A 280109-nucleotide genomic window follows, 5' to 3' on the forward strand; every position below is an offset into this window, starting at 1 on the left:
AGGCCCTCTGGTTCCTGGCCAGATCTAGTCACCTCATGGGATAGGTTCAGAGGGAAAGCTGAGTCTATGCTGGCTACTGTCCCTCTGGCTCTGTGGGGAGGCCTAGCTCCTATTTCAAGAACTGCTAAGTGTGGTAAGCGGCGTCAGCCCACAACATTGTGCTTCTTGAGAGAGAGGAGCAATTGCTGCTTTGCCTCCCCTCCGAGGAAAAGAGCAGATTTTCTGGCAAAGCTGAGGCGGAAAATCCCATGTGCCTGTTCTTGGAAATAAAAAACACAACAACAATATATCCAATTACTAACATTATGTTGCTGTTTAATGACACTTGGTATCAGCCGCCCGAGGCTGCCTCTTGACTCTGCCCAATGGTAGGGCCAACCTTGCAAAGAATTCTGCTCGTTGCCTTCATTAAAAAACAGCAACCACCTACAACTGAAGTAGTAATCTGCTAGAGCTATTTCAATACTACTTCTTCATGTATATAAGCGTGCCATTCATTTCGGCACCCCTCTTTTCAACAAGGTCTCAGTGCAGCAGGGAGAGCAGCAGCTTCCTGAAATCTCCCGAAGTCTCGGATCGGATGGCTTCGGCCAGAGACCTGCTGTACATCTGCTGAAACCTCTCCTTGATTGTCTGAAGGTCAATCTTGAAAGCAAATGAGAAGAGATTAGGAGTCATGGGTCAAAAGCTTGAAATGCCAGAGCATTCTCTTTGGGACCATAGGTGAGAAATAGCAGGAGAAGATAAGTGAGCTCTCCCGGGACACACACAGTTAACCGGCTGTTGTTTGTGAACCCCAAGCCCTGTCCATATATAGGCAAGGATTGGAGCAAACTATTAAAAAACCCAACTGCTAATTGTGGCAGGAGCATGCCGGGTCCTGACAAAGGAAAGGGGGTCCTTCCGTAGAGTGAGGTATTCTGGGAGACGCAGCTTGAGAGGAAGCCCGCAAAACTGCCGTTTCCCCAGGGTGGTAGACCTTACATTTGTAAATGACTGAAATTACTCTATCAAAAGGAAAGGGGGAGAGAAGCAGTAGCCTATTCAAATCTGGTGGGTGGCTTTAATCATATTTCTGCGTGGGCTATCAGGAGACCTGCAAGGACACCCACTTCCCAATGTATTCAGTGAACATATGAGAGGGTGAGCGGCATTGTGCCCATTTGTCATGCTCCCTGATGCCAATGGGCTCGCTTACTACATTCTGATTACTGCTTATGCCAGGTGCCCTATGGGCATGAATCTGTACTGATATAACCTCCTTATTATTCATTTTAAAATAAATTTATATACTGCTTACATGCCCAGTTTGTTTTTTTATAAAAAAAAATGTGTTTAGAAGGTTGTAACCATTGTAGAATGTTTTGGCTTTTACATTCTGGCAATGATTGCTGCCCTGGGCACCTTTGGGAGGAAAGGCAGGATATTAAACAAACAAACAGACAGACAGAGAAATAAATAAATTGAGATGGCTTCTAGGTGCTTTGAAATCACCATCAAAATCAATTAAAATCACAACGAAACAAGCCTGCCTCCTTAGTGTATGTGTTAGGGGCTCCACAATTCAAGCATCAACATGAAGTCAAAACAATGTTTTCATAGGTCTACTTACATAGGAGACTGCTGGCACAATTAAATCAGGACGTTTTAGTTCAGCGGAATGGTTGCGTAAAGAGGTGTGCTTTTGTGAGCCGGCAGAATGCCAATACTGTTGGGGGACTTTCATATTTCACTTGTGTCCATGAGTGAAAAATCCCACCTTCAAGTTACCACAAGCTGAAAATCATCAGGCCACTGGTGCTAGCAGAGCTACTGCATATTATTAGGTTGACAAGAATGCTACACAAGTCTGTGCTCCCTTCTTTCTATCCGGTCACTTTTAAAGGTGGTACTTACTGCAACGATAACACATCCACACAAGAATTTAAGAATCCCCAAACGGCTTACCTCAGCCCTCGTCACCAGGATGCGAATCAAGGTCTCCTCGTCGGTTCCTGCGCCCTTCATGGACTCATACAGGCGAGTGGCAAAATAGGCTTGGCAGTCCCTGGCACATCTTACTAAAGAAAAACATACCACGAGGGCCCACAATGGTGCCATCGAGAATGAAAATATGCAGCCAATGAATCAGATGCAGAGGGAAAATGACGGTCCGAGTTTCCTCAGGAAGTAGTTACTGGGCAGGGGCAGGGACTACTGTTGATGCAGCTGGCAGGTGAGTGTCGGCCTGAGTTTTGGACCCTGGGTCACCTGGAATAGGTGCTGCTCCTCCTTGCCCCTCCTGTCCCCATGGAACACCCATTCTGTTGGAGTAACTCTGGGGAAGTTACGGTGGCATACATTCCACTGGTTGAACCCCGGCTCAGTCAAGTTGAGCTACACGGGGACATAGGAAGCTGCCTTATACTGAATCTGACCGTTGACCCACTCTAGATCAATATTGTCTACACTGACAGGCAGCAGCTGTCTGGGATTTTAGAGTGGGCTTGGCATGCAGAGCAAATGCTTTACTGCTGAGCCAGGCCCCTCCCCGAGGATCTGCTGGGCTCAGGTGAGACAAGCCGACCCACCTATTCCAAGCTCCACTCATCCCGGAGTTTGAATTGTGCTATCAAGGCAAATTATAATTTTAGAAGGGGCTGCATCAGAGGGGCTTCGGGTTCCAGAATATGATCCCATATAGTTTTCCCCCTCCCCACTCATGATTTTATTCAGTGTAGCAAATAGAGTCACTTCAATTGATGATGATTTTGTAAAGAAATATTAAAAAGTCTTTGTTTTTACCAAGCGTTAGATAGGCCTTCTCAAGGTCTCCAGAAGTTTCGCTCTTAATGGCATCTTCAATATCTTTGCCAGTCAGCTACGGTGCAATAAACAAATAAATCTCATAACTGCTCTTTGTAGTGCAGAGGTTAGACCAGAGATACCATGTGGCATTGCCACTGCTTTTTGGGGGGCGGGGAGGGCAAGGGTTCCTGCTCTTTCCCCTTTAGCCTGGTCCTAAAAATGTATGCTGTCAGTGGGAAGGTGGGGAAAGGAAGAACGCAGCAACTTGCCTGCTTAGTGTAGGTGTAGTGAAATATGGACCACATATAAATGCCATCTCCAACTCCTCGAAAGATTCCATCAACGGTGTCTCCGAAATTTTTTACAAAAGACTTGGGAAGACAGGCGAATTAATATCAGTGTACAGTAGTGCCTCACAAGACAAATTTAATTCATTCCGCGAGTCAATTCGTTTTGCAAAAAATTCATCTTGTGAATCGCGGTTTCCCATAGGAATGCATTGAAATTTCTTTTTTTGCCCATAGGAACACATTAATTAAATTTCAATGCATTCCTTTGGGAAACCGCAATTCGCAAGACGAATTTTTCACAAAACGAATTCGTCTTGCAAGTCACCATCAGATTGCAAGACACATTCGCCTTGCGAAAAATTCGTCTTGCAGGGCATTCGTCTTGCGAGGTACCACTGTACTGGAAGAAGCAAAGATCACCAGTGTTGAAGCAATGATTCTTCAACATCAACTTCGTTGGACTGGTCATGTTGTGCGGATGCCTGATGATCGTCTTCCAAAGCAACTACTCTATTCCAAACTTAAAAATGGAAAGCGTAATGCTGGTGGTCAACAAAATAGGTTTAAAGAATGTCTCAAGGCAAATCTAAAAAATTGTAGTATAAACACTGACAACTGGGAAACACTGGCCTGTGAGTGCTCCAGTTAGAACAGCCTTTACCAAAGGTGTCATGGGCTTGAAGACACTCAAACTCAGGACGCAAGGGAGAAACGTGCTAAGAGGAAGGCATGCTTGGCAAATCCACACCGTGATCAACTCCCACCTGGAAACCAATGTCCCGGCTCTGGAAGGATGTGCGGATTCAGAATTGGCCTCCACAGTCACTTACAGACTCATTGTTAAAACCGTGTTTGTGGAAGACAATCTTACTCGGCTACGAGTGGTCGTCAAAAAAACAAAAGGGGGGGACTCTGCAATTCAAGCATACACATAAAATCATAGAAGCACAGAGTTGGAAGGGATCTTGAGGGTCATCTAGCCCAACCCCTTGCAATGCAAGAATCACAGCTAATCTCTGCTCAAAAACTTCCAATGATGAGGAGTCCACCACCTCCTGAGGCTGTCCATTCCACTGTTAAACAGTTCTTACCAACAGAAAGTTCTTCCTAATGTTTCGTCAGAATCTCCTCCCTTTGCTACCGGCCTAAATCCTGTCACTGATTTTGAAGCTCTGCTTAAATATAACCGAAATTCCACCTTAACTATTAAAAACAAAAACCTGGCAGCCGGCTCCGAATTCTAGCTTTTTCACAAAAGATATTTTGTGTAAAAGCCAGGCCACCTTCTACCAGTCAGTTGGCTACTTTAGCGAGCAGTCAGGGGTGAAGAACTTGTGAGCTCGAGGCGAGCCTTATTTTTAGAGTCTAATGTATTTGCTTAAGCAAAAAGAGGTGTTTAAATAACTTTAAACTTAATCTAAATAGGCTTAGGGTTTAGTTAAAACAACACTTTTTGAAATTACATATTATCCCAGCCTTCCTCGAAGGAGGTGGGTAGCTGAACTAACTGCCACAAAAATGACCCATATTATTTTCCTGTTTCCCTTTCTCTCCTCTTCCTCCCTTGCCTGTCCTGGGTTAAATTAAGGATTAATTCACCACTGGATGGGTGGGACCTTATTGTACACTGGTGGTGGTGGTATATTAGTAGCATTCAGCAAAGTGGAAATGGCCCTTCTTCACACAGTGAAGGATTTAACTGTGGAATTTTCCACTGCAGAGGTAGCAGCCTTGTATTGAGTCAGACCATTGCTCCACCTAGCTCAGTCTTGTGGACACTGACTGACAGGGTCTCTCCAGGATTCCAGACAGGTGTCTTTCCCCAGCCCTACCTGGAGATGCTAGGGATCGAACCTGGGACCTTTCTTGTTGCAAAGCATTTGCTCTGCCACTGAGCTATGTGTGGCGCTTTTCAACAAGAGGTAGTGATGTCCACCAACCTGGGCAGCTGTAAAAGGTGTCATGTCGGATGCAGCAATCCAAGGCTGCTAGTCATAATATGCCTCTGAATACCAGTTGCTAGGAATCACAACTGGGGAGAGTGTTGCTGTCCTGCTTGGGAGCTTGTGGCAGATATCCAGTTGGCCACCGTGAGAACAAGACGCTGGGCTTTTCTTCTCTCCACATTGGTGGAGCTGTGTCTTCATCATGGAATTCGTGGTCTTCAAGACATTGTTGGATTCCAACCTTCACGAGCCTGCATTGGTTTCCCAAACTTGGGTCTCCAGTGGTTGTTGGACTACAACTCTCACCACCACTAGCGAGCAGGACCATCCCAGGGATGATGGGAGTCCAACAACAGCTGGAGACCCAAGTTTGGGGAAACCCTGGCCTACATGGTCAATGCTCAAAGGTGATGAGGGTTGGAGTTCAGATGCAGGTTCTCATTGGTCATGGCCACCAGCCAACACAACAGTTTAACATTGTATCACACAGGCATACAGAAAAGCAGCTCAGTGTGCAGATTCTTCATTGCAGGGATAGCAACTGCATTTCAAAGCTAGACGCTCGACCAATATTTTACCCACTGGCAGCACTAGCATGGAGCCTCAGGTGAAGTATCAGTTGCCACAACAGAACAAGGGTACTCACATGTTTGTAGGCTTCAAAGGTAGCCCTCAACTGCATGTAGCTTCTCTTCGCCAAGACATCATTGAAAGCCAGCTCGTCAGTTCCCCAACAGCCTTCTCCTGCCTCAGAGATGGAGGACCACTATAACTATCGGTTTTGTGACATATCCACTGAGAACAGGCTAAGAATTTAAACTACAGGAATATAAATACAGGTCAAGCTTGGTTTGTGTTTTTTTTTGTGTGTAGAGAGATTAGGCAATGTTGATTCTGTCAATTTTGCTTTCCCCAAGTTTCCCCAATAAGAAGTTCGGTTCTCCACATTTTCACATAAGTTCGCAGATTTTTTTTAGGTTCATGCGAAAATTCCTGAGACTATTTTTCCAAATACGGTACACAGGTTTGCCTAATATACAGATTTTTGCAAAGCCGTTTTCTCTAAGATAATGCATTTGGGGGCGTATGTTTTTTTCACCAATGTGCATTTTTAAAGCAGAGTCTACCCTCGTATATGCGTTTTTGGTACACATTGCTCGGCTGGAGAACTGCGCCGCAAAATTTAGAGGTGCGTGAATTTCAAAGGACGGCTGTTTTTCAGTCCGCATATTGTTTCAGGATGCGCGAATCACGTAGGTTCACAGTTAAACCTGAACTGAATCAATTTCTGCCCCATGTCTGGTAGAGATAGAATGGCCACAGGCCCTCTTTCAACAGGAGAACAGCCAGACCTCTGTTAAAGGATCCAAGTCCAGTTTAAAGATAAAGATCCATGAGAAAGAAATGCAGGAGCTTCAAAATTGCTCATCGGCCAGTAGCACCCGGGCAGCAGACTGAGGAGGCATGCAGACCACCTCCTCACAGGCTTCCCTGCTATGATGAGCTAGACGTATTGTATTCCTCTGTTTAAATTTTAATTATTTCTAAATTTGCACCTGTACCAGTTAGCACATATCAGGTGTTCCTGTTCGTTTGTTCATTTTGCAGATCTCTGCTTACTCTTGACCTCTTCTTTGGGCAATGCATATCTATTTTTTAGAAAGTGGCAACCCCAAGGGAAGGATCGGCTTCTCTGTGAGGACAGTTTGGCAATGGGATAAGTATGCAAGGAAGCTTTTAGCTGATGGTGAATATTAAGAGTTTGCTTAATTGGAATTGGTGGGCGGTTGGCTGTACCAAAGCACCTGGAATGCAAATCACACCCGACAGCAGGTCAGAAGGAGAAACACTCTAGAGACCCTCCAAGTGTCCGTATTTTTCAGGGGCAGTCCCAGATTTTCAGAAGCCGTTCCGGTTTCTGATTTGATCCCAGAATGTCCCGCTTTTCCTTAGGACCTGCCTATTTTCATTGAGAAATGTTGGAGGGCATGGATAGGATGCCCTTATTTTCATCGGAGAAATGTTGGAGGAGATGTTTTCATTGGAGAAATGTTGGAGGGCATGGATAGGATGTCCCTATTTTCGTCGGAGAAATGTTGGAGGGCATGCACTCTCCGTTGCTTGTTCTATAGAGAATGCACCTGGAGAGCTGGGGAAGCACCTGTTTGGGGATCCAGCTGGGAAGATAGCTTGGAATTTCAATGTGTTGAGGCTGATAGCAGGGTACCATGCTGTCTGCCTGTGTGATTGCTTCAGAACCCTAATAATAATAATAATAAAAGCTGCTCCACCTGTTTATGTTATATCATTATTGTGCTTACTTCATAGAGATCCTTGGCATCTTTCTGAGCCAGGTTTTCATTAGTCTCCATTCCTTGATCTCTGCTAGCCTGGGGGGGGGGGGTAAACGACAGCCCGTTAAGAAAAAGCACAAACAAAGAACAGGTTGTTTTCTTTCTAATATGGAAGGTCCCCCCTGCCCTGGGCTAGTGGAAATGGTATTTAGCATTCCTCAGCTCTACCCTCTGATTTCAAAACCCTTCTTCTTAATTTCAGGTCTGAAGCTTCTACTTGTTGGTGAGGGAGTTAACCCCATAACTTATTCGTTTGCTCCAGAATTGAGTCCTGCCATTGAAACTTAAGCTGGTGAACTCCAGCGCGAATTCCCAGAGTGGCTTAACAGTCCCTCTTTCCTGGGGAACTCTAGGAATTGTAGCTCTATCAAGGGAACAGGGTCTCCTAACAAGTTTCAGCACCCTTAATGAACTACAGTTCCCAGGATTCCTTAGGGGAAGCCATGACGGTTTAAAGTGATATGATACTGCTTTGAGAATGTATAGTGCAGATGGACTGGGAATGCACAACCAAACAGAACAATTTCCACACAATTTAGTGTTGCAGTGGTGGTGTGCATTGTCAAGATTCTCCAGAACAGAGGTGAGCAAACAGTGATGGCTCTGGAAAAATGGCTGGTGTAGATGAAGCACCCTTTATTCTGAAAACTTTAAAAGCCATCTGACAAAGAGACGCGTCAGTTTTTATGCTGCCCTCTAGTGAGTGTTGACAAGCAAAGCTGGAAACAAGACACACAAATCTGGTTCTTTCCCTGTTGTTTCCTCCCTTTTGTTTTGCCCCGTAAGATAAACCCGCTGCACCCCTTGAGCGTTCTCCACTCAGCAGTAGCTTGAAGGAACAAAGGAGACCAGGAAACCCATCTGTATTAAGTAGAATGAGATGGTAGCAATATGACACCCCAATCTGCCGTGCCGCGGAGCTTTTGCCAGTTTTGGGGTGACCCTGCTGCAAAAGAGCACCCCAATGGCAGACAGGTGTCCCCAGGACTCAGGTTCTCCCCCTCTGTGATAAAGAAACAGCCCAACCCCTCCTCACCTTCAACACAGAGAGGAGTATCTTCCTCACTGACCCGCTGGTATCGCTTTTGACGTCGGATTCCAGGTCCCTGTCAAAGACTTTGAAGAAAAGGAAGAGAGTGACTGCTCAGGCCTTTTCACTCAAGCAGGAGTTCTTGAAATAGGACATGACTTACTCCTTTGGTAGGCAGATTTTATGGCTAAAATTTGCTGGGAGAGAGAAAAGAAAAACAGGTGGTTTTCCTGGAGGAGCTGTTTTTTCTCTGTGGTTATCTAGTTAAAAGACATTTAAAAATGATGCTGAAGCCCGGGTGGTCCTACCTGGTTGACCCGTGTGCACAGGATCTCAATCAGGACCGTCTCGTCTGTCCCCACCCCTTTTATTGCCTTCCGAAGCTGCCTGGCCTCATAGTCGCATGGCTGGTCCAGCAGGGCCAGGGCAGTCTTTTCGAAATCCCCACTCAGCTCTCCTTTCAGCACTTCTCCCAGATCCTAAAAAAACCCGTAAGGGAAAAATAATAATCACAAGCCATCCTTTAAGTCACAGAAAATAACACCTTGCACAGGTCAAGAGGACAGGAGGAGAATCAGTGGGACTTGCTAAAATGTGCAAGTCTGAATCAAATAAGTGCTGGTGATGTAATGAGGTAGAGGGTACATTTCATCATATGTGGTGGACTTGTTAAAGGGTAAAAGAGTATTGGGAAATGATATATAATGAATTGAAAAAAAATGTTTAAAAGTACCTTTCCAAAAAAGTCAGTGCTTTTTGTTGGGGATAACTCAGAGGGAAATTCCCAGGTGTTAAAAAATATTCTTTATGTATGCTACTAATACGGCCCGTGTTTTGTTTGCCCCAAAATGGAGAATGAGCGAGGCCCCAACCAAAGAAGAATGGCAACTTAAACTGATGGAATACACACAGCTTGCAAATTCAACATACAGAATATGAGAACAAGAAGAACATATATTCAGAGAAGACTGGAAAATGTTTACTGATTATATGGGTGAATATTGTGTGCATTTAAAAACGCTGGTACCATTAAGATAAATTCAGCAGTGTAAATTGGTTTTGATGGTGTAACAATGGACTACTGAATGGTTCAGATCATGTAAAATATGCAGGGATGTATGGCATGCAAAATGAACCATGGAAAGAGAAGAAAGGAAATCATTGACTTAAGGTTGTCTAAATGGATATTTTGAAATGTAAATTAGAAAAATTTAATAAAAACTATATATATATATAAAGGAAGAGGACTGGTGGGAACAGTGGATGGGTGCTGTGATGATGATGGTGATAATTGTCATTTATTTATTTATTTATTTATTTATTCATTCATTCATTCACCGCCCATCTGGCTGGGTCTCCCCAGCCACCCTGGGTGGCTTCCAACAAAACATTAAAATACACTAATCCATCAAACATTAAAAGCTTCCCTAAACAGGGCTGCCTTCAGATGTCTCCTACAAGTCTAGTGCACAGCTGACAGCAGGGGTGGAGAACCTTTTGCGCTCTCGGGGGCCACATTCTCTTCATTTCAAGGGCCATACATCCACAACAATACCTTGCCATATATGGCTTGGTACTTCTGCTTCATTTGCTGTCTCTGGTCTGATGAACGGTTGGACAAGATCTCAATAATGACTTTTTCATCCGTCCCTGTAAAATATGAATGCAAAGGAGGACGTCAGCATGAAAACAATCTTTTTTGTAAAGTGGAGAGGGGGTGGACGGTTATCCCTCTCTTCCCAATCTGAGAGTTTAGGCCTAGCACTGAATGGATGTTGCATACGTAGCCATAAATCAGATATAAGGTAGAGGTAAAGGACCCCAGGATGGTTAAGTCCAATCAAAGGCAACTATAGGGTGCAGCGCTAATCTTCACTTTCAGGCTGAGGGAATTGGCATTTGTCCACAGACAGCTTTCCAGGTCATGTGGCTAGTATGACTAAACCACTTCTGGTGCAACGGGACACCATGACGGAAACCAGAGTGCACGGAAATGCCGTTTACCTTCCCACCGCAGCAGTACCTATGTATCTACTTGCACTGGTGTGCTTTCGAACTGCTAGGTTGGCAGGAGCAGGGACAGAGCAACGGGTATTCACCCCATCACATGGATTCGAACTGCTGAACTTATGATTGGCAAGCCCAAGAGGCTCATTGGTTTAGACCACAGTGCCACCTGCATCCCCTAAATCAGATACGGGGACTCTGTGGACCTCTAGATGGTGTTGAACTCCAACTGCCACCAACCCATGCCAGCATGGCCAACAGTCAGGCATGATGGGAATTAAGGAGGGCCACTGAAATTAATGGCGCTAAGTAAGTCAAGTTGATTAATTTCAATGGGTCTACTCTGAGGGGATCGAACACTGGCAACAACCGTGTTGAGGGCCTCACATTCGTCATCTTTACAATAAATAGTTGTGATGAATTCAGTTGATGTCTCATGATCTACGCCACAAATTACTCAAAGCATCTTTGAATGCAAAGTTTTCCTGTGAATGACATGCCTGCTTCTCCTATTGATCAAATCTCACCAATATTTGCAGTTATTCAGGCACGTGAGCCTGTGTAACTGCTGTGTATTTGTACATAAACACCAGCTTAACAGAGTTCCAGATTGATGTTTATTTTTTCATTGGGAAGTGCCAATGAGGTAGACTTCCACTAAAACGTGAGCTGAATTGATTTTCCCTCCTTCCCCTAATGGCAAAAGGCATTTTTATATTAAAAAGGTGCATAAAATGTTGACTACCAATTTGGTGGCCTCCACAACCTCACAACGGTCGTATTCATGCCATGCATTTAAAATGCTGCGGTACCACTTTAAACAGTCATGACTTCACTCAAAGCATTATGGGAGCTGTAGTTTGTTAAGGGTGCTGAGAGTTGTTAAAGTAAAAAAAGGTAAAGGACCCCTGGATGGTTAAGTCCAGTTAAAGGCAACTATGGGTTTGTGGCACTCATCTTGCTTTTCAGGTTGAGGGAGCTGGCCTTTGTCCGCAGATAGCTTTCTGGGTCATGTGGCCAGCATGACTAAACCGCTTCTGGCACAACGGAAATACTGTGACAGAAACCAGAGCACATGGAAACACCGTTTACTTTCCCGCCGCAGCGGTACCTATTTATCTACTTGCACTGGCGTGCTTCCAAACTGCAAGGTTGGCAGGAGCTGGGACAGAGCAACGGGAGCTCACCCCATTGAGCGGATTCAAACCACCAACTTTCTGATTGGCAAGCCCAAGAGGCTCAGTGAGTTAGACCACAGCACCACCCACATCCACTGTCCCCCCCCATCTAAACAAGAGTGCCTTGTTTTGCGGCAGGGTTTGGTCCTCTGCATGAGATTCTTGCCATGCAGGGTAAGTAGCAGCATTCTTACCCATCCCTTTGCAAGCTTTATGGACCTTTTTGGCATCTCGCTCGGCATCAAAATCGTGGTGGCGCCGAATAGTTGGCTAAGAAACAGAGGACATCATTAAATGATGGGGGTGACCATATTGCTCCCCCCCCCTACAGTTGTCTTTCTTTCTCTATTTATATACCATAAAAATATGAAGGTGCTTTTACAACACAGAAAAATGTACAAAGACTACCAACTATTATGGAAAGGTGTTAATTGCCTATTAGGGTTGCCAGACTCAATAGTGGACAGGACTTCTGTGCCTTTAATTGCCCTGCTCTCTTTTGAGTCTGGAAACCTTAAAGAGAAACCAGCAGACCCTTTGTTTAATTTCCAGTCAAAGGGTCCGCTGGTTTCTCTTTAAGGTTTCCAGACTCAAAAGAGAGCAGGGCAATTAAAGGCACAGAAGTCCTGTCCACTATTGAGTCTGGCAACCCTACTGCCTATAGAAGCTTGGCAGCATAGAAAAATTTTCAGCAGGCATTTGAGGGTTAAACCAGAAGGCACCTCCCATTGCCCTGTCTTTACAGCTGCAAGGGACACATTCCGAGCCTGACCAGCCACACCTACCCAAACACTCACCTGTAGGGTTGTCTGTAGGTTAGCATCATCCCAGACCCGGAGATTTCATTTTGTGTGGATTTCTCCTAATACTATACAGTATACACATTTTTGCATGTGATTTTGCCTCATGTATGCATTTTTGCAAATCTATTTTCTCTAATATGATATGCTATTTTCACTAATATATGCAGGGCTTTTTTTCCCCAGCCAGAGCTCAACTCCAGAACCTCTCAGGTAGGCGCCATTGCCATCTAAGAGAACAAGCGAGAAGTTCATTGTGAAATCTGACACCACTTTTACTAGAAAAATAGCATTCAATATATTTATGAAATTTTGTAAGCGCTACTTGGTTGCAAAATCATATGGCAAAACTGGGGAGAATCTTGAAGGATGGCTGTGTTGTGGTTCTCACGTGGTTTTGGAAAATGTGGAATTAGGTAGGCTCACCTTTAAATATGAACTGAATTTCTCCTCTGATCTGTTCTCTGGAGTCCTTGTAAGAGATGAATCACACATCCCATGCATCCATACTCACACATCATAATGAGAGGCATTGAACTAGATGAATAATATTGACTGAAACTGCGTCAATAAGTCAACCAGGAAATCCTGAAGACATGAACAGCAAATGTCTCATTTATGTTTCAACAAATACAGTTTGATGGCAGAAGATTAGCTTAGGCAAATCAAGGCTGACAAGATTAATTGTCCATTGACTTGGGTTTAATTATTAATTGTATTAGGAGTTTCTAGACTTAAGGTGTTTTTTGGGGGGGGGGGCTGTGCTGATGGGAGTTGTAGTCCAGACACCTGAAGATTGCCAGCTTGTTGAAGGCTGTCCTGGAGAGCAGAATTAACATGGGGCTACATGGGCCCTATAGCAAAACTGTATTTGATGGTAGCAATCCCAAACCCATCCCATCCCACTATAAAATGTGGGTGCTGGGTGACTGTTCTGGAACAAAAAAAGGGTTGTGTAGGTGAGAACACAGGAAACTGCCTTACATCAGGACAGATTATTTGCCCATCCAGCTCAGTGCTTTCTGGCAGAAGCTCTCCAGGATTTTGGCTCTGCTTTGTTTTTCTATTACCGTGTTTCCCCCTTTTTAAGACACCGTCTTATTCTTTTTTTTACTCAAAAAAACCCACGGTGTCTTATTTTCAGGGGATGTCTTGTACCTTAAGGCCTCCTCAGAGGGGCCAGGCAGCTGGCTCGGGGTGCTGCTGGGCGCTCTGTGCGGTGCTGCTGCAGCAGCCGGTTCCAAGCACCAAGGCAGCAGGCTGCTGGCTCAGTGCTCCGCCTGGTGCTGCTGGGCGTTTCGAGCGCTCGGCGCTGCGGAGCGCTCCGCTCTGCAGCCGCCGGTTCCGGTGGCGGGGCGGCCGGCAAAAAAAAAAAAATTAAAGAGGCCAGGCCGCTGTGCTCCTGTAAAAAAAAACCCATGCTCCTGTAATAAGGGATCAAAGTAGGAACGAGAAGCACATAAGGAGCTGGAAAACGCGTGGGACAAAGATCCTGACTTGATCACAGCATCCCCCCGGTGAAATCAGGCTGGGGGAGAGGGGATCCCATCAGGAGGATCGAGAGATCCTAGGGAACCCGATCGAAGCGGCAGGAAAAGGAAGGCAGGATCCATCGGGCGGGAAGTGAGGCGGCGCTAGGACCCGGCGGCTCCTTTGTTTGGGGCGGGCGGGGTGAGGGAGGGGGCGAGGGAGGAGGAGGGGAGGCGAGGGAGGGAGGGAGGAAGCTCGATGGCGGCGGCGGCGGCAGCAGAAACGGCGACGGAGGGTCCCCTGCTTCCCGCCGCCGCCTGCCGCCACCTCCGGGCCCGCGGGCAGGGCGGGCGCGCTCACCTGTCTCGGCTGCGGTCGGCCCGGCCCTCTCCACCCAGGCGCTCCAGCTCTGCCCCGCGAAGTCATCGAGATTCGGCAGCCGCCGATCCACAGCAGCCATTGCTGCTGCTGCTACCACCGCCGCGCGTCCACGCACCGCCATCACCGCACGGGAACGCGCAGCCCTCCCCGCTGGCCGCGCTCCGCTCTGCAGCCGCCGGTTCCGGTGGCGGGGCGGCCGGCAAATAAATAATAATAAAGAGGCCAGGCCGCTGCGCTCTGCCCGGCGCTGCGGAGCGCTCTGCTCTGCAGCCGCCGGTTCCGGTGGCGGGGCGGCAGGCTGCCTCGGGCAGGCAAAAAAAAGAGGGGCCAGGCTGCTGGCGCGGGCGCTCCAGGCGTTCGCTGCTGCAGCAGCAGCCGGTTCCAGGCCCCTCTGGCTGGCTGGGTCCCGCTGGCTGGCTGGGGCGCTCGACGGTCTCGTTCTACAAGGCATGGAGGTATGCCTTATTTTCGGGGGGTGTCTTATGTTTCACTAATGCTAAAAAATGCTGCCATGGCTTACTCTCTGACTACGTATTAAAAAAGGGGAAACACGGTAACTGGAGATACCAGGGAATCAACCCTGGGACTTTTCGAATGCAAAACGTGAGCGTCACAACTCAGCTATGAGCCCACCCTGCCCACGACTTACTTCCAGGTGGTTTTTCCTACCGGGATTTCCCCTCTCTTCTCAGTTAAAACTAAGATATCAGAAGTGAACTCCTCTGGGACAAAGGTTGGGGAATGAATGCAGGAAGCAAGCAGTAGGTGCAAGGAGTATTTGGCTCTGGTCACATGCATGTCCCTTTTGTTAAAATAACCAGACCCCCATCTCCTGTGTTATACATAATCGGGGCAGATTCAGGTTTAAATAAATAGGCAAAGGTAAAGGACCCCTGGATGGTTAAGTGCAGTCAAAGGCGACTATGGGGTTGTGGCGCTCATTTCACTTTCAGGCCAAGGGAGCTGCCGTTTGTCCACAGGCATCTTTTCAGGTCATGTGGGCAGCATGACTAAACCGCTTCTGGCGCAACGGGACAACTATTTATCTACTTGCAATGGTGTGCTTTTGAACGGCTAGGTTGGCAGGAACTGGGACAGAGCAGTGGGAGCTCACCCCGTCATGGGGATTCGAACTGCCGATCTTCTGATGGCAAGCCCAAGAGGCTCAGTGGTTTAGACCGCAGTGCCACCTGTGACCCATATCTCCTGGCATTATTCCTAGTTTGACTGTAGTCCCATTCACCCATTCATTCCATCTCTATGTGCACAGGAAATGTGTGTATTGGAGGCAGCAGAAATGTGTGTATTGGAGACCAAACTGTGTCCATTAATCCCATCCTTGATGCAACTGTGCCCACCAGCTGAGGTTCTGCTTGCAGGCTTCCCACTGACATCTGGTTAGCCACTGTGAGAACAGGTTTCTCTTTCTAGATAAAGCTTTTGCGATAACTGAATCCACAAGGCTTTTGTTCATCTTTCTCTGCTAATCCCCATGAGTCAACTATTTCCCCAGAGATGGTCCAGATAATCTGTGTGCCCATACTGACCCCACCCTTAATATACCATTTACTAAACTCTGATAGACTTGACTTCTGCAGAGTGTTAACGTTCAGAATTCATAAAAGTCTAGATTGTTAACAATGTAATGTTAAGAAGCAACCCTCTGCATTAATATAATTTTCCGATTCCCCTTTATTTATTTCCGCTTGCGGTAACTCCAAGGAGCCAAAAGAGCTTATAAAGAAGAACCAAAAGTGCCTTTTGGGGAGCATGAGAAGCTGGCATAAGCAAACCAGTTTAAGTTAAGCCGGTGTAAAGTTACACCAGATCCAAACCCTTGTTCAGCAACAGGGTTGCTGCTGCTCTGGCTAAGCCTGGCAGAGGGAAAACAAGACTTTGAAATACAGTGGTACTTTGGGTTACAAACACCTCGGGTTACAAACACTTTGGGTTACAGACTCTGCTAACCCGGAAGTAGTACCTCGGGTTAAGAACTTTGACCCAGTATGAGAACAGAAATAGCACAGCGGCGGCGGCAGCAGGACATCCCATTAGCTAAAGTGGTACCTCAGGTTAAGAACGGACCTCCGGAACAAATTAAGTTTGTAACCAGAGGTACCACTGTAGTCTTCAGTGCCAGATGGGCAGGTCAAGTGACCAAGCAAAACAGGCTTAGGACCTAGGCTACGTCCCTCCCCTTGGGAGGCTTATAGTGGCCTGGCTCAGCCAGTTTGGGATGCTTCCATATCTTTGGCTGAATCCAAGGCTTTCCCCCCTCAGCCGGAACTCACAGGAACTCAGTTCTGTCACCTCTCAGGTGGGCGCCATTGCCATTATAAAAGAGCAGGGAGGCCTTCAGGCAAGTTCTGACACCTCTTTTTCTAGAAAAATAGCACTGGCTGATTAAAACGGGTCCCTTTAGCGTTATGTCTGTAGGCTGCAGATATGAAAAAAATGGATCTTTGGACCCCATAGTGAACAAAAGGGAAGAGGAAGATTACTTACATGAAAGTTGCCCATTTCTCCTTAGAACGCAGGGACGTTGTTGTCTAATAAGGCAGGTGTCTCTTAATATCCAGGTTTTATGCTTTTACAGTTCCGGGATTAATAAATAACCCATGGCACCATTTTAGTCATTTAATCCATAAGTGATTGTTTGCACCATCTCTTTCTTAATACTTAGGGGCCATAAAAAAAGAGAGGAAAAACTTGTGTTTTGAGTACTGTAGTTATCTAAAGGTGCTACATTTATTCGAACAGATTAGGGAGGAGATTCCCTCAGTTCCACACAGAGAAACACCTCCCTGGAAAAGCGTCATGGCAGAAGGAAGACCAAACTGGCTCCATTCATGGATCAGGGAAGGAGCAGCTCTCGAGAGCTTTGCCAATGTGTGGCGTAGATAAAATCGGGCAGACTCTCTCATCATACTTCTAAAAGCTGGGGCTATCGCAATGAAGCTGAAAGGACAGACAAAAGGAAGCCCACCCAGCACACAGTTAAACTGTGGAATCGGATCCCACAAGATGCAGCAATGGCCACAAACCTGGATGGCTTTAGAAGGGAATTAGGCAGAAATTCATGGACAAGGTTGTCAATAGCTACAAGCCATGATGGCTTTAAGTTTTCCCTTCGCCGTTGGAGGCAGTATGCCTCTCAACAGGGGTGACCTGCCTGAGGTAAAACAGTAAGGTCCCACCCCCGGCTGTCTGCCACCCCCCTGCAAATGTTAATATTGGAATTTGTCACACAATCCTCAAGCAAATGTTTTCCAGGTTGTATTCATAGGTGAGGCTAATTGGTGTTATCGAAAAAGCAAACAGAGCGTACCTGTGGAAGCCTGTACTAGACCACAGTGAGCATTGCTGTCGGTTATTAATTGACCAAGTATATGGGAAGAGTTTGTGCTATGCTGAATTTTCAAGGCTAATGAGTGAAGAAGTAATCATAGGGTAAGGACTCTGGGATGGGGTATTTTGGAGTGCAAAGAAATTTGCATATATATATATATATATATATATATATATATATATATATATATCCTGTTTCTCCAAAAATAAGACGTAGCCATAAAATAAGCCATAGCAGGATTTTTAAGCATTCAAGGAATATAAGCCATACCCTGAAAATAAGCCATAGTAATAGGCAGTTTAATCTTGGTTAAACTGTACCATACTTACGTAATAAAAAAATAAGACATCCCCTGAAAATAAGCTATAGTGTTGTTTTTTAAGGAAAAATAAATATAAGACGGTGTCTTATTTTCAGAGAAACACGGTATATATATTTACACGCATATGCCCTTGGCTTTGCTAAGTTCTTACCAGAACGTTTCTTTGCCCTTATACTCTCACTGATGCACAAACACAATTACAGTACATATTGTTCAATTGTGTTTAGAATTCCCCTCCACTGCCTGTGTACAGCAAGGTTTAGGGAAATTATTTGCCCATGGCTAGACAGCTCTGTTTGCATATTACCTGCATAATCTTGTCTTTACATGGCAGATAATCACTTCTCAAAGGAAGGAAGGAAGGAAGGAAGGAAGGAAGGAAGGAAGGAAGGAAGGAAGGAAGGAAGGAAGGAAGGAAGGGTGGCCTAAAACAGGGCAACTTCTAGTAACAGGCCAATCTTGGCCCACCAGTCTTCCTCATTTGGCCGGTGAGGTCATTTTGAGCAAGCCATACCCACCTCCTCTGCACCTGTTGTCATACAGGTAAGGGCAGGGCTTGTCTAAGTCCACTTTGTGCAGCTCCCAAAGCGTCACACAACCCACTGGTTGCCAGGAGCCTTTGAAGCACTGCAAAAAAGTGAGAACTCAGCACTAAGCAGGATTGCTTCCTTTTCACACTGACCCAGGGAGACTCTGCTGAGCTTGGGCACAGGGAGCCTTCTGGTGTGCCTGAACTCAGTGGTCAGCAGAATCGCTCGCTCCTCTCATGGGAGAGGAAATGACCGATCCAGTTTCCTGCTGGACTCAGGAGAGTGATCGGGGGTGCCAGTTTCCTGCAGTTTCCCCCACCCTTTTAAAGCAAGCTATAAGCAAGCATAAATCTCACCAATAGGTAAAGTAAAAACATCTAATAACTTCCGTCAAAGTAGTCTGAAGGATGATGGCAATAAGACCTAGCATCACCTGCCCCCCCCATAAAAATCCCTCCATCTTTTATGACTCAGAACAAAAAGGTGAAAAGGTCCCAAGAATTCTTCTGGAAGCAGCAGTTTTAGAACACGCTTACCTGCCCCTACTTACCAGAAGTGAAGGTGGGATCAGTGTGTACATCGCAGGTTATGATACATCCCTCATGCCGTCTTCAGTTCTTCAAAACCATTATGCGACTCATCATAGTATCGTCCTATTGATCTTAACACCCATGCTGAACACCCTTGAAGGGTGCGCTTCTTGGCAGCCAATATACAGTTTTGCATACATGTAATTGTGCCTAATGTAAATATTTTAGCCAAGATGCTTTCCCTAAAATGCATTTCTATTTTTGCTAATATTTGCTTTTCTGTACACATTTGACCTGGTATATGCATACAGCTGTGGTCTAAACCACTGAGCCTCTTGGGCTTGCCGATCAGAAGGTCGGTGGTTCGAATCCCCGCGACAGGGTGAGCTCCTGTTGTTCGGTCCCAGTTCCTGCCAACCTAGCAGTTCGAAAGCACGCCAAAAAGTGCAAGTAGATAAATAGGTACTGCTCCGGCGGGAAGGTAATTTACGGCATTTCCATGTGCTGCTCTGGTTTCGGTGTTCCGTTGCGCCAGAAGCAGCTTAGTCATGCTGGCTACATGACCCGGAAAAACTGTCCGCGGAGCGGACAAACGCTGGCTCCCTTGGGCTGTAAAGGGAGATGAGCACAGCAACCCCAGAGTAATTTGCGACTGGACTTAACTGTCAGGGGGGCCTTTACCTTTAATGCATTTTTGAACACCTTACTTGGCTGGTGAACTGCACTGCAAAACTCAGGAATGTGCGGATTTTAAGGACGCTTGTGTTTTGGTTCCTTCATTGTTTAGAAAAGTTAAGTGTTTAAATGCAAATGGAATTGAAATTTTCCTAGATATTTCACACTTCAGCCGCTTACTCCCATTGGATGATATCTTGGGTTGTCATGTATCAGAGTGAGCAGCTGAGTGACAGGAGATCAAACAGGTCATCCTTTGCTGTTCATACTGGTGAGATACGAGTCCAAGAGCCATCTGCTCTAAGCTCAGAAGAAAGCAACAAACATGTACAAGAAACCAAGCAGGGGGCCAGATGTGGACTCTGGCCAGCTAGTTGCCTGCCCCTTGTTGTTTGTTGTTTAATCGTGTCCGACTCTTCGTGACCCCATGGACCATAGCACGCCAGGCACTCTTGTCTTGCACTGCCTCCCGCAGTTTGGTCAAACTCATGTTCGTAGCTTCAAGAACACTGTCCAACCATCTCGTCCTCTGTCATCCCCTTCTCCTAGTGCCCTCAATCTTTCCCAACATCAGGGTCTTTTCCAGGGAGTCTTCTCTTCTCATGAGGTGGCCAAAGCATTTGGAGCCTCAGCTTCAGGATCTGTCCTTCCAGTGAGCACTCAGAGCTAATTTCCTTCAGAATGGATAGGTTTGATCTTCTTGCAGTCCTGCCCCTAGGATAGCGGAAACATACCTGTGCCATTTATTTCAATGAGTCCACTCTGAGCATGACTAAGGATGCCCCCAGCCTGTCAGTATTTTGTTTGACGAGTTCGAAGTCTGTTAAATTCTGAGGTGGTAAAAGCCATTCTCCTTCCCTCACCCCAAAAGTCAAAGAAATTCATTCCCCTTTTTTGGATTTATTTATTTTTGTACAGAAACAGAGACTTCAAATTCTGATGAAATAAGCTACGTGTCAGAAGCTCTGATGCTGTGAAAAGGGATTAACTGACGTGGTGAGAACTTGCCAAAAATGAAAACAAAAAACAAAAAAACCCCATGCATTTTCCAGAAATGGCTGAAGCCCCAGCCAAGAAAATACTACAGCAGTAAATGTCTCTGATGTAAAGGCCAAGAGGCAGATTTACTGTGCTCTCAGGCCTAAATCACTAATCGCCACTAATTCTGATGAGAGACTAACACATTTGTTTTGGAAATCCAGTTGGGGTTGCAGGCTTAGAAAGAAAAATGTGTTTCCCATGAAAAACACGACTAAAACACTTGCACATTAGAGCTAGTAAAATGAAAGGAGCATCTAATTTGTTTAGCCAAGAAATGGGAGACTCCGGCTATCTTTGTCATCAGATGCTTAGGCACACACACAAAAACAGGCCGCTAAAATTTCCTTCTGGATTTACTTGTGTTGGTGAATGGCTGTGGGCTCAGAACTGCAATACCTCAAGGGCCAACTCTCCTCATATGAACCAACTCAGTTCCTGCAATCATAATCTGAGACCTTCTTCATGTGCCTCCTCCATGAGAAGTCTGGAGGGTGGCAACCCGAGAACGGGCCTTTTCTGCAGTGGCTCCCCATTTAGGCACCAGGCAAAAACATTCCTCTTCAACCAGGCTTTTGGCTGATTTGACATCCAATACCCTTTTAAAATAAGGGACGCGGGTGGCGCTGTGGGTTAAACCACAGAGTCTAGGGCTTGCTGATCAGAAGGTCGGCGGTTCGAATCCCCGCGATGGGGTGAGCTCCCGTTGCTCGGTCCCAGCTCCTGCCAGCCTAGCAGTTTGAAAGTACGTCAAAGTGCAAGTACAGTGGTACCTCAGCTTATGAACACAATTGGTTCCGGAAGTCTGTTCATAAACTGAAGCGAACTTTCCCATTGAAAGTAATGGAAAGTGGATTAATCTGTTCTAGACGGTCCGCGGAGTACTCAACCTGAAGCGTACTTAACCCGAAGCATGGGTGTAATTGGTTCCGGAAGTCTGTTCATAAACTGAAGCGTTCATAAGCTGAAGCGAACTTTCCCCTTGAAAGTAATGGAAAGTGGATTAATCAGTTCCAGACGGGTCCACGGCGTTCGTAAACCGAGGTGTTCATAAACCGAGGTTCCACTGTAGATAAATAGGTACCCCTACAGCGGGAAGGTAAACGGCATTTCCGTGTGCTGCTCTGGTTCGCCAGAAGTGGCTTTGTCATGCTGGCCACATGACCTGGAAGCTGTACGCCAGCTCCCTCGGCCAATAACGCGAGATGAGCGCCGCAACCCCAGAGTCGGTCAGGGGTCCCTTTACCTTTACCCTTTTAAATGTGTTGTGGGAGCAGAGATTTTTGGCTTGTAGTTGTTCTTAATTTTATTATGAATACTGTCATTTTATGTTGTGAACTGCCCTGAGATCTACAGATGAAGGGCAGTATACAAATTTAATAAATAGAATACCACAAACCAGCCTGTGGACCTGAAACCAGCCCAGAGGCAACTGCTGGCTTGCCCTCTGTATCATTCCAATAGTTAAGAGGACTCATTTAAGACCAGCTGAATGCCTCACAGCAGCCTTCTATAAGACAAAAGGGTTACAACAAATGCAAGAGATCCATGATCAGAATTCTTGAAGTTTTAATGTAATAGGTGTGTGGAAAGAGAGTTGAATTGGGGCAGTGCCGGCGAGAAACTGGAACGTTTCCATTGGGGCTCCTTCTCTGTTTACAACCCCTGTCCCAACCCTATTTGAACAGCTAGAGAAAAACAAATGCCTTTATAGTGTTTTTGCCCTGCTTTGGAGATTGGCGAGAGAAGCCATTTAATTAAGAGTGGCTTAGGGCGAAGGGTTAACCCTCCTCTTGAGATTGAGAAGCTGAAACCAACAGATTCATCTTTCTTCCAGCCTTAGGTTGGTCACATTCTTGCAACAGTTTTCCAAATGTTTTGATAAAAGGTTCTCACAAAAATGAACACCAACATTTTAGTGTTCATTTCTCCTAATTCACCATTTTTATATATGCCATTTCCCTCCTAACATGCACATTCCCCAAAACAAGTTTTCCTAATATAATGCAGTTTTGTTTGCTATTTTCAGCAGTATTTGCTACCTGGCATCTTAATTGCTCCAAAAGTTATTCTACCACCCTTTTATAGTGCGGTGTTTTAACGCTTTCCCTTTTATTGTAATTTTACATTCTTGGAAGAAGAAGAAGAAGAGGAGGAGGAGTTTGGATTTGATATCCTGCTTTATCACTGCCCGAAGGAGTCTCAAAGCCGCTAACATTCTCCTTTCCCTTCCTCTCCCACAGCAAACACTCTGTGAGGTGAGTGGGGCTGAGAGACTTCAGAGAAGTGTGACTAGCCCAAGGTCACCCAGCAGCTGCATGTGGAAGAGCGGGAAGCGAACCCAGTTCACCAGATTACGAGTCTACCGCTCTTAACCACTACACCACCCTGGCTCTCTTGTAAGTCACTCTGGGGACCTTTGGAAGGACACCGTATAGAATCAACTGCATACAGAACTGGCAATTCACACTGCGCCACTCCAAGGAATGGAGTCAGCTCACATATTCAAGTTTCTGCAACCAAGTTAACATAATTGCACACATGAACTCACTCTCTGCCAAAAAGCTCGATTTGTAGGATCAAGTAAGTCGTTCTGGAAAAGGTCCTGACCAGCAACACAGTTTTATTTGTAAACATTTATGTTACATATTCCAATAATTTAATCAAATACCAGGTTTTTGTACAGTTCACTGTATACTATCGACGGCGTCGGACTAGAAACAAAGCAACTGGGTTGCTTTTAGGGCTGCCGGACTCCCACGCTTTTAAAACCTTCAAAATAGTATCAGAAACACTGGAGGAAAAGAAGTACGGTACAATGAATTATAAGTGCACTGTGGAAATAAAGAATTCAAACTGCTGGGAAGTTGGGAGGGGACGGAATGGAGAAGATTAACATATATACATAGAAAAGAAGGGATAATCCCAGTGAAACTGCCTTGAAAAAGCCTCCCAAGGCAAGTCCAGTTAAAAATAGTATTTATGGATGTCTCATTTATTCCCAGATTCAAGCAGCAAAATACATCTTAGTCATGAAGCACACATAGATGAATAATGAAATGTTAAGGCCTAAAACGTCGCAAACTTGATTTTTTACAAGGAAAAAGCTGGTGGGGGAAAAAATAAAGGATTAAGCTCGACAGATTTCTTAAAAAAAATTTTTTTTTGGTTGCATAAAGCTGTCGTCTTTATTCACAGTACTTATAAGTAATTCAGATATGTCCTTACTGCCCCCCCCCAAAGCACCCATGGCACATAGCCATTACAGACACTTTTGAACAACCACCTGCATACCCAATTTAAGATTCACCTTTCGGGACTCTTATGAAGGCTGTGATGGCACCAGCAGCAAAGGCATTGCCACCGAGTTTCCCATCTTGGGCTTAAAGCCATCTACCCAGGCCAGCAACAGCATCCAAGATGGCGGCACTCACGCCACTAGCTTTAAGTGAGGTTTCAAGATTATAGTTGCACGGAAAAGAGGAGAGGGGTCAAATGATGTCTTGGGGCTGGGGAACAAAATAGGGAAGTTTATTCAAGTTGACCCTTAGGGGGATTTCAGCTCATCTCTTATAACAGTAGAGATAAAACTCCAGAATGCTTGGGATTTCCGGATGAGCCTCGACCCAGCATGCCATTTCACATTATAGTTTACACAAAGCACAACACTATCAGCATTACAAAGCTATGCTATGGCATCGTTTTCATTAAGGCCTCCCTGCTCCACTAATTAGAACTTTAATTCAAAGTTTAAACACTATGTGATGTGGGGGATCCCTGGATCTCCTAGCGCTTTGCTCTTTTTAAAACTAGCTGCAGGGTTGGAAGCCTCCAAATTTTCATCACAACAGTGGCACTTAGGGTAGGGGTGTTTAATCGTCACATGCTCCAAACTACTGATCTGAAAATGGCCCTGAAGCTACTTCTTTTTTGCTTGCTGGGGGGGACGGGGGACTAAGACTTGGAAAATGGCATGGGTGAGTTTAACCACCCAACTACTGCTCTCTCGTCATATTTGGAGGCCCTAGTGGCTGCATTAAAGAAAAAGAAAAAAGGAGGTGGTGGTGTCAGTAGATCCAACCAATGGATCTCTTGCATCACGTGTAGATTTAACAGCTGGGCAGGTGGTGTGCAAAACAGTTCCTCTTAGGGTAGTTCTTGGGGGGGGGGGAAGCAACTTATTTCTGTCCTCCTTGCATTTCCATGGGGGGTTGAAATGTTGTAGTTGCAATACACATGTCATTTTTTTGAAACAGGTCAGCTTTGAAGATTGCCAACTGATTTACTGATTTCTGCTCTTGTGGCTTCCAATGGTAGCTTGATATGCTAGCATTAGCAGGCAAACAGATGCTTCTCTCCGCGCTGCGGAAGTTTTCGGCCTGCTGATTCCACATATCAAGCGACTATCAGATGCAAGGTCAGGCTCGTGTCATTCTGTTTCGATGGGTCATTTGACAGCCCTAGATCACCCATCCCAAACCCACCCTTGCTTTTGTTAGAAGGCCAGAAAAACAGCCACTGCTCTATTTCCAGTATGATGGCTGAGCTGAAACTCTTTTTTAAAAAAAATAAGTCAACGAGATGCTCTGTGTTGCATGCAGCCTCGGAGTCCCATTGTTGCAGGAAAGGCAGAAAAAAGTGAGAGATGGCTAAAAACATTACTGTCTGTGCAAATTCTTATTCATCCCTGCTTTTCAAATGAAAGGGGAACCTTTACTTCCAGAAATATTGTGTAAAAATAATACTAAGGGGAAATGGCTGGTGGGGAGGAGGAGGAGAGTCAATTTCCAACCATAAGAATGCAAGGTAATTTTTCTACATTTCCCACAGTTTCAAAATATGCCCAATAAATCCTTTGCCATTGCTCCGTATTTTTCTAAGAAAAGGAAAAGAAGAAGAGAGGAGCCTGCTAAATACTGCAATCTACTTATGAATGTGACTTGGTTGCTTTCTGGGTTCTTGGTCCCCAAAACATCCCTGCCGATGTGCAATAAAAAACAACAATCCCCAAACTGCTATTCCAATAAAGCAAGTAACTAACCACCTTTCCTCCCAAAGCCCTGATATCGAACATCTTGGACCACAATGATTTTTATACCAAAGGTTCTTATTCTTAACTTTTCACAGCTGCTTTTTCTTTCTTTCAACATTTTGCAGCTGTTGAGAAGACCCTGAAACTAGAGGAACCACAAGACAGTTTTTGTATAAACTATGCAAAGCTAATTGTTACACAACACTGCATACATTTCTCTTCCCTTCCTAGGAAGGGAACCTTGATAAAATCTAGAAAGGATTGAAACGAAATCTCCAATTAACATTATTTTCATGATGAAACACCCGCCACCCCCCAGGTATGGCCACAATCCACTGAAAAGTTTTCCTGCAGAAGCCCAACTGAGCAAGTGAGAGTTGCAAAAGAGCGTTTCCTGTGCTTCACCTGTTATGGGGTGTAGGAAATTTCCCAGTAGATTGTGCCCAGTTTCTTCCAGTGAGAGACCAGGCTTGATTACAGTTACAGCTCTGTTAGTTTTTGTCTATTCCTACGTGGAAGAGGAGAGGCTAAATGTGAGCCTGGCCTGATTCTGGTAACCTTTCTCCAGTAACCACGTCAGTCATCAGAGGGAAGAGCCCACTGGTTAAAAGAAACGCAGCTTCCGCAGCATGGATCAGATGCTACGCAGTGCAAGTATTTCGTGGATTTAAACCATTCTGTGTTGCCCGCCTGCTTAGGACCTATTCACACAAACACATAGCCCTGTAAGGTGTGCTCAAAACTCTACGGGAAGTCATCAGAATGTGCAGATTTGGCCTTGGGGCAGCAGTGGCAAGTCAAGACACCGAATTCCAGACATGGCAGTGGATTCACACACCTGGCTAGTTATGGGATGAAAGCCATCACAGGTCGAGATTTTTTGTGAAGCTACCGCATCCTGAAGTGGCCGTGCAGAGCAGGCTCTCAATTAGCTTTGGACAACAGGAGGCAAGAGCAAAAGGCTCTCAATTCCTGCCCTCACCCTTCCGGTCTACTGTGCCAACAGAGGAAGCTGGAGAAAAATAAAGTGTATTATCAACAAGAACTTCTACATACAGACAGCACCACATTTAACACTGGTGTAATCCCATCAAACTCCAAGGTTCCACCAAGGACGAAAATAAAATTAGTCCGATCTCTCTAAGTTTTCCTATGACGCTTCTGTAGCTGCTTTTAAGCTTCAGATTAAAATCATTTACAAAGCATAATCAGCAGACTGATGTGACCACTTCCTAACTATCCTTTTTAACCAGGTAGTTAATAGCTAATTATTAGGTACGTCAGCGGTAGAATCCTGCTGTCCCCCTCTCTCCCATCAGTCACTGATACTTTTGTTACACTATTTTAATACATCTTGTGCCTTTCTAATGCCAAAAGCTATTAACTGTTGTGTGTTAATAAGATAAAAAAAGAAGCAAGTTTAAGGTCTGCACCACAAACGTATAAAATTACTATTATCTACTGTGACAGTATAGAAATTCAACCATCAGAAAGCCTACGAAGGGCGCTTTCAGTTATAAAAGAAAGATTGATTGTCTTGAGATAAAAAGAGAGGCAGGCTGACAACTAAGAAGCTTTTCGTTGCAGCATGACATGCAGTAATGAACAGGTAGGCGAGAGAGGATGCATCTCCCCCAGGTTAAAAGTGCAGCACTACACACTTTAATAACACTATCGTTGCAGAGGTCATGCTGTGGGTAGCATTATACTTCCGGGGAGGTTGGCACTGTAAGTCGAATGCAGTTGGTTACCCGGAAAGAAAAGGCAAAATGTGAACCACACCCAGGGCGAACCCCTCGAGCTATTTCAGGTGTTCGGGCGGCACAGTTGCAATAAGGACAGAGGAAGGAGACCGCCCGTTCCACTCTGACAATGTACCGTCCTTGAACATCAGGTTCTTGGCTGGAAGCGGAACGCCTGCGTCGGCAGAGGATGGGTGGGAAAGTAAACTTGAAGTAGAAGAGGAGGAGGAGGAGAAACTGGCTTCTGAAAGTAATTCCATAGTTGAAATGCTTTCCTGAGGAGGAAAAGAGGGAAGCGTGCCTCAATAGGATTACCAGTTGGCATTTATTTTTGGCAAACAAGTAACTTACAGTCCCAAATTCTCAATTGGCTACTGCATATTATTATTATTATTATTATTATTATTATTATTATTATTATTATTATTATTTATTCCCCGCCCATGTGACTGGGTTGCCCTAGCCACTCTGGGCAGCATACAACATATATAAAAACATAATAAAACATTAAATGTTTCCCTATTCAGGCCTGCCTTCAGATGTCCTTGACAAAGGGAGGTGACGGTGCCAGGGGTCCCTTAGCAATTTTGACTCTTGGTGAGCAGAGGTAGGGGTCTTGCTAGTATTCACAAACCTAGTAAGCCTTGGTTGGCTTCTCTTTTATTAACCCAACAGCCTCCTCTTTAATGGCCAAAGGATCCAGGACAATTCCCATCCTTTCCTTTTTCCATTCTCTATCCTCTTGCCAAATTTATAGGAGGTAGTGGAGCTGTGACACTTGGCACATGCCCCGAGGCTTTTGGTGTCAGAAAGGGCTTCTTAAAACCTAGGATCCTGGCACTACTATGTCACCACTGCTATGCCAAGTACAGTAGAGATTAAGGCTGTTTGGAGAGACCAGGCTAGCAGGCAGGACAGACAGAAAGGTAGCAGAGGAGGCACTAAGTGGCTGCAAGTCTGTCAGAGAAGAGGTTTGATAACACCAGTAGTCCTGGTGGCCTTCAGGTTGAGAAAACGTGCAACTAAGCACAAAGTCATGAAACAAACCCACAACATTGTCCAGGGAGGTATGGAGAATAAAGCTACAGAACCAGACAGTGGCTTTCCCCCCTCATCTCAATTCAGCAAACACCCTTTAGCATTTCATCAGTGTTACAAGGAACATCGAGAAATGAAAGTTTGCAATGCGTTTATGTCAAAAAGGAACTTTTATGTAAATATTAATGCATATGCAATTCTTAAACGGTATCTATTTACCTGGAATGAATGAACAAAGCTTAGGACCTGTAGAGAAAGTTTTCTACTGGAATGTAACAGTTTTTGAAGGCTGTTGAAAGATTAGAAAACATATATAATGTCAAACAAGTAGTCTATGGGATCGATGTGCATGTTGAACACTAACCGCTTCATTTCTACCTCTGCTGAAAGATCTGCAGGCAAACAGTTTTGGTCGTGGCAAGTCCTCACCTCTCTCTGCTACACAGTCCGTGGCTTGCAATCTTCCGGCAGACTTTCCGGTTTAACTCGGAGCTGAAGAGTGGAATTCCAAAGCACAATTCCAGGGGGACCCACTCCTGCTCTGTTGTGGGAACTGAACAGATACAGAGATGAGGCAATGTGGAATTTGGACTGCAGTTCATTAGCCAGCACTGTCTTCTTCCCAGTAACAAATTATACCCTTTATTTTATTTTTAAAAAGGATTACCTTCGGGACTTTGCTTAGCTGCCAAATCCATGGGTGGCTCTTCAATGACCATTTCAAATGATTCCGTGCTCCCATTTACATCCGAGCCCAGTGCCAGCTCTGGCTCGCCTTAGAGCAAAAGAAACAAGCCATTTAAGCTATATTCCTGAGCAGCAGCTGCTATGATTCAGCAGCTCTGGGTGGAACACAGCGCTGCACAAGCTCACCTTCCTCTCCTCCCACCGTGTGCCCTCAAAATCTGCTCCGGAGAGTCCCTCAAGTCTGCTTTGCTTGTGCACAGACAGTACTGCTCTGGTTATGCCCTGTTCATCCACATCCCCAATGGCTTCTCTAGTATGAACACTCTTGGCGTATCTGGCATCTGGCCATGCGCAGGATGCTTCCTTTTAGCAGGACCCTTGAAGGTGTAGGATTCAGGAACCCACCCTCTTAGCTACATGCTTCCCATTCCACCACCTTTCTTTCACTGTACACAAGGAACTTGGCGCAGATCCAAATGCTAGAAGCCTCCACGTCCGACAACAAAGGTTTACTGCTGACCAACCTTTTCCATCAGATGCATCACTCAGCTTTCTGTGCACGTGGTGGCTGAAAGGGTTCAACATGGTTACGTAGCCGCAGAAGTGCTGCAAATCCATCTTTTCCCTTAATATCCTCAACGCTTTGTGAACGCCCATGTTGAGACGAGAAAAATCTAAACACAAACCGGGGGGGGGGGGGGGAGACGACGACACACCTGTCACGTCAAATGGCAATTTTACTAAGCAAAAGGTAAAAGAAAAAAAGCTGCATCACGCAGCCACCAGTTTAAAAAAGATTAGAGATTGCAGTGGCAAAGAAATCTAGCAAAACAGCAAGCTCCCCCCCCTTTACTTCCTCACAAAGAAAGACAATGCAGAACAGTGCAAGGGAGTGGGGAGCAAACTTTTGGAATCATTGTTCATTGACAACAATGATCAGTGGCTTTTATGTCTGTCTGCATCATGTTTTATGGGCAGCGGGCAGGGAAAGGGTATTATCAGTTACATTATTCCTAACCAAAATATCATTCAAAAGGTAGTGATTACCGTATATACCTGAGTATAAGCCAACCCGAATACAAGCTGAGGCACCTAATTTTACCTTTAAAAACAACAACTGGGAAAACTTACTGACTCGAGTATATGGTGGGAAATGCAGCAGCTACTGGTAAATTTCAAAAATAAAAATAAATACCATGCTGTGCCTTTCCCAGCTGTCGGCGGCGGGGTGGGGGGATCCCTTCCTCGCCGCTTCTCCCTCCCTGCCGCTTTGCACAGAGCAGGCATAGGACCAGGGTTTGAAGAGTCGCAGCGCAGTGCTTCTCCGAACCCCCGGTCCTGTGCCTTTCTCCGCCGCCACCTGCCTCACTCGAATGTAAGCAGAGGGCGGCTTTTCAGCACATTTTTGGTGCTGAAAAAGTAGGCTTATACTCAAGTATATAGGTAAATTCTCACAGCAACATACAAGTCTGATACCCACTAAGCCAGGGGTCAGCAATCTGCGGCCCATGGGCCACAAGCGGCTCACAGAGGTCGTTTAAACGGCCTATGAGTCACCCCTGAGCCGAGCTGCCTGCTTGGCGAGTCCCCGCGTGCTGCGCTAAACCGGTGCAACACGGAGCATGGACTTGCTTCCGCGGCGCTGGAAATCTTGTCTGCGTAGATCCAACCCACAGAGCAATCTCCAAGGGAGTGAACCGGCCCAGGCGAGGAATACCTTGCCGACCCTGCACTAAGCCAAAAGCACAAAGAGGACTATAGCTAAGTGGCAGAGAAACATGCTTTGCGTGCCTGTGTTTCCCAGGTTCAATCCCCAGCATCTCCAGCCAGCAGACGATGGGAGATGCCTTAAATTCTGGACAGAAACTTGCTAATTCCCCCCTTTCCTTGTTACCTTTTAGTATCACCTTCTTACTGTGAGCAGCAAGGTGCGGTTTTGAGGATTCAGTCATGCACAAATTGTGTCTGAGCAGAGAATGTCAGTACAAACAAACACGAGTTACCTCCTTGCAGTTCTGTTTCATCGAATGGAAATGGCATATGGACAGTTTCCCCCATACCACGCATACCATGTCCCTAAACACCAAAGTGAGAGTTAAGGCACAAAATGCATGTCAATGTGACAATGTCCAGCTTTTCAAAGGCGCCTAGACCTCATTGATCATGGGGTATTACTGCCAGAGAACTAAAGAACCTAAGGTGCCCTCTCCATTAATACTAAATTCTGCAGAATTAACAGAATGGAAACTCTTTGTTGTTGCTTGATAAGAGTTCCTGTTCAGTTAGTAAGATCAAGGTTCCTTTAATAGTAAGGACAAAATACCAGTATGGTTTCAAGCTAGGATGCTTTTTCTTGGGAGATGTGATCAAGAGGTGGGAGTCAGAGGAAGGGGAGAAGATAGGTGAGGGAATCCAACATAATCAGGGAGGTTATCAGGCTGGCTAAGTCTGGTCTAAAAATAATAATCTGAGGCACAGGTCATCACAATATAGTCTGTTCTCATATTCCAAGAGTTAATCATGATCACCTCAAATAAGGAGTTGCATTAAATAAACCATCTTCCAGCCACCACTGGTCACCTGTAGACAGGTGAAACTCGGAAAATTAGAATATCGTCGAAAAGTGCATTTATTTCAGTAATGCAACTTAAAAGGTGAAACCAATATATGAGACAGATGCATGACATGCAAAGCAAGATATGTCAAGCCTTTATTTGTTTTAACCGTAATTATTTGTCGTTAGGCGGGTCAATTATAAATGGAATGGAATGAAATGTAATAGCGATGTTTATTTTTGTATTATTGTAACTATTTGTTTTATTACTGTGGAATTTCCAAAAGAAAGCATTTGTAAAAATTAAAAGAAAAAGAAAAAATAATAAGTTGCATTACTGAAATAAATGCACTTTTCGATGATATTCTCATTTTCCGAGTTTCACCTGTATTACGCAAACTAGCTTTAATCCCCACTCCTTTCCCGCCACATCCTACGCAACTCTCTGGTCCAGGAGAAATATCAGAAGTTTCGTATTTATACAAGTTGTTCCTTACCTGAATCAGAACAGCAGAATGGGTTAAAGCATCATTCAGCATGGTGAGCACATTGGAAGTTGGGACGACTCCTGGGTCATGCCCCCAAGATGTTATTAGTAAGCGGTCATAGCCCTAGGGAGCAGAAGGGAAGACGCAGCGGTCAGATTAAGACTGAAAGGTCTATAGAGTGGCAGCAAGAGCAAAGTCCTCCACTGTCTGCATCTGTCTGGCTTTGCCTTTCAAGCTCTCTTTTCAGCCTGAATTAAAGGGGTTTACCTTTTCTGCTGGTAGGAAAAGAAGAAATATCCCAAATCTTATTTGCACAAAGCGAATTGTTTCAACAATCTGAAAAGTAACGCAATCATCCTATTTGTACTGATTTATCGGCACACATGCTTTTCAATTAATTTAGAGACAATTTGTTATCTAGATGACTGTACTACCTATTAACCTGTGGCCCCCTAGATGCTGTTGGGAGTCTTATGCTCTACTGACTGAGCCATCTCAGTTCTCTAGAGCGGTGTTTATCCAAAACACCGATCTGAACACAAAGTTGAACATGACCAAAGGCCTCTACCCCAGAATTAAGATCGCCCACATTTCCAGTGCAACAGCTTACCCTTGCTGAAATCAGCAGCTTCAGGTGTTATATTGAAAGGCTAAAGAAGCAACAACTCCAGAATCAATACCATTACAGAAGACTCTCATTCCCTCCAAGTCCTTAATGCCTACCTGAAATATATCTGGAAGTTTTCGGAGTCTTGTTCCTTTAGATAACAACAGGGATGGAGGCCCTTGTCCAGTAATATGATAAATGTAGAGCTTGAACCATACAGAGCTGACCTCTGGAATAGCCGGTCCAATATGCTAGGGAAAGATGAAAAAGGAACCCACTGAAGCAAGAAGAATAAGACAAACTTTGCTGTTATAACCTTGATTTGCAGTAACAGCAAATCTTCTAACAGCAACTGCAGTTTCACTCCTAATATTAAGAAGCAGAAAAGCATTTTGGAAGGCATGTTGGTTACTCCCCACCAGTGGGGCTTCCTTGCCAGCAGAAACCAACAGTGCTGGGCAGAACTGGATGGAGACCTCTGCTGCATCCAAACCCCTTGCAGCATGGCAGAGCCACGGTTTGGGTGTAAAGTTCGCAGTATCTTTTCTTTTTCCTACAGACTCATTATGACTTTATGGTTTCTCATACCAGCTTTAACTGTGTCACCTTCTGGTCGATGGCTTTTTGGCTTGAAACTAATCCGTGAAGGAAAGCAGTGTAAAATGCCTTTGAAGAATAAAGATTTCTGCATTTTCAGAAAAATTATTGTGGGCAGCCTTGGGGACCTTGTTGAAAGAAGGGGACAGAAACAACCCTAGGCTTCAAACCTGCCTAAGGTTCCACTAGTGGGAGTGTCCCGTGAGTGGGAGAATCCCATCAGCAGGATGCTCCCATCAGCGGAAAGGGAGGGGGGGCAATTGTCTCTGATTGGGCCATAGAACACATGCTTTACATGTAAAATATTCCATCTCTGGTGTCTCTAGGTAGGGCTGGGGATGTCTGAAACTCTGGAGAGCTGCTGTGAGCCAGTGTAGACCAGGCATAGGAAACTCGGCCCACCAGATTTTTTTTTTGGGGGGGGGGACGACGACTACAATTCCCATCATTCCTGACCACTGGTCCTGTTAGCTAGGGATCATCGGAGTTGTAGTCCCAGAACATCTGGAGGACCGAGTTTGCCTATGCCTGGTGTAGACATTACTGAGCTAGATGGACCAGTGGTCTGAATGGGTAGAAGGAAGCTTCTGACGTTCTCTTCCCCTTGCACCACCTTTGCCCCGCAAAGATCTGCCATGCAGGGCTGGGGGACTCCCTGAAGTAGTAAGGAATGTTAGTGCATGGTGGTGCAATGGGAAGGGGAGTCAGGCAAAAATAAAATCAAAAGCTGTTCCAGCCCTGTGCTCTGGGGAGTGGGGGGAAGGACTCTGCTGGACCTCAGGCCCCTCTGCAAACAGAAGGGGCTGTCTTCCAGATGTGGAGGGCCAGTTGGATAAAGCCATGCAAAAACAATAACGTCAACTGCTGGGAAGAAAAGCAGAAACACAGATAAGGAGTGCATCCACACTGGTGACCAAAAGCCTTGTGTAAATACTAAAAGCAAAGCATTATCCAGGAAGTAATCCTCCCATTTCAATTTTTTTTTTGGGGGGTGTGTGTGTTCTTTCTTACCTGGGGTGTGCAGCTGCTGATGGGTCGGATTTCGTTGGTGAGAGGCGCCATGGAGACGAGCAGCGTGTAGTTTTTGTTCAAAACTCTGCTACACGTAGCAGGGTCCAAGCCAAGCAAGCTTTCGCAGCGCAGCAAATCCAGAGGGAAACCTACATCAACGATGTCAAAGACACTTGGAATACAGATAGAGAACGAACATGTACAACTGAAAGAGGTACAGGAAGGGGGGAGGAAAAATACAAATTTAGACGGGTCTCTTCTCTCTTCCTGGATAAAATCTCAACACAACGACTTAAAGATGCTATCAGCTAGGGAGGGGTGGGTAAGATGGTGCCCTCCAGACGTTGTCAGACTACAACTCCTATCACTCCTAGCCAGCACGGCCAGGAATGATGGAAACTGGAGTCCATAAGCATATGAAGGCACCGTGCATGCCAACTACCCCATGGTAAATGAGCTTTGATGCATACCACCAACCACAATGAAAGTTACATGTCAAAAGGAAATAACCGTTGAACCAAAGAGTTATTTCATGCATACCAAGTGGGATTTTTATTTATTTATTTACTTTGCTCTCCTTTGAATAGCAGGATCTCCTTCCATAACTGCTTTGGAACGGTCCCTCTGCTCTGAAGGGGTTCAGAGTACGGGGGACCAAGGAGACTGCTGTTCAATAAATATAAGCACAGACTCTCCATGGGTATGTGTTCTCTATATTTGAATTTCTTGAACTGCTGTTCACTCACTGGGTAGTTATTTGGATTCCAACCATGGATACTTTTTCAGGTTTTAATGCTTGGGGGTTTTGTTTCTTGAAAAGAAAAGAAAAAGGTGGAAATGATAGAGGCGCATAAAATTATTCAGTGTGTGGAGGAACTGGGAGAAAATTCTCTCTCTCATACACACACACTGCTAGAACCGGGGGTCATAGAATCATAGAACAGTAGAGTTAGAAGGGATCCTGAGGATGGTATAGTCCAGGCATGGCTAAACTTGGCCCTCCAGCTGTTTTGGAACTACAGTTCCCATCATCCCTGACCACTGGTCCTGTTAGCTAGGGTTGATGGGAGTTGTAGTCCCAAAGCAGCTGGAGGGCCAAGCAAGCTGGAGGTCCAACCCCCTGTAATGCAGGAAAATGCAGCTTTCCCATAGGGGAACCTGAAACCTTGTGTTATCAGCACCACACTAAGTGAAGCTGAACACAGGGAGATTAAAGGCAGGCAAATAGATCTATACTTCTTCACCCAGTGCGCTGCTAAACTATGGACTTTGCTGCCACAAGATGCTGGGATGGCCACCAGCCTGGACAGTTTTAAAAGAGAATTAGCCAAATTAGGAACCAGGAAATCAGGCCATTGGACCATCTATCACAGCATTGTCTACTATGCTGTGCACCTTCTGCATGCAGAGCAGATGGTCTACTGCTGAGCGATGGCTGTTCTCCAAACTCAAGGAGTTTTAGGCTTTCAGTGGCTACTAGCCACAATTGCTAGGTTCCACGTTCACTATTGGAAGCAGGGTGCCTCTGAATACCAGCAGCTGAGAAAGGGCACTGTTTCGCTCATGGCCTGGTTTTGGGCTTCCCATAGGCATCTGGTTGGCTGCTGAGAGAACAGGATGCTGGACTAAATTGGCCTTTGGTCTGTTCCAGCTCCTATATATTCAGTGAAGGAAATTTTATTCTATACTATTCTTTTCTCAGGCCCAAACGAGCATATTACATGCTGGTCACCAGAAATCCCGTTTTGAATAGGACCTATGGATTTACAGCACTACATTCCTTAGCCTTTGCCAATTTTAAACCATAGTACCCAATTCAAGAGCACTATCCAACATGATTTAAGAAATTTATTGTTTTAAAAAAAGAAATTTAAAGCATACTCAAGTCTAAAAAGATAAATGTCTTTTAAGCTTCTCCAGGGGGCATAAACCAACTGTGCAAGGTCAACTTCAAATGTAAACCAACCGCATAAGCAGCTGGAAGCTACATAAATAGTATCCCCCCCTCCCCAAGCTGTGGATATTGTGACAAGTGAAGGCTTATTTAAACAATTCATTATCTTAAGAGTATTAGTTCATGTCCTGTTCCCCCAACCCTCTTAAATGATCAAAAAACACTGATAGAGTTAATTGGTAGTGAAGTGCCCTCCACAATAACTGGGGTTCATGCTCTGTATCTTTTTTTATTCTATGTACATTTTTTAATGCTGTTGCCCAGGAATCTGACAGTTTTTGATAGGACTCAACTGGATCTAGGTGGCTGCACATGCTGCTGAATGTTTTAAAGGGGTAAAAATCTGACAGAGCAAGATAAATCCTTTCCCCATTAAAACAAAATTAACCTGAGAGATGTACAAACATGCACGCTATGTTTGTTCAGCCCTGCAGGAAAATGATGGTCACCGGGATTTATTAAGTCCGGAGGGGGCTGAGTGCTTATAGCTAATGGGAATTACAGCTGCTGCACTCTCCCAAAATAACATGGCTCTGGCCAAAAAGATGGTGCAGGGCTGGTTCAAGATATTGCATCGCCCATGCAGTTAAAAGCGCATGGATTTTGCAATGTATACCCCCAGCATCGTGCGATGACCTACAGATTACAGTGGTACCTCGCAAGACGCATGCCTCGCGCAACGAAAAACTCGCAAGAAAAAAGGGGTTCACAATTTTTTTGGTGACTCGCAAGATGAATTTTTCTATGGCCGTGCTTCGCAAGATTTTTTTTTTTTTTTTGCAATTCCCCCCCCCAAAAAAAAATTCTGGACCATAAAGAAGGCTGATCGCCAAAGAATTGATGCTTTTGAATTATGGTGCTGGAGGAGACTCTTGAGAGTCCCATGGACTGCAAGAAGATCAAACCTATCCGTTCTTAAGGAAATCAGCCCTGAGTGCTCACTGGAAGGACAGATCATGAAGCTGAGGCTCCAATACTTTGGCCACCTCATGAGAAGAGAAGAATCCTTGGAAAAGACCCTGATGTTGGGAAAGATTGAGGGTACTAGGAGAAGGGGATGACAGAGGACGAGATGGTTGGACAGTGTTCTCGAAGCTACCAACATGAGTCTGACCAAACTGCGGAAGGCAGTGCAAGACAGGAGTGCCTGGCGTGCTATGGTCCATGGGGTCACAAAGAGTCGGACACGACTAAACGACTAAACAACAACAACACCCCCCCCCATGCATTCCTATGGGAAACCGCGCTTCGCAAGATGAAATTTTCGCAATACGAAACGACTCACGGAACGAATTAATTTCGTCTTCCGAGGCATTACTGTACATGGGATACATATTGTCTCAAGTGACTTTCTGAGTTACTGGCGCCTTTGGACCAAGAAAGAAAGGGAAATGGGGAGAAGGGAGAAAGTTGGCAGTTGCAAGGTGGAAAGCAAAGGGTCCAAAAGATTCTAGTTGTGCTGGCTGATATAACAGGGTAGAGGCAGGTTGCTATCCTCCGATGGTGGGAATGAAAAAGAAATAAAGCACATTTTCTTTCTTTCTCATGTGACTGCTATAACCAACATCTGGGATCTACTCTTAAAACTTTAATGCAAACACTATGTGCTTAGAACATTTATGCATAAATTAATGCACTCTTTGGACATTGCTTTCCAGTATGTTTACCTGCAAACACTAGAACTTGCGTAGGTTTATAAATAAGTCAGGTCGACTTTGTTTAATGAGATGACTTCTCGGTCACCTAGATTCTTAACTGGCCTTATACAGAGTACATTTCTGACTACAGGGTCTATTGCAACGTTAATGCCATGCCAAGATTGATGTTTTGCAGCCTAAAACAGCTAACAATGGACAATGGGACCTCTGTTCCCAAAGGGTTTATACTTATAAGTACATGTTTGGAGCGCGTTTTCAAAGCTGGTGAAAGTGTGTCATTGGAGTAAAAAGTACAGAGCATGTAAAATAAAAGCATGTCTTCCCTGTACCATTATTGGGTTGTTCAGGCTGTGAAACTTGAGCCGCGAGGTCCTTATTGTGCCTCAGAAACAGTATAGTGTTTCGCAGGGTAAGTGCGTGATCAAAGTATCTTTGCGCTTCACCCTCTCCTGTGCTTTGAACCTAAATAAGGGAACAAGAAGAAAAAGTACTTTGCATGAGCTGTTTGTGCAAATACTATTGACATAGAAAATTGAATTAAGATATGACAAAACATTCCCAACTCAGGATTTATGACCGTGCAGCTGCTCTGATCCGCAAAAGGAAAGTAAAAACATTTACATGTCAGACGAATAAATGTGATTATATTTCCTGGTACTTGCGTGTTATCTTCACTATTAAAATGAATGGAAACTAAGAATATAGCATTTTCAATAGCTTTGGTAAGCTATCTGCAGACCAGCTTTATGTACATAATTATGTGTAGCTATACATTTGATACAGAGTTTAAACAACTTATGTGCAGGCTGTAGCAGAAGGAAAACATCATTTGACAATGTAATCATACAAAGGGTAATGACTGAAGTGTCTTATCTATTTTTCTTCAATCTGAATGATCAGATGAGCCACAATTACTAAAAGCAAGTGGGTGGGAGGGAAACAATGTCTCATGGGAGACTGCTCAGCAGTGGGCTATGGGCTGCATCCAGCCCCTTAAAGTGACTTGCGTGGCTCCAGGCGAATTGACCAAGTTCGGACTTTCGCTCGTAAGAAAAAGGCACTTCCAACATATAAGTTATTTTGAAGGTTAATGCTAAATTTCTCTTTCAAATCTGAATGCATTTGTGCTGTAACTGGGAAGCCTTTAATAAATAGAACGCCAGAAGAGGTTTAGTCATGCTGGCCACATGACCCGGAAAGCTGTCTGTGGACAAACGCTGGCTCCCTCGGCCTGAAAGCGAGAGAAGCGCCACACCCTACAGTCGCCTTTGACTGGACCCAACTGTCCGGGGGTCCTTTACCTTTTTACCAAAGCCTTTAATGCAAGATAGCACCAACTTAACTGTACTGTATATAGCCTGACTGCTCATGCAAAGGTATTGACTACTGTACTACCCTCCTTTAACAGTAACAAACCAACTATTATTTACCTTTTCAAGTTCTACAAGGAAACTGTCCAGAGACTCATCTGACAACTTTCCAACTTCAAACATGGTGACTGCATGACTTTTCAAATTCTGCAAGGAAGGTAAAATTGCATAACCTTGAGTTCCGAATTATTATGAATCTATCCAGTATTCAGTAAGTGTTCACAATGAAGATGTAGGAAAACAGACTACACACCCCTTGCGTTCCCTTCCTGCAAGTCAGGACTCTTTTTTTAAATTATTTTTTAAAAAATGATCATACAGTAGTTATCATTTTGACAAAGAACTTATCTAAAAACTTGTTTTTTTAAAAGTTTTAATAAAAAAACTAAAGGAATGTTTTAAAGAGTTTTAACAGATATTGAGAAGCTAAGAAACTTACCGGTGAGAGATTCCCCATCATTAAAAAGGCAGTGAGCGTTGAATCAAACAGGAAGGCTATGCGCTTCGTGTGCCCACTGGACAGACTCAAGCTGCTCACACTGGCAGTATCAGCTAAGGAAGCAAACACACACAGAGATTTGCCATCTTAAATAGTTTTGACAACAGTGCAACACGCTGGCCTGCTTCGTACATCATGCTAAGATTGTGGTTGTGCCTCTCCTCTCCACTCCTTTTGCTGATGTGACGAGCTGCATGGTTTTGCTTAGCATGTCCTCCAAACTCAAGCCTGCAGTTCAGCTCTCCTTTTTTTTTAAAGAGATTTTTATTAATTTTTCAAACAAGAAATACACAAACAAGACATATAATATAACACTGTCCCTTCATTTTCCCTCCACCCACCGGTCCACTTCTGCCACCAGTAGGGCCCGTGTGCTTTAGGAAACAAAGGGGTCCAATTGTGAGTTGAGTTCTGCTTCCCCCCTCCCTCCTCCCTCCATATCCCCCCCCTGCCACTGAGAGAACAGGGAGGAAGGAGTTATGGGGATCTGCATCCCCCAACTCTTTCATAATCATATTAATAAACCTAGAAAAAAAGAGAAAGAAAGAAAGGAAAGAAGAAAAAAAAACAAAAAGAAAAAGAAAATTGGGAAGAGTTCAAACTTCCCAGTTCTTATTATTTTGACATCTTAATTGCGACTCCCTCGGTTGTCTTCCTCATGGTTTTCCTTGCAAATTCTAATTACTTGTGGCGAATTTTCCAACTCAGCTTCAAATCTTAATCTTATAATATTAACTCAATCCTCCTCCATTTTCATGCTGCCCTCCCACAGGTCCCCTCCTGCCACAAGAGGTGCCTGCAGGGTACAGCACTTCCAAGGTTCCATTTCCTCCTCACCCCTCTGGGCACCCCCTGCCACTGAGTGCCTCAGAGTAAGGAGAGGGGGGCAGGCAGCTTTCTGCCTAAACACCTCACTTAACCTGCAATAATTTACAGTAACTTAAAAATTCTTTCCAAGCCATTCTTATACTCCCTTAAGGAAACATAACACTTTTTTCCCTTTCTTTTTTACATTCCATCTCCTCTCCCTAAGTCTTTTCCCCCCAATTGGTTCAGCATTTCCATTGTCATGCCAAGATTTCGAAGACCGTCTTTCAGAAACCAAAACAATACCTTTTAACTAAAGTTTTTACCCCACACCCATTCTTTCCCAAGTCCATCTCCAGGCCTTTGCCCCCCCCTGCCCCTGTCCTTCCCATCCCTCAAACACCCCACTCCACATTTTAACCCCTCCAGGATCTTCAAATCCATTAAACTTTAAGTCCCTTAGTCTCTCATCTTCTTGTTCTGGTTGTTTTTCTTCCTTTTGGAAGTCATATTTTGCTTCATCCCAAACAAAATTGTCACAGTCCAAGTCCTCTTCCGATTGTTTCTCCTCACACACAGTCTCAGAATCAGCAGTCTCCAAATTTAAATTTAAATTATCCTCTAAGTCCTGGACTTGGACTTCAATCTCAACTGGTGGTAAGTTGGGATGATGCCATTCCTTGTAGAAATCTTCCCATGACAGCAAGTAGTTCAGTACAGTCTCCTGGAAGGCTCGAGACAGCTTTGTTTTCATACCTCTCGTAACCGCAGATAAACAGGGGGTAGGGAACAATGGGTACTGGAAAATTCCTCTCTCAGACGATCGACTCCATTTTGGCTGTTCTTTTTCTTGATTCTTAACTCAGTCCCAAATCCATTCTTACTTCCAATTTAAATAGTTCTTTCACTTTTACCAACAATTTTTCCTGTTCACAGCAATACAATCAATCCACCCGGTCTTTTGACAGTTTGACAGCTTTTGACAGCTGTCAAAACACTCTTCCCCTTAATGCCGCTGTACCTCAAGGGGTGCCGGACTCGGGGGCTGAGATGGTTCCAAAAAGTCTTTTTTCCCTCTCGGGACCACAGTTTCAAATTCTTTCGTTATTCAGCTTTGGATTTTTTTTTCCAAACGCCTCCCAGTTTCCCATTAGGAAGAGACCGGCTTCCGTTTCTTTAAGTCTCTCCTATTTTCCAATCAGCAAATTTAGGATCCCGATCAAAGTTCCACTTACTTCTTTAGGAATCTTTAGTATCAAATCGGAAGAATCTGCCGCTTGCCGGGTCAGGACTCGGAGCTTCGCTTCCCGGAGGTAAGATGTGGCCCAAAATGGCTCCCGCGGTTCAACCCCACCGGCTCACGATCGCTCTATTGAGCTCTCGGGCGGCGGGGGATCCGCCAAACGGAGCAGCCGCTGGACGCCTGAGTCATCGGAACTCTCGATCCGATGCTTTTACGGGGAGTCCGCTCGCTCTGCGGACTTTCCCCCCCTCCGAGAAGCCAGGGACCTCGGCACGCGAAGTCTCTGCGTCCTTCTCACCGCCGCGACGAACCGGAAGTCTGCAGTTCAGCTCTCCTGGGCAAACCATGAGTTGTAAACACATAACCAAACTTGATTAAAGCCCATGGTTAGCTTGAAGAGTGTTAATCCAAAAACCCAGGTTTGGATGAAACACTAACTAAGCTTAGCTCAGCAGCAAAATGACCAGCGAGGAACAAAGCCAGCCCTGATCTTATCCTCAGGAGACCAGGCCTTAACACTAAGCCATGGTTTGGGCTTAGCAGGATGTGCAAACCAGGCCATTGTGTCTGTCATTGAGTCTGCCCTTCTCTTGAACCTTTGACACCTTGGATTGCCCAGGGTCGCTTGACATCATCAGCTGACCTTCTCTTATTTAAGTGTGGGCTTGTGCTACATCTGCCAGTGTTCCAGCTCCAGCGACATCCGAAGTGTCTGAGAAAGGCCTGAAGTGATGCAGTCCCCATGGATGCTATTGGCTAAACTACTGTGATGTCACAGAGAGGCTTGCTAACCTAATGTCAGGCAACCAACTTCTTATGGAGAATGGGGAAAAAAACCTCACCATCTCAAACTGAAGATCCATGAACAACTCTGGCCACATTCAAATGGTACAGGGATTTTATTTATGCCATGGGCTTTTGATGACACCTTTGATACCCCAGAACAGTTCACCAAAAACATCACAACAATGTTTGCTACTTATGCACGTAGCTAGAGTATTTCCCTTTTGCAAAGTTTTAATATACAAATGCACGTCTTTTAACAGAGGAATAAAGCCATACACCTCAAAACGATAAAAATGAATGCTGAAAGGTATCTCTTTAAAAATCATCTACACCCTCATTGGTTCTTTTCCAACTCAACCTAGTGGCTCTTTCTTGCATGTGGGACAGGGGGAATTCTCCCCACTTATGGATTTCCCTGCCTGCAGGGGCAAGCCAATTGGAAGAGGAGCCTTAAAGATTCTCCACATGCAGGTAAGGTAAAGTTAAAGGGTAAAGGGACCCCTGACCATTAGGTCCAATCATGGCCGACTCTGGGGTTGCTTGCTCATCTCGCATTATTGGCCGAGGGAGCCGGCGTACAGCTTCCAGGTCATGTGGCCAGCATGACAAAGCCACTTCTGGCAAACCATAGCAGCACATGGAAACACCGTTTACCTTCCCGCCGGAGCGGTTCCTATTTATCTACTTGCATTTTGACGTGCTTTCGAACTGCTAGGTTGGCAGGAGCTGGGACCAAACAACGGGAGCTCACCCCGTCACAGGGATTCGAACCACCAACCTTCTGATCAGCAAGCCCTAGGCTCAGTGGTTTAACCACAGCGCCTAGGAGCAAGCTGCTTTTTCAAGCAAATGTTTTAATGTTTAGCCTAGCTCTAGCCCACATGATTCAGACCACAGAATGCCACAGTAGTGAATGACAGGCACTGACCTATACAGAACATAAAAAGGAATGCGTTGCAATGCACACAAAATTATTAGATGGGCAACCACCTGCTCTACGGCTCACCTGGATCATCTTGGCTGTTTGTGTCGGTATCTGTAGCAGATGATCCCGCCTCTTGTACAGGACTCCTGCTTTCTGAGCTCTCCCAGGAAAGCAGCATCTTCTGTGGATCCAAAGTAGTTCTAAGAATGGGAAGAAGGGTAATAAGAAGAGGCCCGCTGGCTCAGACCAACAGCCTATCTGCTGTGACCCTGGGAAGAAGCACTATTTGAGAGCAGGTTGTGGCCAGGGAAGTCCCCAGAATCTGAGCAAAGATAAACTGGTTCGGGTCATGGATCTCAGACTTTATATTCCAGCTTTAATCAGTGAGGCTGTAAGTTAATGTCACGTGATTATTTTATTAAGCTATTTTTTGACAAGGACTGGTGGCTTTTAGCTAATAATAAGCAAGGCTATTGAAAAGTTAAGGGCCACTAAATTCAATTGTATTTATTCCCAGTTGTGTACGTGCACACGACTGTCCTGACTTTGTTAAATAGTACAACTCACAAGACACACCGATATTGAGGTCCCGGAGATATGCACATCTATTAAGCATCACAAGGTGGGACACAGTCTCAAGCAACAATGTGCTCTCCCAAGCCCACATTCCCAGCATGTTTGCAACTGCTGTCCCAGCGACATCTATGCTGGCTTGGTAATGTCTACAGAAGGGAAGATGGCAGGATCCCCAAGGATGCTCTCTTTGGGAAGCTGGCTTCAGGCACCAGGCCTGTTGCTGGCAGACCACATACTTACTTCAGCCTGTTTATAGATGGGACATTCCGCCACGATGCATGAAGATTGTCCAGATTTATTACTTGGCCCTTTTTGTGGGCAAACCCTAACCGGCAATACATGGAGACAGCGTTCTAAAGTGAAGACAACATTTGCAAATCAGCACTTTGCATTCTTGTTTCACAATGTCAAAAAAGATAAAACATGTGTGCAATGAAGGGTTGGCCCATCTCCACCCACCCACCCACTTTAAGCTGCAATACAGGAGGCCTACCTTCACTAGTGACAGATCTATCTCCAGGACATTTGCAAGCTGAAAGGATAGAAGGGAAAAGGTTACTGGCAATTCTCAAAAATCCAATCCAATGCATTCATCTGCACAACCTTCTGCCACCTGCGCAAGTCAGGCATATGAGCGCTAAGCTTTAGGTACAGGTCCCTAGGAGTTAGCCAAGGAAGGACAGACAGGCATAATCCCAATCCTACCCTTATGTGGAGAGTTCACATGAAGTTAATTTAGCATGTCTTTTCCTGACAGATGCTCGTATGCAGGGCACAGAGAAACGCTGAAACAATAACTTACCTCGGCCACGTTTGTGTGTTCATCTATTGAAACAAATATCTTGTACAACAAGGTTTCAAAATAGTCACCCTGCACTCTGTTCATAACGAACCCTTCAAGTGGGGGAACTGAAAAGAGAAGCCATGTTTAAGGTTGTGATTCAAGGATATAATTTTGATGTATAAAAAGGGGTCTGACCCTATCTTTGCTTATTAATTATCAGCATTAAAATGTTTATTCCTGCATCTCTCTCTCTCTCGAAGGAATCTGACCTAGAGAACAGAGACTCCCACCAAGCTAATGAGATACTTTGATCTTTCAAATTACATTTTACAAAACAGGAATTTTATGGTCCCGTACATCTACCAGACATGTCACACTTTAAATCCCTTTTAACCACCAAGGTCTACTCAAGTGCTCCCATTCAATCTTATTTTGCATTTTTGTTATGGCAAAGCAAATAGAAGTTTGTACTTCTAACTATCACTGCAACCCTCTTTTCACACAGGTAAAAGGTAAAGGGACCCCTGACCACCAGGTCCAGTCGTGTCCGACTCTGGGGTTGCGGCGCTCATCTCACTCTATAGGCCGAGGGAACCGGCGTTTGTCCGCAGACGGCTTCAGGGTCATGTAGCCAGCATGACAAAGCTGCTTCTGGCGAACCAGAGCAGCGCACGGAAACACCGTTTACCTTCCCGCCGGAGCGGTCCCTTTTTATCTACTTGCACTTTGATGTGCTTTCGAACTGCTAGGTTGGCAGGAGCAGTGACCGAGCAACGGGAGCTCACCCCATTGCAGGGATTCGAACCGCCGACCTTCTGATCAGCAAGCCCTAGACTCTGTGGTTTAACCCACAGCGCCACCTGGGTCCCTCTGCCACCTGGGTCCCTCACACAGAGTCCCATTTTAATCCACACTCAACTCCTCCTTTGCCACAACTTTGCTATTCAATCCACTCCTGAACATGTAGCACCCTTTATGGATCTTTGTTCTGAAAGCAGCTAGTCCATACTTACCAGCTATACAACTGTCGTCCGATATTGGTACATCAAGGTAAATAAAGCCTTTATTATACAAGCCTACAGAAAGGAAAATAATGTCACTGTAAAAAAAAAAACCCCACCCCATCAACCTTAACATTATACCATTATGCATAGAGAGCACTATAGAAGCTAAGCATGTGCCACAAAACTGCATGAGAAGCACTCATGACATGTGTTATACAGGTAACTCGCAATTTATGTGCATTTAACTAACATGACCATAGCTTTGCGTGGGTGGGAGGAAATAAAAAAGTGTTCAGGGCTCGAGAGAAGTCACACTGCTCAGGATTCAGGCAACTTATGAAACTACTGCCAATTCCACATGACAAAGCTGCTTTTGAAATGTTGTGATGCAGCATAGCATAGTTCTAGTAACAAAAAGCAAAAAAATTCACTGCTTTAGTGGGAATTCCTTGCAAACGTTGCTTGGGTCCTAGCCACTGTCTGAAGTATAACCTTAGACATATCTTATTTTAGGTCTAGAAAAACAAATACAACTGGCAGAAATTACTCTTCTGTTTAACAAAACCAAAGCAAAACTCACTGTGAACTATATTGTAATCCAGAGATCCAGCAAGCTGAGGACCTGAATCAATGATCTTATCGATAGCAGATTTTTCAGAGGTAGTGCAAATCTAGAGAGAAATGTACATATTAAATCACACATTTTGAGTAACCGCCAGGTCTTTATAATTCCATGCAGCTTTCAGACTGAAAAGTTTGACAATGATGAAGTACAACAACCCACACAGAGAGCTTGTTTGGTAGGTTAATCAAGTGGCAATTAAGTACCAGAATAAACTTTTTGATAGATGACCCACCCCTGCAAAACATCATAGAGCTAGAATTCAGGGTTAGCCAATGTCTGGAAGCAGGAGGACTGACAAAAATGAAATACTTCTTCTGTCATGCATAATTATTGTATTCACTCCCATGTGATGTGGTTACAGCTTTAACTTAGGCTGCTTTTAAAAATTCATATAGCATAATAAATGGTCTTCAGCCATGAGAACTAAACAGAACCATCATATGAGTCTCCAGACAAGCACTGTTTGCTTAATAGTGATGTAAGCTTGCACCTGCAGGCAGCTGTTAAACTGGAATTATGTGTCGTTTCCACAAACACTTAAGGAGTCCTACTTGCCCTTATGTTGGATGCTGTTTTGAATGCCACAGCTAGCATCACAGACAGAATCCATAAGGCAACTTGACCCATTTTCTGTAAATACTGTAAGTGCTGTAACTGCAAAGTAGCTGTGTGAAATAAATGCCTTTGATGCAACAACTTTCTGTGATAGTGGCAGTAAGTATTTACACATTCCTGATTTAGGTGGTGAAGCGAAAGTAAATAACCTGCATTGGGATCCTATACAAATTTACTCAGAAGTAATTTCCGCTGTGTTCAAGTGGATTTAATTCCAGGTAATTGTGTACAGGATTTCTGCCTGACATTTATGCAGAGTAATTTAATTTTTGGATTTTTGTGTGAAGATACCTTTATGTCGTCCTCTGTGATGTAACCAGCTTGTACCACCCACCAGGGCTCTATTGCAATCTCAACTGGCTTCGTGGGTAGCAGATCACGGGCAGTTTTCCTTCTGAAGAATTTCTGAAGGAGTACAGTCCATTCGTGAGAGACAACAAGGAAGTAACCAAATTACTATCTTATAAAGCAGAACTAACAAATGCTCATATTTCTGGATACGGCACACTCAGGTCTTTAACCCTCCTGAACAATGTACCATAACAAGGATGGGAGGGGAACCGTGCCACTTTTCATCATTAATCCTAAGAAACAAGTTAGTGCAATAAATTTACAGACTCCTTCAGTGGATTTTTTATAAAAAAATATGCAGGATAAAATTAAGACTGTTAGATTCTAGAAAGAGAAGTTTCAGTTCTGTTTTTTGCTTGTATTTCTCTCTCTCTCTCTGTCTCTCTCTCTCTCTCACACACACACACACACACTCCAAAGGGAGGGGGAAGGTTTTTTTTATATAAAAAAAGCAGTTATTTGCATTTCTGCAATATCAAGGTTAAGCTCATGCTATGTTTCATCACATCCTGCAAACTAAGATGAGAACCGCTTGCTATATACTTTCCATGTACAGTATCAAGCAGACAGAACAGGGATACACTGAATGAGATGACGGCTTGGCACTGATAATTTATGAAAGCCTGCAGAACATCCATTTAATGACTCTGAAGAAGAAGAATAGGAGGAGTTTGGACTTGATATCCCACCTTTTACTCCCCTTAAGGAGTCTCAAAGTGGCTAACAATCTCCTTTCCCTTCCTCCCCCACAACAAACACTCTGTGAGGTGAGTGAGGCTGAGAGACTTCAGAGAAGTGTGACTAGCCCAGGGTCACCCAGCAACTGCATGTGGAGGAGCAGGGAAGCAAACCCGGTTCACCAGATTACGAGTCCACCGCTCCTAACCACTACACCACGCTGGCTCTCTTGGTAACATTCGGAACAAATTACTGCAATAGGTTATACATGGGACACGACTGCCTGAAAACTACAGTTAGCTCAGAATACAGCAGCTTTTGCCAGTCCCAAGTCAACTGGTTCATTTCAGAGCACAGCTCAAAAGTGCTAATGCTAAAGCCTTAAATCAGGGATGGGGAACCTGAGGCTCCATAGATGAGCTCTTCAACGGAGGCTCTTCTTTGGGTTCTCCCACCTTCTGAAGCAAGGTAAGTGCATATTTATGATGCATGACCTCCAGCATCCGGAAATAACATCTTTTATACACTGTGTACCATTTTCTATTACAGAGGATGTTAAGCTCGAGACGAAGGCAACCCAGAAGGGTTTATGGAGATTGGTGGCACAAATGACCCATTATGCCAGATTACGAAGATTATGGAAGGTGCCACTAGGTTTAGCTCCCCTCAGTATATTTCTAGTTAGTTTCTCTGCTAGGGCTGTAACCCACACTTTGGACAACCAAACTTGGTCCAAATATTAGATCGCATAGAAGAGAGGAGGGAGGGAGGGGAACCGTGAAGACCTACTTTGGATGATCTACACTGGTTCATTAGGTCAATGTACTGGTTTCTTCCTATGCCAAGAAGTCTCAGGCCTGGGGGGGAAAGGAAGTTGTTAAGTCCCTCAAAATAGAGTTATAAAACTATTCTGAGCCAAAGGAACATTATTGCATAGTACTGCTTTCATATGTTGCTTTGCAGACAAACAGTAGAATTTTCAGAAAGGCTGGTAGATGCGTCATCTATGAGAAGATGAATTTTAAGCCTGCCATTTGCTATTCAATTGGAAATACTCATCCGGGCAGGCACAAGAGACAGGGCCTATTATGTGGTGGCCCCCAGATTATGGTCCTCCCCTTTAATATCCACACCAGATTTTTTTTAAAAGGTTTTAAAACATGCGCCTTTTTCAAAGCATCTTTTGTGAAATCAGTTATTTTTTCTTCCAATTGGTTTTTAACTGGCCTTTTTAATAACTCTTAATGTTGCTGCCTCTGTTAGATTCAATTATTTTTAGACTTTTGGGGATCTACTGCACTTCTATAATACTGAGAGTCACTTTGGATATGTTATGCCCCCCAATGGGGCATTTAAATGATTTTATAAAGAAAAATATACAGTGGAACCTCGGGTTGCGGATGTAATCCATGTCGGAGGCACTTCCGCAACCCGCAACCTTTGTAACCTGCAGCGACGCATCTGCGCACGTGTGTGACGCGATTTAGCGCTTCTGCGCATGCACGAGCGGTGAAACCCAGAAATAACCCTTTCCAGTACTTCCTGGCTTCCCGTGGTGCTCAACCTGAAAACGTGCAACCTGAAGCGTTTGTAACCCAGGGTACCACTGTACATCTAAATAATTTTCATGTATTCTCTACAAGCATGCATATTGTCCTGAGCTATCCTCTTCTTATCATGCATTTGCATCATGCAGTTTTAGCCCTAAATAACTTAATCCTTGACTTGAAAGATGCCTTGAAATTCCATCTGAAGCACCCTCACAAATGGAAACATTATCAGATTAACTTGAAACATAAAATGCTTCCTTAAGCCCTTAGGTGTTTCAGACAATGCATGCCCTTGTTACCGTTTTTATCAAAGGCAATTCATGAGCTTAGGGGCCAAACCTATGGCAAGATCTGCCAGGATGAGCAGTTTAGAATGCAGAGGTTGCCAGCTCAGTCATGTTCAGCTGGCATAAAGTCCCCAGCCCCAGCAAAGCAGCATGAACTTGCTCATTCTGACTCAGCCTGAGTCAAGGCTACTGTAGGCCCTAAAAAAGGTAGGTGTTATGGGGGCATGGTGGAAGCAGGAAGGGGTGGGGTGGGGGAATTAAGATGGTCCCTGACTCTGTGCAACTCAGCCTTGTGTTCTGGCAAAAAAGGTAGTGTAAATCAAATACTGTTTTAAAGTCTAGTTCTCCCTCTGACAGACTTGGTTGGGCCAGTTCAGCTAGCAGCGGTGTTCCTCTTGAATGGCATGCGGATCTGGCGTAACTTTACTTCAGCTTGTTTAATGTGTCTTGTGTATAGGATCGCTCTCCTAGCAATTGTATTGGAGCTGTGGGCTTTAGATAAAGGATCTGCATTTGGTGCAGCCAGAAGGGGTTATTTATGTCACCATTTGGTCTGCCTCTGTAATAACAATGTCAAAAGTGACAACTGGAAGATGGGTAGCCTCAGAAGTGAGCAACTCATCAGAAGTTATCACTGTCTCCCTCCTGCAGCTGAATGGCCAGCAATTCAGAAAACCAAGTTAATGAGAAGGATAAAGACAGTATAATTTACACACTGGTTCATTTACTCCCAAGAGTTACTGTGCCAACAGCTATCTCTGTTAAAGCTAATGTGCTGCACTGCTAAATGGGTAAAGTGGAACGATTTTAAGTTATGTAAATGCAATTCTTATGGCCTATCGCTGTGGCAACAAATAATTATTAGAAAAGCAGGCGCTTAACTTGTGGGTTTGTGTTTTATTTCCATAACTGGTTTGGGGTTATTTTTTTCCCATCAGTATCTTTTTTGTTCTCTTTTCAAACATCAGGCATGTAATCCCCACAATTAAACAAATGTTACAACTTCAAAAAGGAATTATCATGCAGCTGTGCTGTTAGAACTAGACTGCCTTAAAACATGTTTTCCAAATGGAAATTTGTTTAGCTTGTGGAAACAGAATGAAATCTTATACTTACAGTCTGCAGCAGTAAAGTTGGGCAAACAATCATAGCTTTTTTCACTGTTCATTATATCCTTTGCAAAGGAAAAGGGAAAGTTGCAGTGTCAGCTTGAATCACTGTACTTCTTCATTTCACAACTGTGCACTGATGCTACATCAGTAAATATTTGAAAACTACTTTGCACCCAAACCCCAGTTCATGGAGGCTTTGTGTTTATCCGTTAGCTTGTTTGTTTGGCTTGTTTGCTTGCTTGCCGGGGAGGGGGAAGGAGAGGAAATGGAAGTCCATTGGATGTAACCTAGTGAAAACAAAATTCTAACTCAAGAACCTAAAATTAGATGCACAAAATGAAATAGATTTTAGGAAAAAACTGCAACCAGATCTAAATATGTGGAGTGTGTCCTATTCATTTCAACTGAGAAAAACAATGTGAACACAGCAGTAGCGCATTTCAGGGCTTCCCTCACCAAAATACATTTGGAGATGGGAGGGGGAGCAGAGAGAGTGAAAAATGGGGGTGGAATTGTAGTGCTCTATTTCTACAATGGCACTCCCATGCTCAGAACAGATTGCTGGATTGAGGCACAGGAGGCATGTGAACCTCACAATCCTCATGCCACTGATTTTGGAGATGCCCTGCATAAATTTCAATGGATCTCTGCTAGTGTTCCAAGGACATAGTGTACATAGGTTTCCCCCTTTCCATTTCATCTTCGCAAACACCTTGGGAGGGCTTGCCCAAATTCACCCAGTAAACTTCATGGGTGAACATGAAAACATGTACCCATTATGCACCAGCTCTGGGATTATTCCAGTTTGGTGATTATGGTAGATATACTGTATCCAAGACATTAGATGCTTCAGAAACAGTCATCGCCAGCAACAGAAAGAGACACCAATGGATTACAGGTATTCTCTTCCATGGTATCTTTAAAGGTCTTTAGTTCAACACATAGGCCCAGTCACCTTGCAGCGTAGCAAAAGGTTGTAATGGAAATGCATTTGAAGAATGGCAGACCAAGAATAAATCACCCACCTGAGCTCATTGAAGGAAGGACTGGAGATAATAAATATAACAGCAGCTCCACTTGCTCTATGCAAAATGCTGCTTTAACAATACCAGTAACCAAGCCTCTGTGTGCTCTACTGCAGTACAAGGATGGAGGCAAAAATGGCCTATTTTTGTGGAATACAGTGGCAAAACTCTCACTAGAAGCAGCAGGGCACAAACTACACATTACCAGCAATTATCAATCAAATCTGCACCATGCTACACATTGTTTCTCCCATATGTTGAGAGGTGCAAGCGCTGTTTGCTGCTTTCTCTGAATACACGTTTGCAAGCTCCTTCATCAGAGTAATTTGGCTGCAAGCCCAAAATGCCACTGTTTCCTGCCGCTGATTACCAGCAGCAGCCTGGCAAAAAGCTAACAATAGTGGGCATGTGACTCCAGCTGGCAGGCATCATGTTACGCTGCAATACCACAAACTCCTGGGACACACAAAATGCCTTGTTTAAGCATTTATCTAAACTCACCTCCATTATTCCTGTGTAATACGAAAAGGGGGTTATCCTCAAGCCTTTCACCATGATGTCAGACAAGTGGTATGGGTACAACATGAGGTGCTCTCTGCTGTATTTCAACAGTTCCTCGTAGTATCTGCGTTCATCCTTTTTGACATGCTTAACTGGGAGAGTAAAGAAGGGTCAGCAGGTTGTAGCAACACTCTCCACAAATCAGAAATGCTAAGGATTTTTACGGGGAGTGAATTTGGGAGAGGTTCCAGAGCAAACCTGGAGCTCCATTTGCACAAAGATTTGGAGCCTGCTTTGTGTATCCACACAAAGCGAGGGGGCGGGAGAGAATGCAAAGCGATGAAAGTATGCTGGACTTCATGTCACAAAAGAGAAGGCACCTTATGCCACATACTATACCTATTGCAAATGCAACATCATTACCTGACACTGAGTTAGTTCCCAAAAATCCAGACTTAAAAAGAAGGCAGCCAACTAGCAAAGTTCTTGAAGTAAGTTCATTTTGGGATAAGGAACTGGTAATAAGCTTGTACGGGGCTGGTGGGCAGTCCTTGGCATGGGGAATGGTCCTATGCCATCTTCCAGCCACCGCCTGAAGCTGCCCTGTTCGTCCATCTCATGGGTGTCCTCCTTTTCCCTGTTAATTTCCTTCTTGTTTATCTTGTCGCTTTAAAGTGTTTATTAATACAAAAATGACCAGTAGTGGTAGTACAATTTTACTGAATTCCAGCTGAGGACAGGTTTCTCTGATGTAGCTGTTACATATGACAGTATCTGTTTTCAAAAGCCCTTCCCCCAACTCTGTTTCTCTACTCACCTAAGTTATTTCGGTACCGTAGCTGATTGCGAATACTATAGAGCACAACCTGCTTTTCATAGTCTCGCTGTGAGTTTCCAAGCCCCTACGAGACAAAGCATAGAAATTTAACGAAATGAGTAAGGGAGCAATCCTGTACACAAGCAGATGGCATAGAACAAACTGGTGTAATTTAACCTGGTGTAAAGTTACACCAGATCTACACTCCATTCAGCAATGGGGCTACTGCTGGCTGAGTCAGCCTAAGCCCGGCAGAGAAAAAACAAGCCTTTAAAATAGTGTTTAGAGTTAGAATCATAGAATCGTAGAGTTGGAGACCACAAGGGCCATCCAGTCCAACCCCCTGCCAAGCAGGAAACACCATCAAAGCATTCTTGACATATGCCTGTCAAGCCTCTGCTTAAAGACCTCCAAAGAAGGAGACTCCACCACACTCCTTGGTAGCAAATTCCACTGCTGAACAGCTCTTACTGTCAGGAAGTTCTTTCTAATGTTTAGGTGGAATCTTCTTTATTGTAGTTTGAATCCATTGCTCCGTGTCCGCTTCTCTGGAGCAGCAGAAAACAACCTTTCTCCCTCCTCTATATGACATCCTTTTATATATTTGAACATGGCTATCATATCACCCCTTAACCTTCTCTTCTCCAGGCTAAACATACCCAGCTCCCTAAGCCGTTCCTCATAAGGCATCGTTTCCAGGCCTTTGACCATTTTCGTTGCCCTCTTCTGGACACGTTCCAGCTGGTCAGTATCCTTCTTGAACCACCCTTTCTACCAGCTTAATTTATGCCAAGTCACATGACAGAGCTGCACTGGCTTAGGATCCAGTGTACATCTTCCCTTTCTGGTCCCACACACAGAACACACTTTTTCCAGGGCTTATACTGGATTAAGATCTGCTAGGCTTGGCTCAGGTAGTTGAGGCCTGGCTGAGCCAGGATGTGCTCACATACCTCCCTCCATCTGAGCCAAGGACGAGGGAGTTAAGCCAGCTCAGCTGCAGATGTGCTGGATCCTAACCTCCTCATCCTGGTTGATCTTGAGTGCTGGACAAGTTGTTGATCCTCAGCCCAATAGGTAAATTTACAGCTCAGGCTTGCTGAAAGTTGAACTATAAGATTACGCTTCAAGAGTTTTATCAAGCAACTTGGCTTAGACCAACAACTAATTGTTAGATGAATTGTCTGACCTATACACATAAAAGTGCTGATATTGTAGTTCTACTTAACCAACACAAATCAATACAGAAGCTCCTGCAATTGGTAGATAACAATGTTTTCCTATGTGTGGCTTTTGAGGTAGGTCAGAGGCATCCTGTAGCTCAGTGGAAGATCCCATGTTTAGTAGACAGAAGGTCACATGTTCAGCCACTGGCATCACAAGTTAAAGACACATCCAGCAAGGCAGCCAGGGAAAATTTGGGAAACTGCCGCTGGCCAATCAAAAGGAAAATACAGAGTTAGATGCACTAAGGCCCTGTATCACAAGACAACTTCATATGCTACTTCTTCCCCTTCTAATAAAAGCCAGTGTGGTGAAGCAATTTGAGTGTTGCCCTAGACCACACCCACCCACCCCTTCAATTCTTCATTTACTGTGGGCGTTCATTACCCTATGTCATAGGACATTCCTGAAGGAAAAAAATGGAAGCACAGTGGACACTCGGGTTACGAAGGTGATCCATGTGGGAGGCACGCTCGCAACCCGCAGCATTCGCAACCCGCAGCGCCGCGTCTGCACATGCACGGGTTGCGATTTGGTGCTTCTGCGCATGCGCAAAGCGTTATTTAGCACTTCTGCGCATGCGCCGAAACCCAGAAGTAACCCGCTCCAGAACGTCCGGGTTCGGTGCAGTGCGCAACCCAAAAACACGCAACCTGAAACGTCTGTAACCCGAGGTATGACTGTATATCTGCCCCCCTGATCTCTCTGGAGGAAAGCTTGGATTAAAATAACAGGTACAACAGAACAACAGCATTAAGACTACAGCACTACAGCAGAGTGCACAGACTATTCAACTAAGTAACTCAAATCAGACCAACTGAAATTAATAGACATAACTCAGTAATGTTAATTAATTTCAATGGGTTTACTTTGAATAAAACTTAAATGCTCAAAATCCTCTATCAACCAACTGGGGTCAGCTACAGGGGTGGACTAAACATGCACTAAAAAACAAGGAACTCAGCACGCACCACAAATTTGTTTTTAGCATTTGAATGGAGTTCACTGCACTTTCATACAAAAATCCACTTCTACCTTTCCTTTCTAGGGTTTCTTCACTTCAGCAGCCTAATTTAGAGCCTTGTTGTTGCAAATGCTTTAAAAATGAGGAATGGAAAATTCCATATTGGCATGGTTCCCATATATCACCTAGGTAAATAGAAGTAATATCAGACCTCTAGCCACACATGTTTACTTATGGAGGGGATATGTCAGGTAGTTGAAGCCTTGGCAATGCATCCACTGATTTAATTATTTGACAGTGTCTCCGTTCAGTTTTCCTTCTTATGTGACTGATGTATTCATATAATAATACACTACAGGTTTTGCTGAAGTTGATTAATGCCATTTTATTACAATTACAATGAAATATTCTACAAAAAAGGAGGAAAGGAAACACTTTCAGATCTACTGCAAAAGATCTACTAGTGCAGTAGATCCTCATCTACCTTGTTCACCCCATGTTCAAATTAATCTCAAGAACCAGCATGCTGTATGCATACAATTGCCTGCAGGAAAAATGTGGCTGGCCGGCCGGCCCTGAAAAGCAGCAGAGGTTTATGCAGGTGAGGATGGGCCAAAGTTCAACAAGTTTGACAACAAACATTGACTTGGCAGTACCTGTCCTAATACTAGGGAAGAGAAGGAAAGAAAGGGTGAAGAAAAGTTAGCATTTTAGTCTTATTGGGTTGTTTTATTTACTGCATTGTGTGACACATCAACAAACAAGTACCTAGGAGGAAAATGTCTCTACACACCAGCAGTGAAAAGGGTAATTTGCAGTAGATCAGCAACGATTTGCAACCAGTGTCAACCACAAAATGATTCTGCCCGCCCGCCATCCCCCACTACACTGCTGAAATGAATAAACGTTGGGGTAACTAGCAATGGACTTAGAATCACAGAACTGTGCAGCTGGAAGGTTCCACGAGGGTCATCTAGTCCAACCCCCTGCAATGCAGGAACTCAACTAGATCATACATGGCAGATGGCCATCCAACCTCTGTTTAAAAAACCTCCAAGGATGCAGAACCCACCACCTCTCACGGGAGCCTGTTCCACTGTCCAAAAGTCCCTACCTCCGATGTTTAGTGGGAATTTATTTCCTTGTAACTTGAAACCCACTTGTTCGTGTCCTAGCCTCGGGAACAGAAGAGAGATGGGTTCAAGTTCTGCCGCTCAAAACAAAAAAACCCGAATGGGCTTAGCAGGAGGACTCAAGCCTTCGCCCCTGGCGGAACCTCGGACTTCTTAGCAAAGGAGAAGTCTGCCCCGGCCACCCGCTTGGGTGGCACCTATCCGACCCCGCTTTTACTGGAGAGCAGACCCACTGAAATAAATGGACATGTCCCAAGTTGGGTCCATTGCCCGCCCCCGTCTCGCTCAGAAGCGAGATCCCACGGAGTTCCTGCTCCCCAGAAGGGGAAGCGAAAGTGGTGGAGGAGGTCTCTGCGGATGGCCATTGGCGGGGTACGGGAAGCCAGAGGGGTCAGTTATAATAGGGAGAGCGATAAGAGCCGCTTTCCTACAGGTGCCGGGAGGGGTCAGTCCGTACCTGCTTGATGCTGGCGGGGAGGCGGGCCCAGGGGTAGTTGTGGCGAATGTGGAACTCCACGTCCACATTCATGGCAGGCTCCCCCTTGGTGGGGTGGGAAGAGTCGGGGGCGGCGATTGGGCCCCCCCGCCCCTCACACAGCCTCAGCCCCCGGACCTTGAGGAGCGACGCGGCGGCCCAAAGCTGGACCTTCGCTCAGCCCTCTTTCTCGCCTCTCCTCCTCCTCCCTCTCGTCTCCTCACAGCGCGCTTCCGCGTTACGGGCGCCGGGAGCCCCGCCCCTCCGCGCGACGTCGCTTCCGGTCCCCGCGGGCGGAGCCTCGAAAAACCAAGGGAGTAGGTAGAACGCCCCTCTCTAAGAACCAATGGGATCGTACTTTCCTCCTCCACCCTCCCTTCTTTCTAAATCAGCACGCCAGAAATGTGAGGGCGGGGCTGGGGCTTTTAAACCCGCGGAGGTTTGACGTCACGGGCGCGTCGCTTTTACGTCTCCGCCGCAGGCTACTGTACTGTGAAACTACAAGCCCCATGGTGCTTTGCGAGAAACGACCCCCTTTTTTTTCGTTCGTGACGTAACAATTGGCGTCGAGGCTTAAGGGTTCGCCTGACGGAACAAGGTCGCTCTATTTGTTTATTTATTATTATTTATTGAATTTGTATACCGTCCTTCGTTTCAGTTCCATATCGCTTTATATTTTAAAGAAAAAACTCGAACCACATTAAAACATCAAATAAAACAATCCAGAATAAAGCATTACTGAAGAAAATAAAATATAAACTTTAATTAACTTTGTTATCGAAGCAGCATAGTTAACAGGAAACTAAAATATTATTTTAAAGATTTAAAGGTGTCTAGTCCATCCCCCTGCAATGCAGGAATCTTTTGCCCAATGTGGGACTCAAACCCACAACCCTGAGATTAAGAGTCTCATGCTCTACCAGCTGAACTGTCCAGCCATGCCTCTGACCCTACTAACATGCAACACTGATATCTGATAATAACAATATTACACCTCTTCCATAGCTGCCAAGTTATCCCTTTTTTAAAGGGATTTTCCCTTATGCTGAATAGGCTTCCTCGCGAGAAAAGGGAAAACTTGGCAGCTATGCTCTTCCAGCTAGGGATGGTGTTTCTGTCCATCTCTTGAGGTGGACTCTTGCCCAGAAAGCATATGCCTAAACTTTTTTCAAAGAGGGCCAGATTTGATGAAGTGAACATGTGTGAGGGCCGAACAAAGTTGTTGAGCTATTTTTTTTTAGGATTGAAGTTGTTGAGCTTTTGGGGGCCGGACTAGGCCCCCAAAACGGACTTTGGTCATGTCTGCCCTAACCTGTCTGCTGGGCTCAAGTGCTGCATCTGCTTATCTGAGTATAAGGCTCCATTGAACCGATTGGGGTTTATTTCTGAGCAGACCTTGCCTGTATTCTCAGAGCTAAATGCTGCTGAATTCAGGGAGGTTGCATTCATTAATCACTTCTCCACAAAGTGGCTTACAGTGCAAAAAGCATTTAAACCAAGGAGAAGAGTGAGAATAAAATAAGAAGTTGCAATGCCCGTCTGTAAATACAGGTGAAACTCGGAAAATTAGAATATCGTTGAAAAGTGCATTTATTTCAGTAATGCAACTTATTATTATTTTATTTTTCTTTTAATTTTTACAAATGCTTTCTTTTGGAAATTTCACAGTAATAAAACAAATAGTTACAAAATTACAAAAATAAACATCACTATTACATTTCATTAATTACATTCCATTTATAATTGACCCGCGTAACGACAAATAATTACAACAAATAAAGGCTTGACATATCTTGCTTTGCATGCATCTATCTCATATATTGGTTTCACCTTTTAAGTTGCATTACTGAAATAAATGCACTTTTCGGCGATACAGTATTCTAATTTTTCGAGTTTCACCTGTATGTGCAAAGGGACAGGTCCAACCCACTGGAAAGATTAGCCGAAAAGAATTCATACCAATGGAAGTCTTTGTTCCAATGCAGATGGTGAGGGGTGATCCGGATTGGGACCACAACAGCAGCAAAGAGCTTTGAAAAACAACCCTTCCTGGACTGCCTGCTGTTTGCCTGCTGGTCTGTCTCACTCAGCCTCATTTACGCAGGCTGGCAGTGGTCTCTTACAGCCCTACCTGGAGAGGATGGGGACTGAACCTGAGACCTTCTGCATGAGCCATGACCCTTCTTCATGCAATTAGTTTCTTGTCTAGTTTGGGCTTTGAATGCCTGCTGTTGACACTCTATTCATAACTCTCAAAAACATTGTGCAATGGCCAACCTATGGTAAAAGCAAGTATGTTTCCTATGATCATCAAATAATACTTGGAATTTTCTTTTCAACCTGCAGGTGTCAGTCATTTGCTATTTTAATACTCACCAGTTGCAGGGAGAAGGCCCATTGAGAAATCGATTCATTCCTATGGAAAGTGGCGGTGCATTTGAAAGTGTGTGTTTGCAGTTGCGGACACTTGCCGAACCTGCTTGCTTATATTTAGGCTCGTAGCTCGCCCTATCCTGAAGCCTAGGCAACTGGTTTTAAAAGTTACGCATAGCTATTGGAATGAAAAGCTACAGACAAAATTCCCAAACTGAATGTGCCCTCTTATGTGCTCCATAAACCTTAGTGGTGTGCTTAGATGGGATCAATGGGAGGGTAATCTGGCCTTGCCCATACTTGCATAGCCACTATGGCTATCAATGGGTCTCTGTTTAGGAAGGCATTTGAATAAGATTTTGCCAGATCTTAGCTATTAGACCACTACACCAACTGGTCTCTCTAGCTCTGGGAGGTCCACCTGACAACTTTGCTGACATCATTTCGGCAGCGCCAGTAAAGACTTACCCCTTTTGGCCTTTGATGGACTGAGGTGGTTTTGTTGAACTGTTAGCTTGGCGTCAAAGCTTCCCGTGGCAGGTGTGTGTGTGTGTGTGTGTGTGTGTGTGTGTGTGTGTTGCATCTGTTCTATGTGTATTTCCACTGGTATAACATAAGTCACTTTGAGACCTTTTAAGTAATAAGTGACTAATGTTTAAATAACAACAATGATGGTGATATGCGCCTTTATATACACATGTACCCTAAAGGTAAAGGTAAAGGGACCCCTGACCATTAGGTCCAGTCATGACCGACTCTGGGGTTGCACGCTCATCTCGCATTATTGGCCGAGGGAGCCGGCGTATAGCTTCCAGGTCATGTGGCCAGCATGACAAAGCCGCTTCTGGCAAACCAGAGCAGCACATGGAAACGCCGCTTACCTTCCCGCTGTAGCGGTTCCTATTTATCTACTTGCATTTTGACGTGCTTTCGAACTGCTAGGTTGGCAGGAGCTGGAACCAAGCAACGGGAGCTCACCCCGTCACAGGGATTCGAACCGCCGACCTTCTGATCAGCAAGCCCTAGGCTCAGTGGTTTAACCCACAGCGCCACCCGGGTCCCTTACATGTACCCTATAAATTTCAAAATTGTTCCTTCCTCCAAAATTCCTGTTTCCATGTGTTGTGCCACATAGCATGTGGAATCCATCGCCCTGAATGGAGGAAACTAGAGGGCAGGGCAGGGCAGGGCAAGCCTCTTCCTTAAATTTGTAATGGAGGGTTAATTTGAGCTGCCCCATATGCCACATTAAGTCTTCAGTGCTAAATCACAGGCTACAAGCTCTAGTTCAGGGACGTGAAACCTGTGGTCCACCAGATGACGTTGGACTCCAAGTACCATAAGCCCTGCCCACCTGATCTGGAGATGATGGGAGTTGTAGTCCTGCAATATCAAAAGGTACAGAGGTTCTCCATCCCTGCCCTGGTTCTTCTGTCATAATGTGGTTTAATTTTTTAAAACAACAACAACTTTTTCCTCATTCACATGATATGTTCCATTTAACTTCAGTAGCACAGGCAGGCTCTTCCAAGGAAATGAAAGTTGTCCCACTCATGAGGTGGCCACTTAATGCATCTCCTCAAAAGAGGAGAAAAGAAGGCAAAAGAGGACATGTACTTGAATAAAAAGTGCATATGCTCATTCATATGTATAGATGCAAATTCGGAAATAATAGTTGTCGTTGAAACAGAAATACATCTCGCCATAGTATATTCTGATCTGAATCCATCTTTTGATTCTTCAGAGTACTTAAGCTTAATTTGCTTGAACGACACTGAGTACCATCAGAATGGAAATGATCCAGCAGAAATGTCAGTGTGGTTCTTTGGGGACTTGCTCATAACACTGAGCTAATAAAGTAAAGAGTCGCCCAAGCCCACAGACAGCATCATATATTAAATGTTACAGAACATTAACATTCCAGCGAACAAGCCCATCAGTCTCTCTCTCTCTCATCTGTCTAACCTCCCACTCGGCGCAGAAGACAGCAATTGAAGCTCAGTTCTCTTTTATTTTCCTCCCACACATCAGAAAGCCCATCCTAAAGGAATCAAAAACCAACAATTGAGGAAGTAGGATACATCTTCCTTCACATACGAAGGAGTTCTCTTAATGAACTGTCTGAACCACATCCAATATAAAAGATAATCAGAAAGGAGATCTTTCTTGAAGTTGCCCATCAACAGTTAGCACACAGACTATGGTGAGATATACTCCCGTCTCTGTTTAAATGATGATATTTATTTCTGAATTTGCAGTGATGCACAAAATTTATGCAAATCTATGCCCTCTTTTTTTGGCAATTCATAAGACTGCAGTTGCCAGTGTGCCCCTGAGTATCTGCTATGGGGCCTGAAGAAGGTCGCATCCATTTTGTGTTTTGCTACACCTCCACAGCATCCTTTTTGTGATATGCCACACCTCCAGGGCAGCCATTTTGTGACCGGTACCCACGGCACTTTATCAGAATTCTAAATGCTCCCGTTGGCATGGTTGGCAACCCCAAGATAAGTGGTCCCCCTATTGAGGAGAGTCACTAGGCTGGGAACAGACGGCTGGCAGCTCAAGAGCATGTTACAGGGAGAATCCAGGAAGGAAGCAACAAAGCAGGGCTTCTTCCCTGTTCTCCTGGTTCCTCCAGCCTCTGCTGCTGACTTGGAGGACCTCGATCAGGAGAATACAGAGGCCAGGTCTGGTTTCTCCCCACTTCAGAGCCATGCTGCAGCCATACCCTGTGATTGATGCCTAAACAAACGAGCATCTCTCTTCTTCAGCTGGCCACATTTTTAATTGTGCTTTTGCACACCTAGTGCTGTAAAATGCTTATAAGCCCAATTAACCAATTTTGCAGGCTGTCTAGTTACACAGTCTACAAAAAGTCCCTTGGGGAAATTGCTTTTGAGTGGGCTGATGGCATGAGAGTGTTGGGAATGGGGGAAGTATTAAGCTATTAAGATTAATAGCCCCCTCAGTTCCACCAAAAGAGTTTGAAGCAGAGAACAATGAGTTACGTTCTGAAGTTACCATACAGAAAGAGCCTGCAGCAGTTGTTTGTAGGTCAGCACTAAAACCTACGAAAGCAGTGCCTAAAATTTGATCAAATCCTGTATGACGATGTCTAGTCAGTCCAGAGTTACTTCCTGTCTAAGGAGGCCTCTGCATGTTACCTTCTTCACCAACAGCATTCATAAACTTCAAAACAGATCAGGAAAGTTGGGTGGAAGAGGCATTGTCAGATGCTGAACATGTTCCTGATTGTTCTGATCCTTCCGATGTGTAGTTTGAATTCGCCCACCAACTCCCCAAGTCTGTTTGCTCTCTGTACAATCTGGGGCATTTCATAACATTTCCATATTTCAAACAATAAAAGCCAAGACACCCCAAAAGTTGTTGAGCACCCCTAACATTTCAAGAACACCACAGGGTTCTTACATTAGACAAATTCACAAGGCTATCAATAGCTGTCTACTACCAGATGTTCATGGGCCAGAAGTTGGCTTCACCTGTTGAACAGCAGCCAGAAGGGAGGAAAAAATGGAATGATTCCACTGGGCGCCACACCACAGGGGCCGGTACTTACTGCGGGTCCTGCAACGTGCCCAAGCCACACATCTCTCCTGGAAGTGACACAGTGGGTAGGCGCCTGCAGGCTCCACGCTGCCCGAAATGATAGCATGGGGATTGCGTGTGCCTGCCGCCTCCCCCTCAGCCGCCCTACAGCTGAGGGGGAGGTGGTAGCGAGGCTCTGCGCAGTGCGCCCTTCCCCGGCTTGCCCCGCCCAATGGTTGGCCCGCCTTGCCCCAGATGCAGGGTATACGCACTGCCCCAGGTGCCTGAGCGGCTAGCTACACCACTGCTTCCAGAACAGGAGTAGAAGGCACTGATGAGAAACAGCTGGCTTCAGCATCCTTAAACAGAGCTCTCAGCAGCACTCGGGCACTAGAAACAGTGCTGTGGTTCCTGGCCCCACTGGGCTGCTTCCTGCTCACCATCTGGGTCCTTGGCTCTGTAATCAACTGGATTCCCTGACCTCTGGACTGTCTGACTTTGTATATGGATTCTGCTCTCAGGGAAGTGTTCCTCGGAGACTCCTAGCCCCTGCTTGTTCGACTGGGGCAGCGACACCAGAGGCAGTATGCTGGGGGACACTAATGGAAGTGCTACTCTTCCAGCATCTTCCTTTAGCTCTATGTACCAGGGAGAAAAAGGTAACTACTCTCATGCCTCATGACCAAGCGGGCAATGTGGGTGGAAGGAGGCAGCTCAGAAGCTTTCTGGGCACCTGGGGAAGACATCAAGTGTGCCATCACTCCTATGGGTGCCATGTTGGCACTCCCTGCCATAATACAGGGGTACATAATAAATCTGTTAGCCTTTAAGGTAGAACAAACCCCTTTGTTGTTTTGGCTGCAACAGAGCAATACAGTTCCTTTCGATGACTGAAACACACACATACACACTGAACATCCCTAAACTCAGGTTAAAGGATGAATCCATCTTTCAGAATGAGGAAAGTGCTCTCTAGGTACTCATTGACAATGTGTTCATTTGTGCATATCCTTTAATTAAAAAGAGCTGAATGGACAGTTTGGGACTTTCTATTAATCGAATCCATCCTATTGCACAGAGACAGGTTCCCACATAGTCAAATAACGCTACATAATTAATCCGAAATAAGTAGCAGCAGTTGTTGCTTTTGCCACAAATAGGGAGCACAGTTTAATTGAAGTCTGAAAAGTGTCTTAATCACAAGGGTCCTGTGAATGCCTGCAGCCAAACACAGCTAGTACAAGCACTAGAGACTGGCTGCTCTTATGCAATCAGCACCCGGAGGAAGAAAACAGAATGGTGGCGAATGCATATTTCCTGAAGTTTTAATTGCTTTCCTTCCCCCAGGTCTGTTTGGAGTGAACATGGCAAATGTTAAACTGGGAGACGTGCTCGGATGGCATGCTAAATGGTGCAAGCAAACCACAATTTTTGTTTCCAATTAATAAATGATCATTTCCTTCCTAAATATCAGACGCTTGAGGCCTTGAACCATCAACTTATGGCGCTGAGGTTATAACTTCACCTTGTGTGCTTACATAAAACTGTTGTGTTTTCACAAAGCCCACTTCAGCCATGGAAGGGAATCAGGGAGCAACACTGACCCCTGTGGACTGGAAAGTGGTATGAAGTCTCTGGCTTGGTCACATCTGCCATATAAACTAGGAATTTGGACTTTTGCCCTTGGCTAATCAACAGAATGCTGTATTTTGCTTGCTTAACATCTGCTGCCAGGGAAAGTGAGCTTTATCCAAGCATAATGAATTTTGAGCTGTCATGTTCACTTAAGATAGGTGCGGGAACCTTTGACCCTCTGGAGGTTGCTGAACGACAATTCCCATCAACCCCAGCAAGGATGGCCAGGAAGATGGGAGTTGTAGTTCAGCAACAGCTGGAGGGCCATGGTTCCCCACTCCTGACGTAAGTACAAACCAGGCTCTGAATTTCACCCATCCCTCCTTTCCTGTGCCAAGGAAGAGCCCTGCTTCAGGCTTGCACTAAGAGCACTACCAGGGAGTTGTATAAACCTGTTAAGTTACCAATACAGTGGTACCTCCATTTTCTAACATAATCTGTTCCGGAAGACCATTTGAGTTCTGAAACACTTGAAAACTGAAAACTCAAAACAGAAGCCTCAAAGCGGAAAACTCAATAAGGAAGCTGAGTTTCCTGTTCGACTTGCGAGGCGCATTCGAAAACTGAACCATTTACTTCTGGGTTTTCAGCGTTCGAGTTCCGAAACGTTCACCAACGGAGACGTTCCAAAACTGAACTGAACAAGTGTACTTGTGTGAAACCTGAATCTGGCTGTCAAGGTTCAATGGACAACACAGAAAGGAAGGGAGAAGATTGAAGGAATACAGTAAACAGGTGTTATTACCCCACCCCCACCCCCGCAACAGTTTCTCATGGTTCCTACAAGAGGATACATAGTATGTATGTTGCAGTGGTGAGGCAGAAGTATTTGACCAAAGCTGCTACAGTATTTGACCAATATTGTAATATATAGGCATGAGGCCAAAAGTGTGAGGATTTAGGCTGAAGGTCAGGAACTCATCCAGATCATGCCCACCTAATATTAGCAGTTTTCATGCTTGAAGGCTTGGCCACCGTGAGAACAGCATACCCTCCAACATTTCTCCAATGAAAAGAGGACATCCTAAAGGACGCGGGTGGTGCTGTTGGTTAAACCTAGAGCCTATAGAAGGTTGGCGGTTTGAATCCCCGTGATGGGGTGAGCTCCCATTGCTCGGTCCCAGCTCCTGCCAACCTAGCAGTTTGAAAGCACATCAAAGTGCAAGTAGATAAATAGGTACCACTACAGCAGGAAGGTAAACGGCGTTTCCGTGTGCTGCTCTGGTTCGCCAGAAGTGGCTTTGTCATGCTGGCCACATGACTTGGAAGCTGTACGCCGGCTCCCTCGGCCAATAATGCGAGATGAGCACCGCAACCCCAGAGTCAGTCACTTTACCTTTCAGGAAAAGCAGGACATTCCGGGATCAAATCAGAAACCGGGATGGCTTCTGTAATTTTAGGATGGTCCCTGGAAAATAGGGACACTTGGAGGGTTCTGGAACAGGATGTTTGAAAAGATGAGTTACTGGTCTGATTCAGCAGGCTCTTTTTATTTCTGACATTCCCGTGGGAATGTATGCACATTTTGAAGCTAGATGAAATGATGTAAAAAAAAAGGTAAAGGTAAAGGACCCCTGGATAGTTAAGTGCAGTCAAAGGTGACTATGAGGTGTGGCGCTTATCTTGCTTTTCAGGCCAAGGGACCCAGCGTTTGTCCACAGACAGCTTTCTGGGTCATGTGGCCAGCATGACTAAATTGCTTCTGGCACAACAGGACACCGTGATGGAAACCAGAGTGCATGGAAACGCTGTTTACCTTCCTGCTGCAGCGGTACCTATTTATCTACTTGCACTGGCATGCTTTCAAACTGTTAGGTTGGCAGGAGCTGGGACAGAGCAACAGGAGCTCACCCCATCGTGTGGATTCGAACCTCCAATCTTTGGTTCGGCAAACCCAAGAGGCTCAGTGGTTTAGACCACAGCGCCACCCGCTCCCTACTATGAAATGATGTACTCAAGAAGCAATATATGTTTTACTGTGCCTGGTGTCTTTGAGCAGATGGCACATGAGGTTATTTTGGCCATCTGGAATCAAGCTGGGGCTTCACAAGAGAGAACATTTCCCTACTTCCTCAGTTTGAACACTATAACCACACCAAAAATACGTGCCATTCTCTAGAGAAGTCGTGGCATAAATCTCCCTTCTCAAGAACAGCGTCATGCTAATTGTATATTCCAACCTACAGGGATTTCTTCTGAATTGAGAAATGTGTTATAAAGCCTCTTCATAGCACATGGTATTTATTGACTATTGTACCTTGGAGATGCTCGGCTGCTAGGTTCTTATCGCTTTGAGCAGCTTTCTAACCTTTAAATAAGTATTTAGCCTTTTAAACACACCACTTGGCATTGCTAATAGCTAGTTACTGCAGATAGGTTTCCAATTCTAGACAGGCACTTGCTTTGTGTAGTAGTTGTTTACTTATTTTTCTCCTGAAACTTAGCTCTCCCTGGATAATGACACAGAGAACGAGATGATGATGATGACAGAAGGAGGAGGAGAAGGAGAAATTATTTTCCAGCTTCTTTTAGAAAGAACCGGAGTAGAACTGATGGGGAACCTCAGGACTCCATATTTGTCTCTTGGGGCACTTGCCAGGTCAGTGGCGTTGCACAACCACACCATCTCTGCTTCACACCCTCCTTGAGTGGTTTTGCATGGCTCAAATGTGTCATTGAATTCTGATAATGACTCTTGTTTGCCTAGATAAAGGTTGAAAGGAGTCTGGAAGTGTGGGTAGAACACACATTCATTGCTCTGTGCACTTCTGCTTCTGGCCCCGCCCAGTGCTGGTATGTGGCCCCCAGAAGATTACCAGAAGATAATGCGGCCCTCAGGCTGAATATGTTCCCTTGGAAAAATAAATGCAACTAATTTGCTGAAGCAATTTACAGTGGTACCTCGGTTTATGAACTTAATCCGTTCCGGAAGTCTGTTCTTAAACCAAAACCATTCTTAAACTGAGGCACACTTTCCCTAATGAGGCCTCACACCGCCAGTGCCCTTCCACTGTTCGGATTCTGTTCTTAGACCAAGGTAAAGTTCTCAAACCAAGACACTATTTCCAGTTTTGCGGAGTTTGTAAACCAAATCGTTCTTAAACCGGACTGTTCTGAAACCGAGGTAGCACTGTAAACCAGTTCTAAGTACAACTGTTCTTTCTTGTATTCATTCTTTATTACCTGTGCTTCCCTTCATGCACAGTCTTTGTGGTCAATGTTTAGATTGTAAGCTACTTGGGGCAGAGATTTGTCTTTTTCTTTTGCTCTGCAAAAAAGGGGGGCTTTCTGCTGATGTAATAAATAATACAGTTAATGTTTATGCAGAATTAAAACTCTCCACGTTCAATAAGGCAAAGGCAAAATTATACAAAGAGGGTGGGAAAGAAATAGGTAAATAAAATAGCTGTTTCGGGTTACAAGGATCCATAGGTGCTGCTGCTATAGCAGGTGTGTTTGAGGAAGATGTTTAGTCAAAATGATATCATGCGTTTACCTTGGAAAGACTTGAAACATGCAAATGACTTCAGAAAAACCAGGCAAGCAGGAAGAAATCTTGCCTCTCCAAAACCAGCCAACCTTTTCTTAAAAAATAAATTTTATTAATATTTTCCACATAACAAAAAAAGCAAAAGAAAAATAACAATACACAAAATACAAAAACACACATATGAAAAACAAATCCAAGTCTTACAAATTAATAATATAAACATTTAAGAAAAAACAAACATTGACTTCCACCATTCCGACAGCACCTCCTTTACCTCTCATTGTATCTTCCTGTTTTCCTTATCATCTCAATCCTAACATCCTTTTTTCTTATCCTTTCACTTCACAAGATTATTCCAGACTCAGCCAGATTTCTGTCCTCGAACCTTGACTTTTAAGATATTCGTTTAGGCACTCCTATTCCTTTTTCAAACTACAAGAAAGAAGATTCCACCTAAACATTAGGAAGAACTTCCTGACAGTAAGAGCTGTTCGACAGTGGAATTTGCTGCCAAGGAGTGTGGTGGAGTCTCCTTCTTTGGAGGTCTTTAAGCAGAGGATTGACAGCCATATGTCAGGAATGCTTTGATGGTGTTTCCTGCTTGGCAGGGGGTTGGACTGGATGGCCATTGTGGTCTCTTCCAACTCTATGATTCTAAAGAAAGCAAATTACTAGTAAGGATTGTAACTTCTGAATGTGGCAGCACTTTAAAATAACATTTTTTTTAAAGGTCACAGAATTAAAAGATTAAAAAACAACAACGAAGGAGAAACAAACAAATGTATAGCAATAGGCAAGAAGTGTCAAAGATTCATTTTTCAGGAGAAGAAATTGGTTCCAAAAACCCCAAATTGTACTTGTTTATGAACAGGAATTTCAATATGTATGTAGGGATGGGTAAATCTGTCAGTTTTGGTTCCTCTCAGTTTTCATTTTTCAAATCTTAGGTTTAGTTCTCTACATAGGCGCCAGCTATGCAGAGCCCTGGGTCCCCAGGCACCCACAAATTTAAAATGAAAGGGCCAGGGGCCCCCAAGTTCCACTCAGCGGTGTGCGAGTGATGTCAGCGCACCACAGGGGGTGCCAACATTAAATGCACACACACACCAGTGACGTCGGAACACCCTGGGCACCCATCGTGGAGTTAAGGCTGGTCCTCTGCATTTCCACATCAGCCTGCAATCGAAAAATAAGTCCTCATGAAAATCCACCAGCATTTCAGTGTACGTTCAGTGCACACACCTGTATGCAATTTCCCCTAATATGCACGTATTTGCAAAGCAATTTCCTGAGATACAATGTGTTTTTGTATGCTCTTTCCACTAATATATTCATTTTTATGGACACTTTGCCCCACTATATGATTTTTTAAAAAAACACAAAAACCAAAACCCTTACATTTTGAAACAAAAAATAAAAAAAATTCCTTCCAGTAGCACCTTAGAGACCAACTAAGTTTGTCATAGGTATGAGCTTTTGTGTGCATGCACACTTCTTCAGATACCTTACATTTTGTATTTACTTGGTTAGAGAAATGAGCTGCAAAATCTGAAGAAGCACAAACCTTGACGGATGGCTGCGTTTCACAGAATCATAGAATTCCCTGTCTGTCCAGCGATACACATGCAGAACTAACGGAGGAAATATGCACAGGGCTGGGCGATGGGGGTGAGAATACACATTGCAAGCACACAAACCCCCTATTGCCATCTGTGAAATGCTGGCAGAGCTCTGAAATTCAGTGCCCCCACTCCCATTCTATGGTGGGTTTTGTCTGACCAAGACCCGAGATTGACCACCAAATTGTTTCCTTTATCAGATTTTGGCAGCAACCTTTAAAGAACCTGCAACTTTCAAAAGCAGAGGTGTAGAAGTGGGAGAGGAAAGGGCTGTTCCAGTGACAATATCAAAGCAAGAGGAAGTAGGCAACTGTCTGGCACAACAGTATTGTGCTTAGGACAAGAACAGTAGCTTTTTCATGTTCTTCTATTTTAAAATAAAAAAATTCCTTCAGTAGCACCTTAAAGACCAACTAAGTTTTTATCTTGGTATGAGCTTTTGTGTGCATGCACACTTTCTTCTATTTTAAAGGCAGTTATTAAATGGGTTGGGCTCAGCTGGGAGGAAATATTAGGTCTTCTAGAAATGGGAATATAACATAGGAAGCAGACAAAACGTGTGATCAACATTATTCAGTTTTCTTTTTGCATGGAAATAGAGAGGTGATGAATCACACATCAGAACCGTTTATCTGCAAGCGATACCAGAATAAATGTTTTGTTTCCTTGGATCTGCTGAAATGTGAGTATGGTGTTCAAATAAAATGGCTCTATTAAACAATAGACAATATAGTTTAAGTTATGCTCACCAACAATTTATTTTATTCTAAGGAAATAAAATATTGTCCTGAAACGACATAGGAAGAGAAAATAGAGAAAAGGGGGGGGGGCTTTTAAGAAGCCAGGAAATATATGGAGAAGACTAACACGGATACCATTGTTATATTTTGAATTTATTTCCTGCTGTTATACAGTAGGTAGAGGAGCTGACAAAAAAAAGAGAAAACAGGCACCTCCCCAATTGTGCGCAATCAGCACATGCGCGACTGCTGACACATGCACCATTTTCAGTGCTGAAAGGGGTAGGAACGGGGACAGAACGGGCCGAAACCTGCCCTACGATTTCACTGCCCAATGGGGAAAGACTGTGGGCTGGTTCACACAGGCAAACTCCTCACTTGAGGACCATTCCTTCTGAAATGTTGGAGAAAGGGATGGCAGGCTCCATCCCAGGGGTAGGAAACCTGTGGCCTCCCATCTCCCACAAGCTGTAGCTGGCATGGTCAATGGTTAATGAGCATCAACTGGAAGGCACAGGTTTCCCCATGCCAGCTCTAACTCCTCCCTCCCTCCAGGTGCCAACATTCACCTTCATAGAGCATGAGGCTCTTAATCTCAGGGCCGTGGGTCATGAGTTCAAGCCCCACATTGGGCAAAAGATTCCTGCATGGCAGGGGGTTAGACTAGATGACGCTCGGGTTCCCCTCTAGCTCTACAGTTCTATGGTTCTAGTTATCTCCCGCTTGGACTACTGCAATGCGCTCTACGTGGGGCTACCTTTGAAGGTGACTCGGAAACTACAGCTAACCCAGAATGCGGCAGCTAGAGTGGTGACTGGGAGCGGCCGCCGAGATCACATAACACCAGTCTTGAAAGATTGCATTGGCTCCCAGTACATTTCCGAGCACAATTCAAAGTGTTGGTGCTGACCTTTAAAGCCCTAAATGGCCTCGATCCAGTATACCTGAAGGAGCGTCTCCACCTCCATCATTCTGCCCGGACACTGAGGTCCAGCACCGAGGGCCTTCTGGCGGTTCCCTCGTTGCGAGAAGCCAAGTTGCAGGGAACTAGGCAGAGGGCCTTCTCGGTGGTGGCGCCTGCCCTGTGGAACGCCCTCCCAACAGATGTCAAAAAGGAAAACAACTACCAGACTTTCAGAAGACATCTGAAGGCAGCCCTGTTCAGGGAGGCTTTTAATGTTTAATAGATTACTGTGTTTTATTTTTCTGTTGGAAGCCGCCCAGAGTGGCTGGGGAGACCCAGCCAGATGGGCGGGGTATAAATAATAAATTATTATTATTATTCTATGATTCTACTTCCGGTAACTCAAAAGCCTGCTTTAGTGGTGTTTAGTTTTTAGTTGGGCCAAATAAAGGTGTTGCCCAACTGTGGTGGATTTGGAAATAATAATTAGACTGCCTGTTGTTCCTTTGAGATATCAGCTATAATTTTACCTTCAATAAACATTTACTTTACCTGTGACGGCAGAGCCACTTAAAGAATGAATGCAAAAATTACACATCCCACGTCTCTCCTAATCAAAGGAAAACAAACCTTGCTGAGCAGAGCTGGGAGGAAATGTTTGAAGAGTAGTGCTATCAATGGTTACTGCCTGGGGGAGCCTTATTGATTAAGCTAGAGTTTCTTGACATGAGTTTGTCAGGCACCTGAACTTTGTAATGAGAACCTACCTCTTAGAACTTGATGGTTATGCGACACGCCTTCTCTTCCCCCTCAAAAAACCATGGCAATTGTAATTTAATGAGGGATGTTGAGAATTCTCTGCTACCAATCTCAAATTCCGCTAACAATATGCAATTCTCAGCTTCCCTGAGATAATAGCTAAAGACATTTTGTTGTAGAGGTACCTTTGCAGTTGCTCAGTGCCTTCAACTTGAGCTGTATAAAACATTTATAAGACAGACCTTCTCAATTCACCTCTTCCGAAACAATGTACAAATCAAAACATACCATACACTTAAAGCACATTTTTCCTCCACTGGATGCTGGGAACTGTAATTTGTTTGGGGTACTGGGAATTACAGTATTATTCTGTGTGGAATACACTACAGTTCACAGGAGTCTTTGGGGTGGGCATAGCTGTCAAGTTCTCCCCCCCTTTTTAAGGGAAATTCCCTTATGCTAAATAGCAGGCATCCCCAAACTTGGGCCCTCCAGATGTTTTGGACTACAATTCCCATCATCCCTGACCACTGGTCCTGTTAGTTAAGGATCAGGGAGTTGTAGGGCAAAACATCTGGAGGGCCGCAGTTTGGGGATGCCTGCTAAATAGGCTTCCTCGCGAGAAAAGGGAAAACCTGACAGCTATGGGGGGGGGGTCTTCAAGGGATAGTGTGTACACTGCTGGCACACATAAATTCACTAGGTGAAGTTTTCCTGAAATGAAGTCATAGGAAAAGCTAAGGGCACTTCCAGCTTCTTGCTATTTTGTGGAGGGAAATCAGTCGCATACTGGCAAATTCAGATTGTGCAATTAAATTGAATTTAGTACTCTTACACAACAAACTCATCTTTAAAAAAAACAAAAAACACCCAGACATTTTGTGGTAAGGAAAGTGAGAGGAACATGCACTTGGAAAGGTGGGATAGCAATTAATGATTGACACAATGCCATATGAACTTTCGGCAAACAGATCGGAATGAACGCTCCATAAACAGCCATATAACTTCCCCACAAACTTTGTGCAAACAAATCTGAACGAAAGTTTGGTAAGCGTGTCCTCTGGAAGCAACCTTACTTAAGTTTGGCATGCTAGCAGCGGCGAACGGTGCTCAGAAATCTGGGGCAGCAATCCTGCATGCAAGCAACTATCGGGGGTCTAATAGCAGCCACACCTCAAGTCCTTTGCTGCGAGCCTCACCACGAGACCCCGATGAAAGAACGCTGACATATGACGACATAGGAAGGTTATCAGTGCCGGATTTACGTATAAGCTAAACAAGCTATAGCTTAGGGCCCCACTCTCTTGGGGCCCCCCCAAAAAAATTAAAGGAAAAAAAACACTGGATGCACATTTCCAAAATATAAGATAAAAAACAAATAAAATAAAACCTACATACAGTTAGAGCTTAATAATTATTTCACTATTAATATACTTTTTCTTGATTGTACAGTCATACCTCAGGTTACAGACGCTTCAGGTTGCACATGTAACTGTGAGAATCAGTGGGGAGGAGGAAATTTCCACAACAGGTTGCGCACCAGAAAGGGTTACTTTCGGGTTTCAGCGCATGCGCAAAAATACTAAATTGCGCTTTGCGCATTCGCAGAAGTGCCGAATCACGACCCACGCAGCACTGCGGGTTGCAAACGCTGCGGGTTGCGAACATGCCTCCCGCACGGATCACATTCGCAACCTGAGCGACCACTGTATTTCAGTTCAACAATTACTTTGATAAAATACACATCTTGTTATGTGCAAATTGTTGTGACGTGGGGTTTGTGATTTCAGCTCTCTTGACATAACATGCTGGAGACAGTTCTCTAGTAACAGCTCTTTATTAAAGTGAACAAGACTGAAGACTGAGGAGAGGAAAGCTACATTTATAGGGACAGGGGACTAGCTAGGAAGGGATACATTTTGGAGGGAACAATATCAAGCAATCACAGTGCTGCCTTTTGGAGGAAACCAATAAGACAGAGGATCCAAATACAGCAGCTTAAATGAACCAATAGTAGCTGTACCCTCTGGAACCAAAAGGCAGTTACTTTATCCTAATGCAAATACAGACAATAATAATACAGAGATAAAATCCTTTGACTCAATACACAACACCCCTCCCCCCCTAGTGAGCACAGCAGACGTAATCCCTCAGGTACTGTGGGGTCCTACAACTTCTACTTGATCTCCTGACAACAGGTGTTGCAGGTTCTGGATTGGGTGTTACCTGTGGTGGAGGGGCTGCTATAGGGGTTTCATCAGGAACAGATGGAGTCCCAGACATCTCAGGGTCCCCGACCTGTACCTCGTCATCATGAGGACTAGCAGACCCTGGTTCATTTGCTGAAGCCCCTGGTGACTGCACCTCTGGGCCATCTTCACTCTGGTCTCGCAGCTGTGCATCATTAGCCAGGGATGAATTATCTGACTCCTCCCTGCTGAGCGCCCGGCGCCTCAGCTGATCTATATGTCTCCTCCAAACTTGCCCATTTTCCAAGGTCACATAATAGGACACAGGTCCACTAGCCCGGGTGATCACACTGGCCACCCACCGTGGACCTCGTGAATAGTTCCTCACCCAGACCAGATCTTCAGGGGCGAGATACCTTGTTGTGTCAGTCTCAGCCTGGGGGTTGCTCTTGAATTACGGTTTGGCATTTTATCTGGGTGGACATAATCCAGCACCGTTACCAGTCTTCTACCTAAGAGCAGCTCGGCTGGCGACTTGCCCGTCGCAGTACACGGCGTCGCATGCTGCAAAAATAACATTCGCGCAATGCGAGCCGACCAGTTACCCTCCATTAAGTGCGCAATGGATTCTTTGGCTGTTCTTACCATGCGCTCAGCCTGACCATTGGAGGATGGGTGAAAGGGCGCGGATGTGACCCCTCTTATAAAGTTATCAGCCAAGAATGCCCTGAATTCTTGGGATACAAAAGCTGCCCCATTATCTGATACAATGGTCTCAGGTAACCCGTGGGTAGCAAACAGCTGCCTCAACACCTTGATTACGGCAGCTGATGCCATGCTAGGGACCATCGCCACTTCTAACCATTTGGAATATGCATCAACGATAACCAAAAAGACCTTCCCTTGGAATGGCCCAGCAAAATCTATGTGCAGCCGGCTCCAGGGAGTCCTGGACTGCTCCCACCAGTGGACTGGTGCTCTGGCCACTTCTGGCCGCACCTCTTGGCATGCCTTGCATGTTCGTACCCATTGTTCTATGCTCTGGTCCATTCCAGGCCACCACACATAACATCGGGCTAGCGACTTCATCCTGACCATTCCCAGGTGTCCCATGTGAAGCGTCTCAAGAACCCTGTTTCTCAGTGGTGCTGGGATGATCACCCTATCTCCCCATAGGAGACAACCCTTATGCATGGACAATTCGTGCTGCCTTGTCGCATAAGGCCTGAATTTTTCTTCATGCGGACCACCTGGCCACCCCCTCCCCACCCAAGTGAGCACACGGGAGAGAACAGCATCTTTCCTAGTTTTCTCAGCTATATCCGTAGCTGTTACAGGAGCCCCCGGAAGTGTTTCTAGCATCATAATGTGCTCCGCCGGAGCAGGATCCTCATTGCTCCCGCCAGGAAGGGGCAATCGACTCAGCGCATCAGCATGGCACAACTGTTTCCCCGGCACATGGGTCAAGGTGTACTGGAACCCATTCAGGAATATTGACCAACGCAACATTCTGGGGGAGAGAATTTGTGGCGTTTGTTTGTTTGGGTTGAACAACCCTAACAGTGGTTTGTGGTCCGTTTCAATGGAGAAATGGCGACCGTACAAATAATCATAGAACCTTTTGATTCCGGACACAATAGCCAGTGCCTCTTTATCAATTTGAGCATAGTTGCGCTCCGTGGGTGACAACGTACGGGAATAGAAAGAGATGGGCTTTTCCGACCCATCCGGTTCCCTATGACTCAGCACAGCCCCCAGACCGTATTGAGAGGCATCACATGCCAGGACCAGCGGCTTTGACTCATCATAATGAGCAAGGACGCTCCTGCTACTCAGCATTCCTCGCAAGGAGTCAAAAGCCTTCTGCTGCTCCCGCCCCCATCGCCACACATTCTTTTTCTGCAATAGTCTATGTAATGGTTCAGCTACCGAAGCTTTCTGGGGTAAGAACGAATGATAAAAGTTAATAAGTCCCAGGAATGACTGCAACTCCGTCTTGTTCTGTGGTTGTGGTGCCTCGATGATGGCCTTAATCTTAGCATCTGTGGGGTGGATGCCTGATGCATCAATTTTAAACCCCAAGAAATCCACAGTTGGCACCCCAAAACTGCATTTTTCTTTTTTCAGTTGCAACCCCACCTCCTTGAACTTGAGCAACACTGCACGGACACGCGCAACCAGTTCCTGTGGGTCTTTTCCAGCAATCAAAACGTCATCAAAAAATGGCAAGACCCCCGGCAGACCTCTTAACAGGCGTTCCATGAGCCCTTGAAAAATCCCTGGGGCCACACAAACTCCGAACTGTAATCTGTTAACTCTGAACGCCCCTTTATGTGTGACAATAGTCTGTGCTTCCGCTGATTGTGGGGTTACTGGCAGCTGTTGGTAAGCTTGTGCCAGGTCAATTTTGGCGAACACCTTGCCCCCAGCCAGTTTAGCCAACAGATGTGATACGACTGGAATGGGGTATGAGTTTCCCCTGAGTGCCTTATTGATAGTACATTTGTAATCTGCACATATCCTGACTTCCCCATTTGCTTTAAGGGGCGTGACGATTGGAGTCTCCCACTTAGCAGAGTCCACGGGTGAGAGAACTCCCTGCTTGACCAATTTATCCAGCTCTGCCTCGATCTTTGGTTGCAGTGCAAAAGGCACTCACCTTGGTTTGAGTCGGATTGGGGCCACCCCGGGGTCCAACTCGAAGTCAACTGGGGGCCCTTTATAACAACCCAGTTTTCCATTAAAGAGACCAGCAAATTCCTTGCATAATGCCTCACTCATCAGGGCAGGTTTGGATTGAATTAAGCCCTGAGATACTCAGTCCCAGGGCGGGGAACCAGTCAGTGCCCAGGAGACTGGGGCGACTGCCCTTCGCAATCACCAGTTTGAGTACAGCCTGTTTGTCCCGGAACTGTACTCTCACGGCACACATTCCCATAACATGGATGCGGCCTGCTGAGTACGACTGCAAGGTTGCCGGGAAGGGCTCCAGAGGGGGCAACTTACCCCTGAGGAAGAATGTCTTCGCGGTCTGGTCCGACACGATGGTGAATGCAGATCCGGAGTCCACCTCCATGTCGCACTGCTGACCCTCAATCTTCACCTTGACGTGTGCCTTGCCTTGCGCTGGAAACTGCACGGCCCTCCCGTTGATCTCCGTTACGTAGTGGCAGTCCTTTAGAAAACGAGTTGCTGTGGGCGGTCTGCGATGCTCCAGTCTAGGTGCTCCTGTTGCTCCCGACACCGCCGATCTACAGACCCTGGTGATGTGACCCGTCTTTCCGCACGTCCGGCACATAGCATCCCTGAAACGACAACTCTTCCGCTCATGGTTTCCGCCACAACCTGGGCAACTGCCTCGGCGATCTTTGTGCACTGTGCAGGCCTGACGCACCAACTCGACCCCACGGACTGGGCTCTGGCTCGGAGTAGCCTCTAGCTCGTCCATGGCATGCGCAACTTCTATCTGTGGCTTAGTGGCCTTGCGACTGGCATCAAGCTCCTCTCTTTCATAATTCTCCGTGGCGGTGGCCTCCTTCAAGGCTGAAGCAAGGGTAACCTCTTCTTTAGCCACGATGCGTCTTCTGGCTTTCTTGCTGCTCAGACCACCAATAAACCGATCCAGGAGAGTCTCTTCCAGATTTTGGAAGCCGCAGTGCTGAGCGAGCTTCCGGAGTTCAGCCAGAAATGTGGATACAGACTCCCCAGCATGCTGCTGCCTCTTATGGAACTCCATCCGCCGGGCCATCTTGGTCTCAGTAGGCGCCAAGTGGCTTGTTAGGCAGGCAAGAATATCTTTGAGAGATGTCTCACTCAGCTTCGCTGGAGCAAGTAGTGCCTTGGCCAGCTTGAAGGTCTCGGGCCCACAGTAGCTCAGGAATGTGGCCCTTCTTTTGCTGGCATCGGTGATCCCTTGAGCCACTGCAAAGAACTCGAAGCGTTCGACGTAGTCTTCCCATGTGTGGGGCTCTGATGGCTGGAAGGGCTCCAATACCCTTGGACTCTCCATTGTCCTAGCGGGCAGGGTCGTCTTCTCAGCTGGCCAGTGAGTCTTGTTCTAAGCTGCAATCCGGACTCTGAGGCAGGGCTGTGTTTAACCGCTCCTCAGCATTCCGGATCCCATCCTCGTCGCCAGTTGTTGTGACGTGGGGTTTGTGATTTCAGCTCTCTTGACATAACATGCTGGAGACAGTTCTCTAGTAACAGCTCTTTATTAAAGTGAACAAGACTGAAGACTGAGGAGAGGAAAGCTACATTTATAGGGACAGGGGACTAGCTAGGAAGGGATACATTTTGGAGGGAACAATATCAAGCAATCACAGTGCTGCCTTTTGGAGGAAACCAATAAGACAGAGGATCCAAATACAGCAGCTTAAATGAACCAATAGTAGCTGTACCCTCTGGAACCAAAAGGCAGTTACTTTATCCTAATGCAAATACAGACAATAATAATACAGATATAAAATCCTTTGACTCAATACACAACACAAATGGCTTTAGATACCTATTAGGTCCATAAATTACCATATAAGGTAAAGGGTAAAGGGGCCCCTGACCATCAGGTCCAGTGGTGTCCGACTCTGGGGTTGCGGTGCTCATCTCGCTCTATAGGCCGAGGGAGCCAGCATTTGTCCACAGACAGCTTCCGGGTCATGTGGCCAGCATGATAAAGCTGCTTCTGGCAAACCAGAGCAGTGCACGGAAACGCCGTTTACCTTCCCACCGGAGCAGTCCCTATTTATCTACTTGCACTTTGATGTGCTTTCGAACTGCTAGGTGGGCAGGAGCTGGGACTGAGCAACGGGAGCTCACCCCGTTGCAGGGATTAGAACTGCCGACCTTCTGATCAGCAAGCCCTAGACTCTGTGGTTTAACCCACAGCACCACCTGGGTCCCTTAAATAGCTAGCATATATTCAACACACAAAAACAGCAACAATTTGTTGTTTTCAAAGGACAGCTGGACATATAAAGGGCCCCATTACCTTCAGTAGCTTAGGGCCTCATCAAACCTAAATCTGGCCCTGAAGATTATATACAGAGTTACATGTTCTCTACCTTTGCTTTAGGCCTTCTTTTCAAACTATATTCTCCAGACTGCCTCTCTCACATGGCACTAAGCAGGCATTGTCAGCCCGGGAGATGCCTCTCTCTTTCCTTGTTTTTCTTTCTCCCACGCACCCATTGTTTGCCATGCATGCTGCTGGGTTTCTTCCAAAGAATTCTCCAAGGCAATAAAAGATGAGTGTGTCTGTTTTCACTGAAGGAACAGTGGCTAATGGATGTGCATGACATCTGTCATCTTAATATCTCCTGTTGTATTTGATCAGCAGGTGAAGTCATCTGGCATGGGTTGAATAAATATGGCAAACCCTCTTTTCTCAAAAGAGATGTCTGCTTTAAGCTGGCAGACTTTTTGGGACGGGGGATGAAAGATGAATGGAAAGCATGCTATCTCCTCTAGATTAACATGCATCACTCTTAACACCAGCTTTCTAAGATTTGTAGCAATATCCTTACCACCTCCCCAGGTGCTCAGGATGACAAACTGTTCCACATTTTTCTCATAATGTAACCTGTGGTGTTGCTATGTTAACAGCACATTCTGATACATGTTTATTCAGAAGCAGGAATAGGGAGAGATTCGTTTTTGCCTGCATTTTAATGATCATTCTACCCCATTTGCACTTCTTGAAACGAAACGATCGTTCAAAATCGGCACTTCTCCAGTGTTGTGATTCAGTTCTGCTAGGAAACACAGTGTACAAAAAATGTATATAATTAGGGGCATAATTATGCATATGTTAGTTAAAATAAAATCTAAGTATGAATTATATTAGGGGAAATTGCTTAGCAAAAATGTGTGCATGTGTGTGTGGGGAGAAATACTAAAATCCTGACAAATTTCCATTAGGCTTTTTATTAAAAGAAAAGAAAAAAGAAATCACACATTCCTGTGGAAATGTGGAGAATAAAATTGGTTAAAAAATGGAAAGCTAAGAGAAAGTGAAATTGATAGAATTTGTCCATCCCTATTTAAAAGTAACTCTTGCTGATTTCAGTGGGACTCAGGCCTCCTATAGTCTGTTGCTTCATTTGGGTGGCATCTGGTCACATCATGGCAAATTTAGGTTGTGTAATTAAAGCTGCTTGGGAGCTCTTGGACAATGGGAATCCTCAGGATGGGATTTTTTTGTGGTAAGGATAACAATGGGAGAAGTTTAGGATAATGTTTTGCGGTACCATTCACAGTGCCACCTGCCCCCAGGCAGTGAGTACTAAGAGCTATGATAAAACAAACTCAGACAGAAGGATCAAAAATGGCCACAACTTTATTAAATAACAGGTGGAGGTGGAATTTTGACCAACTGTGCTGTGGAGGGCAGGAACATCTAGCTTTTAAGGGCTGTAGCCACTTCTCAGCCAGGCAGCAAAACTGCCCCTCCAGCAGAGCCTCTGATTGGCCCATTTTATCTTGACTTTCTGGTGGGAATCCCTCTCGGAACTTCTGCTGACCAGGGAATTCCCTTAATGGCTGGCCAACATGTGGGCTTTTGCTGCTGAGGATGGCAGATGGGGTGAAGGTCCTCAACCGCCGTCCACCTGAAAAGGGTGAGCGGCTATTCTTGCCACAATGTCATTTAACCTCCCCATAAATGAATCAGACTGGAATGCTTGATAAAGAGCCAGTATCTTGGTTATTCATCCTGTGCTTGATGGAACTTGCTCCCAGATGAACAGACAAAATGCACAGTATTCTTTAAAACAACTACAACAACCCCACAGCCCAATAAATTGTAGTTTTCTGGGGATCTCTTAACAGAATGTTCAGGTCCCGTCAAATCACATTTCTCAGGGGTATTTGGAGAAAAGCATGGTAGTTATGCTAGCATTAGTTATATTGGCATGAAACCAGTATTGTTGTAGAGCAGAGGTTCCCAGACTTATTTGGTCTTAAAGGTAAAGGGACCCCTGACCATGAGGTCCAGTCGTGACCGACTGTGGGGTTGTGGCGCTCATCTCACGTTATTGGCCGAGGGAGTCGGCATACAGCTTCCAGGTCATGTGGCCAGCATGACAAAGCCGCTTCTGGCGAACCAGAGCAGCACACGGAAACGCTGTTTACCTTACCGCCGAAGCGGTACCTATTTATCTACTTGCACTTTGACGTGCTTTCGAACTGCTAGGTTGGCAGGAGCTGGGACTGAGCAACGAGAGCTCACCCTGTCACGGGGATTCGAACCGCCGACCTTCTGATTGGCAAGCCCTAGGCTGTTTTAACCCACAGCGCCACCCGCGTCCCTATTTGGTCTTACAGTGCCCATTTCAGGGGGGGAATACTCAGTGCCCCCCCCTGGAAATCTACATTCTTTAAGCGAACAAACAGAAAGATGCAATGACAAATTTGTGTTCTTCTATGTATCTCTATTTCAACCTACGTCCTACAACATAGTAAAGAAAGTAGTTGTCAATAAAGCAACTTGAAGCTTGAAATTATAAAATTATTTATTAAAATCCATGGGGCGGACCAAAGTGAAGCCTGCCGGTTCAGTCCAATCCACCCTATTGGCCAAATAGGCAGGCAATCTGCAATCCATTTCCTGGGGCTGAGTTTCATTCCATTCCATTTATTGAATTTATATACCGCCCAAAATCAGAGGTCTCAGGGCAGTTAAATGGTTGAGCCTATTTAATAGTTGTAATGTATACACTGCCATTCCCTTGCTCTTCCATCAATAGTTAAAACGTTCTCTGTGACAGAAAGCTCTAGAGCAGTCATAGGCAACCTTGGCTCTCCAGATGTTTTGGAACTACAACTCCCATGATCCCTGACCACTGGCCCTGTTAGCTAGGGGTCATGGGAGTTGTAGTTCCAAAACATCTGGAGAGCCAAGGTTGCCTATGACTGCTCTAGAGTGTTTTAGCAGCTTTTTTGCAATACTTGACTCATTTGCAAATATACCTGTTGAGCAGATGGAAAGCAAGCACTTACACAGCTAAAGAATCCATAGAATTGTAGAGTCGGAAGGGACCCCAAGGTTCATTATAGTCCAACCCCCTGCAATTCAGGAATCTTGTCAAACATGGGCCTCGAACCCATGACCCTGGGATTAAGAGACTCAGGCTCTACCAACTGAGCTATCCCAGAAAGCCCAGGAAAACCCTTTGCCTCCAGCATGCCCGCAAGATCCAGGGGAGGCCCTGTTGCCGTCCCGCAACCGTGCCCGACCTGGCGGTAAGCATCATTACACAACAGATGAAACATGTACGGACAGTTTTTCAAATTGTTCTTCTCTCCTTTATGCTTCCACTGCCCTCTTATTTTCATTTAATACCCCCCCCCCAATTGCACCCAAGGCTACTACTGCCCCCCTGGATCATTCCAGTGCCTCCAGGGGGCAGTATCGCCCACTTTGGGAAACCCCGTTGTAGAGATATGCCCACAAATATTCACTATGAAACAGAATTGGAGCATGGCAAAGGTGCTGTTCCGCACACATCAAGTCAGAGGCTGCTGGGGGAGCTGATCTAAACTTTCCGAAACAATGAGCAATCTGATGCTTATCTCACAATCCTGCTGAAGGAAAATGCCAAATCTACCTAGTTTTACACCGCCTCATTTAATGTCATGGTCCTGGGCATTCTTGTACAGAATGAGAAAAGCACAGTCATATGTTTAAACAGCCCCACCCTCCTGGAGTGGCTGATATCTTGGTAGGCTTAACTCCTGGCAGATCCTATAGTTGGTGGCAACAGCAGCAGAAGCAGCAGCAGCAGCAATGATATGCCTCTGGATTAGTTGCAGAACACACAGCCTTTAGCAGACCATCGACAAGCAAGGGTTGAGAGCGGAACGATGGAGAAGCTGCAAAAGTAAGCCTCCTTTTCTGGGTTACATGGGCAGATTGTGAGATGGGGGACAGTGGCTGAAAATAAACCGGGTCCAGGAATAGGGGCAGTATGCCAACAAATGGCCAAAGAAAGTCTTGCTATGTTGTGTTTAGTTTTTGTTTTCTTTCTCTGAAGGGAGTTTCATTTTGTTTTCAGCTTAATCTGACTGACAACTCCCAAGCATCTTTGGGCCTTCAATGCTATGCCAGTTTCCTGGGAGAAAAAGGTCATTGAACTCAGTTGTACGATTCCACTGTTTAGCCCACAGTCTGGTCCTATGCAGACCTGCATAAATTCTGCTCCTATGCAGAAATCAGAATGCATTTAAACTGAGGGGTTCAGATACGCCCAGCTTTGCAGTGGGCTCTTGGAGCCTTAGCAGTTATTTCTAGGATTACATTTTTAAAGATCTGAATGGACACCAGAAAACTATTTAAGCCCTTCCCTGGATCCTATGCAAGGTTTTTTTTTTTAAGAGGGAATGGCTATTGGATTAGTTTAAGGCTGCAATCCTGTGCAAACTTACCAGGAGTACTTGTTACAGGTAGGCATCAGGAATCACAAGACAGAGAAACTAGTAGGAGAACACTTCAATCTCCCAGGACATTATAGGATCTCAAAGTAGCTGTCTTATTACAGAAAAAATTCAGAAACAGACTGGAAAGAGAAATTGCTGAATTGCAACTCATTACCAAGCTTAAAACCATGGAGAGACCTGGTCTGAATAAAGACATTGGATTATTATCTCATTATACATGATAAAGCTTTCTTTAGCCATCTCACCCCTTGATTTTTCCTGCAAGACCAATTGCAGTCGTTAACAGTCATTAACAGTCGTCAACAGGTTTACCACTCCTACCAGCCAATCACCCATTCCCACCACCCTTCTGAGTAATACCCCTCCCCACCCTCTGACTATACATAAGGGTCTGGTGACTTCTGTTTCAGTGTATCTGAAGAAGTGTGCATACACACAAAAGCTCATACCTATGACAAACTTAGTTGGTCTCTAAGGTGCTACTGGAAGGATTTTTTTATATATATATTTTGTTACCAGGAGTAGATACCTCCAACACAATGGGAACTTCTATGCATGGTTAAGATGGTGCATGCATGGTAATTTGTACTCATGAAGGTATTGGGGCAGTTAAACACAATCCCTCTTTCAATACTGGTTGCGTCTGCAAGTATTTCAGGGCAGACACACCACATCATTGCCCATCAGTGTGTGCCCTGTAACATCCTGCTGAAATCCTGCAACTCTTTGTACTGCAAACAGTCTGATTAATTCTTGTCCCGCTCATGTTGTACGTCAGTCCAAGAGTGACCCTCTAGGCACCAATAACGCGGCAACATTGCGGAAGCATCGCAGAACAACTAATGGAATGGTGTGTGGATGGTCCTGTTTAAATCCACCACTAATAACATTGCTATTATTGCATTAATGACATGTTGCAGAATGCAGCTGCAAAAAACCAAAACAAAACCCAGCAGTCTGGAGGGACTCTAATGCTTTAATGATGTGGATGCACGGAAACCTCAGGAGAACTCAGGAAGAAGGAAGTTTCATTTTGGCTTTTTGAAAAATAGCAAGATTAATTTATAAAGGCTGTTGCTTAAATTTATGAAGGCTGTTGCTGCATAGGCAACTGTGCAGTTGTCAATCAGTTGCTGGACAGGACCCAGACATCTCCCCCCTCCTCAAGGAAGCACTTCTGTTTCAGGGAGCTAACATATAGTTGCCCACCACCCGAATCTCTTAAGAGGTGTGAGATTCCAGGGATTTCAGGTGCTTAGCCAGAGTTCATGTATCCTTTTGGAAATGAAGCACAGTGAAGACGGTGATGCCTTTATGATGTTGTTGTTGTTTAGTCGTTTAGTCGTGTCCGACTCTTCGTGACCCCATGGACCAAAGCACACCAGGCACTCCTGTCTTCCACTGCCTCCCGCAGTTTGGTCAAATTCATGTTCGTAGCTTCGAGAACACTGTCCAACCATCTCGTCCTCTGTCGTCCCCTTCTCCTAGTGCCCTCAATCTTTCCCAACATCAGGGTCTTTTCCAAGGATTCTTCTCATGAGGTGGCCAAAGTATTGGAGCCTCAGCTTCACGATCTGTCCTTCCAGGGAGCACTCAGGGCTGATTTCCTTCAGAATGGATAGGTTTGATCTTCTAGCAGTCCATGGGACTCTCAAGAGTCTCCTCCAGCACCATAATTCAAAAGCATCAATTCTTCGGCGATCAGCCTTCTTTATGGTCCAGCTCTCACTTCCATACATCACTACTGGGAAAACCATAGCTTTAACTATACGGACCTTTGTCGGCAAGGTGATGTCTCTGCTTTTTAAGGTGCTGTCTAGGTTTGTCATTGCTTTTCTCCCAAGAAGCAGGCGTCTTTTAATTTCGTGACTGCTGTCACCATCTGCAGTGATCAAGGAGCCCAAGAAAGTAAAATCTCTCACTGCCTCCATTTCTTCCCCTTCTATTTGCCAGGAGGTGATGGGACCAGTGGCCATGATCTTGGCCTTTATGATGGATGGTTTATTTACACATATATTCAACCCGAGTCTACGATGGAGGGGACCACAGCATTAGCACCCCCAAAATTCTCTTCTTTTTTCCGCTAGTTTGCAGTCTTGGATTCAAACAGAAATCAAACATTGCTTTCTAACATTGCTCCGACTCTCTCTCCAGCTCTCTGCTTTGCTTCTAGGTCACATTACGTCACTAAACTCTCAACTCTGGATTCATCTGTTGAGGGATAAGCAGAAAGCCACCCATGCATATTTAAGCCAAGGCTGGATGGATGCTGCAGGTGCAGCCTGCATTGCAGATTTGGCATTAAGCAGGAGGGTGGGCTTGTTGATCTCCAGGGTGCCCCAAAACACTAACATTCTGTGGCAGAGATGGGCAAATGTGTCCATTTCAGATTCCAGTCTAACATTCAGTTTTCCACACGTCCACATCAGTGTGCAATTCCCTTTTTAAAAAAGTCATCTTGAAAATCTGTAAGCATTTTGCTGTGAATGCCTCTTATTAAATACATTTTTGTATGCCGTTTTCCCTAGCAGAAACATTAGCAGACACATTTTGCAATACAATTCCCCCTACTTTAAGGCACCAATATATGAATTTATATGCACATTTTACCCACTGTATGTGTTTTTGTACATGTTAAATGACTTGAGTGCTGCAGTGCAAACTTTGGGGAACTGTGGGTTTTGAAGGATGGGCTGTGCTTCCGTTTAAGATGTTGTTTTGGAAAATGTGCATTAGATAGGTTTGCCTTTAAGTGAAAAATTTCCCCCTTTTCCCTGTTCTCCGCAGTCCATGCTAAACACTGTAAGTCATATGGACTAGTAGGGAAACCAGCATACTGTATTTCCCACCCAAGTGCTTGGTGACGACGACAAGACCCCCTAATGCCTTGCTGGAACACATAATAATAATAATAATTTGTTGGGCAGCTTCCAACAAAATGTTAAAATACAGAAATCCATCAAACATTAAAAGCTTCCCTAAACAGGGCTGCCTTGAGATGCCTTCTAAAGGTCTGGTAATTGTTGTTCTCTTTGACCTCTGGTGGGAGGGCATTCCACAGGGTGGGTGCTACTATCGAGAAGGCCCTCTGCCTGGTTCCCTGCAACTTGGCTTCTCGTAGCGAGGGAACTGCCAGAAGGCCCTTGGCGCTGGACCTCCGTGTCTGGGCAGAATGATGGGGGTGGAGACGCTCCTTCAGGTATACTGGAAAGTGAATTATGAGGTGCTTGTTGCAAAGTCTCAAAGTCTCAAGCTCAAAGGTTTGCCTCTAAAAGGAGAGGTTCCCTGATCATGGGGACCATCCTTTGCACTCAACCAGAGCATGTGACCTTCCTGCGGCCATTTGGTGTGAGAATGTGTGTCACTCTGCACATGCTCACTCTGCACATGCTTTATTCCCTTCACCAAATATCTCTCTTCGCGTACAAGCACTTCCCTTTTCCGGAACAAAGATATTTCTGAAAGTTATGTTAAGGTTATTGGAAGAAGCTTTTTGGTACTAAAAACACACATATAATAAAATAAAACGAGCAGGTCAAGCCTGTCTGCGGTGTTGATTGACACCGATCGTAACCAACCCTGCCATTGGGCAATGAGGATAGATGTCCTGCTTGCTCAACAGGACCGCCCCTTCATCTTCTCCCTCTTGCAGCTTCCCAGGTCACAAGGCCAAGAACTAAGCACACCTGCTACCTTAACAGCAGACAAGTCCCCGATGCTGAGGTGAGCAGGTGCCTAGGCATGGAGCAGATAGAGAGAGATGGAGCAGGGGAGACGGAAACCAATTGTCCTGTGACTGGAGAATCCATTTTAGAGCCAATATGTACATAAAGAGATGCAAATTACGGCTATCAAGAAACTCGACAAACAAGTCTGCTGAGTGCTTCCTGCTGCCTGAGAAATTTTGCTTTATTTACCTGAGCTTTGTTGTTGTTGTTGTTGTTGTTGATACCCACTTCCCTTTCTTGAAACAAAACTTCTCTTAGGGCTAAACTAGGCATTTTTTTAAAAAAGTGTTTTAATAATTAGCATCTTTACAAGGCTGCTTTCAAGGAACAGGGAAGTGGCACTAATAGAGGGGATATTTAACTGCTTCCCTCCACTCTTTCCCCCATCTAAATAGCACGCCTCCTGACAATCACCCCCCAAAAGTGCTATTGGCTCCACACAGGAGGAAACAAAAAGAGATGCCAGGATTGTATCTGTATGCTTTCCCCTATGGAGCTAATGACATCTTTGGTGGGATCAGGGAAAGTATTTATCACCTTTCTCCAGGGTGTGAAACAGGGCCGGCTCATCTGTGAGGCAAGGCGAGGCAGCTGCCTCAGGCGGCAGGATCCATAGGGGCAGCAGAGCCGGCTTCCAAGGAATGCATGGTGTGCTCCAATGGCAGCAGCCACAGCTATGGCATACTTCTTGGAGACCAGCTCTGTTGCCACCTCAGCAGCCGCCACCCCCAGTGCCACCTCTATAGTGGCCTTTCAACTAAAAGGAGGTTCTGGTGGTCTCCCCCAGCCCTGACACTGTAGCAAACCCAGATTTTCCTGTGAGTATTTTGGTTGGTGATCCTTAGTTAGATAATCAGGGCTCCGATTTAGCTGGGAGCAAGCTGCTATCGCTGTGCGTTTTATTTTATTTACTACATTTACATCCTTGTCGTTTAGTCATTTAGTCGTGTCCGACTCTTCGTGACCCCATGGACCATAGCACGCCAGGCACTCCTGTCTTCCACTGCCTCCCGCAGTTTGGTCAAACTCATGTTCGTAGCTTCGAGAACACTGTCCAACCATCTCGTCCTCTGCCGTCCCCTTCTCCTTGTGCCCTCCATCTTTCCCAACATCAAGGTCTTTTCCAGGGAGTCTTCTCTTCTCATGAGGTGGCCAAGTATTGGAGCCTCAGCTTCAGGATCTGTCCTTCCAGTGAGCACTCAGGGCTGATTTCCTTCAGGATGGATAGGTTTGATCTTCTTGCAGTCCACGGGACTCTCAAGAGTCTCCTCCAGCACCATAATTCAAAAGCATCAATTCTTTGGCAATCAGCCTTCTTTACGGTCCAGCTCTCACTTCCATACATCACTACTGGGAAAACCATAGCTTTAACTATACGGACCTTTGTAGGCAAGGTGATGTGTCTGCTTTTTAAGATGCTGTCTAGGTTTGTCATTGCTTTTCTCCCAAGAAGCAGGCATCTTTTAATTTCGTGACTGCTGTCACCATCTGCAGTGATCAAGGAGCCCAAGAAAGTAAAATCTCTCACTGCCTCCATTTCTTCCCCTTCTATTTGCCAGGAGGTGATGGGACCAGTGGCCATGATCTTGGTTTTTTTGATGTTGAGCTTCAGACCATATTTTGCGCTCTCCTCTTTTGTCATTGCTTTTCTCCCAAGAAGCAGGCGTCTTTTAATTTCGTGACTGCTGTCACCATCTGCAGTGATCATGGAACCCATGAAAGTAAAATCTCTCACTGCCTCCATTTACATCCCACGTGTCTTCTATTATGGAGCTCAAGGCAACCATAGAATCATCATCATCTAGTCCACCCCCTGCAATGCAGGAATCTTCTGCCCAACATGGGGCTCAAACCCACGGTCCTGAGAATAAGAGTTTCATGCTCTACCGACTGATGGTCTCCCATCTAGCCACTGACCAGCTTCAGCAAGAAGGCTGCATCCTGTGCCTTTAGAATAACAATACTGATCTATCTAGGACCAGCTCACCCATGTAATAAATAGGACATTTGTCCTGCATGTTGGCACTGCATGGATGATTGAGCAGCCAATTGCCAAATATCCATTTCACTGCTTTCCAGAAAACACTACCGGAGACTAATATTGTCACTCCTGTCCTGACTGACATATTCTGCACATTATTATTATTATACCACCTTCACCTGAAGATCACAAGGTGCTTTACAACATACAGTCATACCTCAGTTTAAGTACGCCTCGGTTTGAGTATTTTCAGTTTAAGTACTCCGCGGACCTGTCTGGAACAGATTAATCCACTTTCCGTTACTTTCAATGGGAAAGTTCGCTTCAGGTTAAGTACGCTTCAGGTTAAGTACAGACTTCCAGAACCAATTGCGTTGGTAAAATGAGGTACCACTGTATAAAAGAAAAACACAAACTGCATAATGTAACCAATAACCGCCTGCCACAAACACATTGAAAAGGCCATCGATGGTTTAATTAGCCAAAGGCCTGGTTAAAGAGCAATGTTTTCTCCTGACACCTAACTTATATGTAATGAAGGTGCCAGGTGAGCCTCCCTGGGGAGAGCATTCCACAAATGGGGAGCCACTGCAGAAAAGGCCCTGTTCTTGTGTTGCCACTCTCCGGACCGCACATGGAGGAGGCACATGAAGAAGGGTTTCAGAAGATGAGCACAGGGTCCGGGCTGGTTTTATATGGGGGGAGGCGGTCCTTGAGGTATTGCAGTCCTATTCAGATCAGGAGCCAGAAAAGGGGGGGGGGGACATGAGAAGCATCTTGCCTTAAGCAGTGCAACACATTTCTCCTGCTGTATTCCCCCACCCCACCGCATATTTCCAGCTCATCCCTTTACCAGATTCTGCTTGTTTTGAGTCTGACTCTGTCCCCAATGCTTCAGTGCTCTGTGGCTGGCTTATTGCTCCCACACAGTAGCAGACAAATTAGACCGATACATTTAATGAGGGAGAGGGATCCTTTCTATTGCTGCATACTTAGAAGATTTATACAAATAAAGCCACTCCTGCTATTAAGACAGCCCATAGTTTCTCTGATGGAGCAAAGTGAAGTTTTTTTTATTTATTTAAAAAGTATTAGAAAATCTGCTGGTTTTGTGTGGTCTCCAGAACCACTAGGTGATGCTGCAGAGTCACTTAGCGATTAAATGGTGAAGCTGCAGTCTGTACTAATAAGCACCTTTTCTATGCAATACTTGGAGCTGGTAGTTACAGTTAGTAACCTATAAAATGCACTCTTTAGTTTCCTAAATAAGGGTAGGGGACCTGTTTCGGCCCAAAGGTTTGCAAATAATATAAAATGTACATAAACAATTGTCAAGAAAGTTAAAAACAAGGTTTGAAGAATGTGAATATGAACAAAAACAACAGTTGAAAATATGTACTAGAAAATTAAAATGCAGATAGGTTTGTTCAAACAGTTTTTTGTTTTGTTTGTTTTTGCTGGTGCTGAAAAAGGATACAAGGAAAGTGCCTAATGGAAATAGGCAGGGAGTTCTAGAGTTTAGGAGCTGCCACACTAAAATATGAATTCCTTTCAATTGTCTGAACAGATGTGAGACATGTTGACAGGATCTCACTCCTGGCAGCAACCATATTGCAGCATCCTGCACTTATTGAAGTTTCCAGACCAAGCGCAAGGGAGGCCCCACATAGAGCGCACTGAAGGAATCAAATTTTCACATGGAACCATTGTTGGCTAGTTGACTCTAACACTTAACAAAATTAACAATTAAAGATACAAACCGAATGATCTCTGCTGTTGCACTTCCAACTCCCTCTCAGCTGTCCTCCCTCATCCCTTCAATCCCCCACCTTGAGAAAATTATGATAGGGGGGAGGTTTTGTTTTTTGCATTGGACAGCAGCATTCATGTAAACCAACCTGCGTTTTAGCTCAGAGCTGGTCCAATCGGCATGCATACGGAACTGCTTATTTGGAAACGAAGAGCTGTGCACATTCTCTTGGCAAGATACAAACCAAGTTCCCCAAACACTTGCAAATAGAGCCTTTTATTTAGACATTATGTTTTTGTGAGGTTTTCCTTTTGGGCTCTTGTCTTTCGATATACCCCTACGGCACTGCTGGGGACACTTTCCCCCCAGATTCCGAAACGATGACAAATGCCAGAGAAGCAAATACGTTTATTTGGTCCGGCCTTTATTTGCTCTAGGGATGGGCCAAGATTGCTTAGCAATTTGTTTTCCACCTGCAGACCTCAGTCCTCTCCAAAAAACTCACAAGTCTCTGCTTCACAGCTGAAATTCCTCAGGAGACCTACACAGGGGAGTCTTGCCCCCTTTGCAGGGCGCAGGGTCAGTGCTGGCCGTATCGCACATGTGCAGAAATTTAACACAGGGGTGGCTAACTCCCAAGAGACTGCGATCTACTCTCAGTGTTAAAAACTGGCAATGATCTACCCCAGGCATCCCCAAACTTCGGCCCTCCAGATGTTTTGGACTACAATTCCCATCTTCCCCGACCACTGGTTCTGTTAGCTAGAGATCATGGGAGTTGTAGGCCAAAACATCTGGAGGGCCGCAGTTTGGGGGTGCCTGATCTACCCCCTTTTGGGGGCTCCAGGTCAAAGTTGTTGAGCTTCTTTTAGGGAAGAGGAAGGCCCATTTTTAGGGGTTCAGGTCTATATTGTGTAGCTTTTTTTTAGGGAGGAGAAAAGCCAGTGATCTACCAGTGATCTACAACAGACATCCAGTGATCTACCTGTTGGACGTGCCTGATTTAACACATAGGGCGATTGCTGACAGGAGAGAGGTTGAGAGATCTGCACTGCTTGCTGATTTGCAGTTCCAAGGTGTTACTTTTACTATATAAAGCCATTAACAACTTGGGACCCATGTACCTACAGGATCGCTTTTCCACCTGTGTGCCCCCTCAACCCTTTCGATCAGCAGAATTGGCACGGTTACAGGTGCCACATAATATCTGTTCCACAACTGTAAGGGACTGGCTGGGTGAAGAGGAGTAGGGGGCGTCTCCAGCCGAAGAATTCCCCAGGGAAGCAGCAGAGGAGGAAAGCTCACAGCCAACATCATGGGGGTGGACTCTGAAGACAGGTCAGAGGAGGAGGGAGGCTGGGAGGTGGTAGAAGCAACAGGCTCAAGGGAAAGAGAAGAGCCAGGCGCAGACAGCCCTTCAGGGGCAGGAGAGGGTGCAGAGCTGAAAGATAGGAGGAGGAAGGAGCAGAAGCCACAGCAGCTTTGCAGCAGCTGCCTAATAATAATAATGATGATGATGATGATGATGATTGTATCCCACCCTCCTTGGCCAAAGCCAGGCTCAGAGCTGTTAACAACAAGTAAAAATAGCACAGTGTACATAAAATCACACAGTCAATTAATTTAAATACGTTCTAAAATCATTTCAGAATCAAATTAATGGCAACCATTGTGTTAGAGTTCTATGAGGATTACAGAAGGAGAGAGAGGGGTCAGACTGTGCCTTTGCCAAAGGCCTGGGGGAACAGATCCATCTTGCAGGCCCTGCAGAAAGATGTCAAGTCCCGCAGGGCCCTAGTCTCTTGTGACAGAGCGTTCCACCAGATTGGGGCCACGGCCGAAAAAGCCCTGGCTCTGATCCCACTTTAGTAAGCTCCCTTCCCGCTTTGACTCCAAGGTCATGCAGGGCTTTGCGTGTAGCCGAACAGAAAACTCAGAAAGCCCAACACTCCTCTTTCTCAGCTTCACTTAAATCAATTAGTGCTCAAGTATGGCGGCACATGTACTGTGAGCATGCCGCAAAACCAGGCAAAGAGAGAAAACAGCAGGCTGTAGCAAAACAACCTCACAAATTCATTGTTACGGGGGCTGTTCCATAGCTCCTCCAAGCAATGGCAAAAATAAAATAGAACCCCACGAGCATTGGAATGATAAAAATGTGCCGACATATTGAGTCAAGAGAGTCTGATCTGAATATTTATCAGAGTAAAGCTGGAACACATTATTGATATAGAGAAACACCCAGTAAACTTTCTGAATGATGTCTGAACAGTGCACCAACTTCAGAGAAAATCTCAAGGTATATTTAAACAGTATATTAAATGGAGAGAGACATGATGGGCAATGCTAGTTTCTACCCTGAGGCAAAGAGTTTGATTTTGCTCTACAACTCTCCTTAATGATTAGTTCCACAATAATCTCCCTCTACTGGTGCATGTCTTGTGCAATGGATGGGTTAATAAAATCCAAGCATCATTGTTGTTGTCCCGGGTAGTTTAAGCTTCGTTATTTTATTTTAAATCATGCCTCCAGTTGTTATATTTAGGAAGGAATGAGTGGCGGCTGATCTTGCCACTGCTTGAGCCAACAATGGAAAGACAGTGCCTGGCAATGGAGAGCAGAAGAAAGGAAGGAGACTTCATGTGGATTCTAGACAAGAAAGTCTATTTGTCTGAGAGAGAAAGAGAGGAATCAAAGGAAGTCCAGCATGTTTCAATAAAACCTTCGTGAGTTCCCTCTGTTTCCTGACAGGGCAATATCTTTGCAGAGCTGAACTTAATTTGCCTCTCACCATCCTCTACTTTATTCTCCACCGTTTTCCCACTTCAGTTACTGCTTTCCTCTTTTTTAAAAAATCCATTTTTTATCGTTTCTGAGAGCATAACAAAATAATATGCCCATTGAAAAAGGCAGAAGAAAAAGCCAACCCCAAGAACAAAGTGTGTCTGGTTCGAAACTGTGCATCAGTTTAGTCCAATTTTTTATTAAAATCTTACGAGGTTCTCTCTCTCTCTTTGTCTCTCTGCCTACCTCTCTCCTTCCCTCTCTCCCTGATGCTGAACCTGTGGCTTTTTAAATCCTGCCTGACTTCCTCAGCCCTGACCAATGGCCAGGCTGCCTGAGGCTGTTGGGAGTAGGAGTCAAAGGGCATCTGAAGAGCCAGAGATTCCCCTTTTCTGCTCTTGCACCCCTGATCATGACTTACTTCGCTCGCCACCTCACCACCAAGCTCAGAGAGCAGTGCACGTGGTTCCCTGCCTTAACCTCACAACAACTATGTGAGGTAAGTTAGACAGAGAGGTTATGACCAGCCCAAGTCTGGTCCATAACAATGAGAGAAGTTGGATCAGAAGTGAAAATGTGAAAGTGGGTCCCATGTTACAGGCTGGGAGCCAGCAGTGTGTCTCAGGTCTGGACTAGTTGAAGACCACTGTTGTAGAGCGGCCACCCCAAATTGGTGCCCTCCAGATGTTGTTGAAGTGCAATGCCCATCACCCCTTACTTTGGGCCATCCTGGCTAGGGCTGAGGCAACCAGTTTGGGAAGTGTTTATCTTCAGCATTTCAATTTTCTTGGGACCAGTAAAAAGGAAAAGGGAAATGGGAATTGCGCGTTTGTTGAAGGCAGGGGTGGGCAAATATGTCTGCTTTGGTTTTGCTCAGTTTCTCACTTTTCCACTCTCAAGTTCAGCTCTCCAGATTTCTACATTAGTTTGCAAATTTTTTTTTTTAAAAAATAGTTTTCATGAAAATTCACCAGCATGTTTTAGTGTTAATTTCTCCAAACAAGCACATTTTTGCAAAGCACATTCCACTAACATACTGCATTTCTGTATGTTATTTTCACTAATGTTTTCATTTATATGCATACTTGACCCTAGTGTGTGCTTTTTTCCCACATTACCTAGCTTTAGAGCTACAAAATTCATAGGAGTACACATCATTTTGAAAACTGTGAATTATTTAAATGTACATTTAAATACAAACTGAATTGGGTTTCTCTCTCATTCCTATATGGAGGTTCTTGCCCTGCCATAAGAAGGCTGAACTGGAGTCATTTTTCAGTTCAGTGGAAATGCCTCTTCTTGCTTAAGCCTGATAAAATGGCTTGTGGCTGGATTCAGTTCCCACCTAAATTTATCACAATGTCCAAATAAACACCTCCTTTGTCAATAGAGCAGAGTTTCTGTTTAACAGAGGCAGGGGGAACAGAAGGATAAATTAATAACAGCACACTTCCTAGCGGATTAGTGGCATGAGTTAATGACATAATTTATGTGTAAATTTAATACCACTTTCCAGTCTCCAAAATGAGTGCAAGTTTCCTAGGAAAATCATGAATATGAAGCCAAGTAATTCAAGTTTCAGGCCCTGTTCCACTAGAGTTTGGGAACAGGGGCAAAAGTATTTTTCCCAGCCATAATATACTTACTTGCCTGGGAGTAAGTCCCACTGAACCCAAATCAATTTTTAAAATATATTTCCAGGCTACACAAGTCTTTTCTATTCACCAATCAAAGGATCACAGCAATCTTAATTGTGGCAACCCAACGTCATCATCCTGAACCAATCAAAACCATTTGGCTCTTCAGATTAGCCCTCATTATAATACCATGTGATTACATGCAACAGTTTTTCAGTGTCTTTCTTTATGAAGACTTTGACTGATTTTCCTGTTCATTAAAAGTCTTCCAATGTCCTCTTTCATCTGTCTACGAAACAATTCAAGATTAATCACAGTTGCCATACCTAGCCGATTCTCTTTAAATGCATACAGTGGCCGGCCACCATTGATTCTAACAGTTTTTTTTCATTTCAGTGCTCTGGAATGGATATTCACCATGTACAGTGCCTAAAAGCAGCTAGTTATGTACTCAGTGGCTTGCAGTGAAATTTTTCATAGGGGGGCAGTAATGTGTGTGACATTGTGATGTCCTGATGTTGCGCACGTGAGCAGAAGCTTCCCGGGCTTTGGGAATGAGGCACTGGGAAACATTTAAGGGACTAACCTAGTCCCCTTAGAGTCCAATGACCACGCATCACTGTTCTGAACTGTAAAAGACAGGTACAGGCCTTTTTAGTTTAGCTAGGCCATATAGCCTAAAAAGAAAACAGAATCATCAGAATGATACAATTTTAAGAAATCGTTAATTTCTCCAACATTCCCCTCTTTGTTTTCGAAAGGAATGTGTTTCCTGATTCATTTCAACATGGTTTTTTTTTACAGAATATTGTTTTCTTGCATGAGAGAAAGTACCTAGCCTGCATAGCAAGTGCCATACAATATAAGTACAATGCTTAGAGTCGCTCTCCACGTATCCAATAGTGGCATGTCAACGTTGTCCAGCTTGTGGCAACCATATTAGGGCTGGACAATAGGAAATGACTGTGTTGTATGTACCAGCCTGAAGAGGATTTAACAACAACTATGCTTGATTTCTGAGTGGAATTTGCAGTGATTTTATTAAATTCAAATTTTAGCATGTGGGGTTAACTCAGAGGTGTCACTGGCGTATGGCTCACGGGTGTGTTACATGGTATCTACTCACAAAACCAGTAGTTGCTTTTATTTAAAGCCGAAGTAATGGCTAAAAGCGTATGACTTTATAAGCTTTTAGGGAGTGCTGTACCTTTAATTAAATGCTTCCTCCTTCAGCTTCTGCCATTGTTATTACTTTCTGTTCAGCATAGCTGGAGGATTGATGATGAAATGCCTTTTAAATAAACCCTTTTAACCGAAGAGGATTTGTGTGAAGTTGTGCTATTAGCCCCCCCCCCTGGGGTGTGTGTGTTGCACTCAGATGTCTGCTCAGGAATCATGAACAGCTACACATATACAATGGTTTCTCTTCACATTCTTCTGGTTAACTTTCTGGTGTTGGTGATGCTTAGGGTTGCCAGACTCAATAGAGGACAGGACTTCTGTGCCTTTAATTGCCCTGCTCTCTTTTGAGTCTGGAAACCTTAAAGAGAATCCAGCAGACCCTTTGCTTGGAAATTAAACAAAGGGTCTGCTGGTTTCTCTTTAAGGTTTCCAGACTCAAAAGAGAGCAGGGCAATTAAAGGCACAGAAGTCCTGTCCTCTATTGAGTCTGGCAACCCTAGTGATGCTGGCTTGTATTGGCTTCACAATGCCTAGGTTTGGCCAGCCACACAGACTCCTATTATATGGAATATGGAACCCCGTCATGTATTTTATACATGAATAGCACTTTTGGCAGGGTGTTAATTAGTATTCTCCCCACCCCACCCCAATTATTTCCCTCTTTTATAGTGAAAAAGTGGTGTTTCACTGTAAAAGAAAGAAATGTTTTTAAACTAGTCATTAAATTAAGGAGGAAGCTACTAACTAATGTTGCTGGGGACTTTTGTAGGACATCAGAGAAAGGCCTTGGCCATAGGGAAGGGCACTAATACAGGTGAAACTCAGAAAATTAGAATATCGTTGAAAAGTCCATTTATTTCAGTAACACAATTTAAAAGGTGAAACCAATATATGAGATAGATGCATGGCATGCAAAGCAAGATATGTCATTCCTTGATTTGTTGTAATTATTTGTCGTTAGGCAGGTCAATTATAAATGGAATGTAATTAATGAAATGTAATAGCGATGTTTATTTTTGTATTATTGTAACTATTTGTTTTATTACTGTGGAATTTCCAAAAGAAAGCATTTGTAAAAATTAAAAGAAAAATAAAAAATAAAAAGTTGCATTACTGAAATAAATGCACTTTTCGACGATATTCTAATTTTCCGAGTTTCACCTGTAGATAATACAACAGTGTAGAAGCACAATTCTATTTCTGCTTCCACCTGATTTCAGAAAAGCAACGTGTGACTGCGGTTCTCAAGAATTCTTGCGTGGAAGCCACCTCTCAGTTTTGTGGCCAGTGAAGCATCCCCCCTCCCCTCCTTATTTCATGCCCAGCAATTGAAAAACCAAAGTTTCCAACTGAGCCAAGGAAATCTAATGTTTGCACAAGCAGCAGGTTCTGCATTCCGGGACTGTGTTTGCAGATCTGACTAACCCATCATTTAGGAGTAAATAAATCTCGAAGACAGCTATAAGGCGGGGGGGAGCAGGCGCAAGATGTAAAAGGCAAGCACTGGGAAGGAAAGCATTAGTCATGGAGCCAGAGCCCTCAGCTACCACTCCACCATCTCACAGGTAAAGTGAAAGGATACTTTGGGATTAGTTGGTGTGTGTTTTTAAGAATGCTGTGCAGCTGGTTAAGTTTGTTTGTTTATCTGGGAGCAAGCTCCATCAAATGCAACAGGACTTACTTCCAAGTAAGCATGCATAGGATCGGATGCATAGGATCCTAACTACATTTTTCATTTTCTGGGTTTGGTGACCTGTTGTTTTGTCACTGTGGTTCCAGTCCAGAGTTCTACAGATGTTGTCGGTGCCACCAGCTCTGATCTGATCTGATCTGCTTGCTTGTGCTGTCCCTGTTAGCTAGGAACATCTACAATATAAATTGGGGGTGGGGTGGTTTGGATGTCTTGCAGTGACATGCAATACTTGCCTTTCCCGGCCAGCTCTGCCATATAGGCCAAGTTACTGCAGATTTGGACCTCAGAATGTTGCTAGCGTGTACTGAATACTGAGATTCTGCAAATGTTGATATTTGATCAATGGTATGTTGAAATCAAAAGGATGCACTTACAACATCTAAATGCGAAAATGCAAGCTCTTAACTGTTGGGGACTTTTTTAAAGGAAATGTTTCATAAATTTCAGAAACTTTATTGTTGTTTAGTTGTTTAGTCGTGTCCGACTCTTCGTGACCCCATGGACCAGAGCATGCCAGGCACTCCTGTCTTCCACTGCCTCCCGCAGTTTGGTCAGACTCATGTTGGTAGCTTCGAGAACACTGTTCAACCATCTCATCCTCTGTCGTCCCCTTCTCCTAGTGCCCTCAATCTTTCCCAACATCAGGGTCTTTTCCAGGGAGTCTTCTCTTCTCATGAGGTGGCCAAAGTATTGGAGCCTCAGCTTCAGGATCTGTCCTTCCAGTGAGCACTCAGGGCTGATTTCCTTCAGAATGGATAGGTTTGATCTTCTTGCAGTCCATGGGACTCTCAAGAGTCTCCTCCAGCACCATAATTCAAAAGCATAAATTCTTTGGCGATCAGCCTTCTTTATGGTCCAGCTCTCACTTCCATACATCACTATTGGGAAAACCATAGCTTTAACTATACGGACCTTTGTAGGCAAGGTGATGTCTCTGTTTTTTAAGATGCTGTCTAGGTCATTGCTTTTCTTCCAAGAGCAGGTGTCTTTTAATTTCGTGACTGCTGTCACCACCAAGAAAGTAAAATCTCTCATTGCCGCCATTTCTTCCCCTTCTATTTGCCATGAGGTGATGGGACTAGTGGCCATGATCTTGGTTTTTTTGATGTTGAGCTTCAGACCATATTTTGCGCTCTCCTCTTTTACCCTCATTAAAAGGTTCTTTAATTCCTCCTCACTTTCTGCCATCAAGGTTGTGTCATCTGCATACCTGAGGTTGTTGATATTTCTTCTGGCAATCTAAACTCTGGCTTGGGATTCATCCAGTCCAGCCTTTCACATGATTAATTCTGCATATAAGTTAAATAAGCAGGGAGACAATATACAGCCTTGTCGTACTCCTTTCCCAATTTTGAACCAATCAGTTGTTCCATATCCAGTCAGTTCTAACTGTAGCTTCTTGTCCCACATAGAGATTTCTCAGGATACAGATGAGGTGATCAGGCACTCCCATTTCTTTAAGAGCTTGCCATAGTTTGCTGTGGTCGGCACAATCAAATGTTTTTGCACAGTCAATGATGCAGAAGTAGATGTTCTTCTGGAACTCTCTAGCTTTCTCCATAAACCAGCGCATGTTTGCAATTTGGTCTCTGGTTCCTCTGCCCCTTCGAAATCCAGCTTGCACTTCTGGGAGTTCTCGGTCCACATACTGCCCAAGCCTGCCTTGTAGAATTTTGAGCATAACCTTGCTAGCCCCTTGAAATGAGCGCAATTGTTCGGTAGTTGGAGCAATCTTTGGCACTGCCTTTCTTTGGGATTGGGATGTAGACTGATCTTCTCCAATCCTCTGGCCACTGCTGAATTTTCCAAACTTGCTGGCATATTGAGTGTAGCACCATAACAGGATCATCTTTTAAAATTTTAAATAGTTCAGCTGGAATATCATCACTTCCACTGGCCTTGCTATTAGCAGTGCTTTCTAAGGCCCATTTGACTCTCCAGGATGTCTGCCTCAAGGTCAGCAACCACACTACCTGGGGTATACGAACCCTCCATATAATTCTGCAATAATTCCTCTGTGTATTCTTGCACCTCTTCTTGATGTCTTCTGCTTCTGTTAGGTCCTTTCCACTTTTGTCCTTTATTATGGTAATCTTTGTACGGAATGTTCCTTTCATATCTCCAATTGTTCCTTTCATATCTCCAATTTTCTCTCACGCTGGCCGGGGAATGGGAGGGAGGCCGGGACCCGTCCCGCTCCAAGACGCTAGTGAGGGAAGCGCGAGGGGGACAAGGCTAGGGCCTGCGCCTCTGGCGCACGCAACCCCAACTGACGGACCGACGCAAGGAAGGGAAGAGGGAAAGGGAAGGAGGGGGAGAGGAGCGGCGTCAGCTCTCGGCGAGGAGGCCGGGGCAGCTGAATGACGAGCCGAAGAGGAACCTGCGCGGCACCTTTTCTCTGTCGGGGGGGGGGAGAGATGCGATCACAAACAGAGAGAGATGGACGCGCACACAGGGGGGGGGGAGAGAGAAAGACGCATGGGGGGAGAGGGAGAGAGAGAGAGAGACAGACAGACAGACAGACAGACAGACAGACAGACGCACGCGCGCACAGAGAGAAAGAGACTGACACCCACAGAGAGAGAGAGAGCGGTGCTGCTTTGCACTTCGTCAGCGCTGCAGCCGCCGCCGCTTCCGAGCGCCAACCCGACCTGGCAGGCTTCCTCCTCCTGCCACGGCCGGCATTGCAGGAGCTGGGTCCTGCTGGCTTGTGCCCTCCGTGCTCCGTGCGGCACTGCTGCACGCTTTATTGGCGCTGCAGCAGCCGCCGCCGCTTCCGGGCACCGACCCAACCTGACAGGCTTCCTCCTCCTGTTGCGGCCGCCGTGCTGGGTCCCGCTAGTTGGCTGGGGCGCTCAGTGGTCTTGCTCCGCACGTCGCGGAAGTATGGCTTATTTTCGGGGTATGACTTACATTTCTCAAACAATTAAAAACCCTGCCATGCCTTACTTTTTGACTACGTATTTAAAAAGGGGAAACACGGTACAGTCAGCTCCAGGTCTTGTTTTTGCTGACTGTATAGAGTTTTTCCACCTTGGGCTGCAGAGAATATAATCAATCTGATTTCAATGCTGCCCATCTGGTGATGTCCATGTGTAGAGTTGTCTCTTGTGTTGTTGGAAAAGAGTGTTTGTGATGACCAGCTTGTTCTCTTGACAGAACTCTATTAGCCTTTGCCCTGCTTCGTTTTGAACTCCAAGGCCAAACTTGCCAGTTGTTCCTTTTATCTCTTGATTCCCTACGTTAGCATTCCAATCCCCTATAATGAGAAGAACATCCTTCTTTGGTGTCATTTCTAGAAGGTGTTGTAAGTCTTCATAGAATTGGTCAGAAACTTTATTCTCAGTCAACTCTTGTTTTGCTTTGTTTTTATGTACTTAATCTTAGAATTTATTTTTTGGTAGTATTGAATTTTTACTGTGTTTGTTAAATTGTTGGTTTTTGTCATATCTGAATCTACCAACGTGCTCCATATTTCATATATTTGTATTTTGATATTTTGAATGTGTGCTGTAAGCCGCTTTGGACACAGCTCACTGTGGAAAAGCGGCATATAAGTAAACCCAATCAATCAATCAATCAATCAATCAATCAGTGTGCAGCTTGGACCTTGAATGTATTCAGGCTCCACAGAGAGTAATGCAACAGGGTAGTTACACTCTGCAGGACTCTAAAACACAGGGCTGCAAGCAAGTTTTCTCCTAGTTCAAGTGAAGAGGGAGAGTCGAGTCAGTGTCGTGCAGTGTTAATTCACTATGCTTGAATGGACATCATTGTTAGGACATGCTGCTGTGAATTGGGTGGAAGTTGCTACCTTCATTTGGCTCATTTTCTATTGCAGCGTTTCTCAACCGCTGTTCTGCGGCGGCGAGAAGGGCGATTTGCATTGTCACGTGCCTGGCGGCCGCCAATGCACAACACTAACCCACCGGAAAGCAATATTTCGCCTCCTCTTTCCCAAAGCTCAGTGCAAGTGTTTCTTACAGTCATAATTATAATATAGGGCGGCACAGAGTTAAATTTTTTAACTTTTTTAATGGTGGTGTGCCTCGTGATTTTTTTCACGGAACAAGTGTGCCGTGGCCCAAAAAAGGTTGAGAAACACTGTTCTATTGTGTCAAAAGCCTTTTGCTTATCTAAAGATGAAGCGTTAGCCCATACCCGCTTTTCCTCTGTCCAGTGCTGGAGGAAGCTTCAGTCCAACCCAGACAATCACACTTAGCGGAATTAAGCATGTAACTGTGTGTTCTGAAACCCCACTGTTTTCATGGCAATTTAAGTAGAATTTGTAACCCATGTTCTGCGCAAGAAAAACCTAAATTCTGTGACAGCTATAAATTTCAAGTCTATTTCAGGTATAAGAATATTTTGTGCATATTATGCAGGTTATGCAACAGTGGTGCTGGCAGGGGAAATGCGGACATTCCAGGATCAAATCAGAAGTCCGGATGGCTTTTGTAATTCCAGGACTGTCCCTGAAAATAGGGACACTTGTGTCACAGCAGCATGCAAGCAGGGTTACTCTATCCTGCTGTACAAATCATTCTGCTTAAATTCCTTCATATTTTACATCATTAGTGGTGTGTCTTTTCATACAATTACAAACATGGAAATAGCAGTTTAGCCAAAGGTTGTTGTGATCCCTGTCAAAGGTTGGCGGTGGTTGCCAGGCACGTCTTCAAACTGCTTTGCATAAATGTGCTGTTAAAACTTTGCAAATGTGCTTTCAGTTCCTTAAAGATGAAAGCATTTAGGACACGCTATTTCATTCACCATCCTAGGAATCAGCACCTTCAGTTTGTAACTTGTCTATTTATTTCCCACGGTCTCTGCTATGCTGGGTTAGATATTAATGGTGTGGATTATGCAAAACTGCCCCATTCTGAAACCCGTTAAGCTGTTTTATGGTCATGTGTTTTGAAAAACACCTAAGCATCAGCTAGAAGGCAGATTCCTTGAGCTCATGCTGTGAACAGCACAGCCCATGTCAGGGACGAGAAAAACCGTATGCAGGAATCATTTGAGCAATGGTAAAAAAAAAAAAGAAGAGCCCTACAGCATCCAATCCAAGGCCCATGTAGTCCAGAATCCTGTTACCCATAGTAGCCAATCAGATGCTTCTGGAGAATCCACAGGCAAGGCATGAAGGGAAAATCCTTGTCCCATATTTGCTCCCCAGCAGATAGGACTATCCAGTAGCTTCTGGGAGACTGCATGCATTACTGTGTTTTTAATATTTTGTTGGAAGCTGCCCAGAGTGGCTGGAGCAACCTAGTCAGATGGGCAGCATATAAATACTAAATACTACTACTACTACTACTACTACTAATAACATCAATCCTCCTTGGCTAGAATTTTCCAGTCTCAGACTGAAGTTTCTCATTTTGGCCAGATGCTAGAAGAGACTCATAGAAGCAGTTGATTGGAATTGATTGTACTTAACATATAGAATAAGAGAACAAGAAGATCATACATTTAAAGAAGACTGGAAAATGTTTATTGAATATATTGGGGGGGGAAAGAATAGTGTACACTTGAAAATGCTGGCAGCATTAAGATAAATTCAGCAGTGTAAATAAGTTTTGATGGATGTCATAGTGGAATACTAAACGGTTCAGTTTATGTAAAATATGCAGGGATTTATGGCATGCTGAATGAACCATGGAAAGAGAAGAAGGGAGGTTGTTGATATCGTAAGGATGTTTAAATGAGCATTCACAATTGTAAAACAGAAAATTTAATTAAAATTGTATGAAAAAAGAGACTCATAGAAGTATATAGCTGGAAGGGATCTTGGATGTCATCTAGTCTAATGCAGGAATATGTGGCTACAATCTCCTCCAAGCATCTTCCAGTGATGGAGAGCACATCACTTCCCAAGGAAGTTTGCTTGGCCTGGAAAGGAGCAGAGCAGGGGGGGGGGGGGAAACCACTTGGAGAGCCATGTTTTCCAGGCACGGCACAAGTGGAAGTGTGAATAAGCTCTGAGGGTGCAGGATGTGATGCACTTTTGCCCTTCTTTGCCCTTCCTCACTGAGGAAGCTGGCAGGGCACTGAGGCAGCCGTAGCAGTTGAAGGTAAAAGATAAAGGACCCCTGGGTGGTTAAGTCCAGTCAAAGGCGACTATGGGGTTGCGGCACTCATCTCGCTTTCAGGCCGAGGGAGCCAGCGTTTGTCTGCAGACAGCTTTCCGCATCATGTGGCCAGCATGGCTAAACAGCTTCTGGCGCAATGGAACACCGTGACGGAAACCAGAGCGCATGGAAACGCTGTTTACCTTCCTGCCACAGCAGTACCTATTTATCTACTTGCACTGGCGTGCTTTCGAACTACTAGGTTGGCAGGAGCTGGGACAGAGCAATGGGAGCTCACCCTGTCGCGGGGATTCAAACTGCTGACCTTCCAATCAGCAAGCCCAAGAGGCTCAATGGTTTAGACCACAGCACCACCCACATTTCCTCTGTAGCTGTTCATGTGAGCTGGTGCAGCGAGGTGTCATGGCTACTCACATCTCTGGGGGTTCATCTTTACCTCCCATTGACCACCGTACCTCTCCACCCCTAGGAACAACGGTGGGTTCTGAGGAACACCATTTTGAGGAGGCTTCTGGTTTTGTTTTTTTTTAGCCAGAAGTCTCCTCAGATGGATGCTATACATAAAGCTGAGCAAAAATGGGATTCCCACCCCCCACCCCCGAAAAAAAAGGAGTCCAATTCTGGGGCAGAAGTGGGTTTTGCTGTGCAAGAGTGCCAATTCACCTTTAATTTGTGCAAACTGAATTTGGCCAGTCTGCGATTGAATCCCACCTGAAAACAGCAACAGCCTGGAAGGACTCCTTCTGCCCCTCTGGATAACTCTCCGCAGAGAAATTTGCTGGATGTGTTACCAAAGTCTCCTGCAGCAGAAACAAGCTGGTAACTCGTCTCACTCTTTCAAGTGCGGATGCCCTCACCTGCGCTTTTTTCTGTAATTAATTCATGTACTTTGGCAGTTCTGGAAATAAGATATAACTGATCAGGTAACAAAAACTTGTGCCTATTGAGGTCTCTGTAACCTGAATACATTTAGTTTAGTTGCTAACTGTCAGGTACGAGCTGCAAATATTACTAGCTTGTTATTACTCAGGAAGGGGGGACCCAGGTGGTGCTGTGGTTAAACCACTGAGCCTAGGGCTTGCTGATCAGAAGGTCGGCAGTTCGAATCCCTGTGACGGGGTGAGCTCCCGTTGCTTGGTCCCAGCTCCTGCCAACCTAGCAGTTCGAAAGCATGTCAAAATGCAAGTAGATAAATAGGAACCGCTACAGCAGGAAGGTAAACGGTGTTTCCATGTGCTGCTCTGGTTTGCCAGAAGCGGCTTTGTCATGCTGGCCACATAACCTGGAAGCTGTACGCCAGCTCCCTCGGTCAATAATGCGAGATGAGCCTCCACCCTCGCTTCCCTGACATGCCCTGCAGTGAGGCGGTGTCCGGCGGGAGCGGCGGTTGGAGGAGGCAGAGGGGGGGGGAGAGTGTGCGCGTGCAGTCTCTGCTGTCCAATCCCTGTATCCCTGGGGCACATGCGCAGTATCCCAGGGACACACGGGACAGCTTGGACGCAGGGACAACTTGGACTTTATTATATAGGATGATAAGCCGCACCAACAGGTTAAAGAACAGTTTCTACCCATGGGCCATGAATGGAAGACAGCAACATTGCAGTTCTGCTAGTCCAAGGAGTTTTAGCTGTGCTACTATGGACATTCCCACTCTCTCCTCTCCTCACATGCCCACTGCATACCCTGTAAATCTGCAAGTGGGTTAGGGAAAACCCAGGAACAGATTTAGAGGGTGTGTGGGATATGTGTAGAAAGAAGAGAGGGTGAACAGTTAAAATCTATGCAATTGCCAGATCACTTTGCAACATCCTGTACAGCAGGCACTCCCAAACTTCGGCCCTCCAGATGTTTTGGACTACAATTCCCATCTTCCCCAACCACTGGTCCTGTTAGCTAGGGATCATGGGAATTGTAGGCCAAAACATCTGGAGGGCCGCAGTTTGGGGATGCCTGCAATAAAGTATATCTATTTGTGACACCCACTGTTCAGTGGTGATTGCCTGGTGACACTGAAGTCCAGCTGGTGCCAGTGACCTGACCTTGGATGCCTACAAGACACTCAGTGTTTTGCCTTGGTAGAGAACAACATGTTCATCATGTTGTGATATGAGGGCAGTTTGAGCATCCTTTGTTCATTCTCGTTCATGCTGCCCATGCCAAGTGGCCTATGCAGTTGTCCCATGTGTGATGGTCCTCTCCACCTCTGTATTGATATCTCCCACCAGGAATAGGTGTTCACAGTCTGAGACCTTCCTGATAGCCTGGTCTAGTTACTCATGCCAGAGCACATAGTGGGAATGTAAACACTCAAGATGTTAACTGGACCAGAGGTGGTTGAGGGAAAGCAAGCGTTCTGAGACCTCGGTTGGTGGTTCTATCGCAGACAGCAGGGAGTTCCTCACTGCAAAGCTCATGAGCTGGGGTCTGAAAAACAATAGAGTATCTTGAAAGAGGCTGGCTGGCTGGGACCACTCCACACTGCAACATTTTGTTGCAGGCCCCACCTGTTTCTGTGACTGCTCCTCTTTTTTAAATTTTATTTGTTTGGTTTGGTTTTGCAGGAAAGGGTTGTTTGCTGGAATAAAGCTGAAGAAGAAGAAGAAAGGAGAGAAGGGATTAACGATTGCAAACAAAGGAGCAGTGGGTAAGACCTACTAGGTCAATAATACAGCTGGTTGGAATGGAGGACAAGTGTGAGATGATGTCATGGGGCAGTTATTTCAGCTGAGCCTCAGGGACAAGTGATAAAGTGAGTGATAAAATGTGATGTTTGCTTTAGGGAAACATGAACCATGCCTACTTAGGGTGCTTCCAGCTGGAAGTGTCTGGAGGATCCTTCCCCATGCTGAAATGCCATGACAGCTGATACAGGGTAGTTGCTAAGGGACTGAGTTGCTCATCAAGAAGTCTCTGGTTTCACCCCGATTGTGAACACACTAGGCAAGCTGTGCCCTCTCAGCCTCTGTTTCTCCACATCTGCAACCTAGGGGATCATGGTGTGAGGTCAGGACTATGCAAATACACCAGTACAAAGCCTTAATTGGCTCCACTGGTGCCCCTGTGGAGCGCTAACCTTGCCCCCATTCTCCCCATCCAGGTAAGCAACAGTGACACCTGTTTCAGGATGCCGCCTCTGTTTCACCACACTGGCCGCTACTGTCTGTATGGATCTGAAGTTCATAAAACATCTAGCATCTGTTGGCTGTTCAGAGCTTCAGGTCATAGGACTGCATGCCCTCCAACACAGCGAGGCCCAAATCCAGGACACCGTCTTCTGGGTCTGAAATCCCATGCAAGACACATGACCCGTGCGAGATTGCAGACCTGGAAAAGGCACTTTTTTCGGACATGGCACCCAAAAATGTGTGGACCCTCCAAAAATGTTTTTTTGGGGCAAGATCTTGACCTGAAATCGCACAAGAGCAAGGCCACCCAAAATGGCCACCATGCTCTTGTGGGGGAACAAACAGGATGCCCGGGTTTTTCCAGGGCAGTTGACAGATATACGATGGTGCACAGGGACTAGCTGAGGAATGTGGGATCTGAACAGCAACAAGCAGGGGCTGTGTATCCCTACTGGCAAGCAACTAAATTGAATCTCTAGGTCTGTATCCAGAAACAGTTTTACTAGCGCAAGAAGTTTTAACTGCTTAACTTCTTTCTACGCACATCCCACACACCCTCTAAATCTGTTCCTGGGTTTCCCCCAACCCACTTGCAGAATTACGGGGTATGCAGTGGGCATGTGAGGAGAGGAGAGAGTGGGAAAGTCCATAGTAGCACACCTAAAACTCCTTGGACTAACAGAACTGTTTTGTTGGGTACCGCCCCAGAGTCTATATTTGACAGGTGAATCACTCTCTTTCTTTCTTTCTTTCTTTCTTTCTTTCTTTCTTTCTTTCTTTCTTTCTTTCATTCTTTCAAAGGTGATCATGATGACACCGATAGCCTACAACAGGAGTTCCTTACAGGTCAAGATGGGGAAGAGGGCGAAAATATGTATGACGACTCAGCCTCCACCAGTAGCTTTGGTGCCTCAGGGCCTCTCCAGAAAAGGTATTGTGCTGCAGAGTCACAAAATGGCCGCCCAGTCCCTCTGCCCTTGAGGGAGGCACTGCTGCTGTTGACACAGTCAATAACAGAACGCCAGTGTGCTCGAAGAGCTTATCTCTTGGTCATTGTGCTTACCCGCAGTCCAACGGGATGTCCTTGTCAGCAAAATGTTGTCACCACGAGACAGAACTGTCACTAGATGGAAGTCTGGGGTAGGAGAGAGTGATGGGAGGAGAACCAGGAATAGGCCCTGTCAACAAACATGGCATGGAGAATGGACAGTAATTGTCACAGCCTTTCATGGAAACAAATAGATCTATGGTCTTGGAGGTAGAAGACTTTACTGTTGTCAGAATAAGGGCAGCTGCTGACTCCAGTGGAAATTGGACCAGCCTTCAAAATTTGTTTTATGCGTAGCTAAAGCTGCAGAGTAAATGGAGCTAAGTTTCTCTGACAGTGATATAAAGTGAAGAAATAAAACCATTTGTACATGCCTAATATTTCATTTTTTTCATTGAGCTAACCCCAAAATCCCAAAGAGGGGTGGCTGAATCTGTCCATTTCTTTTTCTGTTCCTCCTTTCCCCCCCAATCTCAAGTTCAGTACTCCACATTTCCATATCAGTTTGTGATTCATTTGTTTTTTAAAAGTCCTTGTGAAAACCCACCAGAATCTTACTGCAAATTTCTCCTAACACGCATGTTTTTGTATGCAATTTCCCCTGTTGCGCACATCGTTGCAAAGCAATTCTCCCTAATATCATGTGTTCCTATGCACATTTTACCCAAGTATATGCATTTTTGTACACATGACTTGGCAGGAGAACTGCATTGCCAAATTCAGATTTCAAAGAATGGCTGTGTTTTGTTTTGCAGCACGTTTTAGAAAACTGGATAGATTTGTCTTTAAATGCAAACTCAATCAAATCTCTCTCCATCCCTATCATATAGGTAATATTCCACATACGGTAATAATCGCTGTCAGCCAAGATTCAGCATACCAACCATAGAGCTTTGCAGCAACTGTAGGACCAGCAAGGAAGGTTCTTAAAAAAGATAGGGTAGACCAGGCCAGCTGACAATCCTTGGTTTCTGTCCAAGATTCTGGGTTGTCTGTCAAGCTTGTTCACTGATCTGAGCAAGTAGGTGAGCTAAGGCCTGCCATGTCTTCACACAGTAGCTGGTTCTGAGGGCCATCATGACCTCAGTTTTCACACTAGTTTGTAGCGGCCACCAATGATCTATCTAGGCCAGGGTTTGGGTCTCCAGTTGTTTTTGGACTACAATTCCCATCATTCTGGGCTGCTGGCCCTGCCAGCTACGGATGATGGGAGTTGTAGTGCAACAAGAGCTGGAGACTCAAGATTGGGAAACCCTGATCTAGGCATCTTGGTGCATTTCTGTTAGCTGAGCTCTGTACCACGGAATTCATATAAATGCAAAATCTAATTGATAATGATGTCCCAATCTCTATATTAATCTGGGAGATGCAATTTAGCTTAAAAATGCAAACCAGATGAAATCCTTCTCTACCCCTGCCTTTAACTATAACCCATAACGGCATAGGTGCTAAGATGAATCACATTCTAGTTGTTAAAAGATGGGAAAGGCACAACATCTTAAAGGCTGATGCATGTCCTTGTGTTCTGAATTGGGAACAGAGCGAAGGTGGAGTCAAAGATCCATGAAGGCGAGGTGAAATCACAGAATTATCAGGTAAATCGGGGGGGGGGCAGGGCAGGGAGGTTGTCCATTTCTATAACAAACGACTGAAGCCTCCCTCTGTAGGAAGCTACAAGCACATGCTTCATTTCACCCTCACAGATTGCCATAACCATCATTGAAGCCCGCCAACTCGTCGGTGAGAACATAGATCCCGTTGTGATTATTGAAATTGGCGATGAAAAGAAGCAGACAACCGTCAAAGAAGGAACCAATTCACCATTTTACAATGAAGTATGGACTTTTCTCTATTATATAAAACTCTGGGAGTAGTCATTGCAGTGCCTTCTGGGTGCGGTTGATCTCACAGTTCTCATCGTCCCTGAGCACCGGCCATTTTGTATGGGGCTGATGGAAGCTGAAGTTCAAAAACATGCAGAGGGCACCACCTTGGCCACCCTAATGTGCCAAGAACTGGCTTGGTTTTGTGTTCGTAGATGAATAAATAAGGTCAAAGCCAACTCTGCCCCCTGCTTTATGGTCTTCCATAAAGAATCCCAAGGACCATAGTTTGAGAGTGGCTGAGGATTCTGTATGTGCTGATGAGTACGCACAAGTGTGTGCACAACACAATGTTGCCTGAGCCACAGTTGCTGTGTGATGGTGACTTCACATCCCCAAATCAAAACAGAACCATTGCAGTATTGGAGGAGATGTGATTAACCTTGTCTCACATGCAATTTCCCCAGTTGCTGTGGTAAGCTGTGATCCTGATTAGACAGGCAATGCCTTATGTGATACAGCACTAGCACTGAAACGGTAATGATCTCTGGCAGGCAATCAAGCCCGATAAGAAGTAATGACTCTCCGGCATGTTACAAAAAGACACATCCAGAGCCTGGCATCTTGTCTGCTCGCATTTACGTTTGTTGGTCTTTCTGAAATTTTGCCCCTCCCATAGCAGGAAGGATGCCAGACTCCTGCCTTTCCCCTCTTGTCCTTCCATTGCCTTCTGATTTTGTCCAAATGCCTGGATTGGGGACTGAAAGGCTAACCTCCCCACTCCTCCTCACTCTCACTCAACCCAGACTCAGACCTCTGCTTATCTGCTGATTGCCTAGCAATGCTCTGGCTGTCTTCCAACTCTTCCTCTCCGTGAGAGCTAATAGAGTCTTCTCCGGGAAGGGGTTTCGAACTGCCCTTTCTCTATTCTGACAGTCAGTTCTCATCTACAGAGCCCGTCCCTCATTCACTTAATTCATTCTCTGAGTCTAACTCATCCCCTTCGCTTGGGGGGGGGGGCATGTTCCTGACAGAAACATGAGAAAACTCTGTATTAACGAGTTTGTTTTGGCTGTTTTAGTCACTTTTAGCCGATAAAATTGTTACTGTTAATCTGCTACAGTCTTTGGCATTCATTAAACAGTTATATTGCCCTCCTCCTGAAGCTGTTATTTGTCCTGCCATGGAAAATGTACAGATACCCGTATGATTTCCCCATATTAACATCCAGGGATGCAGGTGACGCTGTGGTCTAAACCACTGAGCCTCTTGGGCTTGTCAATCAGAAGGTCAGCACTTCGAATCTGTGTGATGGGTTGAACTCCCGTTGCTCTGTCCCAGCTTCTGTCAACCTAGCAGTTTGAAAGCACACCAGTGCAAGTAGATGAATAGGTACCGGTACCTCCATGGCAGTAAACAGTGTTTCCGTGTGCTCTGGTTTCCATCACAGTGTTCCATTTAGTCATGCTGGCTCTCTTGGTCTGAAAGCAAGATGAGTACCACAACCCCATAGTCACCTTTGACTGGACTTAACCTCTTAAGTCTTAATCTCTTTGACTGGACTTAACCCCTCCCAGGGTTCCTTTACCTTATTAACATCCACCATTTCTTCCTTTTGCTGCTGCTGCTGCTGCTGTTGTTAATGATGATGATGATGCAACAAGAAGATATATTAACTTGAAATTCTGTGGGGGTTTTCTTCCCACAGTATTTTGTGTTTGACTTCATTGGACCCCAAGTACACCTCTTTGACAAAATTATCAAGATCTCTGTGAGTATATGCATCTTTAGTTGGCCAGAAACTAATTTGTTTTTCTGAACCAGGAAGTGTGGAGAACAATGACCAAAGAAGCGATGAGATCAGATTTCTCAATTATATAAAAGAGAGGGGAAACTTGTAGTTGGACAAACAGAAAACTGTTTTGACTATTTTTATACAAATAGTTTTGCTCATGAATTTTTAACATTGCCTTTTCGTCTTAGAGGTAAACAGTAATGGCAATCATCTATTAAATTACCAAGTCTGTTTTCTGCTTCTTGGTTCTTGCATTTTGCATGGCACCCTTAACACAGCACTTAAGGCCAGGCTGTAAAACTCAGCAGAACTCAGACTATAAGAAAGTAAGTCAGATTCTCAGCTAATGTAAAAACCGTGTCTCCTTTGCCAAGACTTGGGGATTTGTCACGGCTGAGGATCTGATTCTGGATTGCTGCAAGGGAGTGGGGCACTGAGAGGACACATTAACTTGCTGCCTGGATAATAATGCTCACTGTGGTGATAATCAAATATTCATTTTAGTTACCGTGCTGTATTGCTTTGCAAATCAAACGTGTCAGTGGTATAAAATGGAAAGAATGAGACAAATAGGCACTCCGTGGGAACAAATTGCAGAATACTTGGCAGAAATCTTTATTCATCTTCAAATAAAATTTGTGATTGTTTTTTTAATATATATATATATTTGCCTTGGTCAGGGTTAGCAATGCTTCTGAATACCAGTTGCTGGAAGACACAAGAAGGGAGAGTGCTCTTTTGCTCAGGTCCTCCTTGTGGGTTTCCCACTGTAAGAAAAGGACTCTGGTCTAGATGGGCCATTAGCTTAATTAGTAGGTTCTTCTGGTCACAGAAATGTAGAGTTGGAAGGGACCCTGAGGGTCATCTAGTCCACCCCCTGCGATGCAGGAATTCTGCCCACAGCTGTCCCTGGTTAACAGCTGGATGCACTGGCCCATTGTACCATTCTTATGTTCATTGTGGGAAGAGGGACAGGGTGAGGTGGGTTGAATTGCACCCTTTCTTGGTCATGCTAGAGCAGGGTTTCCAGCTGTTTTTTTTGGACTACAACTCCCATCATCCCTAGCTAGCAGGACCAGTGGTCAGGGATGATGGGAATTGTAGTCCAAAAACAGCTGGAGACCCAAGTTTGAGAAACTCTACACGAATAATACTTGATCTCTGTTCTGCAAATGCTTCATGTACCAAGCATATAATCCTTCGTGCATCTTCCTCCAACAGGTTATGCATAACAAGCTGATAGGGAGCATATTGATTGGCTCCTTTAGAGTAGACCTGGGGACCGTTTACAATGAGCCAGGTAAGATACGCAGTTTCAATCTGGCCCTTCTTCTGTTAATCAGTGATCTTGTTTCCAGTTGTATCTCAAGGCTGATTCACAGGATCTCTGAGCATATGGTTTGCCATGAAAAACAAAAAACAAAAATTGGACTACAGGTTGCTCGTGGCAAACAGACTACAGTCATACCTTGGTTTAAGTACGCCTCGGTTTGAGTATTTTCAGTTTAAGTACTCCGCGGACCTGTCTGGAACGGATTAATCCACTTTCCATTACTTTCAATGGGAAAGTTCGCTTCAGGTTAAGTATGCTTCAGTTTAAGTACTCCATGGACTTTCTAGAACGGGTTACAGGTAGGTAGCCATGTTGGTCTGACGTAGTCGAAACGAAATAAAAAAAATTCCTTCCAGCAGCACCTTAAAGACCAACTAAGTTTTTTATTTTGGTATGAGCTTTCGTGTGCATGCACACTTCTTCAGATACAATGAAGACTTCTATTTCGGTGTATCTGAAGAAGTGTGCATGCACACGAAAGCTCATACCAAAATAAAAAACTTAGTTGGTCTTTAAGGTGCTGCTGGAAGGAATTTTTTTAATTTTGTCTAGAACGGATTAATCGACTTTCCATTACTTTCAATGGGAAAGTTCGCTTCAGGTTAAGTACGCTTCAGGTTAAGTACAGGCTTCCGGAACAAACTGTGTTTGTAAACCGAAGTACCACTGTATGTAAGAACTTTGCTGTGGGGCTCTCCGGTGTTAAAATTCCAAACAATTCAGTCTTTCAGTCTTTTGGTGATTAATGGGCACATAGCTGGCAATGGAGCCTAGCCAATAGGTGTCTCATCCATCAGTGGTTGGCAGGAAGGGGGAGCCACCGCGCACCTGACCTCCCAGCAGCAGAGTCACTGGCACTTACAGGAGAGGGATGCAGCAGGGACACGGATGCTGTGCAGGTGTACTGGTGGAGCCAGTGAAATGCTCGCGCTGGTGCACCTGCACAGGGACGATGCCCCCACCACCTCCCACCTTCCTCCTGGTGGCAGCAACTGCACAGCCAATAGGCATGCAGCGTACACCCGCCCCTCTCTGCTGACCATTCCTGGTCTCTTCTTGTTGTTGATATGCCTATCTCCATGTCAAGGAGCCGTCAAGCGAGCCCAGTTCATCCACAGGGCAGGAAAAAGGACAGGAGGCACGGAATGTAATGAGCTTTTTATTAACGGAAAATAACAACACAGCAGAGTCCTCTGGTTCACCTTAATCCAGCAGCTGAGACATTGCTGAAAATGACCACTAGCCCTGCACACTCCTCCCCCTCCAGCCTTTGGATGCTTCCCAAGCAGAGGAAGGCTGTGTCGAAGGGGGGGGGCTCCTCCTCTGGGCCTGTCTGGTCTGGCTCATTGCTCAGCAATGTGCAGGACTCTCCTTGATTGGGGTGTCAGAGGGGGAAGCGAGCCATCAGGACCGGGACTGTCCTGCTGCTGTGTAGCAGAGCCAACCTCTGACTCCTCTCTATCTGAGTCTGTGCTCACAGTGTGGCTCTCAGCCTCTAACCCTGCCCTGGAAGGCCCTCCTCCTCTTGACCCTAATAATAATAATAATAATAATAATAATAATAATAATAATAATAATAATATATTTATACCCCGCCCATCTGGCTGGGCTTCCCCAGCCACTCTGGGCGGCCTCCAACTGAACATTAAAAACTTCCCTAAACAGGGCTGCCTTCAGTTTTCCTCTAAAAGTAAAATAATTGCTTATTGTCTTGACATCTGCTGGGAGGGCGTTCCACAGGGCGGGTGCCACTACCGATCACTCAAACCCCTTGCTTCTAGCACCTCCCAGCTCGTCCTTTCCCCAGACTGCTCTTCAGTGTCCCACCACCAGGGTCCAGGGTCTAAGTCATCGTCTTCTGTGCCCTCCCTGGGGGGTTCTTGGGCAGGCAGCTCCCACCACACTTCCTCATCCAGCCAATCCCTGACACTCCACCATGGAGGGCGCCAGAGCTTGTACCTGAAGAAGATGGTGTTTGAACCTGGGACCTTCTGCATGCAAAGCAGATTCTCTACCACTAAGCTATGGCCTTTCCAAAAACTTTTGCTTCACCAATACCTGATGGGTCTTGATAAGGGTTTGTTCTTCATTTGCTCACATAGCTGCCAAGTTATCCCTTTTTTAAAGGGATTTTCCCTTATGCTGAATAGGCTTCCTCGCGAGAAAAGGGAAAACTTGGCAGCTATGTTTGCTCATCTGATGTGCTGCTAAGAAGTCACAATGGGAGGGTTTTGTTTTAAGAAACAAACGACAGCAAAACAGAACCTTGACAGGCAGGTTAAGAACATTTTAAATAAATGAAATACATTTACTTTCCAGAGTGTTGCCAATTTTGTTCATGGAGCGGAAAGAATAGTTATTGCTGGTGATTTGCTGGCTGCTAATGCACGTGTCTCTCTCCCCCTCCCCTTTCCCCAAGAGGCAGAGATTTCAGAAGCTCTCCAGTGGATCATTCACGCTTGTATGTTTCATTTCCAGGTCATCAGTTTTGTGACAAGTGGGCCCTCCTCACAGACCCTGCGGACATAAGGACAGGAGCCAAAGGATATCTGAAGTGCGACATCAGCGTTGCAGGGAAAGGAGACACGGTGCAAGCCACTCAGAAAGCAAGTGATGCAGAAGAGCAGATAGAGAAGTACGGCCACAACTTAATTACGATCTTGCAGGCATTCTGACTCTGACATATATAGATGGCAGTCGCAATGCAAAAGCCTGGGGAATGGCTTCACAGTGGCTTCTCTCAATTGCTATCTTACTTAGGTAAAGGTAAAGGGACCCCTGACCATTAGGTACAGTCGTGACCGGCTCTGGGGTTGCGGCGCTCATCTTGTGTTAACCACCTTGGGTGCTTTTGCAGAATGGAAGTGTATGAATGAATGAAATTGAAATGAAATTAGCAATTGCATAAGTGACTTTTAAAAGGTAAATAGCAGGCATGCCCTCCATTAGGATCAGGGCTGCAATGGGAATGGGAATCCCCATTCCCAGAGTCCTGATCTGGATCAGCCCCTTCCATACTTGCTTTTTTTAAAAAATTAAGAAATCTACATAATTACTTATTGCGTGAACAGTATCTTGTCTAGTTTGCTCCTAAGTCTGAGTAAACTTTTTTTAAAAAAATCACTTAGCTTTCTTCAGAGAGGTGGTCTTTTTCTTTTTCTGCAGGAACCTCTTGATTCCCAAAGGATTTCCATCAGAAAGGCCTTGGGCCAGATTTTACGTGAGAATCTACAAAGCTGAAGGGCTTCCCAAAATGAACTCAAGCATCATGGCCAATGTAACAAAAGCCTTCATGGGCGACAGCAAGGACCTTGTGGATCCATTTGTGGTGGTCACATTTGCAGGTCAAATGGTAAGTGGGTCATCGTGATCACAAGTGCAACCTTTTCGTGTTGGTTGATTAGCTGCTTTGTCACCAGGCAACGGGCTGTCAGGATTCTTTGGCATATGCTCTGACCATTAATGTGGTATAAAACATAATGATGGTGATGGTGATAATGTTGTTGTTTAGTCGTGTCCGACTCTTTGTGACCCCATGGACCAAAGCACGCCAGGCTAATAATAATAATAATAATAATATACTTATAACCCATGCATCTGACTAGGTTGCCCTAGCCACTCTGGGCAGCTTCCAACATAATAAAAACCACAGAAAACATCAAACATCAAGAACCTCCCAATACAGGATTGCTTTCAGATGTCTTCTAAAAGTTACGTAGTTGTTTATCTGTTTGACATCTGACGGGTGGGGGGAAGGGAGTGTTCCCTGTAACTTCCCTGCCTTGGATCCCTGTAACTTCACTTCTCACAGTGAGGGAACCATCAGAACTCAGTGTCCAAGGTGAACGATGGGGATGGAGATGCTCCTTAAAGCCATTTAGGACTTTAAAGGTCAACACTAGCACCAACCAATCAGAGTTTGTAACAAAGAGGGCTGGAACATAATCCAGATCAGATTGGGATTCCTTGCAATATTTAATCCCTTTTGTTTTTATTGTGTTTGCATGGTACAGTATTTGACACTGGTATGACATCAGTACACATAGCTGGCAATCAGTTTTATGACACCAAAATGTATTTTGCTAGCATTGTACACCAAAAGGTGGATTCGTTGTGCTAGGGTGTCAGAGCACTATGATCCCCTTACATTGGTAAACCTTAGGATTCAGTATGACCTTGAATCCATCATGCAGAATACTGACAATCTGGAGGCACCCCAGGCTAGGAGTTATGCACCCATCAAGTAATTTAATAGTGGGAACATGGAATGTCAGAGTTGGAAGGGATCTTGAAGGTCATCTCTTCCAGGAATCTTGCAGCTACAGCAACCCTGACAGATGGCTGCCCATCCTCTGCTTTAAACACCTCCAGCGAAGGAGAGCTCATCATTCCCCTAGACAATCTGTTCCACTGTCAAACTGTTCTGAAGGTTCCTTTGAAAAATGCTTGGCCAACCTCTGCTTCTGTGCCATTTCCACCCAGCTCGTCCTTTACCCACCTTCTCTTTTGCAACAGGCTCTTCACCCATGGCAAAAAAAACCTCCACCTCTGCGCTCCTGTTCTTCACAGCTTGCACAAGAAACGTGCATTCTGTCAAGACAAGTGCTTGCCTGGTGTCAACAGGCAGGCCGTTGCAGAGTACAGGCACTGCCACATCACAAGACAAAGCTCTCACACATGCGAAATGGGTGTCATGTGGCACTTGTAGCAGTGCCAGTTCCACTGACTGAAGTGGTCGAGGGGATGTATTTTGGGGAAAGGTGATCGCGTGATAATAGCCATGCAAGATATTACTAACATGTGAGAATTGCTCCAACTCTGCAATCCTTAGCACTAACATGCACAGGAACAGAAGAATAGTGCTTCCCCCCTGGTAACATCTGAAGGTGATTTTGTGTGGGTGATTATGCACTAGCCCCGTTGATCCCTCAACTAACCCACAACTTTTCATTTTAGGGCCGAACTACAGTACAGAAGAACTGCGCCAATCCTGTGTGGCACGAGCAGGTCATCTTTAAGGAGATGTTCCCCCCTCTCTGCCGAAGGGTTAAAATCCAGGTGTGGGACGAAGGGAGCATGAATGATGTGGCCTTAGCCACCCACTTCATAGACCTGAAGAAGATCTCAAATGAACAGGATGGAGATAAAGGTGAAGAGCTATGCATGGTTCAGTTTTAAAAAGACAACTCTGGACTGTTTAAAATGTCTGTGCTATAGAGACATTTCTGGTCCCCTCTCTCTTGCCCTTGAGGATGAGCAGAACCCAAGTCTGAGCATCTTTGGAAGGGCAGTAAAGCCTTTCAGAAGGAGCCAGCTTCTGAAGGCCAACTCTTCTTTATATCATTGCATTGTTTCGGAAGGTGGTTTGGAGAACCTCTTTCCACCCGAGATAGGAGAGAGGGCTTGTAACAGCACGTGGCAATTCAAATCCCATTTTGTGAAATAATGACGTTTGGATTTGGGGATTGAAGATAAAATGTTCATAGAAAGTGGCTTTATTATAGGGTGTTACACTGGAGTGGATGAAGCAAATAATGTTTATGTATAGCAGACAGACGAAGAATCTTTAGCTTAAGTTTCTCTCTCTCTCCCTCTCCCTCTCTCTCTTAATTACTTTTCTATTCCTTTTTCTTTATCTCTGCCTCTCTCTCTCTTTTCTTTCTCTTTCTCTTTTTTGCCTCTGGAATAATGTTTTAGTTTGGACCTCCCTCCCTCCCCCAAGATTTTTGTATATCTCTTTATGGGACACAGATTGTGCTGTGGGTTAAACCACTGAGCCTAGGGCTTGCTGATCAGAAGGTCAACGGTTCGAATCCCCATGATAGGGTGAGCTCCCATTGCTCGGTCCCAGCTCCTGCCAACCTAGCAGTTCGAAAGCACGTCAAAATGCAAGTAGATAAATACAGCAGGAAGGTAAACGGCGTTTCCGTGTGCTGCTCTGGTTTGCCAGAAGTGGCTTAGTCATGCTGGCCACATGACCTGGAAGCTGTACGCCAGCTCCCTTGGTCAATAACGCGAGATGAGCGCCACAACCCCGGAGTTGGTCATGACTGGACCTAATGGTCAGGGGTCCCTTTACCTTTATATCTCTTTATAAACTCGAATAGAATTTATTTTCAAAAAACACAAATCAAATTTTGTTTGAGCAATCTCTGGAATAATTAGTTGTAAAAAAAAACCCCTTGCCTAAATGTTTTATTATTATTTTCAACAATATTGGGGTGCATTTAACCCCAACTATTGAAGAAGGGTTAAATCTCTGTGTGTAATTTTAGTAGTGGTTAAGTTGAGGAATTTGCCTCTTCAAGCAGCAAGCTGCTATACCTACCCAGAATTCAGCTGGTGTACAGATGCCTGCCTGACCATGTTCCCTCCCCTCCCCAGTCATTCCTTTGACATTTGTTGCATATATGTCTTCTTCAGGGTTCTTGCCTACCTTTGGGCCTGCTTGGGTCAATCTTTACGGTTCCCCCAGGAACCACACCCTGATGGACGATCACCAAGAGCTCAACGAAGGTTATGGCGAAGGCGTCTCCTTCAGGGGACGGCTCTTGATCGAGCTTGCAGTGGAGATCCTCTCCGGGGGAGCCCACGAATCAAAGTTTTCAAAGATGATCAAGGAAATAAAGCTCCCTTCCAAGGACAAAGACTCCAAAGGCTCAAAAGGATCGGGAAAAGACAAAGACAAAGGAGCTGAAGATGGAAAATCGCCCCCTTCGGATAAAACGAACTCAACAGATGTGGAGGTGGAGCCTTTTGATGTGCTGCCTGAGGTAAATTTTCTTAAAAGTTGCTCAATTTGAAAAGTGGGTCTCATTTACAAGGTTGACCCATAGGCTGTGGTCCTCCATATGTTATGGGACTCTAACTCCTATCGGACCCAGCCAGCATGGCCAAGGGCTTGGAATTATGGTAGTCCACAACATCTGTAGAGCCATGGGTACCCCTTCCTGCTTATGGCCTGTCTGGTTTAGAAACCACACCTTCTTCCCCTCCCCACCTCACCCCACAGATCCCTGGTCTGTGTAGCTCTATAAAGAGTCAGAGGATCTCTCACAGTTCGCAGCATTCACATGAAACGCAAATTCCCAGAGTGCATTATTTCAGAGGCCTCTGGATGAGGACGTGTTGTGCAAGGTAAAGGTAAAGGGACCCCTGACCATTCGGTCCAGTCGTGGCCGACTCTGGGGTTGCGGCACTCATCTCGCATTATTGGCCGAGGGAGCCGGTGTACAGCTTCCAGGTCATGTGGCCAGCATGACAAAGCCGCTTCTGGCGAACCAGAGCAGCACACGGAAACGCCGTTTATCTTCCCGCCGAAGCGGTACCTATTTATCTACTTGCACTTTGACATGCTTTCGAACTGCTAGGTTGGCAGGAGCCGGGACTGAGCAACAGGAGCTCACCCCGTCACAGGGATTCGAACCGCCAACCTTCTGATCGGCAAACTCTAGGCTCTGTGGTTTAATCTGTGGTTGTGCAAGGTATGAATGGCAAAAGCTGACAGCCACAATCTGAACTAGCCACAAGTTACCATTGATAGGTGTATTCCTACGGTTAACACAAATTCAGCCATCGGAGTGGGCTGTCGATTCAAGACAGCATCAGATTAAACCTGCTCAGAAATTTGACATGATGCAAGACTAAAATGGATACGGCTCTTGCAAGTTCCTCTTTATAAGGCATTTGAGCCAATGCAGAGAGCTTTATGTGCAATAAATCAAATTTGTTCTTTTTCCTCCCCACTGCTCTTTCTTTCTTTCTTTCTTTCTTTCTTTCTTTCTTTCTTTCTTTCTTTCTTTCTTTCTTTCTTTCTTTCTTTCTTTCTTTCTACCTGCTACCAGATCCATGAGGAGCAGTTTGAGGAATTCCTTCTCTTTGGGGCCTTTTTTGAAGCTACAATGATCGATAGGAAGGTTGGAGATAAACCAATAAGCTTTGAGGTGTCTGTTGGTAAGTGGGGGGGGGGGGGAAGAGAGAGAATGTTCCTTGTGTGTTTCTCCACTGTTACCCTTATCTTTGAGGGAGAATGTAGGAGGAAAGCTACTATCTTCTGTGTGGAATGAGAGCCCATGATAATAGCGGCCATAAGGTCCCTCTGGATGAAAGCCAGAGTGGAGAGTGTCCACACTGTTTGGACGGCTGAGTTTTGGATCCAAACGACTGGAAATAGATGCTTTATCTGGTGTGTGTGGATGTTGTTATTTCTACTCCTTTATTTCTGTGTCAGGTATTATTCTTTCTCCTGTTTAGTTTTAAGCTGCTAAGTTTTAAATTGCTTTATTTGTAGTGTTTGATGCAAAACTTGTATGGGTTGAATTTCTGGGTATGTATTTATTGATATTATTATTTATAATTGTATATTATAGACATGGGGACACGGGACGCTCTGTGGTCTAAACCACAGAGCCTAGGGCTTGCTGGTCAGAAGGTTGGTGGTTCGAATCCCCACGGCGGGGTGAGCTCCCGTTGCTCGGCCCAGCTCCTGCCAACCTAGCAGTTTGAAAGCACGGCAAAGTGCAAGTAGATAAATAGGTATCGCTCCAGTGGGAAGGTAAACCGTGTTTCCGTGCGCTGCTCTGGTTTCTCCAGAAGCGGCTTAGTCATGCTGGCCACATGACCTGGAAAAAACTGTCTGCGGACAAATGTCAGCTCCCTCAGCCAGTAAAGTGAGATGAGAGCCGCAACCCCAGAGTCGTCTGCGACTGGACTTAACTGTCAGGGACATATATATTTGAATTTGAAAATTTCAGAAACAGGCTGGAAAGAGAAGTTGCTGAATTGCAACTCATTACCAAGCTTAAAACCATGGAGAGACCTGGTCTGAATAAGGACATTGGATTGTTATCTCATTATACATGATAAAGCTTTCTTTAGCCATCTCACCCCTTGCTTTTCCCTGTAAGACCAATTGCAGTTGTTAACAGTCGTCAACAGGTTTACCACTCCTATCAGCCAATCACCCATTCCCACCACCCTTCTGAGTAATACCCCTCCCCACCCTCTGACTATAAGTCTGGTGACTTCTGTTTCAGTGTATCTGAAGAAGTGTGCATGCACATGAAAGCTCATACTATGACAAACTTAGTTGGTCTCTAAAGTGCTACTGCAAGGAATTTTTGTTTGTTTGTTTGTTTGTTTGTTTCGACTACGTCAGACCAACACGACTACCTACCTGTAAATATATTTAAATTGTTATACTTAAATTGTTGACTTGATTGGTTGTGAACCACTTTGGCCAGTTTTGTGGGAAAGTGGCATACAAAAAAACAGGAGGTGGTGGTGATATGGTTGAGAATCTACAAGCTGATGTTGCTATCAAACTGATTTATCTGACTGCGCTTGTGGGTCGGGGGGAAATTTAGAGGATCTGGTGTAAACCTGGAGCCACATCAGCTTTTCCTCTTTCAAGCTCTGGGCCATGGAAGCAGAATAAGGATGTTGGATCTTCAGTGGTGGGGAATACTGATGGGTGTACTAAATTCTGTGAGCAGGAAGGTCATTGAAGTGTAGGTGGGTTCCCACAAGGTACGACACAGCGATAACAGCAAGAACCTTTATTGAACTACATAACTGGGAAACAGGGGCAAAGCAACTGCTTATATACATTCCTGAAAGCCTGGGCCACTCCCACTCCCAACGTGATTGGCTGGCTAAACTTCCAAGCTGCGAATCACGACTCAGAGTTCAAGGGCCAATGGCAGAGGCCCAAATCCTGAATTGTTCTGTGATTGGACATCATGTATCGAATCAGAGCACAGGAGCTCAGAATCCTTAGTCCAGGCTCAAGCTCAGGCAAACACAGACCACTGAATACATAACAGTCATATATCTCAGCAACTTTGCCTTGCTGATTTTTGTGTTACAGCCATAATGGACTGGTGAAGCTCTCCTACAGGCATTAGTTTAAATCAGGCATCCCCAAACTTCGGCCCTCCAGATGTTTTGGACTACAATTCCCATCTTCCCCAACCACTAGTCCTGTTAGCTAGGGATCATGGGAGTTGTAGACCAAAACATCTGGAGGGCCGCAGTTTGGGGATGCCTGGTTTAAATTCATGTTCTCCAACATCAAAGGTAGACTTGTCACTATATTATTCTAGCAGCAAAATTCAAAGTGAACTTGGAGGACCCTACTCAATTGAAACCTCTGTGGGAATTTTGAGAAAACCCAAAATTGTTCCATTAATAGGGGCATTTCAAAGGGCTCCTCCCAGATGACCTATTTATTGAGCATTCCACCTGATTTGCTTGCACAAAGCTTACATGGAGCTTAGATTGTATCCAGTCTTTAGTGAGCAGTTTGCAGGCAGATTATACGACACTCAGTACTTGCCCTATCTGAAGAAGTGTGCATGCACACGAAAGCTCATACCAAAATAACAACTTAGTTGGTCTTTAAGGTGCTACTGAAGGAATTTTTTTATTTTACTTGCCCTAATTCGCTTGCATCTTGTTTATACACCTTTCTGTTAAACATCCATTCGTTCCATACTTTTCAATGCATTTCCTTGTCACTTTCCTAACTGCAAAGAGTCTGATACTTTTTAAAAGTGGACTTGTTGTGCAGGGGCAACAGAGTACTTGGATCCATTGTAAATACACAAACCTAAATTTTGTGGCATGCTCTTGAATCCCTCCTGCAAAATAATAACAATCTGGAGGTATTCTTAATATTTGGCGAATGTTAGGAATCATAGAACTGTAGAGTTGGAAGGTATCCTAAGGGTCATCTGGTCCAACCCCCTGCAATGCAGAGGCTCGAACCCGTGACCTTCAGATTAAGAGTCTTATGCTCTGTTGACTGAGCAATCCCAGGAATCTAGGTTGCCAATGAACTCTGCTGAGGTGAATTTGGACGTGCCTTCTCTGGTGAGGCGTATCTGGGAATTCTGAGGAAGGTTAAAAGAATTTAAAGAGCATAAGTGGCATTTCTCAGGGAATTATTTCATTTTGCTCTTTTTTTAGTAGTAGTGTCTGATGACTGTGTTACATCACATGTCAGTGTTTACCTTCTAGGCTTGGAAAATGTGAGAATGGAAGTCAGTCTTCTCTCTCTTCCGCTCTACTGTACTTCTCTCTCTCTCTCTCTCTCTCTCTCTCTTGAAGAAGTGTGCATGCACACGAAAGCTCATACCAAAATAAAAAACTTAGTTGGTCTTTAAGGTGCTACTGAAGGAATTTTTTTATTTCTCTTGAAGAAGTGAGAGGATGCCATGGTTGCTTTGTCCTGTATACAGTCATACCTCGTGTAACGTTTGCTTCACATTGCAGCTTTTCAGGTTACGAACGCAGCAAACCTGGAAGTGTTTACTTCCGGGTTCGCCGTGCACATGCGCACAGAAAAAATCTGCACGCTTCACACATGCGCAGAAGCGCTCTATTGCGCTTTCCGCACGTGCAGTAGCAGCACTCTACTTACGGACTTTTCGGGGTGCGAACAGCACCCTGAAACAGATCACACTCATAAGTAGAGGTACCACTGTATTGTTGTTGTTGTTTAGTCGTTTAGTCGTGTCCGACTCTTCGTGACCCCATGGACCATAGCACGCCAGGCACTCCTGTCTTCCACTGCCTCCCGTAGTTTGGTCAAACTCATGTTCGTAGCTTCGAGAACACTGTCCAACCATCTTGTCCTCTGTCGTCCCCTTCTCCTAGTGCCCTCAATCTTTCCCAACATCAGGGTCTTTTCCAAGGATTCTTCTCTTCTCATGAGGTGGCCAAAGTATTGGAGCCTCTGTATATTGCTTAATAAATCACTTGGGATGTTACACTCACACTCCACGATCATTTCTGCTATACTCTGCTGAGTGAGCTTGCACATGTCTTTTGATACGTGTTGCAAGTGCGCACCGGGACTGATTTGTGAACGTCCTGGGCTGCACTTCATCAGGAAGACGCCTGGAGAGGTCTGTCTCATTCCGGGAGCTGTGTGTGCCCCCCAGGGCGTGTTCAACAGCAATGTGTTACAAAGCATATTGCCTTTGTCTCACTCTCTGAGAAATCAGATACACTTCCTAGTCAGCAAAGGTTTTGCTCTTTTTTATTTTTTATTGCAGATGCCATTTCTCAGTCATAAATATAGTGTAGGAACATCAAACACGCTCTGATATCCTGGTTTTCCTCCTAGGTCAGGTTGTTCTCAAACTGTAGCACAATAGGCAAAAAAAAAAAAAATGCACAACTTTCAGCAGGTAACTTTATTCACTCAATCCATCTTGATTGCGGTCAAAGACCATACAGCAAAATCAACAACAGAAACATACGCTTCATCAGTATCAAGAGGTGGATGTAATTAGAAATTTCCTGTTGAATTTCGCAACAGGCTTGGTGATAGTCAGATCATCATCGGCAAGAAGATATTTAACATAAGGTTCCTGAGCGGCCAAGTAATTTCCTTAGTATTGGTTGGATTAGCTCTCTTTAGCTCTCTTTGGGTATCGTAATACAACAGGCAGTACAGTGGTGCCTCGCAAGATGAATTTAATCCGTTCCGCGAGTCAATATGTTTTGTGAAAAATTCGTCTTGCGAATCGCGTTTTCTCATAGGAATGCATTGAAATTTCTTTTTTTGCCCATAGGAACGCATTAATTAAATTAAACTGCGATTCGCAAGACGAATTTTTCACAAAATGAATTTGTCTTGCGAGTCACCATCAGATCGCAAGACGCCTTCGCCTTGCGAAAAATTCGTCTTGCAGGGCATTCGTCTTGCGAGGTACCACTGTATAGAAGGACATGCCAAATGGATTCAATCTCATCAGAGTTGCAAGGGCATCATCTTTGTTCAACTGGGATGTCATGATATCTGCCCTCTAATAGTGATTTTATTAGTTTTTGCACCACTATAAGACAGGCATTACAGATGAACATCCTAACTTCTATTTAAGACCAGAAAGCAGACTTAAGGAAGACTCCAACAGGTCATTAAACCGCAGGGAAGTTCTTACATGTTTCCACTTCGACCCTGCCTTGCTCGACCTGGGCTATACCTCCCTGTTTGTTTGCAGTGGCAGCGTAACACCTTTATCATTCTCCATGTTCAAGAACCTGAGTGTTTTTCCCCCCTGATAGATTGGGTGTCTAAGGGAAAGCCTCCTAAGCAAACAAGGCGGTGTCTAATATTTACTCAAGCATGGACTTGGGAGAGACTGGATGAGAAAGGACTTCATTTGTGTATTTGCACAGCAAAGAGTAATAAAACCTTTGAGCATGAGAAGAGTCCTGTTGGACTAGGCCAAAGACTCACCTAATCCACAAGCTTGTTCTCCCAGTGGCCAACCAGAATCTTATAGGAAGCCAGAAGAAGGACCTGGGTGTTATAGCATCCTCCCTACTTGTGATCCCCAGAAATTGGCTGCCCCTGAAAGCGAAGGTGGACCATAGCCATTGTGGCTAGTAGCCACTGATGAACTTGTCTAATTTTCTTTTAAGACCATCAAGGATGTTGTATAGGAGGAATCTTCAGAAACAGGGTCAACTAGAGGAAAGCTTTTAAGAATTCAAAACTCAAACATTATCCATAATATCTTGTGTGTGTGTGTGTGTGTGTGTGTGTGTGTGTGTGTGTGATCTAGTTATAATCTGGTTGTGCATATTATTATTTTGAATTGATTTTTATTAATTTTCCAAATTTTAAACAAATTAATTCAAATTTAAGACCAACTTAACAATTGTCTTTCCACCCCCCACCTCCAAGATGCTTCTTCTCCCTCCTTCCTTTCACTGCTCACAGTAAAATACTTTTTCTTAATTTCTAATTTCTTAATTTCTAATACTTTCCCATCCATTCCTATTTCCATCGATCGTGCATGTTCAATTCCTGTTTAGACATTCACCCAATTAATCCCCCAATTAATTAAATAGAATTAATTCCTTTCTCGATTCATATAAATCATTAATCCTAATTTCAAATGGTATTTCCTCCAATACAACCTAACCTTCCTATATTTATGCGTTCACAACATTCTGACTTTCCAGTTGTGTTTAAATGCTTTGGTCCTGGATGTAGCCTAATTCTGTTACCCCTCTCCCATATTTGGTTTGCACCTCTAGGGAATTTTGGCAATGTTATTGATGGAGTGTCACCTGGATCTGGGAGCAAGAAGAAAGGTCATGAGGGAGAGGAGGAAGAAGGTACCCCTCTTCTGCATGAGGGAACAGGAGAAGCTTCACATGACATTGCAGTGCCGCTGGTATCTACCACACACCCAGAGAAGCCGCTCATCACTGAGGGAAACAGGTAGAGCCTAAAACACTTACCTTATAGCAGGCATCCCCAAACTGCGGCCCTCCAGATGTTTTGGCCTACAACTCCCATGATCCCTAGCTAACAGGACCAGTGGTCAGGGATGATGGGAATTGTAGTCCAAAACATCTGGAGGGCCGAAGTTTGGGGGTGCCTGCCTTATAGGCTTCATTAAATCTCTCTCCTTGACTTGCACCTCTAGAGATACAGGTCTTTCCTAAGTAGATATGGACAAATCTGTCCATTTTCATCCGCCCAATTTCTCATTTCCCCCAATCTTTAAAGTCAGTTTTGCACATTTCTGTTGCAATTCACAATTTATTAATTTTTTTCCTATACAGTGGTACCTCTACTTACAAATAACTCTACTTACGAATTTTTCTACTTACAAATGGAGCTCCGTCCGCCATCTTGGATGTGGTTTAGATAGGATTTTTTTCTACTTACGAATTTTTAGATAGGGTTGCTTCGACTTACGAATTTTTTCTCCCAATGCATTCCTATGGGATTCGACTTACAATTTTTTTGACTTACAAATGTGTGTTCGGAACGCATTAAATTTGTAAGTAGAGGTACCACTGTGTGTGTGTGTGTGTGTGTGTGTGTGTGTGTGTGTGTGTGTGTGTATATATATATATATATATATATATATATATATATATATATATGTTGTCTTGAAAACAATCAGCATTTCCGTGCAAATTCCTTTGAATAAACACATTATGGTGTGCCGTTTTGACATTACAAATCTATTTGTGCGATTTCTATAAAATAATGCATTTTTGTACATCATTTTTTTTGCTAATCAATGCATTTTAAAGCACACTCCCCCCCCTCTATATATATACACAAACACACTTTGTGTGGTTGGAGAAATGCATTGCGACATTCAGAAGATTTCTAAGGACGTTGGGTTTTGGTTCGCATGTTGGCTTGAGAAATGCAAATTAAGTAGTTTCTCATTAAAATGTAAACAAAATTGAATTCATCCATATCCCTACGTTAGTGGGGCCAGTTGCTAGGGGAGATGGCATGGGTTTTTTGGCCCAAATTTTGAGGGGACAAGAAAGTAGCATGCTGACCTGATAGCACAAATGGTAAAGCAGTCATACTGATGTATTGTGCAAATAGGGCCACTTCCTGAGCAATGAAGTATTTCATTCATTTATATAGCAAGGTTTATTACATTAAAAATCTCAATATTCGTTTTAAAATGATAAGAACAATAACATTCTTATTGAAACCAGAAAGCCTGCGTGTTATAATGATAGTAGCGTAACTGCAAGCCTTTGTATTACAGGGGTACCCAAGTTCCCCCATAATCTTGCTTTGATTTGTACAGGATTTGCAAGAATTCAGGGGCGTAGCGGGGGGGGGGCGATAGGGGCGGTGTGTCCCGGATTCCACTCTGGGGCGGGGGTTACAGTCGGGACCCCACCCTGTGACTCCCAAGCCGAGCTCCTCCAGCCTCCCAGTAAAAAGCCCACTCGCAGCGCTGCTCAGCTTGGGAGTTGGGGGGCGCCAACGGTCACACCCTCCAGCTCCAGGGTGCCACCTGCCCGCTACGCAGAGCGAGGCTTTCTACCGGGTGGCTGGAGGCTCTGTTTTGAAGTTGCGGAGGGGCGCGATCCCCCTCTACGTATCACGCATGCGCAGCATTGCGCTGCACAAAACGGAGCCTCCAGCCTCCCAGTAGAAAGCCTTGCTCGGCGCGGCGCACCCACTGCGCTAGCGGGCTTTCCACCAGGAGGCTAGGGGCTAGAGGCTCCATTTTGAAGTCGCCGGGGGCACGATACCCCTCTACGTATCACGCATGTGCAACTTCATTACGTAGCGACGCATGCGTCATTACATAGCATGCACACTACGAGCAACGCCCCCCCCCCAGTACACGGCAATTTGCCACCCCGGGTGTGACACAGTGTTTTCCTCCGCCACTGCCAGCATTGGTCATAAGGTGATTCTGGTCTGCCCCAGCCATGGCCCTAGTGGTAACAATACACCATGGTTAAAGCAAACCATGGGGCAGAAGGGGGGGTAGCAGGGAGAACATGTGTCTGACTTATAACTTATAACACTCCAGAGGAGATTGGGAATGTGACATTTGCATTTGCTCCTAATCTCTATGCCTGATGCTATATCCCGAAACTTCAGAAAAGGCAGAGAGATGTGCTCTGAGAAAACAAAACAATCAGACGAAATCATTGCCAGCGATACTAGACTAGAAGAGAATGGTCTTTTAGGACAGTCTCCTGGTGAGAGAGATGAAAAGCAGAGGCTGTCAAGGATGTAGCTGCCGTCTCGCATGACAGTACTAGAGAATGTAGATGATCAGCTATTATCTTGGAGAGGCAGATGGTGGGTTTTTATGTATTCGCCTGATAGACATTCGGGTCTAAAATGGCTGCAATAAAAGAGCAGAAATCTGAAATTGCTTTGTATTAGCTGCTATGGTATTTGTCTGGTTCCACCGCTCCTTAATGACCGACATCTCTCTTTGATGTAGGTGCAAAGCTCTTTCAGATTTTGCATTTCCCCTTCCTTTATCGGATTCTTGTGGACAAATGAATTTATGGCATAAAGCAGGCATCCCCAAACTTCAGCCCTCCAGATGTTTTGGACTACAATTCCCATCCTCCCCGACCACTGGTCCTGTTAGCTAGGGATCATGGGAGTTGTAGGCCAAAACATCTGGAGGGCCGCAGTTTGGGGATGCCTGGCATAAAGTATAATAGAACTATGCTGCAAATCAGGTATAGGCTACTGGCAATCCATTGAGCCCCTAGTGGCCCCTAGCAAATTCTTATCTAGGTGTGGTAAAAATATTGCCCACAGACTCAATGTTAAATTGAATAAATGCTATTAATTTCCAAAAATTGTGGAAGAGACAGAGATTGCATGCTTGCATTTCCTTACTCTGGATGGTAGCTACAGTAAAACAAAGCTGAGCGTATAGCAAGATAATCAAGTGACCAATATGAAGCCTGTCCTTTCTTGGATTCTATCTCCTCTCCATTCAAACAGTGAGACTACAATTGATTGAATGGGGGGGCACCCAAAAAAAAATTACATGGCAATCAAGTTTCACAAAATTATTAAACTTTGGAGAAAGAGTTGCCCCCTCTGCTTGATGTCAGAATTGGACTCGGGAAACTGAGGACTCACCCCGAAATCAGAAAATAGTGTGGTTAATTCCAAGCCCAATTTGGACCCTGTTGGACGGGACGTGGGTTGCGCTGTGGTCTAAACCATTGAGCCTCTTGGGCTTGCCGATCAGAGGGTCGGCGGTTCGAATCCGCATGACGGAGTGAGCTCCTGTTGCTCCGTCCCAGCTCCTGCCAACCTAGCAGTTCAAAAGCACGCCAGTGCAAGTAGATAAATAGGTACCACTGCAGCGGGGGGGAAGGTAAATGGCATTTCCGTGCACTCTGCTTTCAGTCATGGTGTTCCATTGTGCCAGAAGCGGTTCAGTCATGCTGGCCACATGACCCCAGAAGCTGTCTGTGGACAATCGCAAGCTCCTTTGGCCTGAAAGTGAGATGTGCGCCACAACCCCATAGTCACCTTTGACTAGACTTAACCGTCCAGGGGTCCTTTACTATTTTTTGCTCTCCTGCTGATGCAATCAGGGGTGTCTTCCTTCCAGCAGGAGGTCTTCCTCTCTCCTCTCCTCAGCCTGCTGTTTCTCTTCCTTTCTCTCTCTCCCTGCATTCTGAGCACCAGGGGCAAAGAGGAATAGAGAAACACCCCCCCCCCGGTGACATTAGCATCCAGGTAAGTAAGTGGCATGGAAGAAGAGAGTGGACCATTTTTATGAGTGTGCCACATTCCTATTCTGTTAATGAACAATTCCACTAGACGATCCTTGCGTGGCCCTCCAGATGTTTTTGGCCTACAACTCCCATGATCCCTAGCTAGCAGGACCAGTGGTCAGGGATGATGGGAACTGTAGTCTCAAAACATCTGGAGGGCCGAGGTTGAGGAAGCCTGGTTTACATTCATTGATGGAGCCTCCTTTTTGTCTCAAAGCTATTAAGTGTATGAACACTTTTTTGTATGCCTTCTCTGGAGCACTATTATGTAAGCATAATGCAACTGGCCTCTCGGGGGGGGGGGTATTACATAAAATCACAGGTGCCCCCTCCTGCTGAAATTCAGCCCTGGAGGTAGGGTTGCCAGACTCAATAGAGGACAGGACTTCTGTGCCTTTAATTGCCCTGCTCTCTTTTGAGTCTGGATACCTTAAAGAGAAACCAGCAGACCCTTTGCTTGGAAATTGAACATCCCACTGTCTCCAGCCAAACTGGTCGCTGGCACACTTGCTTTTTGTAGAAAATTTTATTTGGCAAGCAGTGAAGAAGAAAGAAAGAAAGAAAGAAAGAAAGAAAGAAAGAAAGAAAGAAAGAAAGAAAGAAAGGTGCACAGCCAGGACTTTCTAAGATTCAAGTGAAAAATAATGGAAGGGGAAAGCATTTTATCAGCCATTTGCAACTGAGGTGCCGCTGTAATCTTTCCGAGTATGTCCAATTTAAACAAAGAGATGCAGTTGAGTTCTGTGGATTCATACAAATCCGAAGAAAATGGCCTATCCATACAATCAGATTGCCTTGTGAATATATGGGAAGCAAATTGGCTGCATACTTGCACATCACTATACTTCATTCACAGATCCCCAAAAAACTATTGATGATGCTATCTCCTCTCTTTCCACAGAAACTACCTTTATTTGCCCTATGACGATAAGAAGCCCTGTATCTACATAAAGAGTTTTTGGGGTGACCAAACTTTCAGGCTGTATTTTTCTAACGTCCTCGAGAAAATGGCACATCTCCTGGTAAGCCTGCGGGAATATCGAAATAATGCTTCTCCAAAGCACTTGCTGAACTCGGGATGGAGGCATTTTTGCACACTGGAATTCTCTTGAGAATTCTCTTGCTTGAGTTGGCTTTGCAAATGGATGGAATATTCATAGACCTGCTTCTGCGGTGGTGTGAGAGAAGCTTGACAACACTTTAAGGTTTTGGTGCCAAAAAAAAAGTGGGTGGGGGAAAAGGTTTCTAACTCTGCAAGTGATTCCTGTGTATCATTTCTAAGTTTTCCTCAATTTGGTTTCCAGTGTAAAACATTGATTAAAATAGCAATGGAGACTTTAAACACAGTAGGCATTACTAAAATTACCAAAATGCAGATGGAGGGTTGTCTCCAACTGAGCTTTACTGAGAGTAGACACACTGAAATCAATGGACGTAAGTTCGTCATCTTCATTAATTTCAACGGGCCTTCTCTGAGTAGGACTAGCATTGTGTGGATGCCTGATGATCGTCTTCCAAAGCAACTACTTATTCCAAACTTAAAAATGGAAAGCATAATGCTGGTGGTCAACAAAAGAGGTTTAAAGACTGTCTCAAGGCAAATCTTTAAAAATGTAGTATAAACACTGACACTGGGAAACACTGGCCTGTGAGCGCTCCAGTTGGAGAACAGCCTTTACCAAAGGTGTCGTGGGCTTTGAAGAAACTCGATCTCAGGACGCAAGGGAGAAACATGCTAAGAGGAAGGCACGCTTGGCAAATCCACACTGTTATCAACTCCCGCCTGGAAACCAATGTCCCCACTGTGGAAGGACGTGTGGATCCAGAATTGGCCTCCACAGTCACTTACGGACCCATTGTTAAAATCGTGTTTATGGGAGACAATCTTACTCGGATACGAGTGATTGCCGAAGAAGAAGAAGAAGAAGAAGAAGAAGAAGAAGAAGAAGAAGAAGAAGAAGAAGAAGAAGAAGAAACACATAACCATCAATTTCATTTTAAAAACAAATGGATGTAATAAAGCTACTGAGGTCCAGCTCCGAGGGTCTTCTGGCAATTCTCTTGTTGCAAGAAGTGAAGTTACAGGGAACCAGGCAGAGGGCCTTCTCAGTAGTGGTGCAAGAAATATTGGGAAACTATGCAGGTTAAAGAGTTGCTTCAGGTTGCTGGTCCCTCCCCCCCCCGGCCTCTCACCAGAGCCCTGATCCAAAGCATGTGTGGAGCCTGACTTTCTCCTCATCAGCAGGACTCAAAGATGGGTGGCCTCATGCTGTCAGATGGGCTCTGCACCTCTAGACTCCTGCTCAAAATTGCTGTTTTGCTGCTGTTTCTGCAATGGCACTCTTTCCATATGAGATTCAGGAAGCTAGTTGAGAGTGATGTTGTGCGGAATTCTATTTCTCCACTCAATATATTAGCAGAGGCGGGGAACCTGTGTCTCTCTGGAAGTTGTTGGACCACAACTTCCACCATCCCTGCCATTGGCCATGCTGGTTGGGGCTGATGGATTGGAATATAACAACATCTCAAGGATCTCAGCTCCCCCACCCTTGTCCTATACTATAGCATCACTTTCCAGGCTACAGCATCTTTACGTTAATAAAGGGAGAACTTTGCCAGTTTTGACGTTTGCATTGGAAAGGAAGGGGTCAAAGAGGCTTTGCATATTTTTGAGACTGCATGGGAGTGGGTCATGAGCCAGAGCCAAGATTCGGCCCTTGTTAAACTCAAAGTATGGCACATGTCAAAAATCGCCCGCCATCGGGAGACAGAAGATTGTTTATAACATGACATCTCAGCAGAGAATGTCCCCTTTCTGGAGACCTCTGACTTAATTAACATAAACTATGTTGAGTCTACAATGCATCAAGGAACTAATAAATTCACTTCTCAGTAAAAAAATGTGTCATACATGCCAATTAGCTGGAACCAATTATCGTTTATCACTTAAGCTAATTAGCCAGTGAAGGCTTCCCCCCCCCTAATAATTGCATTAATTGAAAGCAACTCTTGCCATTTCTGGTGACATTTATATGCTGTTCATGCAACTGTTCTCCCCATGCCCCATCCCTTAGGAAGAAGGTTTAGAGCAAGTGAGAGATCTGATCAAAGTTTCTGAGATTGCCTCAGAGGAGAAAATGAGGTCCACTTTAACGGATTTCATCAACCAAAGTAGGTAAGACTATCTACCGCAGAAGCTGACACTATACTTTATACTTGATTGTATCTACCAAAGTAGGTAAGAAAAAGTGTTCCTTATAGTTTCCAGGAGATGGGTAATGAATGAACAAGTAATACAAAGGAGGCTATACCAGGGATGGGGAATTTGTGGCCTTCCAGATCATGCTGGACTACAGCTCCCATGATCCTGCACCATTGGTCATGCTGGCTGGGGCTAATGGGAGTTGGAGTCCCACATCTCCTAGAGGACCACAGGCTCTGTGTCCCTGGGCTATACCGTAGCTGCTTTTTTGACAGCATAATCCTGTGCACGTCCGCAGCAGTAGATTTGGGGCACAGCGTGGGAACGCCAGGGGGGCCGTGGTCCCGGGTGCACAATTTTTAAGGGTTCGCAAACTAGGCGCCCCCAGCCTGGTGTTCTCAGCCTGCCAAGGGCCGTGTCTGCCAGAGGGGCTCACCCCTGTGTGGCTCAGCATGAACCTGCTTTGCCCTGGTGGGGTTGCTCCTGTGGGGTTGGCGGCAAAGGCTGGGCTGGTGTCCCTCCCCTGGCCCCTCTCTCATACACACACCCAGCACACACACCCTTCCCCTCTGGTGCACGTCCACCCGCCCCAGGTGCCAGCAACCAATGCTATGCCACTGCTGAGCTAGGCCAAAACTTGGTGCCCCCCGCAGTCCTCACGCCGTGCTGGGATTTGGGAAGGAGGTTCTGGCAGGGTCTCCTTTCCTCCTTCCTAAAGCTGGGCAAGCACTAACTAGGCTTTGGGAAGCGGGCAGGAGGACTCTAGGGCTGGATCTCTAGACACATCAAAAAACCGATTCTAACTGATCGCGTTGTAAACTTAATACAGAGAAATCCCGCTGGCAAAAGCTGGGACTCCACAGCATCAACAGATGTCACAGTGTTATGACACATATAAAGCGCTTTATCTTTACGAATGCAGCTGGGTCGTAGGACCCTGCCAGAGCTGTCGTGCCCCCTCCTCATAGCCGGGCAAGTACTTGCTGTGCCATCTCCATTCAGTGTCCAGTTTGGAGGTGGAACTGGTCACGCTGCCCTAAAACTGCCTCTGATGTCAACTCTGACATAAGTCTCGCTGAGTTCAGAGGGACTTATTCCCAAGTAAGTGGGCATAGGATTGCCACCTAACTTGCTCGCTTCACTTGGTGTCCTGTTGCAAAAAGCTGTTGCTGACTTAGGCTCCAACTTCATACGCAGATCTATCTATTTATTTTTTTCGATTCAGTTTCCGTTCCTCATATTCCAGCAGATTCATTACCAGATTGCCCACTAGGCTTTTGGAACATCGCACTCACTGGAAATAGATTCTGCAAAAATCTGCAAGGTCAAGATGCATAAAAAAGGACTTTGCTTGCTCAAACTTCGTTTGAGTACAATGGATGGGATGCAAAATAGCCACATATCCCCCAAACTAATTAATTTCATATTGAAATATTACCATACAAATTGCATTTCCACTTCTTTCTACTTCTCCCAGCAATAAATGATGCCTCCGTTTTAATATTACATTATGAATCTGAGCGCTTAGTATCTTCTGGCTCATCTGGCGGGTGAACTTGCTGCAGGAGAATTACGATCCATCGTTATGAAGATGCCATCTCTGACTGTGTCTTCATTTCAGGGCCTTCATTGCGAATGCTGAAAAGAAGCCCAAACTGATGAATCGGACGCCTTTGGATAAAAAGAGGCTGACGTTGTATAAGCAAGAATTGGTATGTGAGATATTTCCTTGAATACTAGATGCAATGTGCTATAAAGCTGCTCCATCTACCAAACCTCTTGAGTTCATGCGCCACAATTTGCATCTGGCTCACAAATAAAACCGGTGTGAGGTTTTAGGGCAACCAAGCAGTATATAAATGTTGTGAAATGAGCAGCGGTGACGTTATGACAAAGAGGCCACAAGTGCAGCTTTCATTTAAACAGTCATGGTTTCTCCCAAAGAATCCTGGGAAGGGTAGTATGTTAAGAGTTGTTAGGAGACCAGCATTCCCCTCACAAAGCGACAATTCCCAGAGTGGGTTAACAATCAACCGCTCTTCCCATGGAGAAGAGGAATTCCCACCTGAGGAATTCCCACCATGGAGAAGAGGAATTCCCACCTGAGAGGAATAGGTGTCTCTTAACGACTCCCTGAACAAACTACACTTCCCATAATTCTTGGGGGGGGGGAGGAAGCCATGACTATTTAAAGTGGTATAACAGTGCTTTAAATGTGTGGTGTTCTTGTGGCCTCTATTTACTTAGTTCTGCAATTGTATGCCAACTAATAATATAATAATTATGCAAAAAAAACCTATTTGCATACAAAATAAGACATAGAATCAAAAGCTATGAAGACATAGAAATCAGCTCTAAAACTGCATATTCACCCCCCACCCCACTCAGCCTCCATGGCATAACAACAACAACAACAACAACAACAACAACAACAACAAACCCCGCCCTCCCCAGCCAAGACCGGGCTCGGGGCAGCTAACACCAGGTATAAAACAATTGATTAAAACACAGCTTAAAAACAAGATTAAATACAGCATTAAAAATGCAGCCGCATTTCAATAGAAACTCAAAAGCTGTTTGGGGAAGAAAAGGCCAAATCTTCACCAGGCCAACTATCCAGACTGGTCCTACATGGGCCAGAAAAAAGCCAGGGAAGTCCCCAAATATGAGTTCCGTCACAGAAGGAAAAAGGAAAAAGGGAGAGGGGGTCAAGTTGGTTCCAGGCCAAAGGCCAGGCGGAACAACTCTGTTTTACAGGCCCTGCGGAAAGAAATCAGATCAGAGTGTTCTCATGAGACCATGCACTTTCATTGCACATAGAGTGAGTTCTCCTGGGAGCGATGGGGCCTGGTGATGTTCTGGTGCTCCGGGAGAGAATTATATTGGGGGGGGGACACAACCGCCCCACGTGTAAACAAGCCAGACTAAGCAGGTGCCTAGGGAGGCGTGACTGAAAAGTCAACTGCCACATCAGAAATCTCAGTTCAAGAGATTTATTTTTTTCTGGCATGGTTGTCTCCCCAGATAAATTGAGAGTGTATCCATAATCTGCTGCAACACCAATATGTGCCCCCACCCTGCCCCAGGTGGCAAAAAAAACTTAAATGAGCCCCGTTCGTATCAATCTAAATGCAATATTTTCAGCTCATCTTGCGTTCAAATGAGTACCATCAATTGGTGAGGCATTTATGTGTGTCAACTGGCGCAGTTCTGTAGGTTTGTCCAGAATTGGAAAACGGATAAAGGAAGGAAAAAAAGGGGGCAAATAGGGCTCTTCTGAGTAATTCATCTGCTGAAAATGCAGGTGGGAATATGCATCTTTTGCGAAGATAAGATCCTCTTCTGACATCTAATCTATCCCATTGTGACAATTGAGGAAGGCAACCTTTAACTCTATCGCCTGGTTGCTGGAGGATGTTAGCAGACGAAGGATAAGGTTACCTTTCCTTGCATGTCCCAGTGGATAGCAAGAAATTTGTATTTGGGGATGTGGGAGAAATCCGATTCAGTTCACATTTAAAGGTGAACCTGCCTAATTCCCACTTTCCGAAACAATACATGAACAGAAACATAGCCACCCTTTGAAATGCCCACTTCATATTTTGCAATGCATTTCTTTGGTCAAGTAATGTGTTTCGAAATGCATATACTAGGACAAAGTGTGCAGATAAATGTATGTATTAGCGAAAAAACGCATTTGGGGAAACTGCTGTGCAAAAATGAGTTTATCAGGGGGGGAAATCACACTAAAATGTTGATGAATTTTCATGAGGAATTTTGAAGGGAGGGGAAGAAAGCGTGGAAATGTGGAATATTGTACTAAAGAATGAAAAAGAATGAAAAGGGGAGCGATTGACTCTTGCTGATTTGTCTCTCGTGCATCTGACAGGGCAGGTAACTTTAGTAATGCCCTGCCTCTTTTTTTGTCATAGGAAGCGATGTCCAAAGATGCTAAAACAATCATCCAGCAGCAAAAGAAGAAGATTCCACTCGAAGAAATGATGCGCGAGACTCAGAACTACATTGGGAAGATCCGTTTCTTAGTCGATGAGGTAACTACTCCAGTTTGTTTTCTGTTGGTATGAAAGCTCCTACGTGTGTGTGTGTGTGTGTGTGTGTGTGTGTGTGTGTGTGTGTGTGCAAGGGTGCAGTGTACAGGCTCCCACTGTTGTGTTGCTGGATTTAACCGTGGAATGGACTCCCTCCTTGGAGGTTTTTAAGCAGAGGTTGGATGGCCATCTGTCATGGATGCTGAATTCTGCCAGCAGCCTGATTGGCTGCTCCTGCAGGCCAATCAGGTTGTGGATTCACTTCCACCTGGAGTTGGATTGGGTGGCTGCTGCGGACCAATCAGACTGCTGATTTTGGATCCTATTGTTCTATGATTCAGCTCAGTACATAACAGATGCTTTAGCTGAGGTTCCTGCATTGCAGGGGCTTGGACAAAATGACCCTCAAGGTCAGGGGTCAGCAACCTTTTTCAGCCATGGGCCGGTCCACTGTCCCTCAGACCATGTGGTGGGCCGGACTATATTTTGAAAAAAAATATACATGAACAAATTCCTATGCCCCACAAATAACCTAGAGATGCATTTTAAATAAAAGGACACATTCTACTCATGTAAAAACACCAGGGCAGGCCCCACAAATAACCCAGAGATGCATTTTAAATAAAAGCACACATTCTAGTCATGTAAAAACATGCTGATTCCCGGACCGTCCGCGGGCCAGATTGAGAAGGCGATTGGGCCGCATCTGGCCCACGGGCCTTAAGTTGCCTACCCCTGCTCAAGGTCCCTCCCAACTCTAGAATTACATGATTCTATGGATGTGGAGGGGGAATCAGATGAGTCCTGAGCTTCTCCTCACTGTTATTTCAAACACATACAAGAGGAAATCCTGCTACACTGAGATATCAGAGAGGCTACAAGCACGGCAACAACCTCTCTTGCCACATTTCCAGGTTTTTTTAAAAAAACTTCTCTAATTCTGCAGGAGATTTTTGGAGTGGTGGGTGGGTGGGTAAGGAAACAGAAAGAAGGGCACTCGTTGGAGATGAACTCTTATTTCTTGATTCACACACAATCAAAGATTGCTGACCCCGCCAGCAAAAGCACACTCTGCACAAGCCTAATGGTGTTCTTGATGCTCAAATCACATGCCTGTCTTTTTCCCAAGCCTCAGCATACAGTTCCCGACGTCTTCATCTGGATGCTGAGCAACAACAAAAGAGTTGCCTACGCAAGGATCCCAGCCAAAGACTTGCTCTATTCCCCAGTGACCGAGCAGAGAGGGAAGCACTGCGGGAAGATTAAAACTCACTTCTTGAAAGTAAGTCTGAGAACCTCCCAACCGTTTGAGGAGACAGCCATTGTTGGCGGGGTCTCATCTACACTGCCAGACAAATTTATGCAACAACCCACTCCTTTTTTAAAAAGAAGAAGAAGAAATTCAGCCATGAATCAGCACAGGATCCTCCCACCCTGAGCAGCTGGTTATTGAGATCAGTGACAAAGACTGAATACACAACGTACATTTAAAGTACTTTCCACTTCCCCAACTCCTTGAAACTGTAGATTGTTAAGGGTGCTGGGATATTTAGCTCTGTGAGGGGTGAACTACAGTTCTCGGGACTCTTTGCAGCAGTGTGTGTTTCTGTATACTTTAAATGTTTGGTGTCCATGCAGCCTAGATGAGGAAATGGGCAATTTCAGCCAAGTTTTAATTCCATAGCACTGAGGGCTTACCCAGGTTTCAAATATTTTATCCTTGGCGCATGTAGCACAACGTGCAATTATTTAAGAGTTTGGCAGTTCCTCTGCTGTTTTAGCTGTCCCTCTCCCCGTTCTGAAGGTTTAAATAGGATTGTACGTAATTTGTGTTATATAATTATATGTGGCACCCTGGTCTGCGATTTTTGGAAGAATGGCTCGTCTTGATAAACAAACAAACAAACAAACTTGACCTTCTGGACACTTCTTCTTTACTTTAAGTTGCCAGGAAAACGACCTCCTGGCTGGAACGTTCACGGAAAAGTCGACACTTACCTGTGGCTTGGCTCCGCCAAATATGCGGACACAATTTTGGACAACTTGCCTATTGGATATGAAACAGAAACACCTTCGGGAGCAAGCGCAGGACATCATGGCAGCCCTCCACCTGTTAGCCTGGTTTACAGAAGTAAGACATTATTTAAATGTAGGAACATAGGGACATAGGAAGCTGCCAGGGTTGTTTGATTGTTGTTATTTTTTTTAAAAAAAATCATATATTTTGGTTCATATGTAATCCTTAGGCCATGCCTCCTTTCATACATTCCTGCAGTGGTGGTGGGTGAACTATTTTTCTGAGGATTATGATTATGATTATACCATCCTTCATCCATAGATCTCAGGATGGTTCACAACCTAAAATTATAATACAGTGGTACCTCTACTTACGAATAGCTATACTTACGAATGTTTCTACTTACGAATGGAGCTCCGTCCGCCATCTTGGATGCAGTTTAGATAGGATTTTTTCTACTTACGAATTTTTAGATAGGGTTGCTTCTACTTACGAATTTTTTCTCCCAATGCATTCCTATGGGATTCAACTTACAATTTTTTTCGACTTACGAATGTGTGTTTGGAACGCATTAAATTCGTAAGTAGAGGTACCACTGTATAAAAAATGCAAAAGACATAATAAAAAACAAACTGCACATAGTGACTTGCCCCCTTCTTTGATTTGATGGGGCAGCTTTGAGAGGGAGGCCAAGCTGGGAAAACCAGTGGCTAGCCTGTAAGTTTCATCAAACACAGGCAGGGGGGTTGTATGTGCCTGTCTAGCCTTCCCCCAAGCTGGTGCCCTTCAGATATTTTGGTCTACAGCTGCCATCAGCCCCAACCAGTATGGCCAAAGATAGGGGTTGATGGGAATGCAAGCATTTGGAAGTCTAAAGGAGCGCCTATTTCAGTACTATCCCGCTCTTCCCTTCACATTCTACACCCTGTGGGGTTAAAATCTACCTGAGTGGCACATTTCATTGCAGAATTTACAAAGAAATAGACCTGCAACACAGTCCTTCTAGGATATTGCTCCCCTGCCCAGGTGCAGTGGAATACAATGTCCCTAAATTACAGCCGTTTATGATTTTTGTTCTGTAAATGAAAAAGACCTGGGGCAAAAAAGAGGAATTCATTGATTTATTTTTACTTTTATTTTGCCATTGGGGTGCTTTTTGTCCCTGCCACTGTTTAAAACAAAACAAAAAATGCAAGTGGGTTCTCAAGCAAAAAGTGACCCAGGGAAGCTGGTCAATGACTTCGAGCTGACACGATGGACTAGGCTTTGTTAGGAGATATTGGAACACGGGAAACTACCTTATAGTGAGTCAGATGACTGGGTGCATATTTCTCGGTATTGTCTACACAGACTGGCAGCTGCTCTCCTGGGTTTCAGGCAAGAGTCTCTCCCATACCTACCTGAAGATGCTAGGGGTTGAACTTGCAGGGTGGACCACTTTGATCCCTCTCTGTGATGATAACTTTCCTTCTTTCTGTTGTGTTTACACAGACAAGAATGTTTTCCAGCTGAGAGTTCACATGTATCAGGCCAGGGGTCTAATCGCAGCCGACAGCAGTGGACTTTCTGATCCCTTTGCCAAAGTCACTTTTGTTTCGCACTGCCAGACCACGAAGGTAAGGGCGAGAGGAAGAGACGGCGGTGGTACAAGAAACTGAAGTATTTATAAGCACAAATAGCAATTTCTTAAGCACAGGGGTCATCTCTCAGCGTGTGCTGAGTAGGTAAAGGAAGATGTAGTTCATAAATCATTGTTTGCCTGGTCCCCTGTGGCGAGTAAAATACCACAAAGCTTTGTTGTTGTTGTTGTTGTTGTTGTTGTTGTTTAGTCGTTTAGTCGTGTCTGACTCTTCGTGACCCCATGGACCAGAGCACGTCAGGCACTCCTGTCTTCCACTGCCTCCCGCAGTTTGGTCAGACTCCTGTTGGTAGCTTCGAGAGCACTGTCCAACCATCTCGTCCTCTGTCGTCCCCTTCTCCTCGTGCAATCTTTCCCAACATCTGGGTCTTTTCCAGGGAGTCTTCTCTTCTCATAGGTGGCCAAAGTATTGGAGCCTCAGATTCAGGATCTGTCCTTCCAGTGAGCACTCAGGGCTGATTTCCTTCAGAATGAATAGGTTTGATCACAAAGCTACCGTCCACTAAGTCATACATAGGCCAATTACCCTTTCTGGCTTAGTGCTGTCTACTCTGACTGGTTGGAATTGGCTTTCTAAGTTCTTAACTAGGATATCCCCTTGTTTGGTTACTCCTTTTAATTGAAGCTATGTCAAAATGAGCATGTGAGCACCCCAAGACAGTTTTTATTTTATTTTATTTACTTATTAAATTTCTAAACTGCTTTGGATAGCTCAGGCAGCAGAGCAAGAGACTCTTATTCTCAGGACTGTGGTTTCGAGCCCTACATTGGGGGAAAGATTCCTGCATTGCGGGGTGCTGGACAAGATGAACCTCGCAGTCCCTTCTAACTCTACAATTCTGTGATTCTAAGATTCTATCCCACCCTTCACCCGAGGATCACAGGGCACCCCTAGTGGTGAAGCTGATGGAATTTGGAAGCTAACTATCCTGAAGGCAGTGTGTTGCCTATACCTGGGTTATTGGTGGTTTCAGCTCAGGTTTTTCTTTTAAACTGGATTTAACATTAGTGGTACCTCAGGTTAAGAACTTAACTCGTTCCGGAGGTCCGTTCTTAACCTGGAACTGTTCTTAACCTGAGGCACCACTTTAACTAATGGGGCCTCCTGCTGCCGCCGCCGCACGATTTCTGTTCTCATCCTGAAGCAAAGTTCTTAACCCGAGGTACTATTTCTGGGTTAGCGGAGTCTGTAACCTGAAGCGTCTGTAGCCTGAGGTACCACTGTACTTTTTTTTCCTGGTCTGGTGCTGGAGCCCACCGGGAAATCAGCAAGGCTGGAGGCAAGGCCGCAGCACCAAGGATAGATCTAAGCAAGCCCCTTCAGCAAAAGTTTGGAGCAGACTGAGACCTGCTTCTACCGCCTTTAGAGCCACCAAAGGGAAAGCCTCTGGGCTGAATACAGGCACTCCTCCTTAATAATAATAATAATAATAATTTATTATTTATACCCCGCCCATCTGGCCGGGTTCCCCCAGCCACTCTGGGCGGCTTCCAACAAAACAGAAATTCTAAAATACAGAAATCCATCAAACATTAAAAGCTTCCCTAAACAGGGCTGCCTTGAGATGTTCCCTAAACAGGGCTCCTTCATCCCATAGTCTCCCTCCTGATGCACTCCCAGCACTGCTGGACTATGACGTGTGGCAGGAAGTATCTGATTTGTCAGGCTCCATAAGGGACCAGGCTCTGACTCTATAGGCCCTGGTGGCCCAGGGAGTTCTTCTGAGAGTTCTTATCTAACCATCTCAGGTGCAGTGGGCTCCCTGTCTTCCACCATCAGCTCTGAGCCCTGATCCAGACCCATAGGGTGCCCCTGCAGCCTCCGATTCTGTGCCTAGATAATAATAATAATAATAATAATAATAATAATAATAATAATAATAATTTATTATTTATACCCCGCCCATCTGGCCGGGTTCCCCCAGCCACTCTGGGCGGCTTCCAACAAAACAGAAATTCTAAAATACAGAGATCCATCAAACATTAAAATACAGAAATCCATCAAACATTAAAAGCTTCCCTAAACAGGGCTGCCTTGAGATGCCTTCTAAAGGTCTGGTAATTGTTGTTCTCTTTGACCTCTAGTGGGAGGGCATTCCACAGGGTGGGTGCCACTACCGAGAAGGCCCTCTGCCTGGTTCCCTGTAACTTGGCTTCTCGTAGTGAGGGAACCGCCAGAAGGCCCTCGGAGCTGGACCTCAGTGTCCGGGCAGAACGATGGGGGTGGAGACGCTCCTTCAGGTATACCGGACCGAGGCCGTTTAGGGCTTTAAAGGTCAACACCAACACTTTGAATTGTGCTCGGAAACGTACTGGGAGCCAATGTAGGTCTTTCAGGACCGGTGTTATGTGGTCTCGGCGGCCGCTCCCAGTCACCAGTCTAGCTGCCGCATTCTGGATTAGTTGTAGTTTCCGGGTCACCTTCAAAGGTAGCCCCACGTAGAGCGCATTGCAGTAGTCCAAGCGAGAGATAACTAGAGCATGCACCACTCTGGAGAGACAGTCAGTGGGCAGGTAGGGACTCAGCCTGCGTACCAGATGGAGCTGATAAACAGCTGCCCTGGACACGGAGTTGACCTGTGCCTCCATGGACAGCTGTGAGTCTAAGATGACTCCCAGGCTGCGCACCTGGTCTTTCAGGGGCACAGTTACCCCATTCAGGACCAGGGAGTCCTCCACACCCGCCCGCCTCCTGTCCCCCACAAACAGTACTTCTGTCTTGTCAGGATTCAATCTCAATCTGTTAGCCGCCATCCATCCTCCAACCGCCTCCAAGCACTCACACAGGACCTTCGCCGCCTTCACTGGTTCTGATTTGAAAGAGAGGTAGAGCTGGGTATCATCAGCATACTGATGGACACCCAGCCCAAACCCCCTGATGATCTCTCCCAGCGGCTGCATATAGATGTTAAAAAGCATGGGGGAGAGGACAGAACCCTGAGGCACCCCACAAGTGAGAGCCCAGGGGTCTGAACACTCATCCCCCACCACCACTTTCTGAACACGGCCCAGGAGGAAGGAGCGGAACCACTGCATGACAGTGCCCCCAGCTCCCAAACCCTCTAGACGATCCAGAAGGATGTTATGGTCGATGGTGTCAAAAGCCGCTGAGAGATCCAGCAGAACAAGGAAACAGCTCTTACCTTTGTCCCTAGCCCGCCGGAGATCATCGACCAGTGCGACCAAGGCAGTTTCAGTCCCATGGTGAGGCCTGAATCCTGACTGGAAGGGATCCAAATGGTCCGCTTCTTCCAGGCGTGCCTGAAGTTGTTCAGCAACCACTCGCTCAATCACCTTGCCCAAGAATGGAAGATTTGAGACTGGGCGATAGTTGGCCATATTGGCCGGATCTAAAGATGGTTTTTTAAGAAGCGGTTTAATAACCGCCTCTTTCAGCGGGTCTGGGAAGGCTCCTTCATGGAGAGAAGCATTTACCAACCCGCGAAGCCCATCGCCCAGCCCTTCCCGGCTAGCTTTTATAAGCCAGGATGGGCAAGGATCAAGGAGACAGGTGGTTGGTTTCACTCGTCGAAGCAGCCTGTCCACATCCTCGGAGGTAACAGATTGAAATTGATCCCACAAAACTTGACTAGACAGGACTCTAGCACTCCCCCGCCCCGGCCCTGCTCCCACGGTGGAGTCTACCTCTTCCCGAATCTGAGCGACTTTATCTGCAAAAAACTTTGCAAAATCATTGCAGGAGATCATGTGGCCCGTACTGGGCCCGGATGGAGCAGGTGGTTCCGCTAAATTGCGAACCACCTGGAAGAGTCTCCTGCTGCTGTTTTCTGCAGATGCGATGGAGACGGTGAAGAAGGTCCTCTTCGCTGTCGCCATTGCCACTTGGTAGGCTCGAAGTTGAGCTCTAGCCCGTGTCCGGTCTGATTCAAAATGAGTTTTCCGCCACCGGCGCTCTAGCCGTCTCAACGACTGTTTCATCGCCCTCAGCGCCGGGGAAAACCACGGGGCTGTCCGGGCTCCATGCAATCTGAGAGGGCGCTTCGGAGCCAGACAGTCAATAGCGCTGGTTAACTCCGCATTCCAGCGGGCCACCAGGGAATCAGCTGAAAGGCCATCGACATGGGATAAAACATCCCCTACCACTCTCTGGAAGCCAATTGGATCCATTAAGTAGCGGGGGCGGACCATCCGAATCGGTCCCACCTCCCTGCAGAGGGGAAGGGTTGCGGAGAAGTCCAGTTGCACCAGAAAGTGATCTGACCATGGCACTTCTTTTGTTTCGCTTTTACTTAATGTCAGATCACCAACATCCATAGAGGTGAACACCAAGTCCAAGGCATGTCCGCGGCTATGAGTTGGGCCAGACTTATTCAGGGACAGCCCCATGGTGGCCATGCTTTCCACGAAGTCCCGAGCGGCTCCTTGTAAGGTCGTGTCGGCATGGATGTTAAAATCCCCTAAGACAACCAAGCTAGGTGTCTCCAGGAGCACATCCGACACGACCTGAAGCAGCTCGGGCAGGGAATCCTTGGTGCAGCGGGGAGGTCGGTACACCAAAAGGAATCCTGTACTGCCCCTATTGCCCAACTTCCAGAACATGCACTCAGAAAACTCCGTCTTACCAATAGGACGCCTGGTGCAAACTAATGACTTCCTAAAAATCACTGCAACCCCCCCTCCCCGCCCAGATGGCCTGGGTTGCTGTGCATAAGAGAAACCTGGTGGACAAGCAGGATCACTGGTGGATGGGGAGCGGGGTCATGACAACTTCATTTTCAGTTTGTTTGGCCTCTTTTATCACTCAGTCCATCCGATTGCCTTAGATTGTGAGCCCCTAGGGCACGAGGCTATTAACATTTAGGAAAACAGCTGCATGCTGGTCTGAGCTTATGGGACACTGTGCAATACAGTATAGACTCAAAGAAATTTGTCAAAGCTGCTTTGAACCCATGGGATAGACTGGGATATAGACTCAAATAAAATGGTCTAATCCCCCTTTCAAGCCATCTGAGGCAGTAGCTATCACTGCAACCTATACCAGGGAACCTGATAAATTGCGTGCATGCAAAAAGTGTTTTGTTTGTTCTGTCCCAAATCTACTGCCAGTTGATTTCATTAGGTGACCAGACTACAGGTTTTAGCATTTTATGAGCATGTCTCCCTATCCATTCGCACCATGCATAATATTATACATGTCCCCTCTTTATTTTTCTCTTCTACGGTATTGTAAGGCTGCAATCCTGTACATGATTACCTGCTTGTAAATCGCACGGAAATAAATTGGACCTACCTCTGAGTGGGCATATAAACATTTGCTCTGTAAATCTTGGAGAATGTCAGACTTTATATGTGCCAGTAATGCTTTCTGTAGATAATAGATGCTAGGCTGTACCTGAAATTGTTTTTATGATGGTACATGAGATCCAATAAAGAATAAGTAATTGCTGGAGAACCCTCATTTATTATATAAGGCCATTCCAGAAATTTTTATTGAAGTGATTCCCACCCAATTCCAGTACATTTTTATCCTCAAAATATATCTTCGGTGTTTGCTGTCATACCAGTTAAAGGGCTGCTTAAAAGGAGGAACATCAAAGGAAACACAGCTCAGTTATAGAGCACATGTGCTTCACTGCACCGAAGGACTCCTGTTTGTTGTTCACTCACTGCATTTACAGTGCCCAGCTTTCAATCTATGTTCATAGAGCACTAATCAAAATACTTAAGTATCGTGGACATTGTTATGAAATACTACTGTTTGATGTGTTGTTTCTTCTTTCATCTTTATCAAGTCTTTCAAGTCTAAGTAAAGCTGTGCAATTGAATACTTAATTATAAATAAAAGTCCATCTGTACTTTTCAAAAAAAAAAATTAGGTTTCTTAATGAGGCTTGGCATAGAAAAACAATTGTAGGTATTGAGACGAGAAAAAGAAGTCCGAGCTTAAACACCAAGGGCTGTGCCATTCTGCAGGTTTTTTCTCAGTCTTCTTCGGTCCAGACTATGTCTGTTTATTGTCCAAATCTAATTATTTTATCAAACAGATATTTCCGGCTATGAGAGTTGCTTCAGAAAGTACCAGCTGTGTCATGCTCTGGGACCCAGTGTCCTGCCGCTTGCACCTTGATGCAAGCTGACAATCTCGGACAATCTGCAGGTCTATGAGACAGTTCAGGGCTAATTACCCCCATATCGGCCCTGAATTACTGGCATGGCTGAGGTCTGATCGTATGGGAGTCAGCCATTTCTCACCGCCGGAAACAAGAAGCTGCGCTGATTGGAGTCCTTAATCCATTCCAAATTCGTCTCTAGCCAGGGTGTGCATAGGGTAATGATATCCCTGTCCTATCAACGCCCCCTGCTGTGCGCACACAAAGAGAAATGGATCTGACACTAATGAAGCCATGTTGATGTGAACAGCTGCAGGGCGAGAAAGAGCTGTGAAACACACAGGACACCTTCATAGCACTCTGTGGTGTTGATATGTGCTCCCAACCACTGTCAGAGCAAGTTGCTTGCTTGGAGCTGTCTGTGGTCCTGAAGCCATGCCTCCTGTAGTTGCCATCTGTTTTTATTGTTGAATCATTTCGGAGAGTTTCATGGCAAGTGATTCATAAATGAATTTAAATCAATTGCTCAAAATATAGCCAAACAAATTATGGTTGTATATACATCTATATCTATATCTAGACAGATAGATATCTGTGTGTATATATGCACATTATTCCATAGCACAAATAGAATGTCCCAAGAGAGCTCATCTAAAGTAGAGTCTTGTCTACTCTAATGCACTATTTTTCCCCCACCATTAGATCATACAACAAACTTTGTCTCCAACCTGGAATCAAATGCTGCTGTTTAATAATATTCTGCTTCACGGGGATGGAAAAGAAATTGCCGAATTCCCCCCAGTGATCGTCGTAGAGCTCTACGATGATGATGCAGTGGTAAATATGATTTTCTCCACCTTCTTTGTTTGTTTGTTTGTTTCAACCTTGATATGGGTGGGATTCAGAGTAGTGCTAAGGAGATGCTGAATCAGAGCAAGCATTTGTGTATCAAGGTCCCCAAGCCACCCCCAGGAGAATAAAGATACAAGGACACAGAATTTTAGGCCACAACTTCATTGGTTACAGAGTGTGAGCGGTATTGGCTTAGGCATTGCCATCAACAGACTATATTTGACTTCTGCCCACCTTGCAGGGAGTCTGGTAAGGGTAAACTACCAGTAGGGGGGGCCCCGCCAATGTGGATCGACTCAAGCACCTCCCGGGTTCCCGCTGGGGTCGTGGCATGGCTCTAGCCCCTCCCCGGGCTTCAGACAAGATCCACACCCCCAGATTCCTTTAACGGAATACCCTTAAACATGGAGGGGGCCGCACCTCCCCCCCATCGCTATTCCAATGCCTAACCGTCTAACCTTACAAAGTTGTGATGATTGCTACGAGGTAGGCGAAAACCAAGTGGCTGGTGCCAATTTGCCAAGTGGAAAAAGTCCTACCAGGCCCCTCAACGGCAACCAACCCAAGGCCAATGACACAACCTGAAAAAAGGGTGGGAAGGCAGGAGATCCACGGCACGAGGCTGAAAGAGGAAGCCTCAGAATCGCGCCATGGCTTAAATTGTCCTCGGCTCTGCCCCCAGGTGACCTGATTGGCCGCCTGGGAACCTGACGTGGCCAGGGTCTCCCCCAGCACGATGTGGGACACCGCCCTGCCCCAATGCTGAGGAGAGTGGCTAGGTGGCCAGACCGCAACCCAGTCCCACCAGGAAGTGGAGCCGATTTCTGCTTGCCTGGTGGAATGATCTCCCTTCTCATCTCTCCACATGGTAGGAGGTGGTGGTCTCCTGATTAACCCCCCCCCCAAGCTGATTGGGGAGTTGGGGCAGAGAAGGGGGGGCAATCCCTGTTGCCCTAGTGGGACCCATTGAGCTGGCTCCCACAAGCACAAGTATTTAGTTAAATCCAGCCCTGAGCCCCTGTATTACATTTGCTTACATAGCAAATGATGCTGATTGTTCAAAGGTTTGAACAAACTGTCCTTTTTTAATAGCGTGCAGTGTTGCACTGGATGCCTGGACAAATTATAATTTATCATTTATTCAGTTTACATCTTGCCCTTCCTCCCAATGGAAATTATGCATAGCTCTGTGTTTGTGTGTCATGTAATTTATCCCACTTCCGCCCAACGCGTAGAAAGGGCGAAGAAAAGAAACAGTGCCCTCTTCCATTACAAAGGTTGCCAACTTTTGATTTCAGAAACACTGGTCTCCTTTTCTGGGGTAACAGGAGCAAATCTGGGAGGGCTGCAGAGGGTGAGGAAGGTATCAAATGTTGCCCAGGGCCACACAAAAAAAGGCACTGAGGACTGGATGCTGCCCCTAGGCCGTGTGTTGGACCACTCTAGTCTAGACTCTAGAGCAGAGGTGGGGAGCCTGTTGCTCTCAGCTGAATTTCATGTGGCAACTCAGAGGAAGAAGGGGGAAAGCTGAAATGGATGGAGCAATGGGGTGGGGAGCCTTCTGCAACCCTCAGCTGACAATTCTGAGTGACAGAGTGACCTGTCTTTGCCACGAAAGGGGAGTGGGAGGGAGAAGGGCATGCCAGAGCAAAACGGACTGACCTCATCATCTTTCGGCTCTGGCATATGGGCCCTGGTGGATTGCCCCCAGGGTAACGTACCTCCATGACAGGTAAAAAAAAATGGTCCCCACTCCTATTTTCTTCGTGGTCAGCTCTTCAAGGCTGAGGCCCAGCATCACAACGCAGAGCACAGCTTGGAACATGATGTCCGCTTGATGCTGGTTCACTAAAGACACATCAAACATTTAAAGCATTTTTACAGAACATGGCTATATCCCAAAGAATCCTGGGAGTTGTAGTTTGTGAAGGGTGATGGAAACTGCGAGGGGTAAACTACAGTTTCCATGATTCTTAGGGTGAAACCGTGTGCATTGGATGTGCTTTGCATACATGGTGTGGACGTGGTCTTCTGCATATCACAAACTCTGGTTGTAAGGGTGGTTTTGTATGAACGGCACAATGTGAAGATAAATGATGTTATGCTAAGTCTTTTTCTTTTTAAACGTCTAGGGTAAATCAGAATATATTGGCTCTACCGTTGCTTCTCCTGTGACAACATTGGTTGGTCAGAAATATGAGCCACCTAAACTTAGTTACCACCCAGTGTACTTTGGAAATATTTCTGGTGGGGACCTCCTTGCTGCATTTGAATTGCTGCAGGTGAGCTTCAACGAATATTCTTATCCATGTTTTTTATTGGTGAATGTCTGAAAACAACCAGGGCAGGATAATACACAGTATGGTGCATTCACAACACAGGGTTGCTGGTGTGTGTGTGTGTGTGTGTGTGTGTGTGTGTGTGTGTGTGTAATTTTTATTTTTGCTGGAACAAGGAGATGAAAGCTACCCCTTCCTGTGTCTCCTCACCCTTTCAAAGTATTCTGCTGCTGCTGCTTTGTGTATGTATGCATGGTTCATGCACGATGCTAAACCAGGGTTTGTTAGCCATGGTTTAATAAACCATGGTTATAGTGTTGAGTGTGAACCCAGCTCAGCAGCCTAACTATGATTTACTAACTGTGGTTAAAATTTGCACGTGAACCAAGGTTTGTGGTTGGTTTATGCTATTTAATGAATCTGAACCAAAGCTTAGCATTGCGTGTGAACTAAGGAGCCACCCAAAAGCTACAGAGCTGTGGGTGAAGAACAGCAAAATATTCAAGCCACTCTCAAGGCTCGCTTGCTCTCACTGGTGCTTTTAACTATTCTGTTGCACAATAGTCCAGGGTTTAAGATGCTTTACACCTTTACCTGTGGTTTCTTAACTATGGTTAATGTGAATGCTGACCAAGGGTTAGCAAATTGTGTGAACCAGGCTAACAAGTGCAAAAGCTCAACTACCACATGAAGAGGATTGCTTGCTTATAAGAAAACTGACTGGTGGTGAGGGCACCTGCAGGATATCTTCTGCAGGATATCTTCTGTTTTCGTAAAGCCAGGCTAGATAATGTGTTGCAATCCAGAGACTGAGGACTACAATTCCCATCTTCCCTGACTATTGGTCATAAAGGCTAAGGCTGATGCTGGGCTGCCCAAGACATTTTGGTACCTCAGCAGAAGAAAATATGGTGTCTCATATTTTTGTGATTAAAGGTAAAAGGACCCCTGACCATTAGGTCCAGTCGTGACCGACTCTGGGGTTGCGTGCTCATCTCGCATTATTGGCCGAGGGAGCCGGCGTGTAGCTTCCAGGTCATGTGGCCAGCATGACAAAGCCGCTTCTGGCAAACCAGAGCAGCACATGGAAACGCCGTTTACCTTCCCGCTGTCTGTAGCGGTTCCTATTTACCTACTTGCACTTTGACATGCTTTCGAACTGCTAGGTTGGCAGGAGCTGGGACCAAGCAATGGGAGCTCACCCCGTCACAGGGATTCGAACCGCCGACCTTCTGATCAGCAAGCCCTAGGCTCAGTGGTTTAACCCACTGCGCCACCTAGGTTAAATCACACTTTAATTGTACATACTTTCACCTAAGGCATGTATTATGCATGCATTCTTCTAAAATATGTGATTTTTAATGTTTTTGATGCATTTGTAGACACAATTTTAGAAGCAGAACTGCACGGCAAAATATAAAGACGTGCATAATCTGATTGGGAGCAGCCTTCCAATACATATATAAATCTGGGACCAGCAGGTTAGGTCATTTCACTTTAAAATGCAGACTGAATAAATTCTCTTCCAACACTAGTTCTGATGTAGTTCTCAATTTTTAAAAAAACACTATCAAATTACATTTAAAAATGCATATTTGCAGGGTGACAGTATGTAGATACATATTTAAATATGCATTTAAAAGCATTTTTTGTGCAAATGAAGATCAATGTGAAAATGGGATTGAACAGATTTATGGATTAATGCATATTAAAGTGTCAGGGACTGGAGACAGACTGATTTACCTGTCCCTGCAGAGTTATTAGTGTATCAGCTTTATCAGTTTGCAAAAGTCAGGAAGTCCCTTTCCTCGGTTTTACCTACAACTGCTTTAGAATTCTGCTCAGTGCAGACTGTTCTATATATAGAGGACAGTAAATCATCTTATAACTCTCACTGCTCTCCATATTGCCGCAGCTCACCAGTATATTTAGACAAGGCTTTTCTGTGCTTCGGCAAGGTATTAAACGCAACTTCTCTTCTTCAGCATAAACACTCCCCTTTGGTTGATCTGAGTCCATAAAAAAACAGGTGGCACTCATTTGATAGAAACAAAAGCTGCAAACTTTATATGTCCCCCAGGATTGCCCCTCTATGCCTTGACCTTTCCAGGAGAAATAATTTAGCTTCATCGCTGCAAAGAAATTTGAATAACCTTTCATTTGTGAGCGGCAGTAATTATATAATGACTCCGCCAATGGATGGATGTGATTACCCCTGTAGCTACAGTACCTTGTGAAAAACTCTTCCGCCTCATAATGGACCTGTATTGGTAATGACTGTCTGAATCATGCCGCTGCCTCGGAAAACTAAAATTTAATGTGAGACAATCACAGTGGACCAGTACGTATGTATGGGGTGTTAGGGGGGGTAGTACCTCTGGTGGGGGACATGTCGTGCTCTTTCTGGGGTAGTTTGTCCACCTTTGGTCCTCACTCCTCCTGCACTCAGCTCTCACCTGTGGCTCCTAGAAGCTGTTAGCATGTGGTAGCAGCCAGACTCTGGGAACGGCTTTGACTGGCCAGCTAAACCAGGTGAGGGTAGCTGATGGGTCTCAAACCCTCAGTGCAAAGACAAGTTCTGGCAGATTGAGCAGACGAGACCAATTGTGGGTCCAACGGTCTAGAAAGTGGTTCTGCTGTAGAGGGAAGTGAGGGGCAGGTGGGGATTGTCAACCTGGGAAGGTCGCCCAACGAGGAGAAGGAGAACTCTGTTGCCTTGCAGGGTATCTTCAGAAGAAGAAAAGGCTAAGGAGGAAACCCTACACAAATCCAGAGTGGGGTCCCTAAAGCGGTTGGATGGCGCCTTGTACGCCTCCTTCCAGCAACTCTGCAGCCAACCTGGTGCCCTAAACGGCCTCGGCCCTGTATACCTGAAGGAGCGTCTCCACCCCCATCGTTCAGCCCAGACACTGAGGTCCACTTCCGAGGGCCTTCTGATGGTTCCCTCACTGCAAGAAGTGAGATTACAGGGAACCAGGCAGAGGGCCTTCTCAGTAGTGGCGCCCGCCCTGTAGAACACCCTCCCATCAGATGTCAAGGCAATAAGCAACTATCTGACTTTTAGAAGACATCTGAAGGCAGCCCTGTTTAGGGAAGTTTTTAATGTTTGATGTTTTATTGTCTTTTTAATATTTTGTTGGAAGCCGCCCAGAGTGATTGGGGAAACCCAGCCAGATGGGTGGGGTATAAATAATAAGAAATTATTATTATTATTATTATTATTATTATTATTATTGCTCTGCCTGGAACGTGTCCAGAAGAGGGCAACCAAAATGGTCAAAGGTCTGGAAACGATGCCTTATGAGGAACGGCTTAGGGAGCTGGGTATGTTTAGCCTGGAGAAGAGAAGGTTAAGGGGTGATATGATAGCCATGTTCAAATATATAAAAGGATGTCATATAGAGGAGGGAGAAAGGTTGTTTTCTGCTGCTCCAGAGAAGCAGACACGGAGCAATGGATTCAAACTACAAGAAAAAAGATTCCACCTCAACACTAGGAAGAACTTCCTGACAGTAAGAGCTGTTCGGCAGTGGAATTTGCTACCAAGGAGTGTGGTGGAGTCTCCCTCTTTGGAGGTCTTTAAGCAGAGGCTTGACAGTCATATGTCAAGAATGCTTTGATGGTGTTTCCTGCTTGGCAGGGGGTTGGACTGGATGGCCCTTGTGGTCTCTTCCAACTCTATGATTCTATGATTCCTTTGAACCACACCTGCAAGGCTGAGAGGGGGGGTCTTGTCGGGCCACCCAGGGCCTCATTCAGTGCTGATAACCCAGTGGTTTGGCTTCACCCCCTGAGGCGCACTCCATTGTGTCTCAAGGCAGATGGATGCCAACAATAAGTACACAGTTGAGGCTGCTCCATTAGAGTGAACGGGGCCCTTCCTCATCATCCTTATTCAGTCCCCAGCTGCCTGCCATCATACTTACATTTTGTCCAGGAAGTTGGTACTGGCTGTCGGCTTCTTTCTCTTTAGTCTCAGTGTTGCTATCAAAGGACTCAGTATGGAGGAGGATGGGGTCAAATCAGAATTAGCTGGCTCTTAGGTGGTTACGTCCCAAATTCTGTAGAGAAACTTGGATTTGGTGCTGGTGGGCTGAGCAATGCAAACTACTTGAAACCATTGCATCAGCCAATGAATTAATGTCCTTTTCTCAGTTATTGGCTTCATCAACCGCTTGATTTGGGTAATTCAATAACACAGAAGAGCTTTCCAGGGATCTTCTTATACACAATGAGTGGCTTTGTGCACAGCAAAACAGCTCTCTAAAGCCTTTCCATTTTGTCGCACTTCCAAAGCGTGTTTCTAATTTTAGCTACCGTAAATGCAAATGGAGTGGAAAGCCCCAAAGATCCAGGAATCTTTACTCTTCAGCAGATGGGAGGACATGTTTGGAATAGGTCAGACACAGCAAACGACTCCAAATTAGCCTTAAGACCGTAGGTGTGAATTTCAGCAACGTGGTTGTGACTGCTGTGAAGACTATGACTATGTCAAACAATGTATGTTGCTGAGAATTAGGAACATAGGAAGCTGTCCTCTACCAACTCAGAACATTGTTTCATGTAGCTCAGAACTGTCTCCACTGAGTGACAACCACACTCCAGGGTTTCAGACATAATACTAATAATAATCTTTCAGCTGCCACGTCTTCTCTACTGCATATTCTAGGAGCACCCAACACCTGCTCCTATTAGTAAGGTAAAGGTAAAGGGGCCCCTGACCATCAGGTCCAGTCGTGTCCGACTCTGGGGTTGCGGCGCTCATCTCGCTCTATAGGCCGAGGGAGCCGGCGTTTGTCCGCAGACAGCTTCCGGGTCATGTGGCCAGCATGACAAAGCTGCTTCTGGCGAACCAAAGCAGCACACAGAAACGCCGTTTACCTTCCTGCCGGAGCGGTCCCTATTTATCTACTTGCACTTTGATGTGCTTTCGAACTGCTAGGTGGGCAGGAGCTGGGACCAAGCAACGGGAGCTCACCCCGTTTCAGGGATTCGAACCGCCAACCTTCTGATCAGCAAGCCCTAGACTCTGTGGATTAACCCACAGTGCCACCTGGGTCCCTAAAGGTAAAGGGGCTCCTGACCATCAGGTCCAGTCATGTCTGACTCTGGGGTTGCAGCGCTCATCTCGCTCTATAGGCCGAGGGAGCCGGCGTTTGTCCGCAGACAGCTTCCGGGTCATGTGGCCAGCATGACAAAGCTGCTTCTGGCGAACCAGAGCAGCACACAGAAACGCCGTTTACCTTCCCGCCAAAAGGTATTAGTACAACTGCTCCTATTAGTATAACTGGAAAAATGGCCACAGATTCTCATAAACCACCTGGCCTACTTGTGCAATGGGGTGGCGCTGTTGGTCTAAACCACTGAGCCTCTTGGGCTTGCCGATCGGAAGGTCGGTGGTTCAAATCTCCGCGACGGGGTGAGCTCCCATTGCTCTGTCCCAGCTCCTGCCTACCAAGCAGTTCGAAAGCACACCAGTGCAAGTAGATAAATAGGTACCGCTGTGGCGGGAAGGTAAACAGTGTTTCCGTGCGCCCTGGCACTCGCCACGGTCCTCTGTGCTCCAGTAGCGGTTTAGTCCTGCTGGCCACATGACCCCAAAAGCTGTCTGTGGACAAACGCTGGCTTCCTCGGCCTGAAAGCGAGATGAGCGCCACAACCCCAGAGTCGCCTTTGACTGGACTTAGCTGTCCAGGGGCCCTTTACCTTTTCTTCTTCTTCTTCTTCTTCTTCTTCTTCTTCTTCTTCTTCTTCTTCTTCTTCTTCTTCTTCTTCTTCTTCTTCTTCTCCTTCTTCTTCTCCTTCTCCTTCTCCTTCTCCTTCTCCTTCTCCTTCTCCTTCTCCTTCTCCTTCTCCTTCTTCTTCTTCTTCTTCTTCTTCTTCTTCTTCTTCTTCTTCTTCTTCTTCTTCTTCTTCTTCTTCTTCTTGCTTGCAGTGAAAATTGCTGGGGAATCTCTGTAGGGACTTGTTTTCCTTAAAAGCAGCATATCTAAATAATAAAACATTGAGGTGGCTTCATTTTGCAGATCTCCGATTCCGGCCCTGAAAACCTCCCACCTGTGGATCCTGCAGATGTCAGTATGATCTACCCAGTCCCAGCCAACATCAGGCCAGTCTTGAGTAAATACAGGATAGAGGTGAGTTAACACAAAATAATGTGCCGGGGTCTCATTTCTTATCAGCCTCAGGGTACACCTTCACATTTCTATAGCTTCCTGATCTACGACTGTCATCTCTGCTCCGATGCTTCAGTTGAACTTTCTACTTTGTTTTCAAGCATTTGCTTGCACGTTTCACTGCTTAAATGCTGGTGGAGGGGATTTTAAAAACTGTTCCAAGAAGGGAGTAAGGGGCAGAAATGCGGCTTCGCAAATGTCACAAAGGCCCCCAATCAGCACTCTGCACAGCCTTGCTTCAAGGAGGGTGCAACATATGGCTTCTTGAGTGACGTAAGAGTCCGCCAATTACTACCCTGCAAACTAGAAACGTTTCCCTTTAAGCTCTACCAAGGAGAGAAGGTCACCCAAAATGCAGCATGGTGAGTATGCCATTGGAGCAGGCTCAGTGCTAAAATGTTTCTAGATCATTTTGGAGAGACCTGGTCTGAATAGAGATATTGAATTCTTGTCTCATTACACATGCTAATGCTATTTTTGTTCACCTGCATACTATCCCTTGCTTTTTCCTGTAGGACTAATTGCAGTCGTTAATAGTCCTACACGGGTTTATCATACCCATTGAGCCAATCACCCATCTCCTACTACCCTTCTGAGAAGAACCCCACCCCACCCTCCCACTGACTGCTGATGTCTATTCCAACTGTGTATCTGAAGAAGTGTGCATGCACACGTAAGCTATACCAGGCACTGGTGTAGCAAGGGGGTGAGATGGGGGCAGTTCACCCCGGGTGCAACCCTGGATGGGGGTGACACTCGGCGCACCCCCCCCGACTCCCAAGCCAAGTGGTGCTGCTCCAGCGCCGTACAGATGGTGCCGGGATCCTCTGCTCGCGACTGCAGCTGCAAACGGAGGATCCTCCGTTCACCGCTGCAGCAGCGAGCAGAGGATCCCGGCACACTATCCCCGTACGGGGCTGGAGCAGTTTGCTGCCGCCGCTACGTAGCACGCATGTGTGGCGTTGCTACGTAGCTACGCTGCACATGCACGCTACCTAGCGATGCCCCGCCCCCAGATACACGCCCCCGGGTGCCGTTCCGGGTGCCTGAGCGGCTTCCTCTGCCACTGATACTAGGGGTAGGCAACCAAAGGCCCAGGGGCCAGATGTGGCCCAATCACCTTCTCAATCCGGCCGGTGGGTGGTCTGGGAATCAGCGTGTTTTGACATGAGTAGAATGTGTCCACCACATGGTCTAAGGGACGGTGGACAGCTGAAAAAGGTTGCTGACCCCTGGCTTATACCTAGAACAAACTTAGTTGGTCTTTAAGGTGTTACTGGACTGTTTTTTTAATTTTTTATTTTGATGCTAAAATGATGTGCAGTCAAGAAGAAGTATGATTTACAAACAGGATTTTGGTAAAGGAGCTTAAGACACCCCGATGATGTTCACTGTATATCCTGTTTGTAAATCATACTTCTTCCTTTAGGTTGCTAGAACATGGATATACCTGCAGTTGGTCCTCAAAATACTCCCAAGAATTAGGCACGGTTGAGACTAGATAGTGGCTTACCCCTAACCCCCACACCCCATCCTGCAAATGAGTTTCATGGCTAAATAAGGCTTTGAACCCAAGTCTTTCCAAATCAAGGCCAACTTGGGTCACTTCCAGACATTATACCAGGTCAAACCATTGGCCCATTCAGTCCAGTATTGCTGACACTAACTGACAGTAGATCTCCAGGGTTTCACGCTGGGGACGTTCCCAGACCTACCGAGAGACACAGGGCTTTGTACCCGGGACCTTTTGCATGTAAAGCAGGTGCTCTCCCACTGAGCTCCTCTCTATAGATTTCCATGTGTGGCAACAGGGGTTAAATACTTTCTTCTAGACACATAACATGCAGCCTTACAGATTCCAATTATTTGCAGTTGCCAAGCAAGATTATTATCCAGAAGGGATGGAAACTTGCTGGGCATAAATCTTTGAAAACAACTCATTATTCTCTTTCTCTCTTTTCCCTCGCCCCCAGTTTATAAATCACTTTTTAAAGAATCATCTCGAGGTGCTATTCGTCACCATTTAAGCGGCAGGAAAGATCACTTTTCAGGCATTTAGCTGGAACAGTCAAGGGCAAAAAGGGGGGTCTGGGGACATAGACCGTATTTTTTGCTCCATAAGACGCACCTGACCATAAGATGCCCTTAGTTTTTAGAGGAGGAAAACAAGAAAAAAAATATTCTGAATCAAATGTTGTACTAAACTATTTAATAAACAACCAGTCCCGCCGCCGCTTCTCTCTGGGGCAGACACAGGAGGCTGTGCTGTGCCTCTCCCAACCGCGGCTCGTATGCCGGCTCTTGCGAGTGGCAGAGGGACGAGCGGCCCCAAAGGCCTGCTTTCAGGCTGCTCATCCCTCCTCTGCCCCTTTGCCGCTGTCAGTGGCTGCGGCGGAGGGAGGAGCAGCCCGAAAGCGGGCTGCTCTTCCCTCCCCTGCCGCTGGGAGCCATGGCTCCGGCAGCAGAGGCATCCCTCCGCTCGCGACTGCAGTGGCAGCCGAGGCATCCCACTGCCGTCCATTGCCTTTGCTCCATAAGATGCACAGACATTTCCCCTTCCTTTTTAGGAGGGAAAAAGTGTGTCTTATGGAGCGAAAAATACGGTACTCCAACCCCATACCTGCTGGGACTGATTGGTGGGAAGAATGGTGGGAAGAACCAACTGGGGAACTCCCAAAGGAAGGAGGCTCAGAGCCCAGGGATTGGTGGTGGGTTGACGATGAGTGGTCAGAGACAGAAGACTGGGAGGAGGAGGTGTCGGAAGCTGAAGAGGTAACAGGGCTTAGTGTGCGGGGAGAGTCTGTGGCAGAGAGAGGTCCAGAACCAGAGGCAGAAGCTAAAGCAGGGGAGAAAGGAGGCCAAGAGGCAGAGATGGGTCAGGCTGGTAAAGAGACAGAGATGTCTCCCCATCCTGCTGCAACAAGCTCCCCTCCCCCCCATCTCCCAGAAGAGGAACGAAGCGGGAGGAGCAAAGGCAGGCATGCCAGCGCAGTCTCAGATTGCTTGGGGCGAACCCTGAAGAGTAGGACATTTAAGCAGATGAGGGGAGGCAGGGACCAGTTTCAGCAACTGCTTCACAGGGACAAGACTGACCCAAAAAGAGCTGCTGTGCTCATTAGGCATGACACTCCTGTGCTGATCCTGGTTTCTTTGCTTTCTAATAAAGAGTTAACTCCACTTAGTTTGTGTGATTTACTGCTGGCTCTCTTCTGACACTGGGCATGACCGCTCCACCCTACGTAACCTTTTTGCACTGTGGGAAGGCATGAATGTAACCAGAAATTTCCCTGTGATTAGGACAGCTTGGTGGTGCAGCTGAATGCACTTAAACCCTGCCCTGCTTGATCCAGACCTTTGCAATAAATATGTGAAGGTCAGGAGTGGAGGGTGCAGGCTGCTGCATGTGGAAATGTTGGGAGCACATGTCTTGCTCCTGTGTGTTCAGGGTGAACGTCTGAAGAGAACAATGCAGAACAGGCGAGCCTAGAACACAGAAAGCTGCCTTAGGCCGAATCAGACCAGTATAAGGCCAGTCACCGTTTTGTGAGCCTCATCCCTTCTATCCCCACATCTGAAATACAGAGGACGATAACCTGGCCTACCTTGCAGGATTGTTGCAATTGCAAGTATTTGTACAGAAATGAATTGTGCACCTGCTAAGTGCTTTTCTTACCCCCGTTGAAGGTTCTCTTCTGGGGTCTCCGTGAACTGAAGAAAGTGCAGCTCCTTTCTGTGGATCGCCCACAAGTTCTCATTGAATGTGCCAGCAAAGGGGTGAAATCATGTGTCATCCAGAGCTACAAAAACAATCCAAATTTCAATATTCAGGCAGACTGGTTTGAAGTGGTAAGTATGTTTAACTTGCTGCTGCTCCGACTCCCCCTTTCTTCTCTCCCCCCCCAAAAAAAACAAGCAGCAGAGTAAAGTTTGGGGATAACCCATGGGATAGTTAAGAGCCAGCCAGGATGCAGTTAAAGAAGGTGCTGGTTTTTTCTTCTTCTTCAGAATTGGGGCTGGGGAGATGGTGGTTCCAATTTTAGCGCAGCCCACAGGCTGACTTAGGACCAATCATCACCTCTAAACTTAAAGCTTTCTCAATGGGTTCTTGTGAGGATAAACTGGGGGGGGGGTCTCATATATTCATCCTAGGGATGAGTGAGAAATGTAAGTTTACATTTCAATAAGAAACTGCCTAATTTGCATTTCTTAAGCATATAGAAGAACCAAAACGCAGCTATCCTTTTAAGTTTGCACATCTCCAAGTTTCACGATAGAGTTCTCAAACCAAACAATATGCACAAAAAATGTGTGTATTGGGGGAAGTGTGCAGGAAAGCTGTGCATATATTAGTGAAAGCAACATCCAAAATACATTATACTATACAAGGGCAGATTGCTTGCAAAAATGTGCATATTCTGGCTTGCAAAAATGTGCATATTCGTCAAAACGGCATCCAAAAATGTCTTTATTAGGAGTAACCTGCACTAACATGCTGGTGAATTTTTATAAGGATTTGTTCTTATTGTAAATTGCTTGCAGACATTTGGGAGTTACCAAGAGGTGGCGGGCCCTTTCTTCAATGGGGCTTGTGAATTAATAGATCAAATCAGAGTTATCCCGCTAGATTTTGCAAAGAGCAAAATATGGCGTTCCTTGGGTGCAACAGGAACAAGAATACTCTAGAAACATTTAAGATGACAGCTTTGCTAAAGCTAAACAGGTGAGGATGGGAGGTCATTGGGAGCCCTGTGTGAAGAATATATAAAAAGAAACATCTACAGGTAAGTGGAATTTCTCGAGGCACAACACACAAATTTTCGTCAATTTGAAAGATCCTGAAGAGGCCAAATTTCCATGAAATTTGAAACAACAACACCTCAATTCAGTTAGCGAAGCCAAAGTTCCAGGGGATTATAGTGTATTTCTCTACATTAGATAGCTGCTACATCTAGGATTAAAACAAAATTATCAATGGGGCCAGTGAGTAAATTCTGGTAACCACCATATCAGAAGACAAAGAATGGATTATTATTGGATCTTGTCCTTTCTCCTCTGCTAGGAGCTGCCTGAGAACGAACTGCTGCACCCACCTCTTAGCATCTGTGTAGTTGACTGGAGAGCCTTTGGACGCAGCACTTTGGTTGGAACCCACACCATCAATTGCCTGAAGCAGTTTCTGTATAAGCCTAAAGAACTGCCTGCCCCACCAGCAAAAGAGTCCAACATTGTGGAAATCGACAAAGGTAAGAAGCATTGAGCGTTTGCGTCCAAGGGGCTTCTATTCATATGAGTGAATGAGTTTATATTTATATGAGTCTTAAATATGATATGAGCAAGCTCGCATAGAAAACATCTGCATGGTTTTATAGCTTAGTTTATTGCTGGGGGATGGGGGGGGGAATCAAGTTATAGACCAAAGGCGATCGATATAGCCTGGCAATAATGGGTACAGTAATTGGTTGTGGTCCACCATAGGATTTTGATTTTATTTATTCAGTTTGTATACTACCCGTCATCCGAAGATCTCAAGGCGGTTCACAGAATAAAAATACAAAATGAAAACACAAAATACATCGTAAGAACAAGCGCAAAACGAAACAATAGCCTTCCTCCCACAAACACATATAAACGGGCCTTAGAATGTTAATCAGCCAAAGGCCTGGATGAACAGGAACGTTTTCGCCTGGTGCTTAAAGGTGTATAATAATCATTATTATTATTCCACAAATGGAATTTTGTGGAGCATTCCACAAATGGAGAGCCACTGCAGAGCCCCTCACTATCACTGTGTGTGAGCCAAGAAATTTCTTTCATTGATATCTCCCATAATTCTTCAGCAGCCTTTTCACACTCATTATCATTGACATTTATTGAATCCTACAAAGCATTAAAACGCCCCTTGCTATGCAGGCATAAACTCTCAGGTTTAATCCTTGGGATTTCTTCTTCTTCTTCTTCTTCTTCTTCTTCTTCTTCTTCTATTATTGTTATTATTATTATTATTATTATTATTATTATTATTATTATTATTATTATTCCCCACCCATCTGGCTGGGTTTCCCCAGCCACTCTGGGCAGCTTACCAAAGGCAACCCTGTTTAGGGAAGTTTTTAATCTGTGATATTTTAATGTATTTTGGTATTTGTCGGAAGCTGCCCAGAGTGGCGGGGGAAACCCAGCCAGATGGGCGGGTTATAAATAATTAATAATAATAATAATAATAATAATAATAAACATAATAAAACATCAAACAGCCCTGTCAGGCAGCGCTGAAAGATCTTGACAGAAGAGCAGAAGAAGAGCATGGCTGGATCAGGCCAAAGACTCATCTCATCCGTCTTCTCACAGTGGCCAACCAGAAGCCTATAGGAAGCCCACAAGCTGGGCCTGAGCATTGAGAGGCATACTGCCTCTGACAAGAGGAGACAGAACACATCCATTATAACTGGTAGCAATTGATAGAGTGGGTCCTCCATTTTTCTCTAGTACAGTGTCTGATTCTCAATATAATGCAGCTTTGAGAAGGCCCACAGCTTGCTGAGAGAGAGCCCACTGGGTGAGCCACCACAATAACGAGTGTTTCTGGTTTCCAGCTTCACCCGCTCCAGCACAACTTCAGTCACCTCAGCCTGGAGAGTCTTCAGCAGATCATGTCTATATTGACGTGGAACATGGTGAGCCAGTGTTTGCCGTGCCAGAGCCAGAGCCATCGGCTCCATCGCCTCTGCCAGCACCTTCACTGAAACCGGCTTCTCCTCCTACCTCGGCACCTGCAAAGGACGAGAAGCAAAAAGTAGGTAGCATTGCAGTAGCTGGCTGGCTTCATCCTGGAGCTCTGGGATAGTACATTTTCTTCCGTATTGATTGAACTAATACAGTGGTACCTCAACTTACTAACGACTCGACAACCGAATTTTTCGACTTACGAATGGGGCAAATGGCCGCACACTTACGAATTTCTCGATATCCAAATGGAAACCGCGGCGGTTTTAGATAGGGTTTTTTTGACTTACGAATTTTTAGATGGGGTTGCTTCGACTTACGAATTTTTCTGTTTCCAATGCATTCCTATGGGAAATCGCGTTTCCAATGGTGCTTTTCTACTTGCGAATTTTTCAACCTACGAAGGTGCCTTCAGAACGGTGCCTTCAGAAATTCTTAAGTCGAGGCACCAGTGTACTCTGTTAATATTGCGTTGCATATTAATGAATGGCCATGACTAGGACTCAAAGGCAGTACCAACTGCAGCTCTCCTTCTCAACATTAAGAAGCAACCGGAGCCTGTAACTAGGGAAAGGAGTCTGGACCACAAAAGAGAAAATATGCTATTTCATATTCATTCAGCAAGGCAACATCTCCCACTAGGTCTTAGTATAATGAATCTGCACACAGGGGCCCAGTTATAGCAGGGGATAATTCACAAAACCGTGGAGCTGTTTCTGAGAGGTCATCTATGACATTACTGTGACTTTATTGAATTGTATTAATCATTTTGATGAATATGTTGTTGTTTGATTTATTTATATATATGCGATGCTGCTTAATAGTATAGTGAGTGTAATGGTGGTTTTTTTTAATGCTTTTGTGATTATTGTGAGCCGCTTTGAGAACATCATTTGCTGCTGAAAAGCAGAATAGAAAGATTAAATCAAATCAAATCTAGTCCATCTCCCTGCTCATGCAGAAACTAGGGTTGCCAGACTCAATAGAGGACAGGACTTCTGTGCCTTTAATTGCCCTGCTCTCTTTTGAGTCTGGATACCTTAAAGAGAAACCAGCAGACCCTTTGCTTGGAGCCAGTGTGGTGTAGTGGTTAAGAGCGGTAGACTCGTAATCTGGGGAACTGGGCTCGCGTCTCTGCTCCTCCACATGCAGCTGCTGGGTGACCTTGGGCTAGTCACACTTCTTTGAAGTCTCTCAGCCCCACTCACCTCACAGAGTGTCTGTTGTGGGGGAGGAGGGGAAAGGAGATTGTTACCTGCTTTGAGACTCCTTCGGGTAGTGATAAAGCGGGATATCAAATCCAAAGTTCTTCTTCTTCTTTCTTCTTCTTTCTTCTTCTTCTTCTTCTTCGAAATTAAACAAAGGGTCCGCTGGTTTCTCTTTAAGGTTGCCAGACTCAAAAGAGAGCAGGGCAATTAAAGCCACAGAAGTCCTGTCCTCTATTGAGTCTGGCAACCCTAGCAGAAACTCTAGTACTAGAGCAGGCATCCCCAAACTGCGGCCCTCCAGATGTTTTGGCCTACAAGGTCAGGGGACCAGTGGTCAGGGATGATGGGAATTGTAGTCCAAAACATCTTTTTTTTTAACCAATAAATTTTTTATTGATTTTCCATTTTCAGCAACTTATACATTACATATTAGTCCAAACAATACATAGCTGTCTCCAGCTCGGACTTCCCCCCCCCCACCAACAGGTATATTAGTTCTCACTTCTCGCGTATTTCAACTATTCTTGATAATCAACAATGAAGAATTTAACTCATTACCGCCAACGTTTTCATTCCATTATAGTTCTTTCTTGCATATTCTACAAACTTACTCCATTCTCTATGGAATTTCACGTCACCCTGATCCCTTATTCTATAGGTTAGCTTAGCCATTTCCATCAAGTCTAATAGCTTCGTTTGCCATTCCGTAATCTGGGGTACCTCTTCTAACTTCCATTTTTGGGCGATTAGTAGCCTCGCGGCCACTGTGGCATACAAGAAAAATCGCTGGTCAATTTTTTTAATTTCGTTATCTAACAGCCCCAATAAAAAGGCTTCAGGTTTTTTCTTGAAGGTGTACCTAAGTATCTTTTTGAGTTCATTATAAACCGCTTCCCAAAAGTTTTTTATCTTAGGACACCCCCACCACATATGAAAAAATTCTCCGTTAGCTGTTTTACATTTCCAACAAGCCTTATTATGCAGTCTGTACATTTTGGCTAATTTGACCGGGGTTAAGTACCAGCGATAGGTCATCTTCATAACGTTTTCCTTTAAGGCTGTACAGGCAGTAAATTTTAAATTTTCCTGCCACAGTTTTTCCCATGCCTCCATTTCTATATTATGCCCAATATCAATTGCCCATTTTATCATTGATTCCTTCACTGCCTCGTCCATTGTGTGCCAATCTAGCAGTAGGTTATACATTTTAGACAACATTTTTTGGTTGCTTCCCAAAAGTTCAATTTGAAATTTAGATTTCTTTTCTTCAAAGCCCAAATTCTTCCTATCCTTCATAAACAAATCATTGATTTGGTGATATTGTATCCATCCTGCCAGCCTGTCCTTTATTTGTTCATATGTCTTCAATTTGAATCCTTCTTTGGATTTAGTCACTATTTCCTCATATGTTAACCCCTTTTTATCCATGTTAATTTTCTGAATTGCCAACACATTAGCCGGCGCTACCCACCAAGGTGTTTTTTTCTCAAGCAAGGCTTTGTTCCTTTCCCACACCTCGTAGATTGGGCCTCTGAAGATGTGGTGCAAGAAACCTCTGTGTGCTTTGACTTTCCCCTGGCATAGGTAAGCATGCCAGCCGAACCTGTTAGGATACCCTTCCAGATCAAGGATGTCCGTATTTTCTAGTAGGATCCAGTCCTTAAGCCAGCAGAGGCAAGATGCCTCGTAATAAAGTCTCAGCTCCGGCATCGCAAATCCTCCCCTCTCTTTCTTGTCCACTAGAATTTTCATTTTGATTCTCGGTTTCTTTCCCACCCAAACGAATCTTGATAACATTTTCTGCCACTCTTTAAATCGACCAATTCCTTTAATTATTGGTATATTTTGAAAGAGAAATAAAAATCTAGGGAGAACATTCATTTTTATTGCAGCGATTCTTCCCATAAAAGAGAGTTTTAAATTTCGCCATTTTTCCAAATCTTTTTTAATTTCCTTCCAAATGTTATCATAATTATCTTCGAATAGATTGATATTTTTGGTGGACAGCCAGATTCCTAAATATTTTACTCTTTTCGTTACCTCAATTCCAATCATCTTTTCCAATTGTTCAATTTCTTCTCTTCTCATATTTTTCACCAATACTTTCGTCTTTATCTTATTAATTTTGAATCCCGCCACCCTTCCGAATTCTTCTATAATTTTAAGTGCTTCCGGCAGACTTTCCTCTGGATGTTCGACTGTTAGAGCCAGATCGTCTGCAAAAGCCTTGAGCTTGAATTCCTTCTTCCCGACCTTGACCCCCTTCACTTGCGACGATTCTCTTAACTGGTTATTTAGGACTTCAAGTATCGTTATAAATAACAAAGGTGATAATGGGCAACCTTGCCTAGTGCCCTTAGAGATGTCAAATGTGTCTGTCAGGTTATTATTTATCACCAGTTTGGCTTTTTGCTCGGTATATATTGCATTGATGCCTCTTAGAAAAGTGACCCCCACGCCCAGTTTCTCTAGATTTTTAAGCATGAAATACCAAGAGACGTTGTCGAACGCCTTCTCGGCGTCGACAAACATGAGCGCCGCCTGTTTTTCGTTTCGGACTTCTAAATAATCAATGATATTTACAATATTTCTGATGTTATTTCTCATCTGGCGACCTGGCAAGAAGCCTGCCTGATCTGTGTGGATAATTGTGTTCAAAACCTCTTTCAATCTTTGCGACAAAATGTCTGCAAAGATTTTATAGTCGTTGTTTAAGAGGGATATGGGTCTGTAATTTTTGACATTTAAAGGGTCAGTGTCTTTTTTCGGGATCAATGTAACGTAAGCTTCTTTCCAGGTGTTTGGTATAATGCCACGTTCTAAGATGTTATTCATAACTTTGCATAGTACTGGTGCCAACTGTCCGGATAACATTTTATAATACTTGGCAGTGATGCCGTCCGGGCCTGGTGCTTTGCCCGCTTTCATCCTCTTTATCGCTTTCTCGGTTTCCTCAACTGTTATTACTCTATTTAGAAACTCTCTCCTTTCTGAAGGTATCGGCTGTAGACTATGTTGTTTAATATAATTCTCAATTTTAGTTTTGTCTTCTCTTTCCTTCCTATATAATCCTTTATAAAATCTCTGGAATACCTTTCTTATCTCCTTGGGGTCATCTATTTCTTCTCCCTCCTCTTTTATCTTGTTAATTAAATTTTGCTTCTGCCGCATCTTAATTTGCCATGCTAATAATTTGCCTGATTTGTTTGCTAATTCAAAAATTTTTTGTCTCATCCATTTAATTTTCCATTCTACTTCTTGATTTACCAGCATTGAGAATTGTGTCTGTAACCTCCTAATATTCTGTTTTATATCTTCATCTTTTGGCTTTATGATTAACAATTTTTCATTTTCCATCAACTGCCTCAGAATTTCCTCTCTCTTTTCTCCCCTTTCCTTTATTTTGTGGCTGTTTTTCTGTATCATATACCCCCGCATAACGGCTTTGCTGGCATCCCAGACAATATCAATGGGTGTTTCTTTGTTTAAATTCCATTTGAGGTAATCATTAATTGTCTCTTTGGCTCCTTCTACAATTTGGCTATCATTGAAGAGGGTTTCATTCATTCGCCACCTAAAATTAGATTTGTCTTTTAATTTAAGCTCCACATACACCGAATTATGGTCTGAAAAGGTTCTTGGGAGAATGTCTGATTTTGATATTCTAGGGATCAGTTCATTTGAGATCCAAATGTAATCAATTCTTCCCGAACTTTGATTCGGTTCTGAGAAGAACGTAAATTGTTTGGTGGTTGGGTTTTTGAATCGCCAAATGTCTGTTAATCCCAGCATATCTACTAATTCGAAAAAGGATTTCGGTAATTTACCCTCTGCTTTATCTTTCCTTTTCGTTGATCTGTCTAAATCCGGCATGACGACTCCGTTGCAATCTCCCATAAGGATAAGTTTGGTATCCAGGTATTCCATAAGTATCTCTTTTAGTTTTGTGTAGAATTCCGCTTTCTTGTCGTTAGGCGCATGTATCCCAACCACTACTATCTTTTCTCCTTGAACCTTAATTTGAACAATCAGAATCCTCCCCTTCTCGTCTTTAAATAATGTTTTGGCTTCATACTTCTCCTTGATATACATAACAACCCCCTGCTTTTTAGTTACATCTGAGGCCACAAATTCATTTCCCAATCTTTTATTTATCAAAATTCGATTATGTTTTTTAGCGATATGGGTTTCTTGTAGACAAATTAGATCAAGATTTTGTTTTTTCAAAATATGTTCAATTTTATTTCGTTTCTTTTTGTCGTTAAGACCATTTACATTCCAGGATAGAACTTTCAAGATCATTTTGGTAAAAAAAGGTTTAAAAAAACTTTGTCTAGTTAGCAATTAAGGCTCTTTGTCACTTTCCGGTTGTTCCTCTTCTTGATGTTGTTCTGCGTCTTCGTCTTCTTTGTCTGATCCCTCCTTTATCTCGTCTTGCTCTGAGGTTGGATTTGTTTGCTCTGGTTTCCCCAGGAATTTATAATATTTTCTAGCAAATTTATCTAAATCGTGTGGGTTCATCAGCATGAAACGTTTGCTCTTGTAATAAAAGATAATTCCCTGGGGGTATTCCCAACGGTAGGGGATGCCGTTCTTGTTCAGGAGTCCCGCTAGTTCTTTATAAACTTCTCTTTTTTTCAAGAACCTTGCCGGGATTTCTTTAAAGATGATGATTGTCTTTCCATCGATACGTAGACTGTTGGTAAAACTCATTCTTAAGATTTTATTTTTCATGTCCATTGAATTGAACATGACTAAGCAGTCGCCCGGCAGTTTTTTTGCTTTTGCTTTTGCTGACTTGACCTTAATCCTGAAAGTGTTTCCTATAGTGCAGTCAACCTCCTCCTCTTTCAGGTCAAGCCACATCGCCAGATTATTTACTAGCTTTGCTCTGATATCTTCATGGGCCTCTTCCGGTATCCCTCTAAATTTCAAGTTTAATTGTTTTTGTCTCATTTCTAGCAGGGCAATATTATCCAACAAATCTTCCTGGAGTTTACTGATATCTAGTAGGTCTTCTTTCATTTTCTCGGTTTCTTTCTTTGTATCTTTGAGATCTTTCTGAGTTTTCTTTAATGAATCTTCCATCGTCTTAGATCTAACAGAAAGGTCTTTGACTTCTCCTACTAGCCCCTCAAACTTTTTGTCAAGCGCTTCTTGTACTTCGGTCAACTTTTTGTCAATGTATAACTCATTTTGTTTAAATTCCTTTCTAATTTCTGTCATTAAGTTGTCGTAATCCTTTATTTCTCTCCCTTCTTTTCCATTTTCCTGTCTTGATAGACGTCTTTCTGTAGATCCTGAAGCTCCTTTCTTTGCCGTTCCCGCCATTCTGTGCACCTGTATTTAAAAAAAATAAAAAAATAAAAAAAAGAGGGAGAAAAAAAGGAAGAAGAAGAAGAAGAAAATAGGGGGGGAGAGGAAAAAAAACCGAAAAAGAAAATAAGAAAGAAGAAGAGAAAAAAAGGGGAGGGGGAGGGGGGAGGTAGACAGGTATTTGGTATGTGGGGGGGGTAATATGGGGGGTAATATGGGGTAGATTAATAGGCTTAGCTTAGAATACCAGTGGGTGGATATTTGAGGGTAAATGGGAGTAATTAGTTCAGTAATATATACTTTGCATCAGAATATTTTTATACAATGCAATAAAGAAAAAATAATATTAATGTTGTTGACCAGGTAGACTGCTTTGGAAGTTCGGTGCAGTGATTTTAAGTATCAGCCTGGCACTAGAAAGGTAACACAGTTAGTTGTACTGCTGAACCAGTAGCTTCCTGTATTTGGCTCCAGAAACAGAGAAGCAAAGAAGTTTCACTTTCAGTTTCAGCCACGCGTCGTCATCCAAGGTCCGCAGAGCATTAAACAAAATGGAGCTAGGCTGTGCTGTCCCACAAAATGGAGATATTTCCACTCACCCCTCCAGTCAGACAAAGAAATGGGGGGAGGAAAAAGACGTAATTCAAATCTGCATCAGGGTCGATAGTCCTCCCAGGTGGGCGATAAAACACTCCGGTTAAGGCGTTCTAAAGGGTAGTAAGGCTGTTGCGATGAAGGCTCCGCAATTCAGCTCTTCCGATAATAATGGAGAGGAGAAAACGTGTCCCCGCGTCTCCGCTGACCGCCAATTTGAGGGGAGCCTCCTTTTTCAAGGGAGGGGGTAGCTATCGCCTTCACGGTGCTCAAAAAAAAAAAGAAGGTCCACAAAAAGGGCTCGTACCTAGCTGCCTGATTAAGTTCGTATTAGATGCGCTGCACACAAATCAGTTCAAAATGGAGGAATGCAAAGAAGCAGAGTGCCTGCCTCCCCAACCCATAGAACGCAGGTAGGGCTGACGGAAATTCTTTCTCACCCTTGGATCCGGCAAATTCTATCTCTGCAGTCTATTTTGCCCCAGAGCTTTGTGTAAAAATACAAAGTTACTGGGGACTTAGTATAACGTTCGCTGAGCGGATACTGTATCTCTTTTCATTCTCTTTCCACATTGTAACGCCGAACGCCATTTTCCTCCCCGCTGCTGGGATGGACTCCCTCTTTACATCCCAGCCTTTTCCGAATTAAATGATCCAAATTCTCAGCTCGTTATTCCCTCTATAGCTTCTTAATTCGGTTCAACTTCAGATCAGGAAGCTTACCGCTTTCTTCTGAAGCTTGAGGCTTCGCGTTGCAGGGCTTGCATTACCTCCCCTCCGTGTCCACAGCTCCGATCCCGTTTTCTAGGTTTTAAAGTCACGACCCAGAGCGCAGGAGAGCTTCCAGGACACTGCCGGGTACACCTCCTTTCAGGGCAACCCCCTGAAGTACCGGGGCTCGCGTAGCCTTCGCGAAACCCCTTAAAAAAGCTCCGCAACGCTCGAGACCCCCCGGAGGGTTGTCTCGCGCTTCTGCTATGATGGCCGCGGCAAACCGGAAGCTGGGAATTGTAGTCCAAAACATCTGGAAGGCCGAAGTCTGGGGGTGTCTGTACTAGAGTATTCCCCTGATGCCTGTAACAAGGGAGACTCCACCATTGTCTAAGCCACCCTGTTCCAGCTCTGAAAAACTTGCAGCATTAACCTAAATACTTTGAACTGAATAACAATAGCTTACTGTCACCTTTGTAAACCAGAGATGGTCAGTCTCTGATCTTCAGGTGGCAGTAGGACCAGTTGTCCTAGAACAACATTGTGAAGGGAGCACCTCCTCAACGAGCTTTTCATTACCGAAGTGTTCAATCCATGTGGACCCAAAGCATTGTGCATGGAAACATCTGTGCTTGATCTTTTGATTCAGATATGGTCAAGTAGCTGTCTCTCCAACGCCACCATTTATCCTCAGGCTGAAATGGATCTGCAGGTCCATTCTCTCCTTCTGCCATCTTTGTAACTCCAACTCCCCCCCCCCCTTTCCAGGGCTCAAGGAAATCAACTCGACGCTCCACCAAGAGGAAAAAGAGGACCATAGCTGATGAATCGGCTGAAAATGTTATTGATTGGTGGTCAAAGTATTACGCCTCTGTACAAAAAGGACAAAAGGTAGGGAGTACAGTTTGTGACTCGTCTAAAGTATGGTGTTGAATGCATCCCCCCCCCCCAGAATGTATGTCTCACAAGTCATGATGCTTTGGCCTGTGTGCTAAGCATGCATGTATGTACATTAGTGCACACAGGCACACATAAATGTATCTAACCACTGAAGACAGCACTTCATGGGCTGGATGAAACTGTCTGTGGCCAACAAAATAGGCCACACTAAACCTGTTAATAGCCATTGGTGTGCCACGGGATTCTTTTACTTTTTGCATTGAGAGTGTTTCAGCATCTGTTATGTACTGAGCTGAATCCTAGAACAATAGGATTCAGAATCAGCGGGAGCTACCCAATCCAACTCCAGGTGGAAGTGAATCCGCAACCTGATTGGCCTGCTGGAGCAGCCAATCAGGCGGCTGGCAGAAGTGAATCTGCTACCTGATTGGCCTGTAGGAGCAGCCAATCAGGCTGCAGGCAGAAGTCAATCCACAATATAATTGGCCCACAGGTGTAGCCCTGAAGTAGCCAATCACGCAAGGCCCATTGTGTAAATAATGTATATAAGCAGATGGTTTTGGGAAAAGAGCCATTCGTCTTCTCTTCTTCTCCTTGATGAATATGAGCTGAATAAAGAGCATGAAATTCACTCTCGACTCCGAGTATATTTCACTGGCGACGAGGATGGGATCCTGCTGAGCTGACCGCCACCACGCACTGCACCGCAGCACCGCCACCTGCTGCACCGCTGCATCGCACCGTGCATCCAGGCTTCAGCTCCAGGACCCAAGGAACCCAGAATGGCAACCGACAGCAGCTTCTTGCCATTCAAACCAGCATCAGGAGACTGGGAAGGGTACGCCGCCCGTTTCAACTTCCTCCTGCAAGCGAAAGAAGTCACCAACGATGCCATGAAGAGGGCGACATTCTTCAGCGTCTGTGGAGAGGAGACGTTTGAAATCGCCCGGGCTCTCCTTGCACCTAGAGATGTCGCTACCGTCTCTTACAAAACAATAATGGAACGGCTGAAGGAGCACTTTTCACCACAGCCCTCGGTGGTAGCTTGCCGAAATGCCTTCTACGCAAAGCGGCAAGCCCCAGGGGAAACCATAACTGGGTTTGTGACCTCCCTCCGCCAAGCCGCCCGGTTATGCAACTTCTCAGAGTTGGAGAACATGCTTCGTGACCGCCTCGTCGGTGGCCTGAGGGACGAGATGTTGCAACGACGCCTCTACGCCAAAAAAGACCTCACGTTCCAGATTGCTCTGGAGGAAGCCCTGGCAACCGAAGCCGCCGAGAGGTCAACGCAAGAGGCACGACCGGCCCCGCCATCCCAACCGAGGGTCTACCACGAAGACCTCACCGACGAATCCGAATCTGACAGGGAGGAAGTACACCGAGTACAGCGGCGCACTCAAGCAGCACACACACCACAGCAGCCTCGACGAGAAGGAGGGAACTGTGCAAGCTGCGGGGAGAACCACGAGAGGAGGACCTGTCGTTTCCGCAACACAGAGTGCAGGCAGTGCAGAAAATTGGGACACATCGCCCGGGTGTGTCGGGCTCGACTCACCCGTCGACAAGCATCAGATGACCGATCCAGGAGCCCCAGGTCACACGGCACCATGCACCAAGGCAACTCGACGGAGATCACGGACTACCAGGTATTCCAGTTGCCCCATCCCAGCACAGAGAAAATTTATATAGAGGTACAGATAGAGGGAGCCCCATGCCGCATGGAGCTGGACACGGGTTCAACTCTATCCATAATCTCGGCCCGAACATTAAGGGAACTGTGCCCTAATGGGGGTCCCAAACTAAGGCCGGCCCCATTCACCCTCCGGGACTTCCAGAAACGTAAGGTCCCTACAATGGGGGTGGGGACCTTCAGGGTGCAATATCGAGGGCGAAAGCAACAATTGGACTTGCTGGTAGTTAAGGGCCCCTACGTTAGCTTACTGGGACTGGCATGGTTTGGACCTCTGGGGCTAGCCGTTACCGGGGTGAACCGCACTAGCTTACAAGTGGACGTGGACGCCATATGCAAAGAGTTTCCAGGGGTTTTCGATGGGGCATTGGGACGATATACAGGACCCCCCATTGCCCTACAGCTAGACCCCGCTGTACGACCCATCAGGCACAAGGCCCGCCGGGTCCCGTTCGCCCTGAAACCCCGCATAGACGAGGAATTGGACCGGCTCGTGGAGCAAGGAGTGCTGGAGCCGGTGCCCAACGCCCCCTGGGAAACTCCAATTGTCACACCCGTCAAGCCTAACGGTTCGGTCCGCATCTGTGCAGACTACAAATGCACCATAAACAAGGCTCTCACGGCCCATGCATACCCAGTGCCAGTGGTCAGCCATGTCCTCGCCACCCTGGCTGGGTCAAAAATCTTTGGCAAACTGGACTTGGCCCAAGCGTATCAACAGTTGCCTGTGGACGAAGCCACAGCAGAGGCTCAGACGATTGTGACGCACAGAGGGGCATTCAGAGTAAAGCGGCTGCAATTTGGCGTTAGCGTGGCACCAGGCATATTCCAGAATCTAATGGACTCTCTCCTTAAAGGGATTCCTGGCGTCACCCCCTTCTTCGATGATGTACTGATCGCCGGGCCCACACCAGAGGAATTTGAGGACCGCCTCCGCTCCGTCCTGTACCGTTTCCAGACGGCGGGCCTCAAGGTGAAGCGGGAAAAGTGTTTACTGGGAGTGCCGCAGGTGGACTTTCTGGGATTTAAGGTGGACGCAGAAGGGGTCCATCCAACCGGTGACAAGGTACGGGCCATTTGTGAGGCCCCAGCGCCCAAGAGCAAGCCCGAACTTCAGTCATTCTTGGGACTATTGAACTTTTACCATGCCTTCCTTCCCCATAAGGCAGCGGTAGCGGAGCCCCTACACAGACTCCTAGATAAAAGGGCCCCTTGGGTGTGGGGCCAGCGACAAAGGGCCGCATTCCAGGCAGTCAAGGACTTGCTCGTCTCGAACTCGGTCTTGGCACACTTCGACGAGAGGCTGCCAGTGGTGCTGGCATGCGACGCCTCTCCCTATGGCATCGGCGCTGTCCTGGGACACCAACTCCCGGATGGAAGAGAGGTGCCGGTGGCATACTTCTCCCAGACGCTTGCTGCAGCCGAACGAAACTACTCACAGATTGACAAGGAGGGTCTGGCAATCGTGAAGGGCGTAAAAAAATTCCATGATTTCTTGTACGGGCGGCCCTTTACCATAGTGACTGACCACAAGCCGTTGCTTGGCCTGTTTGCCCCCGAGAAGCAGACCCCCCAAGTGTTGTCTCCACGTGTCCTCAGGTGGTCAATTTTCCTTGCCGGCTACCAGTATGCACTAATCCACCGCCCTGGGAAGGCGATGGGCCACGCAGACGCACTCAGCAGGCTACCACTACCAGAAACAGGCCCCGACCCAGCGCCTGCGCAAGAGGTTATGACCCTGGAGCTGCTTCCCGACCGACCCATTCAGGCACAAGAAGTTGCGCACCATTCCACAAAAGATAGGGTCATCTCCCGGGTCCTGGACTGGGTGTGGCGAGGATGGCCCAGCAGCAGCCCCGGGCCAGAATTCGCTGGCTACACAAACCGCAAACATGAACTGTCGGCCCACAAGGGGTGCCTGTTATGGGGAAGCAGGGTCGTTGTTCCCCAGCCCCTCCGCAAAAGGGTCCTCACAGCCCTACACGAGACACACCCAGGGGTAGTGAGGATGAAGGCCCTTGCCAGGAGTTATGTGTGGTGGCCGGGGATTGACAGAGAGATAGAGGCCTGGGTCCAACACTGCCAGACCTGCCAAGAATCCCGCCCGGATCCCCCAAGGGCCCCAGTCCAGCCCTGGGAGTCCGCCCGACATCCATGGTCACGCTTGCACGTGGACTTCGCTGGCCCCTTCCAGGGAAAAACATTCTTCATAGTGGTGGATTCCTACACCAAATGGCTGGAGGTCGCACTGGTACCGTCCACTTCTACGGCGCCAGCCATCCGGGTACTACGTAAGCTGTTTGCAACCCACGGGCTCCCTGACACCCTCGTCTCGGACAATGGAACCGCATTCACGTCAGAGGAGTTCCAGACCTTCACAGCGCAGAACGCCATCCGCCACATCCGCTCAGCACCATTCCACCCTGCCACCAATGGCCAAGCGGAGCGCATGGTGCGGACCACCAAGGACAGCCTCCGCCGCATAACACAAGGGGACTGGGAATACCGCCTTGCCGCATTTCTTCTAGCACAGCACAGCACCCCAAGCACAACGACGGGCCGGAGCCCAGCTGAACTACTCATGGGCCGGCGCCTTGCAACTAGACTGGACCGACTTCACCCCGACAGAGCTCAGGATGAGGTAGTGGTGGGGAAAGGCAGGAACCCCCGGACATTTGTGGCCCAGGACCCAGTGTATGCAAAGAATTTTGGGGCAGGCCCAGCATGGGTACCCGCCACAGTCACCAAGGTGACCGGTCCCGTGTCGTACGAGGTACTAACGGAAGGGGGGCAATGTTGGCGCCGCCACTGCGACCAGCTACGGCGACGATTCCCAGGAGGAACCCAGGAGGAGAGCGGGACAGAGGGGTCCCAAGGGGACAGCAGGGCAGTGAGGCCTGTAGAGCGAGAGGGGTGGGCAGGGGAAGCAGAAGCAGTAGGCACAGAGGGGCGCCCCGAGGCTGGAAGGACACCGGAACCAGAGTCACAACCTAGTGGTTCAGTGGCGCCAGACCAGACAGCCCCGGCACAGCCAGCAGCCTCGGAACACGAGCCAGAACCAGAACCCCTGACCAAGGAACACCCCAGGCCACAACGCACACGGAGGCGGCCAGCAGACCTTGGGGACTACGAATGCAACTTCCCGGGCAGGACTGGAACTTAGAGGGGAGGGGTGTTATGTACTGAGCTGAATCCTAGAACAATAGGATTCAGAATCAGCGGGAGCTACCCAATCCAACTCCAGGTGGAAGTGAATCCGCAACCTGATTGGCCTGCTGGAGCAGCCAATCAGGCGGCTGGCAGAAGTGAATCTGCTACCTGATTGGCCTGTAGGAGCAGCCAATCAGGCTGCAGGCAGAAGTCAATCCACAATATAATTGGCCCACAGGTGTAGCCCTGAAGTAGCCAATCACGCAAGGCCCATTGTGTAAATAATGTATATAAGCAGATGGTTTTGGGAAAAGAGCCATTCGTCTTCTCTTCTTCTCCTTGATGAATATGAGCTGAATAAAGAGCATGAAATTCACTCTCGACTCCGAGTATATTTCAGCATCACTAACTATGAATCTCCAGGGGGAAATTTAAAAAAACAAAAATCTGGAACATGGAAATGAGGGGTGCAATCTTTCTCTTCTTAAAAGGAGGGAAGCAAATTGACTTCTACTTAACAAGAGTCGAGATATTAAAGTGGCTTGCTCTTTATTGTTCCATTTATGCAAGTTTCTGCCTACCTGTTGTTGTTTTTTAAAAAAACACCTCTTAATTTATTTTGAAAGGCAAAAGTGCTCGATTTCAATGAAGGAAGGCCAGGAAACGGTGAGTATCTACATTTGCATTTTTGTTTCTCTTTCTTGGTTCATGATGAAAGCTGCCCAGTTTGATTTCATCTTACTGTTTGCGAATGGCCCAGATACTAAGCATCCCTTGTGGGAACAAAAGGGCTCTTTCTGTATGCAGAAAAGCTTTCGGTCCAGTAGAGGCTCCAGCTACGAAGGGGAAGAGCCCATTTTTGCTGATATCCTCCTAACTCCTGCAGTTTTCCGTACCACCTCCCCACTGTGCCAGAGGATCTGGCAACTGTTCAGAGCACATTTTCATCCCGCACTGGCAGCTGGTGGGCGGGAGAAGAATAATGAAAAATCGCCTCCTTCCCTTCACTTAGTGGGAGCAGAGTTCAGAGTTCTGCTTGTGGCAACAGCTGGTCTGAGCCATTATGTGCACTTTACAGATCAGTCTGGTGTTTTGTGCAATGTAACCCAGACAAACCTGGTGTCTTGCGCATGTTTTCACCTTGTGTGTAAGGTAAAATGTAAAAGGTAAAGGAGGTGAGACTATGGGGTTGCGGTGCTCATCTCGCTTTCAGGCTGAGGGAGCTGGCGTTTGTCCACAGACCAGGGGCAGAAGAAGGGGGTGTGGTGTGGGCAGGTCGCCCCGGGTGTCACCACTGAGGGGGGGGGTGACAAAATGCCAGGCAGCACTCACTGTGGGGCCTGCAGCGCACCTGAGCCACGCGTCTCTCCTCCCCAAATCGTCCACCCGCTGCCTCCCCCCCAGCTGTAGGGCGGCTGGGTGGGAGGAGGCAGGCAGACTCCGGAGGCCCCATGGTGCACCCCGCCCCTATAGGCAGCTGGCACCGCCCCTGGGCGCACCGCCCCAGGCGCCCGAGCACCCTCCTCTAGCGGCTTCCTCCTCCTCTGCCACAGACATCTTTTCAGGTCATGTGGCCAGCATGACTAAACCGCTTCAGGTGCAACAGAACACCGTGACGGAAACCAGAGCGCACAGAAATGCTGCTTACCTTCCTGCCTCAGTGGTACCTTTTTATCTACTTGCACTGGTATGCTTTTGAGCTGCTAGGTTGGCAGGAGCTGGGACAGAGCAACGGGAGTTCACTGTTAGGTTTCTATTCCTCTCACTGTGCAGGTCACATGCCTGTGTTATGCATTCCAGCAAAGATTGTTGGAATCATGGGAGCGGAGGTTTGCTGTATTCTGCTTCCGTTTGTTTTTTCTTTCTTCAGACTTCTCTCAGCGAGAGGAGACATGTTTTCTTTTGTTCTGCCTTACGCTTAATAAAGTAGCTTTTAGTACACAACCTCAGCCCCGCTCCATCTGCGTTTTATCTCTGCTGGACTCTGGATATGTGCTCCACGACATTTGTCGTAATAAATCGCCGAAAAAGGGCTATTGGAACTCCCTAGAGCTGCACGCTGAACACTGATGGGAGAGACAGGCTGGATTCGTTCCTGCATTATGCCTGTGGATCATTCCTGCCCCCGGCTGACCCGACACTCACCCTGTCGCGGGGATTTGAACCGCCGACCTTATTGGCAAGCCCAAGAGGCTCAGTGGTTTAGACCACAATGCCACCTGCACCCTTTTACCTTTTACCATGTGCATACCGTCTCACCCACTGTGGGTCTCCTTCCTTGGAGGTTTTAAAGCAAAGGTTGAATGGCCATCTGTCATGGATGCTTTTGCTGACATTCCTGAATTGTAGGGGTTGGACTAGATGACCCTTAGATCCCTTTCAGCTCTATGATTCTAGTTTGTTCACCTCCTGTGGTTCCAATTCTGCTGAGGCCCCCCTTGGCTGCTGTTTTTATAACAATTCATGCTGTTGTTGAGACATCTAGCTTGGCTCTAAGCACAGATACACAAAGAGTCAAATAAAGCCAATATATTTCAGGGTAGGCTTTGCTGGAGATCTGGCAACTAATCTCTTGGCACACCCTGTCTTTTATAAATGTTTCTGACCCTTAATTATTTGTTTGCCTGTTTTTAAACTTAACACCATCAGTACGGCGTAGATTTGACCTAATTTGTTGCTGGCCCAAGAACTGCAGGTGAATGGAATTTCAATCATGAACTCACTGGTGTAGCAGAGCTTGCCAGAAATCTAATTATGGAGGCAATTTGTGTCTCTGCATGATTGCAGCATCTTGATAGGCCGGCAAGCTACCACGAGTCCTTTTCCCCTCTGATTGCTGCATCCGTGTCCAAAATAACTTTGCCTGTCATCTTAAAGAGAATTCTTCCGTTCAGCTGCTAGTGGGATGCAGTTTTTTCCCCTTCCGTTCTGATGAACCTGGTGGGTGGGAATTAGGATAAAGGATCCCACCTACATTTTCTAAAAATTTAAAAATAATAATAGGAAAGTACAATTGAGGCACATAGGCATTTTACACTGGTGTGGACCCTACAGGTAGACCTCTGAAATGCTACTTTAGTCTGATGCAGGGTTGTTGCCAACTAATCTGATGTTGCATCATAAAAATCTCGATACTGGTGCCAAGGGATGGGAATTAATTTGCTAAGCCTGAAGTTGGCACAGTGGATAAAAAATCATATTGATATAATTAATAGTGACGCCACCAACAATATGGAACTCCCTGCTCCTTGATATCTGGCAGACACCTTCAGTGTACTGTTTTTGGTGCTTGCTGAAAACCTTTTCATTTTTAAGCAAATTTGACATGTATTTTAATATGCAATTTTGTTTTATAATTTATATTTTCAAACTGCTGGGCTTTATTTTGAAAAGTTTTAAGCTTTCTTCTTCTTTTTACACCTGATTCTGTAATCTTGTGTATATCTTGTGTAAGCAACTTATTCAATCTTGTTAAATAAAAATAGTTTATAAATTAAAAAAAATAGGGAAACAAATAGGGAGAATTTATAGGATGTGATCATCATTGCTCCAGTGAGAACCTGATCTGCTGAAGCTAAAGAAATGGGGGGACCTGACTAGTAGCTTGAATGGGAGTTAACTGGGAAACCTATGTAAGAGATAGGATAGGATTTTTGTGGTTGTTTCGTCGTTAAGTCATGTCTGACTCTTCGTGACCCCATGGACCAGAGCACGTCAGGCACTCCTATCTTCCACTGCCTCCCACAGTTTGGTCAAACTCATGTTGGTAGCTTCGAGAACACTGTCCAACCATCACATCCTCTGTTGTCCCCTTCTCCTTGTGCCCTCCATCTTTCCCAACATCAGGGTCTTTTCCAAGGAGTCTTCTCTCCTCATGAGGTAACCAAAGTATTGGAGCCTCAGCTTCAGGATCTGTCCTTCCAGTGAGCACTCAGGGCTGATTTCCTTCAGAATGGATAGGTTTGATCTTCTAGCAGTCCATGGGACTCTCAAGAGTCTCCTCCAGCACCACAATTCAAAAGCATCAATTCTTCGGGGATCAGCCTTCTTTATGGTCCAGCTCTCACTTCCATACATCACTACTGGGAAAACCATAGCTTTAACTATACGGACCTTTGTCGGCAAGGTGATGTCTCTGCTTTTTAAGATGCTGTCTAGGTTTGTCATTGCTTTTCTCCCAAGAAGCAGGCGTCTTTTAATTTTATGACTGCTGTCAACATCTGCAGTGATCATGGAACCCAAGAAAGTAAAATCTCTCACTGGCTCCATTTCTTCCCCTTCTATTTGCCAGAAGGTGATGGGACCAATGGCCATGATCTTAGTTTTTTGGATGTTGAGCTTCAGCCCATATTTTGCGCTCTCCTCTTTTGCCCTCATCATGCCATTGATTCAAAGCACATCCACCATCATCCCCAATAATCCTGGGAGCTGTAGTGTCAGGGACTGTGCTGAGGTGGGCTGCACTGAGGAGGAATGGTGGGAGCCTCCCCCTCCCCCTGCTCCTAATCCGGATCCTGAATCTTCTCAGGAGCAGGAGGACAGTATAGATTTGGAACAGTGGTTTGCAGAGGGACAAAGTTCAGAAGGCAGAAACTGGAAAATACTGGATGGGGAACAGCTAGGAGAAGAAAGACTGGAAAAGAGAGGGTTAACAGATTCACAGTCTCTAGACAGCATTCATCCCCCTTCTCCAAAGTCACGGAGAGCTCAGAAAGTGGCAGAACAGAAAGCACAGAGGGTACAAAATCAGATTACAAGACATAGGAGTGACATAGATTAATAGGGACGGAAGGGGGTGTGACACTTAATTGGGAGCACCGCCATTTCTGGAAGACTTTTTTTTGTGTTCTCACTGTAATTATTAAAGATTCTAACTGGTAAGACGTTCCTTTCATTTGATCTTTTGTTTACTGCCATGGAGGAGGAAGCCGATTCCCCGAAGCCCGACATGTACTTTGTTAAGGACGCTGGGAACTGTAGCTCTGTGAGGGGCAAACTATGGTTCCCAGGCTTCTTTGGGGTGGGGAAAATGTGATTTTTAAATGTAAGGCATGCATGCAGCCGATAACATTATTCTTTTTAAAAAAGAGTGGAAATTCAGTTGTTACAGTTCACAGGAAAGACATCCTCTTCCAACCTTAGTTCTATCATCATAGCATTGCTGCTACTATTTATTTGCTAAAATAAACAAAAAATAGGCTTGTGCTTCAGCTGCAAATGCACTTGAAGCTCCAAAGTGGTGGCAGTCTTGAGGTTCATCTTTCGATGCAGTCATTTGTAATGGTAAACAAAACAAAGCAAAACCTGTTCCATTTAATCTCTGTAGCGAAACAGACCTCTGGCCACGTAGCACTGAGCATTGAAGACGAGCCAGACAGAAAGAAAAAAGACAAGTTGCTCAAGAAGAAAGTGAAGGAGGCCCCTCCAAATCTAGCAACCCTGGAGGTAGAGTTCATTCATATTTGGAATTCGGGTTATTTTCCCAGTTTTTCCCAGTTTCCTGCTCCTGCTCATTTTACATAAATTTTTATTCTGAAACTGCTCCGTTTTCTCAATTGTGAAATGCTGATTGTTGGTCGATCTCTTCCAAAGATCTACGATGGAGATTTGGAGAGTGAATTTAACAACTTTGAAGACTGGGTGAAAACGTTTGAACTCTTCCGAGGCAAGTCCACTGATGAAGATCACAGCGACTATGAGGACAGGATCATAGGGAAGTTTAAGGTATTGTGAAAAGTACCGTGTGGAAAGAAAGAAATCCATGTTGCACAGAAATTCATTTTTACTTGGTAATATTTAAGTTTGCTAGCATTTGTGGAGCAGTGCATAGAGCAGGGGTCCCCAGACTTACCGAGCGGTGGGCCGGTGCCCGCCGCGCCGCCCGCGCGGTGGGCCGGACGGCAGGGGAGTGCGCGCGCAGCGGGCCGGAGGGCGGGGGAGTGCGCGCCCGTGCGCATGCGCACACGCACACGGGCGGAAAAAAATAGCCGAAAATCGCTTGTGCGCATGCGTATGGGCCTCCCCCGACCCGGAAGTGCACCAGAAATGACCTCTTCCGGGTCGGGAGAGGCCTGTACGCATGCGCACAAAGGATTTTCGGCGATTTTTTGCCGATTTTTTTGATTGTCGCTGCGCCGCGCGCCGTGAGAGCGGGCGGCGGCAGCGGGCGGCGGGGGTCGTCGCGGGCCGGATTGGAAGGCCGATTGGGCCGCATCCGGCCCGGGGGCCGTAGTTTGGGGACCCCTGGCATAGAGTATGGCATACATACCGGTAGTAGATTACCCAAACTTGACACATTTTGGGGGGGTGGGCAGAACCTGTGATTCTTCATTGATTGAAAAACCACGGGGTGTCTTGTTCTAAATCTAAAAAGAGGACGAGCTTTCAGTACCTCTATCATAAATTCAATTAACTCATGAAAATAGAGTTATTCCCAATTTCAGAACAACCCTCGGGCTGTTGTCTTTAGATCACTTAATTGAAATGTTAAAAATTAAGATTCTTATTACACCATAATCTGTCAACCCCAAAAGAACCAAACTGTGGCGATGTATTCAGGCCACAATACATTTAAAACACCATTATGGCACTTTAAACAGTCATAGCTTACCACCCAAAGAATCCTGGGAGCTTTAGTTTGTTAAGGATGTTAAGCAACCCCTATTTCCCTCACAGAGCCACAATTTCCAGATGTGTTTAACCAACCATCTCTCCTCTCAGGGAAGTCTGGAAATGGTAGTTCTGGGAGAGGAATAGGGATCTCCCAACAACTCTTGGGAGTACAGTGGTACCGTGGTTCTCAAACTTAATCCGTTCTGGAAGTCCATTCCAAAACCAAAGTGTTCCAAAACCAAGGCACGTTTTCCCGTAGAAAGTAATGCAAAACAGATTATTCCGTTCCAGACTTCTAAAAACAACCCCTAAAACAGCAATTTAACATGAATTTTACTATCTAACGAGACCATTGATCCATAAAATGAAAGCAATAAACAATGTACTGCAGTCACACAATCAATCAGTAGCTGAACTGGGTTCCACACAGTCACAAAAACAAACAAAGAGCCGCAAAAACAAAAACACAAAATAAATAACAAAAACAGACGGACCTCAGCGTAACACTCAAAACAGAACTGTGGCACTCAAAACGGAAGCGTGGCACTCAAATCAGAAGCGTAATGCTCAAAATGGAGCACGTTCGGCTTCTGAAAAAAGTTCGCAAACAGGAACACTTATTTCCAGGTTTGCAGTCGAAACAAAATAAAAAAATTCCTTCCAGCAGCACCTTAAAGACTAACTAAGTTTTTATTTTGGTATGAGCTTTCGTGTGCATGCACACTTCTTCAGATTCCAGGTTTGCAGTGTTTGGGTTCCAAGTTGTTTGAGTACCAAGGCATTTGAGAACCAAGGTATCACTGTAATAGCATGTGATCTTTTTTCTTTTTTAGATAAGTGTTGAATGCATGTGTTTAAAAAACACACCACTGCAAGCATGGCATTATGTCTGCCTCTGCTGATTTAGGTTTGGCACTAGGAATGATCTCTATCCATGCTGTGTATTAACAGGGCTGTTTCTGCATATACAAAAGTCCAGAAGACGGCTGCCCAGGAGACGGAGGCCAGCCGAGGATCCTGCAGGGCATCCCGCCCAACCACTCGGTGAAAGTTCTCATCAGAGTATACATTGTCGCAGTAAGTATAACTGATGGTTCTGTTAGGTGCGGCGTCTGGGGCCAAAGCCTTGGACCCTGAAGCCCAGCAGGGCATAAACAACAGGCGGCACCTGACAGGTGTGGGGACAAGCCATGACACGCTCAATGAAGCCAAGTGCTGCATTGGCCAGACTCTAGATACCTGCCAAAATGGCAGGTAGGCTGGAGCCTTGGTCAGGGCAGTGCATCGTCTGGGATTATTTATTGATTTTACTTCCCTATAAAACTATTGCAAAAAATAATAATAGTATGAGCACAGCTCAGTCTGTAGAGCGTGAGACTCTTTGTCTCAAGGTTGTGGGTTCGAGCCCCACGTTGGGCAAAAGATTCCCGCATTGCAGGGGGTTGGGCCAGAAGATGACCCTCGTGGTCCCTTCCAATTCTATAAGTCTAGGGCCTTCTGGCGGTTCCCTCGCTACGAGAAGCCAAGTTACAGGGAACCAGGCAGAGGGCCTTCTCGGTAGTGGCACCCGACCTGTGGAATGCCCTCCCACCAGAGGTCAAAGAGAACAACAACTACCAGACCTTTAGAAGGCATCTCAAGGCAACCCTGTTTAGGGAAGCTTTTAATTTTGTTGGAAGCCGCCCAGAGTGGCTGGGGAAACCCGGCCAGATGAGCGAGGTATAAATAATAAATTATTATTATTATTATTATTATTATTATTATTATTAGTAGTAGTAGTAGTATAAGTACAGGGGACCCCCCCCCCAGTTATCCTGACCAGCACTTCACCCAGTGACAGCACGAGCAGTGGGTCAGGAGGAGGGAACGGGGGATGGAGCAGAACGGAGAAAAAATTCAGTGAGGCGTCGGAGCCATGGCAACGCTCGGGAGAGCAGAAGGTGGAGGAAGGGCTCACGACATACAAGAACCTATGCGCCACTCTGGTCAGCAAGGGGAATCAGAGGCACTGCTCCTTCCGGCGCCTGGAATGAGGCGAGCGCCCAGACGTAGGGCAAGGGGGAGGCGTTTTGGGGTGCCCAGGCTATTTTGCTAGCGCCAAAGCAGACGGTCGCCATTGCCGGATTCTGAATCGGACTAGGCAGTCATGTTTTCTGATAGCTCTGCATTGTAAATAATATGCACAATAATACTCTGAAAGACAGAGCGGACTGGAGCGTCTTTACTCGAGAGTAGCCGCAACAATCCCCTGACAGCACCACTACCCCTGCCCTGGAACATATTTCAGGATTCACATAACAATTCTTCAAAGCACAGTATAGTTTACAAACAGAATAAAGAATCTTCTATTTAACGTAATATTTTATCTACCAGTCATTGTTTTTTTATATATATAATCTATATCATCATAGAATGGTTTGGTCTTCTTAGGGGAAAATAGGATCAGTGGAGAAAGATTTAACTAAATTAATTCAGAAAAATGAAATAATGGAGTCACTTGTGCTTTTTTTACTCTAGATTGGTTATATAGTTTGGGATGTATTATTTTTTTCCCCTCTTATTATAGGCATTTAATCTTAGTCCAGCTGATCCAGATGGCAAATCAGATCCTTATATTGTGCTTAGGTTGGGAAAAACAGAAATTAAAGACAGAGACAATTATATTCCAAAGCAGCTGAACCCAGTTTTTGGACGGTGAGTTTATTTTAAATTGCGTGATGTTCCGGATAGAGTGAATTAGCTGCAGACAATTTCTCCCCCCGTTATTTAGGACAAAGTGCATTTGTTAAACATTGGTGCATGTCTCTTTAGATGTTTGTGAAATTACTGATTAAATTCTTGACAATTGTGTCACATTGTCTAATTGCAAATGATTCGGCTTTCAAGTTCATCCGGCACGTCCCCAAATTAGTTTTGTGTTGCTTCATCTCTCCCCATGCAATAGCACCGATGACCTTGACCAACCATCGTCACCAAGGACGTAAGCCAAGCCTGCCACAACTATCCTATAACTAAAATGTTTAGGGCAGGTTTGCATTAGAATTGCTTCACATTTCAATCAGGATACGATTCTTAATCCAGTCTAGGGGTTTCTTTGGCCATGTAATAGGAAATAGGAAACCAAGGATATTTGTTGACTGGAGAAATGTTGGTTATTTCAGCATATCCATGTATTCGGTCGGCATGCTAATGGCTCATGCAGTAAACTGTCGGTCTGTTAGCTGATATTAATAAGCTGTGGTAGTATTCAGGAGGTCAGCAACATGGTGTCACAGAACCTCCCTTTTTTGTATATAATTTTTATTAGTTTTCCATTTAATAATATACAATCATATCATTGTTATCCACTTCGCCGCTCTGGCTCTTTAGAGCCCATCGACTTCCTTCCCTCCCGCCTTATGGCTTTCAAAATCAACCTTTATCTCATTGCATTTATACGTTTTCCAATTCCACTCATTACGAAAAGGCGTTAAAATTTAGGTTAAAATAAAAAGGGAGAAAGTTTCTCATTACGAGTCTTCAGACAACCCTGCTAGTGATGTTAATTGCTTACAGTAACCTTTCAAATATCGTATAAATTTACTCCAGTCCTTTTGGAATACGTGATCATGCTGGTTTCAGATTTTTCCTGCCAGTTCCGCAAAGTCCGTCATTTTCATCTGCCACTCTTCTTTTGTTGGTACTTCTTGTTGTTTCCATTTAGGGGCTAAAAGAATTCTTGCCGCTGTTGCTGCATACATAAACAGTCTTTTATATTCCCTTGGTATCTCTTCACCCACTATACCCAATAAAAAGGCTTCTGGTTTCTTAACAAAAGTATTTTTAAACATTTTCTTTAACTCAGGTGTCAGAGAACTTTCCAGTACCTCCTATGGGACCTGTGAAATATCTGCTCAAAAATGCACAATCTACGAGAGACTGCTTGCTCTTCCTGCTCTAAGTTCCTGCTTGCCTTGGCTTAGTGCAGGGGTCCCCAGACTAAGGCCCACAGGCCGCATATGGCCAGAAGGCCTCTTTTATCTGGCCCGCGACGCCCCCCGTCGGCCGCTGCCACCCCCCACTCTTACTGGCACGGCGGCGCACTTCTGGGTCGGAAAAAAATGCCGAAAATCGTTTGTGCGCGTGCACATGGGCCTCTCCCGACCCGGAAGTGCACCAGAAATAACGTTCGCGTGCTTGTGTAAACATCATTTCCGGTGCAATTCCGGGTCGGGGGAGGCCCATGCGCATGTGCACAAACAATTTTTGATGCTTTTTTCCGACTCGGAAGCGTGCCGCCGCACCTGTAAGAGTGTGTGCGCATGGGCGTGCATTCCCCGCCGTCCGGCCCAAAGCCGGGTAAGTTTGGGGACCCCTCGGCCTTAGTGTCTCTTACATTGCACATGCCCAATTATTTCAGTGGATTTCAGGATTAGGCCATGCAACCTCCCCTCTTCTTTCTTTTCAGAACACAGGAGAGATACAAATAATCTCTATCAAGTGCCAGATTACCACATAGTCACCTTTTAGGGGCCCTGCAACAACGGATCATGATAATACTGATTAGATCTTGAAAGAAAATCACAATCTCAAGCTTTCGTAGCTTTTTGTTTAATAATATAATATGTTAATTTGTTTAATGACATTAATAATTGTTAATGTTTGTTTCATGTAATAAAATTGGTATATTAAAATTGTCGGCTGGTAAAATAAAAAACAGGTGGGGCGCGGGTGGCACTGTAGTCTAAACCACTGAGCCTCTTGGGCTTGCCGATCAGAGGGTCAGCGGTTCAAATCCCCACGACGGGGTGCGCTCCCATTGCTCAGTCCCAGCTCCTGTCAACCTAGCAGTTTGAAAGCACATCAAAGTGCAAGTAGATAAATAGGTACCACTCCAGTGGGAAGGTAAAAGGCGTTTCCATGCGCTGCTCTGGTTTCGGTGTTCCGTTGTGCCAGAAGCGGCTTAGTCATGCTGGCCACATGACCCGGAAAAACTGTCTGTGGACAAACGCCGGCTCCCTTGGCCTGTAAAGCAAGATGAGCGCCGCAACCCCAGAGTCGTCTGTGACTGGACTTAACTGCCAGGGGTCCTTTACCTTTAAAATAAAAATGCATTTAGGAGATAATTTGTGAGGGGGGCCCCAAGATTTCAATTGCCTAGGGGCCTCCAGACAGTTTAATTTGACACTGTTTCTGTTGGCAACCAAGGGGGTAGCTAATATAAGTTTCTTTTTTCCACTGATGGGGGGACGGACGGACGGACGGACATGCCTCTACCATTTTGTGATCCCGTTCCATTTCCTTCTCTATTCGATGTGTCAGCCATGTTGCATCTTTTCATACACACACCACCAAAACAGCTGTTTGGGATTTGTTTGATTATTATTTTTTTAGCTATGGGTAGCCTGCTTCAACCCAAGATGATCATTATAAGAACTTGATAACATTTGGAAATTTGTTCCTGTTTGCTCGCTTTTCTCTTCCTTCCCTGTCTCGTTCTACATGTGTATTTTAAGATTGTAAGACTGAGGGCAAGAACTTTTGCAGGTGGGTGGAGAGGATATTGATCTGTAAGCTGTTCTGGCAGCATTTCCAGTTTTCTCGAGGGATGTAAATGCTTTGTATTAAAAAAAAAATCCATATAATATAGAACTTGCTGGAGTGGGTAGAGATGCCTCTACGTATGTAGAGAAAGAAAATACAAGAAGGTGAATTTCATAACTGATGTCCAGATTAAACCAAACAGATGGGGAAGCCTAGTTTAGTCACATTTTCAGCTATAACAGAAAACGAGTGTTGGTCTCACATTTCAATACTGGGAAAATTTAACTAATGGCTGGCTGTAACACAGACATACACCATGCAGAAGACTATTGGTTCAAGGGTTGTTGTTTTCTGGGGTTGCCAGAAAGAAAAAAATCATTCCAAGGATAATTTTCTAAAGCTTCCCATCTCTGATTTTTTTGTGATGGCCTTTTTGGGTTAAACTCTGAAACCTTTGCTATATTTCTATAACTTTAATACACCACTCCTAAGCTCACTTTATTCCAATTTAAGTCCCATTGATTTCAGCGAGACTTCCCTGACAGCAAGCATGACATACTTTTACCAATATTTTTTCTGTAGGTCATTTGAAATCCAGGCAACTTTCCCTAAGGAATCCCTGCTTTCAGTCCTTATCTATGACCATGACTTGATTGGTTCTGATGACCTCATTGGAGAAACCAAAATCGATTTGGAAAACCGTTTTTACAGCAGGCATCGAGCTACCTGTGGGTTGCAGAGCCAATATGAAATGTAAGCTTCTTTCCAGACACAAGGTCTCTGTAATTGATGTACAGCCTGTGAAGTTTCAGAAAACTCCTAATGTAGGGATGGTCAACCTCCAGGCCTCGGGCTGGATTTGACCTGCAGTTGAATTTTGTTAAGCAGTCTGTGACTCTGCATCCCTTCCTGCCCACCAGCTGTTCAAAAGGGAAGAACTGAGAAGGAAAAGAGCTTCAGTGTTGTACAAAGTGTGCACAAAGATAAGCTGCAGAAGATCGAGGTGACGGTGTGTGTGTGTGTGTGTGTCTCAGCAGAAAGACAGATCTGTGTTCCTTGCAAACATGCAAAAACTTGCCCATGCAAATTGCATACAACATTTCATATGCAGTTGCATTTTTGCAGTTCAGATGTGCATTGCATTATTTGCAATTACAGAGCTGACCCACTGAATCCAATGGACCTAAAATAAAAAAATCCTTCAATAGCACCTTAAAGACCAACTAAGTTTTTATTTTGGTATGAGCTTTCGTGTGCATGCACACTTCTTCAGATACACTGGAAACGGAAGTGCCAGGCCCTTATATATATATACAGAGGGTGGTGGGGGTGGGTGGGGATGGGTGATGGGCTGATGGGAGTGGTAAACCTGTGGATGGCTGTTAACGGCTGCTGATGGCTGCAATTAGTCCTGGGGGGGGAAAACAAGGGCTGAGGTGCTAAAGAAAGCTTGATCATGCATAATGAGATAAGAATCCGATGTCTCTATTCATCCCAGGTGGCTCCATGGTTTTAAGCTTGGTAATTAGTTCCAATTCAGCAACTTCTCTTTCCAGTCTGTTCCTGAAATTTCTCTGTAATAAAACAGCTGCTTTGAGTTCTTGTATAGAATGTCCTGGGAGATTGAAGTGTTCTCCTACTGGTTTCTCTGTCTTATGGTTCCTGATGTTAATAATGGACCTAAGTTAATTGTGTCCATTATTTTCAATGATTGCAAGGCTTTTAGCTGCAAGGTCCACTATTTGACTGCTGATTCAGGACCCTAAACTGTTTTAAACTATCAACTTTTTCTTTTGTTCTGTGTATATCACAATGTTTGTTTGTTGCTATGGCTGATGGCTCATTCATTCATTCATTCATTCAGTGGATCTGCTTTGAGTAGAACTTAGCTGGATTCAGCCTTAAAGTTCTTTTTGCCATTTGCACAGTCGAGCCAGATAAAGGGCATTGGACAGCTTTTATTACAACTGCTGTGTTAAAAAGAAAAGTCAATTGAGAAAATGAAAGGTGAAACTTGAAAGCCGTTTCTAAGAATTGAATATATGCACTGCTTTCTATGCTTTGTGTGTGAGTCTGGGTATATGTTAACCGTGTGTTATAGTCTGCTGTCACAACTGGAAGACACACACCCCAAACAGCTGACCACCAGACTAATGTAGTCCACAGCCTGGAAAAAGGTTATCTGTCTCTGTTCTAATTGGAACTAGACATTCTTATGGCCAGGTAGTATTCTAGAGCTCATCAAAATTGAATAGTGCCTTGGCAGGAAATGTTTTCATGAGCTCTGTTTTGAAAGGAATGTCGGCTTTTAGAAACTGCTCCATCTGTCCAAAACCGTCTTCTCTCATTCCCAGTGAAGGGTATAATGCCTGGCGAGATGCCACCAAGCCAACCGAGATCCTGACCAAGCTCTGCAAAGATAACAAGCTGAGTGGGCCCTTCATGCAACCTGGGAAGATACAAGTGGGCGACAAGGTCTTTACAGGGCAGACGGTCTTCCAGGCAGATGAGAATGGTAACTGTGCTGAATAATGGTCTTTACAGTCTGATCTGCAGCCCCAGCTGCACCACAAATGTTTGTTTGTTTTTTTGTAAAGGAGATTGCTGGCTCTGCATTAATATACCCTCCAAGTGTCCCAATTTTCCAGGGACGGTCCTGGAATTACAAAAGCTATCCCAGCTTCTGATTTGATCCTAGAATGCCCCTGTTTCTCCTGTCAGTGCTGCCGCTGCCGAGCTCAGGGAAGAGGATGAGCCAGCGCATGTCCCAAGCAGTGGCGGCCTCAAGGGAGCATTGCCTGTCCATGGCTGCTGCTGCCGGCCTCCTCCCTTGGGCAGCTCTTAGCAGCCGCTGGAGAGAGGAGGAGGAGGAGGAGGAGGAGGAGGAGGAGGAGGAGGAGGAGGAGGAGGAGGAGGAGGAGGAGCTTCCAAGGCCCAGCCTCGCTTGATGTGACAGCTCGTCTTGTGCTCTCCTTTCTTTTACAGAGGAGCCAGTGGAATCCTATGAACACCTTGCTCTGAAGGTTTTGCGTTCCTGGAACGACATCCCTGGGGTTGGATGCAAGCTGGTGCCCGAACACATTGAGACGCGGCCGATATACCACAAAGATAAGCCCGGCATGGAGCAGGTAAATGCTTTAGCCTAGATAAATGGCAAAAAAAGGAAATCATTGAAAGCTGGGTGGTTCCAGGCTGTTGCTATCTTCAACTGGGATTCAGTCACATACAGGCACATTCCGGTTGGGCGATTATACTTAATTTGGAGTTATCAGTATGTCTCTAAATACCAGTTGCTGAGAGTCACAATGTGTCCCCACTTGTTGTGCTCAGGTCCTGCTTATGAGCTTCCCATATAGGTATCAAGTTGCCCTAGGGGACGCGGGTGGTGCTGTGATCTAAACCACTGAGCTGCTTGGGATTGCCAATCAGAAGGTTGGCGGTTCGAATCCCCTCGACGGGGTGAGCTCCCGTTGCTCTGTCCCAGCTCCTGCTCGAAAGCATGCCAGTGCAAGTAGATAAATAGGTACCGCTGCAGCGGGAAGGTAAATGGCATTTCCGTGTGCTCTGGTTCCGTCACGGTGTCATGTTGCACCAGACTCAGTTTAGCCATGCTGGCCACATAACCCGGAAAGTTGTCTGTGGACAAATGCCAGCTCCCTCGGTCTGAAAGCGAAATGAGTGCCGCAACCCCATAGTCACCTTTGACTGGACTTCACCGTCCAGGGGTCCTTTACCTTTACTTTTTTTTATCAAGTTGCCCATTGTGAGAAAAGGATGCTGAACTAGAAGGTTCGATCCAGCACAGCTCTTCTTGTGTTCTTATGCAGCAGTAGCTCAAGCATAAGGATAGGCATAGGCAAACTCAGCCCTCCAGATGTTTTGAGACTACAATTCCCATCATACCTGACCACTGATCCTGTTAGCTAGAGATGATGGGAGTTGTAGTCCCAAAACATCTGGAGGGCCGAGTTTTCCTATGCCTGCATTAGTAGATACAGGGTTGTCTGAAATCAGCTATGCTGATGAATGGCAGTATACACATTTTAATAATAATAAATCTTGCTATTCCATAACTGAATTTGCACCTCATTCACATGTGTCCTTTTGTTTTCTTTCCTGAAGGGCCGTGTGCAGATGTGGGTGGACATGTTTCCAAAGGATATGCCTCTCCCAGGACCGCCGGTCGACATTTCACCCAGAAAACCCAAAGGGTAATTCATTACACGCTCCCCTCTGCCTGCAAATATACATTCCCAGGTGGCGCTGTGGTTAAACCACTGAGCCTAGGGCTTGCTGATCAGAAGGTCGGTGGTTCGAATCCCTGTGACGGGGTGAGCTCCCGTTGCTTGGTCCCAGCTCCTGCCAACCTAGCAGTTCGAAAGCACGTCAAAGTGCAAGTAGATAAATAGGAACCGCTACAGCGGGAAGGTAAATGGCGTTTCCATGTGCTGCTCTGGTTTGCCAGAAGCGGCTTTGTCATGCTGGCCACATGACCTGGAAGCTATACGCCGGCTCCCTCGGCCAATAATGCGAGATGAGCACACAACCCCAGAGTCGGCCACGACTGGACCTAATGGTCAGGGGCCCCTTTACCTTTACCTTAGCTTCCTGTTAATAGTATTGCATCTTCCTAGGGATGTGTAAACTGGTTGTCATGCAGCTTAAAATCTCCAGGAACTGGAACATCCTTTTCGTTTGCAATAATCTCCCTTCCACTTTCTATCCCTTATCAGCAATTTTTAAAAACCCTTTTTTTAAAAAAAATGAAATTCGCAAAACACTTTTTTAAAAAAACAAAGGTAACTGCACAAGTAGCTGTGGTGGCTTATAAAAGCTGGGCTGGAGGTAAGACAGTCAGAATGGTTTGAGAATGGTTTCACTCCCCACGGAGAACCCAAACATTTTTTTCCTGGGGTCCAATGGCAGGGAGTTTGGCAGTTCTCCCCAGCTCGGGCCATTAAGGCAGGAGTGGGGAAGTGGATCCAGCTGGTGGGTCAAATCCTTATCTCCCCTACCCCTGTGAGCCAGGGTTTGCAGGTGGATGTGGAACGACCCATCTATTAATCCCCTGATGCCACAACGATATGAGGTCACTCGTTTTTGCCTGCACACGTGGTCAGCTGGTTGTTGAGGCTTGCAAAGCACCATGCATGGAACTTTCAGTGCCTGTATAGCGCTGTTCGTGGAACTATGCAAGTTCTAATAATTAGATGATCATCTGCATGAGAAAAGGAGGATCACCTGATATAGTTTTGACTTCAGGTGACTGAGAGGTGGGTGAGCTGTTATTTAAAGGTGTAGCAATTCCAGGCTCTGCTTCAACAGTGAATGTGCATCAACAGAAACAGTGTCTTGGTATTCCCCACAGTGGCACAAAGGAATCTATGACGGTTCCTCAATTAACTTTCCTCACTTATTTCCACTCTTCAGCAGCTCCTCCAGATACTTAAGGGGCCATGTTGCTTGGACCCCCTGAAAAGCTGGAGATGCTCGTGGTTGTCCCATTTTTCCCACTGGTCAAAGAGATTCTGCAGGCTTTCAAAACCATGTAAAAACCTGCAAGATCTGTTTACCAGAGGCAAAAGTGGGATGAGATAGTGACAGCAATCTTTATTTCAAATTACATTTCACTCTCTGAAAAATGTGTAGTCATTCTCTCCAGCCTTATTCTTTTCCACTGCACTGTGTCTCCATAATTATTTTATTTTAATATTTGTTGCTCATTAACAGTCAAGAGTATTTGCACTATTACCCAAATGGTAAAGCTGGAGTCTGTTGCAACAAAGTTTGCCAATTGCCCTTTATTTGCCATAAGTCACGTGAAGACTTCTGTTAGAGCCCTATAATTTGAGGTTACTTGATCTACGTAATTTGAGATAACAAAACATCTAACTTCATTGAATATGCTGCTCAGCTAGAGAGGGTGTGTTGAACGCAAAACAGATAGAAAAGCCAAGGAAAATTCAAGGCTCATATAAAACAGTGGCTTTTTGGCAGCAATTTTTTTTTAGTCTGGAGTAATTTCAGAGAAACGATTAGTACATCAATTATGTTCAGTCTGAAGCTGACTCTATTAAGCTTTCGTCTCTCTCCATGAAGAATTAATGAAGGGCTAAAGAAGTAGCCTTCACAGCAGCTAAGAAGTTTTTAATGCTATAAATAAAGCATTTTTTTTCTTGCAAGAAAGTTCGAAATACCAATAATGTACCTATCAGTGCAAAACATTAGATCACAGAGTCAGAAGAAGCCACGTTACATTGAATTCAAACTCTCAGCGGTGGCCTATGGTACAGTCCTAACATGTAACCGTAACTAGGACTGTGCTGAATGTTTGCCCATTTCAAGTATCAAGCAGAAAGTTGTGCTTGGAGATGGGAAGTAATTAACTTCTGGAAAAGCCCATAAACATGTTACCTTCTTTGATAACTGTTACTTTTCATTTTCTCTCTTTGCTATACTGTTTGCTGCTGCTTGTTCCTGGTTTAATTCCTCCCCACTCCTTCCTAGAATATCTCAGTTAGTTAGGAATCACATTGTGAATGTAACAGAACACCACAAGTCATCACATACAGCTCTCAAGTTAAAACAGTACAACGCATCATCAGAGATCTACAGCCTCTCCTGGACAATGACAGCTCCCTTTCTCAAGCTCTGGGAGGAAGACCTTTCATTGCCTACAGACAGCCACCCAATCTTAAACAACTCCTCACCCACAATAATACAACCACCAGACTTAACATGGACACTGGTACCAGAGCCTGCAATAAACCCAGATGCCAACTTTGCTGCCACATACACCCGGACAACATCATTACTGGCCCCAACAACATCCAACATAATATCTCAGGACTATTTAATTGCTCATCTTCTAACATTGTGTATGCCATCAAATGCCAACGGTGCCCTTCAGCTCTCTATATTGGACAAACAGGCCAAACCCTACGCCAAAGGATAAGGTAAAGGGACCCCTGACCATTAGGTCCAGTCATGACCGACTCTGGGGTTGCACGCTCATCTCGCATTATTGGCCGAGGGAGCCGGCGTATAGCTTCCAGGTCATGTGGCCAGCATGACAAAGCCGCTTCTGGCAAACCAGAGCAGCACATGGAAACGCCGTTTACCTTCCCGCTATAGCGGTTCCTATTTATCTACTTGCATTTTGATATGCTTTCGAACTGCTAGGTTGGCAGGAGCTGGGACCAAGCAACGGGAGCTCACCCCGTCACAGGGATTCGAACCGCTGACCTTCTGATCAGCAAGCCCTAGGCTCAGTGGTTTAACCACAGCGCCACCTGGGTCCCTATCCACCTGGGTCCCTATGGACATAAATCTGACATCAGGAACCAGAAGACAGAAAAACCAGTAGGAGAACACTTCAATCTCCCAGGACATTCTATACAAGATCTCAAAGTAGCTGTCTTACTACAAAAGAATTTCAGAAATAGACTGGAAAGAGAAGTTGCTGATTTACAACTTATCACCAAGCTCAAAACCATGGAGGGACCTGGTTTGAACAGAGATATCGGATTCTTATCTCATTATACATGATAAGCGATCTTCAGCCATCTCAACCCTTGCTTTTTCATGCAAAACCATTTGCAGTCATTTTCGGTCATCAACAGCTATCAGTCAGTCAATCACCCACTTCCACCACCCTTCTGAATGATCCCCCCCTTCCCCCCCTTCTCTACATAAGTGCCTGGGGACTTCTATTTCACTGTATCTGAAGAAGTGTGCATGCACACGAAAGCTCATACCAAAATAAAAACTTAGTTGGTCTTTAAGGTGCTACTGAAGGAATTTTTTTATTGTGAATGTATGAAAGCATGACATTTGTGCTATTTAAAGTTCTCCTCAGAAAAGAAAAAGAGGCAGGGCCCCATTTTTTTCCCCAGAGCCACTTTCTTTTTTCTCATATTTAGGCAGCTTAAAATTAGAATCTGTCCCCCCAAAATGTGACCAAAATGATTGACTACGAATTAATCTAACTTCACATTCTGTGCTGGCTCTCTATCCTCCTTCTTCCTTCCCCACCCTTCTTCCTCTCCCAAGTTATGAACTGAGAGTGATAATCTGGAATACAGAAGATGTCATTTTAGAGGATGAGAATATCTTCACTGGACAAAAATCAAGCGACATCTATGTAAAAGGGTAAGTTTGCTCAGGCACAGCCTGCGGATCTCCTCATTTATCCATTGACAGGGTGAATTAATTTATGACCCAAGCCCATCCATCAAAAAATATAATAAAATGAGTCACAGCTGTATTAGCAAGTTCTGTGCAAACGCGTGGATGTGACAGCTCTGTGGCCTTGGCATTTTGCTGCAATGGCTCATTGAGAATTCAACCCGACGAGAATTAAGCAGGCACAGGACTGACATGCATAGAAAATGAAGTCCTACATTTCTTCAAGGAAAACTCAAAACACACAATAATAGGTAACCAACCAGCAGGGCTGACTCACCCATAGGAGCTAGGGGTGTGGGGCACCCGGGCACCAGGCTCTCAGGGGCACCAGCTTGAGAGTACAGGGCCTGAGAGTTGAGTCTGGGGAAGAGCCCGCCCATTGGTTGGAGCGCCACGGCGGGTTCTTCTTCTGCGGGCAGCTCTGCACCGTGAGTTCGGGGGCGACCGAGCCAGCGAGACACTGAGGCAGCCGGCTGGCTCCACCCTCCTGTGTGCCTGGGACTGGGAAACCGGGGGGGGGGGACTGCTGGGCGGATCTTTGCACTCCGGCGTCACATATGCTTAAGACAGCTTTGCCAACCAGGATGGAAAATAAGGCTATCAGTGGTATTATGCACCTGAATTGCACTTTCTGGAAACTGCAGGAGGGGGGAGTTCTGTTTTTGCTTGGGTCCTGCTTGTGAGCTTCCCATAGGTAGGATACCATAGGTATCTAGCTGGCCCAGCAGATGCTGGGCTAAGATGGGCCTGTGGTCTGACCCAGCAGGTAGCCCTGGTATCTCATACCTCTTTTAGATTGGGGTGGTACGCAACCATATAAATGTGAACTGTTGGGGCAAATGTTAGAAAGATCAGAAGAACGGCAAGCACAGATCAACAATGGTACAGGATGCCTAGGTAAATGGTGAAATAGTCTTGGAAAAGTTAAGAGAAACAGATTGGACAGAATACTTTATGCATGAGATACGATGTCTTGATACACAAAGGGTTGGGCTAGTTCCTTCTGGCTCCATTTGATTCTTCTTTCATGCACTCCATGTTACCTGCAACAGGTGGGTGAAAGGCCTTGAAGATGATAGGCAGGAGACGGATGTGCATTACAACTCTTTGACCGGAGAAGGGAACTTCAACTGGCGCTTCGTGTTCCCGTTCCATTATCTCCCGGCCGAGAAGCAAGTGGTGGTCAGCAAGAGGGAGAACATATTTTCCTTGGAGAAGACAGAACGCAAAATCCCTGCAGAACTGGTGCTCCAGGTGTGGGATTTCGAAAGGCTTTCCTCCGACGACTTCCTTGGTAAGCCCTGAACGGAGCGGCGTGATCTGCATTTTGATCTGGGGATTTTGAACAAAAGGCCAACAGATATTGAGCCCTGTTTGGGTGGAATTTTGTGGGCGTTGGTGGGATATGAAAGTGGGACATCGTATCTGTGGGAATGTTCAGGGTGGCAGGAGAGGATATATTGTTTATTAATGTCCTTCCTAACTTGCGCTAGCAAGTTCCTTTACTTAGCAGAGTGCATTCACCTTTACACAGCAGAAAACTAGTTGCAAATTTGTGTGAGTTTCTTAAGACAATAAGCAATTCGGCTTTCTGTTTCCGGTGGTGAGAAATGGCTGGCTCCCATACAATCGGACCTCAGCCGTGCTGGTAATTCAGGGCTGATATGGGGGTAACTAGCCCCGGCAGACTCCCCAGTGTGGAGGAGGACTGTCTCGTAGACCAGCAGATTGTCCAAGATTGCCAGCTTGCATCAAGGTGCAAGCGGCAGGATACTGGGTCCCAGAGCACAACACGTCTGGCACTCTCCGAAGCCACTCTCATAGCCGGAAATATCTGTTTGATAAAATAATTAGATTTGGACAATAAACATAGTCTGGACCGAAGAAGAGTGAGAAAAAACCTTCCCCAGATACTGCCTCACTTAATCATTAACTGTTAGGCTCTTGTATTAGCTTTAATGGAAGTTTCCATGCCATGCAGTATATATACAGACACATAAGGAGTTTATTTTCCATTTCCTGCACCCTCCTCTAATCACCACAGCTACAATTACAGGAATTTATTGGCAGGTTATTCCCTTCCTAAGCATGTGGGGGCTTGGGCCTGAATTGGGAAGTTGCAATGTCCAGTTGGTCTTGGAATGATGCAGAATTTGACCTCTCTCGCCCTCCCCCAGGCTCCCTTGAAATGAACCTGAATGGCTTTCCTCGAGCCGCCAAGTCTGCCAAGGGCTGCGACATAAACATGGTCATGGCAACAAGTGAGGAGAACAAGATTTCCATATTTCAGCAGAAGAGGGTCAGAGGCTGGTGGCCTTTTGTCAAAGCCGGGGAGCTCACAGTAAGTAATCCAATAATACCTATTTTGAAAGCCTTTAGATAGGTCACACTGATATCACTGACAGATGCTTCTTAAAAATATGAAGGACGTGAAGACTCAAATATCACATGGATCAGCAACATAGTGATTTGACCTGTCATAATTCCAAATGCTGGCTTTTATGATCATTGGATCCCCCCGCCGTCCCCATATTCTTCTGATTTCTTTCTGGTTTGTGATTTGTTTGTTTACTTGATTGTTTATAAGATTTCTTAGCTCCCCTTCGGCATAAGGTCCCAGGGCAGGTTATAGAAATATTATCATACAATTGTGTGGCTATGCCCCGAGTCCTCCCCGCGAGAAATAAAGACACAAGACACATTGCATAGGGTTAATGGGCATGAAAGGCCACAACTTTATTGATTACGGGTGTAGAGGGGTATTGGCATAGGCATTGGATCTAACCGACTATATCCGACTCCAGCCCGCTCTGCTGGCAGTCTGTGAAGGGTTAACCACCATTGGATGAGTCCTGCGATGCACATCAACTAGGAACTCATCCTGGGGCCACCATTAGGGGCGTGCCCTCTGGCCCTCACCTTCCACGGCTTCGGACTTGGCAACGCCCCGGACTCCTTAAGGGAGTACCCTTCCGCATATTGGGGGAGGTGATGGCAGCAACCTCCCCCCCGCACCTGTACCTTCTTGAGATAATCCAATGCCTACCGCCAATCCCCCCCAAGTTGTGACGGTTTGCATACGCGGCAGGCAAAAAACCACAGGCCAGAGCCAATTTGCCAAGTGGGAAAAAGTCCTACCAGGTCCCTTACGGCGACCAATCAAAGTGCGCAGCAACGTCAAGGAAGAAACCTGCCTAAAAGAGGGTGGGTGGGTGGGAAACACATGAGCCGGGTCAGGAAAAAAGAGGACGATTCCCCGCCGCGCGCTCAGTTAAAAGCCCAAGCCACGCCCCCATGGGGCACCCGGATTGGGTGCGCCAGGGCGCGCCGCGGCGGGGGAGCAACCAATGGGCTGGGGGGAATGCTAACCATTCCCCCCCACGTGAAGTCCTCGTGGGCCCACAATATCTCCTCCCCCCGAGGAGGGAAGAGATTTTATAAACAAGTGAAACCATTCTAAGCCCAACAGAACCTGGTGATCATGTTCCAGTTGCATCTAGTTGGCCACTGTGAAAGCAAGATGGCGGACTGGATGGGCCAGTGGCCTGATCCAGCAGGCTCTTCTTGTATTCTTAGAGTCTAACTTCCTGTGTTACTCAGATTTCAGCGATTCGTTTCATACTGTTTTTGCATCCATGTAGCACTGAGTAAGTGCAGTTTACAGGGAGAGGATTGTGGCAGATGAAACAGCCATAATTACTCCAGAAGGATCTTTTCAGGTTGACAGTTGGGGGGGAAGGATGTGTTTATTCCCTGAGGAATCTTTCTAATACTTAAAACATGCAATTCCCCAATCACTCCCCCCCCCCCAGCCACCACAGATTTTGTACAGTCTCATTGCATTTAACTTCCTCATCATTATTTCAGAGGATGTGTGTGTCAAAGACATCTTATCTTAATTAAATTGCAAGTGCAGGTTGTAAGATAGTCGTGAACATGCAGACTCTGTGCATCTGCGTCACAAAAAACCCAGCTTTTTCTCTGCAGTTATAATCATTAACCGTGTACTTTTAATATTGTTGCAACAAGATAATGTCAGCACTTTGAGAGACGACTCATATTTGAGATATACTCCAAAATTTTAACTCCTGGCTTAGAAACACAAATTTGGCAGGCTCATAATACTCTCTTCATATTCAAGGCAAGCATTGTTATTGTTGTTTAGTCGTTTGGTCGTGTCCGACTCATGGACCAGAGCACGCCAGGCACTCCTGTCTTGCACTGCCTCCTGCTGTTTTAAACTCATGTTGGTAGCTTCGAGAACACTGTCCAACCATCTCGTCCTCTGTCGTCCCCTTCTCCTAGTGCCCTCAATCTTTCCCAACATCAGGGTCTTTTCCAAGGATTCTTCTCTTCTCATGAGGTGGCCAAAGTATTGGAGCCTCAGCTTCACGATCTGTCCTTCCAGTGAGCACTCAGGGCTGATTTCCTTAAGAATGGATAGGTTTGATCTTCTTGCCATCCATGGGACTCTCAAGAGTCTCCTCCAGCACCATAATTCAAAAGCATCAATTCTTCGACGATCAGCCTTCTTTATGGTCCAGCCCTCACTTCCATACATCACTACTGGGAAAACCATAACTTTAACTATACGGACCTTTGTCGGCAAGGTGATGTCTCTGCTTTTTAAGATGCTGTCTAGGTTTGTCATTGCTTTTCTCCCAAGAAGCAGGCGTCTTTTAATTTCGTGACTGCTGTCATCATCAGCAGGCAAGCATTAGAAGCCCAAACATTCCTTTCTGGTTCAGATTTTAATGGAAGGAGGGAAGCACAAGGAGCACTGGGAGATGTCATTTCCCCAGCACAACTGCCACCAGTAGCCATGGGAAAATTGCATTTCCCAGTGTTCTTTGTGCTTTGCATGCTATGATAGCAGCGTGACAGGCATTAGAGAGGGGAGGAAGGAGCGAGACCTCCCTCGATCTCGATCCCCCCCCCCGCCATGGGAACGGCAACAAAGATAAATGGGATTGGAGTTTGAAATGAAGGGAGGAAATCAGAGGAAGGCCCAGTGGAGAGGTTGGGAGAGAAATTGGACCTTATTGTGTTCCCTCTGACACAATCCAGTGTGCAGAAAGGTCTGAATTGGGTTTGGAATAAGCTGAGCTCTTTTCCGAATTTTGGGGAAATTATTTGGTTTTCCTTCAAGCCCATCCTCATTATTAACAAATGCAAATTTAATGTAAGGATAAACGTTATAAGTGAAGTAGCATAGGAACACAGGGAACGGCCTCACGGTCAGACTTCCAACCAAAAATTAATTTAATGCTTAATTGTTTAAGAATTAATTGCTAGTCATGCGTAAGTAACTTGTAATTATTGGTGGTGATTGTGGTTAATGATTAATTATTTTGGCCCTCTCAACTTATGACTTCATAGTACCCATTTTCTAAAGAAGAGCTCTCAAATGCTAGTGAATGAAGAACCCATTATGTGTTATTTACGTACTGTGAATCAAAACAGGCTCTCTTTCTCAATCTAGGGTAAACTGGAAGCCGAGTTCCATTTAGTCACAGCGGAGGAAGCGAAGAAGAATCCCGTAGGCAAAGCTCGGAAGGAGCCCGAACCTTTGGAAAAACCCAAGTAAGTGAGGTTGCCAGGTGTATGCATGCATTTGAAGTTCTGTGAGCAACCTCTGACTCCAAATGAAATGTCTGAAAATTATTATTATTATTAAGAATGTAAGAAGAGCCTGCTGTAGCAAAGCCCAGGATTCTGTTCTCACACTGGCCAACCTTTTGTTTCTGAGGAGCCCACAAGCTGGGCATGAGGGCAACAGAACTCTCCCACTCATGATACTGCCTCCAAGGTAGTACAGAGCCATCACTCCTAGTGGACACTGACAGCTTCATCCTCCACTATTTTGTCCAATCTCCTTTCAAAACTGTCCAGCTTGGGTAGCCATCACTATATCTTGTGGCAGTGAGTTCCATAGTTTCCATAGTCTCTGCATGAAGAGAAACCTCCTTTTGCCTGCCCTGAACCTTCCAACATTCAGCTTCATGGATGGCCCTGAGTTCTAGCTATTGTGAGAAGGGAGAAACATCTCTCTCTATCTCCACTTTCTTTGCACCATGAATAAGTTTGGGCGCTTCCTCTCATGTCCCTCCCCCCCTTTACTAATCTGATTTTAAAAGCCCCCAATCCATTCCTCATTGCTCCAGTCCCTTGATCATCCTAGTTGCCATTTTGTCCATATTGTTGACGGTTTGGAACAAGAGTTTGTTCCCATCTGCCCTGTCCCTTCTGCTGATAGTTGTCTCACTTCATGATGAGGGAGGACTGTGGCTTAGTAGCTGAACATCCATTTTACACACAGAAGGTATCTGGTGCATTCTCCAAAATCCCCAGCATCCCAGGGAGAGATTCCTTTCTGAAGAAAGAGCTGCTGCCAGTGTAGACAGTATTGCGCTAGATGGGCTAACAGTCTGAGTCAGTGTAAGGCAATTTCCTGTGTCCCTACATATATCACAGAATATAGTATGCAGAGAGGACTGTATCAGTATCAAAGTTTATTTCGGCCACAAACCAGTGTAAGGATAAACTGAACACATAAGACTTAAAACAGGTAAGGGATAAAAACTAGTAATTAAAAGGTGACTACAGTGGAACCACGGTTCTCGAACGTCTCCGTTGATGAACATTTCAGAACGCAAACGCTGAAAACCCGGAAGTAAATGCTTCCCTTGTCAAACGCGCCTCAGGAGTTGAACGGCTTCCGCTGCATGTTTTTCAATTTCCTCAGTTGAGTTTGCTGACAGACTTTTGCGCCTCGGTTTTTGAACATTTCGGAAGTCAAACGGTCTTCTGGAATGGATTACATTTGAAAACCAAGGCTCCGCTGTATACCTCACATAACTTAAAAAGACAAAAACAAGGATAAACAATTAAAAGCAACTATAAGGGAGGGAACGCAACGGAGCACAAGTCTTGCATTTTGAAGCTTTAGTTTAGGCCACAAACCACCCTTTGGCGAATATCCATCATGGCAGCGCAAAATCTAGCAACTGAGTATGTAACATCTGGGTTTTCATCTTGAAGTAGTAGGGAGGTATAAATTTGTTCTGTACGGAGGTCAGATTTAGCTTCTCCCCACACAATAATAATAATAAAAACCTTGTTCTGAACTGCTGGCCCAAAGAAGGGCTCGTCTCAGTAGTTGGGTGCAGGAACAGCAAAGAAGGATGTCAAAAACGCTGGACACTGGAGAGACCTCTCAGGAGTAAGCATGGACCATTGGTACCAAATAGTATGGGAAACAGCCCTACTAGAAAAATTAACTAATAAACTGAAACTGACATGGGGACAAATAGAAGAAGACGCCCTCAGCCCAACAAAACAAGGACAAGAATCCACCAACAGCATACGAATCAATATGGCTTACCTGATCCAAAACCACCCATTCACCACAGCCAATCACAAACAAGCAACCACACCCTAGGCCAACCCCAACCTCTCTCACCATCAAAGGAACGAACACAAGCAAATAGCAAAGAGAACCTGCAAAAGCGTTGCTGGCACAAAACCCCACACATACATTAAGTAGAACAGAAACATCGCCACCTGACTCCACCCCCCTCTACCTCTTCCCCCTTTTCTTCCTAATGTAACACTAATGTCCCAACAAATGAAACTGATCTGTAGAAAATGTAACTTGAAAAGAGAGACATTGCACATACTTTTGTAAACCAAGAAATCTTTAATAAAAATACATTAAAAAAGAAAAAAGAAAGAAAAAAGAAACAAAAACCGCAGAGTGATCAGTTCTAGTGCTTTATTAAAGAAAGGTGCAGACTTGCAGCAAATCAGCTTGCCTGGTCTCCCAGCCTCTATACACGCAACACGGACACCACAGCAAAGAAATGGCTTGTCCGTTCCTAAGCAAACACTCATTCATTCGTTCGTTCTTTATACACAAAGCAGCACACATCTCTTTGGCCAGAACTTCCTATCACATCACCTGCCCAGATGTGGGCATAGGAGGCAACTGTCCAAAGCCAAACTCGGACCTCCAGATGTTTGGGGACTACAACTCCCATCATCCCTAGCTAACAGGACCAGTGGTCAGGGATGATGGGAGCTGTAGTCCCAAAACACCTGGAGGGCTGAGTTTGCCTATGCCTGGTTCAAAGCTTACAGTTACAGTTAGTTCCCCTTCCTGGGCTCAGAGCCCAACACCCCAAACCCACAGAGGACATCAAATTGTGGGGTTATCCTGACTACCAAGACGGCATTTGCTGAGCTGCCAGAAAAGTTCGCCTTTGCTTCAGCACACTGCTGGTTATCCAAATTAATATTGTGTCCTCACCAATCCCATGTGAATACAGCATTCTTTAATAGCATCCCTGCTGTCCGAGCTTCCAATAATCTCATTTTATGGCTGTTCCCCCCACCCCGAGGCTATGCGGAAAGCGGAGGTTGTGCTTCGTGACCTCGACACAGTGGCGTTCTCTGTTATTTAGTTATAAATGCACGATGCTGGACCAGCTTAAAGGGGTAGACGGCGCCATTAATTGCCATGACACAGTATTTTAATTTTTGCGCTTTTATTGTGGCCTCTGCAAAAGCCTGGAAGGGAGATTGGAATAGCTGGGGCTCTCCAAGGGTGCTGCGTAGCTGACCCCCACCCCCACTCTGCTGACTTCGGAAGAAATTACATGCTACAAGGCAAATGGGCCGAACCTAAAGTTCATTATGGAGAGGCATAAGCAAGGAAGATTTGGCAGGTGCTTGTGGGATGGCCTGGCCCATATTCACTGAGTCTCCCCTGCAGGTATCCCTATTCCCAGCTGTGTTTTATAGCTCTCCTACCCGCAACCCCAGCCAGATTCTGAGATGAAAAATAAACACAGCATCACGGAAAGTTACTGGACTGTGCATTTTGGTCAGGGGTGGGGGAATTTGGGGCATGCCAGATGTTGTTGGACTGCAGCTCCCATAATCCTTGACCTTTGGCCATGCTGGCTGGGGCTGATGGAAACTGGAATCATAGAATCATAGAGTTGGAAGAGACCACAAGGGCCATCCAGTCCAACCCCCTGCCAAGCAGGAAACACCATCAAAGCATTCCTGACAGGTGGCTGTCAAGCCTCCGCTTAAAGACCTCCAAAGAAGGAGACTCCACCACACTCCTTGGCAGCAAGTTCCACTGTCAAACAGCTCTTACTGTCAGGAAGTTCTTCCTAATATAGAGACGGCACTAGGTTCCTCATGCCTGATTTTGCTAATAGAGCCTGCTATATGCTTCTGCATACAAGGTGCAGGGAACAAATAGGGACAGGCAGTTGCCTTCCTGCCATTTGTGGCTGGGGTGGGGCTACCCAGAAGCATTTAAGCAGCTGTCCCAGTTTATGGGTGCCCAACAGCGTGCACCATGGCATCATGATGTGACATTGCACTGAGACATCATGACGTCATGTGCCCTGCAGTGGCGCCTGGGGACCCCGGATGTTGTGTCCGACACCCCACGAGGCCCCAGATGCCACCTCTGAGGCCCTGTGATGTTTCGGACATAACTTCGGTGCTTCACGAGGCACCAGAAGTTGCGTTGGAAGCCTTGGAACCATCTCCAAGACCTTGCGAGGCTTCGAACACTACCCCCGAGGCCCTGGTGCATTGCGAGGCACTGGAAGTTGTGTCAGAGGCCCTCCAGTGTGGGTACTGAGCACCCATAACAAAAAAAAATGTGGGTGCTAGGGCCTCCAGGGCACCAGTGAGCAGCACTTTCCAATTCACTCTTGCCTGCAATAGTGACATGCAGGGCCGGTGCTAGGGTTTTTTGCGCCCTAGGCGGGATCACCTTCTGGCACCCCTCCCCCCCAATAAAAAATAAAATAAAATAAAATAGAAAATAGAAAAAATAAGAATAGAAAATAAAAATAGGAAATAAAAATAGGAAAAATAGAAAATAGAAAATAGAAAAAAGTAGAAAAAAGTAGAAAAAATAAAATAAAAAACAGCTGAGAGGCGCGGGGAGGTGGTCCCAGGCTCCCGCGCGCCTCCGGAGCTTCGTGCAGGAGCGCAAGCCTGGGGCCACCTCGCTGTGCCTGTCAGCTGCAGAGCGGCTTCAGGCTGCTCTCTGGAGGCACGCAGCTGCCTAGGTCGTCTGAATGGACGCGCCGGCCCTGGTGACATGGCTTCTGTACCAACCCCAGTGGAACCTGAAGTTGCACTGTGTTGCACAACCAGCTCGAATAGTTTTGGGGGGGTTCCTGGCATGGGAATTGCCTCCATGTGGCCAGGGTCCCACGCTCCATTTGTTGCAGCTACCATGTGAGATGGGGGTAGATGTCATGACAGACATGGTCGGTTGGCAGGCATTGCGTGTACAAGGTCCCAGGTTCAATCCCAGCATATTTCCATGTAGGGGTTTGGAATGTTCCCTGGGCCTTTGCTGCAGATAAAGAATAAAAGATTTGTTGTTGCCATTCTCCCGTTGTGCAAGATAAGGCTGACTGTTCCACTCAGCCTTATTTTCCTTCCTATCTTAATTGACTGCTCAAACTTGTGCGATTCTGAAAAGGAGAGAGAGATGCATTATAACAGCCTGGGTTTTTTTTGTTTTTTTTTTGTTTTACAAAAACATACAGGAAATGGAGAATCTGTATCTTGCTCCAGTTCTCATAGTGATGAAGTTTTTGCCCAGTCTCAGTTCCAATGACTTCCCAAGATTAAAATGATAATGCAATTACATTGGATGAATATGAATCTGACAAAATTAATATGTTCTCTCCCCCCCCCCTTTTCTGATTTAGCCGGCCAGACACTTCCTTCTCCTGGTTTGTGAATCCTTTCAAGTGCTTTTTCCATCTCATCTGGAGAAACTACAAGAAATACATCATCATCGCGCTATTCCTACTTATCCTGGTTGTATTCTTAGTACTTTTCATCTACACTCTGCCTGGGGCTATCAGCCGTAGGATTGTTGTAGGGAGTTCTTAGAAGAGCTTTCTCTCTCCATTATGGCACGACCATGTAAAAAACCAAATCAATAAACAAACTCAGCTTATTTTAACGATGCTCAGAATAACATATCACCCTGTATTGTAGGATATTCAAGTGTACTCCTAATAAGGGTGGGCAGATCTGTCAATTTTGGTTTCACTTTGGTTCTCGTTTCTTCCCATCTTAAACGTGAATTTTCCACATTTCCATGTCAGTTGTGCAGACGTATGCCACTGATAATAACATTTGGAAGTGAAATTCTGGTTTGAAAATTCAGTGTAAATATTAGGAATGTCCAAATTTCCTATTCCAGTTTGGATACAATCCAGGACAACTGGTTTATTTTGCTGGATGCCAATGAAATATCTGCAAATCTGATAGGTCTGCTGTGTTCCAGACCAGGGGTCCTTTGTGCTACACCTGAGCTAAGCTCAGCTTGTGTGTAACTCTGATGTCAAAATCTGTATCTGAGTTGCTGAGTGTTATGTATTTGCACGGTTGCTTATGTTGTTGTGATTTCAAGCACCAATAACTTTCTCAAGCATGTAGCTAGCTATTCCTTGCAATCCAGAGAATGCAGTCTGCATGTTGCCAAGAAAAGGGCTATGAAAATCTGGATCACTTGTACCATGTATGCAAAAATCTGCACATGTTGTAATATTAATGGAGGGAATCCAAAAACATGGTTCCATTTCTGCAGATTAATACACATCCACTTGCTCGACAACATGCACATAACTCTTGCATTGCACTCGTAGTGTGTTTTGCATCATGGGTGCTTTGGTATAAATAATTAACCGCTGTGTACATTAAATATGAAACAGCATTCAATGTATAAAAGATTATTTGCAATTACACTGTATTTGTGTTGTCTCTCTGTGTGCCCCCCTGCCACCCAAAGGTTGCTGTGTTTTAATTCCAACGTGTGTGTTTGTTTGTTTTTACAAACAAAAAGCCAGCAGACCTTAAAAAGTGACGGCTCAAATCATTTCAGGAGAAATAACTGCATTGTGCCTGGAGGAACCCAAAATAACACATGTTCACCAGTGACAAATGAGGGGAAATGAAAGCGCAGACAGAGCTAGTTTTTATTGGGAGCTGGAGGACAGATGGAGAATTAATGGGGAGAAAAGAAAATTCAGAACTGCTTGCAGGGAACACCCACTGCAGAAGCACTGTGAAAACATTTGCACATTGTGTGGGCCTTCAGTGCAAAGATCGCAGAAAAGGTAGCGGCAGTTAAGTGGTAAAGCAATGGGCAGAGTGCAGATGCATGGCAGGATGACTTCCATAAGCAAAGTTATTTAGCTGGTTCTTATTGGCAAGTTAGAAAAAGGCAGGTTGGATCCAACGAAGGTTGGGATAGTTGAAATTGAAACACCTTATTGAGCAAACTCTGGTGTTTCTAAACAATAACTTTAGGCACAGCTTTGGCCACAGCTACAGGTAGGATATAAATGTCTCAATCTGGCACAGCTAACTCAGGTGCAAAGAGGGATGTTATACTCTTGCCTGTGAGAAAAGTCCACATAGTTGTGATTCTTTCCTTCTATAGCTGGCGGCAGCAGCTCACTATGTGAATATAATCGCACCTTGGTTTTCGAACAGCTTAGTTCTCGAACATTTTGGCTCCCGAACACCAGAAACCTGGAAGTGCCTGTTCCGGTTTGCGAACTATTTTTGGAAGCCAAACGTCCGGTGGGGCTTCCATGGCTTCCGACTGGCTGCACGAGCTTCCTGCAGCCAATCCGAAGCTGCGCTTTGGTTTCCGAACGTTTTGGAAGTCGAACGGGCTTCCAGAACGGATTCTGTTCGACTTCCAAGGTAGGACTGTATTCGTGTACACATACAGGAGATCACCAACCTTTTTCAACCCATGGGCATATTTGCAAAGTAGGGAAACTGTTGAGGGCACAACACACACACACACACACACACACACACACACACACACACACACACGGTTGAAGGAAGGCTAACCGGCACCCGGTATGGGGTGTTAGGGGTGGAGCAAACTGCGCCGTATGTATGGTGCATGTCCCACTACTACGGCACACGTGTGTGCCGTACGTACTGGTGCTGCGCATGCACCGCCGGGCTGTTTGCCGATAGCGCCGCTCAAGCGCCATATGGATGGTGGTGGGATCCTCTACTTGCGGCTGCAGCAGTGGCAGAGGGATCCTCCACATGCAACTGTGGCGGCGCGATGGTGGCGGCTTGTGCCGCCATGCCCAGGGGCGGCAGGACGAGTTGCCCGCAGGGTGCCTTCTTGTCACCCCCCTCAGAGATGGCACCTGGGGCAGACTGCCCCCCTTGCCTCCACCACTGTTGAAGGTCCCCTTTAGAGGGGTCCTTTCTGTGGGGTGCACTGCAGTGGGTGTGCAAACTTCACTGAAGTCTCTATGGCGTCATGTAGGGGGGAAACACAAAGCTGCAAGTACTCAGACAGCTGTCTCTGATACTGACATCATCTGTTTTTTACACATGTCTTAGCGGAGGAGAGAAACTCCAGAAAATGGATCTACAGGTCTTGAACCTTCCCATGTCTTTAGCTTCTTTTAATTACATTGTTAATTTATTTATAAATGTATTGATTTCTCACTGATGCGCTTGCCACCCTGGGCTCCTCTTATTTATTTATCTCAAACATGTTTATGCTTCGGTTCATAAACAAACACTTCATCAGCTCAGCAGACCTTCAGGCAGCCTACAAGATTAAACAATAAAGCAATTAAAATGAAAAGTCTGCCCTCTCTGCTGCTGCTCAAGACATTGCCCGCCTTCTGTTCTGCTTGGGGTTTGAAGGAGATGCTACCACTTTGCCCAAATTACCACTGCACTGAGAGTCCTTTTGGATTCTCATACATTTGCATAAAGGGTAAAGGTAAAGGGACCCCTGACCATTAGGTCTAGTCGTGACCGACTCTGGGGTTGCGGCGCTCATCTCGCGTTATTGGCCGAGGGAGCCAGCGTACAGCTTCCAGGTCATGTGGCCAGCATGACAAAGCCGCTTCTGGCAAACCAGAGCAGCACATGGAAATGCTGTTTACCTTCCCGCCGGAGCGGTACCTATTTATCTACTTGCACTTTGACGTGCTTTCGAACTGCTAGGTTGGCAGGAGCTGGGACCGAACAACGGGAGCTCACCCCATCGCAGGGATTTGATCCGTCAACCTTCTGATCAGCAAGCCCTAGGCTCTGTGGTTTAACCCACAGCGCCACCTGCATCCCCTATACATTTGCATACCAAGTGCAAAAGGCTTTGATATCTCATACTGACACCCTTGATTCTGATACATGTACTAGAATTCTTGCACTTCTAACAATACTGATGGCCGCATGGAGAGAAGTGGTTTCCGGGCATCAAATTTAATAAATTTGATTAATAATAATAATAATAGGGGTAGGAAATATAATCTCTTGTGGGTCAACAAAGGTGAATGGATCCTTTGGGAAAAAAACAGCTGGGTGTTTTTTTTTGAAATTGGGTATTTTTTTAATCTCCCACAGCGTTGCTTAATGGTTTGTTTTGTTTTCATATGAGCATTTCCACTGGGGTTTCTGTTTTTAATGGTTATTGTTTCCATCGAAATGGAGAATTCTTGCATTCAGATTGCTGCTATAGAACACTAGGGAATAAGTCATCACCATTGATCATTGCCTCTGCTGAGATACTATCCTGCAGTAGAGAAGATTTGCTGGCAGGGCTAAAAGGCAATGATCCACAGCACCTCACTGTGTGATGGTGGATTTTTATCAGTTGTATATAGTTAGGGCTAAACCGCACTTTTCTTTTGCCCCAGTCTTTCCAGGTACAGGACCGCACTTAAAAGCTCCTCATCCAAACATGGTTTGTTTGTTTTTTCTTTTTAGATCTGAACTTCCCCCTCAAAAGCTGCTCTTTAGTGCTTAATCGGAACAAATTTGGGTTCCCTACGGATTGTCATTTTCTCCAAACGAGCTTTAAAAAGCAGAGCAGAAAAGAGGGTGCTCAGACATGGCGAAAGACTTCCTTAGGGGTATGCAAGGAACCCAGATCTTGATTTAGTAAAAGCAGGAAGTGGCGCCATATTGAATGGTTGGAGAGAGGGCAGGAAGCATAGGTCTAAGAAATGTGTTAGAAGGACGCACGATTCTGAACTTCTAGTTACATGCTGAAACACTGTACTGAAGGGAAGGTCCCATGGGAATTCAGGACTCTGCATGAAAAAATGAGAAGCCGTGATTGCTTAAGGGTTTTCGTGACAGTCCTGGAATTTTCTGGGCAATTGGATACTATAGATTTGGAACTTCCATACCTACCATGCTCTGTCCTGTATATATTTGGCTAATCCTTGTTAAAGTTGTATGAACTAGATTGTTGTAGGTCCTGGGCCACCGTTTCCTCTACTAGCCTCATCCATACTCCAAACAAATAACACCAGTGCTCTCTTCCCCAATAAGCTGATTCAGCCCTGCAAGAATGTATCAGCTTCAGAATTGACTCTAAAATCTTTCACAATACCAATAATCACCGGTGTCAGGGCCTACTAATGGGGGCCTCAGCTCTTTCACCTTGTGGAGGGGCAAGCATGACCGATCAGAGAAATCAGATGTGCACAGCAACAACTTTTTCCATTTGCAGTCACGCTAAAATTTTTTGCTAGCTATCATAAAGTCAGATCCAGTGCTTTTCTCTGGGTGGACACAGGGGGACGCATCCCCCCAGAAAGCTTTGTGAATCTTTGTACTTTTGTCCATTTACTGCATTTATTTTTCCCAATTTGAACTATAAAATGGTGGTTTTCTTGAGTCTAAATGAGCACCCCTAAACATTTTTAAAGAAAAAAAAGCACTGGTCAGATCTAATGAAAAAAGCAAGGGAAATGGTCTTAAGCGGGACGCTTTGATTCTTTGGCAAGACATAGATCGTCGAGCTTCACTTCCACCATGAATCGGCATTGGCACGATTGGCAGCAACAGTAGCAGGTATCTTCTGTGCTTAATGATAATATTTTAGCCTCTTCTTAATTATGCGCATTTTATATTTGACTTCCTTTAGCAACCTTTTCTTTTGAAATGCTAAATATTTAAAAATTGTGTTAACTTTGCTTGCATTAAATGTGCATACTGCGGTTGACCCCCCCCCCCCTTTGTAAGATGTTTTATTTTGAAACCTTTAAGATAATATTTTAGTTTTCTGTTAATTGTGTTGATTGGGATATATACTTTCTTCAGGAATGTTTTACTCTGAATAGTATTGTTCGACTTTTCAATGTGTTCTAAACCACTTCCAAAAAAAACTGGCTTAAAAATATAAGGCAGTATAGAAATGAAATTAACAGCAGCAGCAGCAGCAGCAGCAGCAACAACAACAACAACAACAGGAAAGTGAAGCAGCCCTTGATGTCTTTTCAGTCTCAATTGCAGTCAAAACAAAGGCACAATCCTGTCCCACAAGTTCAGTTTGGTCCTTCCTTTTCTTTCCTTCCCTCTCTCCCTCCCTCCCTCCCTTTTCATTTCTTGCAGGTTGTGCTGCTTGCTAGCACCGTCAACACCTTGAACAATTTTGTCCCCTGCTGTGCGAAATTTGTCACACTCCCTATTTCCTCCGTCATGTACTTTCTCCCTTGGGCAGGCAGCCTTCTCAAGCCATTTGTCCAACTCTTCCCCCCTTCTTCCTCCTCCTTTCCTACGGAGCACATTTCCTGAGTGCGGCCAGAGACGCTTTCCATCTTCTCCGAACTCCTGCCAACAGATCCCACTACTGTTTGACGATAAGTGGAAAGAGTTCTTTAAAAACAGACAAAGCTAGACAGGTGGCTGGTATCAAGCCAGAACCTGTGTAAAAAGGTCTTGTTCGGTTACTGTTTATAATGTAGCTACAACTCCATAGGTTGATAGCAGCAGGGAAAGTGGTCAGAAAAAAATGTCTTGTTGATGAAAGACTTGGAAGTTGGCCATTTTTTAATAGAGACACGTCATTGGTTCAGAGGGTTGTTGTGAAGATAAATCTGAATGCAGCAGTGCAGTTCTTAAACTAACTCACAGTAAGACCTGTTTGACAGGGGAATGGACTCCCTTGGAAGGTGGTGGACTCTCCTTCATTTGAGGTTTTTAAACAAGGTTGGATGGCCATCTCGCAGGGATTCTTTAGCTGTGTTTCCTGCATTGTGGGGGGTTGGACTAGATGACCGACAGGGTCCCTTCCAACTCGACAGTTCTATGATCCCATGAAATAGCTTACCAAAAACAATTATACAGGTAACTTGCAATCTATGCAATCTATGCACATTGAACTTGTGCACATTCAATGTGCACAATATTATGTGCTTGGCAAATAATAATTTTAAAAGGGGGTGGTGTCCAGGAAAAAAAGACTTTGGCAATCCTACTTTCCATTGAACTCAATGTGCTTGGATTACAGTATATGCTATTTTGGCTTTAGACACTATCCTGCACAAGTTGAGAATCACCCGCATGTGCATATATTAGGCAAAAATGCATACCATCACGAAAATTGTGTGCAAGAGTACATTACATTATGGGAAGTTGCTTGCAATTTTTTTCTTCATTTTATTTAAAAACATTTATGAATAGCTTAAGGTCACGTTTAGTTTGGCGCTTGGTGTCTGGGAGGAAAGCAAGCAAGCAGGCAGGTGGTCAGAGTTTAGGGAAGTAAACATCCTGCTGGAACGGGGCATGCCATTTTAAGGGGTGAAAAAAATGCAAATTTCTTCAGTGAGGGGTCTAAAATATGTTTTGGGGTGTGAGGAATTCAAATCTTCTATTATATTTGTGACTGAATAACGTTTAGCTTGGTAAGCCTATGTTTGATGAAGAAGCACATAAACTGCTTTTGGAAAACCGATTAATTTTAATTTTCCCTTCTGAAAAGTCAGGTAATGCTAAAACAACAACAACAACAACAACAACAACAACAACAACTTAAAATACTTGGCAATCATTATTAATGCTTCCTATGCAATTTTACACACATTTTTCTTACTAAGAAAAACTAAATCATATTAGTTTCACCGAAACACCTTTTGGATTCCCAACTTTTTGGAATTTGAAAGTTGAAAAATTCAACATGCCCTAGGAGTGCATAGGGTTAGGGTAGGGGGAGCAGCGGGGGGAGACAGGGGGGCATGCCTTTTTGGGTTTTCAAAAAGAAAAAGATTCTCCAGGCGGCTGCAACTTCGCATAAAATCCATCTTTCTCTTTCTCTGCATCAATCATGTCATGGATTTATGTCTACCGGTCTTGCTTACTGGGGGTTATTATTCATTGTCTCCACAGAAGCAGCTGCGTGTCACAGGGGCGCAAGGAGGGGGACTTTCATTTAATGCCTCCTGTGGAACCTGCAGCGAGGTTCTACGATTTCAGTTTTAAAAACAGTTCTCTTCCAATAAATCAGCCAGATTTGTGTGACGAATCCCAGGGAGGGCAAGGCACCTGAAAGGTTGCTCCATTTCGCACATGTGTTTTATTACCTGAGCACCTGCAGAACAATTTCTATAGGAAGAAGAAGGAACCAGCATTTCCCTTGGGGCCAGAGAAACAGGGAGGCAAATGAACGACAATGGTGTCATCACTCAAACAAGGGCCCCAACTCAGGGCATCTTATCTACGGGGGGCCCCTCAAAACCTGGAGAGGCCACAAGTTCTTCATGATCTTCTGGTTGTAACAAATGCTGTAGACAGCACCTCCGCCAGCAGGTGGCGGTGTCTGTTTACCATATTGCAATTTTCTGAAGTACGTCAATAAAAATAATCATTACAAAAAATATGGGGGGGGTAGGACAGCAGCCATTGTTTCACAGCTACCTCACATGGCGCTACAGCACTGTCCCTGGAGCCGAAAGCGATTGCAACTTTGCATGTGGACAGGGGTCACTTCAAAACGGCCCCTTGAGAGCTTGATGGAAAGAATCTAAAGGACCCTTTGCCTGACTACTTTATAAATGGCGCCCAAATATCGATAAATGTATCTTACCGCTTACTAAGCCTGTGGTACTGAGGGAGATTCTCAGGTAGCCCCAACTGCCACACATAACCTCCGTTTGGCCCGGGGATTGGTAAATCTTCCCTCAGTTTCTCATTTTTCTGATCTCATGAGTTCAATTCTCCACATTTCCTCATCATTTATGGTTTGCTTTTTTAAGTCCTCGTGAAAATTTATCAGCATTTTAGTGCAAATTTCTCCTAACATGCATGTGCTTGTATGCAATTTTGCCTAATATACAGTACACAGTTTCGCGGGGCAATTTCCCCTTATAATATGCACATTTTTGTATGCTGTTTTCACGAATATATGCACTTTTCTACACATTACTTGGCTGGTGATCTGCATCACAAAATTTCATAGGATGGCTGTGCTTCGGTTCCGAAAGTGTGAATTAACTAGGTTGTCCTATAAATACAAACTGAACCAAATATCTCCACATCAGGGGAGCCAACTTGAATAAAATATTGGGGGGAGGCCAGGTGAGTCCTGCCTCGCATAATCAATCACATGACATGGTGCACATACACCATTTGAAGGCGATGCCCATCAATTTTGGAGGAGCCCAGCCCCCTCAAATATTTTATGGGGGGCCAAAGCCCCCTCAGCCCCTAGGAGTTGGCTCTTATGCTCCTCAGGTTGCTGCAAACTTCTCAGAGTCAATCTAGTCTATGAGATGGCTAGGAATTCACACTCCATTGCCCAGTAAGTGTTTCAATTTCATTGAGAGTCTGCTTTTTAGTGCAAAATCGAACAGGTTCACAGAGGGGCTGGTACCATAACGCCATGCAAGCAGAAGTGATACCTTGTTCCTGTCAGTTTGCATTTCTTAGTACAGAAAGTATTGATCTGATGTGTAGAGATCTTTCCTATTCTAATAAATTCAAGAGGGTTCTGGAAGCTTCTCTGTGTGAAAGAACAAGCAGAAGGTTTGTGATATTTGGGTTATTCCTTCAGAGAAGCTGAGTACAGCTGGCTTAAACTGGTTCTCTTATCTCTTTCTTACTATAATAGTAAGGCCAGGAGGTGCGTGGGTTTCACACTTTCTATTTTTCTTCCATCTGGTGTGGTGTTCTGTATACAGTGGTACCTCAGGTTACAGACGCTTCATGTTACAGACTCTGCTAACCCAGAAATAGTACCTCGGGATAAGAACTTTGCTTCAGGATGAGAACAGAAATCGCGCGGCAGCGAGAGGCCTTATTAACTAAAGTGGTACCTCAGGTTAAAACCACTTTCAGGCTAAGAACGGACTTCCAGAACAAATTAAGTTCTTAACCCGAGGTACCACTGTATAGCATTAAGGTTTAGACTTATTATAAGTTACTGTAAGTTTAAGTTAAGACTGCTGCAACTGGATTTCTTATGGACAGTGCCAATCCTGAATGTATTGGATTTGTGACCACTGCGCTCATTTGCCTTCAGTAGCTGTAAAGCTCTGCTGGAGGAAATATCAATCGCCTCTGGTCTATTTTTATTTTATTTTTTTGAACCCTGCAATGTGTTTAAGTTTTTACTCTGCTAAATATACATTGGAATCTGCTCTGGATCAATATTGAGCAGAATTACATGACAGTTCCATCAATATGAGCCAAAGAGAAGCCAGGTCAAGCATTCTCTTCTCACATACTGAAGACATTCTTCCTCTTTCAACAAGACTTTTAAGGAGAGCTCTTTCCCAGTCTGCATCTGTACTGCCATTCTAGTCCAGCATCTGGCTCTCATTGCAGCCAAACAGATGCCTGTGGGAACCCCTCAAGCGGTATCTGAGCGCAACACCCCTTTCCCCTCCTGTAGTTTCCAGCAACTGGTATTCAGAAGCATGGCTGCTCCAACCATGGAGGTAGGACAGAGCCATCATTGAATCCAAGGAATTTCGAAGGCAGTAAGAAGGATTTCCATTAGACCCATGGGATTTCTCTAAGAGGGCTTGCAGGTCCCCAATGTGCAGAGGCAAATCATTTCCCAGTGACACCAGGAGTTTTGATGTTGCATTTAGTAACAAGCGCTCAAAAGCGAAAGGCACATTTCTGTAATCTCTTGACACGGCATGAATATACATTATTGAAGGCTTTCCGATGGCTTCTGTGTTCCTTCCTTGTAACTGCTCTAGACAGCTCCTGCATAGTTTTACTCTGCGGTGTTGCTTTCCTTAATTTATGAAGTGCACGTGTCGTACTCCCGGCTACAGCGGAATTGCATTTGCTTGCTTAATTGAGCAAGTCATCGCCATCCCTCCTGCCAGAAGTAGCAAGGCTCTCTGTTCAAGCCCTAGGAATACGCGGAGGAGGAAGCCTTTATCTGAGGTGGTTTTAGGGCAGTGCCACTGGTTTGCCCACCCTGGGTGCGCAGCCGAGGATGGCACCTTCTCAATGCCCAATAAGCACTTGCCCAGTTTGGGAAGGAGGCGTGAGGGTTCCGACAGGGTCCTAGAGCCCTCACATCTCCTTCCCAAAGCCAGGCACCTCTTACTTGGCTTTGGGAAGGTGGGTCAAGGGCTGCGGAGGGCATCAAATTTCAGGCTCACACAGGGCACCACATCACCAAGGTCCTCCCCTTGTATATATTTGACAGTACAATAAAGGAAAGGGAAAGAGATTGAATTGGAAACGCACATTTGCCATGGCTGACTCATTATCAATAATCTCTGTGACATGGTGGAAGGTATCAAACAGATCAGAATAAACTGGGATTGTCAGAGCGGAAGGAATGGGGCCATACCTGAGTAACAGAGCACTCACTTTGCATGCAGAAAGTTCCAGGTTCAATCCCCAGTTCAATCCCCCCTGGCTGGGGCTGGGAGAGATCACTGTCTGAAACCCTAGAGAGGTGTAGACCACAATGAGATTGATGGAACAATGGGCTGACTTTGCATAAGGCAATTTCCTATGTGCATGCAGAGGCGTGGCTCTTAATGAACACAGAGCACCAATATTCTACTGGCATTTAACTAAAGAATCTACTTGCTAACTCTTTGAGTAAATATCACCCAGTTTTCCAACTTCAAGAGCTCCTTCTCAGCAATAGAATCGTAGAATTGCAGAGTTGGGAGAGATCCTGATTATCTAGTTCAACCCTCTGCAGCACAGGAATATGCAGCTGCCCCATAACTGGGATCAAACCTGCAACCTTGGTACTTCTTCAGTCTTCCAATCTTGAGCTAGTAGAATTATTGCCGCTGTTGTAGCATGCATAAATATTTTCCATTTTTCTTCCAGCCATTCTTGGCCTGAAATTCAGACCATGGTAGGGCCAGTCCTGATGACCATTAATTCAAACTTACAATACTCCTTGTGGTCCTAGGGAGAAATTCGGCAATTTGAACTGGCCCCAGGGATCGCCAGCTCCCTCTCCTCTCTCTGTGTCGAAAAGATCCTCATCTGACAATGCTGCTGTCTTTAAAGAGCAACATAAATACTAGCAGAAAGTGATTACTATTATTTTCTCCAGGGCGAAGGGCACAAATGTACCAGAGTCAACGGGCTGCTGCCTTATTTTGAAGGATTAGGCCTCAGGTGGCATATCAACTACTTTGAGCCTGTGTCTCTGGCTTCTGGCTTCCAAACTTTGCAAGGCCCACAGAGTTTTAAAGTTCACCAGCATTTAATTGAGGGGAAACACCTCTTGATCCATCTTGATTCATCCTTTGATTAAACAGCCACTGAGGCAAGGCCAGAATCTAGCACTTAATTAGCAGACCAATTTAAGGGTTCTTTTTCAGTCTGACCTGTCTGTGCCCATCCAGTAATACCCCCCCCCCAATCTGTGCTTTTTCTCTAATTGCCAAGAAACCAACACTTACCTTCTGTTTGACGGTATTAATGTGAAAAATATACCCTTTGCCCCTGGCTGTAGCAATATACTTGTGATTTTCTCTACGTGAGATCATTCTGCCAAGCCATTATGCTGGCATGATATCCAAAAATTAAAGTATTATTACGCCTAATATAACTAGTTCAGCTGCTAAAATAAAGTGGGAGAATTAATGGGTGTACAGTTTTCCAGAAGAGGTTTCAGTGAGGATATGGATATGTTGCTGTATGCTATACAATCTAATTTTTATTGACTTTCCTGTTACTGATCAGACGAGGAGCTGTCTCAGGGATGTGGAACCTCTGGCCCTCCAAATGTTGCAGGGCTGTTCAAACGGGATACAAAGAGGCACTGAAATAAACAGAAGCCAGCCATGTTGGCCATATTTCTGATCAACTTTGATTCAGGAGCCAATGTTTCTAATATTCCCCGCCTTTTAATCTAACACAATGTCTGCCTCTCTGGCTGGTTACCTACTTGTCATATCTAACTATATAATAAAATAGTAAGAATGTTGTCACACTGCAGTTTGTGTGGCTGCCAATGTATACATACACAGCCTAGGAGTTCACACTTTAGTAGGCATGGTTTTTCATTCAGTTTGCCGAGGATTTCTAAGGCAGCTTATTCTCATCTTGATGAAGAGAAGAATTATCTAGGAAATCCCTTTAGCAATACCAGCAACAACACAGATAAGCTGATTATATAGCATGAGCGCAGAACAGAGCCTAATAAAAAAGAAAGTGAAACTCTTTATTAGCTGCAGCAGCTTGCAGTATTTTTCCAGGCCCAATTTAAATTGTTGTTTATAAATTATGAAGCCCTTAACGCTGGGATGCAAAACTTCTGGTTTCCAGAGTTCAATTTCCAGAGTTCCCCGGGAAGAAGGATTGACAATTAAACCATACTGAGAATTGTAGCTCTGTGAAGGGAATAGAAGTCTCCCAGTAACACTCAGAACCCTGAAAAAAATGTTCCCAGGAGTCTTTGGGGGTTCCTAGAACTGTTTTATGCAGTATGATACTGCTTTTAATCTATACAGTCATAGCTCAGTTTAAGTACGCCTCGATTTGAGTACTTTTAGTTTAAGTACTCCACAGACCCATCTGGAATGGATTAATCCACTTTCCATTAATTTCAATGGGAAAGTTCGCTTCAGGTTAAGTACGGACTTCCAAAACCAATTACACTCATACTTCGGGTTAAGTACGCTTCAGGTTGAGTGGACCCGTCTGGAACGGATTAATTCACTTTCCATTACTTTCAATGGGAAAGTTTGCTTGAGGTTAAGTACGCTTCAGGTTAAGTACAGACTTCCAGAAGCAATTGTGTACTTAAACCGAGGTACCACTGTAATGCAAATGCGGCCTCAGTTCGATTTCTTCTCTGCTGGAAAGGAAAGGAATTTATGCTACATTTTGGTTCATGCTGTTGTTTTAATGAAGTATTTTCATTTTTGTTTCATTTCTGTGAGCTCCCCAGAAAAATGTCTGTTTTTGAGTGGAGCTATATGAATCTTGCAAATAAATGAGAAATGGATATTAATAATAATAATAATAATAATAATAATAATAATAATAATAAATTATTTATACCCCGCCCATCTGGCCAGGTCTCCCCAGCCACTCTGGGCGGCTTCCAACAGAAAAATAAAACACAATGATCTATTAAACATTAAAAGCCTCCCTGAACAGGGCTGCCTTCAGATGTCTTCTAAAAGTCTGGTAGTTGTTTTCCTTTTTGACATCTGTTGGGAGGGCATTCCACAGGGCAGGTGCCACCACCGAGAAGGCCCTCTGCCTAGTTCCCTGCAACTTGGCTTCTTGTAACGAGGGAACCGCCAGAAGGCCCTTGGTGCTGGACCTCAGTGTCCAGGCAGAATGATGGAGGTGGAGACGCTCCTTCAGGTATACTGGACCGAGGTCATTTAGGGCTTTAAAGGTCAGCACCAACACTTTGAATTGTGCTCGGAAACGTACTGGGAGCCAATGTAGATCTTTCAAGACCGGTGTTATGTGGTCTCGGCGGCCGCTCCCAGTCACCAGTCTATTAATTGAGATGGCACTGATTCAGCTTGAGGGGTGGGAGGAAGGGGGCAGCACCAGGTTTCTGGCTACTCCCTCTCTACCCTCCTGAACCGCCCTGAGACCTCCTGGGTATAGGGTGGAAGATAAACTCAATAAATTAAAATGAAATAAAAATTCCCCTCTAAAGTTATAAACCCCACATCCTCCTTGATCTTATCTGACATTCCCATTTTACAGAGCTTAACAGAGGGCAAGCAGGCATGATTAAATGAGCAGAGATTTCTGAAATGTTCACTTTAATAACTTTCACTTTGGACAGAAGATAGGTTCGTAATCGGAAATCCATTTTACATCTAATGCGAACAGTTTTACACTGGAGAAAAGAATATGAAATGATTTTTCACTGTGGCTGGAGAATTTGACTCAGATCTTGCTGAGGGCTAATCTCAGGAGCTTAAGAGTTTTCGTGACGGTCCCAGTATTTTCGGGGCAGTTGGAGACCATGCATATAGCCTTCAGCTGTGGAGGCAGAGCATAGCCACCAGAGCTATTGTGAAGATCTCCAACCCTCTTTTAAAGCCATCCAAGTTGGGGACCATCGCTGTCCCTTGTAGGTAGCCATGTTGGTCTGCTGTAGTTGAAACAAAATTTAAAAATTCCTTCCAGTAGCACCTTAGAGACCAACTAAGTTTGTCATTGGTATGAGCTTTCGTGTGCATGCACACTTCTTCAGATATCACTACAGCTTCAGATACATATCTGAAGAAGTGTGCATGCACACAAAAGCTCATACCAAAGACAAACTTAGTTGGTCTCTAAGGTGCTACTGGGTGGCGCTGTGGGTTAAACCACAGAGCCTAGGGCTTGCCGATCAGAAGGTCGGCAGTTTGAATCCCCGCGACGGGGTGAGCTCCTGTTGCTCGGTCCCTGCTCCTGCTAACCTAGCAGTTCGAAAGCACCTCAAAGTGCATGTAGATAAATAGGTACCGCTACAGCGGGAAGGTAAATGGTGTTTCCGTGTGCTGCTCTGGTTCACCAGAAGCGGCTTTGTCATGCTGGCCACATGTCCTGGAAGCTGTATGCCGGCTCCCTCAGCCAATAGAGCGAGATGAGTGCCGCAACCCCAGAGTCGGTCACGACTGGACCTAATGAAAGTTGTTACCCAAGTGAAGACCATAGCTGCCAAGTTTTCCCTTTTCTCGCGAGGAAGCCTATTCAGCATAAGGGAAAATCCCTTTTAAAAAGGGGTAACTTGGCAGCTATGGTGAAGACTGTTAAGTGAAGAAATACAGTCTCAAGCCCAAAAGGCTTCTATCCTCAGAAGATAATAAAAGAAAGATTATTGGAAGAATCTTAGAAGAAAATATGAGGCTTTCAGATGCATATTAGTGATTGTGCTCTGATTTTGCAACCTGCTAGATATGGGGAGGAGCCCATGCCATCGCTCCAGCTTTAGTTTCGAGCTGGATTTATGGCTGGATCCACTGGATCCAGGAGAAAAAAGACAAAAAGCAAAGCAGCCTTTCAGCGGATACTGAGTTTTAACGATGTCTCCTGCAGATGCTCAAAAAGAACACAGCATTCTCAAATCATAGTGGCATCCTTTGAGGGGGGAAGGGGCAGAGGGGAAAACAGAAAAAGCCATGTGCTACATTTCTGCAGCCTATTATTTCTTCCTGCATGCAGTTCTGAAAGTGCTCACTCTAGCACCATCTGACACCAGGAAGTAAGGAAGCATTTTGGACAATCCAACCTGTCCCAGGGCACTTACAGACAACTGGTTTATTGAGCATTTGTCCTGATAGGTTTGCAGGGAGATTGAACAGCACATTGGCTATTTCATGAACAGCCGCTCTGATTTGTTTGTGGGGCATTTCCATCAAAGCAAAAGTTATTCCAGTGAATTTCCCTGTCACTTTCCTCAGCGTAACATACAGCAGGTTTGTTGGGCACAACCTCCCAAACAACTGTAAGGTGGAATCTAGACACATATAAAAAAATGCTGTGAAAATGCTTTAAAAAAAACATTTTAAAATATATATTGAAATTGACATGAGCTCACCAGCACCATCTAGTGTCCCATTTGTATAATGCACTTAAAACACACTTTAGACATTCTATTTGCAGCTGCATAGTGCACAACCTGAATTTGCTGGTATGTGATGGAATTTCATCCCCAAATAGCAACCACCTGGAAAGCACCTGGTCAGCTATTAAGACGGTCCCTGCAATAAAATGCTCATTGGCAACTCATCGATCAGGATGGGCCTCTTCCTCCATCAGTAGCACTTTCGTGGAGCTATTCATCTTTTGAAAGAGTGGAGGATATCGTTTTCAGAGACTTCCTCTGGGGTGGAGAGAAATTTCTTATACTTAGGAGGATCTGTGGCAGGATCTGCCAGGATGAACAGCTGAAGTGGATCTCTATCTCAGTTGGTGATTCCCAGCTCAACGGGGCTCAACTGGCATTAAGTTCCCCCACCAAAAATGCACCAGCACAACTTGTTTATCCTGGCTCTGCTGTGGCTCAGCTGGCTGAACTGAAGCTGCCTGAGCCAAGGCTGGTGCTAAGTCCAAGGTTATTTGGATACAAGCTATGGTTTGCGTGGAGAAGGCCTGAGAACCTGTGGCCTTTCAGATGCTATCGGACTCCCAACTCCTATCAGCCCCACCAAGTGAGGTCCTGATGCAGAATCCTGGTATCTCCCTCTAAAGGTTCATGTGAGCCTAACCTGAGATCATCTTCTGATGTCCTCCTTCATAGCCTCCTCCTCAAGAGGTCTGGAGGGTGGCAACACGAGAACAGGCCTTTTCTGCAGTGGCTCCCCATCTGTGGGAATGCTCTCCCCAGGGAAGTTCACCTGGCGCCTTCATTATACACCTTTAGGTGCCAGTTACTTTTTAACCAGGCCTTTGGTTGACCTGATTGACATCCTTTGCCTTTTTAAAGGTGGGGTTACTGGGTTGTCGTTTATATTTTGATTATATATTTTGTGGTTTTATATTTTGATTTTGTTCTGTGAACTGCCCTGAGACCTCCGGGTATAGGGCGGTATATAAATTCGATAGATAGATAGAGATGATAGATGATAGATAGATAGATAGATCAGATAGATAGATGATAGATAGATAGATGTCAAAAGGACCCCTGCCTGTGATCCTGAAGGAATTGGTGGATTTTGATCAGAATTGCAGCTGGGAAAGGGGTACACATTCCCCATGTGCACCAGTCCATGATGAAGTTGCCCAATTAAAAAAAAAAAGTAACTTACAACTATGGGACCCAGGTGGCACTGTGGGTTAAACCACAGAGCCTAGGGCTTGCTGATCAGAAGGTCAGTGGTTCGAATCCCTGTGATGGGGTGAGCTCCCGTTGCTCGGTCCCAGCTGCTCCTGCCAACCTAGCAGTTTGAAAGCACGTCAAAATGCAAGTAGATAAATAGGAACCGCTACAGCGGGAAGGTAAACGGCATTTCCATGTGCTGCTCTGGTTCGCCAGAAGCGGCTTTGTCATGCTGGCCACATGACCTGGAAGCTGTACACTGGCTCCCTCGGCCAATAATGCGAGATGAGCGCGCAACCGCAGAGTCGGTCACGACTGGACCTAATGGTCAGGGGTCCCTTTACCTTTACCTTTTAACTTACAACTTGGTCCTATGGACCATTCTTGGGTTTGTTAAGAAATGGCAAGGAATGAAAAATAAAGAAAATTGTGAAGAGTGAAGTCTGAAGTCTGAAGTATTCCTAAAAACAAATCAATGCTCTCTCCCTCGCTCCCTCTCTCCCTCTCACATACACACACAAACTTTATCTTCCTCTCCAAAATCTACAAATGATGAAGGTATTCTTTTACTTTATTTTCACACCAGCGCCAAAGAGGCAGCCTGAATGTGAATCGGGATAATGAATGCTCATGTCTGGATTTTGTGAGAGATGATGACAGGCAGGTTGGGAGTCAGCTGGCAACATGCAAGGGAGTTAGCAGCTGAACTGGGGATTTGAGCAGTGACATTTGCATTGGGAGGGAATAGCGTGTCCTATTTTAAGAATCTTTTTTTTAAAAAAATTCAGAGCTGCACCATTTATCAGCTTTGCAAGAAATATTTATGAGAAGTCCATCCGTCCCCCCCATTCAGATGCTGTTTAAAAAGCTGTGAAATCAGACTGCTGTACATGAGCTACACGGGGGAGCGAACAAACTGTGTTTTGAAATGGGAAAAGGCAAGAGTCCAAGTAATTTAATTCTCTATTCTGTGCAGCAGGTCAGCTCCCTATAGAAACAAGTTGCACATGATGAATTTGCCTGCAGCACTAGTAACTCCAATGTCTGCCACTGACTTATGGCATTTTTCATTTGTAGCCGTGGAAGGAACAGTTTCTCGTACCAATTATCTGCAAGATGAAGACAGCCAGCAAACCGTGGCTGTTTTCCACCTTGCGTGTTTTCTAGTCAACTGAAATGAAAGCCGTGACATTTTAAAATATGTGCGTGCGTGCATGCTAAAGGAAATGGAAGGAAAAGAGAATTCAAGAGATGCCCAGCCTGATCCAGCAAGTGGAGACTGTGCCTGCGTGCAGCCTGTCTCTGCTCTCCCCTTTCAAGTCCTCTCCTGGTTCTGGGAGTCAGGGGAGGAGGGGAGCTTGTTGTAGCAGGCGGGGAAAACACTCATGACTGTTCATCAGCCACACTCATTTCTGCCTCTTGGCTGCCCTCAGTCCACTCTCCTGATTCAGCTTCTGCTTTTGATTCTGGACTTCTCTCTGCCACAGACTCTCCCAGCTCACTGAGCCCTGTTACCTCTTCAGCTTCCAACACTTCCTCTTCCCAGTCTTCCCTCCCCCCCCCCCCATGACCACTGCTCCCTGGGCTCTGAGCCTTCTTCCCTTGGTGGTTCCTCAGCCGGTTCCTCCCACCATTCCTCTGCATCCAACCAGTCTAGGACACCTGTGGGTGGCCCATAAATTCATAAAGTCTTGCTGTTGGAAAGGCAGAAAGGAAAGAACCGGTGTGCTCTGTAGTAGTAGTAGTAATAATAATAATAATTTATTATTTGTTATTTATACCCCACCCATCTGCTTGGTGTCCCCAGCCACTCTGGGCGGCTCCCAACAGAATATTAAAAACACAATAAAACATCAAACATTAAAAACTTCCCTAAACAGGGCTGCCTTCAGATGTCTTCTAAAAGTCAGGTAGTTTTTTATTTCCTTGACATCTGATGGGCGGGTGCTCCACAGGGCGGGCGCCACCACTGAGAAGGCCCTCTGCCTGGTTCCCTGTAACCTCACTTCTCTCAGTGAGGGAACCGCCAGAAGGCCCTCGGAGCTGGACCTCAGTGGGCAGAACGATGGGGATGGAGACGCTCCTTCAGGTATACTGGTCCAAAGCCATTTAGGGCTTTCAATGTCAGCACCAACACTTTGAATTGTGCTTGGAAACGTACTGGGAGCCAATGCAGATCTCTCAGGACCGGTGTTATATGGTCTTGGCAATCACTCCCAGTCACCAGTCTAGCTGCCGCATTCTGGATTAGTTGTAGTTTCCGGGTCACCTTCATCTGTAAGATGTTTACGGTGTAACAAGCTGTGTTGAAAACAGAGAAAGTTGTCTCAAGATACAAAGTCAGACCACAGGTCCATTCAGCTCAGTACTGTCTACACAGGCATCCCCAAACTCGGCCCTCCAGATGTTTTGGGACTACAACTCCCATCGTCCCTAGCTAACTATACCAGTGGTCAGGGATGATGGGAATTGTAGTCCCAAAATATCTGGAGGGCTGAGTTTAGGGGTGCCTGGTCTACACTGACCGGCAGTGGGTCTCCAATGTTTCAGACAGGGGACATTTTTCCAGCCCTACCTGGAGAAACTGTGGTTTGGCCCAAGTATCTTCCGCATGGAAAGGGATGTGGTCTTCTACTGAGCACTGGACTCCTGCTTGCATCCTCATTCCACGCTTCTGAAATTATGTATGCGAGCATGACTTGTGACTCTTCCTTGGCGTGAGTTGCGCAAGCTCCAGCTATGAGGCTTCCCACAGATGGCATGCACACATGGACTATTCAGTACGTGCAAGTGGATGCGCATGGTGGCTGATGGCATTGTAAAGCGCTCTTTAACTGCAACGGCTGAAGTCGACCGGAGGAAATAGCTTGCTTTGTTCATTTATTAATATGTTTAAATGGCTGTGCTGGCTGGGGCCGATGCAAAATTTATTCCAGCACATCTGGAAGGCACTCGATTGGGGAACATGTGCATAGCTAGGGTTTATGTTGGGGGCGTAGGACAAAGACATCCAACTGTCATCCTCTCTCCGGCTCTGTCTAGCAGATTCGGAATGAAATGTCTCAACAGCAGTTGCTTTAAACTTCTTTCTTTTCACCCCAAGTGCTCAGAAATATCTGTCAATATCTTTCCACCATTTCTACCAGCCAGGAGGACTCCCCTGCTCAGCGCCTGGAGGCCCCAGTCCTTCCTCTCACCACCTGGCCCAGGGCGGGGCCTGATGGGCTTTACAAAGGACTGTTGTCGCCGCTGCTGCTGGGCAGAGAGGGCTCCATTTTGTTTTGTTTTGTTTAAATTCCTGTTATTTTTTACCTATGTTATTTAAACTGTATTAAGGATGTATTCTTAGTTTTAGATATTGATCCATGTTGAAATTGTTTCCTATTCAGTTGTGTATTTTCTGATGTGGTTTATGTATTGTTTGTGACTTTTGTAATTGTGCTATTGCTGTATTGTTTTGATATTCAACTGGAAGCCGCCCAGAGTGGCTGGGGAGACTCAGCCAGATGGGCGGGGTACAAATAAAAAATTATTATAATTATTATTATTATTATTATTATTATTATTATTATTATTCAAGGTTTGTATTGATTTCCTTGATTTGGGGAGGGGGCAGCTGGCCCCTCTGCCCCCCCCCCCGCTATGTCCGCTATGTTGGGGGAAGGCCTAGCATTTCAGCATTCACAATTTCTGAGCAAAATTAAAAAATTCCTTCCAGTAGCACCTTAGAGACCTTAATATCTTAGAGATTTTTATTTTGTTTTGTTTTGTTTAGACTACGGCAGACCAACACAGCTACCTACCTGTAACAATTTCTGAGGTGCACACGAAAATATGGTTTGTGTAATGCATGATAGGGTAGGTTTAGCATTCAGCAGCAGAAAATCTGAATGGTCATTTGCTCTGATTGAGCACTAAGGAGCAATTTGCCCGGGGGGGGGGGGGCAGCGGGGGAAGCTGTGGTTCCAGAGGATGTGTGGCTAAGCCCTTAATGCCAGCTGAGCCAGGTTGAGCCAGGAATCAGCTGGCTGAGCCATATACTGTGTTGGCCTGAATACAAGCCTCACCCCCCCCCCAATTCCAACCGTGAAAAGTTGAAGTGCGGCTTAAATTCGCGACCTTACAAAAATCGGATTTTTCGACATCGCTGCTGAAACAAACATACAGTCGAAGCTCGGGTTACGTACCGTCCTCCTTACGAATGCTTCAGGTAATGAGCTCCGCTAACCCAGAAACGGATGCCCCTGGTTGCGAACTTTGCCCTGGGATGCGAGCGGAAGTCGCGCACTGGCGGCGCGGCAGCAGTGGGAGGCCCCATTAGCGAAAGCGCACCTCAGGTTAAGAACAGTTTCGGCTTAAGAACGGACCTCCGGAACGAATTAAGTTCGTAACCGGAGGTACCACTGTACGGTAAAATGGAACGGGTGTGAGTGCCTGCGGAATTTTAAGGGAATGGCTTATATTTGGTATTGTCTTTTTTCCCCCCCCTCTCTCTCTCTCCCCCCCCCTTGAATTTTAAAGGTGTGCCTCTTATTCAGGTGCGACTTATATTCGGGCCAATACGGTAGCTTCTGGATCCTAGGCTGCTTATCCTGGGCAGATCTTGCTGGAGGATTGCCCCCCACCTGGGTCAAATTCTACTCTTTAGGTACCTTTAAGAGACCTTTCACAGAATTTTAGAATAATCACACTTATGTGCACGGCCACCATTTAACATCTACCTAGGTCCTCTATGTTTGATTATTAGCCTTAAACCATATTCAGAGAAAGAGATACAGTCATACCTCGTGTTGCGTCCGCTGCGGGTTGCGTTTTTTCATGTTACGAACGCGGCGGACCCGGAAGTGTTTACTTCCAGGTTTCGCCACACACACATGCGCAGAAGCACTCCATTGCACTTTCATGCATGCGCAAAAGCGCCGCTTGGGTTGCGTACTTTTCGGGGTGCAAAGGGCACCCCGGAACGGATTGGGTCCACAACCCAAGGTACCACTGTATTTTATATATTGACTTGACATAGGGGGCATAAAAAGGAGAAGCAGAATCCATGCGATGAGCTTCATCCCCTCACCATAGCTGCCAAGTCTCCCATTTTCCCTGGGAAATCCCTGTTTTTCCAGCTGTTCCTAGCTGGAAAAAAAGGATTTTTTTGTTTTTCCCCGGTTTATTCTGGCACGGCGGCCATTTTGGAACTGCACGGAGCATGCTCAGAAGCGACTTTTGATGCTGCTCTGCCCAGCAGTGCGACTTCTGGCACGGCGGCCATTTTGGAACTGGGCAAAGCAGCATCAAAAGCCACTTCTGAGCATGCTCCGCCCAGTTCCAAAATGGCGGCATCGCTACTTCCGGTCTGCTATTTTCGGCCCGGTCCCTTATTTCTCTGACAGCAACTTGGCAGGTATACCCCTCACCCATTTGCGGGAGCCAAAAGTCCCTAGCTTATTACTTAAAACAAGTCTGGGATATATAGGTGGCCGAGTAAAGATTTCTCTCTTTAACTTGGCTGCTGGTGTTCTTGAGATAACGTGGGTGTCCATCTGATTCCATTAATTCCACTAACTAGCAGAGAGACTTATCGCCTCACTATTTTGAAAACACACAATTAGAGTTAATAATAACTAGCACTACCGTAAGTGTCTGAAGATTAGCATTTAAATAACAAAGCACCCCAGTGCACAGCTGCAAAACCTCATATCAACCTCAAGGCTATTGTGTTTTTGGGTGGGTGTGTTTCTCTCTCTCTCTCTCTTTCACTCTTGACAATGTGACCTTTTGGAGGTAAGAAAGTAATTAAGCACAGTACTGCCATATGCTCACTGCATAATTTTGCCGTAAAATATTTGCCAGGGCTTGCTTTTCAGTGACTCAGAAACTACAACTAATCCAGAATGTGGCAGCTAAACTGGCGACCGGGAGTCTCTGCCTCCTTTTTTGGTTATTGAAATGCTACAATGAGGTCTCCACCATGAAGCCAGAACTCTGAATGAAGGTTATATTTGAAAGGTGCTTTTTTTTATCAGCACAATTATAAAAGATTTGAAATGTCAGTGGCGGGGGAGGGGGAGAAGATCCTATATATTTCAGATACCTTCCGAGAATGTCTCTGTGGAAGGCTTTGCTCTTATCAAACAAGGCAGATGATACCAAGGTCCATTTTGGCAGATCAAGACTGCTCCGTTCTGCATGGGAATAGCGATAACACCTGGTTTCTTGCTCTTTATTCATCTCGCATCAGATAAGATCTTCAAATTGCAGTAGTTCTCATGGTCCTGCGGCTACAGGCTGAGCAAACTGTGCGCAGAGGAAAAAGGCGAAGTGGAATGATGATAGCTGGAATAACTGCGGCACTTCCGATGGAAATAATTCAGTTGCATTGAATCAGATGCAAACCTAGTAAGAGTTTAGCCATTGAAATCAGTTACTTAAGTTCATCATGTTGTACACTGATTGCGGTGGGTTAGCTCTGAGTATCTTAGTTGGAGCAAACCCATTATATATGTATGTGAATAATAATTATATCCTTCCCTTTGGGTGGCTGTCAACAATTGAAACCAACCATAAATCACACTGCATTTTACACCACCATCATTCAGCTTGGACACTGAGGTCCAGCTCCGAGGGCCTTCTGGCAGTTCCCTCCCTGCGATAAGTGAAGTTACAGAAAACCAAGCAGAGGGCCTTCTCAGTAGTGACGCCTGCCTTGTAGAATGCCCTCCCATCAGATGTCAAGGAAATAAGCAACTACTGAAGGTAGCCCTGTTTAGGGAAGAAATCTGAAGGTAGCCCTGTTTAGGGAAGTTTTTAATGTTTGATGTTTTGTCGCTTTTTTATTATTGGTATTAATATTCTGTTGGGAGCCGCCCAGAGTGGCTGGGGAAACCCAGCCAAATGGGTGGGGTATATATTATTATTATTATTATTATTATTATTATTATTATTATTATTATTATTATTATTTATTACAGGTCTGCATGCAATGATGAAGGTCACCACCCTGAGAAGCTGTCAAATGGAAGCAAATTTTGGTCAAGAGCCTCTGGCTCGTCATGGAAACGGGGCTGAATGCCTTTTTTGAGGTCAGACCTGGTTTTCTGTCTACGGAGAAGCAGGAATCCTGACAAGGTCTCAGGTCAGTTAAGACAAAGCACTATAAGATTTGTTGCTCTTTCTTTGCACCCGACTTTCGAAAGTTAAAGGTGAATTGTTCCTCAGGCTGCCACCACTTATTATTCTTCTCGATTCCCCAAAGCTGTGAAATTTCTACATCCTGAGATGTCTTGACCTTCTGTTCTTTTGTATGGAGGGAGGGGGGAGAAAAGAATCCTCGGCCATCTTTAGAAGAGTGTTACATGAAAAATGTCCATTTCCCACCTTTCCGGCACTCGAATCAGTACTGCCAGGCAGAAGAAATTAATGGAGCAGCACAAAGCACCAAAAGGCAGCAGAAGAAAGTGGCAGGGTGCTTTGAAAGAAAAGGAGGAAGGCTTGGGGACTGTGACAGCAGCAGAGTTCAGTTGCTAACCATTTACATCCCTAATATGAATACCATCTTCCGTCCCTGCTCTAATGCAAGTAGCGGGTGAGGGTGTTAGGATTCTTGCTGCGTGTTTGCAGTCATGGGATTGTTTTATATCACATGACGGTGTATGTTTTCATTCCACAGTGTGGGAAGTGACGGAGACAGGATGTTTGGTATTACTGTGTTCCGTGATGTAGGACTATTGTCCTTTGTTCTTTCTCTTTGCTGTCTGATGAGAAAGAGGAAGGAGCTGAGGCAGAATGCTCCGAGTGTATTATATGTAAAGTAGATTGCTGTGCTGCTGAGTTTGTTACGCGTCTGCTGTTCCGAACTGTGCATTAGTCACTGTGATGTTCGGGCTGATGAAAGCTTTTGAAGCTCCTGAACGACTGACCAGGAGGGAGAGAACATGCCAGTTGGGCATGTGTCTCTACCAGGGTCCTACACGTGAGTAGGACGATCCTAACAGAAGGAAGGGGATCTGAATTGGGAGAATAGCAGGAGGGTAAAGGTTTAAACCAGATCCTGATTATGGGGCCAGCACCTATTTTTCTTAAAAAGTCATTCATGCAATGATAATTCCATATAACTTTATTAATGTTTATGCTTCTTTGTATTATAGCAGGAGCTGCTAATGGAGAGCTTGTGCATAGTGACACCCTCAGACCCGCCAAACGTCCCTATTTTCATCGGAGAAATGTTGGAGGGTATGCAGCCTTCCAGGGTCATCTTAAGCACCTCTGACGCCGTGGCACAACAGATCCCTCCGGCGCCCCCCCCCCGCCCCGTTTCCCAGCGCGGCGGGCAGGCTCAGCACGCAGCGCTGCTGCCGAGGGCGCTGCTGCGTGGCGGGCGGGCGGGCGGCCGCAGCTGCGCGGCAACCCCCTGGCCGTAGGGCCGGCCCTGCAGCCTTCAGGCACTCTCTAGTGCCCACAAAACCTCTGAGCCCCTCCTTGGTCATGTCGTGATGCATTCAATTACCTTTTTCTCCCTTGAAAAGTGCACAGAGCTAAGGAGGAAGTTGGAAGTGTGGCACTCTTTCCCACTTCCTGTCTCAACTCTATGTGCTTTTCCAGGCTCAGATTAATTTTACTGGATCTTTATCCAGCTCTCTTAGAAAAGTAAAGCATGTGTGCACACACTCTCTCCATTTCTGTCTCTTTTGGGGTGGCTCTGATCCAGGGAAGAGGGGAGGGAAGTTACCAGAAGGGGTGGCTTCCAGATGACACTCAAAAACCCAGACGTGCCCACAAACCTAAAAAGATTGTCACCGCTCTGTTACTGGATCACCACTAAGGAGGTTGCAGTGAGTCGAAATACACGCAAAACAACAAAGTATGAAGCCACCATAGAGCCCAATGAGATGCTTCCCTTTGTATCAAAGTAGATGCTGGCTAGGTACAATGCAAGCCTAATACAAAAGAAAGATGGAGGAGAAGATTATCCAAACTTTCCTGTGTCAGGCCATGACTCCAAAGTGCAGCAACCCAGAAGGGTTGTTGGAAGTTTAAGGTAATGGGCAGTAGCTAATAGGAGGAATTAAAAAGGAGCCGCCGCCCCCCAAAGTAATAAGGATGCTGAGACATAAAACCTAATCTTGCTTTGAAAATATGAGAGAGGGAAATTAACTTTGCATCCCACTGCTTCTCCTAGCAACCCGAAAGCTATTTGCACTGGAGAAGAGCCATCCGAGTTGCATTAGCAAATGCTACATGACGGGAGATCTGCTCATCAGCGATGGCTAACTGGTGCCATAAACCCTCTGCGATAAACAGTAACATGTGAAAGCGGATCCGTCAATGTGCAAGCAAGAAAATAAGTATGTCTTACTGGTGGTTGTAAAGAGGTTCTCAGAATGGCTTTTTCTACCTCCAGAATCGATGGCTCCAAATGGCACATCAGAGAATTCTGGCAAAAACAGAAACAAGAATGCAAATGATCAGTGCTCACTTATTCACACCATGTCCGGTACAGAAGTCAATCGAGCAGTTACAATTGGTATTCACTGCTGTTGTTGCTTTTAGTCAGCAAGCAATACGTATTTGACTATGCTCCCCAGCCCCAAATTGTGTTGTGTTTCCTTTGCATTGAAATGAATGAGGTGAAATAATGTAATGACCTTGTAACTTTGCAGTCAAGGGGAGCAGGGAGCAGAGCCAGTGAGGAAAGCAGTCTGGGAAAGATGGGTTGGCCAGAAAACGGATGGATGAGCACCTGACCAGGCAATGGCCCACCCAGGCCAAGTCCAAGTTGTGGGATAAAATCAGCCTCATATAACCAACATGCGTACCTCTATAAAAAATATTGTCCAATAGCACCTTAGAGACCAACTAAGTTTGTTCTTGGTATAAGCTTTCGTGTGCATGCACACTTCTTCGTATCTGAAGAAGTATGCATGCACACAAAAGATTATACCAAGAACAAACTTAGTTGGTCTCTAAGGTGCTACTGGACAGTTTTTTTATATATATTTCGACTGTGTCAGACCAACACAGCTACCTACCTGAATGCTTAACTCTAATTAATGCATGAAGGCATTAACACCATAAAGTAAGCTGTCCTGCCAGTCTTAGCTAGGTCACACACCCTCAACTTGGAAGGAAGGGTTACCAAACTCTTTGTTCTCCCCATTCCACCATGTGAACCCTACCACGAAAGAGATTTAGGCTGGATGCTCCAAGCTCAGGCCATGTGACTTAAGCAAGCCATCTTTGTGTCCCTACACAAATGATTTAGAAACATTTGCCATTTTAAAACTATGTATTTTCTTGCTGCTGCATGGGAAAGCACATGAATCTGACCTTTGAAGAGTTTGTAAGTAAACCATTTTTAACTTACCCAACACGTGGTCTGTTTCTATGCTAAGGAAAGTGGATAACTTCAGAAGCAACTTAGAAAGGGTCGTTTTAAAGGTCTAACAGCCTATATTTCCACATTCGCTGCATGTTTTGTGGTTTAAAATCTCTGATGGGGCTCTCTCACCAAAGTGTACTTGTCCCCAACCTGGATCTAGGCATCCAGGGAATTCTACTTTTTATTATTTTTCTATACCTACATTTTCGTTTTAACCAAATTAACCTACGCAAGGAGAACAAAACAATGTGCCACTCCACGGGATCAAGTTGTTAGCCTTGATCACCCAGCAGGACTCGCACAGCCAAAGACTCTTCTACACACACACAAGTCCTATTAACAACCCTTTGACTTTCATTCCCTTCTGTCTCCTGCTCACAGAGGCTCATTAAAATGTAATCTTTCAACAAAGCAGATCAAACCTCCTTCCTTACTATGCCTTCCCAGCATCCCATAAATCTTTCAGACACATGGCTCCTGGAAGGCCAAAACAACACTGTATAATTGCACTACACACACACACACACACACACACACACACACACACACATTCATTAGAGGTTTAACAAGCCAAGCCTCTGGTTTGGGTTCTTTGTTTTGTTCTTTAATTCCCTGGTTGGCATTCCTGCCTCCATTTGAAACACCATGAAAATCTATAGGTTGGGCAGGATTGTATCCATGGAGTCTGGAGTGAAAGTGTGCAAGAAATGGCACTATTTATCGACTTAGCATTTCAGCACCTGAGCAGGAGGTCTTTCACAGTGAATCTTTCCTTCCCAAATTGATGCGGACCTGTCTATTTCTCCGTGCCTGTGATCGATACAGAGCAGGGGACGGTCCAAAGGGAAGGGAAGAAAAAGATAACACTCATAATAATGCTGCAGTGAATTTTGGGAGTCATCCAGCAGTCTGCTGTGCAGAGTGCCAGTATTACTATTAGACAGAGTTACGTAGCCTAATAGAAGATTCAGGACAGATAAAAGAAAGTCCTTCTTCATGCAGCACATAGTTATATTTTGGAACTTGATAGCCACCAATTTGGATGGCTTTAAAAGAAAATTGCAGAAATCAGGTCCTCCCTAACTAGGGGGCATGTGTTGCGGTGCGACCTGGCAACCAAGCCCTGTGTTGTGGGTGGGAACATTTGGATGGCCACAACACCCTATTGGAGGTCCCTCGATGCTGGGAGCAAACAGACCAATGGGATGCCAGCTAAAGATCTTTGAGGGACCTCTATTTAAGCCCATGCCCATGTCCCTGAGCTTCCTCTTTGGGGCCAGTGCATCGGAACACCTGCCCACCTCTCCCTATATTTAGAGCTTGCACGCATGTCCTTGCTATGCCATCGTGTGTCGTCTGTCGTTGGGACAGGGGCATGGCAGGAATTTCCCCCACTTGGCTGATTGGCTGGTGCCATTTGGGTTTCGCCTGCCGCGTAGCAAATCGTCACAACTTGTAAGGTTGCGGATAGGCTCTGGTTCAGGTGATAGGGGTGGCAGAGCGGTCTAGCCATCCCTATGCGATGGGTATTCCATTAAAGGAATCCAGGGACTCTTTGGTTGGTCAACCCTGAGAGGGGTTGTGCCCTGAGCCTGAGTCCAGGGGGGGGCATCTGGCTGGTGGACTGACTTGACCCCACCTTCCACTATGCCAGGGGTTCATCCAAGGCTAACCTATGGTGTGCCTTGGGTCAGCGCTGCCTGCAAGGGTGCAGGGAGCTAGTCGAACCAGAGCCTATGCAACCACTCACTTGATTGTAATCAATAAAGTTATGGCCTAAATTCTGCCAAAAACCAAACCAAAAATTTGAGTCTTGTCTGAATTTATTTGGAGGTGGTTAAAAGGTCTACACACGCAAAAGTAAAAAGAGTTAAAGGCTTTCAATGGCTGCTAGCCATAATGGCTAGGCTCTGCCTGGTGATATCTATTGCATTTCTGTTTAATCCAGGTTGGATCCTAAAACAACGGACCAAAAGCAGGCAGGAAGAAGGCCCAATGGAATGATTTTGAAAGCCTGGTGAGGTCAGGAAGTCATTCATTATTGCCTTCACAAATTCAGAACTCCTGAATTACCTGTTGGTAGTACAAAACCTTAGCTACCTGACTTGTTCTGATATCGTCTTCCTCCATCCCTTTCTGAACACTGTTAAAGTCGGGTGCTTCGTTCCTGACACAATCTATTTAAAGAGTTGTACAGGATGGATATTTAAAGCTGTTCACCCTCTCGTCTACTCATGCTGCCTTATCTCTAATTTGACTAATTTTAGCATATAGGTATGTTATCCCAGAGTTCTAGGGCGCTCAGGTGCTCTCCTGTCTCACGTTACATAGAGAGTCTCTATCCAAGGGCAAGGAGGTGACTGCATCTTTGGATTTAGATCGGTGGCTCCCAAACTCCCCACCCCACCCCCAGCCAAAGAACCACGTGACTGTTTCTGAGGGTCTTGGCAGACCACTTAATGAATTGGGCAGGAGGGGGGTGGTTTAAGTGCATTCAGCTGCATTACCAAGCTGTCCTAATCACAGGGAAATTTCCGATTACATTCATGCCTTCCCACAAAAAGGTAACTGGATGAAGCAGTCATGCCCAGTGTCAGGAGACAGCCAGCAGTAAATCACACAAACCAAGTGGAGTTAACTCTTTATTAGGAAAAAAGAAAAACAGGATCAGCACAAGAGTGTCAGGCCTAATGAGCACAGCAACTCTTCTTCGGTGGGTCTCGTCCCTGAGAAGCAATTGCAGAAACTGGAGGTCCCCGCCTCCCCACAGCTGCTGAAGTGCTCTTAATTTCCCTGTATACGTCTTGTTTTTTGGCAATTAACCAACACAAAGCAGAAATCAGTCAGACTAAGGCCCAGTTTTTAGAAACTGGTGGCAATTATTTTATTCACATTATTTATTTAGGGAATTTTTATCCTGCTCGTTAAAAAATAATGCCAGAGAATTGTACAATATGAGACACATATAAACACACAATCCACAATAAAAACCCAAAAGGCATCAAACTATTAAAACAGTCAGCTCATCAACACATGCAACAATTCATCAAGACAGCGAGCTCTCCTGCTCCACATCCATATTGGGAACACCATCTCACATAAGAACATAAAAAGAGGGGAGATTGGTCCAAGGCGTTGAGAAGAATTCAGCTTCACCATCTGCACTCCAGACAGGCCAAGCAAGGCTTTTGCAAGAGTGGCATGCCCTACTCTGACAAAAGAAAGAGGGGGCATATTCAGTTCCCCTCTCTTCAGTGATCCCCAGAGGCCTGCACAGAATCCGGACATGGTATAGCCACCCTCTGTCACCACCTTCCTTCTCACTTTAACAGCTCCTTCAATCAAGTATGGCCACCTTAAGGTCAGTTACGGGGTGTCCTCAGAGCCGTCTTGCCCATGAGGCGGGGTGAAGCGTCTGCCTCAGACGTTAGAAGTGCAACAGGCTTCCGCTGCTGGAGTGTTGTGGGTATCAAGGAGTTAACACTCTGTGCTAAGTGGAAATGCTGACTCAATCTCGTGATGAGTCAGCATCACAAGACATGGGGCCAGGGCCATCTTAACCATATCTGGCGCCCTGGTGCCAAGATCCCTCTGGCGCCCCCCGTAGTGAGGCGGGCAGGAGGGGCGCACGGGGATCTGAGAGGCGCGGAGGAGAAAGCCCCAGGCTCACGCTCCCTGTGCGCCTCCGGAGAGCGGCCTGAAGCCGCTCAAAAACTGAGAGGCACGGAGGAGAAGGCCCCAGGCTCCCGCTCCCCACGCAAAGCTCCGGAGGTGCGCGGGGAGCGCGAGCCTGGGGCTGACATGCTGCGCCTCTCAGCTGTTCAGGCGGCCCCAGGCCAGCGCTTTCCGCGCGCCTCCGGAGAGCTGCCTGAAGCCGCTCAACAGCAAAGGCACACGAAGGCAGACACCAGCGTTCGGTGCCCCTTCCGCGCCCCTGATGGCCAGGTGCCCTGGCGCCTTGCGCCACCCAGCCCGGGCCTAGGGACGGCCCTGCATGGGGCATTGCCTAATTGGTCTACAGCCAGGTAGTATTCAGAGGTATGGTTGCCATCTCCATACTGGCTTCTCTGCTGTATGTAATCCCACCTGTGCATGCTGATTCTGGGATGTGAGAATACTGCTTTAGGAAGATGCCAGACTGCAATTAGAATAAAGCCCTACTTAAAATGCAGCTTGACTCCTGAGTGCTTCATGTGGGGGTTCTGTACATCGCAACATCTGCCACCACAAGCATTGCCACTCATCTTCCCTGTCACAGAGCGGAGAAGCCATGTGGCAATGCTTTATAGAATGCCTTGGCTCCCACGGTATTCAGCGAGGAGCAAGGCGTTCTTGCTCGCCACATTGGTGCTCGTATCTCCCCTCTCTGGGGTGGAGAGGCTGCGTAGCAATGCTTTGAGGAGCATCTCTGCTTTCGCTGAATCTGGAGAGGGCCACTGGGGTGGGGTGGGGTAGGGTAGGGCGTGATGACAGGGCAAGCAGGAGGTGGCGATTCCTGTTTTGCCATAGGTGGCAAAACCGGACAGGCGTCCCCTGGGTCTCTTGGTAGGTTGAAATGCCCCTCCCTCCACACACACAGAAGTTTTTGAATGTTGCCATTTTTAATGTCAGACTCATGCCTGTTGTGAGACTGACCTCTTTCTCCAACCTAAAACACAGGAAGAAAGGCATTTCTGGCAGATGGGGTGGTTACAGTCGGAGATTAGAAACTCTGCCCCCATCCTGCTTTTAAAATAAAATAAAATAAAATAAATAACTCTCTGCAAATTCTTGAACGAGACCATTTTCCAGCTCAATGAATTATGTAAATGAAATCCATTAATGCACATTTTGAATACAGAAACTGGGGGATGTGATCATATCATTAGAGGGAATATTGTGCTTTTTTAAAAGGGCTTAGAAACTGCTGAGCATCAATCTCTGTGTTTGAGTAGTCATTGTGTTTGTCAGTTTTTCCATCAATAAGCATTATGATCACAGTAAAGTTATGACTGGGGAGGCAGAGGCATGAATGGAAGAGTCTTTCTGCCGTAGAAACAATATTGTACAAACTTGAGCTGTCTCTATCTCTCTGTTTGTGTGCAGCGTCCTTCATGCTCAATACCACAAAATGTTGTAAGGAGAGTATCAGTTATAAGCTTAAGAGTCAAGGAAGGTTTTCAACTGGGAACTAAAGAGCAGAAATGACCCTGGTCTTGGTGGAAGAAGAAAAAATAAAATAGAAATGTTCCAACTTAATTCGAAAGGAAAAGTATATTGATCAAATCTGACACTGAAACCAGAGATGGGTGAATGAATAACAGGCACACATGAGGACAGGGCCTAAAGAGACTTTGGCTTTTCCAATGTTAATGAGAAAATAAAATCCTACAGGAAGGACTGGGCTATATAGACCTGGGTTGCCTCCAGATTGTTATCCCAGACATACACACCATTCATTAAAATTCACATTCTGTCCCACCCTCCACAGAATCCTGGGAACTGTTTAAGGGTTCTGGGAATTGTAGCTCTGTGAGAAGTAAACTACAGTTCCCATAGTTCTTTGTGGTAGCAGGGCTGGAGAAATGTACCTTGAATGTTGGTCCGTCCCCTGCCACTGTGGCTGCTCTGCAGGAAGCAACATGACTTAGGCTGGCCTTCATTTTGAGGTGTCTTGCACAGAATAACATTCATTTAAGGATTGTTACCTAAATCTCCTGGTCTTGTGTTTATTTCGTTTGGTTATGAAATTTAGTAGACACCTCTTCTAAACAGTAACACAAGAGCAAAACACTAGTTAGATGCCATACAATACAATAAAAACAACCCACTATTTTTCAAAATGAATAAGTGTGCTTCTAGCACCTCCTCTTCCCAGTCTTCTCCTTCTTCTCTCTCTGACCACACATCATTGTCCCACCACCAATCCCCTGGCTCCAAATCTTCTTCCCTTGGGGGTTCCCCAGCTGGTTCCTCCCACCATGCCTCTGCGTCCAACCAGTCCGTGACAGCTAATTTGTAAAAAGTTTTCATTGTAGTTTTATCCCCTCGTTTTCACGTCTTAATTTCTCTCCCAACCGTCTTCAGAAAAGAAGGCAGAACTACAGGTGAGCAAGAAAGATGGGTGGGAAGTTCATTTGGTGCTCGCATCCTGATTGATTGCTTCTGTCCTTCTTGCAGCCCTCAGGAGAAGGGGATAAAATGTTGAAGGGCTTGTTTTTGACCTTGGCAGGTGAGGGAGGTGGCATGAAGGAAACTTGGAAAGATAAATAACCAAGTTGACGTGAATTATGACTCTTTTATTGAAAATGTGTCGTCGGATCTAGGCTCGCATGCCATTGATCATAACAAATGCCATTTCACAGAGCGGGTAAGACAGGTAACTGTTCCCTGGTATTGGCAAGTCACCACCTATCAGCAGCAATTGTGGTACAGATCCGAGTTCCAATCCCCAGCTGTGTTTCTTCTTCAATCCATAAATTTAGGTGACATGAGACTGAGGGTTGATTGAGGCAACCATCTTAATCCATCTCACTGCTAGCCTCTGACAAATAGCAGCACCTTCGTGGAGAAGAGACAACTTCATATTATTCTACAGGGTCATATGTTTCAATACATAATAAATACAAGTTGGTGGAAACCATAGGAGGGGAGAGTCACTGCCAGCCAGGCCAAAAGATTCTGCGCTATATGGACCAATGGGTTGAGCTTCCTGAGATCCATCTTAGATGCAGAAGTGCAAGATATAAATAGAATAAAAAAATTCCTTCAGTAGCACCTTAAAGACCAACTAAGTTTTTATTTTGGTATGAGCTTTCGTGTGCATGCACACTTCTTCAGATACAGTATCTGAAGAAGTGTGCATGCACACGAAAGCTCATACCAAAATAAAAACTTATTTGGTCTTTAAGGTACTACTGAAGAAATTTTTTTATTTTACTTCGACCCAGACCAACACGGCTACCTACCTGTAACAAGATATAAATAGGTTATTTATGTATGCTACTACTGTGGCCCATATTTTCTTAGGACCTCTCCTCCTTCCAGAGGGGAGGAGTTGTGAGCAGGAGCTGGTTCCCGCTTTGGCATGGGGGCGTTCCAGCCCCCTGCGTCAACTCTTCCGGCTGCTGCACCACGCCCCCAGCAGCCAGCCAATAGGGCAGGCTCGGGGGCGAGGTTTAGCCGCATTTGAAGCGGCCGTGGCAGCCTGGAGCTCACTTTGTGTTCCTGCTTTCGTCGGATCTCCCGCCCACCCTCCTTTTAGGTCATTTCTAAGCTTTTGACCTTGCTATGGACTTTGGTTGGTTGCCTTGGAATTCCCCATGGGGCCTGGTGGGAATTTTTATCCATTTGGCAAATTGGCTTCAGCCTCTTGGTTTTTCGCCTACCTCGTAGCAAATCGCCACAACGTTTTGGTATTGGCGGTTAGGCATTGGAATATGTGTGGTGTATTGGAGGGCAGGTTCGGGCCATCACCTACCCCTCCACTTAGTGGGTATTCCGTTAAAGGAATCCGGCAGTCGTGGATCCTGTCTGGCCCCCTGCTGGTGGCTAGGGCCATGGCAAGACCCCCGGTGACATCAGGGGGAGCTTCCAGTTGTATTCGCATCAACAAGCTCCACCTTCTACTTCTTAACCCTTGAATGACTCCCCGCTGAGCAGGGTGGTGTCATGTATACAGTGGTCCCTCGACTTACGAACTTAATCCATTCTGAATGCACATTCGTAGGTCGAAAATTTCGTAAGTTGAAAAGCGGATTCCCATAGGGAACAAAATATTCGGAAAATTCGTAAGTCAAGGAAACCGCAATTAAAAACGCCAACAGTTTCCGTTCGGATGTAGAAAAATTCGTAAGCGTGCGGCCATTTGTCCCGTTCATAAGTCGAAAACTTTGGATGTTGGGTAATTCCTAAGTCGAGGGACCACTGTAGTTTGTTTGATCCAATGCCAAAGCCAATGCCACTCACATGCTGTGGCCTTTTTTGCCCATTAACCTTAATACATTGTGTCCTCATGTCTTTCTTTCCTCAACCGGGTGGCGGGTCCTCGACTCACAACTCAAAAATGGAAAACGAGCGAGGTCCCAACCAAAGAAAAATGGCAACTTAAGTTGACAGAATATGCACAACCTGCAGACTTAACATATAGAATAAGAGAACAAGAAGAACACGTTTAAAGAAGATTGGAAAACATTTATTGAATATGTGGGAAATAATTGTGTGCAGTTGAAAACTCTGGCAGCATTAAGATAAATTTAACAGTGTAAACAAGTTTTGATGGATGCAATAATGGTATAGTTTTTGTAAAATATGCAGGGATTTATGATCTGTAAAATGAACCACGGAAAGAGAAGAAGGGAAGTCATTGATATTTTAAGGATGTAAAATAAGTATTTTAAATTGTATAACAGAAAATTTAATAAAAATTATATACAAAAAACAACAATAGAAAACTTAAAGGCAAGTTTTCCGTCTGCCAAGCTCCTATAAAGCAGCTTCTTGTGGATAGGATTGCTCCCTTATTGAAAGGGTATTTGGGTTTTGGTTTTGTCATTGCCTGACACAATTCCAGCTTAGTATTGGTAAGTATATAAATATTGCAAATATTTTGATTTCTTCTAGAGTTTCCAGTTTAAAAACCAGGGGGAATGGTGTGTGTGTGTGTGTGTGTGTGTGTGTGTGTGTGTGTGTGTTTATGCCTCGGGCATTTCCTGTTACTTTGCCAACACTTATCCCTGTCTCTACTCCTAGAGAGTGAAGAAAGCATTTTTTTAAAAAAAAACAAATCAAGTTATTATAGTATTGCAGGCTTCTGTCAGACCTTGATGCTTTACGTTCACAGTTCTTCATGGCTGAATGATGACACAATTAGCCCCTCTATAAATTGATCTTGGCATGGTGTGAATGGAGAAATGCCTTTTTTTGAGAGAGAGGGGAGAGAGAGAGAGAGAGAGAGAGAGAGAGAGAGAGAGAGAGAGAGAGAGAGAGAGAGAGAGAGAGAGAATCACAGTTCTCAACAAGCATGGAAAGTCACCAAAGTATAACAGGCACCAAGGGATAGATTTATTGACATAAAACTCAGCAATGAAATAATGGAAAACGTGGCAGAATGGCATCAGGCCAAAGGAGAACATTCAACTCAGGCAAGAAGATTAATACTGAGAAATAAGTGATTTTACAAATGAATTACAATCCTCTTCAGGTGCTCTAAATCCCCATCACCCTCCACAAGTTGAAGAGAATCCTTCTATGCTAGGATACCTTTTTTTATTTTAATTCAAGAATTTTAAAATCAAAGAAAATTTTAAAATCAAAGAAAATCCTGGTTTTCTTTCCCCCAAATGTAAAAGCAGAGATGGGGAGCTTGCAAAACACTCCAAGTTCAACCCCTGTCATCTCCAGAGAAGACCATGAAAGACCACAGCAAAAAAATATATAAATAAATGAATTCGGAGCCTATTCAGCATAGGCCTGGGTAGCACTCGGACTCCAGCTCTCATCAGCTCCAGCCAATAGAGTCAATGTTTGGGAATGATGGGAGTTGGAGCTGGAGGGCCATAGGTTCCCCCATCCCTAATGTAAGGGGAGTTTGTCTGAATATTCCTCTAATTGGAAGCATTTCAGGCATCCAGGCAGTCTAGGATGGCACCTGACATGAATATTTCTGGAATTGATTAAATGACAGGGGACTGGTAAAGAGAATGAGGGGGGAATTTATTAATTATTTTGTTACTATGCAGATATTATCCCACCTTTCTTCTACGGAGCTCAGGGCAGAATGTTTTACTTTATGTAAAAGCATTCCGAAACTGTGAGATATAGATATATAGATATAGATACACACACACACACACACACACACACACACACACACACCAATATTGTCCCAATAGCATTAATTGTATTAATTGTATAAAACTGGTATTATAACAATACCAATTTTATCCAATTAATACAATTATTAATGCTAATTATTCGATTGTCAAATTATACAGTTTAATTAAACAGGCCCCCTCACATGCTAGAGCTGATGAGTTCATTCTTCTACATTTTAATAATTTTAATAATTCCCATTACATTGCGTTCAGATACAATAATCCTTTATATAAAAGCTACAATCTTGTGGTTTCTATTTGTGTTGGTATATTAGATAATTTATAAAGTTTCGAGTGAGGAACTTTAGCAGTAATCCTTATTCTTTCCTTCGTGTGACAATTTCTCCCATGATGTTTTCCTATCCATATATATTGTTGTATCCTTCATTCCTGCAACCATTGATGGTTCCTGTCATGTTCTGGAAGAAGCTGTTATCTCACAGTTTCCAAAAGTCCCTACATCGCTTCGTCCTGTGATTCGGCTTCCAGTAAACAAGCCGTCTTCGTCATTTTTTTCAGTCTGAATCCAGAATGCAAATAGTTAATCCACAATCTTCTATTCCCACAACTGGTAGACTCCTTTCCTCCCTGCCACTGATTTATGGCCATTTATCCTTATCTTGAACACATTCCTTTGAGAATAATGGAAGCTTGGGCAGACTTTGCTCTATATTTTCAAAGCATACCATTCCCTCTCAGTTCCTTTGTCTCACACACACAGTTCCGATTTTGTCAAATTCCATATTATATTATATTCCAATTTTTTCCATCCTGACTTGTGCAGATATATTTTTAATAAAATTTGCATTCTGGGAAGGGTTGCCATATCATAAATGTAGAGAAAAATAAGCAAACTGTGGGCTCCACTCCCCACCCATTGTCTTTTTCACTGAATGAAATTTGCTCTCAGTCCAAACCTTTTACATCCTTGTAGCTGGGTTGTTTTCACAGTTTTTTTTATCTCATTGTCTCTGGCAAAAACAAAATTATTACAACAAAAACACAACCTAAATCCAATAAAACAGCTGTATAAAAATACACGTAAAGGTAAGTTGAGCAGAAATTCAGGATATTCAATGTGTTTTCCTCACAACAGCCCTGTGAGGTAGAGTAGGCTGAGAGATGGTGATTGGCCCCGGGTCATGCAGTGAGCTTCATGGCTGAGTGCGGACCTGTACCCTGGTCTCCCAAGTCCAACACTCTAGTCACTATAAGAGGGAGTAAGACTGGGGTGCAGGATTTGTGGCCCTCCACATCTTGTGGGATTTCAACATCCATCAGCCCCAGCCAGCATGGCCAATGATCAAGGATGATGGGAGTTGAAGTCCAGCAAAATCTGAAGGGCCCTAGGTTCCCAATCCCCAGAGTTAAGTGAGGGTTCTGTGTGGAAATTCCTAGAAGTTGAAAACCCAGCTCTACAGAATAAAAAACACTGCACAGAAATGATATTATAGCTGTGGGAACTATTGATCAAACAGAAACAACCCACTACCTCCATCCAGCTAATCCCTTCGCTTTGTCAGCCTCGTCAGCAAATGGCATACTAATGGAATTTACGATAAGAACTACTCTGACTAAAGTCCGTAGCCAAAAAGAAACACAATTAATTTTACTTGTTCTGCCTCTGGAATTCAATAAAGTGGCAAGCACTAAAACTTTAGTTCTTCACAATTCTCAAAGCCTTTTTGTCCGGTGGTTATAGATTTCTTCAAATAGCAAATGAAGCCAAACATCATATTTTAATGATTAAAGGGAAGCAGAACTGGAAACACATGCTGCACTTGTTCGGCATAAGTCTCTTAACAAACGAAAAAGTAGGGCACCTAGCATTTGTTTTCTGGGGGTTAAAGTAGGGCGGAGAACTGTATCTCATACTGACTGTTCTAAGACTCTAAGTGGGGCATTGCACTACATTCTTGTGATCCCAGAGTGCAGTAGTTACCACAACAGTGTCCCCAGTAAATGAGCCAGACTGAGTTCTTGGCTCTGGGACTGATGCTGATGATCAGAGGACCATCAAACGCAAGACAGGCAGGATGCTGAACTAGATCCCACTGCACCAGGGCCTGTAGAATCTGAGTCAAGACCCCCATGGGAGGTGCCTTCCTCTGAGCCCAAGAACATGCCTCTCCAGATGTTTTGGAACTACAACTCCCATGATCCCTAGCTAACAGGGCCAGTGGTCAGGGATCATGTGAGTTGTAGTTCCAAAACATCTGGAGAGCCAGGGTTGCCTATGCCTGTTCCACACCCTTTTGAAGAAATGGTGAGTTTCATAAAGGGTCACTCCTGAATATGGGAACTTCTCCAGTGCTCCACAGCCTACCATCTAGTGTGCTCCCTGTGCCATTGGCTCTCCAGATGTTTTGGAACTACAACTTACATGATCCCTGACCACTGGCCCTGTTAGCTAGGGATCATGGGAGTTGCAGTTCCAAAACATCTGGAGAGCCAAGGTTGCCTATGCCTGGTGTGGAGCATAGTAGAGCAGGCATCCCCAAACTGCGGCCCTCCAGATGTTTTGGCCTACAACTCCCATGATCCCTAGCTAAGAGGACCAGTGGTCAGGGATGATGGGAACTGTAGTCCAAAATATCTGGAGGGCCGAAGTTTGGGGATGCCTGTAGTAGAGGATCAAAAGGCTCTATTGGAGCACTTTGCTCACTAGGAACTCTCCTTGGTGCTGAAATAAGCAAACCTGCTTAGCCTCCTTGCCCAATGGGGTCCTCCACAGGACCAGAACATGGACAACCTCATTCTTTACTTTTGTTTAGGCAGAAGGTCTCGTTGTGCCAGGAAGCACAGATATGTTACTGAAGCACAGATATGTTAATCCTGCCACTCCTATCTTTTTTAATGGAGAGAAAGCACCGGTTCTGTGTTATTTATTATTTGTTGCTATTTATCAAATTTGTAGGTAACCCTTAATCCAAAAGCATATATAATGAGAAGGGAGATGAATGATAAGGCAATTTGAATTTTTGCAATCAAAATTAGTTAGGATATATGCTTATGCACCCCCCCCCTTTTTTTTCAAGGCATGGAGATTATTGCCTCCTAATAACTGCAGGTAAAGCTATTCATAAAAGCACAAGAGCCAATAATAATAATAATAATAATAATAATAATAATAATAATAATAATAAATTGGCAGCCCTGTTAAGCATGCAGCTAGAGAAATTCACTTACAATCTTGCTACTATATTTGTCCTGGCTTTGTGGAAAGGAGCTTCGAAACCTCTTCTGGGGCTTAAATATAGAAGGTGATAATAAGTTCCCACCAGGCTGCTGCAAATAGATGGAATTTGGCTCATGCTAAAAATAGAACAGAGGGAAGGAGAAGGATAGAATACAGCCACGGTACGAAGCTAACCAGGATCCAGTCTTTCGAATGTGACTTGCATCGAAATCCTTGCTCAGAGGCAAGTCCAGCTAAGTTCGGTAGGACTTATTCTCGGCTAAGTGTGTATAGGATTGACGTACAGAGCACTTGCTGACGTAAATAAAGCTTGAGTGCAGTGATGAAGCAAAACTACAAAGCCCCTGTCATCAGAAGAGCAGCCTCAACACCGCAGCATCCTAACTGACCAGGCTGCTGCCCTCAATTATGCAATAATAAGAACCAGCTCTTTTTGTACCTAACTCAACTTGGCGCTAATACAGCTGGTGCTTACAGAAGCACTCTGTTACAGAGACTGATTACTGCTTTCGAAAGCCTTTTACAGATTACTGTGTGATGCTGGTGAAATGTGTAAAGTCGGTGCAGTTTTCCTAATGTGATGGGGCAGTCGATAGCAATTGCCACAGCGAGTAACTATAACCAGAGACTCAGCTATACAGTTGCAAATACGTTTTCAGTGCATTATTCAAATGTGACATCAGATGGCGATGGTGAGCTTATGGCAAATTCCATATATTTTTCAAAACTTTTTTTTTAGAAAGCATTTTCACAGCATTTTTTATATGGGTCTTGATTCCACCCAGATTTGATGCTGAGCACTGGCTGAGGGGTTACTGGTACTACAGGGGTATCAGCCTAAGCCCTAAGTAATAAGATTTTGACATTAAAAACAACAACAACAACAACAAAATCCCACACTTACACACTCTGGGCCAGATTCAACTACCCCTTTCTGCTAGCAGAAGGCAATGCAAGGACTCCTGCTAGCAGAAGGAAGCTTTCCCCCCTCTCCTTCCCTCCATGCCCCATCCCCCACCTTTCCCAAATCCATTCTGGAGGATGGAGAGAATCACAGCATGTGAGAGGGAGAGAGAAGAGATTGTTCTGATGGGCAAGCAGAAATGGAACAATCTCCATAGAATTAAATTGAACTTCACCCTTTGCCTTTCACTCATACTGTCAGGCAGTGCTTTTTTTCTGGGGGTACGCATACCCCTAAACATTTTGTGAATCTAAGTTTGGCCTCATTGAGGGGCAGTATTTCAATATGAGTAGGAAAATGAGAGTACCCCTAAACATTTTTTTAAAGGAAAAAAAGCACTGCTGTCAGGGACTGGCTGGACAAAAAGGAGTGGTGGGAGGAACCAGTTGTGGAACCCCAAAGGGAACCCCCAAAGGAGGAAGGCTCAGAGCCAAGGAACTGGTGGTGGGATACAGAGGAGAGGTCAGAGGGAGAAGGTTGGGAGGAGGTGCCGGATGTTGAAGGGGCAACAGGCTTTAGTGAGCAGGAAGAGCCTGTGATAGGGAGCAGTTCAGACTCTGAGGCTGAAACAGAGGACCAAGAGGCTGCAGAAGAATCCAAAGCATCAGCGTGCTGTAGTGGTTAAGAGCGGTGGACTCGTAATCTGGTGAACCAGGTTCGATTCCCCGCTCATCTACATGCAGCTGCTGGGTGACCCTGGGCTAGTCACACTTCTCTGAAGTCTCTCAGCCTCACTCACCTCACAGAGTGTTTATTGTGGGGGAGGAAGGGAAAGGAGAAAGTTAGCCACTTTGAGACTCCTTAGGGTAGTGATAAAGCGGGATATCAAATCCAAACTACTACTCCTCCTTTTCTCCTTCTCCTTCTCCCTCTCCCTCTCCAGATGCGACAAGCTCCCCCCTCCCTGGTCCCCAAAAATGGCAGAACAGAGACCAGAGGTGCAGTTTGAGACTGCTTCGGAAACATCTGTGAGAGGAGAAACCTTAGAGAGGGTAGCAGGCAGGGACCTTCCATCCTGGCAACTTTTTCATAGGGGCAAGACAAACCTACTGAAGAGTGTTGCTGAGACCACTAAGTCAACTTACACGTTCATTTCCTTAAATAAATGGTTAACTTCACTGACAATGGAGATCTGATTCCTTTATTGCTGGCCTGCATCTGACTCCAGCCCTGGCACATACAATATTTTATGTATTAAGAAAGATGAAAACCAGAACATGAAAGGTTAAAAAAATAAACAGAACAAAATTATAATTATGAGAAAAATAACATAAGATTGGACCTTTATCCTGGAGTGTATTCTTCCAGACGGTAATTTTAAAAGTCCATTTTTCCAATAAACATGTTGGTCTGTTTTCGGAAAGAACTTTTGGAAAAATATGCAATGTTGCAGATCCTTAAACAAACAGAATTTTTAGATGCTTCAGGTTCTTTCTATAATGCGGCATTGCAGATTTTTGCTGCCGTTCAAAAAAAATTAACTTTTCATTCTAAGCCAGTAAGCCCAATAACTCTTCTAAAAAGCATTATAAGCATATTTTAAGGATTTGTTGGCATTCAAAAATCCATCATTTCATAAATTAGATTCTAGATATCGATCCAAATATGCTGGGCATATGACAGTTACATTTACTGCAGAAATCTCCAGCGTACACCTGCATAGTAAAAACAATACATTTTTTTTTAAAAAAAAAGCTCTCTCTCCAATCTGATGAAATCAAACATGGTGGGACTCAAACCAAGGGATTCAATGAGATTCTGACTAAACATCAGGAATAACTTTCTGACAGTAAGAGCTGTTCGACAGTGGAACAGACTGCCACAAGAGTTGGTGGCCTCTGCTTCCTGAGAGGGTGAAAGCAGAGACTGGATGGCCGTCTGTCCTGTATCATCTAGCTAAGATTCCTGCATTGCAGGGGGTTGGACTAGATGACCCTGGGGTCCCTTCCAACTCTACAATTCTATGCTTCTATAGAGGAACCTGTGGGTCACAAGCTGCCTAATTTCACCCTGGTAGCGAGGAAAGCGGGGAAGAGAGTGGCAGAGAACATTAGAACATAAGAAGAGCCTGCTGGATCAGACCAAGGGTTCATCCTGTTCTCTCATTGCCCAGGCAGATGCTTTTGGGAGAAAGACAGGAAAAAAGAACAAGGGAGAGAAGGGGTGGCAGAACAAGAAAGAGAAAAGGGATATCCCATGCACAAAAAAGAGGCCCAGTAAATAAAAACAACCTTTCACACTGGTGGCAAGGAGCAGGGGAGCAGGGGAGGCATGGTTTTGGTTAGTTATTTACATTGCAACATTTTATTAAAGTAAGAATTGAGCAGATGGAATGACACAGGGGGTTCAAAGGAGATTTTCATAATATGTACAACATTTCAATGATATATTGCAGTTATGTTGCATTCATTGCATCTTGCATATATTTGGATTGTTTGTGTACTGGTTTGTTTCTGTGATTTCGGGCAGTTTCTATGCCCATTGTTTCGATACATTTATTTAATTATATTACTTAAAATATGGAATTATTACAGTGGAACCTCAGGTTGCGAACGTGATCCGTGCGCGAGGCACGTTCGCAAACCGCAGCGTTCACGAGTTGCAGCGCCGCGTCTGCGCAGGCGCGTGGCGTGATTCGGCGCTTCTGCGCATGTGCGAGTGTCGAAACCCGGAAGTAACCCGTTCCGGTACTTCCGGGTTCAATGCGTCCGTAACCCGAAAATGCGCAACCCGCAGCAATCGCAACCCAAGGTATGACTGTATTAGGATTACTATCAGTGGGAGTAGTGTTGCTTGGCCTGAACTTGTAGTGTGTTTCTTATACTGGTTTCCTTTCATTAGGATTTGTGAACTTCTGAGAAATGTCCATCAAAATATGAAATAGTATATTATACTGGATGATATACCCCTGTGCTTGTCACCTCTTGACTTGGGTAGCGACTCTGATTTGGACCCATATGCTTCTTACTTGCTGAAAGGAGCAACAAGGTCTAATTTGTCAGTTTGGTCAAAGCCCACCAATTTAGCTCCTTTTCTTCAGCAATTGTCCTCAGTCTTTATCCCTGCAGTGTATATTTTCCCAGCTAGTTCTTTCTCTGAAGCATCAGAGTGGCTGCTCATGTTTCATGCGTTGACCCGTACGGCTCAGAGTCTCCCAAAATATCCAGCTTTATGTGACCACCTTCCTTGTTCCTGTATTTGTGACCTTGGCATTTGGCTGTATTATTTAAAACACATGTTGCTGCAAAGGCTGCAGCTGAGCAAGTAAAACATATCATTGCTCTCTCTTCTCTTCCCAGGCTATGTGCCCAGTACAGTCACCAGTGTGATTTTCTTTTTTTCCTACCAAGAATACTGAATATAGATACATAGAGATGCACACACTCATACCAGACCCTCTAAGTGTCCCTATTTTCCAGGAACACTCCCGGATTTACAGAAGCCATCCTGGTTTCTGATTGGATCGTGGAATGTCCGGCTTTTCCGTAGGACATCCCTATTTTCATTGGAGAAATGATGGAGGGTATGGAGTTATGTGACCTCTGAGTTTACCTTCCAAGTCTCGGACTGCAGAATCCGGGACCGGCAGCCGCGTGACACCAGAAGTTGTGTCAACGCAACTTCCAGTGTCGCTCTGCCCATCTATGGGCACCAAAAATGGCCGCCGCCGACACCGGAAGTCGCGTCTATGCACTTCCGGACATGCGTAGACACGACTTTCGAAGCCGGTGGCGGCCATTTTGGGTGCCCATAGAAGGGCAAATCAGGGGGGAAATGGCCGCCGGCAGGAGAAAATAACGGAGAAAAACGGGAGACGAAGTGATACAGGGGACCACCGGGAAAAGGTAAGTAAAAATGGGGGTTTCCCGGGGAAAACAGGGTACTTGGCAGCTATGCCTCTGAGCCAAGGAGATACGTAACTATACAGCTTTTAGAAGACATCTGAAGACAGCCCTGTATAGGGAAGATTTTTTAATGTTTAATGTTTTGTTATGTTTTTATATATGTTGGAAGACACCCAGAGTGGCTGGGGTAAGCCAGTCAGATGGGTGGGATATAAATAATAAAGTTGTTGTTGAAGTTGTTGAATAGGATGTCGCTGTTTTCATTGGAGAAATGTTGAAGGGTATGTCATACACATACATATAGCTTTTTATTGCTGTCTCATAATTTGCAAAATGCAATGAACGAAAGCAGAAAATACAAGCACGGTAAATGCAGAGGGGATACATACTTCACAATAATCTCCCCTTAGTGTGTGTGTGTGTGTGTGTGTGTGTGTGTGTGTGTGTGTGTACAATTCTAGTCAACAAGCATAGTATATAACACATTGCATTAAGTTGGTACATCTAACGGGATTCGTTGTTGAATATTCAGCTTGCATTCTTCCTTTTCCTTGTACTGTACATCAGAGATCTAAAGTCTTCAGCTACAAAGAACAGGAGACCTATGGCTGACAAGAACTGGGGGTTCTGAGCCTTTAAGAGCTAAAGGAGGCTTAGAAAATCAGCAGGTGAAGAGTTCACTGGGAAACCATGAGCATGCTGGGAAATCCTTCGCCCCTAAAAGTTCTGTCTGATAAATGTTCACAGATATCAAAGTCTTTGAAGCCCTGTCAAGGAGGGGGAAATGATGGCTGTTAGTTAAGCTAGCAGGTGAGACCCCTCTTATGGCTCAAGATCTCAACTTGAATGGCTTTTAGTGGCATATAAATATTTTTAGACATAAAGAAATAGAAAACGTTCGGTTCACACTTCATTTCAGCAGCTCCATACGACCAGCACATTTACCAAATGCAGTCTATTCCTTGCTAGAGTTAGAGGCAGGAATAAAAACTCACTAGAATGCAGTTTTGACAGCTTCTGCTATGGACTTTGATTTAAAAGACAGTGGCAGACCATTTTTTTTGAGAGAGAGATCTGCAATGAAAGTCCTTGAGAACTGCCACCCTGGAAGCAACGCAACAGGAGACCTCGATAAACAAGCTTGCATGTAAATCACAATTTCTTTCGAAAACAGAAACTTTCTCCTCCACAGTTGATTACAGGAGTACGTGTTATCTAATTCCATCCCACTCCCCTCCTGTCTAACCTTTTCCCACTCACTCTTGTGTTAAACATATATAGGCATAGGGCAAATCTGTCAAACTGAGTTTCTCTCAGTATCTTATTATTCCAATCTTAAAGTTCAGTTCTCCACAGAACCCACCGGTTTCCTTTAAAAAACAAACCAACAGAATCTTCATGAAAACTCATCACCGTTTCAGTGCAAATTTCTCATGCTGCATACTTTTCAATATGCCTTTTTCGCTTAATCTACTTCTTTTTGCAATGCAGTTTTCTCCAATATAGTGCATTTCAATGTTATTATCACTAAAATAATGCATTTTTAGGCACACTTTCCCCTAGTCTGTGGCATTTCCGTACACATGCAGATTTCAAAGATGTGCGCGTTTCGAAGAAAGACTGAGTTTCAGTTCACTTACTGTTTTAGAAGTGTCCATCTTGTAGGTCCACCTTTAAATGTGAACTGAATCAAATCTTTTCTCCATCCCTACATACATATTACTTTTTGCAGCCTGGAGCCAAGATCCTAAAGGCTATGCAGGAAGCATTTTTGGCTATTCCTTCAAAGAGCTTTCTGAAGCTGAGGTAAATGCAGCTACTTTAGCTCTGGCAGGGGGGGGGGATGAGTCAGATACTTAAGCTGCAGTGTTTATTTATTTATTTCTTGTTTGCTATATATTTTTTTACCATGCCCTGCAACCAAATGTGGAGTCAATTAAGGCTGTTAGCTTAATTGCTGAGAAACATTTTGAACATTGAGGCTGCAATCCTAAACACACCAGGGAGTGAACCCAGTGGGATTTGCTTCTGAGCAAGCATCGTCATCGACAGCACTGATTTATTAATTGCCTTCTAAACCACTCTCTTAAGGCAATTTACATATAAGGCAATTAAAAACAGTTATGCCAAAAAAGAAAAAAGCACGCGTTAGGATTGCACAGTTTGAGGGTCTTGCAAATAAGCAACAACCGTCGCCCAGCTTTTAAGGATCCCTCCTGTACTTGCATTTTCTGTAGCGCCAGCTCTTTGTCTTCCTGCAAGTTGTAAGATTGCTTCTACTGTACAGTAAAGCTGTATCAGCTCTTGAGACTCTTTTGCTTGTCCAAGCACCATTACGCACATTTAGCAAGAGGGGAAATATTACACAGTTAAAGAAGGTGAATGCTGGGGGCCTCGTTAACTGACATCCTTTCCCAGATGGCATGTTACGTCAACAGATGCCACTTCTTTGCTAAGGGCATGTGCTGGTGTGTCATTAATTACGTTACAAGCCTCCCATAAGGACAGCAAATTGCCAATATTAGCCTTGCCCTCATAGGAACACAAGAATGGCCTGGCTGCATCAGAATAAAGCTCTGTCTAATCCAGGGGTGAGGAACCTGTGACCCTTCACTCTGGTCTCCAGCAACTGTCAGCCACTTGCCCTTGGGAAGCTCACAAGGCAGTCAAAATTGTGATGGTCATTCCACAGTTGTTTGTCTCCAGTATCTCATCATAGGAAGCATATTGCATACAAATATGGTAACTCCAGTTTTAGTTCCCAAAAAATTTTTTAATCTGTTTGCTAATATGCCTGTAAAAATTTTGTAGTCTATCTTCAGTAGGGAAATTGGTCTGTAATTTTTATTGGATTCAAATCAGATCCTTTTTTGGGAATTAATGTAATAAAGGCATCTTGCCATGTTTCCGGTAGTTCTCCCTTGTCCATTATTTCGTTCATTATAGTTTTAAGTTTGGGTATTGTGAGGGACAGGGGATACCGGGAGGTCCCTCCCATCTTAAGTTCCAGCCCATCCCCAAGCGCTGGGGAAAGCAGGGAGAGTTCCGCCTCCAGTGGAGAATCAGGAAGTGGTGTCCGAGGCTCAGGCAAGGTAGCGGAGCCATTGACTAAGGTGGGTCAGGAAGGGGGGAGCAAGGGGGGAAGGCCAGTCCCGCCGACCCCGGAATTGCGCAAGAAACGTCGGGGGAAGAGGCTGGGTCTCCCCAAGCTTCTTTGCTGGAGGAAAACGCGCCAACCTCCATTCGGAGGTACTGATACCTGACAGACAACATGCTCTGAGCACTGTAAATAATCAGCACTTAATAAAAGCCTGAAAGGACTATGCTGTGAGGAGTCGTTACTCTAGAGTAGCTGCATAAGCATCTCTGACAGGTACAATTATTCCTTCTAATTTCTTGTAGTACATCACCGAGATCCCATCGGGACCTGGTGATTTCCCTTCTTTTAAATTTCTTATAACTTTTTGAATTTCTTCCTCTTCAATGTTGGCATTTAGAATCGCATACTCTGTTTCGTTAATCTCAGGTAAGTTATTTTCTAGTATATATTTTGCCGCTTCTTTCTTATCTATTTTAACTCTTTTGTATAATTTCTTATAGTAGTTAACAAAACTGTCTTTGATTTGATCTGTATTCGTGATCTCTTTCTGAGGGTCTTATAACTGCATATGCATCCATGCAGAATTCACTGCAATTTGTTTTGTGATCTGTAGCAGTGGACATCCTGCAACTCCTTGGACTAGATGAGGTCTTTTCTAGCTCTGCGATTCATGCTGGACCTACCTATCCCCTGAATGAAGCTATTATTAAAGCCATCTGAACTACTAGCTATCCAATCACCCTGTGTCAACGGGCCAAAACATGCTAAGCGAGCAAGTCTTTCCCTTTATCAGCTTAGATTGGCTTGGTGGGTCCCTGCTTAAAGTTCCATCAGTTCAGAAATCCAGAAGGCAGAGCAAGGCACATTTGTTTTGGGACTTGAAGTGAGATTTTAAATTACGATCTGGCTCTGTATTTGGTTCCGTTGTGCTGGGAAGTACATTTCGTTTGCATTCCAGCTATTTCAAGCGTTGGGTTGTATCATTCTTAAATTACATTTGAAAGCCACCTCGGAGGGTGGAAGGCGTAGGGAGGAAAACGTTTTGAATAAATAATAGCATTAAAGAGAAAGGATAGAAAAAGAACCGGGGTGGGGGGCATAGCTGCCAAGTTATCCCTTTTTTTCAGGGATTTTCCCTTATGCTGAATAGGCTTCCTCATGAGAAAAGGGAAAACTTGGCAGCTATGGGGGGGGGAGCACATTTTTCTGGAAAAGTGCACTGGTGGGTTGCAAGTGGCCTGCAAAATTTATACTGACTATATTTATTGTTATATTATTTTATTATTTATATGTCACCCGTCTGGCCATCTGGGGTCCTCAACACAGTGCCTTTGAGTACCTCAGCATCTCCAGACACCCCTTTGGCAATCCCAAAGGCCCCTCCCCCTGCCAATTGTAAGTTTAGTTTTTAAATTGAGGTTGTGGGGGGGTTGTCTTTGGGTGTTGTTTGGTTGGGGGGGGGCTGCTTTCCTGAGGGGTGTTGCTGCCTGCTTCTTCATCTTTGCCTGTCTTCCATTTGGCGGGGACCCCTACATTAAAGTATTCACACACGCTCTAAATCCTCACTCATTACATTCATGAATTACATTCAGTTTTGTAATTAATGAAGGGTAACCATCCACGGTGTGTTGAGTGACTCTTTTCCATACTGACAACTAAATGAATCTCCACCACCCAGTCTATATTCATTACCAGGCATATATTTAAATTTGTTGACGTGCACAGGAGGCCAACTGGAAAATTCAATATTCCACAGGATAATTAAATAGAGGAGGGCAGTTTGTGTGTGTGTGTCTGTATGTATGTACCCCTTCTTCTACGAAATCCTTCCGTGCTGAGCAAGGAAATATTTCTCTTGTGTGGTCTGGAGGAAAGCTCATATACTGAAGTACCTTCTGGTTTACTGATAAAGGATGTAGATTGAAAGTGTGCAGCGAAGCAGAAAATAACCCAAGCTGGCAATAGGGGGAAAAGTGAGAATTCTCTATTTAAACCGAGTGAGCAATACCGAGGAGAGCAAGTAAGGAACTTGGGGAAGGAAATTGGTGTTTGTTGGAAGAACAACCATGACAGTCAACTAAAGGGCATCTGAGCCTCGGCTGGAAGTTATTGGGACTGAAAATCTATACCATTAGGCCAGGTTGTTAACCTGAGATAACAAGAAGCTGCAACCACACCCCTCATTCTTCAGAGTCGCTTCAGACTAATCCCAGTGACTCCATAAACTTCCTAATGCAGATTCCTCTTGGACTTAACCTTGTGGTTGGATCTCAGGAGATGGCTATGGACTTTCATCACATAAACTTTGATCAACTCCCTCTGAGTCTCTGGCAGCATCTTCCCCTGGTTGATAGGAATTCGGCGTCTGTCATACAAGCTTTGGTAATGTTTGATTTCTGCAACGTGTTCTACATGGGGCTGCCCTTGTAGACTGTGCAGGAAGAACGGCTAATGCAAAAACACAGCAGGTCATCTCCTGGTAAGATATGTACGTGTTTTATTGACCACTTCTCTGTTTTTTACCAATGTATATCTTTGCATTTTTGGCTTTTACTGTTGTATACATTTTTCTAATTATCGTACTGTGTTTCATGGAAACTGCTGGGAGAATTTGCATATTAAGTGATAGATAGATATTATATCGGGTTAATGATATCATGCTTCTCAGCTAGAAAGCTTAATATTATGGTCCGCAACCACACTTTAGTATTGTCAGCACTGACTTTTGGTGGCTGTGCATGGTTTCAGAAGGGGAAATTCCCCCGCCTGACCTGGAACTGCTGGGGATTGAACCGGGAAACTTCTGTGTGGAAAGCAGATGTGTTACCACTGAGCTACACCCTTCCCCTGTGTTATGTACTGAGCTGAATCCTAGAACAATAGGATTCAGAATCAGCGGGAGCTACCCAATCCAACTCCAGGTGGAAGTGAATCCGCAACCTGATTGGCCTGCTGGAGCAGCCAATCAGGCGGCTGGCAGAAGTGAATCTGCTACCTGATTGGCCTGTAGGAGCAGCCAATCAGGCTGCAGGCAGAAGTCAATCCACAATATAATTGGCCCACAGGTGTAGCCCTGAAGTAGCCAATCACGCAAGGCCCATTGTGTAAATAATGTATATAAGCAGATGGTTTTGGGAAAAGAGCCATTCGTCTTCTCTTCTCCTCCTTGATGACTATGAGCTGAATAAAGAGCATGAAATTCACTCTCGACTCCGAGTATATTTCACTGGCGACGAAGGTGGGATCCTGCTGAGCTGACCGCCACCACGCACTGCACCGCAGCACCGCCACCTGCTGCACCGCTGCATCGCACCGTGCATCCAGGCTTCAGCTCCAGGACCCAAGGAACCCAGAATGGCAACCGACAGCAGCTTCTCGCCATTCAAACCAGCATCAGGAGACTGGGAAGGGTACGCCGCCCGTTTCAACTTCCTCCTGCAAGCGAAAGAAGTCACCAACGATGCCATGAAGAGGGCGACATTCTTCAGCGTCTGTGGAGAGGAGACGTTTGAAATCGCCCGGGCTCTCCTTGCACCTAGAGATGTCGCTACCGTCTCTTACAAAACAATAATGGAACGGCTGAAGGAGCACTTCTCACCACAGCCCTCGGTGGTAGCTTGCCGAAATGCCTTCTACGCAAAGCGGCAAGCCCCGGGGGAAACCATAACTGGGTTTGTGACCTCCCTCCGCCAAGCCGCCCGGTTATGCAACTTCTCAGAATTGGAGAACATGCTTCGTGACCGCCTCGTCGGTGGCCTGAGGGACGAGATGTTGCAACGACGCCTCTACGCCAAAAAAGACCTCACGTTCCAGATTGCTCTGGAGGAAGCCCTGGCAACCGAAGCCGCCGAGAGGTCAACGCAAGAGGCACGACCGGCCCCGCCATCCCAACCGAGGGTCTACCACGAAGACCTCACCGACGAATCCGAATCTGACAGGGAGGAAGTACACCGAGTACAGCGGCGCACTCAAGCAGCACACACACCACAGCAGCCTCGACGAGAAGGAGGGAACTGTGCAAGCTGCGGGGAGAACCACGAGAGGAGGACCTGTCGTTTCCGCAACACAGAGTGCAGGCAGTGCAGAAAATTGGGACACATCGCCCGGGTGTGTCGGGCTCGACTCACCCGTCGACAAGCATCAGATGACCGACCCAGGAGCCCCAGGTCACACGGCACCATGCACCAAGGCAACTCAACGGAGATCACGGACTACCAGGTATTCCAGTTGCCCCATCCCAGCACAGAGAAAATTTATATAGAGGTACAGATAGAGGGAGCCCCATGCCGCATGGAGCTGGACACGGGTTCAACTCTATCCATAATCTCGGCCCGAACATTAAGGGAACTGTGCCCTAATGGGGGTCCCAAACTAAGGCCGGCCCCATTCACCCTCCGGGACTTCCAGAAACGTAAGGTCCCTACTATGGGGGTGGGGACCTTCAGGGTGCAATATCGAGGGCGAAAGCAACAATTGGACTTGCTGGTAGTTAAGGGCCCCTACGTTAGCTTACTGGGACTGGCATGGTTTGGACCTCTGGGGCTAGCCGTTACCGGGGTGAACCGCACTAGCTTACAAGTGGACGTGGACGCCATATGCAAAGAGTTTCCAGGGGTTTTCGATGGGGCATTGGGACGATATACAGGACCCCCCATTGCCCTACAGCTAGACCCCGCTGTACGACCCATCAGGCACAAGGCCCGCCGGGTCCCGTTCGCCCTGAAACCCCGCATAGACGAGGAATTGGACCGGCTCGTGGAGCAAGGAGTGCTGGAGCCGGTGCCCAACGCCCCCTGGGAAACTCCAATTGTCACACCTGTCAAGCCTAACGGTTCGGTCCGCATCTGTGCAGACTACAAATGCACCATAAACAAGGCTCTCACGGCCCATGCATACCCAGTGCCAGTGGTCAGCCATGTCCTCGCCACCCTGGCTGGGTCAAAAATCTTTGGCAAACTGGACTTGGCCCAAGCGTATCAACAGTTGCCTGTGGACGAAGCCACAGCAGAGGCTCAGACGATTGTGACGCACAGAGGGGCATTCAGAGTAAAGCGGCTGCAATTTGGCGTTAGCGTGGCACCAGGCATATTCCAGAATCTAATGGACTCTCTCCTTAAAGGGATTCCTGGCGTCACCCCCTTCTTCGATGATGTACTGATCGCCGGGCCCACACCAGAGGAATTTGAGGACCGCCTCCGCTCCGTCCTGCACCGTTTCCAGACGGCGGGCCTCAAGGTGAAGCGGGAAAAGTGTTTACTGGGAGTGCCGCAGGTGGACTTTCTGGGATTTAAGGTGGACGCAGAAGGGGTCCATCCAACCGGTGACAAGGTACGGGCCATTTGTGAGGCCCCAGCGCCCAAGAGCAAGCCCGAACTTCAGTCATTCTTGGGACTATTGAACTTTTACCATGCCTTCCTTCCCCATAAGGCAGCGGTAGCGGAGCCCCTACACAGACTCCTAGATAAAAGGGCCCCTTGGGTGTGGGGCCAGCGACAAAGGGCCGCATTCCAGGCAGTCAAGGACTTGCTCGTCTCGAACTCGGTCTTAGCACACTTCGACGAGAGGCTGCCAGTGGTGCTGGCATGCGACGCCTCTCCCTATGGCATCGGCGCTGTCCTGGGACACCAACTCCCGGATGGAAGAGAGGTGCCGGTGGCATACTTCTCCCAGACGCTTGCTGCAGCCGAACGAAACTACTCACAGATTGACAAGGAGGGTCTGGCAATCGTGAAGGGCGTAAAAAAATTCCATGATTTCTTGTACGGGCGGCCCTTTACCATAGTGACTGACCACAAGCCGTTGCTTGGCCTGTTTGCCCCTGAGAAGCAGACCCCCCAAGTGTTGTCTCCACGTGTCCTCAGGTGGTCAATTTTCCTTGCCGGCTACCAGTATGCACTAATCCACCGCCCTGGGAAGGCGATGGGCCACGCAGACGCCCTCAGCAGGCTACCACTACCAGAAACAGGCCCCGACCCAGCGCCTGCGCAAGAGGTTATGACCCTGGAGCTGCTTCCCGACCGACCCATTCAGGCACAAGAAGTTGCACACCATTCCACAAAAGATAGGGTCATCTCCCGGGTCCTGGACTGGGTGTGGCGAGGATGGCCCAGCAGCAGCCCCGGGCCAGAATTCGCTGGCTACACAAACCGCAAACATGAACTGTCGGCCCACAAGGGGTGCCTGTTATGGGGAAGCAGGGTTGTTGTTCCCCAGCCCCTCCGCAAAAGGGTCCTCACAGCCCTACACGAGACACACCCAGGGGTAGTGAGGATGAAGGCCCTTGCCAGGAGTTATGTGTGGTGGCCGGGGATTGACAGAGAGATAGAGGCCTGGGTCCAACACTGCCAGACCTGCCAAGAATCCCGCCCGGATCCCCCAGGGGCCCCAGTCCAGCCCTGGGAGTCCGCCCGACATCCATGGTCACGCTTGCACGTGGACTTCGCTGGCCCCTTCCAGGGAAAAACATTCTTCATAGTGGTGGATTCCTACACCAAATGGCTGGAGGTCGCACTGGTACCATCCACTTCTACGGCGGCAGCCATCCGGGTACTACGTAAGCTGTTTGCGACCCACGGGCTCCCTGACACCCTCGTCTCGGACAATGGAACCGCATTCACGTCAGAGGAGTTCCAGACCTTCACAGCGCAGAACGCCATCCGCCACATCCGCTCAGCACCATTCCACCCTGCCACCAATGGCCAAGCGGAGCGCATGGTGCGGACCACCAAGGACAGCCTCCGCCGCATGACACAAGGGGACTGGGAATACCGCCTTGCCGCATTTCTTCTAGCACAGCACAGCACCCCAAGCACAACGACGGGCCGGAGCCCAGCTGAATTACTAATGGGCCGGCGCCTTGCAACTAGACTGGACCGACTTCACCCCGACAGAGCTCAGGATGAGGTAGTGGTGGGGAAAGGCAGGAACCCCCGGACATTTGTGGCCCAGGACCCAGTGTATGCAAAGAATTTTGGGGCAGGCCCAGCATGGGTACCCGCCACAGTCACCAAGGTGACCGGTCCCGTGTCGTACGAGGTACTAACGGAAGGGGGGCAATGTTGGCGCCGCCACTGCGACCAGCTACGGCGACGATTCCCAGGAGGAACCCGGGAGGAGAGCGGGACAGAGGGGTCCCAAGGGGACAGCAGGGCAGTGAGGCCTGTAGAGCGAGAGGGGTGGGCAGGGGAAGCAGAAGCAGTAGGCACAGAGGGGCGCCCCGAGGCTGGAAGGACACCGGAACCAGAGCTACAACCTAGTGGTTCAGTGGCGCCAGACCAGACAGCCCCGGCACAGCCAGCAGCCTCGGAACACGAGCCAGAACCAGAACCCCTGACCAAGGAACACCCCAGGCCACAACGCACACGGAGGCGGCCAGCAGACCTTGGGGACTACGAATGCAACTTCCCGGGCAGGACTGGAACTTAGAGGGGAGGGGTGTTATGTACTGAGCTGAATCCTAGAACAATAGGATTCAGAATCAGCGGGAGCTACCCAATCCAACTCCAGGTGGAAGTGAATCCGCAACCTGATTGGCCTGCTGGAGCAGCCAATCAGGCGGCTGGCAGAAGTGAATCTGCTACCTGATTGGCCTGTAGGAGCAGCCAATCAGGCTGCAGGCAGAAGTCAATCCACAATATAATTGGCCCACAGGTGTAGCCCTGAAGTAGCCAATCACGCAAGGCCCATTGTGTAAATAATGTATATAAGCAGATGGTTTTGGGAAAAGAGCCATTCGTCTTCTCTTCTCCTCCTTGATGACTATGAGCTGAATAAAGAGCATGAAATTCACTCTCGACTCCGAGTATATTTCACCCTATTTTGCTCATTTCCCTGGTTTCTTTTCTGTGCCACCTGATGGCAACAAGAAACAATGAGCACAGGGGAGCACATCCCAGAAGAGGATGTGCCTGAGATGGAAGAATCCCCACTGCTCAGGTTACACAAGCCAACATCCCCTACAGGGATTTTCAAGGGCTCACTGTTGTTAACACGTTGCCTTTTCTGATGCTACATTGGGGTTTGTTCTCCCTTGCCTATTACCCACTGCTGAAGATAGGTTAGTCGGCAAAGGTATAAGAGCACTGAAGCAGAAAAAACCCTCCTTACAGCCTTTCTTTAATCTAGATTTTAAAATACACACACACAAAAGAAAGGGAGGCATTTCAGTTAAAGCACCACTGAATTCTTACCTTGTTTGTGTCGCTTTCTCTGAGATTTGCAGAGGCTGAACAACCCTGAGCCTCCCTTGGAAGTGATGGAACCATACCTGCCAAGTTGCTGCCAGAGAAATAAGGGACCGGGCCGGAAATAGCAGGCCGGAAGTAGCGCTGCCGCCATTTTGGAACTGGGCGGAGCATGCTCAGAAGTGACTTTTGATGCTGCTTTGCCCAGTTCCAAAATGGCCGCCGCGCCAGAAGTCGCACTGCAGCCATTTTGGAACTGGGCAGAGCAGCATCAAAAGTCGCTTCTGAGCATGCTCCGCCCAGTTCCAAAATGGCCGTCGCGCCAGAATAAACCAGGGAAAAACAAAAAAATCCGTTTTTTCAGCTAGGAACAGCTGGAAAAACGGGGATTCCCCGGGGAAAACGGGAGACTTGGCAGCTATGGATGGAACCTCAAGAGGCAGATGGAGACTTAGAATCGTACTTGGTTGCAGTCGCAGAAGAGGATTCTTTGCCTGCCTGGGTTGTTCCACCATAACCAGCAGTCTCTCCATCATCACTGAGCCAGACAAGCATATTGGCAAGGCAGCTATGGCAACGGCTCACCACTGCAAAACGGTATGGGAGAATGTGATGCTAATGTCCAATACCAAGTTGAAGGTCTACCAGGCTTGCGTGTTGAGCACACTGCTTTATGCACAACTCTGCGCTATAAATATGTCTGCAAACATGACGTGAAGGCTGCCAACATCAACCCCATCATATTGGAATCCCTTGCTTTGCCTCTCGGATGCAGCTGCTAGCTATTTTTCTGATGTGCTGAAGGGCTATGCCTCGCTGTTGGTTCCCAAAATGCATTGGATTGTCCCCAATATTCCATCCCAAGGGATGCTCTACCCAACACAGAGGCAGCAAAACTAATTAATTTGCCCCTGCTGTGTCTCTTGCAATACCTGGCGGTGAACTGATTTTTGTTGGGGAAACACTTGAATACTGCACAGTTGGACACCGTTTGCTCCACTTAACTAACAGGCTGGATAAAGTGGCTCACCTGATGCTCAGGTGTTGCAATGAGGTTATGGCAGCAGAATTGTGTGTGTGTGTGTGTGTGTGTGTGTGTGTGTGTGCACATCTGCACCTGTATGCAAATTTTCTAGTCTTTCCTCTTCACATATTTGATCCCTGCAGTGAATGACACAGGCCAAGTTGCATAGTATCTAAGGCTGGCCAACTTATTTGGACCCTGAAGCAGGAACATATCTCCTATGTGTCTCTGCCTATTACGTTTTTAGTCCTAGGGAATAAAACTATGTGCTGTGTTTTCGTGACTCCCCAAACCAGCTGCCTGAAGCAACCGCTTCACCCTATCTAATGGTAGGGCTGGCTCAAAACATCTCCTTTTCAAAAACAATTCCCAGCTGTTTGTTGTGAATACATATCTGCACCTGTATCCTTCTTAGAAACATAGAATCATAAGAGTTGGAAACCCACAAGGGCCATCCAGTACAACCCCTTGCCAAGCAGGAAACACCATCAAAGCATTCCTGACAGATGGCTGTCAAGCCTCCAAAGAAGGAGACTCCACCACACTCCTTGGCAGCAAATTCCACTGTCGAACAGCTCTTACTGTCAGGAAGTTCTTCCTAATGTTTAGGTGGAATCTTCTTTCTTCTAGCTTGAATCCATTGCTCCGTTTGAATCCATTGCTTCTCTGGAGCAGCCTCTCTTGAGGCTACTTAAGAGCAATGATGCCTTTAAGACTAAGACATCATCCTAGAATGGTTAATTCTAGCTTCTAGAGATGGTTCATCTAACCCGGGGATCAGCAAGATTTACCTTGCCTGGGCCAGTTCACTCCAGCGGAGATCCCTCTGTGGGCCAGATTGTGTGCCTGCCCGGGATTTCCGGTGTCTGCACAAACGCAATTTCCAGCGCTGAGGAAGCGAGTCCTTGCGTCACACTGGTTTAGTGCAGCACGTGGGGACTCGCCAAGTGGGCAGCTCGGTTCGGGGGCAGCTTGTGGGCTGATTAAATGACCCCCATGTGGCCCATGGGCCTTAGGTTGCCTACCCCTGCTCCAACCCATGAGATGGGCTGTTTGAGCAGCCATTAAGATGTCAAATTACACAATTCAAGTTTCTGGTTATGGCAGCTTTGATCGATACAGAGCATGTCTCTACCGTAGTAACCACATTCAAATGGACTGTTTTGTGACACTGCAGCTTGCTGTTCTTGGAATTGGTGGGCTGCAACAATAAGACTGAATCTGTTCCTTGAACAAATCAAGAACCGCAAAAGGCTGTGCAGGCATACGGTAGCTCTGTTCATCCTGCTCATCTGCCCAGTCTCTTTATTGGGCTTTGGCAGGTGTCAACGCAACACACTTTGCTGCCCGAGATAGCAAGATAGCAAGAGCAAGATAGCATCCTCCGATTCTATTTTATATACAGAAGCTGACAGTGCCAACAGCTGAATCTTAGCTCAATTCTGGGAACAATATTGGATCGTCCACCACATCTGGGACAGTAGCTAAACTACAGGGCCGAGGACAGACCATGTAGCACTCACCGCTCTGTCTTTCATCAGAGGGGAACAGCTTGGGGGCTCAGGAGGAACAGCCAGAGGGCTGCCACCAGCACTCTTTAGCAACTGCTGCCTTAGGCAATCGCCTCACTTTGCCTAATGGTGGGACCGGTTCTAGGTCTTGCTGCAACAGACTTGAACCACTTCCCTTCTGAGGTCCATTACTCTGTTGTAACCTAAGTCTGTACTGCTCATGTTTAGATACCTTATGTCAGGGATAGACAATGTGGCACCTTCCAGATGCTGTTGGACTACAACTCATCATCCCTGGCCATTGGCCATGCTAGGTGTGGTTGATGGCAGCTGGAACCCAACACATCTGGAAGGCACTACATTGGCTATCCCTGCATTGCATAAAAACTCCTGATGACTTTTGTTCAGATTCCATTCCATTCCAAACTTATTCCGAATCCTCTGCAATTGGAAAGAACTTGAAATTACGGTAGCTAATGACTCGCTCTGAAACTATTGTGCATCCACAATTTCTATATTCTGGTCTTGGTAATTATACTCGGAGGTCCATTAGAGCCAGCCAACACAATGGCCTCAGCAAACTTGCAGGGTCCAAGAATGTGTTTGTGTGTGGTATCCGGATGCTCTGTTTCTGCTCTGGAGTTACATTCAAGTGGAACAGATAGGGATAATGCTAATCCCTTTGCTCTCCTGAGGTAGGAAAGATGTTCAGCAAAAGCAGGCTATTATTAGAACACATGTTGTGCCCTTACAGCTCACGTCCAAAGGTATACCTTCCCATCTGTCATGGAGCTTCGTGTTTGGCAATCATTTAACCAGGGGAACCCTCTACAGTGAGAGAGACTGCATATCATCGTCATATCTCTGCACAGAATATGATTTACGCTCGAGCAGTAATGCAAAGAGACGTTAACCTGCATCAGCTCATGTCATTCCTCATAGGCAGCTTGGCTATTTAGTCCACAATAAACAATCTTGTCACTGAACTGCATTGAAGAGAGACAAACAAATAGCTTTCAAGGCTTCTGGACATGGAAGACAATGGGACTGCAAGATGTAAGTCCCCCAAAAACAGAACATTCTGGGAGTGTGGTGGGGGTGGCACCAGCGAGGGGCGACTTGGGCTAGATCCTAAGATAGTTCAGCTTGGTCACAAGACCTGCCAATCTGAAGTACAGCACTATTTCAAAGGCCAGTCTTCCCTTTTTGCCACACTTGGGCAAAGTAACAACAGCCTTGACATGAGTTTCCTTTAAGCCAACTTTTTGCACATAAGATTGCTCCCTAAGCTGTTCTAAGATTTCCTGTCCTCACTTGACGCCAGGCTGGCAGCCCTTCCCGATATCTATATTTAAAAAAATCTATCACTGGTTTTGTAACTCACCAGCTTACTCACTTTGCTGGTGTCAAAATATGTACTGGCAAAAGTATGTTTTCTGATACCAGTAACTACTGTGGCTTGTGGAGTTTCATCGCCTATCCCCCCCCCCAATCTTCAATTGTCAGTGCTAAAGTGCATTTTTAATAGCCTTTAGACTTGAAGTTTGGGAAGCAAATCAAGGAAGGATTGATTTACAGTCTACTCAATCAATTTCACATGGGTCTTGTTTTGGCAAGTTGTGTTACATAATAGCACAGTCAACTGAACACAAACTCCATATTGCAGGGCTCCAGTGCCAGGAGAACCTCTCAGGAGTAAAAGGGTCATTCATAAAACATTATATCGTGAATAGAGGACGGGGAAGAAAGAGCGAGAAAGTGTAATAAGGGAAGGGAAGCAAATAATGGTTGGAATATGATGTCACCAGCCATGTACCTTGCATCTTCATCGTATATGTTTTGCTGTATGATGAAGATAAACTTCTTACATTGTGGTCTTTGACAGTTAAGCTATTTTCTTTGGTGTGACCCACCTCATTTCCTGAATTTACTTGGTTTTATAATTGTATCTGTTCTTATAACTCTGCATTATATTGTAACATGCTCTGGGACATTTCAGTCAAGGGAGTGGGTAAGAGGTCAAACAAACAAACAAGGTGCTTGTTCTCTTTTCACAGAAAATCATTTGGTACATTGATACTTGATGTACTTAAGTAGATTCTTTTGCTTCCCCTTGACTCTTTTCATGTGACCTCCCATCACCTGATTTAATTTTCTGCCCATTTCCCATCATCTCCTAAGTCTGTTGTTCCCCATGTCCTAGAGAGGGAGGGAAGGAGGGATGAGGTGCAAACACACCCTCAGGAATGCTGGAATGGCTCTGCCAATGCCTTTACACTGCACTGACCTCCCCACCACCTAGCTGTCCCCCTTTCCCGGTAAGGAATAGAAGCGCACCTGCCAGAAAGCGAGCATAGCCACTCCACTCCAGCCAGTGAGCAGCTTGTACATTTTAGAGCTTTAAAGGTCAAACAGGGCACTTTGAAGCGGGCTCAGCATGACCGGCAACCAGTATAGATATAATCTGGTCTGCTCACCCAGCCAAGCACGTAGCAAGCACCCAAGCAGCTGATTCTAAGTAGTCTTCAATAACAGGCCCACGTAAAGTGCACTGCAGAAGTCTAGCCTGGATGTACTAGATCACGCATAACCGAGGTGAGGTCCGCCTACTCAAGATCTGCTTCCCTTTCCACCTTCATGCATCTCTGCAAGCCAACTATCCACCACCACTACAAAGCTCTGCAGATGGTCGAGCCTTTTGAGGTTCATTTGTCCCCATGCTCCTTTCAGAGTTTTCCTAGACACACAGTTAATCAAAATTAAAATCCATCTGTCAGGTCTCAGTAGCGCCAATAGCATCAAGAGATCTGGATTGGTGCATTTTGTAACTGATGAAATGCCCAACATCGCCAGATGGTGGTTTTCTGCCCAGGTAGGCCCTGATGCCTGATGGGTTAACCTTCCAGCAATGTTGGAACAACGTAACATATTGTAATTCTGACTTCAATTAGACACTTGTTCTACAGATCTAATCCTTGTTAGGAACTTCCTAAACAGATGGCAGCAGTATGTTTTTCAATGATCTCTCAAATCTTTTTGCTTCCCACAGAGCACAACTGGATCGTGGCTGTTTCCACTGCATCTTTCATGCACAGAAATGTGCCAAAGTCTGCGGGAAGCTGCCGTTTTCAAATTATGGTACATTGAGATAATATGACAAATATATTCAGAGTCTGAAGGATGTTTATAGAGGAAGGAACTATACTCTGCATTACTGTTATTAAATGTATCACTCTTAACAGTAAGAAATTAACTAATGTGGTAGGTTGTGCCAGTGTGATCAAAATGCTGACCTAACTCTCTCTCTCCTGTAATTTTCCACATTTCCTTCTTCTAATCTTTTGTCAAATGCCATCTCATCTCTGAAGTCTATCCTTAGTCCCTGCCCCCTCCTTGTTGATCTTCTGACACCTGCTGAAAGTATTTTAACTGAACTCTGATTTTATAGTTTCAACTCACTTTTAACTTCTCTGCATTGTAAACTGCTTAAATATTATTGTAATTAAGCTGTGTGTGTGTGTGTGTGTGTGTGTGTGTGTGTGTGTGTGTGTGTGTTAAATGGAATAAATAAACCCCCAACTCTAGCTGCAGAAAAACATAAGGACCACAAACAAACACATTAAACGTGAAGATGTGCAACAAAACATCAGTGGTGATTTGTAGTAGAGAAGCAGCTGGGGGGGGGGAGAATGCTTAACCCTTCTCCACCAACTTCTCCCCTTCCGCCTACAAAAGCTTTCTCCCTAAGTGGGCTTCAAGCCAATCAAAAATCCTTGGTATTCTAAGGGAGGGAAGAGACTTGTGGGGAAATAAAAGAAAAAACGAAGGAGGCAGTGGAAGGGTAAAGCAGAGCAACCTTGGGCCAAACACCTGAGAAAGTCAGAAGGATGCCAAAAGGATTTGGATAAGAATGGCAACATTCCTTGAGGATGGATAGTTCTGTTCCCCCACCCCCATAACTTAACTTATTTTCTTTCTTCACTATCAAACAGGGAAAATTAAGCTCCTTAAGGTAGAGTGATTTCTTGCAGTGGTGTGAAGTGCTATGTATATAGATGAACTGTGTTCATCATCAGACATGATGCAGTGACTAGACCTAGGGGTGTGGGGTTCTGTCAATTTCACTTTCTCCCAGGTTCTCATTTTTCTAGTGAAAATTGAAAGCAGCTGACCCATAACTTTCCCTCCTTGCTTCTCCAGTTCCAGAACTTTGAAGCTGAAGAGTAGCATGCTGCAGGTCTCGGCGACACTGATTTGGTGCCAGCTCAGCCTTAGATTCGAGGAAGCAGTGACCCACATAAATATGACCACGAGATTTGGTTTTGCTGGGGGCTGTGATTGCTGTGTCTTAGTAAAATTGCTCAGCGGGATTGACAATGCCACATTTGACCTAAAGTTGTTGCACTTCTAAGAAAATGCTGAATGGATAGGAAGAAAAGTACAAAAGACTCAAAAGACTGGCACCTTAGAGACTCAACAATTTTCTGTGCTAATGGATAAAAAGCCTGTTTCATTTGAGGCATCAGAACCTAACCCTTTCAAAATCAATGGTGCTTGAGTTTGTCATGTCCCAGTAGTTTTACTTGGTCTGCTCTTAGCACAACAAAGTCTGGATCTAACCCTCAATCTCAGTCTAATGCAAAGCACCCCTGATTTTTAGTTTTAAAGACCCTGTGCAGACATGATGCTGTGTTATGCTGTCAGACAATTGATTCATCCAGCACGGTATTGCTCTCTTCATCTCTATGTATATACCGGAAATTGTCTTATACTGAATTGGATAACTGGTGCATCTGACTCCTCATTTACACTGGGTGGCAAAGGCTGGAGAGACCTGGGATTGATCATAGGCCCTTCTGCACGCAAAGCAGATTCTCTACCACTGAGCTATGGCCCTTTCCCAAAAAGGAAGCTCCTCTTACATAACCCCTTGAGCATAGTCCAGCTCCAGTTTCCCATCAGCCCATGCTAACTTTCTCCTGTTATGCCAGAGGCTGAGCGAGTCATGTGACTGCCGACAGGAAATCCCGAGCTCAGTATGCTTGTGTGGTTTCAATACCTGTCATTGTGATCAAGTGCCAAAATCAGATCCGTGTTGACTTCCACATGCACCACTTCCAGCCACAAGACCCTATTTGTCTAAAGCAGGCATGGCCAAAACTCCAGATGTTTTGGGACTACAATTCCCATCATCCCTGACCACTGGGCCCTGTTAGCTAGGGATGGTGGGAGTTGTAATCCCAAAACATCTGGAGGGCCAAGTTTGGCCGTGCCTGGTCTGAAGCATCAACATGACTCAGACTGAATACAGACAAGCTGATGATGTCCAAAAGTTGCCACATACACAATGAGTCATGGGAACAGGGCTTGAGTCACCTGATGGCAGTGCACCTGGTCTGCTCTTAGCACCTGATGGCAGTGCAAGGTGTATTTGCTCTTCATACAAGTGAGGGAGCGGGCAGGGGGCTTAATGTCTTTCCCCCTTCAGCATCATATGTAATCCAGAATGTGGCAGTTAGACTGGTGACTGGGAGTGGCCTTCGAGACCATATAACACCAGTCCTAAAAGACCTACATTGGCTCCCAGTATGTTTACGAGCACAATTCAAAGTGTTGGTACTGACCTTGAAAGTCCTAAATGGCGTCTCCACTCCCATCGTTCTGCCAGGACACTGAGGTCCAGCGTCGAGGACAGTTCCCTCCTGCAAGAAGCAAAGCTATAGGGAACCAGGCAGAGGGCCTTCTTGGTAGGGGCACTGGCCCCGTGGAATGCCCTCCCATCAAATGTCAAAGAGATAAACAACTACCTGACATTTAGAAAACCTCTGAAGGAAGCCCTGTTTAGGGAGGCTTTTAATTTTTAATAGATAATTGTATTGTATTTTTCTGTTGGAAGCCGCCCAGAGTGGCTGGGGAGGCACAGCCAGATGGGCGGGGTATAAATAATAAATTGTTGTTGTTGTTGTTGTTGCTATATCTCCTCTACAAGACAGAATGGAGGGGTTCCAGAATATTTTCCTGTTCAGTGTTCCATTTTTCTTCACCAAATGCCTTACAATGTGTCATAACTTAGAATGCAAGGCACACGGCAGCTAGGGATGGGTGGCTTCTCATTTCCCCAAACTTAAGTTCAGTTTTCCCTCTTTCCACATTAGCTTGGTTTGGTGTTTGTTTGTTTAAGTCCTTGTGAAAATCCATCGGCATTTTTAAATGCAAATTTATCCTAATATACACAATTTTATATGCAATTTCCCCTGATATAATGCATCTGTGCATGTTATTCTTACTGATCTATGCAATTTCCCGCACATTTTTCCCTTAGTGTTTTCATTTTTGTACACGTTACCTGGCTGGAGAACCGCATCACAAAATTCAGAGGCGCATGAATTTTGAAGGAGGGCTGTGTTCCGGTTTGCATATTTTTTCAGAAAGTGTGAGATGGGTAAGGTTGCCTTTCAATGTGAATGATATAAAAGTTCTCCCCATCTCTAATTACAAGCTTTCTCTCTTTAAGCCGGGATTTGGGGAACCTATGACCCTCCAGCTCCTGCTCTGCCCAGCATGACCATAGGTTCCCCATCCCTTCCATAAATCCTCTCAAATGCTCTCATTTTTTTTCTTAAACAAATGATAATACATCCTCCTCCTTTTTTCATGTGGAAGAATATTGCAGTTCACCAATTACTGTATGGTGATAGACCACATTCCTTGCTTTTTAAAAAAAACCTTTGTTTCAATATCTTGCCCCCTTGTTTGCTGAAAGGAGTAACTTTCCTTTAATAAATCAGTCTTCCTTCAGACTGTCAGCAAAGGTTGATCAAGCAACTGGCTGCTTTTATTGCCACTTCCTCCTATGCTCCTGTCGAGGCAAACCACACATACAGCAAGAACATTAAACAGTGCTAAAGTTACATTCCATCAAGCATCACCATCTCCCCCTGGGGATGAGAGCAGAGGCCACAGATCTCATTTAAACTGTCATCTTAATGCAATCCACTGGGACTCCCTTTTTAGTTTTTAAATAGAGCAACATGAGTTTTAAATAACGCTGCCTCCAGCTTCTAAGTTTTTCAAAAGCCTTCGGTAGAGACTTCATTCATTGCCCTGTCAATCTGCTTCTGTGTGTGATATAATCAAAAGAAGCATCTCCTTTGCTGGGAATGCACAGAAGCTGGGGGGGGATGGGCTCATGCACCAGCCCAATGGACAGTTATGCCCTCAGTAGAGTGCAGAAGCAAGTCCATTGACTGCTGCTACTGTCAAGGTCAGGAGTGAGCCACATGATGGGACAATCATCATCCACCAGTGAGAAGGCTCACCCCTTGGTGGAGCTTTAACATCAGCCTAGTTCCATGTGTGGAGTGGCATTTCAAGTCCATATCATAGGGAGTGGATTGCCTTCAGGGGAAGGGGCTCAACCCCCATGGCTGTCACCTTTCGGGGGTCAACCCTCATGGCTGTTCAACCTTCAACCATGACAACCTTCAAGCGCTGCCCATTATTGCCACCAGAGATCCTGAGTCCCCCTACCCACCGATTTTTTTTAAAAAAATCTTTGTTTGGAACCACAGGGTATGCATGATCCACATTCAAGGCAGCTTGGAGCAAGTAAATAAACAACAACAATGCATAATTACAAACGTAACAAAAGTAACGACAATTTGTGTGCTTCTTGAGGTTGTATTTCTGTTATTGTGGTACGACAAACAATAAATACAACTTCAAGAAGTACACGAATTGAACGATTTCCACATGAATCATAATAAAATATAAATTAAAGATAACCATTAATATCAAAAGTGACAACAAAACTCCAAACATTACCCCAAACAGAGTTTGTTCAGCAGCCTCAGCTTTTGTAGAGTCAGTCCGGGCCCCATCCTCCCAGGCCAGAGGGAGGAAAGCCTGTAAGGCAGGGAGCAGGTCTTCCAGAGCTCACAGTCATGATAAACATATGCAGCCTAAAACCCTTTGACATCAGTGAGCTTAGGCTGCCCTTAATTGTGATCACCGTAGGGGCCATATGACCTAAAAGCCAGAGAAGCCTAACAGGCAGAAACCTACATCCCTTTCCACACTGCACATTTTACTACGATTGGGGAAAGTGAGAGGCAATTAGTCAACTTCATATGCATTATAACTGGGTCTAAGGTTGCAAAACTGCAAGGAATAAGAGATAAGGAGCTTGTTAAACAGATGGCTCATGGATTCTAATTGCAAGGCTAAAAGTAACTAATTATTGCCATGGGTGACTTCTGTTCTAAGTTGTAATTACCTTTCTGCAGATATTCTGCTGCCTCTTAATCAATAGTAAGCCACAAAAGGGCAAACTCACTGCAAGAGGAGGAGGGTGATATATCCAGGTTATGATAACTAAATCTGAGAAGTTTATCCGCAATCTCGGGAAAAGCTTACTCATCCTTTCCTATTAAAGAGCTGATTCAGGGCAACTTCACGGTAGCACTGTAGGAAATTTAGCATCCAATGAATAACATGTGAACATTAGCAATTACTTGCAGATAGTGGGAAAATTCGACTCAGGTCTTAAGTACTGAGAGAGGAAGAAGTGCCAAATATTTGTAGAATAATGCTTTGAGTGTGCTTCTTCTTCTTTGGTGATCACTCGTAGCCGATTAAGATTGTCTTCCATAAACACAGTTTTAACAATGGGTCCGTAAGTGACTGTGGAGGCCAATTCTGGATTCACACGTCCTTCCACAGTGGGCACATTGGTTTCCGGGTGGGAGTTGATCATGGTGTGGTTTTGCCAAGCATGCCTTCCTCTTAGCACGTTTCTCCCTTGCCTCCTGAGATCAAGTTTCTTCAAAACCCATGACACCTTTGGTAAAGGCTGTTCTCCAACTGGAGCACTCACAAGCCAGTGTTTCCCAGTTGTTGGTGTTTATACTACATTTTAAAAGATTTGCCTTGAGAGAGTCTTTGAACCTCTTTTGTTGACCACCAGCATTACGCTTTCCATTTTTAAGTTTGGAATAGAGTAGTTGCTTTGGAAGACGATCATCAGGTGTCCACACAACATGACCAGTCCAATGAAGTTGATGTTGAAAAATCATTGCTTCAACACTGGTGATCTTTGCTTCTTCCAGTACACTGATATTAGTTCACCTGTCTTCCCAAGTGATGTGTAAAATTTTCGGAGACACCGTTGGTGGAATCTTTTGAGGAGTTGGAGATGGCGTTTATAAGTGGTCCATGTTTCACAAGCATATAGTAAGATTGGCACTACAATAGCTATGTAAACAAGCATTTGAGACCTATCAAAACTACCAAAAGAGTATTCCTTCTGATTGATGAGTTAATGAAACACACTGCAAAGATCTGTGAAGGATACAGTTATGACTTAGCGTGAGGTTCCTACATCTTGGACTTGGGTAAGCTAACTTTCTTTGAGTCCTGTTATAAATATAGACTAAAACACCAATCAGAAATGTATAACTTGGACATCAGTTGGACTCCAGGGATCAGTGGGTTGTCATTGCTTGAAGAGAGCCTTGCACAGCTGAATCATTTAGAATTGGGTGCACTAGGGAGTTCCCTTTTGGGACCTCCCTAGTGCAGCCCCGGGGTCTGGAGCAAGCTGATTGGATGCAAAGTGCTTCCTCCAGCACTTTGAATGCAAACTGATTTGTGCAGAAAGAAAAAAAAATGCTCCATTTTTGAACAGAATATTGTTGTTTCTTCCCATTTCCAGAGGAAGCGGCTTGCATTCAAAGCACTGGAGAAACCACTTTGAATACAGATCATGTTTCAGAGCATGTCCCCCTCTGCAGAGACTTCAAAGGGGTTTGCTGTGAACTGGCAACCAGCTGATCGGTGGTTACAAGAGTCTATTGCAGGCACAGCCAAACTTGGCCCTCCAGCTGTTTTGGGACTACAATTTCCATCATCCCTGACGACTGGTCCTGTTAGCTAGGGATGATGGGAGTTGTAGTCCCAAAACAGTTGGAGGGCCAAGTTTGGCCATGCCTGTTGTATTGGAAGGTGTGTTCCCAGTGCCAATCAGCTGATTGATACTTACATTGTTTCTTCAAAGGAGGCTGCTATAATAACTGCCTGTTGCTATAACTGCCTCCTTTGAACTTTGATAGTTGTCAGTCACCTGATGTCATAATGACATCAGGTGATTGACAGATGGTGCTAACTCACCAAGCAGAGCCTCCTCTAGAAATAGAGAGGGTCAAGGAGCTGAAATTCCACCTCCTGACCACTAACAGTCCTATTCAATTGCCCCACTATACTCAGATTCTTAAAAGTCACTGGATGTGACCAATACGCCCCCAAGCAAAAGGAGGGCCCCTGGAAGTGTATTGATCATATAATTATTATGCAAATTATACTTATTGTGCCTTTGTAACTGTATAGTAAGATTATTATTGTATTTTTATTATTATATAATTTATAAAATATAACAACTATTAGTTAAATAATATGAATAATATAAATATAATGACTATTATTTTAAATTACAGGTAGGTATCCGTGTTGGTCTGACGTAGTCGAAACAAAATAAAAAAATTCCTTCCAGCAGCACCTTAAAGACCAACTAAGTTTTAATTTTGGTATGAGCTTTGGTACTTTGGTATGGTATCTGAAGAAGTGTGCTATTATTTTAAAGTGCAGGATTCTGCTGCAACTAATTAAAATATAATTCTCTAGGAAAGCTGTAGGATTCAAAGTGATGCTGGAGCTCTTTTGAGATGACCTACATAGCTGGAGTCAGTTCAAGCAGTATTTGGTCTCAATGGGGAAGGCAGAAACTGCATTTAAAAACTGCAATGTTGTCATGGTAACACGGCTGGGTTGCATTCATACTGATCAGATTGGCCACGAAGCTTCCATCCAAAATCCTGGGACTTTGGGGCATGAAGTTTCCATCCAAAAAGCTGGGACGGAATTAAAACACCAAGCTGGATACTCTAACCAAGTTGATGAAATGCTGAGGGAAAGCCCCAAGAT

At 45.3% G+C, this 280109-nt stretch overlaps 3 protein-coding genes and 2 long non-coding RNA genes across 8 annotated transcripts; 3 read left to right on the top strand and 2 right to left on the bottom strand.

The window, feature by feature from the left end:
* Positions 1-289: 289 nt before the first annotated feature.
* On the bottom strand, positions 290-17658 carry ANXA13 (annexin A13). 3 transcript variants are annotated; one of them, XM_060277642.2, is made up of 12 exons: positions 16749-17658; positions 12819-12980; positions 11787-11862; positions 9963-10057; positions 8716-8886; positions 8571-8604; positions 8414-8493; positions 7345-7413; positions 5670-5771; positions 2785-2860; positions 1948-2060; positions 290-645 (listed from the first exon to the last, which is right to left on the bottom strand). In XM_060277642.2, the coding sequence occupies exons 2-12, from the start codon at positions 12894-12896 to the stop codon at positions 526-528; spliced, it is 1014 nt and encodes a 337-aa protein (XP_060133625.2). In that variant the 5' UTR covers positions 12897-12980; positions 16749-17658; the 3' UTR covers positions 290-525. The 3 variants fall into 3 exon arrangements, with proteins under 3 accessions (XP_060133625.2, XP_034981919.3, XP_088532012.1); XM_035126028.3 differs by lacking the exon at positions 12819-12980 and having other exon boundaries at positions 16749-17655; XM_088675886.1 differs by lacking the exons at positions 11787-11862; positions 12819-12980 and having other exon boundaries at positions 16749-17654.
* Positions 17659-23290: 5632 nt separating this feature from the next.
* On the bottom strand, positions 23291-57679 carry FAM91A1 (family with sequence similarity 91 member A1). Its single transcript, XM_035125233.3, has 24 exons — positions 57389-57679; positions 53611-53695; positions 52794-52945; positions 51272-51329; positions 49108-49175; positions 47581-47694; positions 46630-46720; positions 46059-46121; positions 45064-45170; positions 44755-44793; positions 44502-44614; positions 43767-43885; positions 39865-39977; positions 39486-39572; positions 38385-38517; positions 34444-34592; positions 32952-33086; positions 32238-32351; positions 31190-31262; positions 29711-29860; positions 29167-29274; positions 28929-29052; positions 28719-28788; positions 23291-27736 (listed from the first exon to the last, which is right to left on the bottom strand). Exons 1-24 carry the CDS (start codon positions 57458-57460, stop codon positions 27521-27523), a joined length of 2553 nt encoding a protein of 850 aa, XP_034981124.2. The 5' UTR covers positions 57461-57679; the 3' UTR covers positions 23291-27520.
* Positions 57680-83411: 25732 nt separating this feature from the next.
* Positions 83412-211105, top strand: FER1L6 (fer-1 like family member 6). Of its 2 annotated transcripts, none has more exons than XM_035125519.3 (41): positions 83412-83537; positions 107505-107587; positions 108870-108999; positions 110657-110711; positions 110820-110951; positions 112648-112710; positions 113956-114034; positions 116546-116702; positions 117233-117419; positions 119024-119216; positions 120491-120840; positions 121912-122020; positions 128123-128309; positions 133029-133149; positions 135202-135302; positions 136951-137041; positions 139262-139381; positions 140508-140660; positions 141323-141509; positions 142887-143011; positions 149808-149942; positions 152090-152239; positions 158263-158373; positions 162097-162258; positions 163472-163655; positions 165006-165205; positions 173733-173855; positions 179331-179370; positions 184031-184149; positions 184297-184428; positions 186268-186393; positions 187883-188010; positions 191422-191592; positions 193194-193354; positions 193825-193967; positions 194962-195050; positions 198892-198990; positions 200079-200320; positions 201204-201367; positions 204509-204609; positions 209781-211105. In XM_035125519.3, the coding sequence occupies exons 1-41, from the start codon at positions 83521-83523 to the stop codon at positions 209965-209967; spliced, it is 5607 nt and encodes a 1868-aa protein (XP_034981410.2). In that variant the 5' UTR covers positions 83412-83520; the 3' UTR covers positions 209968-211105. The 2 variants fall into 2 exon arrangements, with proteins under 2 accessions (XP_034981410.2, XP_034981409.2); XM_035125518.3 differs by lacking the exon at positions 83412-83537 and adding an exon at positions 97551-98720.
* Positions 211106-232953: 21848 nt separating this feature from the next.
* On the top strand, positions 232954-234712 carry LOC148684901 (uncharacterized). Its single transcript, XR_015951305.1, has 4 exons — positions 232954-233083; positions 233316-233473; positions 234046-234209; positions 234330-234712. It is a non-coding gene; the product is annotated as an uncharacterized LOC148684901 (long non-coding RNA).
* A 228-nt stretch (positions 234713-234940) lies between these two features.
* LOC148684902 (uncharacterized) lies at positions 234941-243621 on the top strand. Its single transcript, XR_015951306.1, has 3 exons — positions 234941-235046; positions 239401-239469; positions 243519-243621. It is a non-coding gene; the product is annotated as an uncharacterized LOC148684902 (long non-coding RNA).
* Positions 243622-280109: the final 36488 nt, after the last annotated feature.

This window comes from Zootoca vivipara, chromosome 8 (genome assembly GCF_965207765.1).
Source record: "Zootoca vivipara chromosome 8, rZooViv2.hap1.1, whole genome shotgun sequence".
In the NCBI taxonomy this organism is placed as follows: Eukaryota; Metazoa; Chordata; class Lepidosauria; order Squamata; family Lacertidae; genus Zootoca; species Zootoca vivipara.

Coding starts and splice junctions, on each gene's coding strand:
- ANXA13 (XM_060277642.2), bottom strand. CDS start 12,896: ATGCATGGGATGTGTGATTCATCTCTTACAAGGACTCCAGAGAACAGA. Junction 2,861..5,669: donor CCTTTGAAGCCTACAAACAT/GTGAGTACCCTT, acceptor ATTGCACCGTAG/CTGACTGGCAAAGATATTGA. Junction 646..1,947: donor TCCTGGTGACGAGGGCTGAG/GTAAGCCGTTTG, acceptor TTTGCTTTCAAG/ATTGACCTTCAGACAATCAA.
- FER1L6 (XM_035125518.3), top strand. CDS start 98,680: ATGGAGCCAGAGCCCTCAGCTACCACTCCACCATCTCACAG. Junction 110,712..110,819: donor TGAAATCACAGAATTATCAG/GTAAATCGGGGG, acceptor TCACCCTCACAG/ATTGCCATAACCATCATTGA. Junction 186,394..187,882: donor TCAGAGTATACATTGTCGCA/GTAAGTATAACT, acceptor CTCTTATTATAG/GCATTTAATCTTAGTCCAGC.
- FAM91A1 (XM_035125233.3), bottom strand. CDS start 57,460: ATGAATGTGGACGTGGAGTTCCACATTCGCCACAACTACCCCTGGGCC. Junction 51,330..52,793: donor ATTACACAGGAATAATGGAG/GTGAGTTTAGAT, acceptor TCCTTTGCAAAG/GATATAATGAACAGTGAAAA. Junction 45,171..46,058: donor GGACGACAGTTGTATAGCTG/GTAAGTATGGAC, acceptor TTCTCTTTTCAG/TTCCCCCACTTGAAGGGTTC.